The sequence below is a fragment of the Pelobates fuscus genome, chromosome 3 (assembly GCF_036172605.1).
Source record: "Pelobates fuscus isolate aPelFus1 chromosome 3, aPelFus1.pri, whole genome shotgun sequence".
Taxonomy (NCBI): domain Eukaryota; kingdom Metazoa; phylum Chordata; class Amphibia; order Anura; family Pelobatidae; genus Pelobates; species Pelobates fuscus.
In genome coordinates this window covers 195,222,933-195,511,290 of record NC_086319.1, presented here as the reverse complement: position 1 = coordinate 195,511,290, position 288,358 = coordinate 195,222,933, and the positions used below count along the sequence as shown (strand labels likewise).

Genomic DNA, 288,358 nt, shown 5'->3' with positions numbered 1-288,358 from the left:
GTTTTGAAACACTAATATTTGTGTTCAGCAAAGTCTCCTGAGTATAACAGTACCCCCCATGTACAGGTTTTATAGCGTTTTTGAAAGTTACAGGGTCAAATATTTTTACATTGAAAATGGCCAGGTTGGTTACGTTGCCTTTGAGAGCGTATGGTAGCCCAGGAATGAGAATTACCCCCATGATGGCATACCATTTGCAAAAGAAGACAACCCAAGGTATTGCAAATGGGGAATGTCCAGTCTTTTTTAGTAACCACTTAGTCACAAACACTGGCCAAAATTAGCGTTCAATTTAGTTTTTTACTTTTTTCACACACAAATATGAACGCTAACTTTGGCCAGTGTTTGCGACTAACTGGCTACTAAAAAAGTCTGGACATACCCCATATTGAATACCCTGGGTTGTCTACTTTAAAAAAAAAATATGTACATGTGGGGTGTTATTCAGCGATTTATGACAGATAATAGTGTTACAATGTCACTATTGATACATTTTAAAAATGTATGTTTTGAAACCGCAATATCCTACTTGTACTTATAGCCCTATAACATGCAAAATAATAGCAAAAAGCAAGTAAACACTGGGTATTTTTAAACTCAGGACAAAATTTTGAATCTATTTAGCAGTTTTTTTCATTCGCTTTTGTAGATGAGTAAAATATTTTTCACATAAAAGTCAAAAAACATGTATTTTTTTCAATTTTTCATCATATTTTTTCATTTTTTAAAATTTAAATTACATGAGATTATATAAATAATGGTATGTAAAGAAAGCCCCTTTTGTCCTGAAAAAAACAATATATAATTTGTATGGGAACAGTAAATGAGAGAGCGGAAAATTACAGCTAAACACAAACACCACAAAAGTGTAAAAAGATGCCTGGTCGCAAATGTACAACATCGCAAAAACAGTCCAGTCCTTAAGGGGTTAACAAATAAAGATGTGATCATTTTTGTATACAATGACTAAAGGTGAAACCTTAGTTGTTTTTAAATTTATATTGCAGAAAAAAAGCATTCCCTTTACTCTTACCGTTTTACTTTTGTTTTTAAGGCCAACATGGTAACCTTTACCTACTGTTTTTAATCTGGCATGCATTACTAATTTTCGACCTCACTGGAAACGTGCATCTGAAATCTGCCCTTTTGTTTCCTATTGTATATAGCTAAACGTAGCCTGCCATTAGTAAACGGTTTTCAAAATTGGAAGCAATTGCCACCGACAGGGTCAATTTCATTTTAAATATGATTATTATCTTATTTATAAAGCATCAGCAAATTCCGTAGCACTGTACAATTTATGGACTAACAGACGTATTTGTAACCAGACAAGTTGGACGCACAGGAACAGAGGGGTTGATGGCGCTGATCACTGAGCTTGTAGCCTAGAGGGAGTAGGGTATAGTGACACAAAGGGTACATTACCTACAATATCTTTATAACATAACTACCACATTGACCTGTAATGTGTGTGTGGTGCATTGAGTGACCTTTTTAATCACGTGCGAGCTACCTCTAAGTATTTAATTATTTGACATAAGAAAATATTGCTGGATCTTCTCTAGAACATGTTTCTGTCCACTCTAGTAAGAAAACAATCAAAGGATGTTAGAGGTTGCAGTTTACACCTAGATTAATTATTATAGTTTCCTTTTTTTTTTATTTTTTTATTAAAGTATAGAATATGTACAGAAATTTACTTAAATGGTAATCTTGTAAAGTCTTCCATCTGGTAGATTATCTTCATAATGGCTGGGGGGAAAAAAGCCAATTTGGCTTGACCACTGGATATAGTATAATAGTAAGTCTCATGTGTACAAGTGAACAATTATCTAAACCACTTAAGGACCATGCAGGGCTTTAATGCCCCTTGGCGGCATAGACCATCATACAGTAAAGGTACCAGCAAGGATTATCTTTTGATAACCAGGGGCCCATCTGTCAGCTGGGGCCAATCTTTCTAGTTCACTATGTATGAAAGTTGTATTTTCAGCATGCCAAATTTTGCAAGGTTTTAGCTTTACATCCACAATTCACTCCTTGCAGTTTTTATTTTATTTAAAAAAAAAAAAAATGAATTAAAATTGTGGACATATTGGGCATTTTAGCATTTAGGACTAATTAGTAAATCTATTTTTACTTTTTTTTTTTTTAGTTGCACTTGGTGTGTAAAAATGTGAAACTGAGAAAAAAACATTTCAAATATATATTTTTTTATTTCATGCTAAGTATTTCATTAACATTACATTCTTTAATACATAAAGAATATGGTTTTAAAAGAGAACAATACATCTCCTCTAAACATGTATATATGTATGGATGCACTTAAACAGGGTGAAATTGTGGTAGAAATTAAAGGACCACTATAGGCACCCAGACCACTTCAGCTTAATGAAGTGGTCTGGGTGCCAGGTCCAGCTAGGGTTAACCCTTTTTTCTATAAAAAGTTTTCAGAGAAACTGCTATGTTTATATTTGGGTTAATCCAGCCTCTAGTGGCTGTCTCATTGAAAATCACAGTGAGAAGACGCCAGCGTCTATAGGAAAGCATTGTAAATGCTTTCCTATGAGACTGGCTGAATGCACGGGCGGCTCTTGCCGCGCATGCACATTCAGCCGAAGAGGAGGAGGAGAGCTCCCCGCCCGGCGCAGGAGAAAGGTATGTTTAACCCCTTCCTCTCCATCCAGCCCGGCGGGAGGGGGTCCCTGAGGTTGGGGGCACCCTCAGGGCACTATAGTGCCAGGAAACAAGTGTTTTCCTGGCACTATAGTGGTCCTTTAATGCTTGGCAAAAAGGCCTTGATCCTTTAAAGGAGCAGTGAAATTGCAGAGGCATGATCTATACATTAAAACTGAATCCTTAAGCTAAAGTTGTTCTAAAGGAGACTATAGTATTAATTTAAGGGGTTAATGCAGGGCATTAACTCTTTAAGGACACACGACATGTGTGACATGTCATAATTCCCTTTTATTCCATAAGTTTGGTCCTTAAGGGGTTAATTAACCTAGCTTGAACACATAGGGAATTAATACATTTGTGTGGTGTCTTGGAAACCAGCACATTTTAGGTTAGATTTATGACAGTGCATAAAATTAGTGAATTCTCATATGTAATGGAATATAAGTAAATTGTGATCATGCCGCCCGTAAACTATTTTATTTAGACTTAAGAACATCATATTTTAAAATTCTGCAGTCCTTTTTTACTAAACAAAACTGAAATAAATATTCTTCAAATGTTTAATGTGACTGATTTCCTGAAGTGTAAAAAGGCAATCTGCACATTGATTGTTTCAGAAGCTGTAACCACTTATGATTGTAAGGAAAATGTAATATTAAGCGTACTTGGCATGCTTAATCCATACTTAAAGTTCAGGCATCTTGATTGAATTGCTGTTACTTTCCCACCCTCCTCTGTAGTTGACATCTGTTTATCGCATCTATAATGCTATATCTACAGCACTTGGTATCAATACAGTTAATAAAGGGAAATGTTTAGGTCTGCACAGTTCAGCAGATTTTATTTATTTGTAATTTAAATGGATGATAAAGGTTTGCATTTTGATTTAAAGGACTCTGTTAAATTCAAAACATTGAGAAAAAAAATAGTTGAGGGATAGTGTGGGGGTAGCATAGTTAGGGGTTATATAGTTGTATAAGGCATATGACAAGGGTACACAGTGACCGATTTGACCGATAAATGAGGTGACTGAAGGACACAGGGCAGAAAGATAAGTGCCTATGAAACTCATCAAAAGATATTAATAATTTGACTCTGTCTTATGTATGAATTCAGAAATAACAAAAGCAGAATTCTGATTAATCACTGGCTGTCTTAAGCTGTCACTTAGGGTGACTGATGGAAGTGTCTGTAATATTCTTTACTCTGCACACAGGGAAAAAAAGAGGGCCATTTGAGTGGATTACTGCAGAACAAATATACTTGTGGCCTCCAAAGGAGAGTCAATACAAGGTGTCACGAGTGCACCCTACTCAATCCTTGACTGGTGGTGAAAGGGTAGAAATTTGCTGTTTATCTGCGCTAGACAGGAAATAATGATAAAAATTTCCCCATAACATTACCCACACTTTACCCACACATTTTAAATTGCTAATAAATAGTAACAAATGTAATTAGATAATGTGAGTCTTTACCAGACAAAGGCAGAACTTATTAAAGGAATATTTATTATGAGCAGAAAAAAAGTCACAGTGCATACAAAGAGAGATGAAATACAAAATTATTTACACCAACAGCTAAAAAGAAGAAATCAACCGAAAACTTAGCTACTTACTAAGATGATTACGTTTCAGTATTTTCTGTCCAAAGGAGGGCTATTGCAAGGAATAATAGCGACTTACTCAAAATTAGATCTTGGCGCCTACTATAAGAATAGTAGACATTTGCACAACATTGTATATATATATCTTCTGTATTCATCTCAAGTTGTCAAACCGGCACAGAGATGGTATAGATGGAGGGAAGGTGTACCTATAGGAACAAATCCAAATCACCAATCCAAATAGAAACTATTGATTTTATTTCCTCTTTTGTTCTTGCCACAGAAATAATTTATTGCATATATTAATTTGTTGCCACTTTTCAATTCCAAATATATGTCACACTTCCTATTTATGACCTATGATGGTATACAGGCGTAAGGAAGAATCCAGGTTTAGAGGCAACTCGTGTAGTATTTCACAACTTGCAGAGGAGCTCTGGTTGAAGCCACAGCTTCAAAAGAGGAATTCATGTTGTAAACCATCTGACATCTATCACATTCCTGTACAATCAAATTAACCACATTCATGCTGAAATTGACAATGCCACCTCTACCAGGTAGACAATCCATGTATGCACTAAACAAATATTCTATAGTGCAACAATGAATTATACACTCTTGGCATGACACAGGGCACTTCTTAAAAATACTTTATAAGTACATACAGGTGGCCCCTGCAGGGGCTAGCAAACTATTAATAGAGCAGGAGATACATTTTAAACTAAACAAAATTTACAATAAAGGAAATGTAAATATTAGATAACTATTTACAGAATGTGTTAAGAAGAGATGTACATGGGCAAAAAGTTTGGTTCAGAAATATGGATAAGTAAAAAAAAAAATGTCTGTTTCGGCAGTTCGGTTTGGCACTTTGGAACTGCCATACGTTGTCATTTTCGAACTTCGGGACTTCGGACATTTGTAAGCATCTGAATGGCATGAAATTCGTATGAATGTACATTCGGAACGAAACAAATTGCACATGTCTACTGGTCACATGAATGCAAGCCAACACCCTGACAGCCTGATTAATATCTCAACTCAATGACTTTGTGTGCCTTCAAGTGTCCGTGACAAAATCACCATTTATTGGCTGTCCTCTAACATCCATCACAAAAATCTGCTCATTTCATTGGACAGGGAATAATGAAACCACTGACTTAGCTTATAGGTCAAGATTCTGATCACCATTCACATAATTTTCCCTCCCTCTCTCTTGTTTTCCCACTTTTCAGAAATCCGAATCACTTCAGCGCTTCGGGACTTCGGACATTTGTAAGCATCCGAATGTCCAAATGGCATGAAATTCGTACGAATATACATTCGAGATGAAACTAATTGCACATGTCTAGTTTTTAGCAAGGTGTGTAAGTCACATACAGGGAGGTGTGAATAGGGCTACATAAACAAAGTGTATTAACTCCTAAATTGTGTACAATTAAGCAGTGAGACTGCAGAGGCATGATACTAAAACTGCTTCATTAAGCTAAAGTTGTTTTGATGACTATAGTGTCCTTTTAAGGTGAGTAGATATTAATTCTACCTCCAGGCACCATCATCTAGCAGACTTGTTACCTATAGAGGTTCCTTGCAAAAGAAAGCAGAGCCAGAATTGACAGGTTTGCTTTAACAGTTTGATGTTATATAGGACAACATTCCTAGTGCATAGTGACTGTAGCAGAGATGAAAGGTTTGGTAATTGTTTGATGTGTCAACTTTGTTCTTATTTAAAAGCTGGATGAGTCAATCATTGATTTAGGTGCCTTAATTTGGTAGATGCCAATCACTGTTATGATGAGTACGTGTCAGCTGTGCACACAATAAACATATTCTGTTGTAATATGACGTAAGTGTTAGATATAGCATTAATATTTAGTGGATTCTAGATGAATGTTTGGTAACCCTAACATATATAAAATTCTACAGGAATAATTTTGAAAACAATGTATTCCACTCTTTAACCCCTTAAGGACACATGACATGTGTGACATGTCATGATTCCCTTTTATTCCAGAAGTTTGGTCCTTAAGGGGTTAAGGTAGAGTTTCATAGTAATGCTGTATACTAGTATTCTGAAGCTTGTTCCTTTCTAACTAAATGCTGTTGTACAGACAATGTGTTCTGTAGTTTAAAGCCATGAGCCCCAAGATTTGAATAGTATGTATGTATACTAAATGAATTTTTATAGAAATCTGAAGCTTACTTTTGATTTATAAATAACACTAAATTATTAAAGACAGCAACAAAAGATTAACACAACAATACAAAATCTGTTTTTAAATAAAAATCAGAATTCTGGATTTGTTTCTTCTAGGATTCTTGTAATCGCTCAAACTTTTAGGATGAAAATTATTTTCACTTTTTCATTCAATCTTACAATTCACACTTGATGTAGCTACTGAATTGTCTGTGTAACCACTTTGTGATTTGCTGCCCTTTAACCCATACTAGTATAGAATGTATCTCTTTGTTAATTAAGCACCATCACTCTGCCATGCCTCCCAACCTTCGTCCACTGGAATTCGAGATGGGTGGGCAGAGTACTTAGGGGACCTTAGCAGTGATGCACATCACTAGTGACGCCGAATATGTGCAGGGCCACCCAGAATAGGACTGTCTTATCCAATAGCAGCATGGCAGGCCCCCAGCTATCAGGACTCTGCTGCAAGTGCTGCTGAAGTGCTCCCTGCATGGTACTAGTGCCTGCTGAACAGCGTGAATGTGTCTAATGCCTGGAGACAGTTGCCAGGTATCCCACAATAAAGCAGAACAGCACCCCAAAATCTGGACTGTCTCACTGAAAGCAGAACAGTTTGGAGGCATGCCCTGCACCTCCCAACACAGGGCATGTTTCCGTGCTTGTTGATAAATAGTTGTTGCAAGTTATCATTATTAACATCCATCAGTAGCTAGTAGCAGCTACTAATTACAGACTGGTTTCCAACCTTGTATTTTTTTTTTTTTACAGGCTGACCGCCAATAACATCTGTTTGCAAAGATTGCGACCATTCACATATTAGCTGCTGGATGATAATGCACAGAAACACGCAGTGTAAGCTGTCACCATAGCAACCACAGCTTGTTGGTAAAATGACTACTCAGGTGATGTGTACGTCACCCTGTGATTGACCTCAGCAGGCCATAGCAACAGTGTTTACGAAGTATTAAACTGTGATTTTGTGCTGTGCCACATACATATCTGTGTAACTTTTGAGGTTAATTTCTGCTATGTGAATAGTTTTTAAATGACACATGCACTGTACTTATACACCCTGTTCCAAATTATTATGCAAATTATATTTTTCTCATTTACCTAAATGAAGTAAATAACAGTCAGCATAATTCTCATGTTATCAACTATTAAGAGTACAATTCAAATTTTATTATGTAATTTGTTGTGTTTGCAGCATATTTACTGAAATCAAAAGCTATTTCAATCAAACTTATAACAACATTTTAACTTTTTAAACATTTTAACAGGTGATATTACATTTTATCATAGGACCCCTTATTTGATAACAGCTTCACGAGTCTTGCATCCATTGAACTTGTGAGTTTTTTGACAGTTTCTGCTTGTATTTGTTTGCAAGATGTCAGAATAGCCTCTCAGAGCTGCTGTTTGATGTAAACTGCCTCCCACCCTCATCGATCTTTTGCTTGAGGATGCTCCAAAGGTTCTCAATAGGATTGAGGTCAGGGGAGGATGGAGGCCACACCATGACTTTCTCTCCTTTTATCCCCATAGCAGCCATTGATGCAGAGGTATTCTTTGCAGCATGAGATGGTGCATTGTCATGCATGAAGATGATTTTATTACGAAAGCATAGTTCTTCCTTCTGTACTAGGGAAGAAAGTGGTCAGTCAAAAACTCCACATACTTTGCAGAGGTCATCTTTACACCTTCGGGGACCCTAAAGGGGCCAACCAGCTCTCTTCCCATGATTCTGGCCCAAAACATGACTCCACCACTGCCTTGCTGACGTCGCAGCCTTGTTGGAACAGGGTGGCCCTCCACCAACCATCCACTACTCCATCCATCTGGACCATCCAGGGTTGCACGGCACTCATCAGTGAACAAGACTGTTTGAAAATTAGTCTTCATGCATTTTTCAGCCCAATGCAGCAGTTTCAGCTTGTGAGCATTGGTAAGTGGTGGCCAAATAGAAGGTTTATGCACAGTTGCAAGACACTGGAGGACTCTACACCTTGATGTCCGTGGGATGCCAGAGGCACCAGCAGCGTCAAATATCTGTTTGCTGCTATGTAATGGTATTTTAGAAGCTGCTCTCTTGATCCGATGCATGGAGCTGGCAGAAATCTTCCTCAATGTGCCTTTATCTGCACAAACCCGTCTGTGCTCTGAATCAGCCCCAAATCTCTTAATAGTGCGATTAACACGCTTACGTTTTCGTGAAATATTTAATGTTTTCATACCTTGTCCAAGGCATTGAACTATTTCACTCTTTTCGGCAGCAGAGAGATCCTTTTTCTTCCCCATATTGCATGAAAATGGTGCTCTGCTTAATAATGTGGAACACCCTCCTTTAGTAGTTTTTCCTTAAATTGGGCTCACCTGGCAATCTAATTATCACAGGTGTCTGAGATTGTTTTCAGTGAACAAAAGAGCCCTGAGACACAATGCCATCCATGAGTTAAACTAAAAAACAAAATATTTAATCTTTGTGACACTTACATAGAATTTGCATAATAATTTGGAACAGGGTGTAGAAATATAAAAATTTTTCCGTATAAAGACTTGGCTGTTAAAGGACCACTATAGGCACCCAGCCCACTTCGGCTCAATAAAGTGGTCTGGGTGCCATGTCCCTCTAATTTTAACCCTGCAGCTGAAAACATAGCAGTTTCATAGAAACTGCTATGTTTACACTGCAGTGTTAATCCAGCCTCTAGTGGCTGTCTCCCTGACAGCCACTAGAGGCTGCTTCCATGATTTACACGAAGTTAATCACACTTTTTTGACGCTGGCCATCCTCACGGAGTCCAGCGTCAAATAAGATTTTCATAGGAAATCATTGAGTAATGCTTTCCTATGGGCAGTTTTGCGTTTCTGGCTGCGCATGCGCATTCGGCTCCACTTGGGAGATGACGTCGGCGAGGGAGCCCGGCGCTGGTTAAGGTAAGTGGCTGAAGGGGTTTTAACCTCTTCAGCGCCGAGGGAGGGGGGCACTCCAAGAGCCTATAGTGACAGCTGTTAAACTAAGACAGGTTTGAAAATCCATCACAAACCAGTCATTATGTAACCGTGAGTGACTCTCATAAATAATAATGGAAACCATTATCCACTACCTAGCAACTGGCAGCTGGTAATTCTCTGTTGTCCGTGGTTACGTTGTGCAGCCTGTAGGAAGCCATTACTCACTAGAACTATCCACAGTTATTTTATCAAGTAACGGTTGGTCTGAAAAAAGTAATGAGAAGATTGAAACAAAACTTTAAAGGAACACTATAGTCACCTAAATTACTTTAGTTAAATAAAGCAGTTTTAGTGTATAGATCATTCCCCTGCAATTTCACTGCTTAATTCACTGTCATTTAGGAGTTAAATCACTTTGTTTCTGTTTATGCAGCCCTAGCCACACCTCCCCTGGCTATGATTGACAGAGCCTGCATGAAAAAAAAAACTGGTTTCACTTTCAAACAGATGTAATTTCCCTTAAATAATTGTATCTCAATCTCTAAATTGAACTTTAATCACATACAGGAGGTTCTTGCAGGGTATAGCAAGCTATTAACATAGCAGAGGATAAAAAAAATCTTAATTAAACAGAACTTGCAATAAAGAAAGCCTAAATAGGGCTCTCTTTACAGGAAGTATTTATGGAAGGCTGTGCAAGTCACATGCAGGGAGGTGTGACTAGGGTTCATAAACAAAGGGATTTAACTCCTAAATGGCAGAGGATTGAGCAGTAAGGCTACAGGGGCATGTTCTATACACCAAAACTGCTTCATTAAGCTAAAGTTGTTCAGGTGACTATAGTGTCCCTTTAAAGAACACAAACAACTGTATCTGACCCTGCTAGTTTAATGGATAGTGTATGTATATTTTTGGAGGACAGTTTTGCCAATATTGCCGCTCTCAGTATTGCTCTCTATTGGTAACCCATTAACAGATGTTATGAACTTAAGGGATCTTCAGTTTGCTATCTAGCAGCTCTATGTTTAGTTGAATAGGCAGTTTGGTAGGGTGCCCTGACCATTTTAATCATCATCTGCAATATACCTCCCAACATTCTAAATGGACAAAGAGACACTTTAATTTCACAGGTGTGAGTGGGGGTGTGGCTGTTCTGAGAAATTTTAGGTGGGTTACTAAGAACAGTTCATGCAACTAAAATATAATGTACAACTAGCATAATGCTTCTTATTTACACAGACTGTTTTCTCAAGACATACACAAAGGAGCACTCTTACATTAGAAATATAAACGGTTAAAGGACCACTCTAGTGCCAGGAAAGCATACTCGTTTTCCTGGCACTAGAGTGCCCTGAGGGTGCCCCCACCCTCAGGGACCCACTCCCGCCCGGCTCTGGAAAGGGGAAAGGGGTAAAAACTTACCTTTTTCCAGCGCTGGGCGGGGAGCTCTCCTCCTCCTCTCCGCCTCCGTTCCTCCCCGTCGGCTGAATGCGCACGCGCGGCAAGAGCTGCGCGCGCATTCAGCCGGTCACATAGGAAAGCATTCATAATGCTTTCCTATGGACGCTTGCGTGCTCTCACTGTGATTTTCACAGTGAGAATCACGCAAGCGCCTCTAGCGGCTGTCAGTGAGACAGCCACTAGAGGATTAGGGGGAAGGCTTAACTAATTGATAAACATAGCAGTTTCTCTGAAACTGCTATGTTTATAAAACAATTAGTTAACCCTAGCTGGACCTGGCACCCAGACCACTTCATTAAGCTGAAGTGGTCTGGGTGCCTAGAGTGGTCCTTTAAGATTATTGGGTCACCTCTAAAAAGTGAAATAAACAAGTTTAATTTAGCTTATAAACTTTTTTCTTTCTTCAGGTCTGCTGCTTCTCTTCTGAGATGATCAGATATGATACGGAGAGTAGGATGTGGGATCAAAATAGGAATTGTCTCTCCAAAACAGGAATATTTAAGGTGTATTTTGTGTGCAAACGTACTCTTGGTACACACACTCAGGACTGCTATCAAGGGGTACAGCCATTTTAGCTGTACAGGGCCTGGGGGGCATTTACTCTAATTTCCAATGTGTATTTGTATGTTCTGCTTAACAGAAGGGTGGCCCAGAAGACTCTAGCGTTGACCTAGAGCCCTAGCTGTCAGTGTTGCTGTAGTTAACCACGGCAAAGCTTCAACTCAGTGCGATGCAGGGGTTCGCAAGAGGGAGAGAGGACCAGCCAAAGGCAGATCTGCCAGCTACTGTCCCCCAACCCCCCCTTTACTATTCAAGCCAGAAAACTGGGACGTTGAACAATACCACCAGACCACAAGGGATCATATTGTCTCCCCTCCATGACCACAGGTATGAGGAAGAAAGGGGACAATAAAGTTAAAATAAAAAAAGCTTAAAAGAAAAAAAAAAACTGCTCACTGCTCAATCAACATAGTGCCTATCCTACCCCACAAATGAATAATAAAAAAACAAAAAAAACACCCCCCCGATAATCATTTGGTGCTCTGCCCCCACCAATGTCACCCGACAGGAGTGGGGTGGGGGAAGAAAGCTAATGCGCATGCGTGCCAGATGCTGCAAGCGCATTAGGCCCTCCCCAAAAGTAAAGCGTTGCTGCAATGCTTTCCTATAGAAAATTGACTCAGGCTAGATGTCCTCATTTAGAATGTGAGGACGTCCGTTGTCAGGTGAAAAAAAAGTCACCTAACCACCCGGAAATGCCTTTAGTGGCCGACTTAACCCTGCAAGGTAATTATTGCAGTTTCTCAGAAATCTGCACCCAGATGGCAGCCCTGTACACGCCATCTGTAAAGAGGACATCCTGTGAATCTATACAGTGTGTATTCAATATGTATTCAATATGCTTCATATTTTTAAGCTCGGTGATGAAGAACAGTCTCTCTTGTATCAGTCGTATTAGCTTTTGGTTTTGTCTGTATCCCTATTATATTAGAGTTGATTATCTCTAAAACCTATGCCTATGAAAATTATATGAATTGGACTGTGAACCACTGATGGGTGCACAATGACCACTTAAAGCAGACCAACCACATGATAGATTTTAATAAATGTTAAAGCCTGCCTGTTGTATTTAAAAAAAACATTTTGGAGTTAACAGTTATACTTAATACAAAGCATGGTTTACTTAGTAAAAGGTTTTTTTTTTTGCTTTTTTCCAGAGGCCAGAAGAATTACAAGTGAATCCTATGTTAAGCCCTCCCATTTACAGTAGCCATCAATTGTTTATTGCCGACATCAAAGGCATGGTTTTGTGCTATGCTCAATGGATACCTATGTGAATTCAACTGAGAGGATCCTGAAATCTTATATTAACACACACAACCTATACCGGGCCTTAGAATGGCCGGACTTAATGTAAAAGAGAATGGTCAAATAACAAGCCAAGGTCAGGGATACAGAATGAGACAATGCGAACAAACTAGACAAGGGTCAGGATACCAGAAGTAGGGAAAGTCAACATAAAAACATAAGCCAAAGTTAAAAAACAGAAAATACACCAAGAATGCGCTCTCTGAAACTAACAAGTGGAAACCACGACAGTGCACTGAGAAAGGGCATTACAGGGTTAAAATATGCCTCTCAGTGCTGTAATTGGTTAGTACATGGCCTTTGACCCCAAAACGTGCGTGTGTGTTGACATCGTGACATCACACGCACGCCGGCGCCATCTTTAATGTGGACAGTGTGCCCTTTAACAGTAAGAAAGGGACCGCAGTGGCCCAACATCCCTTAGAACGCCGCACCAGCCGGGACTTGTCTTCTTGGAGGATCGGACGGCAAGCCGCCTCACAACAGGAGGGGTAGGAACTGACTGTGGATCATCGGGCTGAAGATGAGCCGTATGGGCTAGGAGCGTTTGGAAGGCCTGGGCAAATTGATCCATGCAGTGATCATTTTCCTCCAGTCTCCTCTCGCAAGCCAACATGTGTTGACACAATTCTGCAGGGTCCATGTCTCTGTTGTAATGTCACGATTACTGTGTGACCCAACACGCAAAACTATATAAACAAAAACATCATATACCGGGCCTTAGAATTGCCGGACTTAACGTAAAAGAGAATGGTCAAATAAAAAGCCAAGGTCAGGGATACAGAATGAGACAATACGAACAAACTAGACAAGGGTCAGGATACCAGAAGTAGGGAAAGTCAAAAACATAAGCCAAAGTCAAAAACCAGAAAATATACCAATAATGCGCTTTTTTTTTTTTTTTTTGACAATTTTTATTGGTTTTCGTATCGTCAAAGGGGTACAGAAAAGAGGTTGGGAAGGGAGAAGAAAACACTTTTCATAATTGCAGTATGCTTATGAGTTGGGTAAGGGTACAGAAAACAATCGGGGGGGGGGGAGGGGATAGGGGAGCCCTATTATGGTACGAGAATGAGCTGTTAATTTTTAAACATTGTATATTCATATATTTAAACATTCGAACCGCCTTGCAAGGTGGTACACATTGTATTACATGCATTTCAGTATTGTGTCAGTGTGTTCCTTAGTGTGTCAATGTGGCTCACATAGCGTGGTGCCTTTGCTCTCGTGCGTCTTGCCCCAGAAGCGGGAGTTGTTAGTGTTGTGAATTCTGAGCAGCAGTGCATGTCCTTGCGTTCAATGGGCCGTTGCAGGGTGGGGAAGGGGGGGGGGATTGTGGGGGGGGAAGACAGCGGTAACAGCTGGTAACAGCTGAGAGGGCTACAGCTGACTTGGCCGTTTGGGGATTGGCTATCATTCGTAGCGGGCGTTAGCGGAGGGTGGTGATGCACATATTGCCTCTGGTCGAGGAGGCTTAATTGTATTATATTGGTGGTGTCTGTATTTTGCCGTAAATAGGGTTAGTTAGGCTCATGTTTGATTAGGTTTATGTTTTTCCCAGGTTTCCCATGCTTTGGGCTGCTTTTTGCATTCGCCTGGCCATGGTTTCGTATGTTTTGTTGGTGTCTACTGTTGCGATGCATTAAGTGATTGTGGAGGGGTGGATTGCTTCCATTTTCTACTTATGTTAGTGAGAGCGGCTATGATGATATGGAAGGTGAGGTATGTCAGGTGTTTGTGTGTTGCCTTTGGTAATAGAAGGAGAAGGAATGTTTCAGGCTTAAATGGTAGCTGTGCCCCCGTGCATTTAGTTATTAGGTTCGCAGTTTGTGTCCAGAATTGATGTAGCTCCGTACATTGCCACCATATGTGCAGCATGGTGCCCTTGTCCCTCTGGTATCTCCAGCAGACATCTGATGTGGTGGGGAAGCTGTGTTTGAGACGTGTGGGGACCAGGTACCATCTGTATAAGATTTTTCGGGTTAGTTCCAGGTGGGTCGTGCAAAGGGTGAGCTGTTTGTGTGTCTTGAAGATAGTTTGCCACTGTTCTTTGGAGAGTTGGTGTCCGATGTCTTTTTCCCATGCAGTTATGAAGGAGGGGGGTGCCGTTGGGGCTTGAGGGTTTCTGACGTGTAGGCGATTGAGATTAGTTTTTTGGCTGGCTTGGTTGTTGTACAGATTTGTTCAATGGCATGCCAGCTTTGGTCTGAGTCTTGGGTAAGCGTATGTTTCAGTTGCAGGGCATGCCAGGAATGTAATTGTCTGTATGAGGACATAGCTGTGATGGGTAGTGTGTATTCGAGCTGGAGGGCTGTGAATGGTTTCAGGTGGGAGCCTTGTAGTAGCTGTGAGAGTGTTTTTATGCCGTGTCTATGCCAAAGTTTGTAGTTAAAGTCCGGTATGAGAAGTCCCAACGATTCCAGTGGGAAGGCAGGGGATGCTAGGGCGTTGTTGCCCATACGTTTCCTGTAGTTGTCCCACATTGAGATGGTGAGTCTTGTTGTGGGCAGCATTTCGGTGAGTTTTGGTCTTTGGGATTTAGGCAGCCAGGCTAATGCTGAGATGGATAGACCATTCGCGTAATTCTTTTCCATTTCTGTTCCATGCCATTGGTTCGTGTTGTTGCTGGGATGCTAATAAGGATGCTATGTGTGTTGCTCTGTAGTATCCCATTATGTCTGGTAGACCCATCCTGCCTCTGGCAAATGTCCGGTACATTGTTGTTTTCGCCACACGGGGCTTTTTATCTTCCCAGATGTATTCACTTATGAGGTTCTGCAAGTCCTGAAGATATTTGTGCGGTAGTTGAATCGGTAGTGTTCTGAATAAATATTGGATTGTAGGTAAGACAATCATTTTCACAGAGTTTATTCTTCCTCCCCAGGAGACAAATCTCCCTTTCCAGCTCTGCAGAAGTGTCCTGATTTCACCAAGTAGTTTGATGTAATTTACTTTAAATAGCTTGGTAGGTGTGGGTGTGAAGTGTACTCCCAGAAATGTTATGTGATCGTGCCTCCAGTCATATGTGAAGTTGTTTTTTAATTGCGCCATATCCTGTGTCGGAACGTTGATCCCCATGGCTAGGGTTTTTGCAATATTTAATTTTTAATAGGAGCAGCGGCTGTATTGGTTGAGGAGTTGGTGGAAATTTGGTAGAGATATGAGGGGTTGTTCTAATGTTAGAAGGATGTCATCAGCAAAAAGGGATAGTTTGTATTCTTGACCCTTGAGCGTGACTCCGTGGATGTTCGTGTCGTCTCTGATTAGTTGCGTCAGGGGTTCTAGCACCAATATATAGAGTAGGGGGGAGAGTGGGAAGCCTTGTCTGGAACCGTTCGAAATGGAGAATGGTTTAGATATGAATCCCCCATTTACCACCCGTGCCATTGGGGCTGAGTATAGCGCTTTGATTATTGATATGAATTGATGCGGGAAATCAAATTTTCGAAGGACCGCGAGAAGGAAGGGCCAGTGGAGTCTATCAAAGGCTTTTTCTGCGTCTAAGGAGAGTAGAACGGTTGGGACCCTCCCTCCTCTCATCCCATGGAGCATGTTTAGGAGTTTGCGTGTGCCGTCTGCTCCCTGCCTACCCCCTACAAACCCCACTTGGTCCCTGTTAATTAAGGTCGGGATGACGGGTGCTAGTCTGTTAGAGAAAATCTTTGCAATGAGCTTCACGTCTGTGTTCAGTAGTGATATAGGGCGGAGGTTCTGGCTCCTATCTGGTGGCTTCCGCGGCTTTGGGAGGGTGGCAACATGTGCCATCAGCATTTCCTTCGGCATAGTCCCCGTGTTGAGGATGTGAGTGAACAGTTTTCGTAGATAAGGGCCTAAGATTGATGCGAATTGTTTATAATATAAGTTAGTTAGGCCGTCTGGGCCTGGTGATTTCCCTGGTGGGAGTGCCTGTATTGTGTCTAAGATTTCTTGTGTAGTTATTGGGTCTTGTATGGCTTGTGCTTGGGTCTTTGAGAGCATTGGTAGTGTCGTCCTTTGAAGGAAGGTGTCTATGTCGTGTTCCGTAGGTTGGTGCACAGTGATATCACTTTTTAGGTTGTACAGGTTTTGGTAGTAATCAGCCATCTCATCGGTAATATCTTGCCTCTCAGTGCTGTGACTGGTTAGTACATGGCCTTTGACCCCAAAACGTGCGTGTGCGTCAACATCGTGATGTCACACGCACACTGGCACCATCTGGCAGTGTGCCCTTTAACAGTAAGAAAGGGACCGCAGTGGCCCAGCATCCCTTAGAATGCCGCACCAGCCGGGACTTGTCTTCTTGCCAAGGTCAGGGATACAGAATGAGACAATGCGAACAAACTAGACAAGGGTCAGGATACCAGAAGTAGGGAAAGTCAAAAACATAAGCCAAAGTCAAAAACCAGAAAATGTACCAATAATGCGCTTTTGACAACCAGCAAGTGGAAACCATGACAGGGCACTAAGAAAAGGCATTACAGGGTTTAAATATGCCTCTCAGTGCTGTGACTGGTTAGTACATGGCCTTTGACCCCAAAACGTGCGTGTGCCTCGACATCGTTATGTCACACGCACACCGGCACCATCTTTAATGTGGGCAGTTTGTCCTTTAACAGTAAGAATGGGACCGCAGTGGCCCGGCGTCCCTTATAACGTCGCACCAGCTGGGACCGGTCTTCTTGGATCCAGGTAAGTTTTTATTTCCCTTTTTGGCATGACCACCCTGCTCATGTGCGGCCTCGACGATCAGGGACTTAATAGTCTCAGTAGTATTGGCGTGTCCGCACTGTTTAGGCGCAGTCACGCCGATACCTTCACCTTGCGCCGTGACATTACCACCTTTAAGGACCTGTGGCATTGCATTTTCTTTTAACAATCCATACATAAACATCTTGCCATATTGTAGATTGCCTGCTGAATGATGCAATAAATGTAGTATTATGCAATAATTTTTTTTCTACATTTTTTGATTTCTGACAGTTATTAAAATTACAAAAAGGAAGAAAGTAACAACAAAACAAGATATGGAAACCAAGAACTAATCCAATGCAGAACAAGTTCTTGGATACATCAATGGCTCTTTAAAGGGGCAATAGCTAGGCCTATTAACCAAGGCTCCTTTCAGGGACAAAATGCCTGACCTTGAGTATTATGCAATATAAAAAGTCCTTTATAACTGGTTAATATTTATATAAATAATGCTAAATATTTACAAGACTATGCTGACCATGTGTGGTGCTATTTGAATACTACTGGCAATGGCAAATTAAAGGTAGACTTTGTAGATCATTGTGTATTTATGAGGCTAGGAAACCAATGCTATAATCTACATATATGTAAACACTACTTGCATGAGTATGTATAGCAACATACTATTTTCAAGATGTTCTAGGTTAAGTAGAAGTATCATATTAGATTGGGGCAATTAAATCTATTAAAATCAGTGAAATATTAAGTATTTAGCACACAGGCTTTTGACTTTTTCTAACTCTTACCATCTCCATCTACATGTATTTACATCTTCTCCAGGTATATCATAACAATAGCCGTACGTCTTGTATATTTTATTGTGTACAGTAATTTTGACATTTAAAAATGTAGAAATTTGTGTATGTAGATTATTGTCCTGTGTACTTATGTTTGCTAAATACACAACGGTTAACCAGTATTTTCTGTTTTTTTTTCTGGATGTCCTAATAATGGCAGGTTTCCAGGACCAAAATTCTAAATAATAAAAAAAAGAAAAAAAAATGTGATGAATCACCAGTGCCATGTGTACATCTTTTACTTGGGGCTAGGGTGGGGGCAGGTAACAGCAATTACATCAGTCATTTTAATCTCCCTGCAGCTTCCTGAAACCTTCTCCAACTGTGTATTCCCCAAGGCACCTTCAAGGCTACTAGCTCATTGAAACCTCCCGGGACCGTTTGCACCCTAATTTAGGATTTCAACTTTTTTTTTCTTCACAATTGAAAAATGTTACTGCAATTTTACAAAATACAATTATGGAAACTTGTATTCAGAATCCGCAATGATAAGAACAGCAAGTTCTTTAAAAGTAAAAAAAAAAAGCTTTCTGGATTACATCCTAATGAAATATACACATGACCTTATGTGGTCCTGTGGTATGAGACTTCAATTTCAGAAATCACAAGAAATTCTCCAGGCACTCAAGGTGTTCAAAGCCACAGGCAGTTTTAATAGCAGGTCAAAAGGTTCTGCTCCTTTGTAAAGCTTTGTCTAGCTTGACAAAGACCTCTAAGCAGGTCGAAACGTTGCTGCTCCTTTTTTTGTTCTATTAAAACTGCCTGCAGCTTTGAACACCCTGAGCAGGGCCGGCCTTAGGGGTGTGCGAGCTGTGCGGCCGCACAGGGCGCCATGTAGCAGGGGGCGCCGTGCGGCCGCACAGCCGGCCGGGATTTAAAAAAAAAAAAAAAATTTTTTTTTTTTTTTTTTTTAAATTTGCAGCGGGGGCGGAGCTTACCGTGCGGCGGGGGCGGAGCTAAAAGCGCCGGAAAACTGCTGCAGGGGAAGCAGGAAGGAGTCCCTGCTTCCCCACCAAACAGTCACCAGGAGCTGCACTGCCTCCACAATGAACTCCACAGGGATTGTCAGGTCAGTGTGACTCTCTGCCTGTGTTAATTACTGTCTGTGTGTGTATGACTGTCTGCCTCTGTGTGTCTGTGTGTATGACTGTCTGCCTGTGTGTGTGTGTGTATGACTGTCTGCCTGTGTGTGTCTGTGTGTGTGTGTATGACTGTCTGCCTGTGTGTGTCTGTGTGTGTGTGTATGACTGTCTGCCTGTGTGTGTGTGTATGACTGTCTGCCTGTGTGTGTCTGTGTGTGTGTGTGTGTGTGTATGACTGTCTGCCTGTGTGTGTCTGTGTGTGTGTATGACTGCCACTGTGTGTCTGTGTGTATTACTGTCTGCCTCTGTGTGTGTGTCTGTGTGTATTACTGTCTGCCTCAGTTTGTGTGATTGTGTGTATGACTGCTTCTGTGTGTATGACTGCTTCTGTGTGTATGACTGCCGCTGTGTGTATGGCTGTCTGCCTCTGTGTGTATGGCTGTCTGCCTGTGTGTGTCTGTGTGTATGACTGTCTGCCTGTGTGTGTCTGTGTGTATGACTGCCTGCGTGTGTGTGTGTGTATGACTGTCTGCCTCTGTGTGTGTGTATTACTGTCTGTGTGTGTGTGTATGACTGACTGTCTGCCTGTGTGTGTGTGTGAGACTGTCTGCCTTTGTGTGTCTGTGTGTGTGTGTATGACTGTCTTCCTGTGTGTGTGTATGGCCGTCTGACTCTGTGTGTGTGTGTGTGTGTGTCACATACAACCAATACCCGCATATCACACACTGTTAATACACCCATTACAAATATCACACATAGCATACATATCACACACCGTCATCACACCTACTATCACATACACAGACAACACAAACATTACAGCATACATGGATGACAGGGGGGTGGGGGGGCGCTGTGAAGATTTTTCGCACAGGGCGTCTAAATGCCTAGGGCCGGCCCTGACCCTGAGTGTCTGGAGAATTTCTTGTTTTGTCTTAGCGTTGTGGGATTGCTGGTCTTGCTCCAGGGTGGCTGCTGAGATTGAGTGCGGCTCCTATGACTAAAATTATTATGACTTTTATTTTGGTAGCAAATATTGTTTCTCTTTCTACAATGCTCAGTTCACATGATCTGCATGAAAGCTCACTCTTTTTGAGTCATTTTTCATCTTCATTTCCATCTTCTACCACCTTTCATTTGAACTTTACAGGTTAATTCACACTAAGGCTTGACGAGAATGAAAAAGTGAATTTAAGATCAAAATATTTCAATATAAAACATTTGACCCTAAAGTTATACAATATTGCTTTGAATACAGTTGTATTCCTCCAGGGCCAGTGCAAGGATTTTTGCCGCCCTAGGCAAAAAAAAATGTGCCGCCCCCCCCCATATGTCCTGCCCACCATGTGACATCACAATGCCCCGCCCATATGCTCTGCCATATGGGCCAATGTCAGTCTGCACAAAGTGTCTTTTATCTGAAAAGACAGTGTGTTTACATTAAAAAGCCTACAGGCACAGGCTATAGACACCAGAACCACTGCATTAAGCTGTAGTGCTTCTGGTAACTATAGTATCCATTTAATGTGAGGTAAATTAGAGATTAGTGCCACTAATAATATATTGGATTGCCTACTTACCACCAGATGAGGACAATAGGCTGATGATGGGCTCAGTCTGGCTCCACAGGTCTGGTGTAGAACAGGAAGCAGCGCCATTTTTTGGGCCCCTTACACAGCTCAAGGTCTGGGCCCCCAGGGCTTGACCGTGAGTATGCCTACAATGCCCACACATAAATCCACCTACATGGCCCACCCATGAGTTCTCTCACAGGTAGTGGAGTGTATTTGTGTAGGGGATGTTTTATGTGTTATTGTAGAGGATGTAATGTGTGTGTTCTTATAGAATGTAGTGTATAGGGATACCAATTTGTGTGAGGGATGTAGTGTGTGTATAGTGGATGCAGTGTGTGTTTGCGTGTAAGGAATGCATTGTATGTTTCTGGGTGTGTGTGTGTGTAAGGGATGCAAGGTGTGTTTCTGTGTATGTAATTGAATGCAGTGTGTGTCTGTAAGGGGTGCATTGAGTGTGTAAGAGATGCATTTTGTTTCTGTGTGTAAGGGAATAAGTGTTTGTGTGAGCGTAAGGGATGCATTGTGTGTTTTGGGTGTGTCTGTGTGTATGGATGCATTGGATGTTTCTGTGTGTGTGTGGGGGGATGCATTGTTTATGTGTGTAGTGTAAAAGAGAGGGTTTGTGGGGTAGGATAGGGACTGAGAGGGGAGCAGCTCTTTATTTTTTATTTTTTTAAATATGTCATAGTGCTCTACCCTCCTGTCAATTAGTGATTTCCCCTTCTCTCCTGTCCCTCAGTGTTCTCCCTTGGCCCCCTGTCTCTCTGCAGTCCCCACTTGGTGGTCTTCTCACTCCCCCCTCCCCCTCTTAGTGGTCTTCCCTACCTCCCATTTGGTGGTCCTTCCCCTCTTCCCCCCTTAGTGGTCCTCCCTCTGGAAAAACCCTAGTGGACCTTCCCCCCTCCTCCCTCAGTGGTCCTTACTCCCCCCTCTTCCCCAGTGGTCCTTACTCCCCCCCTCCTCCCCCAGTGGTCCTTAGTGTCCGCCCATCCTCGCCCAGTGATCCTTAGTGTCCCCTCCCCCTCCTCCCCCAGTGGTCCTTAGTCCCCTCCCCCCCTTAGTGGTCCTTAGTCCCCCCTCTTCCCTCAGTGGTCCTTAGTCCCCCCTCCTTCTCCCCCAGTGGTCCTTAGTGCCCCCCCATCCCCCAGTGATCCTTAGTGTCCCCTCCCCCTCCTTCCCCAATGGTCCTTAGTCCCTCCCTTTTCCCCCAGTGGTCCTTAGTGCCCCCTCCTCCTCCCCCAGTGGTCCTTAGTTCCCCCCCTCCTCCCCCAGTGGTCCTTTGTCCCCCCCTCCTCCTCCGCCAGTGGTCCTTAGTGTCCCCCCTCCCTCCTCCCACAGTGGTCCTTAGTGTCCCCCCTCCCTTTTCCCCCAGTGGTCCTTAGTCCCCTCCCCCTTAGTGGTCCTTAGTCCCCCTCCTTCTCCCCCAGTGGTCCTTAGTCCCCCTCCTTCTCCCCCAGTGGTCCTTAGTCGTCCCCCATCCCCCAGTGATCCTTAGTGTCCCCTCCCCCTCCTCCCCCAGTGATCCTTAGTCCCCTCCACCCCCCTTGTGGTCCTTAGTCCCCCCTCCTCCTCCCCCAGTGGTCCTTAGTTCCCCCCTCCTCCCCCAGTGGTCCTTTGTCCCCCCCTCCTCCTCCCCCAGTGGTACTTAGTGTCCCCCCTCCCTCCTCCCCCAGTGGTCCTTAGTCCCCCCCCTCCTCCCCCAGTGGTCCTTAGTGTCCCCTCTCCCTCCACCCCCCTTGTGGTCCTTAGTCGCCTCCACCCCCTTGTGGTCCTTAGTCCACTCCACCCCCCTTGTGGTCCTTAGTTCCCCCCTCCTCCCCCAGTGGTCCTTTGTCCCCCCCTCCTCCTTCTCCCTGAGTGGTCCTAAGTGTCCCCCCATCCCCCAGTGATCCTTAGTGTCCCCTCCCCCTCCTTCCCCAGTTGTCCCTAGTCCACTCCACCCCCCTTGTGGTCCTTAGTCCCCCCTTTTCCCCCAGTGGTCCTTAGTCCCCCCTCCTCCTCCCCCAGTGGTCCTAAGTTCCCCCCTCCTCCCCCAGTGGTCCTTTGTCCCCCCCTCCTCCTCCCCCAGTGGTCCTTAGTATCCCCCCTCCCTCCTCCCCCAGTGGTCCTTAGTGTCCCCCTCCCCCCTCCCCCAGTGGTCCTTAGTCCCCTCCCCCCTTAGTGGTCCTTAGCCCCCCCCCCCCTCTTCCCTCAGTGGTCCTTATTCCCCCCTCCTTCTACCCCAGTGGTCCATAGTCGTCCCCCATCCCCCAGTGATCCTTAGTGTCCCCTCCCCCTCCTCCCCCAGTGATCCTTAGTCCCCTCCACCCCCTTTGTGGTCCTTAGTCCCCCCTCCTCCTTCCCCAGTGGTCCTTAGTTCCCCCCTCCTCCCCCAGTGGTCCTTTGTCCCCCCCTCCTCCCCCAGTGGTCCTTAGTGTCCCCCCTCCCTCCTCCCCCAGTGGTCCTTAGTGTCCCCCTCCTCCCCCAGTGGTCCTTAGTGTCCCCTCCCCTTCCACCCCCCTTGTGGTCCTTAGTCCCCTCCACCCCCCTTGTGGTCCTTAGTTCCCCCCCTCCTCCCCCAGTGGTCCTTTGTCCCAGCCCTCCCCCAGTGGTCCTAAGTGTTCCCCCTCCCACCTCCCCCAGTGGTCCTTAGTCCCCACCTCCTCCCCCAGTGGTCCTTAGTGTCCCTTCCCTCTCCACCCCCCTTGTGGTCCTTAGTCCCCTCCACCCCCCTTGTGGTCCTTAATCCCCTTCACCCCCCTTGTGGTCCTTAGTTTCCCCCCCCTTCCTCCCCCAGTGGTCCTTTGTCCCCCCCTCCTCCTCCTCCTCTTCCTCCTCCCCCCCCAGTGGTCCTTACCCTCCTCTTCCCTCCTGCCAATGTAGCGTGGCCGGGCGGCGCGGAACGCGGGACAGGAACCTCTGTTTCCTGTACCCGGCCGCCGGCGGACTGAAAGGAAGTGAGCATGCTCTGCGCTTCCCTCCTGCCGGTCACTCAAATCCGGCCGCCCCCACACAGCAGTGCTGCGCCGCCTAGGGCTTGCTAAAGCGCTCAGGCGGCGCAGCATGAGGAGACGCACCGGTGATTCTGGGTGCAGGGATCCGGTGCCCCCTGCTAAGTTGCGCCCTAGGCGGCTGCCTAGGTCGCCTTACAGGTGGCGCCGGCCCTGTATTCCTTACACCAAACATGTCAAACTCAAACAAGGTTTAAGTTTATGTGGGCTGCAAAAAAAAAAAAAAAAAAAACTTAAATTTTCATAAAAACGTAGGTTTATTTTGAAAAGTACAGTATTAAAAAAAAAAAACGGCATCCCCCTCTTCTAAACCACAGTACCCCTCTCTACTAAATCCCAGTCCCACCTCTACTAAATCCCAGCCCACCACCCACCCCCCGTATACTAAATCCCAGTACCCCCTCTAGCCAACAAGCAGACTCCACTCACATTGCCGCTGCCAGTATGAGACTCCGGAGTCCGGCCTCTGGTATACCACAAATGACGCCGCCCGCACCCTACGACAAGTCTGATCCTCCCGCTACTTCTTGTAACCCTGTGAAGGTGGAGCACGTCGATGTCACGTCGGAATGTGACGTGGCATTGCGTGCCTCCATGTACCTCCAGGTACTCCACTGTCCAGTCGCAGCCAATGTAACACTGACCAACACACACACACTCACTGACAGACACACACAGACACTGACAAACACACACTCACAGACAGACACTCATAGACAGACACACACACACTCACTGACAGACACACACACAAACACACTCACAAACACTCACTGACAGACACACAGACACTCACTGACAAACACACAGACAGGCACACTCACTGACAGACACAGACACACACACACACACACAGACACTTACTGACAGACACCGACACACACACCACACAGACACATATGAACAGGTACACACACACACACACTGACAGACACACATTTACACATCCTTGCACACACATCATTTTCTTTATTGCTCTCTACCTTTGGGAGCCGATGTGGGGCCTCTCTCTGAGGTCCAGTAGGGATCTTCTATCTGCTCCTCACTGCTCCCTTGCGCGATTTAGTGATGCTGGGTGCCGGAATATGACGTCATATTCCGGCGCCCGGCTTCACTATAGACGGCGCTAGCGAGGGAGCAGTGAGGAGCAGGAACGCTGAGCTCCCTCGTTGGCCCTCCTCGACGGCCGGGTAAGTTTTAGCAGAGTAGGCACCTGCAATGTGGGGAAAGCAGGTGCCTACTCTGCTGTAACACTAAGCATGTACTCGTTGCTCGCTCGGCCATTACGATGTCCATTGTGGGCCGCGAGTTTGACATGCTTGCCTTACGCCATATCTCCTGGACGCTTAAGCCCTCCCCAAAGGAAAGCACTGCTGCAATGTTTTCCTATAGGAAATTGACTGAGTCTAGATGCCCTCATTTAGTCTTTAACTGCAAGACCTGAACTGGAAACCTTAGCTTACTTGGAGAATTTGAATACCTTACAGTTCTTACAGTTCTTACAGTTCTCACGTGTGTGTATAACCATGCTAGTGTCTCTTGAAGTCTATATGATACATAAATAAACAAATACATTCACTCCATCTCTACTTTCTCTTTTGATTGCCTGCTCTGTCTGCATCTTACCTTTACTTACCCCTATGCACATTTACCATCTTTTTGCTTCATTGGTCTCACAGAAATATACTTCCTCTCCATCAGCTGCTGTGACCCGTTTCACGATCTAATTCCATCCTTTAACTGACACTTGTGCAAGGTCTGCTGATGAGAATTATATAGTGTAGTAATCTTTTTTTCCTCCCTCACTCTGTAGTATCCACTTTCTCCTCTATTGAACTCTACACCCTGACTTTTCAATCCAATTTCTGTACTTTTCCTCTGGACATAACTCCAAGTGGTGGCAATTGAACAATTAAATTGGCCTCTCACAAAGAATTGAGATGCTACAAAATTATGTTCATGAATTTTGCTAAAGATAATGTAAGTGATTATCCAAGGCAATACTTTATGTATTCTGACTTGATAATTTGGTCTGGTCTCTGGCCAGTGTGGCTATTTGAGAACACATTCAAACAATGAATATTAATGTGTATAAAATATATGTATTATTTATACTACCTCATATAGCTTACACATGTCTCATCTATAATATGAAGAGAAATTCAATTTCTGCCCTCAGTAACCTACTAGACATGAGCCTAAGGGATTTTACATATATACATACATGTAATCCTGCAAAATGTATTTTCACATTCATGAAATTTTGAGTTATCTAGTTTCCTTTAAACTACAAATTGGTTTTTTGACATATAATATGTTTCATTAGTTCCTTGCTATGGTTTTTATAAAGGGGGACAAACACATAGGTTTTCTCTTAGATCTTAATTAATTTGCGATTTTTAATTTAACAAGTGCTCCAGGTATTAATTCTGTGCACTTAGTAATATATTTATTATGGTGCTGCTTTAAATTGAAATCTTCCCCAATCCCTTAAATAAATGTTTTTTTATTAAGTGGTACAAAAAAGTGTCTGTGAAGGATAACAATGCTGGGTTAAAAAAAGAAAGATCAAACAGTGATTTCAAATGTAAGAAGAGTCATTTAATTGGTTAGATGCTGGAAAAAAAATAGTTTTGAAGAATTAAGCTCTAAATATTGTTTTAGCTGTCTTGTGTATATTTTAAGAATCACAGAGAAATAGCATTACTCAGGATTGCCTTTGGGGTACACCCAATAAGGCTACAAATGGCCTGGGCTGTCAGAGCTCTGCCTCGGGTTACCACATGAACGCTCCAATACCATGTAGTGCTGGGGTTTCCGAGTAGAGCTCTGCATGAAGGCACTGAACATAACTCAGAGAAACTTTGATTCAATGCATCTTTATGGGGAGATACTGATTGGCGGAGCTTTTTGCTGCACATGCGCAATAGCCTCACAATGCTTTTTTATGGGAAAGCATTGGATTGGCTGATATCAACAAAAGTGATGATCTCAGCAAAGGAGGTGGAATGAGGGCGGGGCAAGCCACGAGGAGACTTGCGTGGCACTGGAGAAAGTTAACTAACTTTTTTTTCACAGGGGGCAAGGGAGGTTACGGACACCTAAATGGTGTTTTCACACCTATAGCGTCAGCAATATATGTTTATATTCCTGGCACTACAGTGTTCATTTAAGCTAGTTATCAATAAAGAATGTGCATCACCGTACATGAAATTACTAAAATACAATTTGGATTTACATTGTTTTTTTGTCATACATAATGGGAGACATGAGGACACTGAGACACTAGGGACACTGGCTGGGAGACATGGGGATACTCAGATACTAGAGACACTGTCTGGAAGACATGGGGACACTGGGAGACATGAGGACACTTGTGGATACAGACATGGGGACATTGGAAGACATGGAGATACTGGGAGACATGGGGACACTGGGAGAAATGGGGACACTGAGACACTAGGGACACAGATACATGGGGACACAGAGACTGGGAGACATGAGGACACTGAGACATTTGGGGACACTAAGACTCTAGGGACACTGAGAGACATGGGAACATAGACACTGGGAGACATGGGGACACAGACACTAGGGACACTGGCTGGGAGACATAGGGACTCTGAGTCACTTGGGGGCACTGAGAGACATGGGAACACAGACACTGGGAGACATGGGGGCACTGAGACACTAGGGACACTGGCTGGGAGACATAGGGACACTAGGAGACATGGGGACACTGAGGCATTTAGGGACACTGTGAGACATGGGGACACTGAGACACTAGAGATATTGGCTGGGAGACATGGAGACACTGGGAGACATAGGGACACTTGTGGATACAGACATGGAGACACTTGGAGAAATGGGGACACTGAGACACTAGGGACACAGAGACATGGGGACACAGACACTGGGAGACATGAGGACACAGAGACATTTGGGGACACTAAGACACTAGGGACACTGAGAGACATGGGAACATAGACACTGGGAGACATGGGGACACTGAGACACTAGGGACACTGGCTAGGGACACTGAGACACTTGAGGACACAGAGACATGGGAACACAAACACTGGGAGACATGGGGGCACTGAGACACTAGGGACACTGGCCGGGAGACATAGAGACACTAGGAGACATGGGGACACTGAGACATTTATGGACACTGGGAGACATGGGGACACTGAGACACTAGAGCCACAGGCTGGAAGACATGGGAACACTGTGTCCCTAGTGTCTCCATGTCCCAATGTCTCAGTGTCTCCCAATATCCTTATGTCTCACAGCATCCCCATGTGTCTCAGCATCCCCATGTCGTACAGTGTCCCCTAGTGTCTCAGTGCCCCCATATTTCCCAGTGTCCCCAAGTGTCTCAGTGTCCCCAGGTCTCCCAGTGTCCCCAAATGTCTCAGTGTCCCCATGTGTCCCCTAGTGTCTCAGTGTCATTATGTCTCCCTGCTGCCTTTCCCCCATCCCTCACTTAACTGAGCTGTAGTTTGTATCTGCAGGCTGGGAGCTGCTGTCTTGACTCTCTGTGCTGTGTAGCTGCTCCCCTGCAGATCAGTGAGTAGAGAGAGGCAGGGATATGCTGTAACTTCATATCCCTGCCTCTCTCCACACACAGTGACCCCTACTGACTGGTGCTGGTATTGCAGAGTAATCTCCGTTCATACTGAGAAAAATATCTGTATTTGTATTACTGCAATACCGTCAGTTTAAAAAAATATATATATATATATACACATATTTTTTTTTTATTGGCCTATTCCATGGGCATTGGCCTGGAGTTGCAGCTCCATCAGCCCCTATGTTAAACTGGCCCTGCTAGTTGCAGTCCAGAACATATCAGCAAATGTGATCTTGTTTCCTGATTTGTTCGGGGAGTTGCGAAGGTTAGGGAAGTTTAAGGTATATTATGATCTACCGAGACATGCTCATTTAACACTGAAAAATGGCCCTCATATATGATAAAATTCAGAAACACAAACCTTCGGCAGAAAATCTACATTCCATCTCATTTTTAGGTAAAAAACACTTTGGAACCATATGTTTAGGCTTTTTCTGTACCAATTATGTTAAATTCTAATTTATTGGATGCAGGAAAAAGGTTTTTACAGAAGTCAATTTGCAGCCATCTGATCATGTATGAAAGCAGCACATTTTCCCATGACACTCTACTAGTTGACCTCTAAGAAAAAAAATAACTACTGATAATGCACATGGCTCTTTTCTTGTTTCTAAGTATATTTGAGTGTCCAGGACATGACTGATCAACATACTGCTACTCACACATTTTTCCAAGAATGTTTTAAGACTTTAAATCCTCTTACGCTGTGATAGCCACAGCTTTTGCGCTAAGAAATAAATAGGTATGTTTCTTTTCCCATAGAGGATGGCATATAGGCGAAACGTTGGTGTTTTTCTGTCGTCTCAAGCTCGGTCAGAATATTTGATATTACATTATTAGGTTTATGCATGGGCACTTATAAGAGTGCTATAAGTGGGTTGTAATGGTTCTGTTAACTGTAATGTTTGGCACTTTATTTGTCGGCACTTTAACTCTGCTGTATTCATATGTTGTAAATGAAGTATTTTTTGTGCAATAATTTGGTGTGTTCTGGGTTCATTATACACGTTTCTTTTCAAGCCAGTTTTATGAATGGGGAGTTACTGATTGATTGAGAGCATCAGCTGACTGCTCTTTTCCAATCAGCGCGCCCCTGGCCGGTTGCATTATTTAAATCATTCGAGAATGATTTAACCCCTTGAGGTAAGAGTGCACCCGGGTGCCTCCTGGCACCATACAACTTAATACAGAAGAAGTTGTTATGGTGACAGGAGTGTTCCTTTTAACATTTAAACAACTCAAGTGATTAATCTTTTGAGATATCTGGCATGGGGTGGTAACAATACATTTAACAACACAGTAATTAAAGTTGACAAAAAGGTCTGAGTCCTTTAAGTTTGAGACTACATTTTGTTGGTGTTCATTCCAAAGGAGGCAAAATAGAGAAAAAGAACAATGCATGCCCTATTCTACTGCAAAAATGGTAAAAGTTATATAATTTAGCCTACAAAATGACAATCAAATATCTCCCTGGATCAAACAAGTTAATATTAACGTAAGCATGTTATGAGTTACTACAGCTTTGTAGATTTTCTTCAATAAAAATGTTTAAAGGAATACTCGGAATAACCTGTTTGGGCAGAGAATTCCATACCATTTATATTCCTTAATGTGAAGAACTCTTTCTGATGCTGTATATGAAATCTCCTTTCTTCAAGTCTCAATAGATGACCTTTGTGCCCATTGTATGGTTTTGTTAGAGTACAGATCCTCAGAGAGCTCTTTCCTTTTACCTTGTATATATATTTGTATGTTATCGTATCCCCTTGAAAATGCCTTTGTTGCAGTGTAAACAAATGCTGCTATTCTATTATTTTCTGCATAATGAAATCTATTGCCTTAGAAATGTCTTATGGTCGTATTATGTCTTTTTTTTTTTTTGAAAACTAGTGCTCCAACCAGAGTGTCATCTAATTGATTTATAAAATGGCAAAATATACAGACATAAATATTATACAATAGATAAAAATATACCACAATTATACTTTACACTTTTCCAGATTCTGTCCTTCAGTCTCAGAATTTTAAGCTTCACATAAATAAATAATAAAAAAAAAAAAAATATATATATATATATATATATATATATATATATATATATATATATACTCCTAATATATGGCTCCTCGTGTTGTCTAAAATACTTACAGGTACTTATGATCTAGGTTGAAGCTACAGATGCAGAAACTCTATATCTACATGTGGTTTAATATTGGATCACTCACTCTGTATGTATCAACCCAATTAACAATATCAATCTCTTGTTCTCTGCTAAATGTCACTGACATTATAAGACATCAATATTCAGTCCAAATATTTAATATAATATTTAACCAAATATTTGAAAATGTGTCTCCTTAACACTTGTGTAATTTTAAGGAATCTTTTCATGATCACCCAAACACAGATATCAATCACTGATTTATTTACTCAAATCATAGACCTCCCTTGGTGAAGAATGCTCATCTGATAATAGTTCTATTAATAACATATATCTAGGAGGAGCCATATCTCTTATACTCTTTTTAACTTCCTCTTTTTACTTTTTGTTAATATGATTGGATACCTTTTATATTGCTTTAATGCAACTTGAAATTGTCATTAATTAGCAATTCCTTTATCAATAATCCACAATAACAGTTTAATAACCCAACACATAATCATATGGAACCACAATGTAAAGCACACAGGGTTTTTAAAAATACACAAAGCAGCACACATAGAGTCCCATACATCCACATATTAAAACAACTAGTTTTATGCTTATAGCCACCCAGTAAAATTGGGCAGAAAATCTCACAGCTGCCAACAGATATTAAGCTCTCTAAGGCCACTCACACAAACGAGGTACTTGATACTTATGTTGGCACGTAGAAAAAATGCCAATATTTGTAGGTGAACGGACGTAGTCTTGCAGGAAGCACACTTTGGAGGAACAGAAAGGAGGGCTTGATACTGGTATGTACTGGGGGTGACAGCAAGAAGAAATGAAATGCTAAACTTAAAGTCACACTCCCTGCATTGTAGTGGTTATGTTGAAGGCATCACCTGATGTCCCCCATGTGAGCAGTCAAACAAGTTCAGAACAATTTCACTTCTTCAAATTATAACCAAAAACATGGAGGTGAGCGCTCAGATCCACCAAACAATATGTTAGTCTCACTTCTTACATGTGTTTTTTTTAGATTAGACAAAGTGTTTCTGGCGCTATAAAGGTTGTAGTGGAGGCAGGGAGTTGCACCTACCTAGTAGTTTCCAGGTAAGAAGTCAAATAATTTTAAAATAGTTTGACATTGGGGAAGCACCAGGGCGCTGTAATGGTTATGGTGTTTAAAGTATTATTTTATGCTATGGGGAAAGTAGAAGAAACAAGGAATAAAACTAGTGGCAGGAGAGAATTGTCCTTTTGCTGAGATGATAGATCAAATGCAAAGCTAATAGTGACTAATATAGAATGGTATAGAAGAGTAAAAACATGTGCAGAACAGACGTATTACATTACAAGAAAGATGTGTAAGGTAACTATGTAGGTTACGATGTGAAAGGGTTAATATTTAATGTAATAAGTAAGAATTAATCTCACCAGGGGCGCAGGCCGAGGGGGGCGCAAAAATCACTTGTCAGATTGACAAGTGATTTGTGCACCCCTCAGCTTGCGCTCCTGGCACACCCCTGGCTGCGTGCGGCTCCATAAGGGAACTGCACGCACTGTACACTGGGAGGGAGTGACACCAGTAAAGACTCCAGCTTGTAATACGGTGCAGGGCCGGAGTGCCCTGGGGCCGCTATGTCATGTGGCTTTTTAAAATTCGGCCATGGTGGGATGCAGATGCGTCACCAAGAGTGTGAGAGAGCACTCTCGTGGCCAATGTAATGTTGTATTTGTTGCCACTGGAAATCTCATCCGTCATCATTTTCCTCCTGCATGATGCGTGCTGTTTGAAGTCCTGGTGCAATAATATCCACCCAGCTCTCCCAAAGGTAGGGAGGCTGGGTGGATTCAAATTAAAATAATGGGTAGAAATGAGTGTGTATGTCTGTCAGTGTGTGTGTGTGTATGTCAGTCTATGATAGTGTGTCTGTGAGTGAGTGTGTTTGTGTGTGTATGTCAGTCTGTGGCAGCGTGTCTGTGAGTGAGTGTGTGTGGTTGTATCTGTCAGACTGACAGTGTGCGTGTCTGTGAGTCAGTGTGTCTGTGAATGAGTGAGTGTGTATCTGTCAGTGTGTTTCTCTGAATGCGTGTGTATGTCTGTCAGTGTGTGTCTGTGAGTGAGTGCGTGTGTCTGTCAGTGAATGTGTGTGTGTCTGAGTGATTGTGTGTGTCTGTCAGTCAATGTGTGTATCTGGGTGAATGTGGGTGAGTGTGTATCTGAGTGATTATGTGTGTAGTCAGTGAGTGTGTGTGTCTGTGCGTGTGTCTGTGAGTGAGTCAGTGAGTGTGTGTGTATGTCTGTCAGATTGTGTCAAATCAGTGAGAGTGTGTGACTGGCAGTGAGTGTGTGTCCGTATGTGTCTGTCAGTCAAAGTGTGTGTTAATCTTGAATAGGAAGAGGTGTGGTCTTGACAGGAAGGGGTGGTGCAAATGTAAAATAGGGGGTGCCCGAGTTCCGTCATGCCTAGGGCAGCACAGATCCAAAATGCACCACTGGTCGTATCTATAAATAATAATACACTCTTTAAATGTACTTTAAAATGCATGGTTACCCTTTTGTGAACAAGAATATTATGTTATTAGATGGGGCTGGTATAAGGACGCAATGCTATGGGCCTGCGTTTATTTCCAAGGCTGGTTTTTAACCCCAGTCCAGCACTGATATGGTGTGATGTCACTGTGTTAAGCTTGTAAAAAGGTGTGATTTACCTATACTGTACTTGCAATAAAGTGTAATGGTCTGTGTTATGCTTGTCATAAGGTGTGATGTGCCTGTGTTATGCTTGCAATATGGTAACAAGCATTCCACTGGCACATCACCATTATCACACAAGTGTAAATATATATTAATGATTTGAGGCTCTGCCCCCACGTCATAAGCACCACCCATTGCAAGCAAGCTCTACCTCCCGCCATCAAGCTCCGCCCCCATGTTAAGCAGGAGACCTTGCTGCAGAAAATGGCTACCTGACCTCCCAGCAATAGCCTCCAGTGCCAGGTAGGCTTAATATACTGTGTGTGTGTGTGTGTGTGTGTGTGTGCGCCTGCTAGTGAGAAAGCATGTGTGTGTGTGTGAGCTTGTCTATAGTGAGCTTGTGATAACTCACTACCACCAGACCACCAGGGCACAGCACACCTGACACAAAGCACCCCAGGACACACACATCACTTTCACATACACACACACACACACAGCACCCCTCACACACACAGTACCCATCACACACTGCACCCGTCACACACACACAGCACCCATCACAAACTACACACACACACACAGCAGCTCTATCACACACTGTACCCCCCACACACATTACCCCTGACACACAAAGCACCTTCACAAACAGCACCTGTGACACACACACACACACACACACAGCACCAGTCACAAACTGCATCCCCCACACACACATACACACACACACACAGCACTCTTCACTCATTGCACCCCTCACATACACACAAACACACACACCGCCCCACTCACACACAACACCTCTACAAACACACACACAGCACTCTTCACTCATTGCACCCCTCACACACACACACACACACCGCCCCACTCACACACAACACCCCTACAAACACACACACAGAACCCCTCAACAAAAACACATGCACTACACCCCTCACTGCAGTCTGTGTGTATTCAGCAGTCTGTGTGTGTATTCAGCAGGGTGTGTGTGGGTGTGTATTCAGCAGTCTGTGTGTGTATAAAGTAGCCTGGGTGTATTCAGCAGTCTCTCTGGGTGTTTTCAGCAGTGTGCGTATTCAGCAGTCTGTGTGTGTGTATTCAGCAGTCTGTATGTATTCAGCAGTATGCGTGTGTGTGTGTGTATTCAGGAGCCTGTGTGCATTCAGCAGTCTCCGTATGTATTTAGCACTCTGTGTGTATTCAGCAGTCTGTGTGTGTGTGTGTGTGTGTGTGTGTGTTTTCAGCAGTCTCTGCGTGTGTTTCTGTGTATTTAGTGTACTCTGTGTAAGCACTCTGTGTGTGTGTATTCAGAAGCATGTGTGCATTCAGCAGTCTGTCTGTGTGTACTCACCAGTCTGTATGTGTGTACTCAGCAGTCTGTGTGTGTGCACTCGGCAGTCTGTGTGTGTGCACTCGGCAGTCTGTGTGTGTGCACTCGGCAGTCTGTGTGTGTGTACTCAGCAGTCTGTGTGTGTGTGTACTCAGCAGTCTGTGTGTGTGTACTCAGCAGTCTGTGTGTGTGTACTCAGCAGTCTGTGTGTGTATTCAGCACTCTGTGTGTGGGTGTATTCAGCAGTCTGTGTGTGAATGTGTTCTGCAGTTTGTGTGTATGTATTGTATGTATGTATAGCATTTGTTGGAGGTACCAATAAATATAAGCCTATTTTATCGATCATTTATCGATAATATGCTGGTACAGTCAGTGCTCTCTATGTAGTGCTGCTTTCTGTATAATACAGGTCTGTCTATAATACACTGGAACAGTCAATGATTCCTGTATAGTGCTGCTCTCTGTCCCACGATATTACACACACATAGACCTGTATTATACAGTATTATACAGTCAGTGCTCCCTGTATAGCGCTGCTCTCTGTATAATACAGGTCATTGTGTGCATAATATCCTGGGACAGTCAGTGCTCCCTTTGTAGTGCTGCTCTCTGTACAGTGCAGGTCTGTGTGTATAATTTCCCAGAATAGTCAGGGCTCCCTGTATAGTGCTGCCCTCTGTATAATACAGGTATGATGTGAACTGGAAAACAAAAATAGCTGCTTGTGCCAGGAACACATATTCTAAACTCCCTACTGGGATTGTCTCTAAAACAAGTCGTTGAGGAGCCAACTCATATGGAGGGCATACTAGATTTAGTGTTAACAAATTGAGATTTGGTATCAGATATTACTGTAGGTGTAAGTTTAGGATCCAATTTTGTTTAAAAGTTGCACTGCTGAAGGCAACAGAAAATTACATTAGGCTTGTCAGTAAAAGCAAAAAATTCAAGAAACCACTGCGCTCCTCACATGTGGCCAAAATAGTAAAAAACAAAAAGTTAGCATTTAGTAATTATAAAAAAACCTAGAGTGAGGAAGATAGACAGATTTATAAGATTAGGCAGAAAGTGGCTAAGCAAGTTATAAGAGCTTCCAAATCTCACACAGAAGAGAAAAAAACATTTTTAGATACATAAATGAGAAAAGGGAACATAAAACAAAGATTAGTTAGATTAAAAACAAAAGAAGGGATGTATGTAGAAGAGGGTAAAGGTCTAGCTGACTGCCTCAATTAATATTTTTGTTCAGTATTTACAGATTAAAATGAAGGAAATGGGCCTCAGTTAGGAAAAAGGGCAAATGAGTCATTAGTTACATGTGAGTTTACAGAGGAAGAGGTTCTATTTCAACTGTCAAAAGTAAAGACAAATAAGTAAATGGAACCTGATGGAATACACCCAAAGTTATTAAAAGAGCTTAGTGGTGTACTAGCAAAACCATTAACAGATTTATTTAACCAATCATTGTTAACAGGAGTAGTCCCAGAAGATTGGAAGTTAGCGAATGTTGTGCCCATTCACAAGGAAGGTAGTAGGGAGGAGTCGGGCAACTATAGGCCAGTAAGCCTTTATGTCAGTAGTGGGGAAAGTAATGGAAATCATGTTAAAGGATAGGATTGTTATCCATCTAAAATCATATGGATTTCAAGATCAAAGACAACATGGGTTTACTTCAGGGAGATCATGCCAAACTAATCTTATTGATTTTTTTGATTGGGTAACTAAAATAATAGATCAGACTGGTGCAATAGACATTGCTTACCTAGATTTCAGTAAGGCTTTTGACACTGTTGAACATAGAAGGCTTATCAATAAACTGCTATCTTTAAGTTTGGATTCCAATATTGTTGAATGGGTAAGGCAGTGGCTGAGTAACAGGCAACAGAGGGTTGTAATCAATGGAGTATATTCGAAGCATGGTCTTGTCACTAGTGGGGTACCTCAGGGGTCTATACTTGGACCCATTCTCTTTAATATTTTTATTAGTGATATTGCAGAAGGTCTTGATGGTAAGGTATGTCTTTTTGCTGATGATACTAAGATATGTAACAGGGTTGATGTTGCAGGAGGGATAAGCCAAATGGCAAATGATTTAGGTAAACTAGAAAAATGGTCAAAGTTGTAGCAACTGACATTTAATGTGGATAAGTGCAAGATAATGCATATTGGACGTAAATAAGTACAGAATATTTGATAGAGTCCTAATCTCAACATCTGAGGAAAGGGATTTAGGGGTGATTAGTTCTGATGACTTAAATGTAGGCAGACAATGTAATAGAGCAGTAGGAAATGCTAGCAGAATGATTGGTTGTATAGGGAGAGGTATTAGCAGTGGAAAGAGGGAAGTGCTCATGCCATTGTACAGAACACTGGTGAGACCTCACTTGGAGTATTGTACACAGTACTGGAGACCGTATCTCCAGAAGGATATTGATACTTTGGAAAGAGTTCAGAGAAGGGCTACTAAACTGGTTCATGGATTCCAGGATAAAACTTACCAGGAAAGGTTGAAGGATCTTAACATATACAACTTGGAAGAAAGACTAGAAAGGGCGGATATGATAGAAACATTTAAATACATAAAGGGAATCAACACATTAAAGGAGGAGATTATATTTAAAAGAAGAAACTACCACAACAAGAGGACATAGTCTTAAATTAGAGGGGCAAAGGTTTAAAAAGAATATCAGGAAGTACTACTTTACAGAGAGGGTAATGGATGCATGGAATAGCCTTCCAGCTGAAGTGGTAGAGGTTAACACAGTAAAGGAGTTTAAGAATGCATGGGGTAGGCATAAGGTTATCCCAGCTATAAGATAAGGCCAGGGACTAATGAAAGTATTTAGAAAATTGAGCAGACTAGATGGGCCGAATGGTTCTTATCTGCCGTCACATTCTATGTTTCTATGTTTGTATAATATCCTGGGACAGTCCGTGCTCCCTGTATAGTGCTGCTCTCTGTATAATACAGGTCTGTGTGTATAATAGGCTGGGACAGTCAGTGCTCCCTGCATAGTGCTGCTCTCTGTATAATACCCGCAGACTCCAAGAACTAGAAGAATCAGAAGCAGTTTAGTGGTGACTGAAGCCTCAATCTGAGACATTCAACATGTTGAATTGGAGACATGAAAATGGGCTAATGGAATACGTGCATATGTAATCCTTTTGCTCCTATTTCTCTCTTTAATTCCATTCTGTAGATTCTCCTTCTATATCTTTCATTTCCTATTTTCAGCTTTTTTTATTATTACTACATTCACTCCCCAATATAATTATTTTTGTGAACTAATGTTCTATGGTGTAGACCAGGTGTCCTCAAACTTTTTAAACAGGGGGGCAGTTCACGGTCCATCAGAGACTGCTGGGGGCCAGACTATAGTTTGACATTTTTTAAACAAATTCCTATACATACTGAAACAGACACATAGACATATACAGACACACATACACATACTAACATACATACAGACACAAATACAAACACGCATAAGGACATACATACATACTGTCATATATAGACAGACATATACATACTGACATACATACACATTTATACAGAAATACATACAGGCATACACAAACTGACATACATACATATACATACAAACACATACATACTGACATACACACACACACACACACACACACACACAGACATAAATACATACTGAAATACATACACATAGAAAGACATACAAACACATACTGACATACATACATACGCACACTGACATACATACTGAAATACATACACACAGCCATACATACGCACACTGACATACATACTGACATACCTACACACATACACAGACAGATACCTACTGACATAAATACATACACACACAGACATTCATACTAAAATACATACATAAAAACACACTGATACACACACACACACATACATACTAAATACATTCACATACATACATACATACATACATACACACAGACATACAGATAGACACATACTGACATACATGCAAAAACATACATACATACACATACTGACATGCATACATACAGATAGACACATACTGACATCCACTCACAAACACATACTAACATACATACACTCATACACACAGAAACAGACAGATACATACTGACATACATACATACATACACACACACAGAGACATACATACTGACATACTGAAACACATACATACAACCACATACTGACATACATACATACACACAGACATACATACTAACATACTGAAATACATACATACAAACACATACATACTGACACACATACACACACACACACACACACAGACATAAATACATACTGAAATACATACACATAGAAAGACATACAAACACATACTGACATACATACATACGCACACTGACATACATACTGAAATACATACACACAGCCATACATACGCACACTGACATACATACTGACATACCTACACACATACACAGACAGATACCTACTGACATAAATACATACACACACAGACATTCATACTAAAATACATACATAAAAACACACTGATACACACACACACACATACATACTAAATACATTCACATACATACATACATACATACATACACACAGACATACAGATAGACACATACTGACATACATGCAAAAACATACATACATACACATACTGACATGCATACATACAGATAGACACATACTGACATCCACTCACAAACACATACTAACATACATACACTCATACACACAGAAACAGACAGATACATACTGACATACATACATACATACACACACACAGAGACATACATACTGACATACTGAAACACATACATACAACCACATACTGACATACATACATACACACAGACATACATACTAACATACTGAAATACATACATACAAACACATACATACTGACACACATACACACACACAGACATACATACACACAGACAGACATACAAACACATACTGACATACATACACTTACATACATGCATTCTGAAATACATATACACAGCCATACATACACACACTGACATACATACAGATAGACAGACACACTGACACACACAGACAGACAGACACACACTGACAGATACATACTGACATAAATACATACACACATACATACTGAAATACATACATACAAACACACACATACATACTAAAATAATACACATACATACATACATACTGAAATACATACACACACACACACACACACACAGAGACATACAGATAGACACATACTGACATACATACAGACAGACATACATACATACATACATACACATACTGACATGCATTCATACAGATAGACATACTGACATACACACACAAAAACATACTGACATACATATACTCATACACACAGACACAGACAGATACATACTGACATACTGAAACACATACATACAAACACATACTGACATACATACACACACACAAACATACATACTGACCCACACACAGACAGACATACATACTGACATACCTGCATGCATACATACTGACATACTGACATACATACATACACACACACACAGCTAATTTTTCTTACTTTTTTTGCAGGAGGGTGTCTGTGGCTGATGGGAGTCAGCGTGGCTCTTCCATCCTCGCGGCCTGTCTTTCTTCCTTCCCGCGCAGAGGGAGCTGGGAGGAAGGGACGGCCACTTTCTCCCAGCACTACTTTGCAGCTGCGATTTTTTTAAAGGGGCCCGGTCGCGCTATTGCACGGCCGCAGCACTGACCGGGCCCCTAAGGATATAGGGCCTACCAGGTGGCCCTGAGTGCTTGGACCGGGTTCAGGACCCTGGCGGGACGGATTCGGCCCGTGGGTCGTAGTTTGAGGACCCCTGGTGTAGACACAACTCTCTGACTCAAGCACATCTGCACACTGTCTTCCTATATTTGTACTGACAGTGTCACCACTGATACCCAGCTCACATTAAAGTGATAACATTTACCTGCCTGATATACATGCTGTGCTGCAAATGTATCTATCGCTTACCAATGTCAGAATAGCCTCTCAGAGCTGCTGTTTGGATGTAAACTGCCTCCCACCCTCATATATCTTGTGCTTGAGGATGCTCCAAAGGTTCTCAATAGGATTGAGGTCAGGGGAGGATGGAGGCCACACCATGACTTTCTCTCCTTTTATCCCCATAGCAGCCATTGATGCAGAGGTATTCTTTGCAGCATGAGATGGTGCATTGTCATGCATGAAGATGATTTTATTACGGAAAGTATAGTTCTTCCTTCTGTACCAGGGAAGAAAGTGGTCAGTCAGAAACTCCACATACTTTGCAGAGGTCATCTTTACACCTTTGGGGACCCTAAAGGGGCCGACCAGCTCTCTTTCCATGATTCCGGCCCAAAACATGACTCCACCACCGCCTTGCTGACGTCGCAGCTTTGTTGGAACAGGGTGGCTGTCCACCAACCATAGTGCTCTGCTTAATAATGTGGAACACCCTCCTTTAGTAGTTTTTCCTTAAATTGGGCTCACCTGGCAATCTAATTATCACAGGTGTCCGAGATTGTTTTCAGTGATCAGAAGAGCCACAATGCCATCCATGAGTTAAACTGAAAAACAAAATATTTAATCTTTGTGACACTTAAATAGAATTTGCATAATAATTTGGAACAGGGTGTAAAGAGTGAATAGCAGGGAATTGTGATGGGGATTTAAACTTAAGGTTGAAATAGTACAGCTAAATGGGAATATTTTTCCAACTCGGCTACTTTGGCCTTAAGTTTGAAATTCACATCTCAATTCCCTGTAATGCTCTCTTTATTGAGTAGACCCTGTAATCTGCACTATAAGTAGGCGGAGATTAATTATGTGTGTTGATATATTGGGTGGAGCTCTGCAGCAGTGGGTGTGGTAAGTTCGAGGTAGTAATTGATAGCTGTGCTGCAAAGTGTCCTTGAAATTTTTTTTCAAATGTTGGCAAAAAGGACCCAGGGAAAGCATTGTATAAGAAGATTTGCGATTTCATGTGCACTAGCTCCTTGTACTGGTTTCATAGAGAGAGAGGGGGCTTTGGGTGGCTGGCAGGACTCTGTTCCTAAGAAACCTCAGGAACTTTCCATTCCTCTATATTTACATTTTTTATGGGACAGGGAGGGTGAGGAAACAAAATATAATGCTAGATCTATTTTTTTAGCGTCTCCTCACATGGTGGGAAACTTTTATCTAAAACAATAAAGTTTTAGTTTTTTCATGATGGGTGGGGGGAAGAGGGGGGTGAAACAGTTCCTTGCCAAGGGCGCTGGAGACCCTAGGTACGCCTCTGATTACATGCCAAATATTGTAACTCCTTTTGTTTCTCTGTGTAACGTTAAGGTTAAGAATCTTCTTTTCACATTCTGATGCAAGTTTTAGAAAAACAGTATGCTTATACGAAATAAACTAAAGTGTATGGCAGAGGTGTAACAAACATTTTCTTAAAGCTGTTTTGATACCTTGCTACCACTAAATAATCTACCAGTGCCCCTCCCGATACCAGGCTCGGAGCTCTCCCAAATCCCTGACTATTCTTGACTATTGATCTGTAAATCATTATGGCAATATGTGTAAATGTTCTTTATTTTCATATATTCCAAGATCCAATATAAACCATTAATGAACAATTACAAAATGATCCTAGTGGTGGAATACAAGTCTGGCACTGTATTTAAAATGTATACAACATGAATAACTAATTAAGAGTAATGTAATGCATTGCGGTTGTTAAGACCCTTGCTTCAGTACCAAGAAAATTGATGGATTGAATCTCAAATGGCTGGATCTAAATAGTTTACATAATGAATATGCAACACTCATAATTGTATTATTATTTATTTATTCATTATGTATTCAAGTATTTTTATTTTTTATTTTTTTTTCGACATACTGGCAATGCCTATTGTGCATATTTAAATGCTTTACAATGCTTCAACCCAACTTGAAGATGTTCATCATGATCCTCTTGTACTCTCTTCGGAAGTTCTTATTTAGAGCTCCATAAACCACTGCATTTAGGCAGCTGTTAAAGTACGCCATAAAATAGCTCACTAGAAAGAGCCAACGTGGAATAGAATTTCCTAATGATGGGTATATGGCTACAGTCAGTCCAATAATATTTAGCGGTCCCCAGCATACAGCAAAAAGCACAAAGACTGCAAACATTGTGATAAAACCCTGAAGATTATAAGGCCACGTTTGAGCTTGGAGATGTCTGTCTGGTTTGACCCTATGTCGCGTATTAAAAACCAATACCCAAATGCGTAGATAACAGTAGCTCACCACCCCAATGGGCAAAAAGAAATGGAAGATTACTACAGCGAGGGTGTATAGTGAGCTAACAGACTGAGAGAATGTACAGGAGAAAACACGAGGGTCATATTGCAAAGATCCCACAAACAGGTTTGGCAAGATGGCTGCCAGAGCCAAGATCCAAACTAACCCTACATAGCAGAACGTGCTGGTGTTGGAGAACAATCGGGGATACCAACTGTTGTGGCAGATATAGCAGTAGCGATTGACGGCAATGCCAGTGATATTGAAAACAGAGCTTATTACACTGAGTCCCATGAAAAATCCACTCATCAGGCAATGTACATGGCCCATTCTCCAGCCTTGATTGAAGATCGCCAGCAGGACCAATGGGTAAGGATAACAGGCAACGAGCAAGTCTGCTACTGCTAAGCTGACCACAAATGCATTACCTGCAAGGAAGAAGAAAATAAGAGTGTTAAAATTAGCAAACAATAATGTGCTAGGCAGCTATATAAATGTATATAAAATTAGACTTAGATAAATGCCTAGTAAACACCTTTTGTTATTCACTTGCATCTAATTTTCAGGTTGTTTTATTACGTATTTATATTTAGGTTGCACTGTACCTTAGATCAGCGATCTCTCCATTCCTTCTTTAATGGGAGGCGGAAGAAGCTTTTGGATGGGAGAATAGGCTAGAGGTACGGTTAATGAGAGCATTGTGGCTAAGGTTAGTGTTGTGTTTAGTGTTGGTGTTAGGAATAGTATTGCAGATAGTGTTGGGGTTAAAGTTAGTTTTAAGCTTAAAATTAGGGTTAGTGCAGTGTTATGGGTATTGTTACTGTTAGGGTTAGAATTAAGGGTTAGTGTTGTTTGTTAGTTCAGGGTGTTAGGGTAAATGCTAGTTGGTTTTAGGGTTAAGGTTACTATTAGGATTATTGTTGAAGTTCGGGTTTGTATTGGTGTTATGGTTAAGATTGCTGTTGGATTTATGGTTAAGGTCTAGCAATGGAGTTAGGGTTAATGTTATCATTATGAGTGGTGTTAATAATTGTGTTAAGTTTAAGGTTATTTTTGACTCAGGCCTGGATCGGCCATCAGGCAAACTGGGGAAATGCCCAGTGGTGGCTATTGGCTGAGGCCACTAGGGGAGATCCTTTGCTTTCCCCTGCCGTCTCATGCAGTGTGCCTTCTGGAACCGGTAGGGATATCAAAGATCTCCTTCACTGGCCCGCTGTCACTTCACTGCAGGAGAATAAGGGAAGTAGGACCCAGGAGGGTGAATGTTCCTCCCATGAGCAGGCAGTTTGGAATCTTGTCACTCACCACCACCATACCACCAGAGCTTCCAAAGCCCCCCTCTCTGGCAAAATATATATATATATATATATATTTAATTCTTTATTTTTCTTGTGCATAAGGAAACATCACAAATGGTCCTGTAGCTCCACGACAGCTAGTACAGGCTTTTCAATAACAATTATTTTCATAGCAGAGTATTACAGCACATTTTTATATTTATGAGATTTAACAGACTAGGACTACATGCATAGGGCTAAAAGAGCGTAATTAGTCTACGTATGCATGCTTGTATATTAGTAATGGGATTAATAGCATTTGTAAAAGTTAAACGTGCACATTTAAAAAAAAAAAAAAAAAAATAGAACAGGCAAATCTGTATTTCACTTGTAGCTTAGAAATAGAGTACGGTCGAGTTGTTAGGCAAGTCAAGTGAGATTAGCTATGTTTATGTATAAGCAACACAATTGTCACGCGTCTTGTCCTGTAACAGGTTAGATTGTCACATCATCTACAGGCATTATAGGATGTAAAGTACACGATTAATTATTTTGTACCCTGGAGTCTCCTTACTGGTGTGTGTTCAATTGTTGTGTAGGTGTGAATAGTATTGGCCAGTTCGGGCATTTCTCCACAGTGTCGTGTTGGGCATTTTAAGGTTGTATGACAGGTTTAGGCGACTTGACCCTGCGAGGGTGGGTAGTGCCTGAACGTTGAGCCTTAGTGGCCCTGGCTTCTTGGTATTGGGAGCTATAGGCAATGTGGGTACAGAGTTGTAATTACTGTTTAATTTACCCCCGTGGGGGGGGGGGGGGGGGCGATCAGAAGGAGCTCCACTTATGGTGTGCTCTTGGTGGGCTGAGGTATATCTACGGTGTGGTGTGTGTTGAACGTTAAAAATTGAAGTATCAACTTAGTAACTTAGAATATACGTGGTGAGCGCTATTGTACTCATGTGTACGCATTATAACAGTTTAACAGTTGTGGTGTCGACGGCGTTTTCGGTCTTGCTTGGCGTCAGGTATCCGGGTGAACCTCTCTTCGGTCTCGTGGGACGAAGGGAACCACTTGGCTTGGGTCCCAGGTTGGGGTCATGCGAGTTGCCTCTGTGGGTAGTGCCGGCAGCCCCAGGGCTTGTAAGAAAGCGGGGGCCTCTGTAATATTGGAGAGCCGGTGAACAGTTCCTTGGTGAGTCACTATGAGGGACCTTGGGGGGCCCCAGTTGTATGTCACACCAGAGTCTTTCAAGTGGCTGGTCACTGGTTTGAGGGATCTGCGCCACTGGAGCGTGGATCTAGTGAGGTCGTGGTAAAACGTAAGAGGGGAGTTCTCGAAGGAGTAGGGGGTCTTGTCTTGAATTGCCGACATAATGTGTCCCTTGTCTTGTAGGGAGGAGCAGCGCACCACTACGTCCCATGTCACAGTGGGGGGTGCATTGGGAGATTTCGGGAGGCGATATGCCCCATCAAGGGTTATCTTTATTGCCTGCTGCTGAGATAGTATGGTCGCCAGCAGCCGCCTTAGGTAGTGTGGTAATTCTTTCAGGGAGATGTTAGCAGGTATTCCCCGAATCTTAATGTGTTGTCGTCTATAACGCTCTTCCATGGTTGTTAATTGTGTGCTGAGGGCCTGTTGGGAGGTCTGGACTTGCCTTATGGTGTCGTGCATTGCAGACATGCCCTTGTGTATATCCAGAATGTCCTCCTCGGAGGCCCGGACCCTGTCTGTCACCGCCCTTACCTCCTCCTTTATGACTGCGTTGTCTGTTTCTAGCCACTTTCGGATCTCCAGCATGAAGGTTTGTATGTCTTGCTTGGTAGCTAGCTCAGCCCCCCCCCCTGGGGTGTCTGTGGTGCTGCAAGCTCTGCTCCAGTTATGGGCAGAGGTGCTGGTGCTGCAGTGTCTGTGAGCTCTGCCCCCATTGTGGGTATTAGTGTTGATGCTGCTGGTTCTGCAGAGCTGGGCAAAATATATATTTTTAATAAAATAAAAAAAAAAATCCTCCCATCTCACCCTCCCCACACAATATAGATCCTATGCCACCCAACATTGCACCCCTACACACACACTGCACCTTTTACACACACTACACCCTAACACACAAAATGCACCCCTATACATACTGCATCCCTCACACTCACTGCACACACATGGCCCCCCTCACACTCTACACCCCTACACACACTTCACTTCTTGCACACACCATATCCCCTATACACACTACATCCCTTACACACACTTCCCCCACTTGTGCACACACACATACACTTCATCCCCTATACACACTCTGGATCCCCTTTGCACACACTAGATCCTGTATAGCAAAAACACACACTACATTTCCTAAACACACACTCTCTGCAACCCTCTACACATACTACATCACTTAAACACACATACACTGCAACCCCTATGGAAACACTCGCTGCATTCCCTATACACACACTATGCCCTCTATACACACACACACACTACAGCACCTATACACAAACACACACACACACACTCAAAAGCCCCTATCAGCACATATTACACCACAAACACAACACAACTGAAATTGAAACACCACACCAAAATCAGCTCCCTCTACACATGCAATCCCACAAGCAGCCTCCAAACACATGCACGATTCTCTTCCCTGGTCCTTTTGTCCTCTGCAATCCAACTTATTGAGACACCAGAGACAATTCACAAGCAAACACACTGCAAACGTGTCAATAAATTAGCTTAAGCGCACAGAACAATTTGTTTTCTCATGTGAGAGCTCTTCAAAAGAGCTCTTCACATAGGCTGCCCTAGAAGTGCATTGAACTGACATGGTAACTTTAAGGGGGAACGTGCTTGTCATTTGTGATGACACAACACCTCCTCTGGCCCAATACCCTTCCAGCTGGGCCACTGTGATAAAAAAAATTCCAGGAACGAATTTGTTTCCCAGTCGGTTCTGTTTAAGGTTAATGTAAGGACTAGCGTTAGTGCTAGGATGGGTGCTGGTGTTGGTGTTAGGGTTGTTTTTAAATTTCGGATAAAAAGATAAGGGATTTAATTTTAGTTTTCTTAGGGGTAGGGTCAAGAGACTGTTGGGTTTAGGATCAGTGCTTCTGTTAGAGTTCAGGTCAAAGTTAGTGTATATGTGTGAATCTGTTTGTACATGCTGTGTATATGTGTGCAGCAGTGTGTATCTTTGTGTGGGATTGTATATCTGTTTGTTTACATGTGGAGCATTGTGTCTACGTGTGTGGTAGTGTGCATTTGTATTTGTAATATGTGTTTGTAATGGTGAATCTGAGAGTGTTTCTCTATGAGTGAGTTAGTGGCTGTGTGAACGTGAGCATATATGAAGGTGAGTATATCTCTGAATGCATGCCTCTGCGTGAGTGCAGTGTCTGCATGACTTCCCAGGGCTCTAGACGAAGGCCCCATTCTGGCATCCTGCTTAGGCCCCTGGGCAATCTTAATCCAGCTCTGGCAGAAAAAGAGGGTCGAGGGATTGTGCAGCAATTTGCTGAAAGAACCCTCCTTGGTAAAAGAAAGTGCATGCTCTCAGCAAACACTTGTGAAAGAATCTGCACATTGAGGGGATGGGCACACTGATTATACATCACAAGAATTTCAAAATATAGATAAGCACTAAACCATTTTTACCCATTTTCTTTTACATGCACCTAATGAGGACGAATCCAGCCACATAAGAACTCACAAGAATATTGGAACTATAGTTTAATCTTTGATTGTCTGTTGTATTTCATATTTTATTTATTTATCCTTTATACTTTGTTGATTTGTTTCGGCACAACCTGTTTCTGGTATCTACATATCACACACCTCTGATAGCTCTATTGTCATTGTCTTATTATACAAAATATATATTGCCACATTACTTAAAATGTATTGCACTGCAAAATATGTTGCAAACATTTCCAACGTGCCGCTTGAACACCAGCAATAATGTAAACTTTATAAATTTGCTGCAGTCTGAATAAACTGTGATTAGCTCACAGTGTTAAAAAATAAGGATTCTGTTATATTCTATTACATTGGATGACTAATGAGTTTATTGTGACAGTCGGAGAAGAGTGGCGTGTCAAGGTGGGGGACGTTAAAACTTGAGCAATGACCCACATCACAGTGATCCTTTCTCATGCAGATGCTTAATATTCTCTTCCACCTGCAAAATATTTGTATTATAGGAAGGGGTGAATTTGCGGTATGTTTAAAGAGGGTGAACATGTAAAATCCATTGTTAAAATTCCTCTTAATTAAGTTTTTTTTTTAGGTACAGGTGCTGCCCTTATGGCCTTGCAAATGAATACAGGGCTGTTTCTGAGAAGTGGCACTGATTACACTTTGCAGTTTCCATGCCTACTGGTGGATGTCAGACAGAAATAGGCTCCATAACTGAATCTCAAGAGTGTCAGACAGGTCTTGAAGTCCCAGCCCAATGGCAAGAACAGAATCCAAGCCATCAACATATATGTCTTACCAGTCATCAGGTACCCAGCTGGAATAATAACCTTGCCAAAAGTAGAGCTAGTTACCATGGATTTCAAAACCTTGAAACTACTCACTATGAATGGAGGATTCGACACGACATCCATCACTCATAGACTGTACACCAGCCAGAAGGAAGGAGGTCAGGGTCTGGTGAGTGTCAAGACCACAGTCCTGGATCAAACATAGAGCATCTACAAGTACACCACAAATAAGGCTTCCAAAGATTAACTGTTAAGGGAATTCCTGAGACAACATCAGATAGAGTATGTAAAAATAGAGGAGGTTACGTGGCAAAACAAACCTTTCCATGGTGCGGTGTACCACTGGCAAATAGTGGATTGCTCACCTTATAAAATCCTACCAGTGTTCGGAAACCGCAAGACTGAAAGACAGCACTAGCAGTTCAGGAACAGACAATCAGCACCAGATCAATAGAAGCGGGTTCTACCACACAAGGGAAGACCCAAGGTGCAGACTGTGCAAAGAGGCCTCTGAAACAATCCAGCACATAGTAACCGGGTGCTAGCTGGGCCAGTACACATTGAGAGGTACAACCAAGTTGCTGGAATTGTGTACTGAAATATCTGAACTGGACCTGCCTTGGAGTCCAGATGGGAGATACTACAAAGGGTTGTTAAAAATGGCAGGGCTCGAATCCTTTGGGGCTTTCAGATTCAGGCAGACAAACAAGTGTTTGCCATCCAACCTGACTTCGTGGTGGTATACAAGGAATGAACGATCGTGTATGTGGAAATACCTAGTGACCATAACCTCACAAAGAAGGAACATGAGAAGGGACAAATACCAATTATTGAAAGAGGGGCTAGAAAGGACGTGGAAAGAGCAGGCAGTAGTCTCAGTTGTGATAGGAGCACTCGTGGCTTTAACAGACTCCAGGTGGGACATCTGAGATCGCTTTCGAGAAGAGTGCAGTTCTAGGAACAGCTAAGATACCCGAGAATGAAAAATAAACAATTTTCTCTATATATCATTTTAATTAATATTCCTTTAATTAGTGAAGGACAATACAGAATTATGTGTCAATGGGCATCTGTAAAAAAATGCAATGACCCTATAGTAATGTAGTTTGTGTTAGGAAGTTGAACAGACTGTACAAAATGTTGATGATGATGTTAGATTCCTTTGAACTAAAGTAAATCTTTATCCCTTTGAAGGCTAATTAGAACACTGGCTTACTCTCTGTGTACCCTGTATGCTGACTTTCACATTGTGACAGAGATGTAATCGATTAAAAAAAAAAAAAGGAATGAAATTCTAATCTGATGTTTTTCTGTATCACTGTGTGTTCAGGATTATATGTGATATTTGGACAAGAACAGAAATGAACAATTTATTCAGTTGAAAAGAGCAAAAAACTTAGGTTTCCTATAAAATGATCTAGTATTTGTCCCTCATTATTATTATGGATAATAAATACACTGAGTCAGAAAGACTATTATTTGCAACTTCTGCTTTAGAAATGGACTTTACCCCAATTTTATAACTGAATCAACTAATGGTGTAAACCTGTTTCATCTTCCTTCTGAACTGAATAGGATGCTGCAATGAGTATCAGCTAAACCGATAGGAATGCCTGTAGCTTGAAGCAGGATCTGGGCTTCAGGAGTAATTAAGATAGGCAGCTGCTCATCAACCTCGAAAAGATGGTTTTCACTGAACATGCATTCAAACCTCTGTCTTAAAAATGGACGCACTGACTTATTTAGCTCATGAAGTGTAATAATGTACTCAACTCGGAGTCTCTGAATTAATCTATTCTGCACTGCTGTTTAAGTGGTAGAATTCAAGCCAAAAACTGTTAATATAGAATGTTCAAAGCAAATTTAAACCAAATTGCAAAAAATGGTCTAAAGTAGCTTATCTGAAAAATAAAAACAAGAAGAACAAAAACCTCAACTATAGACAAAGCTTGGCAGTTTTTTTAGCCTCAGTTTTACAATTTGGACTTGAATCACTCAAATACAGAGTTTAGTTAATAACTCTGATACACACACACTGATACAGACTGATATACACTCAGTCAGAAACATCAACAGATTCACAACCCAAGGTACACATATCAATTTCCAAACAAACGCAGGGATACATATTTGCTGCACAGACGCAGCTGACGAAAGGGGACCACAGGTATCAAATATCTGAGGATCCCACTTTCCAGAAACAGTGCTGCTGGCAAAATACTGCATGACACTGTTATCCTGTTATTATTCCTTTAGGGAAGGACAACCACGACAGAATAATTTCATCATGGTCAATAAGGGGTTAATCTACAATACTGTGCATGACAGTCAAATCTCAGCAGCAGATGTAAATGTACAAAATGTAAATCTGTGTTACATAGTAGCAGGCCATGCACATTTTCTAATTTTTTTCCCTATTGCCTTCTGGTCACTGCACTCAATGTGCCTATACTTTAGATAGCAATCCTCATTCCTATAGAGGAGGGGAAGATTCATATTAAAAATGTAATTGCTCTTTCAGCCAGCATGCATTTTAATATGCCCCTCTTCCACATTGTATATTGGATTCACAATAGGGAACAAGTGTACAAAAACTACAAATATCATGTACAGTAAATGTTTTGCAGTACACTGATAGGCACATTTTCCTGCCATTTGGGGCACAGTCAATCAAGTGAGTAGGAGAAGCCAATAAAGAGAAAATGAGGAGCAGTAACGAAAATTATATGTTTTGTTTATATGTTATATACTTATTAAATATATAATATATAAATATATAGAGGGTTTTTTGTTACTGGTCATCCTTTTTCCTCTATTGGTCAGTTTTCACTTGATCTGATTTAGTGGCTGTCCCCTAACTATCAATCTTAATTTTTCCTACAATTTATCTTTTTTTTTAAGGTGTGTCAGACGGAATTCCGAATCACAAATCATATTAAATGTCTTGTTCACACACTCAGTCGGAATTGAACATACACACTTGCAGGCACATACACATGGACACAATACCAGAGACACAGACACACTCAGCCCTTTCCCCCCTATACGCTACTCAGGCTCACTCAGCAATCAACCATCACACACACGACTTACAGAAAAAAGAGAGCATGGGTCTAGGAGGTGGGCCCACGATTCCCCTAAACAAATGAGGAACTAAGAAAAGTATGCTTGAGGAAGGCAAATTGGTATTGTTTGCAAAACGTTACAAGCCTGGATGAGCAGGTTAATCTGAAAATCAGGAGACATAAAGTTTGTTAAACAATCTACCAGCAGACATTGTGACCAGTAAAGCAGAATGCATACCTAACATTAATGGCATTACTGGCAATGGAGCTGTATCCCATGGTTATGTGCGCTCTTCATTCTGTCCCCACCTTTTTGCATTGTTAGAAGTTTCTTCTGACTCCATTTTAGTACTGCTATTCCCCTCAGCTTCAGCAGCCCTAGTCCTTTTTGACATAGCAACCATTATTTCAGGACATCCTAGAGCTACCTAAACATTGTACCTTCTTATAAAGGACTGAATAAGCATGCAGTTCCATATGAAGTGCTGTTTCGTTAAAGGGTCACTGCAGCTCATTGAAGTGGTCTGTGTGCTGTGTCCCTTTTGCACTTAGTGCTGCAATGTTAAACATTACAGTTCCAGAGAACTGCAATGCTTACATTGCAGCACTAAGTCTGCCAACAGTGGCTGTTACCAAACAGTCACTAGAGTGCTTCCTGAATTGAAACAGACCTTTGGTCTGGTATCTGACGCTGGACGTCCTCACGCTCTGCATTGCCACGCATGCGCATTAGGTCTCCTCCGCCAGCTGACATCATCAAGGGAGGAGCGTGGGTGGAGCCTGACCCTGCGCCGAGGGACATCTCGACCGAAGTGACGCTAGGGAAGGAGGGCACCTTAGAAACCTATAGTGCCAGGAAAACTGCTTTAAGGACATAATGTACTAAACTGTAAATTAGTTCCCTCTTGCATGCATCAGAAGGCATTGGCCATTATGTTGTGAGATATAGTAGATGAAATCCAGAATATCCACTCCATTTGTATCTATCATTCTACCTATTGGCCTGGTTTGTTAATTTGCTGCTGTGTTAGCTTAATACGAGTATAGTTAACTTAATAAAGAATAGATTAGGCGCTCTCTATATAACCAAAAATAGTAGGGCAGCAGTAAACCAGCAGGATTTCCCAATACCTGCTTGCAGTGTGATATGTAAAATAACAATGGTGGTGAACCGCTCCAAAAAGTGCTAAAAGTGCAGAATAAATATATTATACATACATATAAATCTTGTTCAATGGTAAAAAACCTTAGAGGAAACAAAAACAGTGGGATAATAGTGCAATATGATCTAATTAATAGATACAAATTAATATAAAAGTTCTGAGTAAAAGGCAAACTCACACTTTACAGAGCTGCTAAGAGCTCTGCTGTATCACACCTGGACGGTATAATCCCCGTCTTTGGATGTATAACTGTAGGTGGTGTAGAATATCCAGACTCAGCAACCATATATAGGAGGAAAAACAAAATACAAAATCCAATGGTACAATAAAAAAGCCACAATTGGAATAATAAAATGAAGATTGTCCTACTTACAGTATCCAGAGCAATGACTAGCTCTGGTATTAGCAGCTTGTGGTGGTATAATCCTCTGAGGTTTTTTACCATTGAACAAGATTTATATGTATGTATAATATATTTATTCTGCCCTTTTAGCACGTTTTGGTGCGGTTCACCACCATTGTTATTTTACATAGTTAACGTAATGCATTTTACATTCTTTACCTTGTAATGGAACTGATTAAAATCAATACTTTATTTTAAAAAAAATCTAATGATTGAAATTACATTCATTTAAATCAAACAACCCTGAAAAAAAGCTAACCTTCTTTCACCTCCCCGAAAGATAAAAATAAAACAAACAGTTCAGAACTTCCAGGTGAAGTTAATAATATTAATTATGGGGGCGTGGCCGGACCGCCATGCTGAGCGGACGCACTGAGGAGTAGCTCCTGAAAAGCTGCTCCATTTAGCCCCTAAAAACCGTCAAAACGCTTACCCGACAACTGACAGCTGTGCTCCTGTACAAATAAACAACCCTGGTCCCGAGGAGAGGCTTGCCGCGAGGTTCTAGTCCCTCGGCGGGGTGATCCCCGTCACGCATGATGGAGACCGCCCGGGCGGTGAGTGGGGTGGACGGCCGCTGCCCAGCTATCCTGCCCACCAGCAGTACGGCAGAACCAAGATGGGGGTGATCCCGGCCCCCACCCTGTGACCCATCGGAGCGCCTCGAAACCGGCGGGAACACGCTCCCAAGATGGCGGAGACCGCATGACGTGCAACTCCTCGTCTGATACCACACAGACAGATAGCCTTCCCTGCCTAAGCAGGACCCGGCGAGCCAGGGAAGAGCAACACCAATATCCCCAACACCAGAGGGTTCTGACCCAAAGATGAGGCGAGGCAGCAAGGCCTTGGACTACCCTACCATGCCACTCTGCCTCCCACAGGGGGGCGGGAAACGAAGGCCTAACAGCCTAATGCAACCATATTGGGACTCTCCCCTCATCCAAGACAAACACCAGCCTGGACAGCAAATGCCCCAAGAAGCAACCATCGCCCCTCCACACGGACGCCCAACGGGACTAAAACTATTGCCAGAATCATCAAACCCATTGTGGCAGACGGCACTACACACAGACGGGCCGCCCAGCGCGCCGAAACGAATCCTCGCCCGGCTGACATGGGGCCGACATGGGGCCAACATGGGGTGGACATTTTAAACAAGCGAAGTCAAATCATAAAGGTGATACTGCTTTTATGTTAAGTTTTATGTGCTCAAGCTACCCACGTCTTAGTGCTAGCATGATGGGAAACCACTTACCCACCGCTTAGGCAGACAAGTGAGCTGTGTCACCACTCGTTAATCAGCCTAACAGGAGCTAACTAGTATAACCCACAGGGGGATCCAGCATTTGGGTATAAGCAATGGTTCTAGTGTGTTTACTGGCCTTAAAAGCCATGCATATGGCACTACTCTACTGTTATCTTGCATATTATTTTTCCCCAATCGTTGGGTTGGTGTTTCACAAGACATGTTTATTGTCTATAACATGTGCAGCACTATTGCCATTCATGCTATATCTGTGCCTAATCGTTATACTATATTGCTTTGTTCAATCATACTATCAGTTGTACGTTCTGATGTGTCTAAAGCTTTTGTTTCTACAAAACGAGTTAACACACCATACCTGTACTAGCATAGATGACCCAGCAGTATCAAGCAACTAGCATAATTATTTTGTTATATTTTATTTAATCTCACTCTGATGACATATCTGCTCAGTTAAGCTTGTAAAACTAAAATTTGTGCGAATTAACATGCCACTGTCTGACTATTGTGAAAGCTTGAGATACGCTGTTGTGGTGTCTGTCAAAACCCTGTAACCACCTGCACAACAAAAATAAAGAATTAAAAATAAAATAATATTAATTATATTGTTATAATGGTACCTGTCAAGAGATGGGAAATATTAGGCATAATGGACAGCAAGTGAACAATCAGTTCTTGAATTTCATGTGTTGGAAATAGGAAAAATGGGCCAGCGAACAGATCTGAGTGACTTTGACTTGGACTACCCTGTTAAAAGACTTTCCTTTTGCATTATGGTCCTGGCCCTGTACTGCATGGCTTTGTCCCTGGACTTCCCAACTCACAGTGACTTATTTTTCAGAGATTTTTTGTTAAGTGACTTTGCTTTGTCCTTTCTCTGAATACTGAGCCTGTTCACCAGAAAGCCGTTACACTTGCACAGGCAGATGTCAGAAAAGGGAGGACTTCTGCCTGACCAGGAAGAAATTCCACCAATCAGGAGCCTCTTATGTTTTAAGCTATGGAGCTTTTTTTATTATTCCAGTCTCATGTGCAGCGTGGATTTATGGTATACGTATTTCATATATGCAGTTCCAGTCATAAGAAGAGTGAAAATGCTCCATAAGCTGATTGCAGCATAACACAGGTTCTGTCAGTTTATACCCAGCCCAGTTAACTATTTTGTAAAACAGAATGCCTGCAAAGCACTACACATGCATGCGTAGGGCCTTCCTTGGGCTCCCTCTCTCACGTAGCACACACACATGTTGCATGACTCCGAGACAGCTAAGGAAGAATAAAAAACTTTCTCCTTTAGACATCTCTTCTCCAGGAGACATGCTTCTAGGTGTACAATTTTTATATCCTAAATGACTGGAGTTGTTTGCCAGTCTAGGAATGGATGGAGTGATGCAAAGTTGTTATAGTGCTTTGAGTGGGCACAGAAGCACCGTAAAGCCTTATCTTGAAGAATTCCCCAATATATGATGAAGAGAAAATCCATATCTCCCATGGACCGACAAGTGCATATTTATTTTAATTAGACACATACAGAGACATATGGATGGAAAAAAAAAGAGAAAAGAAACAGACATTTTCACAAGCAGTGCTTACAAAGGTCAAGCCTTTTCCTTAAATTGCTATGTGATTGGAAAACCGTGCATGGTGCAAAATGTATTTACATCAAATCAATAAAAAGAATTTCTACCCCACTACTAAAACATTTGACAACATATACACAGGACTTGATTAAAATAACTAAAGAGGATTTTTGCCTTAACATTGTGCAGGATCAAAAATATATTAATGAATACTTTTTATGTTTTGGAAGTGGTTATGAAATGTTGCTATTATTGCTGTGTAGCATAAAATAAATTAATGAAATAAGTTAATTGTTTAAGTAACTATGATCTGTTTTAAGCTGTGACCTTTAGTGTCTTTTGTTGGAGACAAAATCAAGCTATATTGCTCTAATTGCCATGATGAATGGCTTCACTCTAGCCCTAAGACTGCTAATCGACCCACTGTGGCACAAATGCTTCCTACATAGCATGAGAGACATTCCTGTCTATTTAAGCCACATATAATGTATATTTGACCTTGTGTACAGAATTATAGAACATATACAAAGCATGCTCTGTAAAAAAACATGTTTGTAAAGATGCAATTCTTGACGTCAAATAGCAGAAATGTTTAAAAACATGGTGACCTTTCCAATAGTGAGGAACTCTTTGTAGGTTTATTCATCACGTAGTGAATTGGTGAGCATTGTGGATAAATGAAAAACTAAATGAAAAAACTTCATCAATAATAGCTGAACTAAATAAATGATCCATTTAGTTTATTTTTCAAAGTTGGAAAGCTTAGCCCAGCTGGTGTCATGTCATCATGTCAATCTACTGAATAGAAGCACTAGGGATGACAGAGCTAAAAACAATCAGGGTTATTAACTAAACAATGCATTTAAGTGAATTAAATCTGAATGGCAAAATTGAAGCTAATACAGATAAGCGTTGAAGAATTTTTTAAAACTAAGCTATTTTAGCCTCAATTTTGTCATCCAGATTCAATTTGCTAATATTTATAGTTTAGTGAATAATCCTGTATGTTACGCATTTACATTAATTTCATTTTTATTCTAAGATTTAATTTTATTTAAAAAGAAAAAAAGCATCCAAAAGTTTATATTATAATATGTAATTACCTTAAATATATACAGAGTAAAAAAAAAAAAAAGATTGGTGTATATTTTGCTATGAATTTACAAAACAGTAATGTGTTCATAAAATACATTTATGTTATTTCAATGTCACCATATGTTTAGTGAATAACCCTGTATGTTACACATCTCCTTCAATTTCATTTTTAGTTTAAGATTTCATTTTATAAAAACAGCATCCACAAGTTCATGTTATAATATGCAATTACTTAAAATATATACAGAGTAAAAAATAATATCGGTGTATGTTTTGCTGTGAATTTACAAAACTGAAATGTGTTTGTAAAACAAATTTATGTTATTTCAATTTTTCTATATATTTTAACTTCTGAAGGACCAATGACATTCGGTGTCTTTATGATAATTTGGCCACACAGACCCTATACCAACATGGGATATCCTACTAATGCAATAGAACCCTGCTGTTGCTGAGTAGGACATCCCATGCTAGATTACAGGCTCTAAAGACCAGATAGTTATGACGACATAGACCATCATTAGTCCTTAACTTAAAATACTAACCAGTTAATGCCCAATGCCCTTATTAAAGTTCAGAGTTGAAAACACTATCTTGTAAACATTAACACAGAAAAACCCAAATGTCCCTAAACTAGTTTGAATTACAATATAGCCTCTTACCCAGTTTCCAAAGTCTCTTATTCCTGAAGACAGATGTGATGACCAAAAGGTTTCCAACAATGTCACCACTGATTGTCACAACCAAGACAGTTGTTAGTGTACTGATGACCCAGGTAGGGTATTCCCCTTCTTCTTCTTCCTCCAAGTTCCCCAGGGTATGTCTCTGGGTGGTCCCTTCCTCCATTGCAATCACACCAGTTCATGCTCTGTCATATCCTCTGATAGTTTATTAGAATAAGAGACAAGTGCTCCTTTTCCTATCTGTGTGACAGCATCAGTCAGGGAGCATGCATTGCTGCTGTGCTACTCACAACAACTGTATGACAAGCCAGACTCCCCTCCCCTTACATCATATACTAGGTGGGAGTCTTGATTTATATTCCATTCATAATTTTCTTGGTAGAGTCACCAAGATTTGCTAAGGTGTGCAGGCAGCCTCTCGGAGAGCATTGCTAGAGTGCAAGCACTCAGTTTATCCTGGTGGAAGTTACCTGCTGCCATTGCTTATTGCACAATCATTGTATCCAAATAATCTTTGAAGAAACCATTGCTTCTTGTAAATCATTTGATTCAAATAATCTTTGAAGAAGCCACTCACATGGAGAAGATGGGTCTGTGGAAAATGAGAGTGATTATGTCCCCAGGTAGCAAATAGTGCACTACCTCCCCATCTGAATCTCACAGAGCAACACATGTACATTGAGAATTTTAGGAGCTCACTATGCAAACTATTATTCTTGTCTGTCCTGTCCTGTGAAGCACAGAGAGAGAGACAGCAGATAATTCACTTTCACTTGTAATCTGCTTATTATGAAATGTCAGAGCTATTACTAATTTACATGTACATAACAGCGCTATGCACATATAAAGCATTATTGAAGGTATTTTTATTTTAAAATCTATGGGTTTCAGTCTATCCTTTCTTTTTATTTTGCTTCTAATTCATTTGCGAAAACATGTAATTAACCCCCTAGTTACTTGGGTGTCCAATATTCCACTGCTTGATGAGGCTGTTTTGGCACTTTTGCTAATCTGTGTGCTCTGTTATTGCATGCCTTCTCATAAAGAGCACACATACACACTAAATATTGGTTTTAAGGGATATTTTCTAATAATACCTTATTTGTACTGCAAAACACAATAAGTATGAAGAAAATATAAAAAAAAAGGAAAGAAAATAAAATTCGCTATATTCGCACACAGTACTTATATTTGTTATACAATGAAGGTGTCTTGAGATAAATACCACAAAATAGATTAATTTATTAGTCCTTGCTATGGAAGTGCCGCGTATGTGTAGGAAATTTGTTTTTGAAACTTAAAGAGAAGTTATTGCAAGGAGGGATTACAGTTTTTTAAGCTAAATGTTTGCAGATTTGTATATGCTTGGACTTTGAAGTTTAAAGCATTACTCCAGGCACCATAGCAGCTTTGTTACAAAGTATTTGGTGCAGAAACTACCCTGCTTCCACCTGTACAAGCGCGAGTGCCTATAACTGCAGAAACAAAAGCCAGAATCAGGAAGCCAGAATTCTTAGTTCAGCATTGCCTATATCATGGGTAGGCAACCTTTTAGTAGTACTGTGCCAAAAAAAGATGTTGAAGCCCCTTGGCGTGCCGGTCCTATTTCTTTAAATTGAGGTGTGTATGTTGCCGTATTCTGCTTGTGTTAGTTATGGGTGTTGAAATTACTTTGTAGCGTTGTATTTGTGTGTATGTTGACTGTTATATTGTATAAGTTCATTAACAGTTTGTTGTATTGTGTATGATACCTATGAATGTGTGCTGTGTATGGGGGCTGTTTATGGATTTGTGTGTGGATGATATGTCGCATTGTGTGTTTGGTGATGTGTGTATGTGTGGGGCTGCTTCTGGTATTGCATGTGAGAGACTGCTTGTTGGGTTGTGTGCGTGTATGTGGATTGTCAGTGGTGTTGTGTTTGTGTGGACTGTGTGTGTGTTTGTGTGTAGAATATTTGTAATTTGTATGAGTGGAAGGTTTATTCTGCAGCTCTGTGTATATCTAGTAGTGTGGGTGGTTCCCAGGGGTACAGAAAGGACCGGACTGGCTAAGTGAAGGTCAAGGGCAGGAACTGCAGTAGCTGCTGCAGGCTGCTCTACTCCAGTGCAGATTTCCAAAACTACTTTTTGCACCAGCAGATGGAGTGCCGTGCAAATGCACCTCGAGTCAATTATAGAATATACTAGCTTTTGTGAAGAAATAATTTTAATTTTAATAATGACAGGAGGAGAATATTCTGCATACCTTCTTTATTGAACCCCCACAGCAGCAAAAGAATAGTAAAGTACAACAACGAATCAGAGAAAATAAAAGCTAATGGAAGGGCTAAGCCCCTGTAGCACTACCTCTTTCTTAGTAGTGGTAGAATCCAGGTAACGGAACAAAGATGTAACTTCCAACCAATAATCAACCTTTTCAGTACTCAACCTGAGTCACCGAAAAACCAGGAACCATCAACAATAACAAACCATGACAAATGTCCATGTTAACCCCTTAAGGACTGAGCCAAATGTACACGTTGTGAACAAAACAAAACGTAAACAAAACCTGGCATTTGCGCTACATGTCTGTCCAACCGTAATTCACCTCTTTCATATTAAATGCACCCACCCTTATTATATATCATTTTATTCAGGGGAAACAGGGCTTTCATTTAATATCAAATATTTAGCTATGTAACATAATTTAATATGAAAAAATGGGAGAAAATAAGAATTTATTTAATTTTTTTAGTTCTACATGACATTTTAACTGCCAATGTCATAATACTGTTTGCTTTTACTGCAATAAAATACACATATTTGTATTCAGCAACGTCTCACATGTAAAAAAGTACCCCCTATGTACAGGTTTTATGGTGTTTTGGGAAGTTACAGGGTCAAATATAGCATGTTACATTTGAAATTGAAATTCGCCAGATTGGTTACGTTGCCTTTGAGACTGTATAGTAGCCCAGGAATAAAATTTACACCCATAATGGCATACCATTTGCAATAGTAGACAACCCAAGGTATTGCAAATGGGGTATGTCCAGTCATTTTTAGTAGCCATTTGGTCCCAAACACTGGCCAAAGTTAGCGTTAGTATTTGTTTGTGTGTGAAAAATGCAAAAAACTACAATTTTGGCCAGTGTTTGTGACTAAGTGGCTACTAAAAAAGACTGGACATACCCCATTTGCAATACCTTGACCTATATTTGACGCTGTAACTTTTGAAACACCATAAAACCTATACATGAGGGGTACTGTTGTACTCGGGAGACTTTGCAGAACACAAATATTTGTGTTTCAAAACAGTAAAAAGTATCACAGCAATAATATCGTCCGTGTAAGTTCTGTTTGTGCGTGAAAAATGCAAACAACGTCACTTTTACTGGCGATATCATCATTGTAATACATTATACTGTTTTGAAACACTAATATTTGTGTTCAGAGAAGTCTCCCGAGTAAAACAGTACCCCCCATGTACAGGTTTTATGGTGTCTTGGAAAGTTATAAGGTTAAATATAGTGCTAGCAAATTAAATTCCCTATACTTTCGGCATGGGTTGTCAGGCAGGTCCCGCTAATTGTAATTAATTAAAATACCTAATTATGTAAAAAATATTACATAAATATATATGTATAATATATATATATATATATATATATATATATATATACATATGTGTATATATATATGTGTATATATATATATATATATATATAATTTTTTTTAAATAATTTTATTTATATATAGGTATATATATAGTGATATATACATATATATATTTATGTATATAGATATATATTATTTAGTTCTACGTGTATTTCGATATAAATATATATATATTAATATCACAATACAGTTAGAACGAAATAACACAGATCTATATATTTTTAATTACTTATTTTTAATTTTTTAATTTTATTTTTTAACATATTAACATATTTTTATATTATATATAAATATATATATATAACAATACTTATATATATATTTAATCAATTTCAGTCTACGTGTAATTTGATATTAATATATATATATAATTATATATATATTAATAGTAAAATACACCTAGACAGTGTATGTGTGTGTATGTATATGTGTATATATATAATTACATCATATATATATATATGATCTAAGTATATAATTTTTTTTTTACACTGATTTTAATTTCATTTATTTGATTTCCAGCCAGCAGGGGGACTAACTGTCATTACAGGCAGTCCCCCTGCTGGCAATGCAGCAGCCAGCTAACCCGGCCATGTGATTGTGAGGTCCTTCCCCATCGAGCTGTACAGTAGGGGGATCTCCGACTTCGTTGTTTGGGGGTCCGTGGGTAGTTTTTTTGGGATTTTATTCGGTTTTTCGCCATTTGATGCACGGAGCTCAAGGTTTCTGCGACTGCTGTGCTCGGCAGTTCGGCCACGCCCCGAAGAGATGTGTTTTAAGAAACTTCTTAAATTATTGAAAACTTAGGGAGAGTCTGATGGGGTAGGCAGGCTGTTTTTTAAGGAATGGATTCACCCTTGATAAGTCCTGCAAGTACGAATTAGCAGTACAGGTACGAGCAGTGGACAAAAGAAGGCCTTCACGAAAGTTAGAATAATCAACAATTTAACCACATGACAGGAGGCTTTAGATTTTGCATTTTTACCGCTCCCCAAGCACAGAAACTCAATTAAGAGCCATTCGGGATATCTAGTTTGCCTAATTTTCCAAATACTTTCATTAGTCTCCTATATCTAGGATAGACTTATGCCTATCCCACGCATGCTTAAACTCCCTCACTGTATTAACCTCTACCACTTCAGCTGCATCCACTACCCTCTCAGTAAAGTAATACTTCCTGATATTATTTTTAAACCTTTGCCCCTCTAATTTAACCCCTTAGTAACCAGACCATTTTTCAATTTTCTTACCGTTAAGGACCAGGGCTCCTTTTACATTTCTGCGGTGTTTGTGTTTAGCTGTAATTTTCGTCTTACTCATATATTGTACCCAAACATATTATATACCAATTTTCACGACATTAAATGGTCATTCTAAAGATACTATTATTTTCTTCATATCATATAATTTACTATAAAAAACCATAAAATATGATGGAAAAATTGAAAAAAAGCACTTTTTCGAAATTTGACAGTGGCGAGGTTGGTTCCGCCACAATGCGGAACCAACATTGGTTCCCTATATAACCCTTCACATCAGGAATCCCTATATATCAGGAATCCCTATATAACCCTTCACATGTATATATTTTTTAAAAGAAGACAACCTAAGGTATTAAACTTGGGGTATTTTCACAATTTTCATGCAACCATTGTACCAAATATGGCAAATAAAAAAAATGAAAAATAATAATTGGTGATTTTTTTGACACACGTAGCAATTTAAGAATACATGTAAGGAGACTTTAAGGGTTACTGCCAAAGAACACCCCAACATGTGTTCAGCTACATATCCTGAGTATAGTGATACCCCCCATGTATAGGTGTTTCGGGTTCTCTGGGGGCTAAAAGGCCTTATTTGGAAGGTGTGCATTCCAGTTTTCCAACATGGAATTTTCCCAGCTGGTCATCATGCACCCATGTCCTGTTTGGGGCATTTTTGAACCCGGTCAGTGTAATTTACCCCCATCAAACCATATATTTGTGAAAAGTAGACACCCTAGAGTATTTCAAATGGTGGTATTTTAACACTTTCCATGCACTAATTCTACCATCAGTCTTTGTCAAACTTTTAGGTAGTCATTTTTTTGTGTTATTCTTCTCTCACATTGTACTTTAGGCATGGATTCTCAGTTCCTGTTATGTGTTACTGACAAAGAACACCCCAATATGTGTTCAGCAACATGTCCTGAGTACAACAGTGCCCCCAATGTATGGTTTTTTTTTTTTTTTTTTTAATTCTTTATTTTTGCGTGCTGTTTAACATAGGGTAAAGTAACCACATGCAATAGTGGACATCAACATGTATATATCAGTTTCAGAGTTACAGCGCATATGTTGTAATTTAGCACAATTTTTATATTTTAGGAAACGTCGTAAGACCTAGGAAGTGGGTTGGTATTATACTAGGTGTGGTGTACTATTTGGTTTGTGGGCGTCCATTCCTAGGGCCTAGATTAGAAGAGAAGGGGTGCTCCATATTGGGTGGTTTGTACCAAGTCAGCGTTAGGCTTGGAGTCGAGGTTTTATATGGAGGTAATGTCCCCTGAATGGATCTGTGATTCTGGTAAGTGGTCTGTGGTGACGGTCGGGTCGTCTTGGGAGTAGTTTGTCTAGAGGTTATTGTTTGGTCTGTTTAAACTACTCTTGAGGTGTAGTAGCCCTAACCTAGGGGCTGTCGGGGGGGGGAAGGTGTGTGCCCTGGTGCAGCACACATTCTCCTGGTGCACTAGCGTGCCGGCGCCATCCCTGGCATGCTCTTAGGTCGTCACTAGGGTCGCGGTACTTAAGTCGTGGAGAAATCAACAGAACGTTAACATTAGAAGGTAAAAAGTAGTAGAGGAAAAAGGAGAAAAACCATAGGTAAACGGCAAATTACAATTTTTAGCCTGTGAGCAGGTTGGGGTAGGAGACTTCTCCCCCCCATCCCGTCAAGTGGCCTGGGTGTCCATTCTCTGTGTCCTCGGGACGAATGGTTCGATCGTCTCTGGGTCCCAAGCGGGAGAAGCGATCTGGGTGGTCTTGGTTGGTATACCCAGTTTTGATAGTAGCGAGGCAGCTTCAGTCCCTGAAGTGATTTTGTACGTGTGTCCTTGGTGTGTAACCAGGAGGTGGCGTGGGTTTCCCCACCGGTATGGTATGTCCACTGAGCGTAGCTGGCTGGTGTAGTCGTTGAGGGTTTTTCTCCATTGGAGAGTGGCTCTAGTTAGGTCCTGGTAAAAAGTCAATTGGGACTCTTCAAAGTCGAGTGGCGTCTTGCCCTTGAGTGCCGACATTATGTGTCCCCTGTCTTGGGGAAGGGCGCAGCGGAGTATTACGTCTCCAGCGAGGAGTGTGGATGCCCGTGTTGGAGTGGGTAGTCGGTATATTCCGGCAAAGGTGAGTTTCCTTGCCACCCCGGGGGGAAGTATGGACTGCATGAGACGTCGCACATAGTGAGGTAGATCTTCCCTGGAGACTGATGCAGGGATACCACGTATTTTGATGTTGTTGCTTCTGAGTTTGTCTTCTTGGGCTGCCATCTGTACCTCCAAGTTTCTTTGAGTATGTTGCATTTGGGAAAGGGATTCCTGCAGCGAGGTGAGTTCTTTTTGGATCCCTTTTACTTCTCCCTCTGTGTGTAATACTTTGTCAGTGATTTGTTGCATGCTGGTTTTGAGGGTGGGCAGATCTGCAGCCAGTAGGCTTTGTATTTCTTGCAGCATGTTTTGCATGTGCTGTAGGTCTTGTTTAGTGGCAAGTTCAGTGGTAACCTGCTGGGGTATGAGGTTTGACTGTTTAACCCCTTGAGGGCTATGTTCCACTGATTGAGGCTCTGGAGGGGGAACAGGGCCTTGTACGGCCGCCATTTTGGCGGGTGTTTGTTTTAGTAGCAGTGTGCTGATATCAGGCTGTGCTGTACCTGGTTGGGGTTTCTGTGATCTGCGCCCCATTCCGAAGGTCCAATGTATGGGTTTTAAGGGGTTTTGCAAACTTACAGGGCTCAAATGTGGGGCTTTCCCGTTTTCCATGTGTGCACATTGAAATTTGCCAGATTGGTTTGCTGGGCCTATGTTGCCTTTAAGACTGTATAGCAGCCCAGGAATGAAAATTATCCCCATCATGGCATACCATTTGTAAAATTAGACAACATATGGTATTCAAAATGGGGAATGTTGGGGCGTGGCTTAACCACAGACGCGAACGGTCGCATGGCCGCTGAACTCCAGGCCTTGAAACAAGAAATAACCCACAAAAATCCCCATAAACTAGCCAAATCCAACACGGGGTGGCCCCTACATCGAAGCAAAAGCAATGGGGTGAAAAACGAAAAAGATGAAACCAGAAAAACCTAAGGCGGGCATGCACATTGGGGAGCTCTGGCGGAAGGCCCCAAACACCTCTCCCTCTAACATGGCATCCCTGCACAGTGGATGCTCTGACTTCTACGATGAATCCTCGGACGAGGCAGAAGGGGAACCCCCTTAGGTTTACCTCAAACAGCCACCGGCTCGAACACAGCCCCCACCACCGGCTGCAACACCCACGCCGGTGAGCATGGAGGCCATCAGGGAACTAATGGCAGACCACCATAACAAAATATCGCCGGATGTGGCCTCGCTCCGAGACTCCCTGCAGGGACTCAATGGCCGACTCGGGGCGGTAGAAAACACTACAACTGCCCAAGATACACAAATTAAGGAGCTGCAACAGGAGATCCAGGCGCTGAAAAATCAGTATATGCAAACCGACCTGCCGAGCTAGAGGACAAACGCAGGCTGAAGCACCTCAAGATTAGGGGGATAGCGATACTTTGCCAGACTCTGAACTACCCCACTTCACACGACGGCTCCTCACAGCACTGCTAACCCCGAAGCAGGCCAAGGCGGTGGCCCTGGACGGCATATTTCGAATTCCAAAACCTGCCAAAGCCCCGGCCACTGCCTCAAGGGATGTGGTTCTCCAGTTCCAGACCCAAAGAGACAGATCCGCAGTCCTGGCAGTAGCCAGGAACCAGCCGACTTACCACTTTGAAGACGTGAACCTCACGTTCTATGCAGACCTCTAAGGAACAACGCTGGCCTGGAGAAGAGTCCTACAGCCTCTGATCTCACTCCTGTGAGCACAGCAGCTCAGGTACCGCTGGGGCCCAGCTCACACCCTGCTGGTGGCAAAGGGCGATGCCACGCACAAAATCCATTGCATGCAAGAGGCACCGATGCTGCTAGGGCTGCTCGGCCTCCCCCTGGACTTACTGACCCAGCTGGCACCTAGGGAGAGACCCGTGAACCACTTGAGCTGGAAAACTGCCAGCGCTGCTGAGTTCGTCCACAGGCATCAGAACGGAGCACCCCACGCCGCTGCCACGACCTAAGAGTCAGTTTGCCAGATTGGTTTGCTGGGTCTGTGTTGTCTTTTGAGACCATATGGTCAGGGCCGGCCTTAGGCCCTTAGGCGCCCTGTGCGAAAAATCTTCGCAGCGCCCCCCCACACACAGGTACAGACAGACCATCACATACATACAGCCACACATACAGTCTCTCTCTCTCTCACACACACACACACACAGTTACATGCAGACAGTCACACAGGCAGATAGTCACACACACACACACACACACACACAGAGGCAGACAGCCACACACACACACACACAGGCAGACAGCCACACACACACACACACACACACACACACACACACACACACAGGCAGACAGTCACACACACAGGCAGACAGTCTCACACACACACACACACACACACGTACTCACACACACAGAGGCAGACAGCCTCACACACACAGACATCCACACACACAGGCAGACAGTCACACACACACACAAACAGAGACAGACAGCCACACACACACCCACCCACCCACACACACACACAGGCAGACAATCACACACACAGGCAGACAGCCACACATACACAGACATCCACACACACACACACAGAGGCCGACAGCCACACACACAGAGGAAGACACTCACATACACACAGTCACACACACACACACACACACGTACTCACACACACAGAGGCAGACAGCCACACACACACACAGGCAGACAGTCACACACACAGACAGACAGTCACACACACACACACATGTACTCACACACACATAGGCAGACAGCCACACACACACACACACACACACACACACAGACATCCACACACACAGGCAGACAGTCACACACACACACACACACACATACACAGGCAGACAGCCACACACACACAGGCAGACAGTCACACACACAGGCAGACAGTCACACACACACACACACACACACACATACTCACACACACAGAGGCAGACAGCCACACACACAGAGGCAGACAGTCACACACACACACACACATGTACTCACACACACACACAGAGGCAGACAGCCACACACACACACAGGCAGACAGTCACACACAAACACACACACATACTCACACACACACACACACAGGTACAGACAGACCATCACATACATACAGCCACACATACAGTCTCTCTCACACACACACAGTTACATGCAGACAGTCACACACACAGAGGCAGACAGTCACACAGGCAGATAGTCAAACACACACAGAGGCAGACAGCCATACACACACACACACACACACACACACACACACAGAGGCAGACAGCCACACACACACACACACAGGCAGACAGTCACACACACACACATACTCACACACACAGGCAGACAGTCACACACACACACATACTCACACACACAGAGGCAGACAGCCACACACCCAGACATCCACACACACAGGCAGACAGTCACACATGCACACACAGGCAGACGGCCACACACACACCCACCCACACACACACACACACACACAGGCAGACAGTCACACACACACACAGGCAGACAGTCACACACACCCACACACGTACTCACACACACAGAGGCAGACAGCCACACATACACATACATCCACACACACACACAAACACAGAGGCAGACAGCCACACACAGAGGAAGACACTCGCACACACACAGTCACACACCCACACGTACTCACACACACAGAGGCATACAGCCACACACACAGGCAGACAGTCACACACACACACATACTCACACACAGAGGCAGACAGTCACACACACACACACACACAGACATCCACACACACAGGCAGACAGTCACACACACACAGGCAGACAGCCACACACACAGGCAGACAATCACACACACAGGCAGACAGTCACACACACACACACACACACACACACACATACTCACACACACAGAGGCAGACAGCCACACACACACACAGACATCCACACACACAGGCAAACAGTCACACACACAAGCAGACAGCCACACACACACACACACACAGAGGCAGACAGCCACACACACAGAGGCAGACAGTCACACACACACAGTCACACACACACAGGCACACGTACTCACACACACAGAGGCAGACAGCCACACACACACACACAGACATCCACACAGGCAGACAGTCACACACACACACAGACAGTCAAACACACACACACACAGGCAGACAGTTGCACATACACACTCACAAACAGGCAGTCATACATGGTTACCTCTGTCCTCGGTCTGGGAGGAGTGAAGGCAGTGCAGGCAGCTCCTGGGGTCTGGTTGTTGGTGAAGCAGGTACTCCTTCCTGCTTCCCATGCAGCCGTCATTTTAGCTCTGCCCCGTCGTCAGTTAAGCTCCACCCCGCCGCAAGGTAAGCCCCGCCCCCGTTGCAATGCTGGGAGTTTTTTTTTTCTAATCCCGGGTGGAGAATAATGAAATCCTCCACCCGGGTAGCCGGCCATGTGGGAGCTGTGTCGGCCGCATGGCGCCCCCTGCTCCACGGCGCCCTGTGCGGCCGCACAGCTCGCACACCCCTAAGGCCGGCCCTGCATATGGTAGCCCAGGAATGTGAAATAACCCCATCATGGCATACCATTTTCAAATATAGACAACCCAGGGTATTCAAAATGGGGTATGTCCAGTCTTTTGTAGCAGCCACTTAGTCACAAATGCTGGGCACATTTAGAATTTTTATTTGTTTTTTATAAAAAAATTTTTTTTGGCAATTATTATTTTATTTATATATATATATATATATATATATATATATATATATGTCTATGTCTATGTCCCTGTCTATGTCATCACTTGCTGCTGCAGCCTGGCACAGGTCAGAGTATTTTGGTGGTTGCCATCTTCAAATGGTCGTATTTTAAAAACTATACATCCTATAGCGAAGAATCAAAGACCCAGACCTACATTTTGATGCATAGTATGTCTCCGAAGCATTAAAAATGAAGGCACAGTTGCAGTTTAGAAATTGTCCTTCAAGTTTGACCTGGCTAGAGTGGAGTTTCAATGAACGGCGTGAGTTGCAAACAAATGGTCATATTGTGAAAACTATTTTTAGTGACAGCAGGGATAGCTGAACGTTTTGATATAAGATTTGTGTAGGTGGGCTTGAAAATGAGGGAGTGGTGGCAGTTTAGAAATCATGTCCTGATTTTTCAGCTTTTGCCAGCTCCCACTCTAGTTTTGAACATTTTGCCATTCATTCCTATGGGACCAATTTGCCACAAGAACGACGATATTCGACAAAGTTCCACAAAGTAATAGCAATCCGATCGGGAACAATCCGCACGTTTCGGTATATTACTGTCTATGTAGTGTAAAAACTGTGGGAGGAGTTAGGGTGGCAAATTTGGCTATAATAATAATAATATATATGTGAGATAACATTAAGTGGTCTTGCTATGCAAGAACACTTAAATATATCAAAAAAATGCTTTAATTATTTTATAATATATCATACATATATAATACAGACACTCCTCACTTACCGACCGGGTTCCATTCCTACGACCCGGTGAGGAGTTAAGGGATTCCCTGCTCTGGTGCGTTCGTCTATGTTCGGAGAAACTTCCCCGAACATAGACGAACGCACCAGAGCAGGGAATCCCTCTCATCTATGTTCGGGGAAATTTCCTATTAGAGCGGCTGGAAGTGATCACGATTGCATCCAGCGCTCTAATTAGACACGGACGTATGAGATACATCCGCCGTCCTTAAGGTCGGGAATTGGTTTAATTGAATATATGGCCATAGAATCATTGAAGAAGTAGTTCAGCAACATCTGGGGGACTGTAGTTTGCGATGCCTGTTCTAAAACATAAATACTGGGTATTTAATGTCCTTCTCCCTGGCCCCTGAGCGGTGGGTGGGGGGCCCTAACCCTGAGCGGTGGGTGGGGGCCCCCACCCCTGAGTGGTGGGTGGGGGCCCCCACCCCTGAGCGGTGGGTGGGGGCCCCCAACCCCTGAGCAGTGGGTGGGGGCCCTGCATTAGAATGAGGAGGGGACCTAGTGTCCTCCCCCTGGCCCCCATCCCTGAGCAGTGGGTGGGGCCCTAAATACTAATGGACATTAGTATCCACCAATCAGAGTGTTATGAGTCAAATTACACAGCGTGGGAAAATTCCAAAGAACTTTCCCACGCTGTGTAAAATGACACAGAGCACTCTGATTGGTGGATTTCAAGCCAACCAATCAGAGTGCTGTGACAGGTAAATGTAGAGACTTACCTGTCAGTCTCTTCATTTACCTGTCAGAGCAGTCTGATTGGATGGCTTAAACTCACCAATCAGAGTGCTCTGAGTCTAATTGCAGTATTTATAAGCCTGCCCCCGCCCTGCAGAGCCCTCGCCGGGTGAAGATGGATAATAATTTTTTGTGCTCGTTTTTTTTTTAGTTTTTTTTTTTTTTAAGTGCGTCGGTTATTATGGCTTTTTATTTGGCCTTTTTTGGGGCTGAAAAAAGAAGATTTTAGAAGAAATAAAACATCAAATGGTAAGTTTTATTTTATTTTTTAACAGGTACTTAGCTATTTTTAGGGTGATGGGGGTAGGTAGGGGTTAATTTTGGGGGGGAGGGGGGTGACTAGGGGTTTGGGGACCCCTAGTCACCTGGGAAGGGGGGGTAATTTTTTATTTAGGGCCCCCATCCGCTGCTCAGGGGTGGGGGCCAGGGGGGAGGACATTAGGTCCCACCCTCATTCTAATTTAAGGCCCCCACCCACCGCTCATGGGCGGGGGCCAGGGGGGAGGACATTATCCCCCCTCATTCTAATTTAATGCCCCCAACCATCGCTCAGGGGTGGAGGCCAGGGGGAGGACATTAGGTCCCCCCCTAATTAGTATTTAGGGCCCCCACCCACCACTCAGGGGTGGGGGCCAGGGGGGAGGACATTAGGTCCCCCCTAATTAGTATTTAGGGCCCCCAACCACCGCTCAAGGGTAGGGGCCAAGGGGGAGGACATTAGGTCCCCCCCTAATTAGTATTTAGGGCCCCCACCCACCACTCAGGGGTGGGGGCCAGGGGGAGGACATTAGGTCCCCCTAATTAGTATTTAGGGCCCCCAACCACCACTCAGGGGTGGGGGCCAAGGGGGAGGACATTAGGCCCCCCCTAATTAATATTTAGGACCCCCACCCACCGCTCAGGAGTGGGGGCCGGGGGAGGACATTAGGTCCCCCCTTATTAGTATTTAGGGCCCCCACCCACCGCTCAGGGGTGGGGGCCAGGGGGGAGGACATTAGGTCCCCCCTCATTCTAATTTAGGGCCCCCACCCACCTCTCAGGGGTGGGGGGTGGGGGCTGGACATTAGGTCCCCCCTCATTCTAATTTAGGGCCCCCACCCACTGCTCAGGGGTGGGGGCTGGGGGGAGGACAATAAGTCCCCCCCCATTATTTTACTTTAGGGCCCCCACCCGCAGCTCCGAAGTGCCGAAGTGGCCGAAGTTCCGAAGTGTCGAAGTGCCGAGGTCCCGAAGTTCCGAAATTCTGAAGTGTCGAAGTGCCGAAGTTGCCGAAATGCCGAAGTCCCGAATTTCGGAATACCGAACCGAACCGAAACATTTTTCCATGCATATGCCTACTCAGCAGTGAGCATGTATGCTGGAACAACAAATCCAATCTATGGAGGTCCCACCTTGCATCCTGAAGGAGTTAAAGGATCTTTGCTAATGTTTCGGTGCCAGTCCTTGCCTCAATGCATCAGAGTTGTTTTGGCTGGATAAGGGGGACCTACACAATATTAGAAAGGTGCAAGTTGTGGCTTATCAGTGTAGTATGAAAGTACTGCCACCTGCACCCCAATATGCACGGCACTCAGCGGGAAAAATGTGTATTCCAACATCCTGACAACATTAGAGAATCCTTCATCCCTGAACACTGTATCATAAGAAACCGTGCAAACCCTTGTTATACTGCATCCCGTGACGTCTTGGCAAACAGTCACATACATAGACAAATCCTAACACACACAGAGGCACATGCTAGCCATACCTTTGGATCCAACACCAGCATAAAACTAATATTGTTTCATTCCATAAAATACTGTATAAAAGTACTTTTTTCTTGAAAACCATGTTTTCAGATCTGTTACACACCAGTGTTTATTGTGTGCCATTGGCTTGTTGAAGGTTTTGCTCATGTCATGATAAGAATGGAATTTCGGGCCGTAGGCGGTTTACCAATTTAGGGACATGCTTCCCTACCCTTTATTTACAGTTCATGTAAAATATCCAATGGTTTGCTTTGTTCAAGTTTCAGTGCATTTGAGAAGGGGGTTTGGTAGTCGTGGGATAGATATTTTCTTAAATGGGTGGTTAGTTTGTTTTCTGACTATCAAAGTTGTCTTTTATGCTCAGCAGGTATTAAACAGAACATTAAAGCTACCAATCATAATCAATGTTGGATGCTTTTTCTTCACATCAGGTAATATATACCATGAGAGGCAATAAGTCATTATGTCCATATCTGATCTTTTTATTAACCAAGAACTTAGAATGTTAATTTAACTTCTAAAGTGAACATAAATTATTTGAAAATTAGAGGAGATACATCATAAGCTTCTCAGCTACCTGCTCTGACCTTTATGTCAATTTCCCACTTCAAATGGACTATATGTAATTAAAGGTAACTTAATTATTGGGTTGAATTTAAGGTTAGATTTCAAACTGAGAGAAATAGTTATCTTTGATCTCCTATCGCATGCCCATTTCCAAAAATAGATGAGCAACAGGTTATACTACCTAGTTAAATTTGCACCTGTTTTCAAAAGTAGTGTATAGACATGTTTACAAACTTCACACGCCATTGATTTCAACTCATAACTAGGCTATGCTCTTTAAACTGCATCCACTTGTTAGAAATAGTTTCATATCTCCCAAGTGAACCTATTTAGGAGGGACAGTCCCTGTATTGGGCCCAAGTACCCTGTCCCTAATTTGTATCCTAATTCACCTCTTTTCTAGTAGTTCCATATTGTTGATGTGTCTGAGTGTATAACAGAGTTCCACAGCAATAACAGTCAATAGCATGACTGGACTGGGAAACAAATTTGGCCCAGGCATTTTCTAATCAGAGAGGCTCAGTGGTAAGGGTTGGAGCCACAGAGGGTGTGTGTTTTCATCACGAATGACAAGCACCCCCCTCCCCCCACACAAAAGTGAGCATGTTAGTTCAATGATCTTCCAGGGCAGCTAATGCATAGAGCCCTTCTAAAGACATGTCGCATGGGAAAAAGGGCCTGTGTTTGCTTGTGGCTTATCCCTGGTGTTTCCATAAGTGGGATACTACAGGACAAAAGGGCCACTATAAAATATTGTGCATGCCTTAAGTGGCTAGAGTGAGCTGATTTTGGTGTAGTGTTTTTTTACATTTATTTTTTATTGAAGGTTTTTCAAAAGTATAAATCCAGTACATAGTTGCTTCATAAAGTATACAATCGAGAAGTCAGTGGGTTACGAGATAATACAATCGTACTCTAAAGTTGCACAGCAATATCATCTGCTTCCATGTACTATTTAACATTTTGACGCAGCTGGTTTACAATATTCCCTGCATTTAGGTTTATGTTAACAATTCAAATTAACTCAACAAAGGTATATACACAAACAAATATGCAGGCAAACCAAGGTATGTCGGATCTAGTACTTTCTGTGTACTCCGTTCACTTCATGTCTATATAAATCCCTGTCCATGTTCCCATGGGTTGTTCATGACTCCCCTGGCCCCTCTCCACCCCTATCACCGTCCATGGTGTCTCTGCCCCCCATACCATGTCTCCCAAACCTTCCAAACGTCTCTAAACTTTTCCGAGGCCTTAGCGGTGTCGGTGGACATGTTCTCATATATATAAAATTGTTGTATTTTGTCTGTCAATTGTTGGATAGCTGGGCAGCTATGTGTTTTACAATTTAATGCTATTTGATTTCTAGCAGCCATTAAAACTATCAATATTAATTGTATGTGGTTCTGTTGTGTTGTTTTGGGGAACAACAGGAGTAAGCAAGTCGTTATGTTCATGGGGAAATCCCTAATTCCTAGATCAGTTAGTAGATTCTGAACATCTCCCCAGAGAGGTTGTATCCCCCTACATTGCCACCATATGTGTGGCATAGATCCCTCTTCCACTTCACATCTCCAACACTTGGGTGATACATCTGGATAAATTCTGTGTAGTCTAACAGGAGTCATATACCACCTATAGAGTAGTTTTCGATGTGCTTCAATATGGGAGTAGCACTTGGTCCATTTTTTTTTATCCCATTTAGGGCTAGCATACACTCTTCGTCTGTTATGTCTTTCCCCCCCTCTGTCTCCCAGTGCTGTTTACATGCCAACGGTTTTTGTGGTGTTAATTCTAGCCATGCTTTATAGCAAAGGCTTTGGGTTTCATCAGGACTGCCCAGCATCTGTGGGGTATAAGTCTTGCTGCTATTGTGGTTGTAGGCATGGTGGGTGGCGTGCTTTTGACGTGTGTGTTTATCATGTTTTTTAGTTGTAAGTAGGGGAAGATATCCCTCTCCGGTACACCCCATTTATCTCTTATATCTGGGAAACTCATGATTGTTTGTTCTTTGCACAATTGTTGGATTTGGGATATACCTAAGCGTGACCATCTGGCTAGGGGGGTCGTGGGGTTCACTGCGTGGAGTGCATTTATGGGAGCTTCAGGGTGGAAGTGTTTCTTCCAACCAAGGGAGGACATAAAGGCATCCCACACTCTGATCTTTGCAGTCGTGGTAGGATATAGGTTCACTTTAGGGCCTCTCAGTGTTCTCGGCGTCCACAGGTAATTAAGCAGTGAGGTGTGCCTAAGTTGGTCTTGTTCCATATCCACCCACTGTGTTACTCCCTGCTGGGCGTGTAGGTGTATGCGCGTTGCTAGGATAGAGGCTTTGTAGTATAGTCCAATATTGGGTAGGCCTATGCCCCCCATCTTTATTGTCCTTTGTAGGAGACCTAAGGGCAGCCTGGGTTTCTTACCTCCCCAAATGTAGGAGTTGCATATGGCTTATAAGGATTTATAGATTGCGGCCTGGATATCTATGGTGAGCATGCGGAATATATACAGTAATCTTGGTAATAGCATCATCTTATATGCATTCACTCGGCCCAACCATGACAGTTTTGCATTTTTCCATTTATGTATCTCTGTGGTGCACAATTGTATGAGGGGTTTGTAATTGAGTTTCACTACGTTGCTAATAGGAGTGGCAATCTTAACTCCTAAATACGTTATGGACGTCGTTCGCCAGTCAAGTTCAAAGGAGGTTTTAAGGGTGTTTACAGTTAGCCCTGGTAAATTTATCGGTAAGGCTTGTGCCACAAAGATATCATCTGCGAACATCGCCAGACAATAGTCCCTGTCCCTCAATGTAATACCGGTTATGGCTTGGTGTCTTCGTATCTTCCAAGCCAAGGGTTCTAGGGAGAGGATGTATAGCAGGTGGGACAGTGGGCATCCCTGGCGCGTCCCATTCGTAATGTGAAAAGTTCGCGATAGGAAGTCACCATGGGACACCCTAGCACTGGGTTGCGCGTACAGTGCCAATATGCCCCTGATGACCTCTTCGGGGAACTGATATTTGCATAGCACTTGCATCATATATTGCCAGTTTAGTCTATCGAAGGCCTTTTCAGTGTCCAGCCCATCCCCGCTATTATGTTTAGCACCTTCCTCGAGTTATCAGAGCCTTGTCAGCCCCTCACAAATCCCGACTGGTCATTGTGTACTAATTTATGCAGAAGTGGTGCCAATCTTTCGCTGAACAGTTTTGCATAGATTTTGGCATCACTATTGAGCAGTGAAATGGGCCTGAAGTTTATACAGTGATCTTTAGTTTTGCCTGGTTTGGGAAGTGTGGAGACCGGCCATTGTGACTTCTTTTGGCAATGCTCCTTCCTTCTTGCAGTGGTTAAACATTGCACTGAGAGGTTGAGCTAGTTAATGAAGGTGCGGTAGTATTTATTAGGTAGGCCATCAGGGCCTGGCGATTTGTTTAGCGGGAGTGTGGAGATCACCAAGGTGATCTCTTCTATTGTGAAGGGTTTGCTAAGCTGTTCTGCGTCCGTGTTAGATAAAGTAGGGAGGTCGACCCCTAATAAGAAGGCGTCAATATCTGCTTTAGAGGGGCAGATTGTCTGTGGGTCATCTTTTAGATTATATAGTTTTTCATAGTAATGGGCAAATTCGTCTACTATCCCTTGTGGGTCTAAAATTTTGGTACCCTTGGAACTTTTGATGGAGGCAATCCTGGAGTTTGTAGTTTCAATTGAGCGGCCAGTCGTGCTCCCGCTTTGTTGCCTGCAGCAAAAAAGCCGTGTTTAAACCTGCGTGTAAGGAATGTCGTTTTGGCTAGTTCCAAATCTCTCAGCCGCGATTGTAAGAGCAGTAATTTAGTATGGGTGGATGCTGTGGGAGAGTGTTTGTTAGCGTGGGTTAGAGAGGTTAATTCGGAAAGTATGGCCGTGTATGTTTCTAGTCGCTTCTTTTTTGCGTAGCTGGCATGCTTGATGAAGCAACCTCTTATGAAGGCTTTGTGTGCCAACCAAATTTGGGGTAGAGGTGAGTCTGGAGTTTTGCTCTCCTTTGGAATGTAAGCTTTAAATATTTCTTGCACATAGTGGGTCAGATCTTGGGAGCCGACTGACTCCGGTATTCCCCGGATTCTAATATTGTTACGGCGGTCCCTGTCTTTGTGGTCTGCCACCTTTGCTTCCAGGCTTTGCACTCTCTCAAATAGGGCCGTGTGTGCTTCTGCTAGGTCATTATGAGCATCTATGATTTCATCTGCCCTCTCTTCCAGTCGTGCAGTTCTTTCTCCTAGAGCTTGGATGTCAGCCCTGATATCTGTAGCAATCTGCGTCAGGTCTGATTTAAAAATATTTTTTAAATCTTATAGCATGTTATGCAGTGAAGCGTTTGTAATAGGTGCTTGCATGTTATCTATAGTGTGAGTAGACTCACCCACGTCAGTGCATGAGGCTGGGGACCGAGGCTGGCCGGCGCCGGTGCATTTGTAGGGTTTTCTGTTTAAATTTTTTGGCGATCTTTGTGGACATCGTGTTAGGGAGGTATGCCCTCGTTGTAGTCTCGTTTGCCAGTACTTAAATGCTGTGTATCCACGCTGTGTGCACCCGTCGGCGGGAGAGCTCCGAGCTCAGGCGACTGCTCTCATTCGCCGCTACGCCACCTGGTGTAGTGTTTTATGTATTTCAATTGTGTTGTGCTTGTGGTGTGTGGCTAGGGGCAGTAGAGTGCATGTCTAGGAGCTGTAGAGAGTGTGTATTGGTGCTGTAGTGTATGTATAGGGGATTGTAACAAGTGTGTGCATAGGGGCTGTAGTGTATGTGTGTGTATAAGGGATGAAATGAGTATGTAGATGCAGTAGAGAGTGAATGTTTGTGTGTGCAGGAGATCTAGTGTGTGTCTATTGGGAATCTAGTGTGTGTGTAGGCAGTGGCGTACATACCGGGTATGTACGCCAGTGTGGCCATCCTCTTCTCCTGGGGGGCCCAGGAGCTGGCCGGCGCGAGGGAGCACTCTCCCCTGAGTGCTCTCTGCCCAGCTCCCTCTCACGCCCCGTACTGATGCCAGAATATGACGTCATATTCTGGCTCCGGTATCAGTACGCGCCGCGCAAGGGAGCTGGGCAGAGAGCACTCAGGAGAGAGCACTCCCTCGCGCGCGCGCCAGCCAGCCCGGTGACCGGCATCCCAGCAGTACCACTGGACCCCAGGGAATCCCCTCAGCTCTCCCAAAGGTAAGGAGGCTGGGGGATTAAATTAAAAAAACAAAACAAGTGTTTGTGTATGTGTGTTAGTGTTAGAGTGTGTGTGTGTGTGAATGTTAGTGTGTGTGTGTTAGAGTGTGTGTTTGTGTGTGTGTTAGTGTTAAAGTGTGTGTGTGTATGTGTGTTAGTGTTAGAGTGTGTGTGTTAGTGTTAGAGTGTGTGTGTTAGAGTGTGTGTGTGTGTTAGTGTTAGAGTGTGTGTGTCTGCTAGTGAGTGTCAGTGAGTGTGTTAGTTTGTGTGTGTCTGTTATTGAGTGTGTGTCTGCTAGTGAGTGTCAGTGTGTGTGTTAGTTTGTGTGTCAGTGAGTGTGTGTGTCAGTGAGTGTGTTACTGTGTGTGTCTGTTAGTGAGTCTGTTTGATGTCTGTTAGTGAGTGTGTGTTTGTCAGTGAGAGTGTATGTTTTGTAAGTGAGTGTGTGTGTGTATGTGTGTCTGTCTGTCAGTGAGTATGTATGTACGTCGCTGAGTGTGTCTCTGTCACTAAATGTGTGTGTCATTTAGCTAGTGTGTATGCGTCTGTTCGTGAGAGTGTGTGTGTGTTTAAAACCCCTTCAGCACTTACCTTTCTCCAGCGCCGGACTCCCTTGGTGCTGGGGATCCCTCCGTCCCGTTCCGCCTCTCAGCTCCGAATGAACATGCACGGAAAGAGCCGCGCGCGCATTCAAACCGCCCATAGGAAAGCATTACTCAATGCTTTCCTATGGATGTCGAACGTCTTCTCACTGTGATTTTCACAGTGAGAATTGCGGAAGCGACTCTAGTGGCTGTCACTGAGACAGCCACTAGAGGCTGGATTAACCCTCAGTGAAACATAGCAGTTTCTCTGAAACTGCTATGTTTTCAGCTGCAGGGTTAAAACTAGAGGGACCTGGCACCCAGACCACTTCATTGAGCTGATGTGATCTGGGTGTCTGTAGTGGTCCTTTAAGTGTGTGTGCATCTGCATGTACTGGCGTACATACCGCGGTCGCAGGGCTCGCAGCCCTACGACACCTCGACCAGGTGCCCGCCGCCATGTGTTGCGGCCCCGGCCCGCGCAGAGTAACCGCGGTAGGGGAGGGGGGGGCCACTATGTGTAGGGTATACATAATATGTATATGGAATGTACTGCCTGTGTCAGGAATTATGTGTGTTTGTGTAGGTGATGCAGTGTGTGTCTATAGGAGATCTATGCTCAGGGCATGCAGTGTTTGTGAGTAGTGATGTCGCGAACACGAAATTTTTACGAACACGAAACGGGAACTTCCGCAAACGTTCGAGAACCGGCGAACCGGGCGAACTGCCATTGACTTCAATGGGCAGGCAAATTTTAAAACCCACAGGGACTCTTTCTGGCCACAAAAGTGATGGAAAAGTTGTTTCAAGAGGACTAACACCTGGACTGTGGCATCCCGGAGGGGGATCCATGGCAAAACTCCCATGGAAAATTACACAGTTGATGCAGAGTCTGGTTTTAATCCATAAAGGGCAGAAATCACCTAACATTCCTAAATCACAATGGATATGGATTGACACCTGACATATGACATATTGACACCTTGACATATGGATTGACACCTGTCCTCAGAGACCCTGATACACACTGACACAGAGCAGATTAGGGACTGTTCCTCCTACATAGGGTCACTTGGCAGGTATGAATTGACACCTGTCCTCAGAGACCATGATACACACTGACACAGAGCAGAAGAGAGACTGTTCCCCCTACATAGGGTCACTTGGCAGATATGGCGTGGTCGTGGGAGGAGGAGGATGACTTTCACCTTTTCCCCTGTTAGATTCCCGTTGTGCTGTGACATCACCCTTATACGCTGTGTAAAGCATACTTTTTAATTTATTTTGCAAATGCTGCATCCTTTCCGACTTGTAATTCGGTAACATTTCCGCCTCTGTCTGCTTATACCGGGGGTCTAGTAGCGTGGACACCCAGTACAGGTCGTTCTCCTTCAGCCTTTTTATACGAGGGTCCCTCAACAGGCACGACAGCATGAAAGACCCCATTTGCACAAGGTTGGATGCCAAGCTACTCATTTCCCGTTCCTCCTCCTCACACAGAGCAGAATAGGGACTGTTCCCCCTACATAAAGTAACTTGGCAGATATGGATTGACACCTTCCTCAGAGACCATGATACACACTGACACAGAGCAGAATAGAGACTGTTCCCCCTACATAGGGTCACTTGGCAGATATGGATTGACACCTGTCCTCAGGGACCCTGATACACACTGACACAGAGCAGAATAGGGACTGTTCCTCCTACATAGGGTCACTTGGCAGATATGGATTGACACCTATCCTAAGAATCCCTGATACACACTGACACAGAGCAGAATAGAGACTGTTCCCCCTACATAGGGTCACTTGGCAGATATGGATTGACACCTGTCCTCAGGGACCATGATACATACTGACACAGAGCAGAATAGAGACTGTCCCCCTACATAGGGTCACTTGGCAGATATGGATTGACACCTATCCTAAGAATCCCTGATACACACTGACACAGAGCAGAATAGAGACTGTTCCCCCTACATAGGGCCACTTGGCAGGTATGGATTGACACCTGTCCTCAGAGACCATGATACACACTGACACAGAGCAGAATAGAGACTGTTACCCCTACATAGGGTCACTTGGCAGATATGGATTGACACCTGTCCTTAAAGCCCCTGATACACACTGACACAGAGCAGAATAGGGACTGTTCCTCCTACATAGGGTCACTTGGCAGATATGGATTGACACCTATCCTAAGGATCTTTGATACACACTGACACAGAGCAGAATAGGGACTGTTCCCCCTACATAGGGTCACTTGGCAGGTATGGATTGACACCTGTCCTCAGAGACCATGATACACACTGACACAGAGCAGAATAGAGACTGTCCCCCTACATAGGGTCACTTGGCAGATATGGATTGACACCTGTCCTCAAAGCCCCTGATACACACTGACACAGAGCAGAATAGGGACTGTTCCTCCTACATAGGGTCACTTGGCAGATATGGATTGACACCTATCCTAAGAATCCCTGATACACACTGACACAGAGCAGAATAGAGACTGTTCCCCCTACATAGGGTCCCTTGGCAGGTATGGATTGACATCTGTCCTCAGAGACCATGATACACACTGACACAGAGCAGAAGAGAGACTGTTCCCCATACATAGGGTCACTTGGCAGATATGGCGTGGTCGTGGGAGGAGGAGGATGACTTTCACCTTTTCCCCTGTTAGATTCCCGTTGTGCTGTGACATCACCCTTATACGCTGTGTAAAGCATACTTTTTAATTTATTTTGCAAATGCTGCATCCTTTCCGACTTGTAATTCGGTAACATTTCCGCCACTGTCTGCTTATACCGGGGGTCTAGTAGCGTGGACACCCAGTACAGGTCGTTCTCCTTCAGCCTTTTTATACGAGGGTCCCTCAACAGGCACGACAGCATGAAAGACCCCATTTGCACAAGGTTGGATGCCGAGCTACTCATTTCCCGTTCCTCCTCCTCACACAGAGCAGAATAGGGACTTTTCCCCCTACATAAAGTAACTTGGCAGATATGGATTGACACCTGACCTCAGAGACCATGATACACACTGACACAGAGCAGAATAGAGACTGTTCCCCCTACATAGGGTCACTTGGCAGATATGGATTGACACCTGTCCTCAGGGACCCTGATACACACTGACACAGAGCAGAATAGGGACTGTTCCTCCTACATAGGGTCACTTGGCAGATATGGATTGACACCTATCCTAAGAATCCCTGATACACACTGACACAGAGCAGAATAGAGACTGTTCCCCCTACATAGGGTCACTTGGCAGATATGGTGTGGTCGTGGGAGGAGGAGGATGACTTTCACCTCTTCCCCTGTTAGATTCCAGTTGTGCTGTGACATCACCCTTGTACGCTGTGTAAACCATACTTTTTAATTTATTTTGCAAATGCTGCATCCTTTCCGACTTGTAATTCGGTAACATTTCCGCCACTGTCTGCTTATACCGGGGGTCTAGTAGCGTGGACACCCAATACAGGTCATTCTCCTTCAGCCTTTTTATACGAGGGTCCCTCAACAGGCACGACAGCATGAAAGACCCCATTTGCACAAGGTTGGATGCCGAGCTACTCATTTCCCGTTCCTCCTCCTCACACAGAGCAGAATAGGGACTGTTCCCCCTACATAGGGTCACTTGGCAGATATGGATGGACGCCTGTCCTCGGAGACCATGATACACACTGACACAGAGCAGAATAGAGACTGTTCCCCCTACATAGGGTCACTTGGCAGATATGGATTGACACCTGTGCTCAGGGACCCTGATACACACTGACACAGAGCAGAATAGGGACTGTTCCCCCTACATAGGGTCACTTGGCAGATATGGATTGACACCTATCCTAAGGATCCCTGATACACACTGACACAGAGCAGAATAGAGACTGTTCCCCCTACATAGGGTCACTTGGGAGATATGGATTTACACCTATCCTAAGGATCCCTGATACACACTGACACAGAGCAGAATAGAGACTGTTCCCCCTACATAGGGTCACTTGGCAGGTATGGATTGACACCTGTCCTCAGAGACCATGATACACACTGACACAGAGCAGAATAGAGACTGTTACCCCTACATAGGGTCACTTGGCAGATATGGATTGACACCTATCCTAAGGATCCCTGAAACACACTGACACAGAGCAGAAGAGAGACTGTTCCCCCTACATAGGGTCACTTGGCAGATATGGATTGACACCTGTCCTCAGAGACCATGGGTCGTGGGAGGAGGAGGATGACTTTCACCTCTTCCCCTGTTAGGTTCCCGTTGTGCTGTGACATCACTCTTCTACGCTGTGTAAAGCATGCTTTTTAATTTATTTTGCAAATGCTGCATCCTTTCCGACTTGTAATTCGGTAACATTTCTGCCACTGTCTGCTTATACCGGGGGTCTAGTAGCGTGGACACCCAATACAGGTCATTCTCCTTCAGCCTTTTTATACGAGGGTCCCTCAACAGGCACGACAGCATGAAAGACCCCATTTGCACAAGGTTGGATGCCGAGCTACTCATTTCCCGTTCCTCCTCCTCACACAGAGCAGAATAGGGACTGTTCCCCCTACATAGGGTCACTTGGCAGATATGGATGGACGCCTGTCCTGGGAGACCATGATACACACTGACACAGAGCAGAATAGAGACTGTTCCCCCTACATAGGGTCACTTGGCAGATATGGATTGACACCTGTGCTCAGGGACCCTGATACACACTGACACAGAGCAGAATATGGACTGTTCCCCCTACATAGGGTCACTTGGAAGATATGGATTGACACCTATCCTAAGGATCCCTGATACACACTGACACAGAGCAGAATAGAGACTGTTCCCCCTACATAGGGTCACTTGGCAGGTATGGATTGACACCTGTCCTCAGAGACCATGGGTCGTGGGAGGAGGAGGATGACTTTCACCTCTTCCCCTGTTAGGTTCTCGTTGTGCTGTGACATCACCCTTCTACGCTGTGTAAAGCATACTTTTTAATTTATTTTGCAAATGCTGCATCCTTTCCGACTTGTAATTCGGTAACATTTCCGCCACTGTCTGCTTATACCGGGGGTCTAGTAGCGTGGACACCCAGTACAGGTCGTTCTCCTTCAGCCTTTTTATACGAGGGTCCCTCAACAGGCACGACAGCATGAAAGACCCCATTTGCACAAGGTTGGATGCCGAACTACTCATTTCCCGTTCCTCCTCCTCACACAGAGCAGAATAGGGACTATTCCCCCTACATAAGGTTACTTGGCAAATATGGATTGACACCTGTCCTAAGAGACCATGATACACACTGACACAGAGCAGAATAGAGACTGTTCCCCCTTCATAGGGTCACTTGGCAGACATAGATTGACACCTGTCCTAAGGATCCCTGATACACACTGACACAGAGCAGAATGGAGACTGTTCCCCCTACACAGGGTCACTTGGCAGATATGGATTGACACCTATCCTAAGGATCCCTGATACACACTGACACAGAGCAGAATAGAGACTGCTCCCCCTACATAGGGTCACTTGGCAGATATGGATTGACACCTTTCCTAAGGATCCCTGATACACACTGACACAGAGCAGAATAGAGCCTGTTCCCCCTACATAGGGTCACTTGGCAGGTATGGATTGACACCTGTCCTCAGAGACCATGATACACACTGACATAGAGCAGAATAGAGACTGTTACCCCTACATAGGGTCACTTGGCAGATATGGATTGACACCTATCCTAAGGATCCCTGAAACACACTGACACAGAGCAGAAGAGAGACTGTTCCCCCTACATAGGGTCACTTGGCAGATATGGATTGACACCTGTCCTCAGAGACCATGGGTCGTGGGAGGAGGAGGATGACTTTCACCTCTTCCCCTGTTAGGTTCCCGTTGTGCTGTGACATCACCCTTCTACGCTGTGTAAAGCATACTTTTTAATTTATTTTGCAAATGCTGCATCCTTTCCGACTTGTAATTCGGTAACATTTCCGCCACTGTCTGCTTATACCGGGGGTCTAGTAGCGTGGACACCCAGTACAGGTCGTTCTCCTTCAGCCTTTTTATACGAGGGTCCCTCAACAGGCACGACAGCATGAAAGACCCCATTTGCACAAGGTTGGATGCCGAGCTACTCATTTCCCGTTCCTCCTCCTTACACAGAGCAGAATAGGGACTATTCCCCCTACATAAGGTCACTTGGCAGATATGGATTGACACCTGTCCTAAGAGACCATGATACACACTGACACAGAGCAGAATAGAGACTGTTCCCCCTTCATAGGGTCACTTGGCAGACATAGATTGACACCTGTCCTAAGGATCCCTGATACACACTGACACAGAGCAGAATAGAGACTGCTCCCCCTACATAGGGTCACTTGGCAGATATGGATTGACACCTTTCCTAAGGATCCCTTATACACACTGACACAGAGCAGAATAGAGACTGTTCCCCCTACATAGGGTCACTTGGCAGGTATGGATTGACACCTGTCCTCAGAGACCATGATACACACTGACATAGAGCAGAATAGAGACTGTTACCCCTACATAGGGTCACTTGGCAGATATGGATTGACACCTATCCTAAGGATCCCTGAAACACACTGACACAGAGCAGAAGAGAGACTGTTCCCCCTACATAGGGTCACTTGGCAGGTATGGATTGACACCTGTCCTCAGAGACCATGATACACACTGACACAGAGCAGAATAGGGACTGTTCCCCCTACATAGGGTCACTTGGCAGATATGGATTGACACCTATCCTAAGGATCCCTGAAACACACTGACACAGAGCAGAAGAGAGACTGTTCCCCCTACATAGGGTCACTTGGCAGATATGGCGTGGTCGTGGGAGGAGGAGGATGACTTTCACCTCTTCCCCTGTTAGATTCCCGTTGTGCTGTGACATCACCCTTATACGCTGTGTAAAGCATACTTTTTAATTTATTTTGCAAATGCTGCATCCTTTCCGAATTGTAATTCGGTAACATTTCCGCCACTGTCTGCTTATACCGGGGGTCTAGTAGCGTGGACACCCAATACAGATCGTTCTCCTTCAGCCTTTTTATACGAGGGTCCCTCAACAGGCACGACAGCATGAAAGACCCCATTTGCACAAGGTTGGATGCCAAGCTACTCATTTCCCGTTCCTCCTCCTCACACAGAGCAGAATAGGGACTGTTCCCCCTACATAAAGTAACTTGGCAGATATGGATTGACACCTTCCTCAGAGACCATGATACACACTGACACAGAGCAGAATAGAGACTGTTCCCCCTACATAGGGTCACTTGGCAGATATGGATTGACACCTGTCCTCAGGGACCCTGATACACACTGACACAGAGCAGAATAGGGACTGTTCCTCCTACATAGGGTCACTTGGCAGATATGGATTGACACCTATCCTAAGAATCCCTGATACACACTGACACAGAGCAGAATAGAGACTGTTCCCCCTACATAGGGTCACTTGGCAGATATGGATTGACACCTGTCCTCAGGGACCATGATACATACTGACACAGAGCAGAATAGAGACTGTCCCCCTACATAGGGTCACTTGGCAGATATGGATTGACACCTATCCTAAGAATCCCTGATACACACTGACACAGAGCAGAATAGAGACTGTTCCCCCTACATAGGGCCACTTGGCAGGTATGGATTGACACCTGTCCTCAGAGACCATGATACACACTGACACAGAGCAGAATAGAGACTGTTACCCCTACATAGGGTCACTTGGCAGATATGGATTGACACCTGTCCTTAAAGCCCCTGATACACACTGACACAGAGCAGAATAGGGACTGTTCCTCCTACATAGGGTCACTTGGCAGATATGGATTGACACCTATCCTAAGGATCTTTGATACACACTGACACAGAGCAGAATAGGGACTGTTCCCCCTACATAGGGTCACTTGGCAGGTATGGATTGACACCTGTCCTCAGAGACCATGATACACACTGACACAGAGCAGAATAGAGACTGTCCCCCTACATAGGGTCACTTGGCAGATATGGATTGACACCTGTCCTCAAAGCCCCTGATACACACTGACACAGAGCAGAATAGGGACTGTTCCTCCTACATAGGGTCACTTGGCAGATATGGATTGACACCTATCCTAAGAATCCCTGATACACACTGACACAGAGCAGAATAGAGACTGTTCCCCCTACATAGGGTCCCTTGGCAGGTATGGATTGACATCTGTCCTCAGAGACCATGATACACACTGACACAGAGCAGAAGAGAGACTGTTCCCCATACATAGGGTCACTTGGCAGATATGGCGTGGTCGTGGGAGGAGGAGGATGACTTTCACCTTTTCCCCTGTTAGATTCCCGTTGTGCTGTGACATCACCCTTATACGCTGTGTAAAGCATACTTTTTAATTTATTTTGCAAATGCTGCATCCTTTCCGACTTGTAATTCGGTAACATTTCCGCCACTGTCTGCTTATACCGGGGGTCTAGTAGCGTGGACACCCAGTACAGGTCGTTCTCCTTCAGCCTTTTTATACGAGGGTCCCTCAACAGGCACGACAGCATGAAAGACCCCATTTGCACAAGGTTGGATGCCGAGCTACTCATTTCCCGTTCCTCCTCCTCACACAGAGCAGAATAGGGACTTTTCCCCCTACATAAAGTAACTTGGCAGATATGGATTGACACCTGACCTCAGAGACCATGATACACACTGACACAGAGCAGAATAGAGACTGTTCCCCCTACATAGGGTCACTTGGCAGATATGGATTGACACCTGTCCTCAGGGACCCTGATACACACTGACACAGAGCAGAATAGGGACTGTTCCTCCTACATAGGGTCACTTGGCAGATATGGATTGACACCTATCCTAAGAATCCCTGATACACACTGACACAGAGCAGAATAGAGACTGTTCCCCCTACATAGGGTCACTTGGCAGATATGGTGTGGTCGTGGGAGGAGGAGGATGACTTTCACCTCTTCCCCTGTTAGATTCCAGTTGTGCTGTGACATCACCCTTGTACGCTGTGTAAACCATACTTTTTAATTTATTTTGCAAATGCTGCATCCTTTCCGACTTGTAATTCGGTAACATTTCCGCCACTGTCTGCTTATACCGGGGGTCTAGTAGCGTGGACACCCAATACAGGTCATTCTCCTTCAGCCTTTTTATACGAGGGTCCCTCAACAGGCACGACAGCATGAAAGACCCCATTTGCACAAGGTTGGATGCCGAGCTACTCATTTCCCGTTCCTCCTCCTCACACAGAGCAGAATAGGGACTGTTCCCCCTACATAGGGTCACTTGGCAGATATGGATGGACGCCTGTCCTCGGAGACCATGATACACACTGACACAGAGCAGAATAGAGACTGTTCCCCCTACATAGGGTCACTTGGCAGATATGGATTGACACCTGTGCTCAGGGACCCTGATACACACTGACACAGAGCAGAATAGGGACTGTTCCCCCTACATAGGGTCACTTGGCAGATATGGATTGACACCTATCCTAAGGATCCCTGATACACACTGACACAGAGCAGAATAGAGACTGTTCCCCCTACATAGGGTCACTTGGGAGATATGGATTTACACCTATCCTAAGGATCCCTGATACACACTGACACAGAGCAGAATAGAGACTGTTCCCCCTACATAGGGTCACTTGGCAGGTATGGATTGACACCTGTCCTCAGAGACCATGATACACACTGACACAGAGCAGAATAGAGACTGTTACCCCTACATAGGGTCACTTGGCAGATATGGATTGACACCTATCCTAAGGATCCCTGAAACACACTGACACAGAGCAGAAGAGAGACTGTTCCCCCTACATAGGGTCACTTGGCAGATATGGATTGACACCTGTCCTCAGAGACCATGGGTCGTGGGAGGAGGAGGATGACTTTCACCTCTTCCCCTGTTAGGTTCCCGTTGTGCTGTGACATCACTCTTCTACGCTGTGTAAAGCATGCTTTTTAATTTATTTTGCAAATGCTGCATCCTTTCCGACTTGTAATTCGGTAACATTTCTGCCACTGTCTGCTTATACCGGGGGTCTAGTAGCGTGGACACCCAATACAGGTCATTCTCCTTCAGCCTTTTTATACGAGGGTCCCTCAACAGGCACGACAGCATGAAAGACCCCATTTGCACAAGGTTGGATGCCGAGCTACTCATTTCCCGTTCCTCCTCCTCACACAGAGCAGAATAGGGACTGTTCCCCCTACATAGGGTCACTTGGCAGATATGGATGGACGCCTGTCCTGGGAGACCATGATACACACTGACACAGAGCAGAATAGAGACTGTTCCCCCTACATAGGGTCACTTGGCAGATATGGATTGACACCTGTGCTCAGGGACCCTGATACACACTGACACAGAGCAGAATATGGACTGTTCCCCCTACATAGGGTCACTTGGAAGATATGGATTGACACCTATCCTAAGGATCCCTGATACACACTGACACAGAGCAGAATAGAGACTGTTCCCCCTACATAGGGTCACTTGGCAGGTATGGATTGACACCTGTCCTCAGAGACCATGGGTCGTGGGAGGAGGAGGATGACTTTCACCTCTTCCCCTGTTAGGTTCTCGTTGTGCTGTGACATCACCCTTCTACGCTGTGTAAAGCATACTTTTTAATTTATTTTGCAAATGCTGCATCCTTTCCGACTTGTAATTCGGTAACATTTCCGCCACTGTCTGCTTATACCGGGGGTCTAGTAGCGTGGACACCCAGTACAGGTCGTTCTCCTTCAGCCTTTTTATACGAGGGTCCCTCAACAGGCACGACAGCATGAAAGACCCCATTTGCACAAGGTTGGATGCCGAACTACTCATTTCCCGTTCCTCCTCCTCACACAGAGCAGAATAGGGACTATTCCCCCTACATAAGGTTACTTGGCAAATATGGATTGACACCTGTCCTAAGAGACCATGATACACACTGACACAGAGCAGAATAGAGACTGTTCCCCCTTCATAGGGTCACTTGGCAGACATAGATTGACACCTGTCCTAAGGATCCCTGATACACACTGACACAGAGCAGAATGGAGACTGTTCCCCCTACACAGGGTCACTTGGCAGATATGGATTGACACCTATCCTAAGGATCCCTGATACACACTGACACAGAGCAGAATAGAGACTGCTCCCCCTACATAGGGTCACTTGGCAGATATGGATTGACACCTTTCCTAAGGATCCCTGATACACACTGACACAGAGCAGAATAGAGCCTGTTCCCCCTACATAGGGTCACTTGGCAGGTATGGATTGACACCTGTCCTCAGAGACCATGATACACACTGACATAGAGCAGAATAGAGACTGTTACCCCTACATAGGGTCACTTGGCAGATATGGATTGACACCTATCCTAAGGATCCCTGAAACACACTGACACAGAGCAGAAGAGAGACTGTTCCCCCTACATAGGGTCACTTGGCAGATATGGATTGACACCTGTCCTCAGAGACCATGGGTCGTGGGAGGAGGAGGATGACTTTCACCTCTTCCCCTGTTAGGTTCCCGTTGTGCTGTGACATCACCCTTCTACGCTGTGTAAAGCATACTTTTTAATTTATTTTGCAAATGCTGCATCCTTTCCGACTTGTAATTCGGTAACATTTCCGCCACTGTCTGCTTATACCGGGGGTCTAGTAGCGTGGACACCCAGTACAGGTCGTTCTCCTTCAGCCTTTTTATACGAGGGTCCCTCAACAGGCACGACAGCATGAAAGACCCCATTTGCACAAGGTTGGATGCCGAGCTACTCATTTCCCGTTCCTCCTCCTTACACAGAGCAGAATAGGGACTATTCCCCCTACATAAGGTCACTTGGCAGATATGGATTGACACCTGTCCTAAGAGACCATGATACACACTGACACAGAGCAGAATAGAGACTGTTCCCCCTTCATAGGGTCACTTGGCAGACATAGATTGACACCTGTCCTAAGGATCCCTGATACACACTGACACAGAGCAGAATAGAGACTGCTCCCCCTACATAGGGTCACTTGGCAGATATGGATTGACACCTTTCCTAAGGATCCCTTATACACACTGACACAGAGCAGAATAGAGACTGTTCCCCCTACATAGGGTCACTTGGCAGGTATGGATTGACACCTGTCCTCAGAGACCATGATACACACTGACATAGAGCAGAATAGAGACTGTTACCCCTACATAGGGTCACTTGGCAGATATGGATTGACACCTATCCTAAGGATCCCTGAAACACACTGACACAGAGCAGAAGAGAGACTGTTCCCCCTACATAGGGTCACTTGGCAGGTATGGATTGACACCTGTCCTCAGAGACCATGATACACACTGACACAGAGCAGAATAGGGACTGTTCCCCCTACATAGGGTCACTTGGCAGATATGGATTGACACCTATCCTAAGGATCCCTGAAACACACTGACACAGAGCAGAAGAGAGACTGTTCCCCCTACATAGGGTCACTTGGCAGATATGGCGTGGTCGTGGGAGGAGGAGGATGACTTTCACCTCTTCCCCTGTTAGATTCCCGTTGTGCTGTGACATCACCCTTATACGCTGTGTAAAGCATACTTTTTAATTTATTTTGCAAATGCTGCATCCTTTCCGAATTGTAATTCGGTAACATTTCCGCCACTGTCTGCTTATACCGGGGGTCTAGTAGCGTGGACACCCAATACAGATCGTTCTCCTTCAGCCTTTTTATACGAGGGTCCCTCAACAGGCACGACAGCATGAAAGACCCCATTTGCACAAGGTTGGATGCCGAGCTACTCATTTCCCGTTCCTCCTCCTCACACAGAGCAAAATAGGGACTATTCCCCCTACATAGGGTCACTTGGCATATATGGATTGACACCTGTCCTAAGAGACCATGATTCACACTGACAAAGAGCAGAATAGAGACTGTTCCCCCTTCATAGGGTCACTTGGCAGACATAGATTGACACCTATCCTAAGGATCCCTGATACACTGACACAGAGCAGAATAGAGACTGTTCCCCCTACATAGGGTCACTTGGCAGATATGGATTGACACCTTTCCTAAGGATCCCTGATACACACTGACACAGAGCAGAATAGAGACTGTTCCCCCTACATAGGGTCACTTGGCAGGTATGGATTGACACCTGTCCTCAGAGACCATGATACACACTGACATAGAGCAGAATAGAGACTGTTACCCCTACATAGGGTCACTTGGCAGATATGGATTGACACCTATCCTAAGGATCCCTGAAACACACTGACACAGAGCAGAAGAGAGACTGTTCCCCCTACATAGGGTCACTTGGCAGATATGGCGTGGTCGTGGGAGGAGGAGGATGACTTTCACCTCTTCCCGTTAGATTCCCGTTGTGCTGTGACATCACCCTTATACGCTGTGTAAAGCATACTTTTTAATTTATTTTGCAAATGCTGCATCCTTTCCGAATTGTAATTCGGTAACATTTCCGCCACTGTCTGCTTATACCGGGGGTCTAGTAGCGTGGACACCCAGTACAGATCGTTCTCCTTCAGCCTTTTTATACGAGGGTCCCTCAACAGGCACGACAGCATGAAAGACCCCATTTGCACAAGGTTGGATGCCGAGCTACTCATTTCCCGTCCTTCCTCCTCACACAGAGCAGAATAGGGACTATCCCCCCTACATAGGGTCACTTGGCAGATATGGATTGACACCTGTCCTAAGAGACCATGATTCACACTGACAAAGAGCAGAATAGAGACTCTTCCCCCTACATAGGGTCACTTGGCAGATATGGATTGACACCTGTCCTCAGAGACCATGATACACACTGACACAGAGCAGAATAGAGACTGTTCCCCCTACATAGGGTCACTTGGCAGATATGGATTGACACCTATCCTAAGGATCCATGATACACACAGACACAGAGCAGAATAGAGACTGTTCCCCCTACATAGGGTCACTTGGCAGGTATGGATTGACACCTGTCCTCAGAGACCATGATACACACTGACACAGAGCAGAATAGAGACTGTTACCCCTACATAGGGTCACTTGGCAGATATGGATTGACACCTGTCCTCAAAGCCCCTGATACACACTGACACAGATCAGAATAGGGACTGTTCCCCCTACATAGGGTCACTTGGCAGATATGGATTGACACCTATCCTAAGGATCCCTGAAACACACTGACACAGAGCAGAAGAGCGACTGTTCCCCCTACATAGGGTCACTTGGCAGATATGGCGTGGTCGTGGAAGGAGGAGGATGACTTTCACCTCTTCCCCTGTTAGATTCCCGTTGTGCTGTGACATCACCCTTATACGCTGTGTAAAGCATACTTTTTAATTTATTTTACAAATGCTGCATCCTTTCCGACTTGTAATTCGGTAACATTTCCGCCACTGTCTGCTTATACCGGGGGTCTAGTAGCGTCGACACCCAGTACAGGTCGTTCTCCTTCAGCCTTTTTATACGAGGGTCCCTCAACAGGCACGACAGCATGAAAGACCCCATTTGCACAAGGTTGGATGCCGAGCTACTCATTTCCCGTTCCTCCTCCTCACACAGAGCAGAATAGGGACTGTTCCCCCTCCATAGGGTCACTTGGCAGGTATGGATTGACACCGGTCCTCAGAGACCATGATACACACTGACACAGAGCAGAATAGAGACTGTTCCCCCTACATAGGGTCACTTGGCAGATATGGATTGACACGTATCCTAAGGATCCCTGAAACACACTGACACAGAGCAGAAGAGCGACTGTTCCCCCTACATAGGGTCACTTGGCAGATATGGCGTGGTCGTGGGAGGAGGATGACTTTCACCTCTTCCCCTGTTAGATTCCCGTTGTGCTGTGACATCACCCTGATACGCTGTGTAAAGCATACTTTTTAATTTATTTTGCAAATGCTGCATCCTTTCCGACTTGTAATTCGGTAACATTTCCGTAAAAAAAGTTTTTTGGTTTTAAATGCACGCTATTGTGACACCAGATATGAGTGGCAATGTGCACTGGCAGAGGTCTGCAGAGTACACGCTGTAGGCCTGACACCCGCTTGCAGACAACTAAATGCTATTCAATCTATAACAGTGAAAAAGGTTTTTTGGTTTTAAATGCACGCTATTGTGACACCAGATATGAGTGGCAATGTGCACTGGCAGAGGTCTGCAGAATACACACTGTAGGCCTGACACACCCGCTTGAAGACAACTAACTGCTATTCAATCTATAACAGTGAAAAAAGTTTTTTCTTCGTAAAGGCACGCTATGGAGACACCAGATATGAGTGGCAAAGTACACTTGCTGAGGTTGGCAGAGCACACACTGAAGGCCTGACACCCGCTTTAAGGACACTGACTGCTATTAGCTTACACTGAAAAACTTTTTTTCTTTGTAAAAGCATGCTATAGAGACACCAGATATGAGTGGCAAAGTACACTTGCTGAGGTTGGCAGAGCACACGCTGAAGGCCTGACACCCAGACGCTTGCAGACAACTAACTGCTATTAGCTTACAGTGAAACACTTTTTTTTGTTTTTAAAGGCACGCTATAGTCACACCAGATATGAGTGGTGGCACTGGGCAAGTGGGCACAGTATCCACTGTGAGCCTGACACAGAAGCTGGCAGACATCTAACTGCTCTTCAATCTATTACAGTGAAATTTTTTTGGGGGTTTTTAAATGCAAGCTTAAGCTATTGTGACACCAGATATGAGTGGTGGCACTGGGCAAGTGGGCACAGTATCCACTGTGAGCCTGACACAGAAGCTGGCAGACAACTAACTGCTATTAGCTTACAGTGAAAAACTTTTTTTGTTTTTAAAGGCACGCTATAGTCACACCAGATATGAGTGGTGGCACTGGGCAAGTGGGCACAGTATCCACTGTGAGCCTACATAGAAGCTGGCAGGCAGGCAACTGCAATTACATTACACAGAAGAAAAAAAAAAACAGCAGACTGATGTTCTAGCCCTAAGAAGGGCTTTTTGGGGTGCTGTTCTTACAGCAGAGATCAGATGAGTCCTTCAGGACTGTAGTGGACATTGAATACCCTAGCCTAGCTATCAAGTTCCCTATCTAATGAGCAGCAGCTACACTTTCCCTCCTCTCACTAAGAATGCAGCGTCAGAATGAATCTAAAATGGATGCTGGGAGGGAGGTGGGAGGGTCTGAAAGGGAGGGTCTGCTGCTAATTTGCTGGAATGTGCCTGCTGACCGTGAGGCACAGGGTCAAAGTTTGCTCAATGAAGACGAATAGGGGGCGGATCGAACCGCGCATGTGTTTGCCCGCGGCGGCGAACGCGAACACGCTATGTTCGCCAGGAACTATTCGCCAGCGAACAGTTCGGTACATCACTATTTGTGAGAGGTGCAGTGTGCATGAATGTGTTAGGCCTGTATTGTTTGGGTATGTAATGAGAGGGGAGAAATGTATTAAATATACATATATTTTTTTAATTAATCATTAATTATACCATTAAAATAAGTTTTATTCCTCCCTCCGTTCTTCTTACATTTGGCCAGGGAGAGGGGACACTGAAAGTCCTGGTGGTCTGGTGGCCACGGCAACGACTGAACTCCAAGTGGAATATTCTTGTCAGGATTACTGTAGATTCCCAACACGCATAACTTAAGCAGATATAAAGTAAATACCTAAGACGTATTACCTTAGAATGGCCAGACTTAATGTAAAAAGGCAAAAAGACACAAGATAGGGAAAAGCCAAGACAAAGGTATAACGCAAATGATAAACAAGCCAAAGGTCAAGGAATGGCGATATCAGAATAGTCAGGAGCCAAGCCAAAAGTCGAGGAATACAGAGATTGGATAGTCAATAAGGGAAGCCAAGGTCAGATACACATACAAGGAACGCGCTCTCGGATAACCAACTGGAAACCATGACAGGGCACAGAGAAATGGAGAAACTAGGTTTAAATAGCTAAAGGCGTTTCCTGATAGGCTGTAGTTAAACATGTGATCACGTTTATGTGTGTAACACACCCATATTAAATGAATTGATCTGGCCCTTTAAGGATTAAACAGGAAACCCTTACATTATTCACAGCTGCAGCGGGCGGCGTCTTTAATGATACAAACCCGGCTGCTGAGAGAGGAGAGGTCACCTCCAGTGAGTGTTTGGCAGTATTCCCCTTAGTTTGTGGGAATACCACCGTAGCAATACGTGCCCACCGGGACTCATGCTGCCCTCTGACAGGAGCAGCGCCGGCGGGCGGCGTGACAATTCTGCACACGGCAGAGGTGCAGGTTAGAGCCTCTATCTCCTCAATTATCCTGCTGGTCATGCATATACAGAGCAAAGCCGACAGTGGAGATCCTTTGATCTCGCCTGTTGGCCTTGGCCCATGGCCATTGACGCCCACAGGCATTTGTCTGGTTTGCCCAATGGTCAGTCCATGCCTACTCAATAGTATAGTTTCTTTAAACTACAATAAATGTGTTTATAAATCAATCTGTGTAAATAAAGATACATTGTTTTTTGTTCTAAATTACATTTTATTTTTATAACTTATTATTAGTCACCTAAAAGTTCTGAGAGCGTTTTTTTCCCTTGCCACACACACACTTAACCTCTAAAGTTAAAGTGTCCTCTTTGTCCATTTAAAATGTTGGGGGTATGACGTTTTTATCACTTCTGTTTTGCTGAATACAAGGAAAAGACAAACAGCAGTTGAGCTCTGCTGCAATCACAGGAAGCAATAAGCGGCCAGGATGTGGAATCAAATAGAACTAAGCTTCATTTTCATACATCTGTGGAATGTCCGCATGCAATTTGATTATGTTACGCATTAAAGCGGGTGGTACAACATCCATAGCTCATGGAGCAGTGTTGATATAATCTTTCAATGTATGGTAATAACTGCTTGATCCAAGGATAAATCTGACTGCCATTCTGGGGTCAAGAAGGAATTTTTTCCCTAGCTTGTTGCAAAATTGTGCATCAAACTGTTTTTTGTTTTTTTTTTGCCTTCTTTTGGATCAACAGCAAAAAACAAATGTGAGGAAGGCTGAACTTGATGGACGCAAGTCTCTTTTCAGCTATGTAACTATGTAACTATGTAACTATGTAATAGGAAAAGTGTTACAGGTAGAGAGACAAAATGCAGAGTCTAATGGGAAATATATCACCTGTTTCTCTTGGCAGCATATCCTTACTTAGGGATTTGTGAATAAATCCACCAGAAGGCTGAGTCGATTCACTTGGTAAATCTTGGTAAAGATATTAAAGGAGTTGATACACTCTTCTCAAGACTATGCTTCAAATGCATTTAACACTTTAATGACTACATTCTAAGAAAAGTCTTGGAATTGCATAACACTGTGTCATCGATGGGTTGAAATATATACAATTATGTCTGGTTTAAGTAATACCTCCTACAATTATCAAAAATCCTTTTGATTGAAGTTGCAGTTCAAGAGATCCACCTACATTAACCTGTTTCAGGCAGGGCATAAACGCTGCTGGATGGTTTGAAGGACGTTATTTTGGGATTCTGTAATATATCCATGTGCACTGCAAATTAGTGTGCCTTGTTGCTGTTTAATGCTTTTATACACCACATCCATTACTGAGAGTTGTTTTATTTGGTTGTCCTGATACATATGCATATCTATTTTGCTCTGAATACTAAGATCTGTGCTAAAGTCATGTGTACTGCATGTCACCATAAATGTTACTGCTTATTCCACAACACATTAATGTGAGTTACACTACTCATCCACAACATTAAAACCACCTGCCTAAATCATGTAGATCCCCCTCGCGCAGCCAAAACAGCTTTGATGTGTCGAAGCATGAACTCCACCTTGAACTCTTTGTCTTGTTCCTCACACCATTCTTGAACACTTTTTGCAGTGTGGCAGGGTGCATTACCCTGCTGAAAGAGGCCCCTGCCATCAGTGAACACCAATGCCATGAAGGGGTATACATGGTCTGCAACAATCTCTAGGTAGGTGGTATGTCAAAATAACATCCACATGAATTCCAGGACACAAGGTTTCTCAGCAGAACATTGCCAGAGCATAACACTGCCTTCGCCAGCCTTCCTTCTTCCCATCGTGCATCCTGCAGCCATCTCTTTCCCACATACACAACACACTCACACACCCAGTCATCCACTTGAGCTGAAAGAAAATGTAATTCATCAGAGCAGGCAACCTTCTTCCATTGCACCATGGTCCGGTACTGATGCTCATGTCCATATTGAAGGTGCTTTTGTCAGTGTACAGTACTCACGACTGGCACTCTGACTGGTCTTGGGCAGCAAAATACACAGCAAACTGCAATGTACTGTGTATTTTACACCTTTCTATCATAGCCAGCGTTAAGTATTTCAGCAATTTGAGCTACAGTAGCTTTTCTATGTGTTTGGACCAGATGGGCTAGCCTTCGCTCCCAACATACATTAATAAGCTTGGGCCCCAATGACCCTGATGCCACTTCACAGGTTGTACTTTCTTGCACCACTTTTGGGAGGTACCAACCACTGCATACAGAGAACACCCCATAAGACTTGCCATTTTGGAAATGCACTGACCCAGTCATCTAGCCATCACTATTTGGCTCTTGTCAAAGACACATCTTTTCACTTTCCCATTTCTTCTGCTTCCAAGACATGGAAGTCTAGAACTAATTGATCACTTGCTACCTATTATATTTCATCCCTTGACATGTGCCATTATAATAATATAATCAATGTTATTCACGTCATCTGTCAGTGATTTTAATGTTGTGGCTGATCAGTGTATACACACTGCATTTTACTATGAGTTATTTTAATAGTGGAATTCTGTGATATGTTCTTGAATCATATGTTCAGACTCTCCATGTCAGATGATTTTGACATGTGACATGAGTTGCAAACAGAACTTTTGATAAAGGGGCTCAGTAACAAAGTACCTGAAGAATTGCAATAAAGTGCTGAGCAATGCACGTTTAACCCCTTAAGGACCAATCTTCTGGAATAAAAGGGAATCATGACATGTCACAAATGTCATGTGTCCTTAAGGGGTTAAACACACTCTCATTGCTCTTGGGATAAAATACTGGTATTTCAGCCTGCATACTAGTGTTTCGTTTCAGCAGTGCTTGGCATGTAGACAGCCCTGATTTGCAACTCTGTTCCATCTTTAAAGATATAACCTGGATTATACGTAACAACAATATAGATCCCTGCTATATTATGATCATTTCAATTAGGAGTTAGTTTACAGGTTCACAGTTTGAGAGGTTTCTGGTATTATATAATCTGAGGAGTTTTACCAGACAGGATCTTTTTATTCCTCTTGTAGGCTATATGGAGATATCTACATACAGACATTACAGACATTATTATACTGCTGCAAGAAAGGCTGTGCTCCATCAGCTGATCATCTGCAATAAGCAAAGGTAGCCTTCTGGAAGATCACACTAAGACTCTATCCTGCACAGCATCATTTAATTATAACTTTATTGCCCTGTAAATTTACTTTTATTTAATACATTCTTTGTGCACTGCATATATATATATATTTTTTTTTACGTTTATGCCTTATATGTGTTTCTAAAGTGTAGTTGTATTAGCCCTGTATGTCATTGTTTTATTCACATATGTACATATCTCTATTTCCCCTCTGATTGCTGCACTCTGACCCCTCCCTCCTTTATTGATATAAACCCAAATGTTTTTGTTTGAATAACCATCCCCTCATCTATGTGCTTAGATGCATATCCCCCTCCATCAGCTTTATTGCAGGCCTATCTGACCCTCACATATCTTTCTTCCACAGCCTGATTTCCAAACTTCCCAGCCCCATTACTGCTGCAAGAAAGTCTGATACCCACCCACACCAAGCTCATTATTACATTTATAGATAGTCTGTCACAACCACATTTAAGATCAGAAACAGCAGGTGTACACACTGCCTCTTATCAGTACACCATTGCTAATTCTTAACCCCTAAAACTTAACATTTACCCTTCCTACTCCTGGTTTTGATACTCCAATTTTTTATTTCCGTTTCTCCAAATTGACTTTTTTCCCAGTTTAGCAATGCTCTTTCTTCTCCTCCTCTTCATTTCCTCCTTCTCCCTCAGTATCAAAATCTCTCCTTACAACCACTTTCCTCATCCCCCCCAACAACCTTTACACTCCCTCCTCTCTGCTACATTCCCCCCTTCTCTCATCTCATGCCCTGCACTTATTTTTCTGCTCCCTCTCTCCTACCCACAATCGATCTCATCCTAGACCCCATGTGCATAAAACACACTCACACCTCCTGTCACTATCTCTCCTCCTTCTTCTAGCAGCTGGTGACGTCTCTCCCAACCCAGGGCCCTTCACCTCCTCTGCACACACTAAGACAACAAGAAACCACACAAACCTCATGACAAGGCCCTTTACTCTCATTTGTCAACATTCCTTGTGCACTCTGGAATGCCCACTCTGTCTGCAGCAATCTGAAATCAACAGCCATACACGACCTTTTCATGTCAAACTCACTCACACTACTGACACTCACAGAGACCTGGCTTTACCACTCTGATAGCGATACTCATGCCTCTTTATAATTTGGTGGGCTACATTTCTACCACACTCCCAGACCCAACAACTGTAAAGGAGGTGGTGTAGGCATTACCTTTCAACCAATCTCCCCTGCACTATCCTTTACTTCCTTTGAAGTTCACACTGTCCGCCTATTTAAACCCACTCCTTTAAGAATTTCTATCATCTACCGCCCCCCTGGTCATCCTACGCTATGTATTGAGCACTTTTTTTCCTGGCTTCCCCACTTCCTCTCCTCTAGCACTTCTTCCCTTATACTTGGGGATTTGAATATCCCAATGAACAACCCTGTAACGGACCGTTTCAGCAGACAAGATTAAAATCGTTTAGGCGATAATCCCCTTTCTGAGACACAGGCACAGCTACTGCAGAACACCAAACTCCCGAACTGGATACAAAATAGTACTACAAACTGGAAACTCACGAATAGCTGCTAGCAGACAAACAGGAAAAGCATACATCAGCTTACACTCCTGGCAATCAGTCTCCAACAGCATACAGTGAATCCCCCCAAGAACGAGACAAGGCTCCGTGTTGAGGGTCAAGCAGTGGTCTCAGGTGCTGGCACACCCAGCCTGGTTTTTATTACAGTTGTTGCAAATACAGGACTGCCCACAGGGAGGGATAAAACAACCAATCACATCACAGTTACATCCCACAGATTCCCTCCCCTTATCCTGAGAGGAAACTCAATTACACATACAGTTAAAACATACTTTTTACCCAACTTTCATAACTCTAAAACCATACATCCAATTCACATACAAATATATATTCACAATCAATCCATTTAGGGGAACAACATATTAAAAAATCAGACCAGGGGTTCAAAAGTTAGTAAAGTATCTTTTGGGCCCTGGCTGGCACATGGCTATCTGGCTCAAACCGGTTTTACAGAGCCCTCTCTCCTGGAGACAATGGGAAAATAATCCAATTATATCCAGGAATAGAGGCAGACTCCATTGAGCACATGGTTGCAAAAAGACATAAAATTACACAATGTTACAATTACTACATAAAACATATACATGTAACATATCCCCAGATAGCTTAGGTCTGAGCGCACATTATTGAATGGTGCTCAGACCACACACATACAGTTCAATTGCCATGGAGCTTAAGTCTTTCCCATAGTCTTTCATTATATGAATGGGCTCCATGGCATAGCTATCTGGGGTATCACCGCTCACATAGGGCAAGTACCGAATGACCCCACTGTATTTAAAGGGCCATAATGAGTGACCCAATCTCCCAGGGCCATAGTCCAAAGGCAGCAGGCGAGCAACCAGGCTTCTCCAATGCAATGTGGCGAGATTGGTCTCGTCACAAACCCCAACAGCACTGATGCCTCTTGTCTGCTCTCTGTAATCTCCTCCTTTGGCCTCATGCAATGGACTAATTCAGCAACCCATACAGCGGGAAACACTTTTGATTTCACCTTCACCAACCTCTGTACTGCCTCTAACCTCTCCAATATTCCTTTTCCTCTGTCTGACCACCATCTGCTGACTTTTAACATCAGCACACCCAGGACCCAACTGACACCACCCTCGGCACATCACTATCACAGAAAACTCCAATGTCTCGACCTAGAGGACTTCTCCACTAACCTCCAAACACTCCTTTTACCTATCTCAAACCTCACCTGCCCTAGCTCTGCAATCTCCATCTACAAATTCATCCTCTCCTCTCAACTAGACAACATGGCACCTTCTACACTTAAATGCAGCAAGTGCCCCTAACTACAACCTTGGCACACCAAGCTGACTCGATACCTCCAAAAATGATCCAGAACTGCCGAACGCTGCTGAAGAAACTCTCACTCCGCATCTGACTTTCTCCACTAAAAATGTATGCACTCTTACAGCTAGGCTCTTTCCTCTACAAATGTAAATTCAACACCCTCATTACCACACTCTCCCGCCATCCCAAACAACTATTTCACACGTTTAACTCTCTTCTTTGCGCTGTTGCTCCTCCTCCTCCTACCAACTTAACCGCTACAAACTTTGTAACTCACTTCACTGACAAGATCTCTGCAATCAGGGAAGAGATATCTCATCTCTCTCCTTCCACCTTACAATACTTTCGCCAACCTCACTCACTCTGCTGTTCTATGTTCATTCGCACCCGCTACAGCGGAAGAGGTTTCTGATCTGCTCAGGTCCTCCTGCCCCACCACCTGCTCTATTGAGCCTATTCCTTCGCATCTCAACCGTACTCTGTCTCCTTCTCTTGCTTTTCCTCTCACTAAAATTCTCAATCTCCCTCTCCTCTGGCATATTTCCATTACCCTTCAAACATGCGACTCTAACCCCGATTCTAAAAAAGCCCAACCTTGACCTTAACTCCCTGTCCAACTACCGCCCTATCTCACTACTGCCTTTTGCGTCCAAGATCCTTAAAAGACTTGTGTTTGTGAGATTGACAGACTTCCTCGAGTCCAATTCTCTGCTCGACCCACTTCAGTTTGCTTTCCGCGCTCAGCACTCTTTGGAAACGGCTCTGACCAAAGTATGAAACGATCTACTTGCTGCAAAATCTCATGGTCACTACTCGTTCCTTATTCTCCTTGACCTTTCCACTGCTTTCGTTACTGTTGATCATCAACAGCTTCTTCTCATCCTCCATATCTACGAGATATTGCTCTCTACTTGTGCTCCTCCTACCTCACCCAGCGCTCTTTTAGTGTCTCTTTCTCTGGCTCTGCCTCTTCCTCCCAACCTCTCTCTGGTGGTGTCCCCCAAGGTTCAGTTCTACTGTTCTCGATCTATACTGCTTCGCTTGGTAAACTCATCAGCTCCATTGGCTTCCAATATAATTTCTATGCGGATGACACGCAAATCTATCTCTCCCTGATCTGTCCCCGCCCCTCTTGACTAGTGTCTCTGATTGCCAGATACTGGATACTGCAGCAAGGAACAAATCTCTGAACTTCTGGTTCTTCCAGGGCAGGGGTTGGCAACCTTCAGCACTGCAAATTGTGTGGACTACATTGCCCCTGATGCTTTGCCAGCATTATAGCTGTAAGAGTATTATGGGAGGTAACATCTAGAGTGCCAGGAATTGCCTACCCCTGCTCCAGTGCATCATCATGACAAAATTACATTGTAATCAAGGTTGAAAAAAATATCAAATCAATCAAATTCAACCTTTGCCCTCAGATAACCATGTCCTTAGTGAATCGGATCCGATTACGCGTTTTCAAGTTGTAATAAAGTGAAACAAGTATTTACAAAAATTATACTTTATTGCTCTTAAAAATACAGCTATATTTACAAAAAGGTAGACTATTAAACCATTTATAAAGGGATAATTGTATGCGCTGTGTTTAAAACCATTAGGCAGCAGCACGCTATTAAATATGTAAATGTAAGACATTCACTGACGATTTTATATAAAATCAGTTTGTTACTCCAAGCTGGCAGTGATTCTGGAGTCACTCACGTTTGTAGCAATCCTAAATTATGTTTCAATCCTGATAGAAAGGCATTGCTTGTCCATCATAATTTTTCCTGGGTACACGAGCCAATATTTTGGGCTAATCAAACATGTACATCATCAACAAGCCAGGGCCCAACCCTTTCATTTAGAGTTTTGAATATGGTCAGGGATGAGACCGGACTTTGGAATTATTTGAGCCAAGAGGCGTTTGAGATGACCGCCCCACAGACAGCACATCTAGACGCAGCAGCCAGAATATTATAAGAAACTAAACCATCACTTAATTAATGACATCATTATTAAATGCAGCACATCCTATGAATTTCTGCAGTACAAGGCTATTTATTTTCAAACCATATCTGATGATTCATTAGTCTTAAATGATAAAGTAATGCACTTTCAATCCCTGGTGCAGTATTGGTGAAAGAGCTACTGGTTGGTTTTTATATATGTCCTTCATTTACAATGGTGTCTGTTGCCATCCCATATCCTCCTACTGAGTGTCAAGTCCTGGCAATTTGGAAGATTATATTCAATTACAAATTATACAAACAATGTGCATGCTGCATTTTGGTGGTTTAATATTGATTGTACTACAAATGGCACAGCCCAAGCTGATATTGTACAGCATAGAGCTTACATTCACAGTCCCTACCAGAGGTAATACTGTTAAAGGTTTAGTTCTTTAAAAGTTCATACTACAGATTATTAAAGAAAAAAAAATGCATCATGCACAGCAAGTTGTGATGCATAAAATGCCTTCTCTTTGCTTGTCCAATAAGGTGCATCAGTTCAGAACTTTATCTGTAGTCCTAGAAGTGGACTTGAAGATAAAAGTCTGGTTACAAGTCCAGCACATACTGCAGCAAAGTTTCACATGGTGTTCCATCACCCTTTTTGTTTGCTCTCAGAGGTGAAACTATCCAAGTTAAATTCAATGTATAGCACTCTGGCTAAGGACCTGCTAAAGACTGCCACTGGGAAAAGATCACTGAATTTTAGTGTTACCACTAACAAGGCAGGGGCCCCAATATATTCATGCACCAGGGCCCTTTACCATATAGTTATTCCACGGCAATTAGTTAACCCTTCTGGCAATTGAAGGGTGTCTGTTATGTGTATTTTACTATTCTCTCTCCTCTCTTTTCTCCAGTTGCTTGCCTGTCATCCTACTTATCTTCTCCTCTTTGCCATTTTTATGTGTACTCTGTTCCCATGCTTTCTTCTGGTAGAGCTCCATATGGCATCCCTCTTTGTCAAAGTAATTTAATTATAATAAATACTGTTTTTGTTCCACTTAAAACATCACTTCCTCACAGCTACCATAGTCACTTCCTGCCATTTCAGGTCCTTGGTAATTAGAATTTGGCATAGGTAATGGACCACAATCTGCATAGGAAGGCTGTGCCACGCTCAGACGGACATTTAGACGCTTGTAGCCTTCATCAGGTCGGTAGGGCAGTCCTTCAGACTGTATGAGCTGGGAGGGATAGTAGCTAATTGCTGTGTACTGGTCTTGGCAGTGGGAAGATTGAGGAAGAAAATCATCCAGGTTGCGGTTGCTGTAATGTGGTGGTAAAGGTGCTCTCTTGTTTTTTGACTCCAAAGGAAAAGGGAATCCCCCAAATAAAGGTTCTGACTCAGATTCCCTGGGGAGAGGGGGAATGGGAGGTGCCGGACATGAAGATGGAGGCTCTGTGTCATGATTGGGCTCATAGGCTGGGTATCCTCGTAGTTCTGCAGGGATATAGCTAGAGTTCCAATAAGGCACATCTCCTGTAAATGTTGCAAAACAAGAGAATGACAGAGATAAGAGATAATAAACAAAATTGACAAGTTATACATATTGTTTTTTATCAGTTTGGCTACAATATATTTATGTTCTTAACATGCTGTAGCATAGAGATTATTTATGTATCTCTAGTAGTGAGCTATTCAATGGTGAAAAGCTCTCACTCCAAGTCGTTCTGGACCTGCCTGAGTTTTAGCTACTTCTGAAACAAAATGGTTTAGTTGCCTTTATTTGTAATTGCCCAAGGAGAGAAACTTCAATTTAGCTGTTAAGATTCTATTTTTTTTTTGTCCTAACTGTAAATGTTAAATTTGTGATAATTATAGGATAATCCACTCCCAGAAAATGAACAAATTCATCTTTGACATTCCAAAAGCATAGTGAGAGAAGGGATGTCAATCAAAAGCATGTTGATGCACTGCAATACATTCCATTACCTGCAGGCAGAGCAAGTTGAAACATGCAATCTTTCGCAGTAGTGGATATTCTTAGCAGTCAGTAGATGGCAGCAGTATACATGTCATGATTATTCCATGGTCTGCTCAATGCTTTAGTTTAAATGAATATAGTGTCATATAAACTAAGATATAAATGTTCTGATTGATTATCTACTCAGTTTTCAAGACTTTACTGCCCAAGTTCCATATAATAACTATTCATATACACAGTACACAGCATTACTGAGTACCAGCATTCCCCTTCTCAATCATATTACTCAGTACAGAACTGTTTTACCTTTATAGGGCAGTGATGGGTAACCGTGAAATTGCAGACTTTTATGAGCTTGATTTCCCACAATGCTTAGCCAGACAAAATACTACATTTCCAAGATTATCCATCACTACCCAAAATACAGCACTAATAAATAAATTGATTAACATTTCATTAGGCACGGTACATGTAATTATGAAGAAAAAACAGAATAGTGCATTGCAGAAGAGTGTAGATTTTGGAGCAACAGCAGGGGAGAATGAGTTCATGAATGGTAAATGCAACTGGGTGAAGGGATTTGTTTAAGAAAAGACAAGTGAATTAAATTATACCTCAAGCTTTTCTGAAAGCAATTCATCCCTGTAGAGCACACTTTTATTTTTCAATTTCAAGAATGCAGTCTGAACACGAACAAACAGGGAAAATTAGAGAGGAAAATACTGAAAGCAAGTGAGAGGAAGCAAAACATAAAGGGTGGATACAATAACGGTATTGTGTAGGCAGGCCTAAACTGAAACCAAAAGGAATAAAAGTGACTAAATACCCAACACACCACCATGGCCGGGTGACTTGTGACATCAAAAGATCTTTCTGGTCACCCATGCTTTTATTGGGCTAACCCAAAGTGGGACACTCTACCTTCCAATAGGCTGGTGGGGAGATCACCAGCCAGCCCACTCTAATACTCTGGTCCCATAGGGCATGTGACATGCAACTCACCAAACCACCAGGGATCATCAAGTCTCAAAGGTAAGCAAGAGGGAGCATGGATAAACGTTAATTCTATTTTTGTAATAATAATAATCCATTTCCATATTCTTCTCCCACTTTCGCACACTACAAACCACTTACACACACACATATATACAAACTCCAGCTGCACTACATCACAAAGAGCCAACTCCACACACTTACTACACAACAAACAGACCCTAAACCAGAGCCAGAGTGGGAATAACCAGCATCCCTGGAAACTGTTCATACCAGCCCTATAATGCATTGCATCAGTGTGCAGATACACAGGTGGAAAGATACATTTGACATTTATACGTATCTCTCCAACATTGAGGACTGCACTCACAGGACTTCATTCTAAGTGGAACAGAATACACTCATAATTTCAGCCCCATTACCTTGACAACTTGTGAAAAGCCTGGTGACCCTTTCCCTCTATCCCCTCCCAGCTGCATCTTCCACCTCCTCTAGCAGAATTTGCATCATGTTCTTCCTCTCCTCTACACTGCAGCTCCCATGCGGTATGTGTGTGAGGAAGTCTTACTGAGGGAGAGGCTCACATTATTTTCATGCTGACTCAGTAGCTTCCTGGTACAGTGCACTGTGAAGGAGTGGCCGGTGCAAACAGGCAGGTACAGACCAGCTCCTTCACAGATAGAGACTTTGGTTGAGCTCTCATAAATAATTGCAGTCAATCCCCTAATCCTTGGGGACCGCCTGCAATATTATGAGGTACTCGGCACCTCGACCTCCTCCCCTACCATATCTGTGGTTGTGTGGAGTGGCCAAGGCTACAACAACGCACCGGGAAATCTCCCAGTATTGTAGTGGGTCAGTCTAGCCCTGCTCTAAAAACATCCTACATCACAAATAACCCACTCTACACACACTAAATCCCAAATGGTCTCCTCCACACACATAATTTAACATGAAGTCTCCCCACACACTTGTAGCACCACTAAAAGTCTCTGCACACATCCAATGCTACAAGAAGCCCACACACATCTACAGACACGCATGCATGCCTGAAGCAGCCTTCAAACACATACAACATCAATCACAGGTAGCTTCGCCACACATGCACAACCACTTCTCCTGAATCTGGCCAACATTTAGTCTCTGGTGTCCCACTAATGGGGAGACCTGAGACATATCACTAGAAAAAGCAGTGCATTAGTGTCAATAAATTTGTCATTAAACACCCGGGGGGGGGGGGGGCATTTTTCCCATTTGAAAGCACTTCAGTTCACATAAGTTTGGATCTGTAAATAGTTTGCCCTGGAATAATATCAATCTGACTTTGGGAGAGAGTGGAAGTATGCATGGGTCAGACAGAAAAGAAAAGAAAAGTGAATGAGGGATAAAAAGAAAATGCAAATGAATAATGGAAAAAAAGAAAATGCATTTGAAAACATCACTTACATGGTGGCATTCAATTTACGTTATTCTCCAATTTTAATTCTCTCATTAATTAACACAAAATTCCATGTTAGAAAGAAATGATTACCTCCATCTTCGGAATCCCAGTTGTTTTTTGCAATTGATTCATTGTCAGAGCTGGATGGAGGAGCAGGTGGTAGATTTGGAGCCACACTACAGATGACAGGTCCCCTAGGCCCTTGAGGCTTACAAAATGTAAGCAGCTCTGGGACTTGATTTCTTCGAGGCTGTCCTTCTGCATCTAGTTGTGTTCGTGCTGAGGAACTGAGGATGTTGAGTTCCATGGATGGTCCTTGAGTTCCAACACCTATGTCCCTGGACAAATGATGTTTTATATCTGGGTCTTCTTGGGGAGCTGGTTTGTGGTTCCCGACTCCTTTGCATACACGTTTCCTGAAGATCACAAACAAGCCCACAAGGACCAGGACTGCAAGAATTCCCCCAAGAATTTCCACTATCTCTTGAGCCCCAGAAACAAAAAAGAGTTTGGTTTGTGGAGGTACCACATCTGCACACGTCTGACCTCCATTAACCTCACTGCAATTACATGTGTTAGTGGGAACACAACCACATGAACCATCCTTGCAGTCTCTCACTTCATCTTGGCACCTGCAAAAATAGGAGGTATAGGGAAATTTACAAACATAGCATGGAAATCTAGAACATCAAATACATGTAAGTTCCTTGTCAACAATTGAAAGAGAAGACCAGAGCTTTTTATACTGTGTATACAACTTTTTTTTTCATTCCAAGGGTTTTTATTGAGCGTGTATGAATATTTTCATAACATTCATAAAACATATTAGTCCAGCGTTAATCATTAGATAGAGGAACATGTCGTTATAGAATCGCTATGTTCTTTTGTAGTAGCGTGTCATTGGAGAGGATTTCACATTCCCAAGAGTGTTATGCATAGCATCTCTGTAACCTTGATTACTAGGGGGTTTTGTCAGGAGAGCGCCATTTGTTTAGAGGTCTCTGGTGGTGATCGTCAGTGTCTCAGCTCTTTACATGCTCAGTGGGGTAGTGAGGTTTTTGGGCTGTGCCTACTTTTGGTGTGTTCATCCTCTTTTCTCGTCTGGGGGTAGTTTCCCATTCTCTGGCTTGGTTTCTCTTGTTGTTGTCTCTCCTAATGTCTGCTAGTGCCTCGTGAGTCCTAAACTCCCTTTTTCCATTTTTCTTCTGGCGTCATGTATATTATCCATCAGAAACTGTTGTGTTGCCTATCTAGCTATTTGCTCCAGTCAATCGTCTCTAGTCGTGGGTTTGCTTTGGCCCCTTTGTCTCCCGTTTCGTTATTCTTTCGTTTCCCTGCTTGGGGTTGCTCCCTGTGCCAGGGATGCGTGTGCTGTTAGTGGGTCGGCAGGGGGACTGATGTGGCTATGTGGAGATGTCTTGGGTATTATTGTCGTATTTCTCTTTGTGTTAGGGAGAGCTGTCCCTTGTTTGGGTTTGTGGTGGGATAGTGGGGCACTATGGTGAGCATCAGGGTTGTTCGGGCTGTTACGTGTCTGGTATGTGAGTCTCTGAGCTTTGGCTGCGAGCATGCGCGGGAGTGGTGTGTGTCAGCTCATGTATAAAACTTTTTAACAATTGAAAGAGAAGACCAGAGCTTTTTATACTGTGTAGAAAACTTTTAAAACTGAGAAATTACTATTTATTTATTTTTTGAGTTCGTACAGGCTGACCGTAGCAGAAAATTCTATATAGTATACATTCACTCTAATGTTAAGGTATCAAGTATAATGTTTGTAAAAACTATTTATTGTTGCATTTGAGCAGTTTTTACATTTAACATGTTTTTTACCCTCAAAATTATCAAACATTGACTAAAACATTTAATATATAAGACAAAAATACCTCCTAAAACACAAATGAAAGTTAATTGACTAGTAGTACCTGTCTCCTTGATAGCCCACTGGGCAACTGCATGTGTATCCACTGGAGATGAGTGTACAGATTCTACCCTGCTGGCAGGAGGAAGGGTTACAAGGATCTGTTCTAAGATTGCAGCTGGATCCAGGGAAAATAGAAGGACAGAGGCAAGCATAGCCTGTAGGATGAGAAAAAAATACCTTCTTTTATAAATCAGGATAAGTATCCCTGTGGCTCTCTAGCCGTCATTTAGCTTGAACTCTGACAGTTGTGGCAAAATATTAATGGAATAATGGAGCCTAAATGTTGACAATAAAAGTAACTTTTTTGTATGCTTTTCTATTGTGTAAAATTTATATTTCTGAATTATTCTTACCTCCTTCATTGACCTCTGCACAGATTCTACCACCAGAGCAGGGATCCAGGCCGCAGGCATTGCTTTGTTCACAGCATTGTGATATACCTTTCTCCTGCAAAGACTGTCCTAGGTTTGATGCCATTTGGCCATTAATTCTGATGTCATCAAGACAACCATGGAATCCTAGAGAGACTTGCTCTGACTCGGAGATTAAAGCACCGATAATCATGTGTTGCAGGGATGATTGAGCAAGGCAGGGTTGGACAGATTTTTCAGCATTTGTGTCATCAACACTGAGCTGCACAGAGGACGCGGTCACCTCTAAAAGAATGTCATGCCACTCGCCATTGTTTATTGCAATGTCAGACGTAATTTCCTGCGTGATGTCACCTTTACATCGATAGTTAAAGTGTAGAGCGCCATTGACTACCTGCAGAAAAAAAAAGAATAATACTAATGTAACGTAATATGATTGCTGCAAAACTAGTTTATTGTAGATTGATTTTCTAGAAATTTGCATAAGTCCAGTTAGGATAATGACAAGTTTTGAATTTTTCTAAACCGTTAATCCTGGCTTATGCCCACGCTAGAATTTTAATTCCAATTTAAGACAAGGCTTTCTTTACCTTCCTCCCATATTAAAGACTAACATGACAGAGTTACTTTAAGATAGAATAATTTTAATAACTCAGGTCCTCTCATTGCAGTGTTTTTGGCAGGTGTCTTTTTTTTGTGTTACAAAATGTATTGATGGAATATTTTTTTTTATACAAAGTTTATGGCTCCATAAAATATGCTGTCACATAGAATGCAGAAGATAATTTAACTAGCTGGCAATCCATAGCTATGTTGCTGAAACCTTATTTTAAGTGTACATGTCATGAAGAAAATACACAGTATCACTTTGTAGTGCATGCAACTATATATTTACAGCAGTAACAAACTGCAGTACAGATCACATGTTATTTCTGCTTTTAGTTTATCATTTACACCTATTTGGCCTCGTCACAGACATAAAAGTTTTAAATGGCCAAAGCAACATCGTCCATATCCTCAGAAATACAGATACTAATGCTTTGATACTAAGCCTACAATTGTGATCTGTGGGACGTATTAATTGCAGCGTCCATCTTTATGTCATGTTGTCAAGTGTAAATATCATTAATGTTCACAAGTGGTGTCGTTTTTGTCTCAATGTGCATATTAAATTGTGCTGCCTGTATAAAGAGATTATGTCCATCCACACATTTGGACAAGACAGATCTCATTTTTTAATGCCTGAATTCCACAGGTTTTCCCACATCCTGTCTATAAAGAGCATTGTCTTCCTTGCCCAAAATTAATTTCCTGTTAATTCATAAAATAGTTTTCTCCTACACAAAGTAGAACAACTCTGATTAAAGTACATGGCAAGTCACAACACTGCGAGAATGGCCTCAGGCAGCTGTGTCTGCTGTGATTTGCTGATCCATACATCCTTTCCTTGAGTTAATGAGAGTTTAGATATCTAAGCGCACCGTGACAATTCCAAATACTGTAAAATAACCCTAGTGTTTATACAAACAGACTATCCATTGCTCAAATGAAAGCAGCACTTAAAAGTATCTAATTTGTGCAAAGAATCTCTTTTGGCTTAATGTAAGAAGTGGCCGACCAACTCCAAGGAAAATCACAATAATTTGTTAAACATATATATATTTTTAAAGAGGTTTCAAAGAGGTTGAAGTAGTTGATATGCAAATCATTGACTTGATTTATGAATCCTTTATAGCGTTTATTTAACTATGGAAATATGTCCACATGCTGAGTGTATTTACCTGATGATATACTACCAGACTCTTTATGTAGTGTCAGGATCCCACGGGCGGCTGCGAGGGGAGGCTGCACTCCGCTCGCGGCACTCACCCTCCAGCCGTCCGCGGTCCTCCCAGCCACGGATGCCGCCCGCGTCTTCCTCTACGTCCCCCAGCGGCAGCATGCGTGACGCTGCACGCTGGGAGACCGCCCATTTTAATAAATGCCGGGGTCAGCCACCTGACCCGGCGTTAAAGGCACAGTGCCTGAATCACAGTGGGAGGTCTAGATATCTCCCACGTGTGATTGTTAATTCTGATTGGAAATTATCCAATCAGAATTAACCTATGGATTTAAATACTTACCTTTCCTGTTCCTCTCTGCCCTGTTGTGGTCTTTGCTTGCTAGTATTGCTACTGAACTTGTGTTTATGGTTACGTACTCTCTGGCTTGTTTATCTGACTTTGTGACTTTCTCCTACCCTTTGACCTCGGCTTGTTTCTCGTTATTCTGTCTTCTGGTTCCCCTTACTCGGCTTGTCTCCTGACTATTCTTTGTGTGCTTAGCCCGGCCACTCTAAGGTTCGGTACTGCACCTTTTCTGTGTGTGTGTGTGTGTTAGCGTGTTTAGTTCCCGGAATCGTGACATGTAGTCCATGACATCTACAATGTAACAGAAGGCTTATCTTTGTGCTAAGGCTCAATAATGTTAAACCTGTATCAACCTGACTTGTTAGGTAGGTTTTAGCAGCTACAAATCTGCCAATCTGTAATTATCCAGTCTGTTTCCTGCCACACCAAGCAAGGTTAAGCTAAAATGTATATAGTTTGTTTTACTTGTAGGAAATTGGCAAGTGCAAGATTTTTATCAATGAGGTGAGACGTTGGGGGAAAAAAAATTACAATTCATCTACATGACTAGAGCTGCTTTAATACAATTTTGTCATTTGTTCAACTTGCCCTTACTGAGCTTAGGTTGCCCACCACTGAATTTAATGATATGTAAGCTGAATGCATCGTAACCACAGAATTAACACAGGTTTGGAAACATTGTCTATATATTATGTGATGCACAAGTCCATAGAGGAAAGTATTTGGGCTCTTATTCACTAAACAGTGACTTGACAACCAGCATAAACCAATTCAGGTCCAAAAATCTGTGTTATCCTTTCCCAAGCCTGGGTATGCACCTTTGGGCACTCTATATTGAGCCTGACACAGCTCCTCCAAATGTAAGTTATTAGGCATTGTATTCATTATTATTTAGAGATTACACCGTGTGTTTTTCTTTTGTTTTATGTTAGAAATATTTACATTTGTTCTGAATACTGCATATAATGGGTCGAATGGTGGTCATCATAAAATGGGAAACAACTTATAACAATAAATATATATTTGTGTATACACTGAGTATATCTTTTGTGTTATTTGTATGGTAAAACTTGACTTTGCCCAGGTGTGTTAACTCATCAGTTCGAGCCAAACCAGAACACCAGAGATCATTATGCTGCACTACAACATCTTGCACGCTCAGCCATCAGACAAGTAAGGATGCTGAGAGGTGTAGCCCAACAGCAGTAAAGTTGACATTATTTCACATTTCTGCTTTAGCACGAGTAAATTCAGAAAACTAGAAATATCAGTGAGTGAAGGGTTAAATCATGAACAAAATCCCAAAGTAAAACCGTAGGGAAGAAATAGATGATAATAGAAGAGTTCAGTATACTTGGCACCTGCTTGTAAAAAAGGAATTTGGCAGGGGGAACTAGAACAAGCAATTGGGTAAAGGAGAGGCTGGGCATTATATTACAGGATTAATTTGCAAGTGTCTCTGTACTTATGAACTGCAGGAAATATAAAGCTGTAAGACATATCAATGCAAACCTGTCAGACTGTCAGCAATGTCTGTTCAAATAGAGAGGAACTGTATCTATTTCTTTTAAAGTGATAGAAACACCACTGTCGGCTTATAAAAATGCAACTAGAATTACATGTGATGTACAATGAAACATCTCTGATAGCACCATTTTCACAAGATGTACATTTATTGTGCAAAAAGCCATGTGTGCATCATGTGCATGTATTGACCATGTATGTATAGGATAGTTCTGAACAGGCACTTAGACAACTGTTTAGTGGTGATGATGTACTAGAGGAAACATGCACATTAGGTTGACAGGGTCCTTTAACGCCAATCACTTGCTACCCCTCTACCTTGTTCTGTTACTGCATCACAACTTGGGAATGAAGTTTAGAATGGGAATGGACATTCAACAGGGTCACTTGTGGCTCTCTATGAGACCATGTGGTTCCTTAACACTATATTTTGCATTATTGTGGGGAAAAAGAGTGGCTTTGGTCACACAATTGATAAGCTTCATTGAAGTTCATTGTGATGTTAACAAGTCCCTAATGCTGTTAACATGGTCAAGATGGACAATAAGCGTGGTGTTCGTCATATCTTTATGAGTTGTAAATATATTTTTTGATAAGAGCTAAATATGTTAAGGCAACCAACCCTTTACATGAAATTGTTACATTTATGTTTGAATATATATATACAAAAAAAACAAGTCCTGCACTCAAACTACCATTACTCCTGGGCGGTAGCAACGACCATAGTACACATCAGCCCAAATACATACAGAAATTACCTGCGCTCTTTCCCAAATCCCTATGTATATTTAAACAAATGGAGGTTTGTTTAAATATGCATAGGGATTTGGGAATGAGCGCAGGTAACTTTTTTCTTTGGTTTTTACTGTATGTTTGAATATATGTTTGTCATATGTTAGACATGCATTAGTCTAGACGGCTTTATAAAATGATTGAAAACTTCAAGTGACCAGTGTCATACATAGGTTTGTTTAAAGGTTTACTGCTATTTTTACCTTTTTAAGCTCAGAGGTCCATTTTCTTAATTTAATTTTAAAAAAATGCAATTCAGAGTAGTTGGTAGACAGAATTTTGGCTAATCTCTAAAATCACCTTCCTCCAAAATGTTTAAATCCACCTCTGAATATATCTGAATGAGTTCCAAAACTGTTGCTGTGGTTGAAAACTCGCTACTACTTCCTTTAGAACATATTCACATTCACACAGTCACACATAAAATGACTTTGCACTCTCTTTCCATATCTTACCTCCAGCTCATAATTAAGTGTTCCATTGCTGAATGCTAAAATAGAGTGGGATTGATGTGTTTTAATCCGAAATTGGACACTCCAGTTGCTGTCTCCAACATGACGGTACCGTAAGAAACTTTGACCATCAAACCTCATTGCAGAACCTTGGATATTATAGAAGAAATCATGAAGTTATTGTATACTGAGATTGTAAGAAATGTACACAATCCAACAACCAAACATGGAGTGTTGAGCCAGCAAAATCTCCAAAGTTAAAGAAAGTTGCTATGAATTACATAAGAGGGTTCTGACTGGTGTGATGGCTTTTAAACATAACTCATAACTCTACCATGTATATACTAGAACTAGTGTAAAACCTTATATTCTCGACTTGAGGGAATGACATACAAAGGCCTATTAAATAAAGTGAATTTTAAATTTAAGACGTATGTAGCCAAACTGAGAAAAATGGCTGACTTAGACAATTTTTCCAGTTTGGCTATTTTTACTTTGAATTTAAAATTCACATTAGATTCTAACTTTAGTTAATAACCATAACTGTTGCACCAACTGCCTGACCAACTCTGCCCCAAATTTGGCAATTCTCTGACCACTCCTTTTGCTGGACCATCTCTCCAGATTACAAAACCCTGCTTCCTTATTTGCAGGATCTATATCTTCAAAGGCTGCCCAAAACGTCCCCTATACTTACCCCCAGTATGCCTTTTTAAAACCTCTGTGAAGAGGTGAATCTTAGGGGAGCTATTAGTAATGCAGAGAGATGGAGAAAGCTTAAGTTTAAAAATGAATTACATTTAAAGCCACTAGCCACTTTTCATTCAGGGCAATAGTAATTTTATTACTTGATAACTGTAAGCTAGAAAGCATGAAGATCAAATTTGACACTTCTGCTCTGGGAATTCTGCAATATATAATTTAGTGCAACATATATTTAGAGATATTGCATATCACCACACATTACATCATGCTATTTCCCAGACATTTAGCTAGTTAAAGCTTTAAAAGGCAGCAAATTGTTATATATTTCCAAAGCTGATGTTTTAGCTGTCACAACAAAATTAAGAATGGATATTAAGTGAGACATACCATTGCAAATGCAGACTTGTTGGAGTATATGTCGGGGAGTGATAACACTGAGCCTTGCAGTACTGTATGAAGACAAAACTGAAGAATCCAGCCCTATGGTTTCCTGACACGTGCGGTTTTTGCATTGTGAGCCCTGGCAAGGCAGATGAAACATCTTTTCAACCTGTAGACCCACTGACTGTCCAAGTTCATGTGATGATGAATTGATCTTATTAGACAGATCTTGGGGACTAAAAAATGAGTTTTTTGCTGTTCCTGCCACCAAAAGAACATCTAAAGAGGAGGACTCCTCATCTTTTTGGATGCTTGCCATCTGAATCTGCTGTCGGTCTGTTTTCAGTAGGTTCCCAAGAAATCTTTGCAAGCTTCGCCAATGATCACTTATGAATTCTTCTGGGGTCAGTTTCTCAAAACGTAGAACCAGTGACCTTTTAAGCGACTCCTCATGAAAACACCACACATATATGTGAACAGGCGCTACAGAAGAAAATGTTCCATCAGTGACAGTAACATCAAAATTGTAATCTCCTTGGTGAAGACTTTCAAGGGCAACAATTTTCCCATCAGAATTTCCCACTGAAAACAATCCTCTTTTCAGTTCCTCTTCAGCCAAGCTGTACATCAGTGTATCATGGGGATCTTGATCTGTGGCATGCAGTTTACCTAGTACACTGCCATGGAAAGCTGCCTCACTGGTGGTGATAAATATTTCCAAAGGCAACACAGAAGGAGAAAAACGACTTCGATCGATGACTTGAATGCTTGCAAATGTGGAGGACGCAAGGCGTGGGATACCACTGTCTGTAACCTAGAAACATATAGAAATATGAAAAATAAATAATACATTCGAAATTGTCAGTTTAGGTTGTTATTGTAGTTAACATCTTTACCATCACATTAAAATATGCTTTTGAAAGGATAAACACTTTTTAACAATTTTACTTTAATGAAGCAGTTTTTGTGTATAGATCGTGTCCCTGTAGTCTCACTGCTCAATTCCCTGCTATTAAGGAGTTATTTATGAGTGAAATCAATTAGGTTATACAGCCTTAGTCATACCTCCCTGCATGGGACTTTCCTAAACAGTTTCTGAACAGGAACCTAAATATTCTAGATTTCTGTATTGCACAGTCAGTTTAGTCTAGATTTTTTTTTTATATCCTGCTCTATTAATAGCATTCTAGAGCCTGCAGTAGCTTCGTGTGTGTGATTGAAGATCAATTTACAGAGAAGGAGATAAAAATGTATAAAGCAAGTTAACATCTGACAAATGAAAACATTTCCCCCAGGCTAGCTGTGTGAGTCACCGCCAGGGAATAAGTGGATAGGGCTGAAAAAGAAGAGAAGTCATTTAACTCATAAGAGACTTGAGCAATGAGACTGCATTAAGCTAAAGTTGTTTTGATGCATACAGTATCTCTATAAGACGTTATGTGTAGCACAAAGATTGGATTGTGGAAACTGAAAATAACTCTGGAAAAACTAGTGTTTGGTATAATATCACATTTACCATAGAATTAGCCATAATGGCTAACCTTGGCACTACAGAAATGGCTAAATTAATGGAAAAGAAGAAAATCTGCTGTGCCAAAGTGAAAATATAACAACTACCTCTGTGGTAAAGATTAGGCAACACTTAATGAATCATTTGAATTGGTCAATAATACCTTACTATATAATTTATTTATTTTATTATACTACAGTACCTTAATTTAACCATACTTTTCTGAAATAGTACACTGAGGAATTTAACCCCATTAAGGACCAAACTTCTGGAATAAAAGGGAATCATGACCTGTCACACACGTCATGTGTCCTTAAGGGGTTAAAATATATTTAATAAAAAATAATAACTTTTTGTTTTTACCATATAAATTTGCATTTCAAAGAAATAAGAACATGGGAGTTTCAGACTGACTCAGGAAAAAAAGTAACAGGTAAACTGGATCTCAACAAAAAACAAAATCAAAAGTAAAAAAAAAAAGTTGGATCAAATTTGCCAGGGCTGTCTAAAGGTTTAACCCTAATACTTTTTTACAAAGGAGAGAGAAGATGAGCTGGGCTACTGCCATGTGAATGGGAAACTGGAAATCAAAATTATATTCGGACCGGATACTTAGTATTCGTCAGTTAACAAGAAATGCAGCTAGATTTCGTATAATGGTCATTGACCAGAAACTACCATAGTGACAATAAACTAATGCCAGTGTCTAAATGCCAATGACCCAGAGCAATGAAAGGAAAATAAAATGAACATAATTTGTTAAATAACTGTTTTAAATATTTAAATACACATAATATTTTGAAGTAAGCCAAACATTAATCATTGATAGCTGTCTGAATTACCTGTATCTTTAATTGATATTTTTCTTTTAGATTCCTACTTATTACAGAGATAGTAGATAAAAGTCCATCTGTGCTGATCTGAAACACATTTCCATAATTTCCTTCTAAGATCTGAAAATGGAAGGGGGGGCCGTGTCTGGAAGAATCCTTATCTGTTGCCATGAGTTTTGTCACACTGCTACCGACAGGTGAGCCATCCTGTGTAACAAAGCAAACACAACATGTTCAAAACATGACTTACAACATTGCTTAAACAATAGAACCCATAGGCCTGTGATCATGTTAGCTATAATAATTACACAATGGATGCGCACATTCCAGCAGTGTATATTTTATATACCTGAATTACCAAGCTGTAATTGGACTGGAGGAACATAGGAGCATTATCATTCACGTCAGACACTTGGATTCTGACTGGAACCTCTGTGAAATGAGCTGGGAGTCCATTGTCAGAAGCACGAATTACAAGAGAGTAGCTGGACTTCTGAAAGACAAACAATAGCATGAAGCTTATATAAAGACAGGGAATTGTGCATGGAGTAATCATAACACAAAAATGTGTAGAATAAACATTGAATCAATTTACGTTTTTGGTGGTAATTAGGACTCCATATTTATTATTTCTGGATTTTCTTTCTAACTGCGTTACTTGATTTTTTTTGCATTAAATTTCCATTTAAGGAAGCACTACTCATCCACATGGATGCTTTCTGTGCTCATTTTATGCATTGCTTTATTTTTGTTATTTATAAACTTATGCTCAAAAGAAGGGACAATGGTGTACTAAAATACAAAATATGTGTCATATGATGCAGGAATACTATATATGTGGACCATACCATTTCTCTGTCCAGGATACTCAGAACTCGAATTTCTCCACGTTCTGGATGAATCGAGAAATGACCAAGTAGATCTCCTTTAATTATGGTGTATGTCACCTTGTTGTTACTGGGTCCATCCTGATCAACAGCTGAAACCTAAAAGTGGTAAACAAGAAGTATGAATGTATAATTGGTAAAACTGCGCAATCACTGAGCACATTTGGAGTTTGAGTCAATAAAAAAATGTGTTTTCAGGCTTGATTGTCTAAATATGATATGGACCATTACCATAAATGTTTTATGTGGACTTACTCACCACAAGGACAAGGTCTCCTACCACTGAATCTTCACTGATTTCGGCCTCATACTGCTCTTGGTTGAAGATAGGTTCATGATCGTTTACATCTGTAACATTTATCACTACAACAGTAACATCACTTAGTGGAGGGGAGCTGCTCCTTGTGCCTTCAATTGACAAATAGTACTGGTGGTGTACTTCAAAATCAAGGTTTCCATTTAAGTACAAAGTACCTTTAAAAGGAAAAGGAATAATATTGTCATGATTCTGTAACAATTAAATATATATGTCAAAACAAGGGAGATAAGTACTGAAATCTTGATGATAGTGGCAGATAGGCAGATTATATTCTATTCTATTATATAGGCAGATTATATTTTATAAATACACCACTTGAATAGTTCTATTTACAAAGATCAAGGGGAAGATCATGGGGAACCTTTAGAGCAAATTAAAATAAACTAAATAAATATTAATGAAGAATATATATAGAAGGCGTATGCCTGAAGTTGTGGGAGGGATTTTGTGCCTATTTAAACCCAGCTAATCCCCTTACTCACCTGTCTGCGACGATTTCGGAAATTCGCTTTCATTTCCGTTTTCACAGACCTCTGACGTCAATCTGCCGCGACGCTCGTACACAGCCCGCCGGTTTTCGTGAGTATCTTTCATCCGCATGGAGGCCATTCTGCAGTTCGCCCAAACCGTGAGTCCATTCGAATTAATCTTCGTTTTCTGCATACGTGCAGCACACATAAATATTCGTCGGTATGAGTTTCCCTGCGCAGCGGCCGGCCATTCGCATTTGCATGAACACTCGGTCGATTTAGCTTTCCACGTGTACTTTGGTCCACGCTAACCGGCTGTGAACTTTGTTTTATTTATTTACGTGCACTTTATGCTATCTCGAACGCAGCTAATTTCTACTCACACCAAATACAATCTGCAACTCCCATTAGTCTCAACCATTGCGGATAGGGTTTATGGGAGCTATAGTTTATCACTGATTGGAGGGATGATGTTACGGAAAGCAGATTTGCGAGGTTTATCAACTAAGCAGTGAGTTCTAGTGATGTGACAAGCTGTTTGCTCAATTCAAAGTAAAGTAGCGCAGACAGGTAGGCTAAGGGGGTGAATATTTGAAGTAGGCATTTCCCCCTTTATCTTGCACGTGGATTATCAGCGGGTGGTGCACTGACCCTTCGTAATATGTAACTCCATTAACCTCTGTCTCCTATACACTTCATAATTAGCTCGCTGACATAATGGATGAGTTTAAACTTTCCCTATCTCCTGTGCATGCCTGTTTTGCATCTTATTCAAATGTATCAATACCACTCCCCAGACCAGGGGAGCCGTCACTTAGCACTCCCGCTGCACCTCCAGCACGCTGGCAGTATACAAAGCACAGCTGTAGGTGGTTTTATGCTCAGGTTCGTTTAGAATGCAAGCCCCATGATTATATTTTACAGCCTCTATAGCTTTTATGGGATGATCCTCCCCGAACCAGAAGGTTGCAACAGTCATGCATTGTACAGTGGACGCTGGGAATGTAGACTAGTTGTGGTTACGAAATAAATTCAGCAATACTGTGGAAACATAGTTCCCTCGCAGGTCGCGCACGTCGAATGTGCCATTCAGAGATGCGACCTGCTGCTGTCTAGTCATTTGGAAGCTGCACACTTTAAAGGTACGTCCTTAAGTGGCTTCAATGGGCATAACATCACTTCTGGTTCTGAGTTGGTCATGGCACACGGGCAACCTCATTTCCACACTTTCTGACGTCGCAGGGGTGACGTGGCCCAATCAGAATCTACGTAACCCTATTTAACATGTCCCTAATTCTGTATTTTCTATCTTAGTTGCCATTTCAGCATTTTTTTGTGCATTTTCTGTTTTTGACCATGTCTAGCTTATTGGATTTTTGAGTATCTCTGTGAACCTGTTCTATGATTTCTGATTATCTTTATCTTTAACCTGGCTCATACCTTCACTTATCCGTCTATATGTATTCTTTGCACTTGCTAATATTTTGACTTCTCTCTCTATTTTGTATGTTAAGCCGTGTCATTCTAAGGTCCGGTAATACGTCTACCTCTACGTCTCTCATCTATCGTGAATCTACAGCTGAGCTGGTCAAGAGCCACCAGCTCTCACAGCCTATCACTAACATCCTTTACTAACATCCAAATTCAGACAAATTTCTACAGGAAATGTGGAAATTAAATAACTGCATTATCTCGGCAACAGAAGGGTTAGGGGTTATAGTATAGTCCTGAATTTCTCAGATTACTATTGATAACTCTCTGACAAAAAAAACCCCAGAAGGACTAGACCTAAACACTGTTTGTAGCAAAACCACTACAATGAGTTGCAATGGGTACAGTGCTATGAATGTCCCTTTAATGTTTTTAATTTCTGAAATATCATGTTTCTTCTTGCACATTGATTTACTTGTAGTGCAGGCCAGCGGTTAGTTTGCATATATAGCCCCACACTACTAGCAAATGTAGACACCACTAAATAGGTTTATTAAGTATACTAAACTATAACTATGTTGTAATTGGGACAGGTCCACGTCTAACGTTAGATGTCATATCGAAATACAGATCTATTTTTCAGTAAACAGTTTATAGGCATGTGTTCAAGACTGTTTGTCTTTACTTTCTTTTGATTAAAAAAAAACAAAACACTTGGCATTGTTGTTTAGCGTGTCTGCATTCTTTCTGGTGAGTATTTAACCATTTGTTTTTGGCAGAAACCTTCAATTCCATTATTGGTAAATATCCCACAATTATTACCCAACAGACAATAGTGTATTTAGAAAAACAAATGTGGAAAGTAAACCAGCTGAATGAGCATTGCTAAACTAGGTTCTTAGAAAATACTAGTGAAACAGATACAAGAAGAGACATTATAATGTGAGAAATGACTTTAAAGGGACATTCTATGCATCAAGAGAACTTCAGCTTAAAAAAGTGGTTTTGGTGTATAGATCATGCCCCTGCATTTCACTGGTCACGTCTCTGCCACTTAGGAGTCATATGACTTTATTTCCACCTCCCCTTACTGTGACTCACATAGTGTCCTTATACATTTCCTGAAAAAAAACCTGTTCATTTGGTATTTTAAGTACAGGGTAATAGATGATCTCTTATCCTGCTATGTTAATTACCTCCCAGTGCAAAACTGCCTCTTGCATGACATTAGATGGAGATGGATGAAGAAAGAATATATCAAACTTTCAGAGAAAAAACAATAATTTCTTAAGAATTAGAGAATTATATTTTGCGACCTGTTGGAGCACAATGTGAATATTTTATTTTATTCATATTGGTCTCTAATGTTTTTGGAAAACATTTTCAAATTAATACAATCTGTTAAAAAAAAGTTTTTCAAATGATTTAGCAACAGAGGTCACTATTAACAGACTTGGACAGGCCTGGACAGGCCATCAGGCAAATGGCAAATGTCCGGTGGGCTGCTATGACAAAGGGCAGGAAATTACCAGGAAGATCAAAATACCTCCCCGAAAAAAGCAACTAAGTCCCTTGATGGGCTGATGAGTAGATGAGAGACAAACTCATGCAGAGTGGTGCTCGGAGCATCAGACCTCATGTCTGTCTAGGGGTCAAGTGCTATAATATTGCGAACTACGGTCACTGAGAGCATTGCTGCGGCAATGGCAATGCTCTCATAATGCTGGAGCTCATCTGAAGCAATGTGCCACCAGTTGGAGAGTGCTTCCAGCCCACTTGACCACCATAATGTTCCCCCTCCCTTGGCCAAAGGTTACAGAAGTAACAAAAGGGGCAGGATGGAGGGAATATGCATTTCTACCCTGGGCTTTTATTTAAGAGTGTAACAAAATAACATAAAATTACATCTTAAGCTCTAGCCAACAGTGATTCCTTGGTGCCCACAAGAAAGCAGTAGCAATCATATATGACAATGTGAAGAAGGAAGACCCACATGGTTTCCTCTGGAGTGGTCTTGCTCTGGTCAGAGGTTATTTTTTCTGCATCTGTTAATAGTAGATCACATTTAGTATGTTGACCCTTATGTTAGATTATAAAAAGTAGCATACCTTTGGAACACTGCGATATGAGTGAAACAATGTCATTGCAACTAGTCTTAACTGATTTATATTACAATGGCTAGAGAAAGACCACCCAATAGGAAACATTAGCAGTCTCAACTCAATTACCCATTAAGAAGTATTACAGAATTTTGCAATATCTTTTTTTTTTGTACTAAGAATGTTGTCAAATATCAAGGTTTTGTAAGTTGTTCCATTTATACATTTTTATAAAATGTTGTTTGTCAAATAAAAATGTATTACATGATACTGTAATAATTAGCATAAACATAATTTAATTCATATGGGTAACCTATATATATATATATATATGTTTATATGTTCAAGCTACCAGAGCACCAGGTACTGGATGGATTGTTGGAGTGCAAGAGCTTTATATATATATATAAATGGTGGTCTAAAATATTGGTCTGAAATGTCACTTCCTTTGTTCGAATAATCTGGTCTATTTCCCTAAAGCAGTTATTATATATATATGGTATATTTATATTACAATTTTACCAACAAATTGTGTAAGGAACTGTAAAACAACTAATCTATTTAATGGAGCTCTTATTTTGAACCTTTTTTTACCTGTATCTGGAATGAGGCTGAATATACCATCTTCATTTCCATTCAAGATTTCATATTTCAGCTTTACACTTTCATCCTTGTCTTCGGTTAGATCCAGAAGATTTAACAGTTGGGAGCCAATGGCCTTGTCTTCTGGTACCACAATAACTTTTTCAGGACTCCCAAACACAGAACGAAAGTAACTCAGAGCAACCACAGACACTGTAATAGTTGTGCATGTTTTGAGAGGGCTTGGAGAGCCTTGATCTGTTGCACATGCAGTTAGATAAAGTACTTCTTCTATGTCTTCCAAATGTTTCTGCAAACGAGTTACTCCAGTGGTTTCCTCAATTGAGAATAAACCATTGGCAGAGTTTGGGAGGGAATACAAAACTTCTGAGTTCAAGCCTAAAATGGAAAACACACATTAGCTTATTGCTTTGTATATTCTGGAAGCTACAGCTTGTTTCTAATTGTACTGATATATTACAGGATTAATTTTCTATCAATATGTGACATGGTGGAATCCACCAGGTACCTAAATACAAGGTAATACTGGATAAGTCTTTAATGAATGGAGATTTTAATTACAAAGAAATAGGCTGGGACAGAGAGACTAGTAGTTCAGCTAGGGGACATGAGTGTTTGAACACGTTAACTAATGCCTTCATGTCTGAATTAGCAGAATTACCAACTAAAATAAATACTTGCATGTGTGTAATAATAACAAACTATTTTGACCTGTCATCAAACATTCAAGCAAAGGGAGCATTTGTAAAACAGTAATCATAACAATTATAATTATTAATCAATTAAAAAACAAATTCATATGAGTTTCACAAAAAGTAGGGGTAGTTGAAGCAACTCCCCTAGCTAGATGTGTGCCCAAAAATGAAATTTGACCTAGTGTAAAGTAAGTTTATAAAAGTTTATTACATACTTTTCAAATAAAAAAATATGTCTTATATTGGTTTGTATATTTGTTTAACCCCTTAAGGACACATGACATGTCTGACATGTCATGATTCCCTTTTATTCCAGAAGTTTGGTCCTTAAGGGGTTAAAGGTGTTTAGGTGTTTGCTTGCTGGATTAAAAAATAATTGTGGTAATTGTCCCTTAAACTCTTCTTATTCTGAACTAGAAAAATAATCTCAATATTTTTACATGTTGGCATTTATAAAATCTGATTAAAGATAGCAAAAAGTCTTAAGTCATGCAGAGTTTCACTGGAGATTGTTTCCATTTATTATTATTCTGGAAACCGGGGATACCACAATTTACCTTCATCAGGATCTCTAGCAAAGACAACAGCTACGGGAGTTTTCACAGTAGTGTTATCAAACACAGTCACGGAATAGTGTGCCATGGAGAATAAAGGGGCATTATCATTCACGTCTTCAAGTTTGAGGACAATATCTGCTTGGCAGGAGAGTCCTCCTCCATCGGTGGCCTTTGCAACAAGATTATATGATGCTTTCTGCTCTCGATCCAATGGTGCCAATGTTGTGAGTTCACCTGCAAAATATATTTTTTTCCATTAACATAAAAAATAAGTATAAGAAAAGAAAATATAGGCAAGGACACATAACGTTGAATTTGTTTTTAAAAAGAATATAACATAACAAATATAACAAATACTTGTATCCATTATATACATTCTATTAATTTTTCTATCATAACAAAATATAATTTATTCTCTATACATCCTAAACACCTTCCTGAAACATCACACGAGTGCAGATAAATATATGTCATCTGAAGGTAATTCAGATCTTTCTCCTTTCATATTCTTTTTGAGATAAGAAAATACAGGTTGGCAGGGGAGACAACAAAGCATGATGCTGAATTCGTAAGAACCAGATAAGCTGTTAGTGTCTTCCACTAAGGTATGAGGCCTCCACCTTCAATGAATTACCTCTGGCACAGAGCAGGAAGTTATATCATACATAAGGCCATTGAACAAAAGGTCAATTGTTGAGGCTAATGATTACTAACTCACTCTTATATAACCATTACCCACTTACGCCCATATACTGCATGTTTTTATACACACTCCACCTACCTACAAATAAAAAAATTTATACCAAAAAGTATTTAAATTACAAATCATTTTACAATATAAGGGTTGTGTTTGAAGTCTCTCGGCATGTATATTTTGTAATTTTCAAGATTTGCATTATGCAACAGTGCAAGGTATAATTTTCTGACAGTAAATGGGATATCCAGGAAATGAATACCTTTGGGCAAGAAAGTCTAAAATATTGGTCTGAAATGTCACTTCCTTTTTTCGAATAATATGGTCTATTTCCCTAAAGCAGTTATTCATTACTTTGCATGCAATTAAATCTGTTTCCTGTGCTAAAGATGCTACACCAATTATTTTTTCTGAAAACCAGTACAGTGCCTGATGTGATGTGATGGACAGTTTAACCAAACATATTTATTTATGATATCAGGAACAAATAGTGCATCCTGCATACATTTAAAATGTCAAAGTGGCTAGTTCTAAATGCTTACAATACAATGCTAGTGACAATGCTTTACTGTTGTGTTAAGAAAAGCATACAGTGGAATTACTGCTGCATGAATGAGGGTGAATATGATATGTGGGCAGCTTAATGTAAGGCTAGTTTTTGTGTTAGGTTGTGGGACTCTAGGGTGTTACGGTGGTGGGTTCTTTACTGCGGGTTAGGGAGAACCTGCTAGCAAGATGCTCTGGAATTCTAATTGATTCTGAGCTGGAAAAAGTGGACCCTAACTCTAAGCTCCCTGTAACTGTAACCTGCATTATACTTAAACCTACATCCCAGGGTTCACTGATGCACCCCCAATTAAAATACAACAGAGGAACCGATACTGTAATGACAACCATAATTATACATTGTTCTATAATTATTTTAAAATATTTTTAATGCTTTGACATTATAGTATATACTCCTAATTAGCCGCATTTTGAATCCAATGTTTAAATGTTGCTGTTTTAAAATTGTATCATTGCACTCATATTAAAAGTTTTGGTTGTCATAATTTCGATGAATGTATAATTCTAAACTCTAGAAGTAAAATCAAGGCTTACAACACAGAAAAGCTTAGAATATTTCTAGTTTAAAATAGACATCTGATTGAAAAAAAGATTGAGGAAATACTCAGCATTGCAGAAAACTATGATAGTATGAAAGATATCTTACCTGTATGAGGATCCAGTCGGAACTGGTTATCCCCAAGACCATGAAGCGTGTATGATATCTGAGCGTTGTTGCCAACATCCGGGTCTTTGGCTGATATTTTAAGGATAAAGAGGCCAGGAGGGGCATCCTCAGAAACTGTTGCTGTGTATAGCATCTGATAAAAAAAAGAATTATCTGAGTATCTTGCATTGCAATCATTCATCCATAGCAAGAACGTGAGTTCCTAAGCAAGCAAGGTGAATAATGACTGTTTTAGCTACATCAGTGCTATTTTTGGATGGGTTTTGATAGACTGTCTCTTTATCGCTAAGAGAAGCCAAAACAGAACCTTGTGGAAACAAGCATGCATAAAATGGTACTCTTTATCTGTGAGATGAGGATAATTAATAGTGCTCTTTTCTGTGAGCGGTTTGAGGACTGAGTCAGACCTGAGACACAACTGCCAAAACTATGTAATATCTGTCAATCACAGTAATCATGGAGGCTTGTAGTGCCTCTTCTTTAATGTCTTTTAGATGGTTGGAAAGTTATTACCCCATCTTTCATGCTAGATTATCAGTCACTCATACAATGAAGTTGCACAACCCTCCAGACACATTTTCTCCTCAAAAACATCATGCATCTGGATAAATCTGTTTAAGTTTAAGGGAAAATAGCATGTTGGCCCCAATCAGTGTTGAGAAAGCGGCTCTAAAACTCATGGAATGTCCAAAATCAATTAAAGAGCATCCATTATTTTTGTAGGAATTGAAGACATTGATTATTGGCAGAGCCTTCCCCCATTAGTGCAAACCTCAAACCTCCAGTTTGTACTTTGCTGGTATTACTAACAGATTCCTAGTGTATGAAGGCAGTTCTTTTCCTGGATATGTGTGATAGAGAGAGAGAGAGAGAGAGAGAGAGAGAGAGATAGAGATAGAGAGAGATAGATAGATAGATAGATACAATTTATATCTATCTATCTATAAGAACTACATTAAGTGGACTGACTAATGGAACCTCTTGGGTGGAGTTCACCAAACCATTCTCTCACTAATGAAAAGACTTTCCTGAAAAAAATGGATGCCTGCATGTAAGGCATGTATGCATATACCAACTCATGTGAAATATGCATACATTAAAACTGGCTTGCTTATATACAAAAATAAAGAAAGAGTACATGTGTACTGATTCCAACTGGCCAACCTGGTAGACATGATATTCCTAAGATATATCTGAACATATGGTACTGCTTTTTCTAAATATGGAAAAAACATGCATGTTCCAAGTTGCTAACTATTAGTATCAAGTATATGCAATGTTCTAGAGTTTATTTACCTGCTGGCATTGAGGGTTGTTGTCGTTAATGTCAAGCACAGTAATTTCTACTTCGGAAGTGGCTTGAAATTTGCCATCAGATGCTGTCACTTTGAGGAAATGTTTCTCTACTTCTTCTCTGTCCAAAGGTTTCTTTGAAGAGACAACCCACTGATCTCCAACTTCATTAATGCTAAATTGACCATAAATGTCTCCATCTAGGAGGCAAAAGTATAGTGTAAGGAAATATGATTTATTTTTTTTGTGGCTTGCTACCATGTTTACAAAGATATGTTCTTCATGACCTTTCCATTTTACCATAACCTATAGAAAACTCTTCCTATTAGGTGATAGGAAATCCCAGTAACTCAGTTTCATTAATTATTTGCACGTAGTCAGACAAATTAATCAGTGGGTTGCAAAATAGGACATAGGATTGTAAATTTAGTGAATATCTCTAAACATTTTGCCTCAAACTTAAACTTACTTTTTCCCCCCCACAAATTGGCAGACTGAGGCCTCGTGTAATAAACTTGCCAAATTATTAAATACTCCTAGAAAACTTTTCAAATGATTTATCTACAGAAGTCACAATTAAAGTCTATGGAAATGTTTGTAGACAATTCATTTGTAAAGTTTTTCTAACAGTATTGAATATTTGGAAAGCTTATTAAATCGAGGCCATGGTGAATAAGCTTTACTATTGTTAAAGGCACACTCCTGGAACACAGCTTCCTAAAGCACTTTAGAGTTTAACAGAGTGTATTATTCTTACTTTATAAAAGTGCTGATTTCAAGAGAAATTAAAGCTGCACTTTGTCACAGGATAAATTTGCACTTTTACACAGTGTTTGGGTTTTACCCTCCTGACTGTCAATCAGACAGCTAGGAGAATGTCATTCCTGATATGTACTGCTGATCAAAAGCAGAACACAGCTGCGGAGAGGGACCATCTTGCCACAGGATTGGAGGTAAGTTAACCTTCTTTCAGGAAGTGAAGGTGTACCCAGTAATTTAAATTGATTTTTACAAATGGCAACATTACAAATAAATGTTTTTAAACGAATGCTGGAGCATTCCTTTAAAGGGTTACTCCAACTCCGATAAAAAAAGTAAATTCAATTCTAAATGCCCTATGTGGCATACCTATTAGGCCCCCTGCCGTAGAAACCAATTTGCTGGCTTATAGCGTATGTGCGCACTCTGGGGGGAGTGGGGAGGAGAATGGAGGGAGGATTTCTCCCATGTTTTGAACCAGGGGAGGTAGGGCAGAGTGCCCACATGGAGGGAGGGGCAGCTACCTTCCCCTTGCAGGCTGAGATTTTTATGTTTGTCAGCAGCGTGCCATGCACACTGATGACAGATGTAAAGTATGAACAGAATTGACATTAGGCAACGTGGAACAGAGTTCCAGTTCACATGTGCCTGAGGGGAAATTAGCCGCTGGCACACAATAACTCTGAATGTGCAATGTTTCAACTGCTCATTTATACTTCTACCACCATGACCACTTCAAATCACTGAAGTGGTAATGGTGGTTGGAGTAACCATTTAAATTATTTTTTTTTAAAACAGTTAAAATAGTATAGTTAACTTAATTTTTTTAATAGTTCTATAGTCTAACATTTTTAATTCTGGTTGTTATATTGACAACAATGTTTTTAAAATTTGTTACAGGTAAAGTTGCAATATCAACATAAAATATTGTCAGGTTTCAAATAACAATCAGAATTACACCCTCTGTTTTATTATTTTATTCTCAAATGATTGTTTAACATCTCATAATTAATTAATTTTAAAGCCCCTAGATTTATTTTCTGTTAATTTGTTTTGAAACAATTTGGTGTCTGCTAATAAGTATCTGAACTGTATATAAAGTTTAGGGATTCAGATAGTCATTAAATACTTAAGTAATTTTACAAACCCCCTATTTAGCAGGAAGGGCCTAACAGTATGGTTCCTCAAATTTCCTCAGACCATTATCAAAAGTGCAAAAGTTATTAACTTGTAGCTATTCACATGCTTACTATTGTGCTTCTGAAAAATGGTTACAGTGACATGGCTTTTTATCAAAAGAATAGTCCAATATGTTTAGGGATATCAAGTCAGTAAGAATTAGAAATATGAAAAAAAAAAAATCCCAGATAGTTTTCCTTTAGGATAAAATGAAAGTGAAACATATCTTACCTGTGATGTAACACGTCACTTTTCTGTTGTTCTCTGACATATCATTGTCCCATGTCTTGAGAGTAGCAATTATATGTCCTGCTGGACTATTCTCTGCTATATATCCTTTGTATACTTCACTAGTAAACCGTGGAGGGTTATCGTTTTCATCGGTAACGGTCACCTCCACCATTGTTTCTGAAGACAAACGAACTTTCTTGCCTTGGTCAGAAGCCACCACAGAGAAACGGTATATCTGCTGTTCTTCACAATCTAGCTGTTGTAGTGTTGTAATCCACCCATTGTCACTGTCAATTGTGAACAGTCTATTGATTTCCTTGGTATTTGCTTTCAGACTGTAAGTCACCATCCCATCAATCCCTGTGTCTTGGTCATTAGCAGTGACTTGTATTACTGTAGTTCCAGCAGGCATATTTTCTGTAAGTGAGGCTCTGTATAGGTCTGATTCAAAATCTGGCTTATTGTCATTAATGTCTTTTACTTGGATACTTACTGATACCAAGGATACAAGTTCTTTTCCTAAATGAGGACTGTTAGCTTGCACATCAATAAGGTACCATTTGTTTTGTTCATGATCTACACCTTTTTTTACTATTAAGGCTCCTGTGTGCTTATCCAAGCTAAATACACCATCTTTGTTGCTTTCTGGAGTGGTACCCTCTACTAAGCTATATATAATCGGTTCTACTGCTATTGCTTTTACCAACCCTACCTCTGAGCCTGCAGGTATGTCTTCAGGAGCTGAGAAACTATAGAGCGGTTCAGAAAATCTGGGTAGTTGAACCTCTGTAGGCACAATTTGTAGATGGACAGGAACTAGAGAGCTCCAATGAGGTGGTGCACTATCTTTTGCTATAACTGTGAAACTGATAGCTTGGTTTTCTAGTCCTAAAAGACTCTCCTTTGCCATGATAACACCATTAGAAGGATTTATGTGAACAAGGTATTCATCAGATGTTTCAATTGAATAAGAGACATCAGCATTTAGTCCTTCATCGGGATCATAGGCAACTACTTGAATGATGGGGGTTCCTTTGCTGAGATTAGACTGGACAGACAGAGTGTACTCTGTGGCTGTAAACTGAGGTGGATTGTCATTCTCATCAGTTAGAATTATTATTACAGTGCAAAATGCTGCCCTACCTCCTCCATCTTGACCCATCACTTTGATACCTATCACTTTCTCAGTTGCATTCTCTCGATCAAGTTTCTTCAGTGTAGCAATATGCCCTTTATTATTAATTGAAAACTTATCAGAGGCTAACTTGTTAATTATTGTGTAAGTCACAGTTCCATACTGACCATCATCAGGATCAGTTGCCAACAGATCTATCACTTTGGTGCCGATTTCTGAGTTTTCAGCAAGTTCCACTTCATACATATCCTGATGGAAGTATGGACTATGCTTATTGGCATGGGTAACATTGATATACACAGGTACAGTGGTCCTGTAGACACCATCTGAAGCTGATACTTGCAAAAGGTATGACAAATCTAATCTGTTCCTACATAGGTTAGACAAGGAGATAATGCCGGATGTCCTGTTGATGGTAAAATGACGATTATTGTTCCCTGATAGAATGAGATACTCCAGCTTTCCAGCATCTATACTGTCTAGATCAAATGCCTGAACTTTTATAACAATATGTCCACAGTTGGCCAACTCACTAACATTGGCTTCATACTGTTGCTGCCTAAATTCTGGAGGGTTGTCATTCACATCAGAAACATTAATAACTACTAAAGCATCAGTGTGCAAAGGAGGTAATCCATTGTCTACTGCTCTTACTTTGAATTGGTAATGACATCTCAATTCATAATCAAGTTCTTGAGCTGTTGTTATTTCACCAGTTTTGGAGTTAATATGGAAAAAATCATTAATGCCATCTGTGTTGTTTCCTATGATGTAATAAGACACATCTTTATTTTTACCTGAATCTAGGTCTGAAGCCAAAACTTGAATTATTGGCCTGTAAGGGGGCAATTTTTCCTTCACATGGCTAATGTAGACCATCTTAGAGAAAGTTGGTGAGTGATCATTAACATCTTCCACATTTATTAAAACTCTTGCTTCTGAGAAAAATCCAAGTGCTGTATCAGTTGCTCTTACGGTAAGAGCATGTTTTGTTTTGGATTCATAATCCAGGGAGCCTGCAATACTGAGAGCACCAGTCTTGAAGTCGATGCTAAACAGAGCAAGAGCCTCATTCTCAACAATATGGTAAATTACACGAAATCCTTCTGGGCTCCGAGCTTGGATATGCATAATAGGTGTAAAAATAGGTACATTTTCTGGCACTGTAACAGTGTAATAAAGGCTTTGAAATATTGGGTGGGACTTATTTCTTACAATTACCACTACTTCCTCTTCTGAATATAAAAATGGCTGTCCATTGTCTTTGGCACCTACTCTTAAAACATACTGATTTAATGCTTCGTAATCAAAGGGGTGTCTCAGAACAATATCTCCCAATTTGGGGTCTATTCTAAAATACTTATAGTCCTCATTAAACCAGTATGTAATAGCACCATTCCTCTCCACATCCTTGTCAATTGCAGATACTTGGAAAATGACATCCCCTGGTTCTAAACCATCCTCTACTGGAATATAATATGGAGTATTTAAGAATTCTGGTGCATTGTCATTGACATCTTCGACATAGACTTCAACCTTACATTGGGCAATGCGGGATGGTCTTCTGCTGTCTCTTACTTCAATTGTTACATCATATTTGTCTTTAATTTCTCGATCAAATGGTAAACCTTTTGTTTGCAACACTCCAGAAGAACTACCTACCTGGAAATTATCAGTGAATGTTAAAACAGTGAAGTAAAGTGCTTCATTAAGCTGAACTCCAATCACATTTAGCATGTTTAAAAATATGACACGAGCATCATTTTCAACCACTGTTGCAGTGTAGTACTTGCTATCACATCTTAAGTTGGTATCTTGTATTTTTGTTACATTAACTTTCACCAGTGCATGTGCATGATACAATCCATCTGTAGCCTTTACGGAGAATTCACGTTGTGTTTCCAAAACTGAAGCATCATTCACAGATAAGATTCCTGCAGTTGGATCAATATAAAAGGCATCATCCGTGTTGCCTTCAGAAATGTTGTAGATCACTTCTGAGTCCAGATCCTCTGCTACCACTGTCAGGACATGCATGCCATTGTAAGCAGGAATATAAATATCTAATTCATAGGTGTCCTTTGAAAATTTGGGAGGAGAATCATTTACATCGGTCACTATTATGGAAATCTGTGCAGGTTCTGTGGCAAACAGACTTGGAATGCCTGTATCACGTACATACACATTGAAATGATAAACTGAAATTAGTTCATAATCTAACTCAGCAACAGTAGAGATAGTTCCCATATTTGGATTAATTTTAAAGAATTTCAGAACCTCTGGGTCAAGGATATAGTAGGTCAGTATGGCATTTGACTCTGTGTCATTGTCAGTTGCTTGAATAATTAATGGATTCTGATCAAGGTTGGTGACCATGGTGCCCACTGCAGCATCTTCACTAATTTGACCTAGATGTACTGTCTGTATGAAGACTGGGGAATTGTCATTCTCATCAATAATGTAGATAAACACAGTGGTTTCACTGTTAAAACCCATGGAGCTGTTGCCACGCACTTTCAGCTGGTAGGACGAGGTTGTCTCAAAATCCAGTTTCTTTTGGGTGGAAATAATACCAGAGTAGCAGTTAATGTAAAAAGCACCTTCTGTATTCCCTTCCTTTATTTCATAATTAATGGAAGACCAGGTTTTTGCAGAAACTATAGTAACGAAAGTACCTACTGGTACCGATTCACTAAGTTCCACAACATATTCCAAAGAAGTAAATTTTGGAGGTGACAGATCAGAAGATTTAACATGCACATTGACTGTAGCTATGTCCTTAAGTTGTGGTGTGCCTTGGTCTACAGCTGTGATGGTCATTGTGAGTCGATTCTTTGAAGGGTGCTCCATTCTTTTTACTAGGGTAATAACACCAGCAGCTGAATCAATGGCAAAATATCCATCTGCGTTACCTTAAAGAAAAATGACAAATGTAAATCTGGAATATAAACTCATGGATTAACAGTGTAGAAATATACACACGATATACAAAAAATATTTATAGGACAGTTCAAAGTAAGGCATTGACATCTGAGGAGTGAATGACAGGATAGAAGTGATAGAGAAAGATTTAAATCTTGTAGTCTTTAGTACACTTTCTCTTTCATGAATTATTTATCCAGAAAGCATAAACCTGAAACACGTTTCTCAAAACAAAATGTAATCAAAGTAAAATTTGAATCCATGGCTCAAGTGCCAACACTTTGCCTATGGTTGAGTTGCAGCAAATGGCCTTATGTTATGTTTTAGAATGACCAAGATACAAATTGATTAAGCAATAATTAAAAATAGATTCATAATTGACTAATTGTCTAATACAATTATTATATTCACTTACATGGACAGTTCAAAAAGTGAGAAAATTGAAGATGTTAGGGAGAACCCACTATGGTCTTTATTTCAATTATCACCTTGTGTGCTCCAGCAGAAATGAAAGGTAAAAACTAAAAAAAAAATAACTCTAGCATCCAGAGGAACTACAGTAGGGTAATGTGTTCAACACATTGAATAGTCAGTAGGTAAAATAAAATTATAACTCAATGCTTTTCTATTTTGCATTTTATTAGAACTTTGCTGCTTATGTTTTGAAGAACTTTCTTTAACCCCTTAAGGACACCTGACATGTGTGACATGTCATGATTCCCTTTTATTCCAGGAGTTTGGTCCTTAAGGGGTTAAAGGGCACATCGTTAGGGACTGCCTTATGGAAAGACTAGCACTATCAACAGAATTATTCACATGAACTGTACTGATTTTAAATTGCAAAGCTGATGCTAAAATAGCCAAGATGCAGCTATTGCAGAATTGGATTTTCTTTTCTACATCAGCTAATTTAGACTTAGTTTTCACCCTCCTGATTTTGTTACTATTCTGTATTACTTGAACAACCCTGTATATTATTTTGCTGCCATTGTACTATTATGCCACTCTATGTTAAAAGTTAGCCCATTAAAAAAAAAAAAAAAAAACCTGATATGCAACTCACCTGACTGAATGGAGTATTGGATCTTTGCATTATTTCCTTTATCTTTATCAGTTGCTCGAACTTGAATTACTTCTGTCCCAGATGGGGCTGAATCTGGTAAGTTTACATCATACAATGAGCGTGTGAAGTGAGGAGAGTGGTTGTTACTGTCTTTCACATAAATGATGACCCTGACAAAATTTCTTTTTATTGGAACATCTTGATCCCGCACCTAAAGAGCAAGAGGAACATTTAGTTATTGAACTCCACTTATTTGGTATTTTTTTAATGCTGGTTGGCTAAACATCTTATCATCTTCTATGAAAATGCAATTTGAAATATTCAAAGTGCTGTTGGTAAATTTTAAAGTTTTGAGTTAATGTAAAGTTTGGTCGTTTTACAAAAAACTCACATATAGCAACCCAAATAACTCATATACAACATATTTCCTCAAGGACATGATCTGATAGAGACTGGAGAATTCTTGATGGGTCAATGTGACTTGACTTTAAAACATGTTATGTTACGGAGATACTGTTTACATTTTGTTTCATATGTGCCTTTTCCTGGTGTACAATAAACAAATAAAAAAAAAAGTTTGTCCAGCTTCACTCTTAGTGAAGGTATCCCTTAGTGAAGGTATCCCATTTTGTGTCAACAGAAAAAGAAAACTGGTAATTTTTCAACATACCAGCCTTAATAATATTACAAATACAAATTTAGATAATTCCTTTTTTTTGCTTCAAATTCCTAGTTTGTAATACGCAAAAGCCATAAGCAAGCATTATGGAAGCACATATACAACACTCTTGGGGATATTCACTAAACTGAATTCTAACAAATTAAATCCATATGGCAAAACTGAGGGTAAATTAGAACATCTGTTAATTTAATTGTTAGATTTAATTCAGTTTAGTGAATAACTCTCACAGAGACAAGATCATTTTCAGTTTGTTTTTTTTTGTGTGAAAAATCCATGAAAATCAAGTATTATGAACAAGAATCCTATATGTCACATTTCTGAACAGAAATTCAACATGATTAATGAATCACACTTTAATTTAATATTTAAAACCTACCATCACAGTCAACACATGAAGAGGCATTGTCTCAAATTCCAAAGTCTCTGTGGTATGAACAATGCCACTATTTGGACCAATGCGAAACATTTTTGAACTTCGTGGGTCAGCACTGGCCTGGATGGTGTAAATTAGTCTACCTCCACTGTCTTTATCTGTTGCACTGACTTTAATCACTTCAATTCCCGGCAGTGTATCCTCCGAGACGTGAATCTCATAATTACTTTGGAGAAATTCTGGTCGATGTCGGTTGAATGGAACCACAGATATGTATACCTGTAAAAGTCAGACATTTTCCTGTGAGTGGATTGCAACCTATATTAAAGATTCAGATGTCCAGCTTCAAATAATACGAATCATATAGCTATTAAGACATGATTAAGTACCAGTATTACTAACTATTAACTAAACATGTTTTTCATTTTTGGTGGATCATGAAGATTATCTTCAGTGATCCAGTGATAATGGTTTTAATAGTGATAATGTTAATGTTTAATAATTGTTTATAGTAGGTAAAATGTAATAATCGTAGGGTTGGTTGTAACAATAAGTGTAAATCCAGTGTAAATTTCAGTAATTTAACAGAAAAAAACAAGAATTAAACACAAAATCTGGAAAGTAAAATGAAGGGGGATATTGGAAGGTTGGAATAAAAGGAGACGGAAAGGAAATATATAATGAGGGACAAATGGAAAGAAAAAAAGGTAAGATAGAAAGAATAAACAAAGGAAGTGAAGATGGGTTAAAAGTACGTGATAGGGGGGCGGGGCCTAGCTAGCATGGCCGACGGACGTGTCTGAGGGGAGCTCCTCAAACAATCACAACGAATCCCGCAAAATGACAGCCCAGCAGCCGTCAAACGGAGGCCAAAAGGCATAAACCTGAACCGCCAACCGACAGGGAACTCCCACGAGTGACTGGGGAGCCCCGTCCACGGTTCGCGACCAAATTCACTTACTGAGGCCTACTTGAATGGCGGACCAAGTGGAGGGGAGGCACGGCCGGTCTCCCAGCCACCCGCCGTCAGAGTACCATAATCGACTTGAACCCCCCCCGATTATCCCGGTCCTACCTGGGGGCACAGCGACCGAAATACACAACTGACTCACCAACCCCCCGGGACATTCCCTCCCGACAAGCCTAAACTAAAATGGCAACTGTAGAGGAGAACTCATGGAGGCCTACATGGGAGGCACAATTCAATGCAACCTTTGACAGAATCTGCGCAGCGTTCTGGAGCCGGATTGAATCCCGTGCAGCACAGATGCAGCCACCGCTGTCTCAGGTGAGCAGGCACCAGCAAACAACCAGACTCGATCAGAAACCCACAGGACCTGAGACACACCGGGCGCAGGGCACTAGTGTCCAAGCACGACACACCACCCACGTGGAAGCCGCTGCAGATGAGACTGCTCGCCCTTCATCTGAGCTCGGCGCTCACCGGGAGGAACTCCAGAGCCTGCCATACACCCAGGGAGAAGATCGGGATCCGGTGGAACCCTGGGCCCATGATCCTGTTGATGGGATCAATGGCAAAAGGGCACAAGCGCCTACTAAGGCCTCAGGCAGAAGAAGGGTGGTCCCCGGCCGCAGGGGCACCACCGCAAAGGGAAGAATAAGCCGACCTCCCTACCGGAGAAGGCACATCGGCGGACCGGCATGGCCCTCCGCTGCGGCGGAGATCCAAAAGGCCAATATCCTGAGGCATGAAAGACAAGCTCCCAACGGCCGAGCAGCATTCACACCTTGCGGAGTGGGCTGAGTACTCGGATAGACACTAATGGACATATTGACCAGTGCCTGATGAGCTTACTGGCGCTTAACTGTGACTTGGGCTGAAAATCTTAATAATGCATATTGATAGCTCAACTACGCAACATGGCCCACTTAATCGACCTTTTTGCAACCCTGATAGTACTCAGTGGCGCCCTACCCGACCTGAACAGCGGAGCATATTGTTTTCTTTATTGTTTTCTTTGTTATCATTTTTCTTTAGTGTCTGCCTGATAATCGTAGAATCCCAGGAATTTCAATACTGAACTTAGAGGGACTCTCACTGCTTTTTTTTTTTTGTCAATCTGATTTTTATTAAGGCATATAGTATGGGGTACAAAAGAGAAGACGGAGGAAACGTTTAAGCGAGTTACATTCTAGGGTTGGTACAACAATACACATAGTACATTTCCAGGTTTTCAATGCCTAATTTTTCTTTTTTTTGTTTATGTAACGTAGCTGGTATCGTTTATCTAAAACATAGTAGAACCAAGAACAATGCCTGTCTAGTTAGGCTGTCCAGGGAGAATCAGTGTACAATTCAATTTCGTCCTGAAGCTCTAAAGTGTTCAACAATTGGTAAATTACAGTGTTGTTATAGAGTGAGCATAAGCGAGTGGCGGCTGCATTGCCTCAGGTTATTATACATTCTAAGCGAACATGTCAGCTAGACAGGCAAATGGGTATGTCAAAATGATAGTTACAGGGTTAAACTAAAGGTTATAACATGTCATAGCTCGACAATTTAACACTACACAAGATGGGAGAACTAAAGCAAAAGGACTAACACTGTTTAAACTGCAGGATCTGACAGTAAATGAGTATACTTGTTAGCAATGGCAATAATAGTGTCTCAAGTCCTATTGTGTATCCAGGGTGGTAGGTGGGCAGCTGGTACGTGTAAGTCCTCACCCGGAGCTGCTGGTGTTCAACCTACGCCCGTGCTCTGGATCTCGTTGAGGCCGTTGTGGGGCGGTAGAAGGCAGGGGTAGAGATCAGCGTCCCTCCAGCCCCAGGCTCTGCAGAGAGCGCGCATCTTGGCTCCACGGATTCGGTAGCTCGTACTGGAGTCCGGATCCTTCCCATGTCGGGGATTGCAGGAGCTCCTGGTGTTTCTACGCCGCCTGCGGCGTCGGAACCTCCGCTTATGTGGATGATGCCGGGAATGTGCATCCCTGTGGGCTCTCAACCCAGGCGGGCCAGTGTATGCTGGTTCTTGCTTTGACGTGGTAGTTGCACCCTGAGGGGGCCTTCTCGCTCCCCGCTTCTCCCCGCTCCACTCAGTACTCCTGCCCAGGAACGGCCCAGCCAGAGTATCTCGTTGCGTTTGTGCTGTAACGGGCACCTGCCGGGCTGAGAGGTCCTCTGTACTGTTGGTAGGTGAACGGTTTTGTGTGGGCAGGGGAGAGCCTCTTAGTCTCAGCTCCAGACGGAGCCAAAAGGCTGCGAAGATGGCGTCGATACTGTCGTGTGTAGCGCGTGGCTGCGCTTCTGCAGGAGGCCCATGTGAGTGCTCCGCCATGCCAGGAGTAGTGAGTTGTGGTCGTCGCTTTAGAGCAGGCGGGCGACCTCCTGGGACCGGGATAACCCCCTCCGGTCCATAGGGGGGGGGACAAGGGCCCATAATCAGTCTTCCAGCTTTGTCGGGCAGTGGGAGAGCGGCCGCCTCTCCCGTGGCTGCCTTGCTTGTAGGCCTCATGGTGCGGTCGGGGGGTTCTCGCTGGTGGGTCAGCATGAGTGGTACCGTTAGATGCCCCTTAGTGTCACCAATTGCTTGATAGCCTTATATGTCGAGTATAGGTAATTATGGAGCAGTTATGCCGCAATATTTGCCTCCATGAGCAGGAGCTGCTCTGCTTAGCGTCTGCTCAGTTCGGCGGTCAGGCCCCGCCCCCGACTCTCACTGCTTTAACATTCTTGTTTGTTTTGCAATCTCTAACTAATCTTTTTGATAGCATCATACTGTCATACTCACCCACTAGACATAATTCCAGAGAGCTTGTCACCTGCCATTTTCGAGCTGTCAGGTCAGATTGCCTGTCGCCTCATTTAAGCCCTGCGCCCTTCTCACACTTGCGACTCATACACATGCATCATATTGCATAATTATACGACACATGTCTGAGCACCTCACATAGACTGCCTCTGTGGCACTACCATCTACGCCCTGCATAAGCTTTCTCCTGTTATAATCTGCAAGTATCATTAATGATTAGGGCTCCTACAACACCATGTTACAAGCATGACTATTATATCACAAAAAATGTGCATTCCTGTAATATGCCTTGCAATGGAAACCGGTATCTACCATGTCTGTTATGTTTGTTATGCTGTTGCGGCACCACAGACCAGCTTGTTATTCTTGTTACATAATTTGACTCTTAAAAACAAAAAATGTGCTATGTTATCGATGCCATACCAATGTTATAATATGCTTACAAATTTGTCTGCACCAGCTGTCGTGGCAGTGCACACGTATGTGTTCTTATTATGCACAAATAAAATAAAGATTGACAAAAAAAAAAGTACGTGATGAGGAAAGACAAATTGATTAAGGATAGAGGAAAAAAAATATTCAGGAAAGAAATAAAGGTGTGAACAAACAGGAATCAGGAAAATAAGACAGCAAAGTGGAGAGAGAGATGAATGGAATAAAAACAGGAGCAGTTGGGAATTGAAAAAAAGAAAGAAGAGAGAAGAAAATAGAGGAATAATAAAAACTAACTAACAAATGTAGGACTAAATGAAGGACTAATAAATGTGATTATGAAAAAATGGGAAGTTAAAGAGAGAGAGGAATATAACAAGCAAATGTAATAAAAAAATTAAAAAATTTAATAAAAAAAAAAAAAAAAAAAATTTAAAGGTAACTGATGGCAGTTTAAAAGACAGCAGTAAAAATAAAAAACAAATTACTGAAAGATAAAATAATGCATGAGGTGAAAAGTACATGTAAATATAAAAAAGAAACAAAAAAGAGGTAATATCAAGGTCAAGTGTGCGAGACGGAACAATAATTTTGTCTTTTTCTGTTTCTCTGATTTGTAAAGAAACAAATGTTTTCTACAGATATGTGTTTGACCAAAGTAGTCAATGTGTAATGACTTAATGGAGCATGGAGAATGTGCACACGCACTTACGATATTTGGATTGGATTTGTGTTCTTTCATCATTAATGCTGCCGGCTAATCCCTCCAACATTATATGTATGGCCAAAACTACGTGTGTGAAAACTAGACAAACACATTTTTGGCTGTATTATTCATGTATATTCTCTGTATATTAGAATACTTTTACATCTGCACGTATTGTTGAGCAGTTTGTATCCAGCATTTTAACTTTATAACTTATTCTGTTAATTTACACAGCTTACCTGATGTTTTGTTTTTGTTTTTAAAGTCCTAAGTAGAGTTATCCAACATAGACCTTGGTCTAATATTTTAGGATAAGCTTTACAAAATAATTGTTTTTTTTGGATAAACTTTTCAAATTACTTTTGAACACATTAAAATATAAAAACATATATCACATATATAAAAATATATAAATGTATAAAACAAATTTACATATAAAAATGTTTTAAATATGTTTCATAATATTAAATCATTTTAAAAGTTTACCCAAAAATATTTAATCAAGAGCATAGTTCCTTGCCTGTTGGTCACCACACACACACTATTGCAGATGATGAAGTTAGTTTACCTGTGTGCTGAGAGCACTGTAGCCATCTGTGACCTGCACAGTCAGGGTGTACAGTGATTTCCTACTTGCTTGCAAAGGTCGAGCAATGACTAAGCCCCCAGTGCTTTGATCTATATCGAAGTCCAGGTCGTCATCACCACCTTCAGGAAAAAGAAAGACAATGATGTATGTCTATACATCTAAATACGTCTAAATATGTAATATTTTGGATAGATTTTGGAATATGACAGATCTGATATGCGCATGGCATTGCAATATTGTTCAATATTGTGGACCAATGTGGTTTATAATCGTATTTAATTATTGATTATTGTAGTCTTGGTGTAATAAATAATCAGAATTTTAATAAAGACAGGAGGTGAATATTTTGCTAGACTCTCTTTACTGCAACCTCCAATAGCAGCTAAAACAGTAAAGGAAAAAATCCACCACTCAGAAAAACAGAGAGAGGATTTAAAAGCCAGGACCTCTCTGACAAAGTCCTCTTTCTTTGATGAGATGAACCAGTATAAATAGAGTCCAAACACATAATCACAAACTCAACAATGAGCCAAGAAGGATGAAAACGAATAAACCATGGTAACATGTCCTCTTCACACTAGGAAAACCCCCAAAAATATCATGGGGGTAAAAAGGGCAATACACATGAACATCACCAAAGGCAATAACAATAACCAAATAGAAACAAATCTGAAAATCATGCAGACAATAACGTATAAAAAACACCACAGAAGCATGAATACATCCCCCAAATAACCTTAGATTAATGCACATAGCAACACAACATAAAAAGAATAAGGGAGGGAAGCAAGTAGAAAAAAAGGGGGGGGGGGATATTTGCCTCTTGTCTTTATTAAAATTAAGATTCTTTATTAAACCATTAATCTATAATTGCAAGAAAAGACAGGAGCCTTCACAGTTTGCATTTTTACAGTTTGGACAGAAGTGAAATGGCCAGGTGATCGCTGGACTGACAGGTAGACTCTCTAGAGCAGACCAGACTTCAGGAGTGGCCAACATAAGGTAACCAACAAATACTGAGCTAGGTAAGCCACAATACAAAGTTGAGGTTTATCAGAGAAAAACGATTATGTCTTAGTTCATTTGGTCACAGAGAATGTGACACCCATCAGAGAAAAAGAAAAATCATCCACATTAAAAAAGACGTGCTTCCTTTGAAGCCTGGGCTTTGTTCAACAACATGTAGTGGGTAACTAAACAGGAGGCCCTGAGCCATGAGTCACAGCTCCTTTGTATCCAAATTGTCCAATTTACATTTATCCTTAACAAGACAACCTTCCTCGATTAGGAAGATAGGGCTATATAGAATTACCTTACATGCACCCGGAGTACTGTTCCCATTCACTAATACTCTGCCCCCATCTATGATGCTATGCAGGTCTAAAGGAAAGTCTGCATTTTAACCTAGCTCAGCAAGGTATATAAATAGCACCCAGACCACTCAATATCTTTACTAGGGTCTTGGCCATTTTGACCATTAAACTGACAATCAAGTGGTCGAATTCAGGCATTTGCACCACCTGGTCTGGGATATTATGCCACAGGTACTCAGCCCTCAACTTGTGGATGTCCTCGTGCATAGGTTTACAAATCATCCAGATGTAGACAAATTCAGCAATGTGATCTGGAGGTGTCCATCCAGAGGAATAAGCATTTGCTGACCAGACTGATCAATAATGGTTTCTGCTTTTGTGATGTTTGATCATAGGTTATTAGCCAATTCCTTGAGTGAGGGGTAATCATAAGACAGAGTTCACTTGGCTCTGGTTTATAAGTGCTTTGCCCTAACCTTTACTGGGTGTTAAAACCCATTTTACCATTTTTACCAATGCTGCATCTGTGGCCTGTGCATTCCATGCTCAGAGATGGAGGAACCGTGAGAGCCCTCTGCATAATCATGTTCAAGTGGTGTCTGCAAGGGCAGATAGGGAAGAGGAATTCCCACTTAGAAAACTTTGTAAGGCACTGCACCCTGCCTTCTCTACTGAAGGGCATCCATGCTGTAGGAATAAAGTAGGCATAATATATAGAATACAAGAAGATAAGTCCTGCGCTCACTCCCATAACTCCAGGGGGGCAGCAACGACCACAGTACACATCAGCCACCATACAGTAAAAAACAAAGAAAAAGTTACCTGCGCTCTCTCCTGAATCCATATGTATATTAAACAAATGGAGGTCATTTAGTTACTCCAATGGCCATTGGAAGGAATGCCCACCTGCCAACACCAAGGCAGACCCCCTTAGGAGGGTCCTACACTGACCTTTCTCCTTGCTTCCTTGAGCTTCTGGCAAAGATATCTCTAATGAGACAGAGAGGGGTATTTTTTTATATACACCCCTATATATTTATTAACCCTTAATAGGGAACATATGGGATGGGCAGCAGCATTGTAACAAATCTGTGTGATACAAAAAGTGAATACAAATACAAAAAAATAAGTCCTGCGCTCACTCCCATCACTCCTGGGCGACAGCAACGACCACAGTACACATCAGTCACCATACAAACAGTAAAAACCAAAGAAAAAGTTACCTGCACTCTCTCCTGAATCCCTATGTATATTTAAACAAATGGAGGTAATTTAGTTATTCCAGTGGCCATTGGAAGGAATGCACGCCTGCCAACGCCAATAATATACAGAATAAACAAAGCAAAGAAACACACAGGGGCAGTGGGTACTAGAGTAGTGTCAAAAGCACTGGTGACCATAGACCAATTGTTTAATATTGTTATTGATTAATGTGTGCAGCTAGCACCAACCCAGGGGAATGCAGGGCAGAATGTATAGGACAAGCAAAGTGAGTAAACACACAGGGGATTACCCTGAGGCAAGGGCTTATAGGGCAGAGTGGAGGCAAAAGCACGGTTTAGCATACACCAAGTGTTTAATATTGTGAGTGAGTAATGTGTGCAGCTAGCACAAACACCCAGATGATCCCAGAGAAAAGGCCTCTCAGCCAATAGCACAGCAAAATCAGAGGCAGGACTCCCCAAGAGCCGTGTAAAACAGATCAGTAGCAGCTAGAAGCACCACACATGCCAGAATAGCTTGAGCCGAAAAAATAAACTGGCCGCTGCAACTCTACCATTTAGACAGGCCTAAGGTGTACCAAGATGGCCACCACGAAAACTACGTGGTTCCCCAGAAGCTGGGGAACCTAGCACCCAAACCAGGACAAAGCACCCATCTGGAGAAAAAGCACCCAAACAATGGGACAGGACCCAGGAGACCATGACAGGAGAGGGCAGGGGTAAGAAGGCAATAAATTAAAAAGTGATAAGCCTCTAGCGGCCAAACACAGGGAAAGGAATACACTAACAGTCAGAGTAACACCCCAACACAGGGAACAAGAACCGCAAGGACCACTCCAGGGAAATAGAAAGGTAAAACATTACCTTTAAGACAGTAATCCCCAATAAAGGAGTAAGCAATACTCTGACCTTGTGGAGGTTCACCAGCAAAGAAAGAGGAAGTTGTCAGAGAGGTCCTGCCTTTTATAAACTGTGTTTTTGGTTTTTCTGTCTGATTGGTTGTTCTTTTTTTCCTTTACAGTTTTGCTGTTATTGGAGGTTGCATTAACAAAGATATAGCAAAATATGAAGCCTTTAAATTTTTTTATTTTGCTTTTTATTCTTAACAGTGAAAAACCTTGTCTTGCACTCAATAGATACAAATCCAAACATGTGATTAGAGTTACTTTTAAGTGAAAAAACCTATATGGCATTTCATGAGTCACTACTAGCTTTAACAGTATTAATATAACTAATTGCTTGTTTGATTTATTAATCAGAATCTTCTCAATACTGGAACTGAAATACTCTTAGACCTTATCATGACATACTTTTGGTCCTTTGTAAACCACTGTCCAGTGATTCACACCATGAATGTTTAAAAAAATAAATAAAAACACATTTCTGAGACATAGGTCACCAATTATTATTCTTACTTTTGAAGTGATTCATAACTACTGTTAATAAACTAGGTTTACTCTATATATTATTATTTTTATATTAGAACATAATTATCATCCTGGGACATAGGGACAGAATTTCTTCCTCCCACAGGCACCGGAATAGAGACATGAGTGGGAAATGGATGGAGAAGTGAGATTGGGTAAGTAGAAACCCACAGGATTTTGTTGCCTGTGTAGCACTTGCCTGGCTGAAACTAGACAGTTATGCTACAACAGTATTTATTTGTTCACAAATAAAATAAACACATATAAGAACCATGAAATGATATTTCATTTTGGTGAGATGGGCATGGGTTTCTTATAGGAATAAATTAGATAGAAATTACTTGTGTCTCTCCAAGCTACACAATGTTATGAAAGTTATAGGGTCGATTCATTAAACAGTGCATTGTGGTGATCCGAGTAGACAGCTGAGTTGTCTTAAGCATAATTTCCGGTGCTGGTTGGAGAGAGCAGTGAATTAGAACTGGGAAATCTGGGTTTGAATAATCCCAGTCCAACCACATTGGGCACGTTTTTGGCGTAGGCAGCTAGCTATAACATAAAACCTGTGTGAGGCCTCACCTGTTATTTCGAACCAAATTTGACTGTTGATAAACTCTGTGCTGATTAACCCCACCATGTGGTTCACAGGATCTGTTTCCATAACTTGGAATGTAAATTGAGGCTCATCAAATGCCAATGGTTCTTCTGAAGGGTCAGGTTTTGGGATCCACTGAATATGGAGTCTTACTGTGGAGGATCGAGATGGGCTTCCACTGTCTGATGCTTTTATCTGTTCAACGAAAATGCCATATAAGTGAAAATAAATAAGAGAACAAGATGAAGACGCTAATATATAACAGAAACATATATATTTTTATCATAAACTTATGTTTCTTTTTCTGTTTACACTTGCTCCATACCGTCAATATAGTGTAGTCCCCAGGTGGAAATGACTCCTTAGAAGAGATGACACCAGTGCTGGGGTGAATGGTGAACATGTCTCCTGCAGGCTCAGTAATACTGTATGTAATTTGAGCATTAATTCCCTTGTCCTTATCCATAGCTATCAACCTGGAGATAGGAGAAGGCTCAAATGAGGATTCACGTTCTGGAAGCTGAATTGTAAAGAGCTTTTGTGGGAATGTTGGAGGGTTGTCATTGAGATCCAGCACTTCTATAACCACGCGTGAGACTGACTGCAGAGGTGGTGTTCCATTATCCGATACAGTAATCTATAGGACACAATATGTCAGAAAATTATAGAAGTGAGATTTTATTTGAACCTCCACCACAAGAAGATCACAAACTATAATGCCAAAATGTAAAGCCTAAAGGCATATCCTCTTCCATAGGCCATAACCCACATCACATGGATATATGACCTCAAGGTTGGCATGGATGCCATATATATAGATGACACATTACATCATATTTTTTGTATAAAGAAAAGTGTTGTTTGACATAGTGTGTCTTATTAAATTCATGCCTTGTGTTTCCTTTAAGCGACCCTAGGCCTTATGAACCTAGCAACCACCATTGCATGCCACAGAGGTACAGAGAGATTGTATTTTTGTATAGTCCTATTTCTGAATCTCAGCACATGGTAGGATCATCTATTTATTTGTATTGGTTTCTCAATAATGTACTGTCTATTTTCCTTGATTGTACAATCGAGCAGAATATGTTGGCACGTTAGAAATGCCAGTAATAATAATAATTTCTATCTATGTAAATGAAGTATAATTGCACAGTCAGAGAAAAACAAGCTGTTATATAGTAAATATATACCACACCCAATATGCTACCCTGGAATTATTTACTAAACATTAAACACCTGCTATGTCTGTAGAATTAACAACATAAACAGTCACCATTAGCCTGCTTTATTTTTTCAAAATACATTTCTGCTGGACCATGCAGAATGATGCAAAATGAGAAACCACATTTCTTCTAGAGCCATCTAATGAATTTGGACTAGTATTTATTATTCAGGTCTTAATTTAAATATCAGTGGCAATATACATTTCTTGCTTTGTCTTGCCTCTAATTAAGAGAGGCATGTGTTAATTGATCTAATCATATTACACTGGCATTGCTTGTGTGTTTCAAATATACTTTTAACGTGTCCCTGAGCCATTTACATATCACTGATCTTCCCTTGATATTCAGCTTGTTTGGCAAGAACGAAGAAAGGACACCCTACGTAAGCCAGAGATGAGTGGAGCTAAATACCATTACGAGGACTGAAACAGACTCAAACTGAGGCCAGTTGCTATATCCAAGTCTCCAGGTAAAAAAATGAAGAACTGTAAGGGATGAGCATCTGTCCTGTAAAGATGCCAGCCTTCTCCTGGCTATAGAACTGCTTTCCCAAAAAGCAAAAACCAACATTTTTTATATTTTAACATATTTGATGTAACATTGTTGTGTAATGGCTTTTAATTTTTCTAATTAATAATAAAAACAACACCATATTATGATTTCTACAGAATGCAAACTAAGCCTAAATGAAACGTTAACTGGCTGGGTCCCAAAAAAAGACGAAGATTGTGCTCCAGATTGTTTACTCACTTCCAAGATGTGCTCTTCCTTACTTTCTCGATCCAGCTGTTGTGCTGATGTTGTGATCAAACCTAGAACATTAAACATAAGATGCTTTACAGTTAGAGTAAATCATATATGGGCAATAAATGGTGATAATGTCACTGCTGTGTCTATTCAATTTGAAGAATGCTGAATTATCGCACACTGAAACTGTAAATGTGCTTACATTTTCATATCGCTATACAGGGAGTGCAGAATTATTAGGCAAATGAGTATTTTGACCACATCATCCTCTTTATGCATGTTGTCTTACTCCAAGCTGTATAGGCTCGAAAGCCTACTACCAATTAAGCATATTAGGTGATGTGCATCTCTGTAATGAGAAGGGGTGTGGTCTAATGACATCAACACCCTATATCAGGTGTGCATAATTATTAGGCAACTTCCTTTCCTTTGGCAAAATGGGTCAAAAGAAGGACTTGACAGGCTCAGAAAAGTCAAAAATAGTGAGATATCTTGCAGAGGGATGCAGCACTCTTAAAATTGCAAAGCTTCTGAAGCGTGATCATCGAACAATCAAGCGTTTCATTCAAAATAGTCAACAGGGTCGCAAGAAGCGTGTGGAGAAACCAAGGCGCAAAATAACTGCCCATGAACTGAGAAAAGTCAAGCGTGCAGCTGCCAAGATGCCACTTGCCACCAGTTTGGCCATATTTCAGAGCTGCAACATCACTGGAGTGCCCAAAAGCACAAGGTGTGCAATACTCAGAGACATGGCCAAGGTAAGAAAGGCTGAAAGACGACCACCACTGAACAAGACACACAAGCTGAAACGTCAAGACTGGGCCAAGAAATATCTCAAGACTGATTTTTCTAAGGTTTTATGGACTGATGAAATGAGAGTGAGTCTTTATGGGCCAGATGGATGGATTGGTAAAGGGCAGAGAGCTCCAGTCCGACTCAGACACCAGCAAGGTGGAGGTGGAGTACTGGTTTGGGCTGGTATCATCAAAGATGAGCTCGTGGGGCCTTTTCGGGTTGAGGATGGAGTCAAGCTCAACTCCCAGTCCTACTGCCAGTTTCTGGAAGACACCTTCTTCAAGCAGTGGTACAGGAAGAAGTCTGCATCCTTCAAGAAAAACATGATTTTCATGCAGGACAATGCTCCATCACACGCGTCCAAGTACTCCACAGCGTGGCTGGCAAGAAAGGGTATAAAAAAAGAAAATCTAATGACATGGCCTCCTTGTTCACCTGATCTGAACCCCATTGAGAACCTGTGGTCCATCATCAAATGTGAGATTTACAAGGAGGGAAAACAGTACACCTCTCTGAACAGTGTCTGGGAGGCTGTGGTTGCTGCTGCACGCAATGTTGATGGTGAACAGATCAAAACACTGACAGAATCCATGGATGGCAGGCTTTTGAGTGTCCTTGCAAAGAAAGGTGGCTATATTGGTCACTGATGTGTTTTTGTTATGTTTTTGAATGTCAGAAATGTATATTTGTGAATGTTGAGATGTTATATTGGTTTCATTGGTAAAAATAAATAATTGAAATGGGTATATATTTGTTTTTTGTTAAGTTGCCTAATAATTATGCACAGTAATAGTCACCTGCACACACAGATATCCCCCTAAAATAGCTATAACTAAAAACAAACTAAAAACTACTTCCAAAAATATTCAGCTTTGATATTAATGAGTTTTTTGGGTTCATTGAGAACATGGTTGTTGTTCAATAATAAAATTAATCCTCAAAAATACAACTTGCCTAATAATTCTGCACTCCCTGTATATACACACACACACATATATATATATATACGGTATATATATATATATATACACACATATATCCTTTTTATTAAATGGCATGGCAAGAAAAACTATGTACGTTCATTTTATGTCTTAGCACTCTGGATATGTTAAGTAGCACTATAGTTGAAAAAATTTAGAAATTGTGCATAGCACACACAAATTTGGATGCCTACTACTCATTTTATAGTAATACCCTGTTGCTAATGGCTGTTAGAATAGGTGGCAATTGTCCACTGATACTTAAACACAGTGTTTCAATATTTCAGGAACTCCTAGCAGGCCCATTTCTCATTTTTTGCTTCTGGCATTTTTTCAGGACTGGTACGGGAAGTGGCAGTCAATTTAAAAAGTGATATGTAGCCAGATCTTTTTACATACAAATTACACACAGCCTTGAAAGGACACAGCTGTGTGGGAGGGGAGCATTCTGCCTTCAGCTACTGTGAATAGCTGCTCGGCAGTTTAAGATCTGAGTTCCTGTTGTAACAGGTATAAGGATCAGCTGTGTATTGTTACTTGTTGAACCAAACCTTTCACCAGAAATTGCTGAACAGTTCTGTCTCTGTGAAAGACAAGCGAGAAATGTATAGCTTAACCTATTCCTTGCAGGTAAACAGGTGCCAGCATTATTTATCTCTGTATACAACTTTACAGAACGGGTTTACATGTAATCTGTGTACGCAAAAAAACAGCTATAAATGGTTGAAAATAGAAAATTTTATGCATTTTGGCATTTATTCATTAAACTACATTGGTGAAATGTGAATTGAATAGAACAGACAGCGGAATTGCAAATTTGAAAAAAAAAAAAAAACACAACAACAACAACAATAACAAAGAAAAAAATAACAAAACAAACAAGCCCCTTAAGTTGTGTATTTTTAATGTTTGTCTATTTTCAACTAAATTGAACAATGACCCATTTCAATTGTAAATGATTTCCAGTTTTGTGAAGAAATCCCTAAGGCACAAATAAGAGATATATTGTTATTTGTAGTCAATGGGGACTCAACAAAAGTGAATTCTGTATTGCTGCAGTGACTTCAGGCTGGGAAACCTTATTAACAATGTTCACTAAGCTTAACAGTCTTTTTCCATAATCCACATGTGAAGTTTCTTCACTGGTACATTTGCGCATGTGAAAAGATCTATTGATTATGCTGAATAATTAATGGTATAGTTGTTTCATTATTTGAATATCATAGTATGGAACATTTGTTGGCCTAGATGACACAATGTCATTTCAGAATAGTGCTGCTTCATTACAAGGATCAGAAGGGAGAAGGGATTATTTTATACTTCTATTTGTTGTTTGCCAAAATTATATATGTGAATACAATATTCCTGTTATTATTGGTAGGTGTCAGCTATGCTCTACCTTTGCTGTCCTCCTCACATCATCATTTTCCTGACATTACTTTTTTTTTTTTTACTAATGCCAGACTACCAGGGGACAACAAGCAGATGTATAACTGCACATGTAGATTAAGGTAGAAAAATAAGTATTACCAGACCTTTGATTAGCTGGGCTAATCATAAGGTAAAACACTGCAGAGGGAACGCTAACTAGAACATTTAGATGAGTTCAGGACTTTAGAGAGGAGGTGAGTAAGACAAGTCAACATCTGTACAAGCAGCAATCACGGATAGTAAGTGAAACCTGGTTGGAAAATGGATAACTGGAACATGAGAAGGCAAACCAAAGACAGGAACGAGCACAACACTATACAGGTAAAGACTACAAACTAAAAAAAAGGAGAGGACCAGGCCTTATAAAGGCTCAGCCTAGTGCCTCATTATATGCTGGAAATACATGACTCCAACATCAAACTAGGGAGCCAGAAACAAGTGGTACTCTCAAAAATAAAGGATGTGTGTGTCAAGTTCAGGTGATGCAAGGATGATGCCAAACCTATAGATTTATAGATTTAAGGGTGCTGTCCCACCGATTTAGTTCCCTGGTAAGAATTAATTGAGCTGAATAAGTACCCTATTGTCCCCGGTATTAGAGAATAAAAAAAGAGTAAAGTTGAAAAAGGTATTTAAGGTTGGGATGTCATTGTAGAATACAGTGAGTAAATAGCTGAATTAGAAGATATTCTTAGAGATTCAGCTGATTTTTACAGCTAACTAAAAGTAAACTAAACTGCATTGACATATGGTTGAAATAACACGATTACATTTTGAGAATGATCAAATGATATAAATATATATATATTTTTAACTCAATGCTATTCAGCTACTGTTTAGTGCTCGGTGTACAGAGTTTACATTTTTACCCTAGTCTAGAGGAGGGCGAACAGAGCATTCTACATAGAGGGAATATCAGGGACAGAACTGGAAATATGAACTCAATGGACCTGCTCCTACTTGTAAATTGTTGTCTGAGAATGGCATTCATAAGGCCTCCAGGTGAGCTTTATTATGTGTGCCCTATTGTATTACCAAGTCAGAAGCGTGTTCCATGTTTTATTCCTACTTTTACTGTCTTGCTACATTATGTTTAAATGACTAAATTTTTGCTCCATTTCCCGTCAACGAAAGCCAACTTCACATACACATACCCAGAATTATTAGCCATAGGGGAACCACTCATTGCTATCCATACGTATAAAACATTTTATACATACAATATACCAAAGACAAAAAGGGAATTGGGGGAACATTAGGAACATGCATTTTGCACGAATGGTGCTGCTGTAGTGGCAAAAATGTATACATATCTCTTCCTCCCTGTTGGTCCAGTGGCTGATGGGCTGGTTGCTGGGCGGGCGGCTGGCGAGGGAGCACTTCCCCTGAACTGTCTGCTCAGCTCCCTCGCGTGCCGCAGAGTGAGGCTGGGAGCCGGAATATGACGTCATCTTCCGTCTCCCAGCCTCACTCTGCGGCGCGCGAGGGAGCTGAGCAGACCGCTCAGGGGAAGTGCTCCCTCGCCAGCTGCCCGCCAGAGCCGCCTGCCCGACTGGCATGTTGTCAGTTAGCCGCAAGGCTAACAAGGCATTTGCCCTGGGCATTTGGGGGCGGCGTTTTTTTGACGCCTCCTGGAAAATGCCGCCCAAGGCAAATGCCTTGTTTGCCTCGCGGCTAAAACGTCCCTGGTTATAGTATAAAGAGCATGTAGAATGTCAGGATGCAGGAGAAAGATTTGTTGTTGTTCTGGTGACTATAGTGTCCCTTTAACAGTAATAACAATATGACTAGAAATCCAACATATTTTTTTTTTAAATGCAGTATTTGTAGTATCTATTTAGATCACACAAACAGGATAAATGCACTTTTCTTCTGCATACAACTTTCATTTTCTGAGCTAGAGAAAATGAACAAGTCCTCCTATCGAGTTTTGGGGGATGATAATGTCTATAATAGATATATTCTAGTAAGGTCCTTCATGACTACAATCTCTGATGTATTATCCTCTGTGACTCCCTGAGAAAATACTTTTCTTCTCATTTGTCTTCTTTTATATAATACAGGAACTGCTCCGAGTATACTGAGCAGATTCAATGTGTGTTTTAAGAACAAAAGGCAAAAGGTAATGACAAGCTGAGGCTTGCTTTATGTCTATAAAAGTTACAAAACAAGCTGTTCAGTATAATTTTAAAGGAACACTATAGCATTAGTAATACAAATCTTTATTAAATTATAAGATTTACTTACTTTTTTCTTCAGCGCTTCTCAGCTCTGCTCTCCAGGTGCCATCAGGGAGTAGGCAAATCCCCCCCCCCCCCCCCCCCAGCGATGTATAATCCAATGCTCCTCGTAGAATGTGCAGTGAGTGCCATGTGTGCATTGAAACTTTTCCATAGGAATTGAAACTTTTTCCATAGGTATTGAATCAATGCTTTCCTATGGTGCTTCCGTGTCACATGATAAGTTTTACTCAGCTTGTGCTATGGAAGAGCCTCTAGTGGCTATCAATATGACAGCCACATGAGGAGGAGTTAACCCAGCAATATAAACATTGCAGTTTCTCAAAAACGACAATGTTTTAAATTGCAGTGTTAAGTTCACTTAACACTGCAATTTAAAACATTGTCGTTTTTGAGAAACTGCACCCAGACCATTTCATTGAGATCCAACCTTCAGCTGCCTGTTCTTGGAATACATTTCCCATAATCCTTTGCTTGCCTTTAGTGTTGTAAGGAAAAGAGGCAACATAATGTGTGGATGGATGTGTAACAGATTAGAGTGTGGTGACATAACTGTATAAAGTGTTTGTTGTATAATTATGCACACTAGATGCCTGTGTTTTTCAGGAAAAATTGTCTAAGCAGAAAATGATGTAGCCTTAGCAGGGTTCCACAGAGCTGCTAATGTATATCATATGTAGAAACATTCCATGCTGGGACAGGATTTTAATAATGGTTTGTTACTGGATGTCAATCTAGTACAGGTTTTACCTGGAATCTGGTCCTCCTACTTTCGCTTATACCACTAAAAAGTTTAAATATGTTTCTATGGAAAAATGGTGAGCATGTGTATGTGTAATATACTATTTCACAGGAGTCGACATGATAGTCCTCACTTTACAATACAATCACCATCAGTCTTTTATTCACTAAACAAAAATATAAAAAAACACCAATTTATTTGTGCTGGGGATTTTTGACTTAATCAAGTATTTCTCTTTTAACCCCTTAAAGGGACACTCCAGGCACCCAGACCACTTCTGCCCATTGGAGTGGTCTGGGTGCCAACTCCCACTACTCTTAACCCTGCAAGTGTAATTATTGCAGTTTTTTTATAAACTGCAATAATTACCTTGTAGGGTTAACTCCTGACTCATAGCACAGATTATCTGTGTTAGAGCGTTGCTGGACGTCCTCACGCTGTGTGAGGACCTCCAGCCTCGCTCAATTCCCCATAGGAAAGCATTGAAAATCTTTTTCAATGCTTTCCTATGGGGAGACCTAATGCGCATGCGCGGCATTGCCGCGCATGCGCTTTAGGTCTCCTCGGCCGGTGGGTGGGATCAGTCTCGCCCACCGGCCGACGGAGTCAGAAGGAGGAGCGGCGCGGTGGAGGAGGCAGCGACGAGGGACATCGTCGCTGCCTCAGGTAAGTGACTGAAGGGGTTTTTACCCCTTCAGCAACTGGGGATTGGGGGGTGGGAGGGAGAGGGAACCTGCAGTGCCAGGAAAACGGATTGTTTTCCTGGCACTGGAGTTTTCCTTTAAGGACCAAACTTCTGGAATAAAAGGGAATCATGACATGTCACACATGTCATGTGTCCTTAAGGGGTTAAAGCATGGGACAGAGATGAACTGCAAAGATTGTATTTTTTTCAAAACCTGATAAAATGTAAAATGTATATTAAATCAGGTAAGTTATTCTTCCATGAGTTTTAATATGCACCAGGAAGGTGCCTTTACATAAGCACAGTTTTTCGCTAAGGCATTAAAAGTCAGGAATTCACCAATACATTGCACATTTAAGGAAAAAATATCTTCAATTGTGCTATGTTTCCATATTAGCTATATCAGCCTTAAAGCAGCACTGTCACTTTGCAATTTAGTTTTTTTTTTATCTAAAACATTTCTATTCTCCTATTTCTATTTTTAGTTTTTAGTTTTTTAGTTTTGCTTTTTTAAATATTTCCTCGAAACAGTGGGAACTACTTTTTCATATAAGGGATTGTGATCTTTGTCAGTCTTTGCCAATGGTTCATTTTTAGTTGCTAAACTCACAATCCATCAGGCAAACTAATCCCAAAAAAGGGCAAACGTTAGCTCTGCTTCTGGGACCATTAGGAGAATCTAGTTAGCTATATGAACTATGCAGGGCCATTCAGAACCCAATGAACATATATATATATTGCTTAGCTCTATGAGACACCCTGCTTTGCCTACAGGGAACCCATATATGTTGTTAAACCATTTAAAAATATTTTGACAAATTACACAAATCATTGTTGGCTGAAGTGGTTATGGTGCTTTAAGTGTTCCTTTAAAGTCAATTATATATTTCCAGCACAACTCTACTTAAGCAGCTCTATTCTTCAACAATGGCTTTTTATTATACAATACGTATTTAGAATGCTTGGAAAATACTGTGTGCTGCTAATATTTTATGCAACATGTATAACAATCATCTGTTCCCACAGGTCTTGAATTCAATTCTTAGAAAAGGGAGCTCTATTATAGGAACTTTAAAGCCTCAACTACATTTTTAAATACACCTTTTGTTCTGCAATTATCTGCTCATAAAATAAAGATGGGAGCGAGAGTATTAAACTCCAATTTAGGGCAAACACTGAAAGTAAGATACATTCTAAGCAGTTATTTTGCTAATGTGTTTGACTATACACACTGGATCAGTTTGTGGTTTGGGAAAGAAGTGCATAAAGCACTCAGCAGTCAGGGAGGAGTCTTTTTTTGTCATTTGTACAATGTAATCTATATGGGGCCATTTAATTGTTGTAATTTTTATTAAATAATGCACGAGTGACCAATTTGACTTTGAATGTGTTAAACTGATTTTTTATATGCATTATGTTTGTGTTTTTTGCAACCGACTCTGTATATAATTGTTCTAACATGTTGTAGAAACTTGAAAACCAAATCTTTTGAAAAGTAAATGAAAATTAAAAAACAAAGTTCAGGCTAACATCTGTAGGTGTCAAGTGTTATGCTTACAGAAAATCCTGTTGACACTTTTATGAAAATGTTTGTAATAATATTTGTGTAAGGGGCAAATAGCCGTATATGGAGTAAGGATCCAGCATAAGCGTAGGATGGTATAAAGGGAGCAAGTCGGTTGTGGTGTGCCGAGACCGACGATACGGTAGGCCTGTAAATAAAGAGGGCCCACCAAGGAGTAAGAAAGTAAAGTAAATGGAAAGAAAAGAGAAAGTGTTGAAATGAGGAGTGGGTGGGAGGGTCATTCTGATGCTGACCTCAAGTGATATGAGTCAGGTAAGGGGTGTCCCTTATATAGGGGAGTGAATTAATTTAAGCCCCTCCCACAAATACAGGCCAAACGGCCTTAATACTTATGTGATCATTTATAATAATCAGTGTTGTTTTCTTTGCCAGTAGCATGTTTTTTTAGATATGTGCACTTAATTACGGTCCGAATGTGAATTCGGACGAATTTCGTGAATTCGGAAATTTGGGTACATCTGAATGTCCGAATAGATGAATTGCCGAATTGTCGAAGTCCCGAAGTTCCGAAATTACCAAATTTCCAAAGTGTCGAAGTGCCGAAGTTCCGAAGTGCTGAAGTGGTGAAGTTCCGAAGTGTCGAAGTGCTGAAGCACAGTATTGCCTAAGATGTAATATACTTACCCAGTGGAAGAATGAAGAATGTTACACTGTATACAATTTTAACCCCTTAAGGACCAAACTTCTGGAATAAAAGGGAATCATGACATGTCACACATGTCATGTGTCCTTAAGGGGTTAAATAAAAAGTATTCAAATATAGCCAGGATTGCAACACTTGCAACAATCAAGTAACATGCATTCATATAAAATGTAAGTTACTTAGCCAGTCAAGGTAATGACAGGAATGAATAAGTAGATAACTCCATAATTCCCCCCAAAAAAGCCCCCCCCCTCCCGAGCCCCCACCCGTGCCGCGCGAGTGGGGGCTTCTAACCTGAAGGGGGGACCTATTGCCCCCCTCGGCCCCCACTCCCGAATAGCGGGTGGGGGCCCTACAGAAAAACAAGGGGGGGACACCTAATGTCCTCCCCCTGACCCCCACCCCTGAGCGGTGGGTGGGGGCCCTAAATACTAATAAGGGGGGGACCTAATGTCCTCCCCCCTGGCCCCAACCCCTGAGCGGTCAGTGGGAGCCCTAAATTAGAATAAGGGGGGGACCTTATGTCCTCCTTTTTTTTCTTCTCACTGCTCACTGTTTAATAGACATGCCCCTACTCGCGGTATGGGGCAAAATTTACTAATACTAAGTAATTTTTACTTAGAATTAGTAAATTTGTCTGAAAGACCAATTTAGGTCTTTCAGCCTTATGGTAGATAACTCCCTAATACCGTGGGAATTAGGGAGTTATCTACTAAGCGGCTGCAAGTCCCGAAGTGCCGAAATTCCAGAATGTCGAAGTGCTAAAATTCCGAAGGGCCGAAGCGCCGAAGTTTCGAAGTGCCGAAGTGCCGTAGTCCCGAATTGCCGAAGTCCTGAATTTCAGAATGCCGTACCGAACCGAAAAGTTTCCCCATGCACATGCCTAGTGTTTATCTCCATTTTACAACAACAACAACAACAACGAAAAACAACCTAATCTTGTTTTCAGGTGTTGAATTCATTCAGGATTTAAACAGACATAAATGAGACAAAAGAAGTATTGGCCAATTGGTATTATTGAAAGATGTTGCTGATTAAATAAGATTTGCAACAAGGTATTCAGATATGAGTTGAATAGTTTGAAGTAAAGTGGAACAAATAAAGAGATCTAAACAGAAACAATTTCTAAACAACTGTCAATAGTTACAACTGTATGAAATGTGAATGTGTCCTATAGATCTACATCTGGTTTCTCCACCTTAAAAAGAAAGAAAATAGTTCTGAGCAAATTAAAGTATTGTCTAAAAAAGGGTGGAACCAACAATAAAGGGGTGAAATTGCCTGAAAAGGAGTGAATTCAATTATAATTTGGTGGTAAGGGAGGATGGTAATAAACAATAAATGTGTGTGGAGTATGTCTACTGGGAGATACGAGGACTGCTAACAAACATGGGGAGAGGGGAACTCAATAAACCCATGAGAGTAATAAACAAAGGAGAAAACCCTTTACTTGTACCAAGAAAATAAATACCATTACTTTTGTGCTTGCATTATAAAAAAAAAGTGGTCAATTTGTAAAGAAATATGTGTGGTTTAAGACAGTGATGGGGACTGAAATACATATTTCTGGAATTGCTTGGGATAAAAGACACTGACAGATAACAAATGCTGACTGATAGGTTAACTGGAAGACATAGAAGGGGTGGCTTAGTGATACAGAGCATAGAGAAATACATTGGACTGACATATGGGGAGCCATACAAATGTAGATGGGGCTGCATTGCAGTAATTTATATTAAGCATGAATTAAATGATTTGTACAGAGATGTGCCTCGTTGGTGCAGCTGTCCCTTAATTGTGGACCTTTTAGCCACTGTACAATTAGAGTATCTACAAAAAAAGTTATTTGTTTTTTTCCTCAGATACAATACTGCTTGTTACAACAACTCTACTTACCAGTTTGTGGGTTTAATGTGAAGAACCCTTGACTATTTCCACTGGAGAAGGAAAAAGACAATTTGCCAGTTGAAATGAAGTCTGCGTCTGAAGCTTCCAGCTGAAGGACTGAGATGTGAGGTGGAGAATTTTCCATTATTGATGCGTAATAAACAGCCTTTGACATTTGGGGGATGTTATCATTGACATCAGTGACTTCAATGTAAACCTCCGTAACAGAGAAGAGAGGAATTGACCCCAAATCTGTAGCATAAATGGTTAACCAGTAACTGGAAACAGATTCCCGGTCAAGAGCAACCTCAGTCCGTATGATACCTAAGAATTGAAAAAGTTATTGGATATATATGAATGTTTCTTACAAATTCTTATTACAGGAACATGCCTAGCCCCTTATCTACTAGACTTCAAACTATAGTCCATCTTTCCCTCCCACTTCTACTCTTTTCCTTCTTCCTGGAAGTTAAAGGAACACTATAGGGTCAGTAACACAATCATGTATTCCTGACCATATAGTGTAAAAAGCACTAGCTATCCCCCCTGGGCCCTCCGAATTACATTAAAATCTTTATTCCAGCCTGCTGGTTCTGGCTCTGCCACTGATCTGCCTCCTTGGCTGACATAATCAGAAGTGATGATTTCAGCCAATCACAGCTTTATCATAGGAAAGCATTGGATTGGCTGGGATTGTCAATTCTGATGATTTCAGCAAAGGAAGCAAGTCGGTGGCGGAGTCAAACGCCACCCTGGCCAATTGGCAGCTCTTCATAGAGATGCATTGAATCAATGCATCTCTATAAGGAAAGTTCAGTGTCTCCACACAGAGGGTGGATACACTGAATGGCAGTGCTGCACAGTGTGCAGTACTGAACCAGGAAGCACCTCTAGCAGCCATCTGAGGAGTGGCCAGAGGAAGTGTCCCTAGGCTGTAATGTAAACACTGCTTTTTCTCTGAAAAGACAGTGTTTACAGCAAGAAGCATCCAGGGACTGACTATACTCACCAGAACAAATACAATAAGCTGTAGTTGTTCTGATGACTATAGTGTCCCTTTAAGTTTAGTTTATCAGAAAGGCTGGGATGAGTATTTCCTAAATAAATTATCAAAGTCACTGGAAAATGTCCTTTAAATTACCAGTAAAGTAAATAGACAACTGTACAAGTTTATTGTTCATGCCTGAATGTCCTTCATTAGTGGAAAGAGCTGCCAAAAAAAAATTGTGTAATACATGTGTATTGCTTTCGCCTGTAGAAATTGACAGTCCAGGAACTTGGGTTATTTTTTTGCAGGAGACAACAATACTTAACCATGCTTTTACATTTGTAATACACTTATATAATGCATAGAATGTAGACAAACATATTCTAGAGTACCGCTTCAACATATACATTTTGTAAAGAAAACAATTACCATACAATTTAATGCTACACATAACTAATTTTGTGGAAATTAAAAATAACAAGCCATGGTAAAACTTAAAGGAACACTCCAAGGATGATAACTATTACATTACTCTGTAATGGTTATGGTGTCAAGAGCACCCTGGCATCCCCCAACTTACGTAGTCAAACCATTTTAGAACTGTTTTACTTTTTACCTGGGGACTGCTGGGTGCGCTCCTTGCCCCTACTTCTGACAGAGAGCCGGAAATGATCAGCTTGCCCTCTCACCCAATAAGCTAGCCCTGATCTGCACTGCTTAGGAGCTTCCGGCTCTCTGTTGTAAGAGTGGAGGATAGAAGGGGTTCCTGAGTATCTAAAATGATTTTACTAGGTAAAAAGGTGGGAAACAGGGCACTCATGTCATCATAGCCGCTAAAATGCCCTTTCATTTTTATGGTGATTTGGAGTGTTTCTTTAACTTGTGGTCAAAAGCCAGCAAAAAAGCAAAATAGATTGCACCTGAAGAATTTACAAGAATGAAAAAATGAATAAACCAGATACTTTATTAAACCAAAATAAATAGCTGGCTTTACGCACAGTATATTGAAATGCAACATTACTCTTTTTTCCATTTAAGGTTTATTTAACTGTAGCTCTGTTGAATTTGAAGTAAAATCTGAATTTACCTGTCTCTTCACTAATGCTGAATATGGAGAGGTCAGATCCATCTCTGATTGAGTATCTTATCTCCCCATCTTTTCCTTTATCTCCATCCTGGGCTGTAATGGAAAGGACTGGAGTCCCAGGTGGAGAGTTCTCTGGCACAGAACCATTGAAAACAAATGATTTAAAGTTTGGTGCTTGCAAGTTCTCATTGACGTCCAACACTTCAATCTCCACATGGCACACCGATGAATGAGGGAATGGATGGCCCGCATCTGTAGCCCTGACAGTCAAATTGTAGAATGACTTTTTTTCAAAATCAATTTCCTTCTCTAAAATAAGAGCCCCTGTCAATTTCTCCATTTGAAATACACCAAGCTCACCAGTGATAAGGGAAAAGGACACTTCTCCGTTTATGCCAATATCAGAGTCTAGAGCATCCACAAAATAGATGATGCTTCCTACAGGAATATCCTCTGGAATTTTCACATTGGCTGTCACAGGCCTACAGTAAGGAGCATTGTCATTGACATCTTCAAGTGTGACAACAACATCGGTGGTAGAAAATAATTGTCGGCCTCTTTTGGGTTGATCTCTGGCCTCTATTTTGAGCTTATATTTTGGAATTAATTCACGGTCCAGTAGGCCTTTGACTGTTAATTCTCCTGTTATACTGTCAACTGCAAACTTATCTGTAGGTGTTAAAAGGGTGTATTTTACTCTGCCATTATCATCCATGTCATTATCATCTGCTTTCACTTTAAGAACAAGGGCACCTATCTTAGCATCTTCAAGTAATACAACACAGTATCCAGATGCTGGGAAACTGGGAACATTATCATTAGCATCCAACAAATTAGCAGCTAATATCTTCCAAGATGATCTTTGAGGTGTGCCAAGATCATACACTGTAATGTTGAGGATATAAGAACTTGTTATTTCTCGATCTAATGGGGAAGCTACAAACAACGTTCCATTCTCAATGTCTATGGCAAAACAACCATCCTCATTGCCCTGAGAAATTACATAGACTAACTGGCCATTAAAGCCAGTATCAAGGTCAACAGCAGAAAGTTGAACAATCGCAGAGTTGACAGGAAAATCTTCTGCCACATCAATCGATATTGGGAAACTGTCATGAAAATGGGGGGCATGACTGTTTATTAAGTGAATATTAAAAGCTGTATCCTCCTCAAGTCCTTGGTCTTCCGGAGGCATTTGGAAAGAGTCTAACATGTTAGCAGCTATTTTGTTCACTACTCCAGTCTCATCACATTTTTCTGAAACTGATGTACCCTCATTTAGTATTGTTATATTAACCACAGTTGAGTCTGCATAATTATTTCCATCTCTAGCAGTGACAACAAGGGTGTAGAAGTAGAGCTGAGAATTTGGTGGATTGTAAAAATCACTTCTAACGGTAATTACTCCAGAGGTTGGGTCTAGTTTAAATTTTTGCATTTCATTACCCGACATTATTTCATACTGAATATTTTGCAGTTCATCCACATCTACTGCTGAAAGGGAAGTTACTTTCTCCCCAATTGGTAGGTCTCTTGGTATTGTGATACTACAGTTTACCTTCTCAAACATCGGAGAATTGTCATTTAGATTGTTAAGGATGAGGGATACGTAAACTTCACTCTGTTTGCGAAATGGAGACCCCCAGTCTGAGGCCCAAACACGTAGACGATACATCCTTTGTGTTAACTCATAATCAAGGACTCTAGTATTAGAAATAACCCCAGATAATTGGTTAATGACAAAAGGGGCATTTTTTGTACTGGCCAATGTGTATGTGACCCTACCATTGTTACCCAAGTCAGCATCAGTAGCACTAACCTGTAAGATTTTAGATCCTACAGGACTGTTTTCATTGAAAGCCCCATGATATGAAGATCGTGTGAAAACTGGGGCATGGTTATTGCAATCAATAACATCGACAAGAACAGTGGTAGAAACTCGTCCATCGAGGGCTGCCACTTCTAATTGAAATTGAGACTGTTCTTTTACATCCATTTGCTTACTGGTGACGATCAAACCAGTCTCAGTAAAGACTTTAAATTTGTCTGTAGTAGTTTTGAAGTGATAACCTCCCGCCGCAATGGCTGGAATAACTTTTACAAGAGCAACATATGTCCCAGGAGGACTGCATTCATTAATTTGTACCTTATGAACATCTGATTCAAATCTGGCAAGGGCATATTTCCAAGGTGGTATATAAATTATTTTAACTGGAGAATATGCAGGAGGTTTGCTTTTGTCTTTAGCCTGAAGACTTAGATTAAAGCCTTGTGGGTTTTCCATCCAATTAATGGGTGCTGTAGATATCACTGTAAATTCATTTTTACCTACATAAGATCGCACGACTTTGAAATAGTTTGAGGGGTCTCCAGCCACAATCTCCAAGGAATCTATACTGCATTCAGGATCTGCCAAGTCAACTGTCACTGTGGCATAAAGGAGCTGCTCGGAGTTATCTGGTATTGCAGTTGTTACAGAAGATATAACAGGAGGTTTTTTAAGTGCTGGTTGCACTAGTACCTCCAGTGAAGCCAGATTCCCAAACCCGTTCCCTTCTGAGATTTTTTTCATGCGGTCAACTGCTAAAATCTGAAGCTTGTGGAGAGCTTTTTGTGTGGCATTTAGTTGCCCGACCAACATGACAGTACCACTGGTTGGATGAATACAGAAGTATGGGGACTTGGTGTTGAATGTATAATAAAACATAGCATTCTGTCCCAAATCTGCATCCGTAGCACTGATTTTCCCAAGGACTGTTTTAAGGGGTGCATCTTCATTTATTACAAATCTGTAAGAGGTTGTTGAAAAAAGTGGCCTTAGATCATTTGTGTCCAGAATTTGAATGATCACTTTAGTTCGTGCTTTATATGTCAATGATGTCTCTGAAGCTTGAATCATCAACTGATAATTATCTTTGACTTCTCTGTTTAAAAGAGCCATATTACCACTCCGCATTCTTACTCTTAAAAAGCAAAAATCTCCAACTACAGACTCTTCTATCTTAAAGAGACCAGTGGTGTCTCCTGATATAATCTGATATTTTATTGACCAGCGAGGGTCCTTAAGGTAAATACCCATCTTCACTCGGCTCACGACATAAGTTTTTGGGGCCGAATTTTCATAGATGGTTGTTAGGTAAACACTTTGAGTAAAGTTGAAAGACAAAGTATCCTCATGGCTTGGACTTTCTTGGCTGATCACGTAGTGTGCCAACAATATGGTAAAGCTGAGGATTTCTGTGCTTCTAAGGCTGAGCATTGTTGGCTTCTCCCTAGATGGTAAGAAAATGAAAAAAAGTCATGTTACTAGAACACAACATAAAACACTATAACATGAATTAAAGAGTACCATGCAGGGTTAATACATGGATAAATATCTTAAGTTAAAGGACTACTCTAGGCACCATTATGCTCTGCTTCACACTATGCCAGGGATAGCGGTCAGTGATTGTCTAAGAGTGTCAGCTGAGCACTCTTATCCAACCACTGTTCAAGCTTTGGTATGAACTAGTATGGGGTGAGGCAGAAGCATGGTTTAATCTTCTTTGCCATATTGAGGCTGCAGAGGACAGATAATTTCTACTAAACGGTGAGTAAATGATGTAGTAATGATGCAAGACCTGTTGTCATCAATTGGTTATACTGCCTACAGTGTGCCTTTAAGGACATATACACAAGATATATATGCTTGTGTATATACCCAAACTAACTTAATGTCACCAGGCTTCAAGAAATATATTTTGCTTCTCTTACAGACATTATACATTAACATTATTTTACTATGCAAGTGGTGAAAACATGGTGCGTACATTGTACTCTACAATTAATTGATAATTCAAGACTCCCTTTAAGTGGTTGATTACTGTTCCTCAAATGCTGTTAGTGGTTTCATTTTGACATATTATCATCATTTCACAGTGATGCAGATTACAGTCTAGGCTGACATGATGTCAACAAAACCATTCCCAGCTTCGGTTTACCTTTATCTGTAATAGGTGGAAATTGGGCATTAACAAACTGTACCTGGCTCACACCCAACTGAGACCAGAAGTACTTGTTTTCTTCAACACATTTTAATACTGTTAATAACGTGATCCTCCTCCCATACATTCATTAAACAATATTTGCAATGACTTTGCATTTACATTTGTACTTATTCAGCAGCATAGCAATATTAGTTGAATCTTGAATTTCTGACAAGCTGTAGAAGACCTTTGTTGCCCATGTTCTTGTCCACTTACATATTGTAACCTTTTTTTTGTATACTTGTTTTTTTATCCCTGTACAACCATCTTGCAAACATATATACATCCAATCACATACATATTTATAGACACACACACTAATTTATAAAAAAAAAAAATTAAAGACAGGAGCCGCACTCAGTCCCAGCAGACACCCGGTACACTGGAGCAGGACCAGCAATCCCACAATAATAAGGCAAACAACGAGAAAATATCCAGGCACTCTAGGTGTTCAAGTCACAGGCAGATTTATTGGAACAAAAAAAGAAGCAGCAATGTTTCGACCTGCCAAGAGGTCTTTGTCAAGCTACACACACACTAATGTATAGACACATAAAGCCATATATGCACCAAATGGTAAACAAACACGGTAAACAATTATTCCTTCGGTGTCCTTTCCCTGCCGTCCATCATAGAGTTGAAAAGGGAACTACTAATGTGATGCTTGTTTAAAATGTTTTCTTTGAACAGCGGGCATGGAGGATTCAATAGAGCATTACAATGGGCTGGAGTAATGTCCCCTTTTCACCCTCTCTTCCATAAGATATCAAATAACCAGTGATGCAGGTGGTGGTAACCATTGATGGCAATTATGAAAAAATAATAATGTAAAGTAAGAAGGTATGAAGACAAGGTACCTACACTGTCTACTGATACATCTGGCTACACTCATTACAAACATTCCACAGAATGGTATTGGTATCGACAACTTGAACTAAAACCAGAAGAAACACTCTGAGGGCCATAACAAATTAATCTCAATTAAGTGGTTATGGTGTCCGGAGGGTGCCTTTAAGTCATCAGTATGCAAGCAGAAATCTCAATTAGATCATTTGATTATAGCTTGAGAATTTAGAGGAGCTGCAAAGTTAGGCCATTATAACCGGAGGATTTGCAGAAGTTACAACATAATTCATGCACAATTTTCCTTTGGATCCAGTGGCTTTATAAACATTTTGTCCTTTTTCCTGATGATTTTACAGGAGCATAACACGTAAATGCCTCCTTAAATAGTGTACTGAATTTGTGAGCAAAGAGAATTTTACATAATTTTCCTTTTAGTAATCATTAAGAAGGCAGCAGCAACTGAGAAACCAACCAAAAAAACAATGAAAAAACAAATGAAAAACAAACCAAAACTTTAAAAGTCAAGTCTACATATTAGCATCTCTTGTTATAATTATGTGTACCTCTTGAGTTTGTATCAGTAAGGTTTCATATCAACCATATACATATTCTAAGAGAACCTTTACTTGTTATTTGCTAACATTTCCTTATATTCACAATTAACTAAGTAACAATATCCTAACTTGCAATAAATTCTTATATAAGTGTAATTAGAGTTATTGGGAAATAAATTATCAATACCTTTTCATTATTTCTTCATAGCACCTTGATCAATTATCTCACTCCCCAATTCATGCAGTATAAGGGAACAATTTATTTTTATATTTGGCAATGTTACAAAATGAGCCTTAATTCAGGTTCTGTTATTTCACTTTCTATCTCACTTTATACTGACTTGTGTTTTATACCCATAAGCTCCGAACTATATTCTCTGACTTCTGAAAATTCAAAACATCTTTATTGCAAGCCAATTATTTTCTGCACTTTTCTCTCCTGCTCTTTAATCATTTCTGTTCTGTTGCTGAACAGGAATATTGTTCCGTCTCAACGGACAGTTTTTAATTTCTAAAAGTTAAAGTAACTGGCACATTCCAGTTTATACTATAGTATGTTCACCTAGGAAATGATTTTCATTGATTAAAATAATCAATATATGTTTTCAATAATCAATATATTTCATGTGAACTACAAATAGAAATGCTCTATGTATCAGAAGGAACTGTCATCTTAATTACTTCTTGAGTGCTGGCATATTTGACTTTTCTTATAACACGGATTCTCTCACTTGAAAGGAGTTTGCTTTTAACATTGTTAAAAAGAGATTTGAGGAGTTAGTTAATTACCAATGCAAAAATTTAAATGTTGCTAGTAGCGTAAACAAGGATACAAATTTAAACTAAATGTTTAGATAGTGATAAAGAAATCTACATGCATATCCCCTGCACCATGGCGCCCTGTGCGGCCGCACAGCTCGCACACCCCTAAGGCCGGCCCTGGGCATAGAAGAAAAAATGTAAATCATTAATCATAACAAACTCCCATGCCTAAGTAAGTGAGGAGATGAAGTGCTAAACACCTAAGTCTGCAATATACATATAGGCTTGATTAGTAGATCTCCCCTTAATTCCTGAGCAACGGTAAAAATGCTAAAGGGAGAAAGGTTACTGTCTAGAGGATCAGCAGCACTAATAATCAAAAGTAGGACAGATAAAGTACAGTAGAAAAAAAGCCTCTCTCCCTGTTAAACTTACTAGCCCTAACCCTAACCCTACTTCCAACCCCACCTCTAACCCTACCCCTAAACTTAAACTTAAACCAACCCTAACCCTACCCCTAACCTAACCCTACCCCTCCCCCTAAACCTAACCCTACCCCTAATGCTACCCTAACCCTACCCCTAACCCTACTCATTAACCAGCCCCTCCCCTAACCCTTCCCCTAACCTAACCCTAACCTAACCCTACCCCTAACCCAAACCCTACCCCTAACCTAGCCCTACCCCCTACTCCTAACCCTATCCTAACCCTACCTCTACCTCAAACCATACTCCTAACCCTCCTCTAACCCTACCCCTAACCACACCCTACCCCTGACCCTATCCTACACTTACCCGAAGTCCTGAAGTTCCGAATTGCCAAAGTTCCGAAGTGTCGAAGTTCCGAAGTGTCAAAGTCCCGAATTTCGGAATGCCGAACCGAACCGAATATTTTTCCCATGCACATCCCTATTACATATCCATTATAAATACTGGTGTGCAGAGAAAGGTACATACTTGGTCTAACAAGCACACAAATTGTTGGAGGAAAAGTGCGTCAACAGACTTTCTGTGAAGATGCTAAGAAAGTTCACATGGATTTAGGATACTGTCTTTACAATTTCACTTCTCATTTTTTTTATTGTATTTAATGAACATTAATGATTTTGTTTGAAATCAATTAAGTATATATATATTGATTTTTTTATTAATTTTTTTTAGAAAATTACACTTTTTTTTTAATCTGGCTGAGCAGCCATATTGGATCAGATTCTACCTTTATCTGACCAACTGCTGCTCAACCTAACTTATCTGCTGCTGTAGATTCGCAAGAGCAAACCAAGCAATTGCAGCAGCAGGCAGGTTAGGTTGAGCAGCAGTTGGTCAGCTACGTACAATCTGACCCATAATGGATGCCCAGCCCGATATAAAAGTAACATTTACGCCAAAAAAAACAAAAAAAAAACATAGACTCTTTAATTTTCATTAATTGCAATAAACTTTTAAAAACTGAAAAGTAAGAATGTGATCAAATTTGTCCTTGAACCCTTGAAGTTTATAAAGTTTTTTTTCTGTGAGTAGAAGCCTTGATTGTTTCTAAGTCACACACTAAATCAAATAAGAGACCTATTCCTTTCACATTACATTGTCTGTATTATATGATTTGATCTATATAAACATAGTATCCTAATAATATACTGCTTATATTGTAGAGTTTATATCAATTTGCACTTTTTTGTCTTTTCTTCTTTTTTACATTCTATGGAATATTATGGAGTGACAATGTCTTTGTCAGTTTAAACCGATGAATCATAAGTATCTACTTTTTTATGAATTTTTTTACCTATACATCTTTTTGTCTTACATGTCACTGAACTTATCTCTGCTGTAGTAATATTGTTTTTTTAAATAAAACCCATTAATAAATCACTAACAGGGCTATACAATTAGGATGATGGATTCATGTTTGGATGAAGAGCTAAATGTAATCATATTTCCTGAATATGTAACTGATTCCAATTTCTGGAAGTTGAAGAATTTGACACAGTGGAATATTTTGTCAATGCACAATTAAAAAGAAAAAAAAAAGAAGCGAACAGTCAATTGCAAAATAGAGCAAAACAATATACAGTAATAAAAAAAAAAGACACCCACGCTACTTTATCTCAATAAAAGTAGTATCCACATAATTTATCCCTGCAATGTAATATATTGCTATATAGTGGATACGTCAATGTTTCCATTGCTCTAGTGACTGCCTTACTGACACTGACTACAGAAGCTTCCATTGTTAGAACAAAGTCAAACTCCGCTCTCACAAGTAACCTCCTTAAAGAGAGCATTTGATTGGAGAAGGATGGTGCTGGATGCACATGCACTTCTCTTCCCCAATGCTCTTCATGAAAATGAAGAGCCAACATGAAATTATGGGAGGCGGATTGAGCAGCCGCAGCGACTAGCTCTCAGTGCTGGAAAATTTTAAGTATTACTTGTTTTTTCCTTGTTTTAATTAGATTTAGAGAAGGCTTTAATCTAAACTGCCAGGAGAGCACTATAGAGTTAGGAATACATGTCTGCATTGCTTATACTGTAGTGTTCCTTTAAAAGTAAAATATTTAATGTTAAAAAGTAGTTTGCATTTTAGAACACGCAAAGGAGATACAATATGAATTGGTGATGCCACATCATTCTGATTCCACTCTCCAATACAATCTTGTTTTGTATCATTAGTTTGGCACTGTGGCTACATATGTGATGTAGAAAATACTAAATATTTTGTCAATAGTCTGTTGATTTCATGAGTATGCATTTTGCCTCTGAGTCACGCATTAAACACAGGGTGTCACCTAGTGTCAATTGGCAATGCACTAGAGAGAATATTTCTCTCTATTTAAATGTATAATAAACGTGAGCAGACAGTCATGTGTTTGACACTCTGTATCTATAATAGAATGTGACTGTCATATTAATGCAGGATGGATGAAAGCTTAAAAAAAACAATATGTACACAATAGTGTGTGCTAGTGTTTATAGTTTATGGAAGATGAGTTCAAGTCAATCCAATAGATATTGAAAAGCCCGATAGGAGCTGTTTTGTTAATTTGAATCAGACACTAATAAAATGTACATACTTCAGGGCTGTATTAAGAAAAATATAGCCAATGTTTTCCCGGTAAAACCCACATGTATACTTTAGTTTTTTACAAGCGTCGTTGTTTAAAACAGATTGACAAGCCTACATTGCTTTATGAAATAATTAGTGACATTAATATAATTAGTCATAATGTGGTGCTGGATTCCTAATCTATTCCTTTGCAATAAACATCCCATTCTCAGCAACATGTGTGAAGCTCGATAAGGCTTGAAGCACACAAGACAAGTACTGTTGGATCTCTTCAATGCAAACAACATTATGAGAGAGTCATCAATGTAAAACAAGTGTTATTCTGGGTCCTAAGTTATAAATGTTCAGAAACCTTCCATAGTTTTCCATGGTGATGGCTCCTTATTTAGCAAATTGCCCCATAAAATAATTTGATTTCTTCTTATTAAATCTCCCCTCATATTGGTGTGGGAAACAGTGGGTAGCCGAGGTTGTAGAGATTCTGGTAGAGGGTGCATGAAGTATAGTCTTAAATGAATACAACATGACATCTTTAGATGTGTACATGAGGAAATGTAAACTCCAAAACTTCATAAAGGGCACTGTACCAGAAGTCTTTATTATTAGCGATTAGAAATCTCTGACTCCAAGGTATAACCCAAAACTCTGCCAGCAATCCCTTTGAGGCCACTGCATTTAACTGTATTGCTATAATAGGCAAAAGCTCTTTCTTGTATTGCTATTTGCTTGTATAAGGTCTCACTCTCAGTCCAGAGATATATAGTGGTGGATCAAGATGGCTACGCTATACACCATAATATATTTTTTATTTTAATGAGCCATTAGCATATATGACTATGGGGTGTCTAGACTTAGTATTATTAATTATTGACCTGCAACTTTGTAACATATTGAAACACAAGCCTTCAAGATAAGAGAACAAGTTAATATATGGTCCAGTGATATTTATCCTGGGATAATGAACTTTATATCTTACTGATAGACTTTATATTGTTTCTTTTATGGTTCGGCTTATGCAATTTATATATCAATTATTATTTCTTTTTTTTTTTAAATAGTATAATATACTACAGACTTTTTTTTCTAGTAACCACTAAAGTTAGAGAGCAAAGAGTTCAAAAATACAATTCTGAACTACGTCATGATTGCCATGAATATGACATTTTATGTAGGAAAAAAAAATCTGAGGGGTGTAATTACAATATCTGCAACACAACCCCATGGCATAGATGTCACAACAAATGCTAACTGAATACTATTATTTGTATTTTGTGTTTTTATCTCCGTACACTCGGATTCAACCAAATCAGCAAGTTATCTAGAGATGACCCTTTTAATCACAATCAAGGGTTTCACTTGTCAGCATTGGCAAAAGTTACTGAGTTAATTCTACTCGGAACAGAACCTTAAGTTGTGAGGTTTGAACAAATGCTAGATTTACATGGTTTTTAGATTTGTAGGGAATTCAGATTGAATTTTAAATTGAAGGCCAGAAAAGCCAAATTGGAAAAATTGTCACCTATGCTTCCAGTTCGGCTATTTTGGTTTATAATTCACTTTGAATTTAGTTTAGTGGATAACTGTATCGCAAATTTATAAACAATGTTAAATTTGACTATGTAGCCTTTATTTATCCATTTAAAGACTACAAAAGATTTCATGTTGGATATCTGGGCAGATTTCCAGATATATCCCAGTTTGAAGCAGATTTCTCTGGATTCAGGCGTATAAGTGCCATGTGTCTGCATTCTTAGAACATGTTTTAGCTTGTTTAATATGTTAAACAGATTATCCGGTGCCAGGAAAACAAACCCATTTCCCTGGCACTAGAGAATCCTGGAGTGCCCCAATCCATGTTGCTGAAGGAGCTAAAACCCATTCAGCTACTTACCTGAATCCAGCACCGATGTCTCTCAGCACTGGGTCAGGCTCCGCCCATGCTCCTCCCCCGTTGACGTCAGCTGGCGGAAGAGACCTAATGCGCATGCGCAGCAATGGCCGCACGCTCATCAGACCTCTGCATAAGAAAGCATTGTTCGATGCTTTCCTATGGGAAATATCTGTCGCTGGAGGTCCGTGAGGATGTCCAGTGTCAAATACGAATCAGGAAGCGGCCCCCCCAGTGGCTGTCTGTTAGTCAGCCACAGAGGGCAGACTTAGAGCTGCAGCACTAAGTGCAAAAGGGACACAGCACCGAGACCACTTTAATTAGCAGAAGTGGTCTGGGTGCCTACAGTGTCCCTTTAATTAATGGATGGATTGCCCATAGATCTGAATAATTTAGTTATTAAAGATACACTTTTAAGTACTCTGCTAAAACTTCAGCAAGCTTTAAAGGGGGTAGCATTTAAATAAGTTAGTATGTTAGATGACTGGCTAGCAAATGTACAGATTAATAAATAGTCAAAGTTCACCTGTCATACCAAGTATGACCTGGTGCCACTTTAAATAGCTACGTGCCTGCATGTGTGTGCACGTGTGTGCACGTTAAGTGTTCCCATATACTTTCCTTCAAAACACATATTATGTTTGGCTCTTTCTATACACCTAATGCTAATTACTGGTAATCCCTCTAAAGGGAGTTGTCTGCAGAACATACTGTGATATATTAACTCCTTAGGACGTATGACCTACCAGATTTGCGAAGATAAAGGATGTGCTTCACACTTATAGTGAAAGGGTTAAGAGCTCAACTGGTGAACAAGAGGTGATTCAATATGGTGCAGTATGCTTAATAATATAAGGAAATTACACTGAAAGCATTATTTCTATAATCACCCCCTCTTTGTCTGATTATACTTCAAACTCAGTCATGTAGGCTACATACAAGGTTTATGTGTAGCCCCTATTGTGAGCTGTTACATTAGGACTCACTTTAGCAGTTTAACAGAGGTGTGTACACCTTTCAGTTAATTTGGGCCTATCAGCCCCATGTAGCTGTATATCTCTGAATGTATCTCCATTTTGTTTTTCTTTTTACAAGGAGGGCTTCTTCTGTACCTCAGTTGCCAATTTAATTGATTAACCAGGAAAGGTTTTCAGATTTGATTTTGTTAGAATGAGCTAATAAAAGCTGCTATTTTTTTTTTTTTCTTCATTTCTGTTTCAGCTCCAACTCATTATGCTTCTATTTTCCAAGAACAAAATATCCTGGGACAGTTACAGAAGACATCCTGTGAGGCACACATTCAATCACCTCTTACCTGCAGTCAGAACCAAGAACACATGCAGAAATTATTTTATTTTTCAACTAATTACCAAGTTATATTAACCAGAATTAAAACAGAGTCAAAATAATTGATTATTGTATATCAAGTCAATTATTAACCAACTAGCAAGATGCATTCCATCTGCATTATGGGTTCAGGAACCAGCACAATATTGTGGTAATCATTCTTAAAACAGATCAGTCAAATCCAAAATGATTGTGTTTTTGAAGCAAGTACAATTGGGTATTAGTTGTCTTTTTAATGTATGATTTACTCTCTATTTAGTTTGTTTTACTTAGTTTTGTAGTTATGACATCTATATTCTGAAAAGTGTCATTTACTGGTAATTAGCACACTGTGTTTCTTAACACATCTCAAATTCCTTGCTGAACCCTGGCAAACTCCATGACAGATCCTATTATAAGTTCTGATTAAGGCTCCTTAAATTAATTCCCATTCGAAAAACTAGGGAATAAGGGTCAGCGCCCTAAGCAGTGCAACTTTCAAGAGCAGAAAGATTGACAAGAAAATAGATTTTACTGAAAATGTAAATTTGGAATGTTTAGTTTAATAGGGCACATTGGCATAGGCAAGTCGATTTAAAGGACCGGTCTTAGCACCATTACAACTGTCTTGGAATGTTTTGTGTTCAGGAGGTCCCTAGGGCAGCATTGAGATAGGGGCACAGCTGATTGACTGCTCTAAGCCAATCAGTGATGCCCCTGCCGATGCTGCCTGAGCTTTACTTTATATATGTTTATATATGTTCTACTTTATATATGTTTTCAGATAGCGGGGCAGAGCTGTCTAAAGGCTGGAGCACAGTCCTTGAGGTTACAGTTTTTGTGAACGGTTTAACCCCTACAGGTGAGTCAGTGCATGGACATCCTTGCACCATAACAACCTAATTTTGATGACGATTTTAAAACTGTTCCTTTCAAAAGCATTCACATTAATAATGTTTCCTGGAATGAATGAGCTGCAAAAGATGAAAAATAAAAATATGCTACATTTTCTTTAATGGCCTAACTGGCGAAAATTATTGTTGGGGCTCAATTCTGCAGCCAGCTCTGACACATTCCCAGCACGGCTTTCTTCATAGCACATGGAGTGATTGCAGGATGGCAGAACTTTGGACCCAGCTGTGCAGTTTTTTCTGTACCCATATCTGTTATTCTTCCTTCTTGTAATGTAGCAGATAAGTTTTTATCTATATTATCCTTGCATGATGGCGATGTTTAGTCTACTATTGGTGCCCTCATAGGCACACTCAGACTTAGTGGCTATAGCTCTCCTTCTGCATTGACTCTCCATGCTATTATTTAGTACTATTATTTCTGCTACTTCTATGTCTGGTTCTGATATAAACCGATAATAACTTTATGTTGGGTATCCTTATACTTACTATTTTTAATTCTATGTAGACACTGAACGTCTTAATTTCCCTGCTACTGTCATTAGCATTACACCAAACAACATGTATTTATGGCAGGACATTTGTTTGATGGTAGTGTTATTTGTTACATTTGTACTTTTGGTGGTGGTGTTATTTGTTACATTCGTACTTTTGGTGGTGGTGTTATTTGTTACATTCGTACTTTTGTCATTCATGATTGTAAAGGGAATTTAATAAAGGTTATGTTTTCATATTTCCTTTCCCTTTTCTCTTGTGTATCTCTATATTCATTCTAGGGAGTTAGGATTTATCAAGGTTACTCACTAAATGAATAAGTGCTGTAAATTTAAAGTGAATTTCAAAATTTAGGTCAAAATAGCTGAATTATAAAAATTCTCCAAGTCTCAAATTCTGTTTTCTGTTTAGCAATGTTGGCCTTAAATTTTACACTTACTTTGAATTTACCTTAACCCAGTGACTCTCATTTCGAGTGTTATTTACTAAAGTGAGAATTGTCAGGAATCCAAAGAGAATTAAAAGTCAATTTCACATTTTAGATGAAAATAGTGAAATTGGAGAATTTTTCCAATTCAGCTAATTTGGCCCTAAATTTAAAATTCACTTTGATCTCACAGTGAATATTTTTATATATATATTTTTTAAATAACCCTGTTAGTGAATAAGCACTGAATTTCAAAAGCCTGTACAATACCCTCAAAGTGAGCAACATTTTCAATATGAGGTCAGCCACCAAATCAATGCTATGTGGTTATTAGAATAAAATATATGAAAATATTAAGACTATTGTATTTCCTATTACGATTATATCTGTGCTAGATTTTTCAGTTGTGTGTCTACATGCATCTACCATGATAGCATGCATTGTGTTAACATTAACATTTCAGCAGTACTGCCTGCCCTTACAGCCTTACCCCTATGTCATCTTACAAGGGAAGGTTCAGTCTACACTCAATAGGTCACGGTGTCAGTAAGGAGACACACCACAGGATGGGGCTCTGCATGTTCCTGCCTGCCAAATGCCTTCCTATTCATGCTGATCTTTTTATCCAGCACAGAGAATGCGTTCTCATTCCAGATTGTAAAAACGGGGCAAAGCCCTGCGACACTGTCACGTTCATATAGGAACTGAGAGGATGGGTTTCCACTTGTTGGCCTCACGCTTCATTGCAGAACTTTTTCATAACTTCATGACAAAAATGGACTTAAAATACACCCAACAGTAATTCATTTTCAGATTTTTAAAGTTAAACTATTACTTTTTTTTTTTTTTTTTTTATTAAAGAGACAGTCTAAGCACCAAACCACTTTACCTTAATTAAATAATTTGGGGGGATAAACACTGCTCCTGCAAAGGTGAAAATTTAAATAGTGCCATTTAAAAAAAGATGGCAACTATGGTGTTTCAGACACAAATAAACTCTATTGAATCTATTTGATTTCAGCATACCCCATGAATTGATGCTGCACACTGTGTATGTCCAATCCTTCTCTGTGTGAAGGAATGGATTCAGTGCTTCTGATACAAAATAATTTGTGGATCATTGCAAATGCTGCACATGTGCAATATATCTGCTATGCTTCTCTAAGAGTTCTCTATGTTTATTCTCTATGAGAAGCATCTAACTGGATAAAAGACATCCAATTTGGAAATGTCACAGAAAGTGGATTAAGGTGCGCTGAAATCAAGTTCTAAATAAAGTTGTGTTTGTGTGTGTTTCAAGGGGACCAATTGCCAAGGGACATATCTAATAAAAAAATAAAAATAAAAAAAAATAATAATATTAGTGTGTTCAAAAAAAAATGTTGCTTTTGATTGCTATGTATTATATTGGAACTCTATAAGTAAAACATTAGCCATAAATAAATAAATAAATAAATATATAAAAACATTCCCACTACCCATAGCATATCACAGAATAACAGTTTTGACAGTCTATTAAATTGAGTGATTGCGTATTAAATTAATATAATGTAAGTAATGTAAGACAAATGTCAAAGAACTGCAATTTTTGTTTATTCAACAGAATTTGCCAAAAGAGGCAAACAAAGACTCCACAGCCCTAGGCAAATTCTAAAAGAATGTTGGTAATTTTAGTCCTACGCAGTGGAGACTCATCCACAGAGGGGAAATAATTATGTAGTTTAGAAACACTAAGATTCTTTTTCTGGAGGTGGTAAGCACCAAAAGTAAGGGGGGAATTGTGTCTCTTCTGTGTAATGTTTTCGTTTTTGCAGGGTCTCACCTTGGTAGCTGTTTAGTGAAGCTTTCTTAAAAGCATCTGGACATGTCAAACTAATTGGACAGGTCTGACATTGCACATGTATAATATTCCATATTTCACGAGCACCACAAAACTTTATGGAGGCTCTGCATAGATAGAGACCTTTTCTAATGTTCTTCATACCCTATGCCACTAATTCCAGTCCACTGTCTGTTCTAATGATCTATTTGTGTGTGAGTCACATCCACTGTATTTATTAATTCAGTCACTAAGCACTGCTCACTAAAGAAGGTTCTATAGACCTGATCCACCACTGTCCCATGGTAGGAACCTATAGCAATCTATTGTGCTTCCAACCACTTTAACACTGCAGCCATTCATCAGCGTAAACCACAATACCATGAGAGATACATAATATAATGAACTGGGAATCTCTGAGACACTTATCAGACTCATCAACTCTTTGTGTATGACAAACATACTCCTTTCAAGAGAATTTACAGGGTTTGTTTAACTCAACAAAATCTTTTTCCTTCAATAAATCAAACTACAGTAGTTTGCTGTCAAACAAGTCTAATTGAGCTGCAGCTGCCAAATTGACACAACCAGTGTCACTCCACAATAGAATGGCTCCAGACTGCCAGCTGGACATGGTGGGAAATGGTGGCTGACCACAATATTTAGATCATAGTCAGGTGATCAGTAATGCTGCAGGGACTGGTCAAACTGACCCACTTTTATTGGTGTTCATAGCTAACTAAAAAAAATTACTTACATATGCAGATGTTTCACTCAGCAAAAAATGTTTCTCTTCTTAAAGTGGTAACCCATTTAAAGAGATACGTTTTTGTACATCGTAAAGGGACACTATAGTCACAATAACCACCACAGCTTAATGTAGTGGTTCTATCTATAACCTGTCCCTTAAGGCTAAGCACTGTAAACCCTGCCTTTTATAAGGCAGAGTTTACTTTGGTGCCTAGTAACAAGTCTAGTGGCAGTCACTCAGATGGGCACATGCTTCCTAGTCTGGCGCAGCAGTGTTTTTTTTTTTTTAATTCTTTATTTTTGGTGCGCAGAGATTACACATAATGAACTTGCATCACCACAATAGCGGGGCAAACCATGCATTTCAGACAAGTTATAACAGTGGAATAGCAGTTATATGACATGCACACATTTTAGTTTTAGTTGAGTATATCTCGCTAGTCAGGTACGTCTAGAAAACTCAAATTATGTTAAGTCACGCTGCAGTCTTAACGATTCAAAGGTATAGAACAGAAAGGGTAAAATATATGAACAAACAGTAAATGGTTTCATTTGCTAACGAGTTATATCTATTACTGGTATATTCGAGTGCTAGAAGCGGAGTTCTGAGTAATATGAGCCCCGTTGCCCTTGCACAGTAATGAAGGGAGACAGATATAGTAAATGTGGGCAATTAGGAGACTAGCTTTGCTGGCCACATTGAATCACTCTCAGTAAGCCTGCTCATGGTAAACTAAAATAACAGGGGAGAGTTAGCATAAAGACATATCTCGTTTGAACATGTAGTCCTCTGCATTATGACAGTCGAGGAGTTATGTTGCCTTCCGTGAGCAGGGGTGTATTGAAGGTAACAAGTCCCCTAGAGTCCCGTGCTTAAGCCTACGCCTTGTATGGTCCTCTCCCAGACTTGTACTATGCTAGTCAGCTTGCACAGTCTCCCAGATGCGGGGGGAGTGTGGCACCCCGGAGTCGCGTCAATGTATACTTGTCGGTGAATGTGAGGACCTCCACGTTGTGGTCTGAGCTGAGTTCACCTGACTCGAGTCAGGGTAGCACCATGGTCTCCTACCCGATGTGGTCGTCTCTCTGGGTTGTGCACCTTGTGGTGTCGCTTGTTTGGTCGGGCTGGGCTTGCCCCTCTGAGTCCTGTGTCTCGGGTCGAGTCGCTGGAGAGGGTGTCGTGGAGGTACTGGATTGTTGTTGCTCACCTTGTGCATTTCTGAGAGAGCCCTTCGCCGGAGCTGGGTGTTCTCGGTTGCAGTATTAGGGGGAGCTTTTGTTGTACTCTGCTGGGCTCCACGTGGTGAGTTGTGTGGCCTCTCGGTGATCAGTGGTGCGGGCCCCTGAGGCTGCATGCGAGCCCTCAGCTGCTTCCAAAAGGAGGCGAAGATAACATTCAACCTGCGTTCAGTGTCCAGCCATATGCTTTGTGGATAGGCTGTGGGGACAGCGTCCGCCATCTTGGGAGCCTGCATACCAGTAGGTTTGGGACCCTGTGTCCCTGTCGTTTGTACACCGCTTCGCAGTGGGAGTTGATGGGGGTGGACCGGGATGACCCCCACCGGTCCAGAGGGGGGGAGACGAGGGCCCAAGTCTTGGCTCTTTACCAGTCGTGGGGTCAGGAGAGCGGCCGTCCCTCCCGCACCCGCCATGTTTGTAGGCCTCACCATCGTGTCGGGTGATTGGGGTTTGATATGTCACTCGATTAGTGCACCCCGATGTCACTGCTCTTTGGGTGGCCTTTCTGACTCGGTTATGTGCCGTTAGGGCTATGAAAATCAGAGAAATTTGCTGATTTCAGCGGGAGCTGCTGTAGTGTGCTTCCACTCTGCTCGGAGGTCAAGCCCTGCCCCCCCCCCGCACATGCCGTGCATGTGCAATAGCAACCCAATGCTTTCTTACGGGAAAGCATTGGATTGGTTGAGATCATCAAGATTGATGATCTCATCCATGAAGGTAAAGCCAGGCTGGACCAGCCACAATGAGACCAGTACAGAGTGGGAGAAGAGGTTAGTAAGATCACCATTTTGCTGAGATCGGAGGGAGAGGCAGCCACCTAAATGGCCACTTAAGGACTATAATGCCAGGAATACATGCGTGTATTCCTGACACTATAGTTTTCCATTAAAGGAACAAGATATGGTGCAATTTACTATATATATATATATATATATATATATATATATATATATATATAGTGGTAGAGTGCTAGTGAAGCGCTATAAAATATATAACAGTCGTGAGTAGACTTTAAGTGTAAATGTAAATAAACAGTACCTTCTAGGTATACAAAAAGTGTCCTAAGTTGATATTCAATACCTTAAAGATAAACAGAATATCCCAAACATAGTGTAAACTTTGACAATGAAAATTATTTTAAAATAAGAGTGAAAAATTCCCACTCACACTGAGTGTATAATAGTGTATAGCTCAATTTAGTAGCCCATGGGGTCCGTGAAGGCGACCCTATCCCTTCTTTTTACTGGATGTTGTTCCCTTTGAATTCTGAAATGTTGAAAAGCATATATGGTGCAGTACCGTATGGTTCCAATAAAGTATAAAAAAGAACAAGTGGGTACTTACAAACACAGAGCCATCCACATCGGCTCTGATCAAGGGTATATGTGGTTAAGGCCCACACACCTTCTTTAAAAGAGCAGGAACAATGCCAGCAGTGTTATAAAAATATATAAACATACTTTATTTACATAAAACTATATATAACAATATAAAAACACTGAATAGGCATATAAAAAGTCCAAATTAATAAAGATCGATCTTCTCCAAACTCCAAGACGCGTTTCGCTGTAGCAGCTTCTTCAACTGGATATATAGAAAATCGAGAAAGTCTCTATTTCTGCTGTGGGACCAGTTCCTGCTTTTATACCTCTTTAAAAGTCCAATCTTTGATTCTAAGTCCGTGATTTTGCGGGATTTCACCATGGAAACGGTGACGCCCTGCGATTCACGTCTCGTTTTCGTTTACTTCCTGGTTTTCGCATCACTTCCGGTCACGGGTCAGTCGGCCGATACGTCATGCGTTCCACCTTGCGGTTCACTCGGCCGATACCCGGAAGTGTGTAGTATCATAGAACGGGAGGTAGACATAGAATAGTATTTAGACGCATAAATACACAATTATAAGAATATGTATATATATATATATATATATATATATATATATATATATATATAAATGTGCTTCGGCTCATGGATCCTTTTGAAATCTATTCACGAAACTTCAAAGTGCTGTGATTTGTGAGTTGACAAGGTCAAGATTAGACTTGCACAGCAATTTTTTTATGAAAATAGAAAATTTTCGGGACACCTAAAGTTTGTCTCAATGTAAGAATTTCGGTGGCAAAACATGCAATTTGTAAATTAAATCAGATGAGCCAAAAGGGTGTGAAAATGGGCCAATCTGTGTTCTGCAAAATATATACATAATATATTAGTATAGTACAGTGATGGGATATTTTTCCTGCTATTTGGTAAGTAAGAAAAAGTAATCAACAGAGGGAAAAACAGAGGAAAGGTAAACAGATTTTTTTTTTATTTACCCGTATATACTAAGTATATAATATAGAAATATATATTTATTGTTATTCCTTCTCCTTCTTTTCGCCCTATTGGTCACTTCTTACTTGATCTGGGACTAAAATCAACAATTAGTGGCTGTCTCCTAGCCGTCAGTCATCCTTTTTCCCATCACTCTTCTCTTTTTTTTTTTTTGAAGACATGGGCAGAATTCAGAATCATGTACCAAAATGGACATGTTCGGCCATTGCTCATTGCAGTTGGTTCTTGGTTCAGGTACATTTTGGCTTGAAGTTCAGAAATTTGACCAAGCACTCAATTGGCCCAAATTCAGATTAATTGCATTTTGAACCAAAATGAGTGTCCATGTCTAGTCAAGATATCAGACTTAGAAACATTGTTTAAACTCACATCTACTCTGTTTTTATTAATTTGGCAGCCATGTCTACCTGTAATAACTCATCATATTGCTTCCACAGTTATGATTAATAGTTTGTGGAGCATTGCCCTATAACAATTGTCTTCCTTGGAATAGATATACAGCACCAATAAATGGTTTCATGTCAGAACATGGTAATTAGGAAGTATTAAACTCCTGTTACCACATGAAAATCACTATATGTAAGCAATTTAAGGATATTTTATTAACATGCAAAAGGCAAGGTTCTGATTACAAGCAGAATACTAAATGAGGTAATGTGAAGATAATCTAGTACATTGCACACTGTGCCACAAGTTATATTAAAAATAAATTCTTATGCACAATATTTGTAATTCATCTTCTTATCTTTTATTATTAGACAAGAGATCCAAAACAAAGGACTTTTCATGGAAATCCAGGTCAGCTGGCAGGTATGACAATAATAGCTGCCGATGTTTTGTTCTGATTACATATTTTGGTGAGGCGTCTTTCATTATAGCAGCCAATAAGACAGATATTCTGCTGTGCAAGCAGGATCATTGTATTTATACCAGATGCTACAGTCTTTAACATGATTAGATAAAGACTTGTTGGTCCAGTTTAATCTACCTTGCTGCCTGACACACTATGGCCTAGATTTAACATGTTACAAAAATTCCATTATTTATTCTCTAGGGTTAATGTATCTTAAAGTGGATTTTCTGCTTTTAAGATGCATGGATTTCATACATGTTTATAATGTTTAAAAAGAAATCATTAATAAGGATCAGCAATAATCTATCAGATAATTATGTATCATAATCCAAAATGAAGCCATCAAAACTAATTAAGCAGGATACCCCATGCTATCATGTTAGACAAGAACTTGCTCAAAATTCACTAGTTACAGTGTTACTCCAATGTGCGTGCTTTTTGAAGTGGTCATAGAGTAAGAAATCTGGCTCTGTTTCGGCCTGCCTCATGTCAATTCTGTGCATATTTTACATCTGTTGTCAGCATGCCCTGAACACTGGCGACAAATAGAATTTGAGCCTATTAACCTATTAATTTACAGGCAAAAACACTTAGTGCTACAAACTTTAGATAGGATACTAGATGGACAAGGACTGATGGTAGATATTTATAGAATCGAACACAAGAACACCCTAATTTATGGTTCCCCTGCAAGTATCTATCTGTAAATCTGTATCAGAATAAATGTTAGAAATTGTTAGCAAATATGTATTTTTTTTAAAGATATATATTTTTTTTTATTGAATTTGTCACTCTGTTCTCAGTAGAGCATCAGACTGCTAACACAATGCCTTATATGCAATTCCACAGTAGAAGATGTGCAGCTATATACTAGACACAACGGCTTGCCACCATTGAGGGAGCTCATCATACACACCAGTTCTGAGACACAGAAAGCTCACTTTAGGCAAAATAATAAATTAGAAGCAAGTTTATTACTTCTATGCACAGAAAGAATTTAAAAATGTACCTGAAGCAAACCGTGTTACATTTGAAAATGACAAATCCACTTTAAGCTGTCATCACTGCAGAAAACGATCTAGAATTTATGAGCCAACCAACATGAATTTCTAGGAGACAGAGAAAGGTCTCTCTATACCCTCAAACTAGCCGTTAACGTTTAAAGCAAAATTTACATATGTTTAGGATTTTTTTTTTCATTTGTTCAATTCTTAGACTCATAGTTCAAGAGCTAGGAGCTTGATGAGACAGTCTTACAATTTGGTGATCTCTCCACCATCACCTTGTGTATGATGTAATTTTACATCATTTAGTGAATTAAGTTAAGTTACTCCAATTTTCATACCACTGCGTCAATAACTGGTTTAAAAAGGATTATAATAGGTGTTAAAGAAAACTGTATTACAATAGGATACATTAAACCGTGTACCCAACATAGTTTGTTAATAACATTTGATTGAAACTACAATTATTCTCTGGGATGTGCACATAATATATTTAGTAATACAGGGATGATAATTGCTACAATATAGACATCTGAATGGGCACTGCTATAGTCTCCACATTAATCTATTAACACGTCACTGGTTTCTGAGGTGTATCAAAGCTTGATGGCATCTCACATTTTTTTAGTTTACGCAATTAAATTGCAACTGCTGTCCAAACCCTTAAAAAAAGCAAATTACTAATATAATTTACAATGTGTAATTTAAACACAAGACAAATAACTAGCATATGAGATAAGAACAAAAAATAACACAGAGTATCATAACCACTTCAGCTTATAACTTATTGTATTAGTACAGCTAATTGAAGTTGTTTACGATACTAGTCTGTCAAGATAGTGAGACCCAACACAGAGAGTATACCATGAGATATGAATTGTATAATGTGTACCGGTCCTTAGAGTGGCAGGGCTTCACGTAACCAAACAGATAATAGTCAAGGAGATGCCATAAACAGGGAAATTAGAAATCAGGAACAGCGAGAGACAATAGCCAAGTCAAAGATTACAGAAAGGAGAATAGTCAATAATAGCCGAGTTCAAAACCAGATAGACGATACGAAGTATATAACGCACTATTGAGAATCAAATAGAACCACATCGGAGCATAGCGGTTTGTTTTGTGGCTCATTAATTAAGTAGCCATGACCCCAAAACATGTTGGAATGCCGAAACTGATGTTGTATGCAGAGATGTATTTACCAGAAGGCAAACAAGGCATTTGCCTAGGGCGGCACTTTCAGAGGGGGCGCCAAAATACGCCACCCCAAGCTCCCAGACAAATGCATTGCTTGCTTGTCAAATTTGAGGGGTCAAATTTAGATTTTAGGGGTGCCCGAATTTAGTCGTGCCTAGGGCAGCACAAACCCAAAATACACCACTGGTTGTATGAGGTCATTGGCTTCATTAGATCAGCGTGAATTTGTCGTGTCACGAAAGGGACGGAGTCATAGAAGCTGGCATTCTGACCTCTGGGGACATTAGAATAGCTCTGAGAGAGGTCACAGGTAGCTATCAGACCTCCAAGAGGGTGTGCCTTAGGCGTCTGAATGTAATATACCCTGACATATGCAAAGGCTGTGAGTTGAGTCTCTTTGTTTTTGTTAAACCATTTTCAAGTGGCCCTCCCCCTTTACTGAAGGAAGATTACTTCCTCGCTACTTGTCTAAAGTATTTGTACAGTCTGAGCAGGTTTTGTGTGATCATGCTGTGCAGTGAAAAGCTATGAGCACTGGGTTATAGGAGGAGTAAGCTGAGCTTCGTCACCCTTTGAAGAAGCTTACTATTTTGACAGCTTTTTGACCAGGTTACAAGAATGCTTGTCTATACAATTTGAATACCAGATTTTTAATAATTTATTTATTTTAAAAAATATCAAATGATGTGTCAGTGACAAGCACATATGGAAATGTATCTGTATTATATGATTTTCACTTTTACTGCATATTATTTAAAATATTGCTAAATTTATTTAAGCAGCCAAAGTTTGATAATTAACTATTCTGGACTTTTCAACTAAATGAGTGCTCTGGACTTTGAAATTAGGAAATACATGTTTAAAAAAAAAAGGCAAAAAGGAGTGAACTTTCTAAATTGCAGTTGATCGTTTCAGCTAAATTGTGGCTTAGAACAGTAGCTAAAATTCAGCTTTGTTAGGTGAGCCCATGGAATGCCATAGAAGACCGTAAAACTTATATTTATCTGACTTTTCATGTGTTCTTTCAAATCTGAAATACCCAGGACATGTCATTCTTCCAAGTGTGACCTTGAGGTAGCCCAATCCTCCTCTGCCTTAGGAAAAAATGACATTTTAAAGATTTTTCAGGTAGTTGTAAAAGCATGACTGATATTTTAAGAGCTAATTCTTTACGCACAGCTGGTATCACACAAAAGAATGAATGATTACTACATTTTGTTGTACATGACTCCAGATATTTAAGAAACATCAGACTTGGCTGACCTTATATACCTGTTCTTCTGTAAGTGTTCTCAGCATAATGACAGTTTCAGTCACCCCAGACTACACAATTCTCAGAGGCTCTCCCACTAAGACATGTGGACACATGCTTCTGATGACAGCAGAGCTGGGAGCCCATGCTCTAATTACAAAATACTTTTATTACAGATACTCAGCCTGGGGTCAGTAAGGAATTTAACACAGGGACAAGTCATTATTACAAGGCAGCATAAACAGGGGGGTCTGGGAGGGGCTGTGTTTGGAAAATAGGTCACTTTGATGTTTTGATGACTCTGACACAGAACATTTTTTTCTGAACTGGCACGTGTTACAAATAGTTACCTTTAGATACTCCCTATTCATCAATCTATCTTGTACAATATGCTTTTAAGGGTGAAAAGGTTGCTAGTATTGAAAGGGAGGATTAGGAAACAATTTAATCAGTGACAAACATATTCAAGGAATATAGCATTTAGTAGTCAATAATGTTTGAATATTGGGTTTATTTGCTAAACAGAGATTTGTGGGGAATTGTAATTCCCAACTAAGCCTTATCAGCCAAACTTTGTCAACATAACACAAGTCAGTGGTAACAGTATCATTACCTGTAATATGTAACCTGTACATTCTAGCAATGTTAACATTCCACAGATCTGATTGCTGTAAAACTCTACAAGGTATAGAGGAGATTTTGGAAGCTTGAAATAGCTGGAATTAAATCCTATGTATTCCTGACAAGGCCTGACATGCATTCCTAGCCTTTCTGTAATATAAAGACAGACAAAAATGTAATGCAGCTCCATGGGAAGAATTGTAAAAGATTAACTTAAATGTCAACACATTTTGTCTTTTATATGTTAAAAACTTGATATAAATGATGTGGAGCTGGAAATTCTCAAGACAGCTCAAACTTTCTGTGTTTCTTATACAAAGAGACAGATCTTTATACTTCGCTACTGTATATGTATTAATATAAACATCTGTACGACATAATATGATTTCTTCTTATAAATTTTTGTATTAGAATCAAGTATGCTGTCTGTAGCAATCCCCGTGCATAGATTAATTTATTTATGATAATTTGAAGGTTGGCATATTTTTCAGAGACCCTGGGGATGTCTGTGTTTCTAGAAATGTTCCATGCCATTCACAATGCTGAATGTGTGCTGGCACTGGGATGTATTAAATCAGGATGAGGTGTGGGAGCAGCATGCCAGTGATGAGAATAGTGTCAATGGTGGCACAAAGCACATGATGAGATCATCTGAGCACAATTTGTGCGCTGGATTATTATTATTATTATTATTATAATTTATATAGCGCCAACAGATTCCGTAGCGCTTTACAATATTATGAGAAGGGATTTAACTATAAATAGGACAATTACAAATAAACTTACAGGAACAATAGGTTGAAGAGGACCCTGCTCGATCGAGCTTACATTCTATAGGAGGTGGGTGTAAAACACATTAGGACAGGAATTTGCAATCAAATAAGGTGGACTGCCCTTTAGGAGAGGGCAAGAGACAGGTATGTGAGATAAGGGTTAGTCTTGGAGGCCATATGCTTTCCTAAAGAGATGGGTTTTAAGGCACTTCTTAAAAGATGCAAGACTAGGGGAGAGTCTGATGGCGGTAGGCAGGCTATTCCATAGGAAGGGAGCCGCCCGCGAGAAGTCCTGCAAGCGCGAGTTGGCCGTACGAGTGCGGACAACGAACAGGAGGTGGTCACGGGCAGAGCCGAGAGACCGAGAAGGGACATACCTATGGATCTGTGAGGAGATATAAGAGGGGCTAGAGTTGTTCAGTGCTTTATAGGTGTGAGTTAGTACCTTGAATTGACTCCTATAGCATACAGGAAGCCAATGTAAGGACTGGCAGAGGGGTGAGGTGTGAGAGAAATGACTAGAGAGGAAAATCAGTCTAGCAGGATTGACAGGTGTCAGGGTCTTACCTGAGTTGGGAGTCTGTAGCGCAGATATGACGCTCACCCTTGCAGATAGCCACAGGCCGAGGTGGTCAGGTAAGAATTCACCTGGCCTGTGGGTCTGTGCACGGGGGCTGTGCAGGATGCAGTACCAAATTCGCAGGACAGGCAAGGACAGAACCAGCAGGATAGTCGAGGGATAGCCGAGGTCAAAGGATGCCAGAGGTAGAATAAACGTAGTCACAAGCCGAGGTCAAATACACGAAGCAGAATCAACAGGAACACTGGTACGACACAGGAACAAAGATCAAAGACTTGACAATGAGTGCAGGGCGAGGCTGGGTTTAAATACCCTGCTAATGAAGATCAGAGTCAGGTGAGAAGCAGGCAAGTCATGGTGCAACCCCCGGAGTAGTAGCCAAGCCAGAATGAACAAGGCCGGAATCGGAAGTCTCAGGTAAAGCCGCTGTGGCTCAGAGGTAGAGAGCAGGACTGGGATAGACAAGTACCCCGGTTCAAGTCCCCTGTTGGGAATTCCAGGAGCGACCACGTCTTGCCGTCTGTCTCACAGGTGAGTACCCTGACAGTACCTCCCCCTTCAAAAACGACCTCTGGGCGTAAGCAGGCTCCTCATCGAAGTAATCCGTCTCACCAGTGTCACTCTCAGAATCCGTCGAGTCCCCATAGTGAAAGTCCTCAGCATGGGATCCCTGATTAGTTCGGGATTTCCCAGTACCAGCTTCTGGTACAGCTGACGATCGGTCTAGGTTCCGGGTAGGGGTGACAAAAACTTCCACCACTTCGGGAGGGACAGTGCTCGCAGCTAGCAGTGCTTTTTCGAACACTTCCAAGTCTTTTTTACAGACCGTAGTGCCATTAGAAGAAATTACACAATCCTTGGGTAGATCCTTTTCAAGTGGGTAGGAAGTAGTGGTGGTAATACAGGAAGCAACTTTGGTAGTAACAGCAGACGACTCTGGAGCAGGAGGTCTAGGAGGGCGAACAGGACAAAGGGTGATGAAGTGTCCACCTTCTCCACAGTAAAAGCACAGACCATGGTTTCTCCTTCGGTCCCTCTCTCCCGGTGTGACTTTGCAGTGGACACGTCCAATTTGCATAGGCTCCTCAGGATCAAGTTGAACACAGGATACCTCTGGAGTTCTCCTGGGAACTGAATCATAAGAGGGTATCACTGGGGTGTGGTGACGTAGACTCCGCGATTTTTTAGTAGTAGAAGCTGGCTTGGGCTTAGTGATCCTGCACTGTGAGTCCAAGGCAATAATAAAGGACTCCCAGCTGACAAGGACAGGACTCTTCCTCTGCAACATTTGGTAAGACCAGGTTTTAATGCGTCCAGACAACAGGTTGATAGCCGCTCTGACCCTGATGAAATCCGTGGCGTAAGTTCGAGGCTTTAAAGAAAACAATACCTCGCAATCCATCCTGAATGACTGGAAGGACGTGTAGTTACCATCGAATCTGTCGGGCATGATGACAAAGGGTTCCGGAGCTGGATGTACTGCGCCTTTAAGAGATAAAAGTTCCTGCTGCAACTCCGAAACAATCTGGGCCAAGCTGGACACTTGCTGGAGTGAGGGTGAGCACATTTCTGCGGACTCCATATTGGTCAAGTCTTTTGTCAGGGTCTTACCTGAGTTGGGAGTCTGTAGCGCAGATATGACGCTCACCCTTGCAGATAGCCACAGGCCGAGGTGGTCAGGTAAGAATTCACCTGGCCTGTGGGTCTGTGCACGGGGGCTGTGCAGGATGCAGTACCAAATTCGCAGGACAGGCAAGGACAGAACCAGCAGGATAGTCGAGGGATAGCCGAGGTCAAAGGATGCCAGAGGTAGAATAAACGTAGTCACAAGCCGAGGTCAAATACACGAAGCAGAATCAACAGGAACACTGGTACGACACAGGAACAAAGATCAAAGACTTGACAATGAGTGCAGGGCGAGGCTGGGTTTAAATACCCTGCTAATGAAGATCAGAGTCAGGTGAGAAGCAGGCAAGTCATGGTGCAACCCCCGGAGTAGTAGCCAAGCCAGAATGAACAAGGCCGGAATCGGAAGTCTCAGGTAAAGCCGCTGTGGCTCAGAGGTAGAGAGCAGGACTGGGATAGACAAGTACCCCGGTTCAAGTCCCCTGTTGGGAATTCCAGGAGCGACCACGTCTTGCCGTCTGTCTCACAGGTGAGTACCCTGACAACAGGGACTTCTTCAAACTTGCACACAGGGCTATCCTTTGTAGAGTACTGCTGAACGTACAATAAGAAATTATCTGGAATAGTCTTGTACGGCCATTAAAGAGGTACAGTCACTCTAGATATTACACCATTGAATAAAACATTGAAATTCACCTCTAACTACTGTTGATTTTTTTATGTAATACTCCATTTTTATTAAATGTATATTAAAGGATCACTATAGGGTCAGGAACACAAACATGTATTCCTGACCCTATAGTATTAACACCACCATCTAGCCCCCCTGGCCCCTCATGCCTCCTTAAATATAGTAAATATCTTACTGTATTCAAGCCTGAAGCTGTAAATCTGCATGCTGTTAGACTCAGAAAAACAAGCAGTCTGCTGACATATGGTAGCCTGATCCAATCACAGTGCTTCCCCATAGGATTGGCTGAGACTGACAAAGAGGCAGATCAGGGGCAGAGCCAGCATGATTCAAACACAGCCCTGGCCAATCAGCATCTCCTCATAGAGATGAATTGAATCAATGAATCTCTATGAGGAAAGTTCAGTGTCTGCATGCAGAGGGAGGAGATACTGAATCACAGGATGCTGTGCACAGTGCTGCCCTGTGCTCTGCTGACAGCAGATCTGAGTGGATGGAGGCATATTATGCCTCCATGAACTCTGAAGACCCTCTGGTTCACTCTGAGTGACTGCAACTGGAGGTGTCCCTAGCTTTCAATGTAAACACTGTATTTTCTCAGAAAATACAGTGTTTACGTGAGAAAGGCTGCAGGGAGCTATAGTTCTCACCTGAACAACCTCATTAAGCTGAAGTTGTTCAGGTGACTATAGCGTCCCTTTAAAGATTTAGAAAATTAAATAATAATTCCGTTCAGGCCAGGAAAAGTCAGGTCACACTGACTCTATTTCCATTAACTATATTAAGTGGTAGAAAGGAAAATGTGGAAACGTTCAAAATGAAGACGTCCCAGAAAAGATCCAGGATAGTTTTGAGGTATGGTTCTAAATTAAAAAACAAAGCAAAAAAGTAGAAGCTAAAGAGAGCACTCGTATAGGGGTTAACCCAAGGACTAAATAAGTAGTAAAAAGAGAGAAATTAGTGCCCTAAATGTAATTAAAATATAACTTTTAATAATAAGCTTAACATCTATTAAGAGTGTCCATAGTAGGAGTAATGATCCAAAAATGATCAACTAAAGTATATACACAAACAAAGTAGAAAAAGAAGGTCCTGTTCTAAAGTATCCAGAGACCTTAATCTGGTGATGTATGAAGAAATTAATTTTGCAAATCACTAGATTTATAATCTGTGATATGGACAGTAATATAAATCTATATCAACTAAAGTATATCCATGATAAATAATAAACTAAAGTATATACAAAATTGTTCTAATAAATATAAGTTTATTAGAACTATTTTGTATATACTTTAGTTGATTAAGGAGATTAAGGTCTCTGGATACTTTAGAACAGGACCTTCTTTTTCTACTTTGTTTCTACCTTTTAGTTGATAATTTTGGGAGCATTACTCCTACTATGGACACTCTTAATAGATTTTAAGCTTATTATTAAAAGTTATATTTTAATTACATTTAGGGCACTCATTTCTCTCTTTTTTTCACTATTGGTTCTAAATAACACTGGCTGAAACTAGACATATTGTAGACCTACTGAAATCTCTTAAGAGGAGACTTTGGTATCTAACATGTGTTTTAAATACTTAGGTCTATAAACACAAATAATAAGAGGGCTCTCACACAAGGAACTGTCCGAGTGCCTTAAGTCCAGGGTATGCTCCTCTGGTGGATCCAGTAGTAAAAAAGACAGGGCACAAATCCAAGAATGTGGCCCAATGCAAATCTATTGAAGAGATAAATACAACTTTCCAGCTCATATCAGAGCCGAAACATTGTATGTATTTCTTCAAATAATCTGCTGTTGACCACATTCCTGAAATTGTGCCCTGTCCTTTTTACAACTGTACTATTGGATTATGCTTCTTATTGTCCGACGGGCAGTTTATGGGTATTGTAGTTTAACATCTGGAAGGCCTGATACAACATTTATCTCCTTGTAGTAGGCAGTGACTTGCAAAATGCACATTTGTAGTTTGCATAAGGTAATTGTCAAGGGCAAAAAAATGACCTTTCTGTTCTTCGTAGCTAGTTGTACAATTTAATAACACGCCTGCATATACTGGCATTATATAAATAAGACTGATAGTAATGAAATAAAAAAATATTTTGAATTAGCCCCTATTTTATTTTAGACTACTAATAATCCAAACCAAAGTAATCACTGTTTTTGGAGATATCATATTTGAGGGTTCTAATGCCAAGCTGTGTGACAGTCTTGGACCTTCATTTATAAATACAGCATGAAAAGAGGTCAGGTTCTCAAGGAGAGAGGCATGCTTATAGTGTTTCTGCCATCTGTGTATTTCTGTGTCGCCTCATTATGCCCCCAAAAACTCATATAATCATATTTCACTAATAGTCATGTGTCAGTGCAGACAAATGAGTTGTCTGTTGTGCTTCATAACTGGAGGCCAAAATGAAAGAATCGCCATTAAAGGAGAGTCCCAAAGTCAAATAGAAGACTCAGCACAAGATGAAGCGATTCCACAAGTTTCAATACGAACAGGACAATTCAGGCAAATAAATTATCCATGAAGATTGACAAAGATTACATTTTTAAATCTACAAACGTTTTGACAGAGTTTTGTCTTGCTCTGTTTTCTTTAAAATGTATATTAAAGAATTAGCAAAGTTACCAGGTGAAAAGGATGGAGCTTAGAACAATAATTAAGAGGAAGCTGAAAATGTGTTGATTTCAACATTTCAATGTTTTACTCCTCACAAATACATATTTGTTAACTATAGGAGAGAGGTAAACATAATATTAAATTTTTTGGGAAGTGACAGTTGGTCTTCAAATAACATTTTTCTATTGCATAAAATACATACACATGAATTGGAAGGGCACACATTACTATATTCAAGTTCTATTAACTACTTATATATAATTTTAAGTTATGCATGTAAATTTTGTTATCTCTGCAGTTTGTCTGTCCCATAACACCTCTTCTGCTTTGTCTTGTCTGTTTTTGTTAAGATCGATCTATCTATCTATCTGTCTATCTATCTATCCATCCATCCATCCATATAGCTTCTGATTTGTTAGCTCTCCTCATTGGCTAAGAGTATCAGCTATTCACCAATTAACTAAGCCTAGCATTGCTAGGTTTATCTGAGAGCTTCCAGGTTTCAGACAGGAAAGGGAAGGAGCAGGGAGGCAGTGCCCAGTAAAACCATTTTAATGTTACCAACAAGAGTTACGTTGTCAGAGCTTTCCTGACACCATAACCATTAGTTATGGTGTTTAAAGTGTTCCTTTAACCCTAACAGCAGGGATACTAAGGTAAATTTACAAACTAAGATTTTTTTTATGCCTGATTCACAACAATCAAATTAGCCTTCTCACTTTGCATTCGGTTAGCTTGGATCAATTACACATGTTGGGTGTCTCCCTGTTAAACTTGCTTGCACCCTATTGTGTAACAATGATTTTTTCATCCTTTAGTCTCTGTTCTACACTCAGGTGTGCAGCAGTCATTGGTTTCTGAGAATCAGGCAACTTCAAGGTCGCTAAAATCTACGCCATTTCAAACATTCCTTATCTTTCTTCCATAATCAATACAATCATTGCACATCCTGTTTTGTTCATTACCAGTGCAGTGACAAAATTGTGAAACTCTACGGATGCACACAGGTGTGCATACACAATCCAGTGCTGAAACACATATTGATATATTAGGCATGTTGCTCCTAGAATTGTAATAGTTGATGTATTTGGATTTAAATGGCATAATAACTTTACAGTTTTAATAACTTTGACTTTACCTTTGTATTATCTGTAAATGATATTCAGTGATATATATAGCTGTATCTATTATGCATAAGCCATATGTCTTTTACATTATAAATAAATTATGTAAAATGAATAAAATGATATAAATCATACCTGTTACCAGTAAAACAAGTAAAACCACTTCACTTACAACGAAATCTGTTTGCTGGTCATGCACTCTTACATTCACAGTATTGCGTTATGTTTGTAACGTGCAAGTTTTTTTTTTTTTACAGATGGGTTTATTTACTAAACTGAGAAAAGCAGAAAGCTGCCATAGGAAGGCTGAACTATTGGCCAAAAAAAATCTAACCAAGAACAAGTCAGTAATGTTTCTAATTTAGCTGTATTGACTAAGATTTTGCAATTCTCTTGTAACTCCTCACGTATTAAATAAACCATTTAGTTTATTTACTAAAAACTGAATTGTAGTGAATGGCTAACCAAAATGTAGAGAAATATAGTTCAGTTCTATTCACAGCTTTGCTTTTCTAGACTAGATGTTGACTTTCGGTTTTCATTTCACTGCTTATACGGCAACGGTGAAACATTGGCTATTTTCAATTTTGCTGAATTATACACAAAATAGATGGTGCAAACATTATTTTGACGTTACACCCTGTAACATTTCACATATTACAATGGTGTGTACTTGCTCTATATGAGTACTTAAGGCAATTCTGGACTGAAGAGCTAAATCTGGAAAATTACAGTGAAAAATAATGGATTGGTGCGGCGTACATATGTACAGAAGAAGGACTGAAATTCTAAATAGAGGGAGAGAGTCTGAGAGCAGAGTTGTGGTGCTAATGCAGTGCTCTAAATGGTACCTGTCAACCTGGCACTGTGCCAGTCAGGGTTGCTAATGCCAAATGGAAAAAATGGACTGCAATATTGGTGCCCGTATTTGGAACATTGGTCAAAATTGTTGTCCATATTTCTTACTGTTAGGGTGCTCATTGCCCTTAACCCGTTAAGGACACATGACATGTGTGACATGTCATGATTCCCTTTTATTCCAGAAGTTTGGTCCTTAATGGGTTAAAGGGGTACTATACTCATCAGAACCATTAAAAGCATTGGATTGGATCAAGATTTTATGATCTCAGACATGGAGGCAGAGCCAGCCACAGCGAGACCGATTTGGCACAGGAGAAAAGGTGAGTAAAATCACCTTTTGCACTGTGACCAGAGGAGGGCTGGTCACCTAAACAACCAATCCATGACTATTGTATTACCAATACAAACATGTTTGTATTCCTGACACTAAAGTGTTCCTTTAATATGCTTCACCATTAGAACTTTCCCTCTGAATCTTCCCTAATGCATCATGAAACACAGAAGTGTATGAAAGGTTTATGTTTCTAAATGAGTATTATATGCTATAGAATAAAGCTAAATATATCATCCTAGCTCTGCCTGGCAGATAAGCATGCAGGTGTGTGTTTGTAATCCAGACCAACCAACCTTACCTTATCTAAGAGAGTATTTGATTTTACTTTGATCTTGTCCATAATATCTTCCTCCTAATTCGGTGCCTTAATTACACTTTGAAAGATTTAGAGTTAACTTCTTCCTTGGACACAAACAGGCAATCCCCTAAGGGCTAACAAAATTACTTTTTAAGCTGAAGGCCATTAAAATTACCAATAGGAGGATTTAGAGAGTAGGGCGAGTCAGATTACCTTGTATACTTTTAAGTTACACTCCTCCTCATGATCAAATACATGATTAGGTTTTTTTACTACTCCTATCGTGTTTAAGAAAATAATGTAATTGTTCCATATTATTTTTCCATAAACTTGTGAAAGTGAACATATAGGATGAGGTGTGTATTATGAGAAAATGATGCCATTATGGAGTTCTTAAGACATTTTAATAAAACATAAACCCTTAGATGCCATTATTTGTTCCCTAATGCACAGTTAACTGTTGTACACCTTTATTTTACAAGTCCTTGTAAAATTAGAGTTAACCCCTTAAGGACACATGACGTGTCTGACACGTCATGATTCCCTTTTATTCCAGAAGTTTGGTCCTTAAGGGGTTAAAGTGCCACTATAGGCATCCAGACCACTTCATCTTATTAAAGCGGTCTGGGTGCAGTGTCCCTTATCTCTTAACGGTGCAATGTAAAACATTGCAGTTTTTTTTAGAAACTGCAATATTTACCTTAAAGGGCTAAGACTGACACAAGAGGCTCTTCCTGGAGTTTCAAAGTGATTGACTCCTGGAAATGACGCTGGATGTCCTTACACTTTGCATGAGGATGTCTAACATGTTGAAAATCCCCACAGGAAAGCATTGAGGCCTAATGCACACGAGGCACTAACCGAGCAAGCACATTAGTCATCCCTCCCCTAAGCCCCGGTAAAGGAGGAGCCTGATCCAGCACTAAGGGACATCGGTGCTGGAATTGGGTAAGTGTAAAAATATATATATATATTTAAACCCTTTATTTGCCATGGGGATGGGCAGGGGAACCAGATGGGGATGGACAGAGTACATTATAGTTTTAGGAATACACTTTAGCATTTCTAACACTATAGTTTTCCTTTAAGACTAGGGTCAGGGTTCTTTAAATCCAGGCAGCACTGAAACATAGGAACAATAGGACCCAGGTAAGTTTTTAAACACCCATCTTTAACCCCTTAAGGACACATGACGTGTGTGACACGTCATGATTCCCTTTTATTCCAGAAGTTTGGTCCTTAAGGGGTTAAACAGTCTGGCTACTTGCTTTAGGAAGGTGCCATGGATCTCTTCTCAACAAAACCACTACAGTGGGCTGTGGTGGTTATGGTGCTTGGAGTGTACCTTTAATAGGAAAGGGACTGAATTAATGGCAGTAGCTACTATTTGTCCAGGAGTCCAGCTGCCAGTATTTGCAGTCTGACTTGGAAATATCTTGGTGCTGCCTAAAGAATAGGGAACCCACACTGCACCTTCACAGTCACTCTGCACGTTGTGGATTTATTACAGCTCACACAGCTTTTAATAAGTAATTAGAGCTTATTTATTGAATATAATTAGAGCTTTTCAACTCAATACTGTACATCCGCTCCAACGACTGTGGGACTGAGTTTGATTCTTGTTTGAAGTAGTGTAATAGAGGATAATATGTTGACTATTTAACCACATTATATCCACAAAAAAAAGGAAATAAGTCTCTGTGAAAAATGTTTACAATTCAGCCAAACAGAACAAAAGCATAGTAAAGATAAAAATCACGAAAAACAAACACAGCTTAATGCTGGGGTAACTTCAAAGCTACAAAGTTCATGAGTCAGTTGTAAGATAGTTTAATGTTTCTTACTAATAGTAACCAAAATAGCTCACATCTCACATCTCTTTGTGTTTTCTATAACTCAAAATGCTATATTACTGTGCATTATTAGGAGGCAATTTTTATTCTTAAAGGAACAGCAAGTTTGTTTTTGACCGAAGCATGGGTCAAAACACAGAAGCTTATTCACTAAACACCAAACTGCAGTGAATGTAAACCGAGTTGCTAAGTGTAGGATGAAAACCCAGATTGCGTCTATAACTAAAGATGTATATTATTTCTATGACATATCTTACATTTCCATGTTCTAAATCAAACTCATGGTGTGTTCATATGTGTGCCAATGCATATGTAATGACAACCGTGTGTATAATGCAAGTAATCCCGGTGTGAAATCAACTCATTGAACATGCCTAGATTGTTGAGAAATCATAAATAATACAATAATATCATACTAGAAAGACTTATTCCAAGAATTCATAAGCATCCCACAAACAAAATGCCAATCCTGACATCGACCCATGTTGATCGGGCAAAGAAATCATAATGTACTTTACAAGAAACATTTGACATTTCCAAATACTAAAACATACACTTCTCAGCCTCGAGTTACAATGCAGGTTCAGTTAGGGAACCCTATTTGTTAGGGGGACTGTAAGAGTGCATATGTTTAAACATAAGTAACCTTAAAGGGACACTCCAGTGCCAGGAAAACAAATAATTTTCCTGGAACTGCAGGTCCCCTCTCCCTCCCACCCCCCATCCCATGTTGCTGAAGGGGTGAAAACCCCCTCAGTGACTTACCTGAGACTTACATAAGACCACCGCCAATGTCCCTCGGCGGTGGTTTAAGGTCCGCCCACGCTCCTCCCCCGCCATCAGCCGGCGGGGGAGACCAATTGCGCATGTGCGTCAGTGCTTTAGACCTCCCCACAGGAAAGCATTAAAAAATGCTTTCAATGCTTTCCTATGAGGATTTTAGCAATGCTGGAGGTCCTCACATAGCGTGAGGACGTCCAGCGACGCTCTAGTACAGAAAACCAGGAAGTGCCCTCTAGTGGCTGTGTAGTAGACAGCCACTAGAGGAGGAGTTAACCCTGCAAGGTAAATATTGCAGTTTATAAAAACTGCAATAATTACACTTGCAGAGTTAAGGGTAGTGGGAGTTGGCACCCAGACCACTCCAATGGGCAGAAGTGGTCTGGGTGCCTGGAGTGTCCCTTTAACCCCTTAAGGACCAAACTTCTGGAATAAAAGGGATTCATGACATGTCACATATGTCATGTGTCCTTAAGGGGTTAAATTGAGCATAATGGGATTACCATTTATTCTTATATAAAAACGTCAACTCTATTTGCTCTAAAGTGCATGTAGAATTTAAATTAATTCCCCAACCAGGCAATTCACAAAGCATTTCTTCTACGAAACCCTGTACACCGTGACAGTATGAAAGCCATCAGGAGTAAGACTTATTCTGTGTAGAGTCTCTTTAGAAAAGGAAAGATGCATGTCTCGTTTGGAATCTCATATCGTGCCCCTAAAATATTTGAAAATAAATGTATATCTACTAAATATTTAATTAAACAGACATGTGCTTGGTTATTAAAGCAGCCTTGTCACTTTGCAGGTTTTGCTTTTAAATTAAAGGGACCCTATAGTCTTGAAAATAGCAATCGTTATATTGTGGCTATGGGTTCCCTTAAATCGCTGTCAGCACTGTCCATTCCCCTTTGTATTGCAAATTAAAGTAAAGTAAAGATTACTCATCTTCTTTCCAGCGTCGAAACTCCTCACCTCCTCCAGCTCTGCCTCTGCCAGGATGAATGATGACCTTGCCTGGGCTCTTGTCCAGTCCAATCCTTCTATCAGAACCATTGGATTTGAACATGCATGCACAGTAAAACGCTCTGTTCTCCAATTAGAGGAACGATTTTGTTCTCTGTTATATGGAGATGAAGGCGCCTTTGGTGGCTCTCAGGAAGATAGCCACTAAAGGCACTCTTAACCTTAAAATTGGCAATTTTACAAAAATGGTCAATGTTTTACATTAATGGTTTAAATGTACAGAACCACTGCACCCACACCACTTCACTGAGATTAAGTGGTCGGAGTGTCTTTAATCACTTTCTTGTTCCTCTATTTCACTTGGTTTTATTTTTTTTAAATCAACCTTCATTTTTTTAAATATACAATTTTGCCAACTTGTGCAGCATAGGCATAGTTCCAGTTGCTAAGCTAATTGACCTGAAATTCATTACCAACCCCCCCGTCCCTCCTCCCCAGAAAGACAAACTACAGACATCATGGACAGAGGAATACAAAATGTAGGAACCCTGATATTTGGATGCAGCACAGCAAAGAAATAGCCATTTATAGAAGTTAAACTCTTTATCGCACTTGGAATTTGCCACAACTAATAGGAAATTAAAAAAAAAAAATTGTACACAATAGAATAGCATTTTCACTAAACCCTGAATTTTTCATAATTCACCAATGATTTAAAAATGTTAAGTAAAATAACTGAATTTGAAGAAGTCCGCTAGACTTCCACCAGAAATATTTTGCCCTAAATATTGCAATGTTTGGCATTCCAGTTATCTCAGACATAACTCCCCAAATCCTAAGTAAATAGTGTAGCTGCAGGGCAACATTAAGTAGTTAATGGGGCATAAGGTCATGCTCTGGGTACCTTACCAAACCCTTTTTAAAATTATTATTAGCATCTGTCACATCTGCTGGAAGTCCGTTCTATCTGATTATCGTTTTTTTTGTGATGCGTTATTTTTCTTCAATTTGTTTTCTGAGCTTGCGGAAGCATGTTAAAAACACAGATTCTTTTCTTCCTCTCACAGAGAAGCAGAGAGCAGAGCATTATTCACAAGTCAATGAGCTGCAGGCATCAGGGACCTTGCAATGAAAGATATCATGCTGGCCCCATCAGCATATCATTAGTCTTGTTTATTAATTGACTCCATGTAAGGCTGCCACTTGCATTGGAAAGCAGGCACCCAGAGAGTAGAGCTACCATCAGATAAACATACTCTTGTGGGCTGAAATAAGGGAGACAAAACAAGTCATCATGAGGGGATTATCTGTAGTGTGGTATTGACACAAGCTGGGGTAGGAGTTCAGTCGGATTTCAATACATGTAGAGGGAGAATCTTATATGCTTTGCATCTCCTGCTTACACAAACCATCCCCCACATGCTGCACAGCTCAAGGATTTTTCTCTTTGATTATACCTTGGTTTTTCATTGACTGTATTCACGCCCCTTCAGCAACTTGTTCTCTACACCCTGATAATGTGTTTAGGTGGGGATGGGCAGGCATTCATACTCTGAGGAAATAATAATGCAACCTTAATGGAATATAGACATGGATTCCCAGTGATAGTTACATTTCTGAGGTTTTACATTTGCATGCAGTTTAACATATTGCTAGGTTAAACAAGCTAGAGCCAAAACTGTCTTTTTGTTAACTTTGATGCTCTTAAAGGATTACTATAGTGTCAGGAAAACACAGAGGTTGACTAATTACCAATATAACACTTTCTCACCACACAGATGCCTTTCTGATATAAAACCCCTTCAGCAGCTTATCTTATTCCAGTGCCGGGCTCCCTCGGCGCTTGTGACCTCTCCTCCTCTGTCGACGTCAGCTCCCGAGTGGAGCGGAATGCGCATGCGCGGCAAGAGCCGCTCGCGTGCATTCTATCAGTCTATAGGAAAGCATTTCTCAATGTTTTCCTATGGACGCTCTGCGCGATGGATGCGAAATTCGCATCCAGCATCGCAGATGCGCCTCTAGCGGCTGTCAGGAAGACAGCCACTAGAGGTTGGCTTAACCCCTAATGTAAACATAGCAGTTTCTTTGAAACTGCTATGTTTACATCTGAAGGGTTAAACCCTGAGGGACCTGGCACCCACACCACTTCATTGAGCTGAAGTGGGCTGGGTGACTATAGTGTCCTTTAACTTGAATTTGTGTGTGCACCCTGGGCTAATTCATTATTCCCTACCCTGTCCCTGTAAAGGAAAACTATAGGCACCCTAACCACATCATTCCTTTCCTCTTAGCCAATGTAAAACATAGTAGTTTTTGAGAAACATTGCAGGGTTAAGACTGCCTCTAGTGGCTGCATACTAGACAGGCACTAGATGCGCTTCCTGCTGTTTTATGAAGTTTAACTCCATGAAACAATGCTGGATGTCCTCATGCCTCTGCATAAGAATGGTCAACGTCTTCTAAATTTCCACAGGAAAGCACTGAGTCAAAGCTTTCCTATGGGGAAGGCCTAATGTGCGCATGGCACTCGCCGCACATGCATATTAGTTTCCCTGCGTTGGAGGAGCCCAACCCAACATCAAAGGACCTTGGCACAGGAATCAGGTAAGTGTTTATAGCGTTATTTAAAGCTTTCATAGCTCTACTGAGACCGGAGTGGTGGTGTGGTGGGGTGGGGGCACACAGAGGTATATGGGACACTTTAGTGTTATAGTATGAATATAGTTTTGTATTCTTAACACTATTGTGTTCCTTTAACTAGGTGTGCTACATTGGCCACTTACTGCTATAAACATATATGCTTCAAAAATGTTGGTTGATATATGAAAAGTGCTAATACCTGGCAGGACTTAAGACAGTTAATTAAAGAGTAGATCCCACTGCAAATTACCACAAATAACACACTTTAAACATACTATAACGCAGTACCTTTCATGTGGACACTACAGCTTGGAGAAGATAAATGTATGTAGTAAAAGGAAAGGGCCAATCTGGTACCTCTGCTCATGACTCATTTATCTTGATTTGTAGTAAGTCAATATAATGTATTATTCAATGGAGTCTTGACTCTGGAGCTGAACTGACTTGCACAATATTAGGTTCAATGTGCCCATCAAATTTACACATGATTAATTTATTGAATCCCCAAAATAAAATGTTTTGGGTTACTTCCTTGGTTCAGGTAGTCTGGTTCTTAATGAATTACAACATGTTTTTTTTTAGGTACTGGATTTCTTATACATGGGACCTTAACAGGACTGACAAGTGTTGCTGTATTATAAGTGGCATTTATTGAAATGTATGTTCTACTGATAAATCTGAGCCACAAAGAGATCCAATGCATACACACTCAACCATATAACAGAGACAAACTGTGGTGCAGAGCAGAGGGTAGTGTGAGTATCAAAGACCAAGTTGAAGCCATGAACATATTTGGAGATTAATCATATTCTGCATGGCTAATGTTGACTGATTTTACTGAAAGAACATTGACACATCTAATCTGCCACCAGATTTTTAAGTAGTCCTTTTGCCAAGCAGAGTTACAGATACATCCCAGTAATAGAATTGTCATTATGCCCATTGTGGGTCTGAATACTATCAGAATAGATTAAATTCACCACTTCTGGAGTTGAAATGTTAGAGCTGAGAGTCATACCAAGGCTCTTTACCATTTCCTCTTGGACTGCAACTCTCACAATGAACAGCCAGACCAAGATCTGGCCCTATTCAACCCTGCATTATATCCTGAATACACGTATACCTGTATTACCCATTTCATTCCTTGCCATACTTATATATAAAGCAGATTTTGACTGTGCAGTGTTCACGGCTGATTCAAATCAGGCAGGATTATTCACTAAAGAGTTTACTACCAGGAATCAAAAGCAAATTCAAACCTCAAATCTTAGGGAAAAATAGCCAACCTAGAAAAAGAATATAATAACAAACCTAAAAAAGTCAGCTATGTTTCCAGTTTAGCTATTTTGGCCTAATATGTTAAATTTACTTTGAATTCATTCTGAGTTCCAATCAATTTAAATTTTTGTGAATAACCCTGACAGTTTTTGTTTTTTTAGTACAATATACAGGAGAGATATCCAAGGCATCCATACACACTGATCACCCTATCATAGTGCCTCCACAATTTTTTCTCCCTCCTTCTTCCTTACAGTTTTTATTCTGCTAAATCTACCAGGGTCATTCAAAGTGTAATTTCTAGAATGTATCCTCATTTTGTTGGCTAGAACGTTTTGGTAACAGTGAATGAAGTAAAGTAGTAGATTAAAAAAAAAAACATGTTCACATATAAACAGAGCAGAAACCTTTATAAATGTGTGGTAGTTCTTTCATTGCACTACATCTTTTTTAAGTATGTGACATATTCTGTAAAGCAGGCGCAAAGATTGGCATCATATCCTAGCATCCAATAAAGAACAATGGAGTCACCTAGTTCATTTGCTGTGTATCAGATAATAATGGGCCCTCCATCTACCTAAACCTCAAAAAAAGGTTAGGAGTGGGTGAAATGAAGGGTATTCGGAAGTGGTAAAAGCCCCCCAAATTGTTTGCATAGAGAAGCAACCCACTTCCTTCTTACTCCACTGCTTATAATTTAACATTTAGACTACATGTTGCAAAGACTTTTATATGCAACTACAGCATCTTAAAAAAATATTACACACATAAATCAACATAGTCTTAGAACATTCAATAAATAATACATTAACTGGTGATTTAACAACAACTTGTCTGTATTGCGACATCAGCAAAGAGACAACAGACAGATTAATTCTACATAATCCTTGGAAGATGCAGCATACAATTTGTGAGAAAATTATACAAAATATAGCTTCCAAAGACAGAGAACAAAACGGAATATCCTGTATTTCTAGTTATAAACAACGTCTGTCACCCTGGTTTCAGCATAATATGACTCTCAGTATGTGCAGCCAGCAATATTTGCTTTTGGTTCCTAAGTACTACATGAGTGGTTATAAGCTGGAGTCATAGAGGTTAACTAGGTGATTTTGCACTTTAACATGTTTAAGTGGGGTTAGGATGTCCACTTTTGATTTACAGCATTTTAACAAGTCTTATGGCTGGGTGTTAGGGATATAGATCTTTAAATACTATGAAAGGCAACACAAAAACGTCAACGTATAAACTACGTAAACCTGCCAACAGATCCAACTTAGATATAGTAAAATCCAGATATTCACTTTGCAGTATTACATTTCCAATCTACTATGCTATACACATCTTGGTTTAACCACTTCATTGCTGAAGCATGCAGTTTAGAATGTTCGGATTCGTTACTCATTGCATCTTGTATAAATTCATACAGCTTGGGCATTCTATCCGTCCTCTCCTAGATTGAGTTATCCTATCGATTTAACACCATCATTCCAGCATTGATTAGCAATAATAACTCATTGGTTAGATATCTGTGCGGCAGACAAGTTGTTTCCCTGTGACACGAAATGCTTGCTCATGTGGACTGCTCCACATAACCAAGGGCAGCCTCGAACATGCTTTTTATTCCATTCTAATTAATTCCAATGGATATCTCTCTGTGGAACTCCCACAGCCTGGCAATGCCGTCAGATGACTTTCTCAATTCCGTATGCCTGTGTCATGCCAGACTCCGCTGTGTGTTTTTTTATTTTTTTATTTTTGTAATTACTGTTTACAGGGAAATATAAATCTACACTATTGGGAAATGGGATGCAAAAAGCCGCAGCAAGTGACTGTCCTTGACAAGTTGAAGCCAGATGGTCTTATGTCCCACCTGTCAATATCTTCCCCCTTTACTCTAAATCATAAGTAAGTCTCCCCTCTCTGCCTTACCTCTCTACATCCACACTATCTATCACCTATTATGCTAACCGTCATGTAATCTAATCTTTTTCCCAGTGTGCTCATTTAGCATGGCATTTCTCGTTCCATTGACATATCTGGGTCGTCCTTTAAAGTTTGTAGGAATAAAACCTTTTTGAGCTAGAATATGATTAAACTCTGACACTAGCTCAGAGATGCACACGTTAACTGAGCTCCTTTTGACTATTTCAGTATTTCAAGGACGAGTACCCTCCACCACTGCTGGTCTCCCCCCTCACCCTCCCTCACCAACCAGCATGGCTAATCACCAATGTATTGTCTTTTTCAAACTTACTTCCCTCCTGCTAATGTCTTCCAGCAATTATTGTTTTGTTTCCAGCGCCTTCTCTTATCTCTTTGTTCATTAGAATGTTCTCAATGCCTTTTTATTTCCCTGCCTTTTACCCCCTATGCCCTGTTTCTGCCTTTGTCCCAGCTCTGCTTCAAGTCTGACCAGCCTATCCCCCACTCTGCCTTATTCCCTGCATCAGTAATAAAGGTTGACTTCTGCAGAACCCATGCACTTGCATGCACTTACCTTTACTAGGGAGCAGGTTCTCTCAGTAGCAGTTAAACCTTTCCAGTCTCAAGTTGGGGGTGTCTGACTCCCCTGAGGAACAGCAAAATCTCCTGCTCCATAACTATCCTGACTGCTGGAAAGATTGAATGTCCCACAGTAGTAAGTGCACAGGTAGAAGCTTCACAAGTGCTGGATGAAGAGGTGTGGCTTGCAGCAGTGCTCCTGTCAGACAGGCTGGGGTAGAGTGAAATGGAGGGAGTGCTCCTTTGCCTCAAGGTGAGGAATTGTGACAGAGCCAAATCCTAGATTTGTATGCTGATAGTCATATCCACTGCTGCAATTATAGGGGGAAGCGCAGAGCATTGTTACTAACAAAGCTGCTGAAGTAAAAAAAAAAAAAAAGTACTTTCTGCACAAGGCTTTTTTTTTTTGCCTGAAATTTAAAGCTGTTTTCTTTTTCTCTAAAAATCCACAGGGAGTAAACATATTGCAATTTTTCGTCTTATTATTATTTATAAAGGGCCAACAAATTCTGCAGCACCGAACAGTTAGTTATAAACAGATATCCTTCAATTAAATTTTAGAGCTTGTGTTTTTAAATTTGTTTTTATTGTTTAATTTTACAGGTGATGATTAAAACTACTTTGCATCTTCATTCGAAACACACAATTTGTTTGTAGAGTGACACAGTTGTACATATATCATATGGTTCAGCAGACCAGTCCTGAATTTGGAGTCCTGTCTCACCGTCTGCAGCTGGGTACACCAGAGACCATGTCCCACGAAGGACACACTAGCACTATGCAAACCGCACTGAGGGTATTTACTCCATGAGCAGAGCGCTTTAACAGCTCTCTACACATGTGCTGCACCCAGTGGGGTTTACAAGTGCTATGGCCAGTCAAACTGGCATGCATTCACACCAGGCTGACATGTCCCTTTTCCGATCAGGCATACTCCATTTTCAGACAGGCTTTGGGCATCAAGAGGGCTCGATTTCTGACACGGCCACCGAGGGCAGAGTCTCAGGGTGTCAAGCAGAAAGAGTGGCAATCCTTGATCATACCGTTTATCGTTATTATTATTGCCATTTTGGTGGTACACTAGAAGTAGTGATCTGCTCAGTCAAGAAGGGGAATAGCTATTTCCCCTTCTCACGCGGCAGTTGCTGCTGCAAGTCCTGTCTTCCAGGCAAGCTGCTGAAGAATTACAGGAGAGTGTGTGGAGATGATGTCTGCGTCAAAATCCCACATCACCTCTGTGGCACGGACCGGTAGCGGTCCTGCCACACAGCTCCCCTTCACCACAAGCCAGCATACACAGTCTCATCCCAACGGATCGGCTTGGGGATGTTCGTGGGAGTGCTCACAGATCACTTCTCTAGGGCTGTCTGACTGGACAACCCATCAACATTCGCATTTTGCGGGTCTATAATGGATAGTGCAATCATAAGGCTGTAGGGCCAGGCTCCAGCGCAGCAGCCGGGGATTGTCTCCCGAGACTCAGTAAAGCCACACCAACGGGTTGTGATCCGTGAGCAAGGTGAATTGTTGTCCATAGAGGTAAGGCGGCAGCTTCTTGAGGGCCAACACCACTGCCACGCACTCCTTCTCGATGGCGGCGTGGCTCAGCTCCTGGGGTAACAGCTTCCTGCTGAGATAAACTACTGGATGTTCTCTGCAAACGTCCCCAACCTGGCTCAGCACCGCTCCTAATCCAAACATGGAGGCATCTGTGTGGACGAGAAAGCGTTTTTTCAGATTAGGAGCAGCCAGGACAGGGGCATTTACCAAGGTGTCAGGGGATTTACCAAGGTGTCTGGGCAAGTTCATTTGGGTCAAGTCTGTGAGGGGCTTGGCTAGGGTCCTGTAGTTGGGGACAAACTTCCTATAGTAGCCAGTGGTCTCTAAGAAGGCCATCACCTGGGTCTTGGTGCGGGGATGGGGCCAACTAGCTACCGCCTCATCCTTGGCTGGCTCAGGCTTCTGCTTCCCACACCCCGCCCGGTGTCCTAGGTATTGTACTTCTGCCATCCTTAGGTGGCACTTGCTGAGTTTTAGGGTTAATCCTGCCTCCCTAATCCTGTCTCGCACAGCTCCCACATGTACCAGATGCTCCTCCCAAGTTATGTGTCATACTTTCGTTCCATTACCCGGTATGGGCCCTGCCAGGTGGCCTGTAGCCTATCATGTCAGATGGGTTTCAAAGCCAAAACTTTCTAAACCGACTTGAAAGCTACGGCTCCTGGCTCCCCGATCATACTACTGAGCCGCCTAGAGGTTCCCCCACACCAGGTGAGTGAGTTCCTTCAGTCGATCCCTAAACTCCAGCACATATGGAATGATGGGGGTCCCCTCCTGTTCCCCAGCGCCTTCCCAGTGTTCCCAGACAAGGTCTAGGGGCCCTCTAACTCTCTGCCCGAACATTAGTTCAAACAGGGAGAATCCTGTGGATTCCTGGGGCACCTCCCGATAAGTGAACAGGAAAGGTACAGAGCATTTGCGTCAACGTGCCATTGAAGCGCTCGCACAGACCGTTAGTTTGGGGGTGATATGGGGAGCTTAAGATCAGTTTAAAGCCACATAACTTCCACTTCTTGCAAGAAAGAGACAGAGGGGGAGGGAGAATGAGTGGTGGGGGTGCAAGAAAGAGACAGAGGGGGAGGGAGAATGGGTGGTGGGGGGTGTGCAAGAAAGAGACAGAGGGGGAGAAAGAATGAGTCGTGGGGGGGTGCAAGAAAGAGACAGAGGGGGAGGGAGAATGGGTGGGGGTGCAAGAAAGAGACAGAGGGGAGGGAGAATGGGTGGTGGGGGTGTGCAAGAAAGAGACAGAGGGGAGGGAGAATGGGTGGTGGGGGGGTGCAAGAAAGACACAGAGGGGGAGGGAGAATGGGTGGTGGGGGGTGTGCAAGAAAGAGACAGAGGGGGAGAAAGAATGAGTCGTGGGGGGGTGCAAGGAAGAGACAGAGGGGGAGGGAGAATGGGTGGTGGGGGTGTGCAAGAAAGAGACAGAGGGGAGGGAGAATGGGTGGTGGGGGGGGTGCAAGAAAGACACAGAGGGGGAGGGAGAATGGGTGGTGGGGGGTGCAAGAAAGAGACAGGGGGAGGGAGAATGGGTGGGGGGTGCAAGAAAGAGACAGAGGGGGAGGGAGAATGGGTGGTGGGGGGTACAAGAAAGAGACAGAGGGGGAGGGAGAATGGGTGGTGGGGGGTGCAAGAAAGAGACAGAGGGGGAGGGAGAATGGGTGATGGGGGTGCAAGAAAGAGACAGAGGGGGAGGGAGAATGGGTGGTGGGGGGTGCAAGAAAGAGAAAGAGGGGGAGAAAGAATGGGTGGTGGGGGGTGCAAGAAAGAGACAGAGGGGGAGGGAGAATGGGTGGGGGGTGCAAAAAAGAGACAGAGGGGGAGGGAGAATGGGTGGTGGGGGTGCAAGAAAGAGACAGAGGGGGAGGGAGAATGGGTGGTGGGGGGTGCAAGAAAGAGACAGAGGGGGAGGGAGAATGGGTGGTGGGGGTGCAAGAAAGAGACAGAGGGGGAGGGAGAATTGGTGGCGGGGGGTGCAAGAAAGAGACAGAGGGGGAGGGAGAATGGGTGGTGGGGGGTGCAAGAAAGAGACAGAGGGGGAGGGAGAATGGATGGTGGGGGGTTACAAGAAAGAGACAGATGGGGAGGGAGAATGGGTGGTGTGGGGGTGCAAGAAAGAGACAGAGGGGGAGGGAGAATGGGTGGTGGGGGGGTGCAAGAAAGAGACAGAGGGGGAGGGAGAATGGGTGGTGGGGGTGTGCAAGAAAGAGACAGAGGGGAGGGAGAACGGGTGGGGGGTGCAAGAAAGAGACAGAGGGGGAGGGAGAATGAGTGGTGGGGGGGTGCAAGAAAGAGACAGAGGGGGAGGGAAAATGGGTGGTGGGGGGTGCAAGAAAGAGACAGAGGGGGAGGGAGAATGGGTGGTGGGAGAGTGCAAGAAAGAGACAGAGGGGGAGGGAGAATGGGTGGTGGGGGGTGCAAGAAAGAGACAGAGGGGGAGGGAGAATGGGTGGTGGGGGGCTGCAAGAAAGAGACAGAGGGGGAGGGAGAATGGGTGGTGGGGGGGTGCAAGAAAGAGACAGAGGGGGAGGGAGAATGGGTGGTGGGGGGTGCAAGAAAGAGACAGAGGGGAGGGAGAATGGGTGGTGGGGGTGCAAGAAAGAGACAGAGGGGGAGGGAGAATGGGTGGTGGGGGGGTGCAAGAAAGAGACAGAGGGGGAGGGAGAATGGGTGGTGGGGGGGTGCAAGAAAGAGACAGAGGGGGAGAAAGAATGGGTGGTGGGGGGGTGCAAGAAAGAGACAGAGGGGGAGAGAGAATGGGTGGGGGGTGCAAGAAAGAGACAGAGGGGAGGGAGAATGGGTGGTGGGGGGTGCAAGAAAGAGACAGAGGGGGAGGGAGAATGGGTGGTGGGGGGTGCAAGAAAGAGACAGAGGGGGAGGGAGAATGGGTGGGGGGGGTGCAAGAAAGAGACAGAGGGGGAGGGAGAATGGGTGGTGGGGGGGGTGCAAGTAAGAGACAGAGAAGGAGGGAGAATGGGTGGTGGGGGGTGCAAGAAAGAGACAGAGGGGAGGGAGAATGGGTGGTGGGGGTGCAAGAAAGAGACAGAGGGGGAGGGAGAATGGGTGGTGGAGGTTGTGCAAGAAAGAGACAGAGGGGAGGGAGAATGGGTGGTGGGGGTTGTGCAAGAAAGAGACAGAGGGGGAGGGAGAATGGGTGGTGGGGGTTGTGCAAGAAAGAGACAGAGGGGGAGGGAGAATGGGTGGTGGGGGGTGCAAGAAAGAGACAGAGGGGGAGGGAGAATGGGTGGTGGGGGGTGCAAGAAAGAGACAGAGGGGGAGGGAGAATGGGTGGTGGGGGGTGCAAGAAAGAGACAGAGGGGAGGGAGAATGGGTGGTGGGGGGTGCAAGAAAGAGACAGAGGGGGAGGGAGAATGGGTGGTGGGGGGTGCAAGAAAGAGACAGAGGGGGAGGGAGAATGGGTGGTGGGGGGTGCAAGAAAGAGGCAGAGGGGGAGGGAGAATGGGTGGTGGGGGGGTGCAAGAAAGAGACAGAGGGGGAGTGAGAATGGGTGGTGGGGGGGTGCAAGAAAGAGGCAGAGGGGGAGGGAGAATGGGTGGTGGGGGGGTGCAAGTAAGAGACAGAGGGCGAGGGAGAATGGGTGGTGGGGGGTGCAAGAAAGAGACAGAGGGGAGGGAGAATGGGTGGTGGGGGTTGTGCAAGAAAGAGACAGAGGGGAGGGAGAATGGTTGGTGGGGGTTGTGCAAGAAAGAGACAGAGGGGGAGGGAGAATGGGTGGTGGGGGTGCAAGAAAGAGACAGAGGGGGAGGGAGAATGGGTGGTGGGGGTGTGTGCAAGAAAGAGACAGAGGGGGAGAAAGAATGGGTGGTGGGGGGTGCAAGAAAGAGACAGAGGGGGAGGGAGAATGGGTGGTGGGGGGTGCAAGAAAGAGACAGAGGGGGAGGGAGAATGGGTGGTGGGGGTGCAAGAAAGAGACAGAGGGGGAGGGAGAATTGGTGGCGGGGGGTGCAAGAAAGAGACAGAGGGGGAGGGAGAATGGGTGGTGGGGGGTGCAAGAAAGAGACAGAGGGGGAGGGAGAATGGATGGTGGGGGGTTACAAGAAAGAGACAGATGGGGAGGGAGAATGGGTGGTGTGGGGGTGCAAGAAAGAGGCAGAGGGGGAGGGAGAATGGGTGGTGGGGGGGTGCAAGAAAGAGACAGAGGGGGAGTGAGAATGGGTGGTGGGGGGGTGCAAGAAAGAGGCAGAGGGGGAGGGAGAATGGGTGGTGGGGGGGTGCAAGTAAGAGACAGAGAAGGAGGGAGAATGGGTGGTGGGGGGTGCAAGAAAGAGACAGAGGGGAGGGAGAATGGGTGGTGGGGGTTGTGCAAGAAAGAGACAGAGGGGAGGGAGAATGGTTGGTGGGGGTTGTGCAAGAAAGAGACAGAGGGGGAGGGAGAATGGGTGGTGGGGGTGCAAGAAAGAGACAGAGGGGGAGGGAGAATGGGTGGTGGGGGTGTGTGCAAGAAAGAGACAGAGGGGGAGAAAGAATGGGTGGTGGGGGGTGCAAGAAAGAGACAGAGGGGGAGGGAGAATGGGTGGGGGGTGCAAGAAAGAGACAGAGGGGAGGGAGAATGGGTGGTGGGGGGTGCAAGAAAGAGACAGAGGGCGAGGGAGAATGGGTGGTGGGGGGTGCAAGAAAGAGACAGAGGGGGAGAAATAATGGGTGGTGGGGGGTGCAAGAAAGAGACAGATGGGAGGGAGAATGAGTGGTGGGGGGTGCAAGAAAGAGACAGAGGGGGAGGGAGAATGGGTGGTGGGGGGTGCAAGAAAGAGACAGATGGGAGGGAGAATGAGTGGTGGGGGGTGCAAGAAAGAGACAGAGGGGGAGGGAGAATGGGTGGTGGGGGTTGCAAGAAAGAGACAGAGGGGAGGGAGAATGGGTGGTGGGGGGTGCAAGAAACGGACAGAGGGGGAGGGAGAATGGGTGGTGGGGGTTGTGCAAGAAAGAGACAGAGGGGAGGGAGAATGGTTGGTGGGGGTTGTGCAAGAAAGAGACAGAGGGGGAGGGAGAATGGGTGGTGGGGGTTGTGCAAGAAAGAGACAGAGGGGGAGGGAGAATGGGTGGTGGGGGGGTGCAAGAAAGAGACAGAGGGGGAGGGAGAATGGGTGGTGGTGGGTGCAAGAAAGAGACAGAGGGGGAGGGAGAATGGGTGGTGGGGGGTGCAAGAAAGAGACAGAGGGGAGGGAGAATGGGTGGTGGGGGGTGCAAGAAAGAGACAGAGGGGGAGGGAGAATGGGTGGTGGGGGGTGCAAGAAAGAGACAGAGGGGGAGGGAGAATGGGTGGTGGGGGGGTGCAAGAAAGAGACAGAGGGGGAGGGAGAATGGGTGGTGGGGGGTGCAAGAAAGAGACAGAGGGGGAGGGAGAATGGGTGGTGGGGGTGTGCAAGAAAGAGACAGAGGGGGAGGGAGAATGGGTGGTGGGGGGGTGCAAGAAAGAGACAGAGGGGGAGAAAGAATGGGTGGTGGGGGGTGCAAGAAAGAGACAGAGGGGGAGGGAGAATGGGTGGGGGGGTGCAAGAAAGAGACAGAGGGGGAGGGAGAATGGGTGGTGGGGGGGTGCAAGAAAGAGACAGAGGGGGAGGGAGAATGAGTGGTGGGGGTGCAAGAAAGAGACAGAGGGGAGGGAGAATGGGTGGTGGGGGTGCAAGAAAGAGACAGAGGGGGAGGGAGAATGGGTGGTGGGGGTTGTGCAAGAAAGAGACAGAGGGGAGGGAGAATGGGTGGTGGGGGTTGTGCAAGAAAGAGACAGAGGGGGAGGGAGAATGGGTGCTCTTCATGCTCCTATATTTTTGGAAATTAAATTGAAAGATAAATTTAGACCTAGGACAAGGTGGAGATTAAATGAAAGTCTATTGAAAGTTGATCATATTAAGGAATCTATTATAATGGAAATTGAGAACTTTTTAACTATTAATAATAATGGAGAAGTCTCGACCCCCATAGTATGGTGTACTCTCAAAAGTTTTATTAGAGGACTACTAATTAAACATGGTTCTGAACTCAAAAGAAAAAAGGGTGATACTCTCCAGAAATTGAGATTAGAATTAACCGAAAAAGAATCTTTAAATAAAAAAGTAACAACTAAAGAACTAAGTGAAGAAATAAATAAATTGAAACGATCCATTAAAGAAAAAACCTACGATATAGTAAATAAGAACCTTACACTTCTTAAACAAAGATAGTCTCATAACAGTAATACAAAAATAGAGATCTCTCAAATAAACTTAAAAACTATAACAAAGATAAATCTATAAAAAAAATAATTTCAGGAGACTCCCACTTAGTTTCACCAAAAGAAATTGCTAAGGCATTTGTGGACTATTATAGTTCCCTATATAATTTGGACGAAGTTAAAACGACTGACCTAGAAATTGGTAGATTTTTAAGTAGTCTCAAACTTCCTAGAATAAAAACTTCTAATCTTGAAAGACTTAATGCCCCAATTCTATCAACGGAGATAAATGCGGCAATTAACAGTTTAAAACCTAATAAAGCGCCTGGCCCTGATGGATACTCGGCATTATTCTATAAAACCTTCCTCAATTCTGTTTCTCCTATCTTATTGGAAATGTTTACAAAGGTATCTTCAGAATCCCCCTTTCCAAAAGAAATGATGATAGCTTCAATAATACCTATCCCAAAGCCCGACAAAGACCCTACTCAAATTACTAACTATAGACCGATTTCATTGATCAATACGGATATAAAAAAAATTTCTACTATACTGTCAAATCATCTTAAAGATACTATAAACGATTTAATTGGTGTGGACCAGTCGGGCTTTGTAAAGGAGAGAAGTGCTACTGACAATACCCGTAGGATCTTTAACTTAATTCATAGAATGAATGAAAGCAGATTGGGTTCGGTTATTATGGCCCTCGATGCCGAAAAGGCCTTTGACAGGGTCAATTGGAGATTCCTTGACTCTGTCATGGACCAGTTCGGTATCGTGGGCAAATTTAGGTGTAAGACTATGTCACTATACAAGAATACTTCCGCAAAAATCAACAACCCTTTCTTCGATTCAGATATTTTTGAAATTAATAATGGTACTAGGCAAGGTTGTCCCTTGGCTCCGTTATTATATATATTGTCAATAGAACCATTAGCTGTCTTGATTAGGCAGAACATCAATATAAAAGGAGTGGAAATGCGAGACAGTGAAGTTAAAATAACCTTGTTTGCGGACGACATTATTCTTACTTTAGTAAATCCCCGGGCATCAATCACACATCTATTAAGTGATATAACTTTATATAGCTCCTTCTCTAACTATAAAATTAATATGAAAAAAACTCGAATTTTATCCTTTATGTTAAGTGATACTGAAAAGGATACAATAGCTAAACAATTTCATTTTGTCTGGGCTAAAGATGAGATTGAATATTTAGGGATAAAGATTTCCTTCGACACAGAGTGTAATCCAATCGAACTACGAAAATTTATTTAGAAAACTACAACATATTATCAAATGGAAACGATTAGAACCCTCTTGGATTGGTAGAATAAATATGGTTAAAGCATTTTTGATACCGAAACTCTTATATCTTTTTAGGGCAATTCCATTTAGAATTAAATTAGAAATTCTTAACCGGTTTCAAAATCTATTTTCTAACTACATATGGGCCAATAAACCTCCTAGGAGTGCGTTTGAAATCTTGCGTAGAAGTTATCCGAAAGGAGGGATAGCATTTCCAGATGTGTATAGGTCCTATGAAGCCTGTAAAGCATCCCCCTGTAAATACCTAAGACTAAAGAATTTTCTGATGTCCAAATTAATTTGTAAAGAGCACTATATAACCTTCCAAATTGCTAATAGCCCCAAAAAAGGGAGTATTGCTAGATTTTCTAAACTATTCGACCTAATGGACTGCGAGCCTCAAATCTCTCCCTTTAATAAATGGGAAACTGATATTGGTAGATCTATACCTTTTGTAGAGTGGACTAGAGGTACTCAATTAGTAAAACAATCTATCCATAATGTATCACTATTGGAAACTCATCTTAAACTAATCTATAGATGGTACTTGGTTCCAACTAGAATGCATAAGATTGACCCTATTCATAGTAAAATCTGTTGGAGATGTGGTTTGGAAGATGGCACAATATTCCATATATGGTGGGAATGCCCAAGTTTAAACAACTTGAAAACGCAGCTATTCGAATTGGTAAAATCCCTATACCATGATATAAATGAAATTAGTCCACAAATGTTTCTATTTAATATCGGTCTTCCTACACAGGACAATAATTTAAGTAGACTTTTGACCCATATTTTCTCTGCAGTTAAAATTAATATTGCTAGATGTTGGAAATCCCCTATACCTCCTGAATGGATAGAAATTCTGGCTCAAATTGAATTTCAGTATAAAATGGAAACAAGCTATGTTTTTAACTCGCAGCCTAGAAAAAATTCAAAGATCTGGTCCCTCTGGACTTCAAACATACAAGTATGAACCAATTCTATCTCCAGACTGTTCCATCCCCTCTCCACTGGCCTTCCCCTTCCCCCTTTATTTAATTTTTTTTTCTCTTTTGTTTGTCCTGTTCTGTTTTATTTTGTTTTAGTACTGTTATTGTTTAATGTCTATTTAAATATTTTGAATATTTTGTTAGCTATCACCACTCATATTGTATGAATATATTAATGTATGATAATACCATTTATTATCTTAAGCATGTTACACTTGGAGCGATGAAGCTATTTGGTATAAACAAATGTGATTTTATGTATTTGTCGAAATTGATTGAATAAATATGATAAATATAAAAAAAAAAAAGAAAGAGACAGAGGGGGAGGGAGAATGGGTGGTGGTGGGGGGGGTGCAAGAAAAAGACAGAGGGGGAGGAAGAATGGGTGGTGGTGGTGGGGGGGTGCAAGAAAGAGACAGAGGGAGAGTGCCAAAGGGAAAGGAGGGAGAATAGAGAGACAGAGGGGGGAGAATAGAGAGACAAATGGAGAGGTAGAGTGCCACAGGGAAAGGAGGGAGATTAGAGAGACAGAGGGGGGGAGAATAGAGAGACAGAGGGGGAGGGAGAGTGCCACAGGGAAAGGAGGGAGAATAGAGAGACAGAGGGGGGAGAATAGAGAGACAGAGGGGGAGGGAGAGTGCCACAGGGAAAGGAGGGAGAAAGAGGCAGAGGGGGGAGAATAGAGAGACAGGGGAAGAGATATGTGGGGGGAGAGAGAGAGACACATGGGAAGGGGGGAGAGAGACAGAGGGAAGAGATATGTGGGGGAGAGAGAGACACACATGGAAAGGGGGGAGAGAGACAGATGGGAAGAGATATGTGGAGGAGAGAGAGGGAAAGGGGGGGAAAGAGTCAGAGGGGAAGAGAGATGTGGGGGAGAGAGAGACACAGGGAAAGGGGGGAGAAAGAGACAGAGGGGAAGAGAGACACACAAGGGGAGGGGGAAGAGAGAAACAGAGGGAGAAAGGAGAGACACACACAAGGGGAGGGGGAGAAAGAGACTGGGAAGGAGAGGGGAGACTCCTCCCCCCCCCCCCCCCCCACGAGGCTCTCCCCTGCCAGCCGATTTCCCTCCCCGTTCCACAGGAACCATGCGGGCAGCCGGCTCCTCTGCTTCCTTCTCGTACGAGCACAGAGCGTTGCCACGGTTACCAAGGCAATGCTCCGGCTCTCACAAGAGTGAACTCTAGCCCTGGAGCTATGGGCTAGAGTTCACTCTCACTACTGCGACCACCATGAATTCCTGGTGGTCGCAGTGTTGAGAGTGAACTCTAGCCCCATAGACACACTACCCCCACACACACACCATACACATGCACACATTGCCCCCACACACATTCACAGCCCCCCACACACACATTCACAGCCCCCCCATACACACATTTCCCCACACACCCTACGCATTCACACACTACACCCCCCACACACACACATACACTGAACCTTTCACACACACACACTGCACCCCTCACACATTGCACCACTGCTCCTATACCCTACTACAGCCCCATATCCCAGCAGACCCCAGGCAAGTTGTCAAACTGTTCTTAACCCCTTAAGGACCAAACTTCTGGAATAAAATGGAATCATGACATGTCACACATGTCATGTGTCCTTAAGGGGTTATAAACGGTTTGACTTCTTACTCTGTGAGGGGGTCCCGGCACTCCTTGCACCATAACCACTACACACTATTTCTTTAAATAATCTACAAGTGCCCCTCCCGGGATTAGGCTCTGGATCCTCCAATGGTATATGACATGTATATTAATGTGTGTATTAGTTATATACATAAAAAAATTATGCTTTTTATATTTACACATATATTAATGTACATTTATATATGCATAATACACAGAGAGATGTCATTAATATGGACCATATGTAATGAGCAGATATTGGCCCAGTCTTGTTGCTAGGTGCATACTCCAGCACAATAACATATTTAAAGTGAAGCGCGCACCCACAGGACTTCAATATAAATAAGATAACATACATTTTTTACAGTTGTGCCCTACATACATTCACCATTTCAGTCCCATTACCAAGCTTTCCTTAATATGTCAAGGTAGTTGGACTGAAACATTGATTACATGCATGTCTGCTTAAAATAAATCAGCACTTTTGTTTATTTTGAAGCCTATGAGTGCGCTTTTTACGTTGGAGTAATAATTTTTAATTTTAAGTTCTCTTTTCTAACTCTGTATCAGCACACTATGCTGGCGCGACGCATTATGGGGCTGGTAAATATTTTTTTCCAGGGCTGCTTTTAATTCCCAGTCCGGCCCTGGTAGCTATGGTGATGCGGCAGGCCCTTCTCCCCTTTCTTAGTCTCCCTGAATTTCCGGCAGTATGGCTCCAGAGCAGGGCCGCCATCAGGGGGTGACAACCATGATAGTTGTCACGGGCCCAGCGACCCTGGGGGGCCCGGACTGCTCTGGCAGTCCCGGGCCCCACTTTCCCTCTCAGAACACATAGATAGCGAATATCGCTATCTATGTGTGCAGCCGCGGGCCCCCGGCTCCCTGTTACCGCAGAGGGGGCCCAGCACACTGCCTCTTCTCCTCTCTTTTCTCTTCTAATAACTCTCGCGAGACCCGGTTGCCATGGCAACGCTTCGCGGGTCTCGCAAGAGTTATTGGAGGCAATGAGCTGAATGTGAAGAAGCTGTGTGCTGGGCCCCCCTCTGCGGTAACAGGGAGCCGGGGGGCCCCACCATGCCACTGGACCACCAGGGATGGAATATCCCCCCTCCCTGGACACAGGTAAGAAGCAGGGAGGGGGGTAGAAACATTGAATTAATTTAATATACAATTATAAAATTAATTTGAAAATGCCCCTTTCCCCACCCCTCCCCCTCCTCAGAGATTGCACATTTACACACACACACACACTGCATCCACTACACTGACACACACTGCATCCATCACACTGACACACACACTGCATCCACTACACTGACACACACACTGCATCCATCACACTGACACACACTGCATCCATCACACTGACACACACACTGCATACACTACACTGACACACACACTGCATACACTACACTGACACACACTGCATCCATCACACTGACACACACACTGCATCCACTACACTGATACACACACTGCATCCATCACACTGACACACACACTGCATCCACTACACTGACACACACACTGCATTCACTACACTGACACACACACTGCATCCACTACACTGACACACACACTGCATCCACTACACTGACACACACTGCATACGCTACACTGACACACACTGCATTCGCTACACTGACACACACACTGCATACACTACACTGACACACACACTGCATTCACTACACTGACACACACACTGCATACACTACACTGACACACATTCTGCATACACTAGTACAACACATACACACCATACACTACACTGACACACACATTGCATACACTAGTACAACACACACTGCATACACTACACTGACACACACACTGCATACACTAGTACAACACACTGCATACACTACACTGACACACACTGCATACACTAGTACAACACACACTGCATACACTACACTGACACACACTGCATACACTGCAGTGACACACACTCTGCATACACTAGTACAACACACTACACACACTACACTGACACACACACACACACACTGCATACACTAGTACAACACACACACTGCATACACTACACTGACACACACTGAATACACTAGTACAACACACACTGCATACACTACACTGACACACACACACTGCATACACTACACTGACACACACACTCTGCATACACTACATTGACACACACACTGCATACACTACACTGACACACACACACTGCATACACTGGTACAACACACACACTGCATACACTAATACAACACACTCTGCATACACTACCCTGACACACACTCTGCATACACTAGTACAACACACACTCTGCATTCACTACACACTAACACACTCTCTGCATTCACTACACTAACACACACACACACTCTGCATTCACTACACATTGACACACACTCTGCATTCACTGCACTAACACACACACTACATTCATTACACTGACACACACACTACATTCATTACACTGACACACACTCTGAATTCACTACACACTAACACACACTGCATTTACTATACTGACACACACTCTGCATTAACTATACACACAGCATCCACTACACAAACATCATGTATTCACAGTACACACATTACATCCACCACACATTGAAACACTCTGCATTCACTGTACACAGACACTGCGACTAATACACACACTACATCCACTACAGACACTGCATCCACTAAACATATTGCATCTAGTACACACAAACACTACATCCACTACATCACTGTACACACACAACTTCCACTACTCAAGCACACTCTGCGTTCACTATACACACTGCATCCGTTACACAAACACACACTCTGCATTCACTGCACAAACAGTATCTAATACACACAAACACTACATCCATTACACACATTCTAATTCACTTCCACTATACACACCACATTCAGTCCCGCATCATTGTCAGCGGGCTAGGTAGGGCGTGGGCGGGCCTGGGGGGTCCTGATGGTGGCCCTGCTCCAGAGTGACAGCATACCTGGCCAGTAAGACCTTCTTCACAAAGAATACTCCCAGAGTTGGTCCTCGGTGATCCAGTCGCTGGGGGGGTGGGGAGGGGAGAGGCGACTTCTTGCAGGAGGCACTGGCGCTCGAAGTCCTGCAGGAATTCATCGATACCCTGCTCTGCTTCCTTGAACTCCTTGAAAACAAAGGGCAGTTTGTGATTTCGGGCAGGGGTTGCTGGGCTCTGCGAGGGCCTCTCTTCTGCCCGTCGTCCCTCGGGTTGTGTCGGGTTCACTCCATTCCTCTAAGCCAGGACAAAGGCTTAAGCCTCAGCGAAAATCTTTGTCATGAGTTCCGCCGAGGCAGCTTCTTGGTGGAACTTCAGGCGCCAAGACACTTCTTTGTGCAGGGCCTCCCTTTCGCTCTCCGGCTGTGGCACAGCTGCCTCACTGCTTCGGTGAACATCCTCCATGAGGGCAGCAATCAGCTCAGCATTAGTGCGATTCCCAGCCAATTGCCCTCTGCCTACTACCAACTCTTGTAGTGTTAGCCTCTTTAGGGTAGTGTAGTCCATGAACCGGTACCGGTTCATGAATGCTGGCTCCATTCAGCTGGGAAGTGTGCCACCAGTTGTAGCGGATCACCTGGTAACCCGACCGGTTACCTCGGCTATTTCTCTTCCTTCAGCTGAACAGGAAGTTATGATATAAAGAGACCCATTTCTCCCAAGTAACTGGATGACACACAGTTCTGGAAGTACAACAACACTTTATTGGCCACACACGGCTTTTAAGCATAACCCCATGCAAGGGGTGTAACACACAGCATGCAATGACCCCTCCCAGGGTCCTCCCCCCCCCGGGAATCTAAGGCGGGAAAGGGCTTTGTCCCTTTGTCTCCAAAAGCCTGCCACCCAAACACAGGATTTCCCACATCCGGGGACAGGGGGGTTTTCATCCCATGAGCCTTTGTACCTGGGAGACCAAGCGCGGGAAAAAGGGACCGTCCCTTTGTCTCCCAGGCACAGAAAGCCTGCCCGCGCTCACGCAAAGCCTGTCAAACTCGCCAGTGCCCCAAAAGTGTCCACACCAACTTCAGGGAACCTCATACGGCCCCTGTTACAAATTGCCTCCGTTCGCAGGGTCCCTGTGTGGAAACCAGGCATGGGAAGCATCTCCTTTCGGGATATGAATGCTCCCCCTGGTGCCGTTTGCCTATACGAAATGGCGACCAGCCAGGGTAGTGCTCATTAATTAATTCCCTTGCGGTTTCACACTTATGTTGCGACTTCAAACGTTCTAATTGATTGGCACAAACATTCTAATGGGGCACTGGGGTGGCCCTCGTTCAGGAAACGAATGAGTTGGGAATCAATCCAGGAACACTCCCCCTGGCTGGCATTTGTCTGTATGAATGGCAGTCAGCTGGAGGAGTGCTTATTAATTGCTTCCCTTGCGGTTTGCAGTTTGCCAATATGTTGCAAGGTGTGAAGCCAACATTCTAAATGGGGTATCGGTGTGAATTCCCTTTGTGGAGGCACTCCCGAACGGGGAGCGGGCAGAAGACACTAAAAGATGGTGAAACACACATAATATCATATGAAAGATGGGGAAACACACATAATATCAGACAGACAATTCACGGACAGACAGCGGTCCCGCCACACATCCTATCCGCCAGTGACTGGGATGTTTCCGCCAATGTCTCATTTCCCCTTTGTGATTTTAGCTTGAGTGATATAGTAGATATCGCTGTTCCACTGAAAAGTGGAAGTGAAGGGTAAATAACTGATTTTATTGGAAAGTGACACACATTTATACCTGGTTCCTCAGCAGAAGGTCCCTAGGAGAACAATGCATATTGTAACATACCTGGTGCCTAGGTATGTGTGTCTGACCAGATAAGCTAATTAGCGGCCAGACATTTGGCAGCAGTTAACAATTTAACATAAAAGGGTTCCCTTGCCCACATCCCCAAAGCAATGCCGTCCTCGGAAATAACTCTTCTGAGCACCCATTCTGTCCAAAAAGCACTAGAATCGGAGGTGTCACACTGCTCAAATACACACCTGTGTTTAGAGTGTCCCTTTAGTAATCTTCACCTTACTTTTTTGCCCTCCAAGTGTGTCACCAATTACCCAACTCACCACCCTGTTATAATCCATACACACCTTATCAACCCCATCTTACTTGTGGCACAGTGCGGCACTTTTAAAGACATTGCACATTTTTCACACTAATGTAGAACTGTGCAAACAGACATGCCAACACAACTATAAATATTGTACCACTCTTGTTTATCATGGGCTTTCTATTTTTAATTGTATATACATTTCTTACTTCGTATGGAAATCCTCATTTTTTGCCCTTTCTCCTTTTCTTTTGTAATTATGTATTATTGGACTCATGAAATTGATTCTTTATACAAGAAGAAAATAACTAAACAAATGGGGTTTTTGATATTAATAGGACCTGTGAATACTCCTGCATTCCGTTCATCTTTTCTATTACGAGGATCAAGACTGCGGACTCAGGACTATTGATGGGCATTTTTTACATGCTTATCTTGTAAGTGCAATATATTAAAGCGTTTAATACTTTTTCTGTAACAATTTCTGTTTACATGTGTCTTTGAATATTTGACTACACTGAACACCTGGAATTTACATCATGTTGATGGGCCTAAAATTGCATGAATCTTGTGAGTGTGACCTTCAGATATTAGTATTTTAACTATATTAGCCTATGAGTTGTATTTTGTATCCTGTACTTTTGTAGTGACTCTTATTTTGTTTATATTGTTTGACGACAGAGGAATCATTTGTTATATATACATCTTAAACGTGAAATAATAAATACCATTTTACTTATATTTTATCATATTCATTGCGCCTAAAGTTATATATATCAAATTAAACCATTGATTCTGCATATCCTGCCTGTTGCAATGGGTATCCTTTCAAATAAAATTAGCAAATTAAAGAGCACCTTTAACAACTTAAAAACAGATTGTAAGTGCACTAAAACAAAAAAATACATCTAGTATTACAAGAAGAGCAATATGACTGACTTAATCAATCAATCCACCCAATCACATTGGCCTCTATTGCAGGTTTGTGACTATGTGACTACTAAAAAAGACTATAGATACCCAATTTTGAATACACTGGAAAGACTACCTTTACAAATAGCATGCCATGATTAGGGAAATTCTCATTCCCGGGCTGCCATATGGTCTCAAAGGCAACATAGGCCCAGCAAACCAATCTGACAAATGTCAATGCATAAAAACTGAAATGGGGGGCGGAGCCAGCGCCCGAACAAGCAAGTCGCAGCTCACTACAGCTCAGAGAGCGAGACTCGCTAAAACTTACATTTCAGCGACAATAACCTCTGAGACCTGAAAATCAACTCCCCGGAGCCCCCTATATCATGGGGGAAAAGACAGTGCTGACCATGGCTCTGGATCTAAAGATATTGACACTTTTATGCCCCCAGCTCAGCGGCATGAGACCGTTAAGATGACGCTGAGTGAGGCCTACGCCACACAATCATCAGATGATGACAGCCTACCTGAATCCGTCCACGCTTTCAGCAGGGTACAAACCATATCCCAGCAGTCTAAAGAGCTGGGGAACGCAGCACCTGCCACAAAAAGCCAACATAAAGGCACTGATGCAAAATATTAAAGCAATGTTTGATGCCGACATGGCGCTTGTCCGAGGTGAAATCTCCACGCACTCTGGCCGCGTGGTGTCAGTTGCGGAGTCCCTTAAGAGCACCACGGTGCTGCAAGCGCCCACAGACACAACCTTGGGATCTTTACAAAAGCAGTGTGCAACGCTAACGGCTCAACTGGCCGGCATGGAGGACAAGGCTAAAGCCAGACACCTACGGATCAGGTGTGTGCCCGAATTGGTTGTTAACATGGAACTACCACATTGCAGGAGGCTCATAGCCACGTTATTGATCCCAAAGCAGGCTAAGCATGTAGGGATTGACTCCTGCTTTCGTCTCCCCAAGGCACCCAAGGCGCCCCAGGAAGCACCAAGGGACGTGCTAATTAAATTTATTCGGGACTCAGACCGGGGGGCCCTGAAGGGAGCTGCAAAAGGCTCACCTACAGTTGCCTCTGAGGGAGCTACCCTAACATTGTACCGAGACTTATCAAGACATACTCTCACGTGGTGCAGATCCCTCCGCCACGTCACCCTGCAGCTTCGGGAGAACTCTATCCCTTATAAATGGAGCCCTCATCGACTGGTAACAGAACATGCCGGCAAGACAACCTACTTGACGCACATATCCAAAGCGACTAGCTTCCTCCAGTCATTGGGACTTTCGATGCTGATAGCACCAATGGGCACCCGCCCAACGTGGAACATGGAAGATATCACTCCTTTCGCGCCCAGAGTAACAGCACTGAGGGCGACAGGTTCCCTGACTTGAGACTAGCAACCAACTTGCCTGTTCACCTATACCTTGCCCAATAAGATCCTCATTACAGGACTCAGTGTTGGACTTTCCGTACATGCCTAAGTACCTGGTTTATATGCCAGTATTACACGCACCTCTTCAGTTCTAGTTTACTTTAAGAGTTTCAGTTTATACATAGTTTTGAATCTGGCTCCGTAAGCCTATGATTCTGGCTCATTAGCCTATGATTCTGCTCAAGATGTCGTCGTCCCCCTTCCCTCCCTCCCCTCCCTTCCCTCCCTCCTTCCCTCCCCCTCTTTCCCTCCCTCCCCCCCATCATATAGAATGCGCTGGGACCCAATTCTCTGCCTGTAGCTTTCTCACTAGGGGTACGGCAATAAGTCGAGAATCCCAACATTTACTCGGGGACCCGCATTGCACGTTAAACGCCCACTAGCCATATACCCGCGTACTCTCAAATTCCCAAACACGTGTCCAAGTAAGTTTACAGCCCCCTTAAGCTGACTACTAGCACCCTCTTAAGACGTGGCATTGCATAAATGTTCTCAGCGTGAGGTGATATAGCCATTACTTTCTAAATAAAAAAAGGGTGGCTTAGCACTTGTGCAACTATAACTACTGCATGATGATTATCTTAAAGGGACACTATCGTCACCTGAACAACTATAGCTTAATGTAGTTGTTCAGGTATGATCTATAGCTCCCTGGAGGCAATCTATTGTAAACACTGTATTTTCAGAGAAAATACAGTGTTTACATTGATTGATAGGAATACCTCCAGTGGCCGTAACTCAGACAGCCACCAGAGAGACTTCCTATCATGCAGGGCCCTAAAAAGGCCCTGTACACGTCAGACGTATTAAAATACATCTGACGTGTGCAGGAGAGAGAAGGCACTGTGTGCGTGCCTTCTCTCTCCAGCCTGTCAGCAGAGGAGGGGGCGGGCAAAGACCGCGAGCTGAGCTGTCATGCGCGGTAGTGCGCTCAGGACTTCAGAGGGCGGCATGAATGCTGCCCTCTGAAGTATGTGCGCATGTGTGGTGAAGCCGCGCATGCGCACAAGGGAGCAATGACGCTACCAAATGGAAGCGTCTGATTGCTCCCTGCTCGCGCCCGCCTATTTCGTCATTTTGACGAAATAGGGGGCGCGGCTTCACGAGGCTCCCGGCGCTGGAACCAGGTGAGTAAAAACTGCTGCCTGGAGAGTCCCTTTAAATGTATTACGTACATGTTACCTTTTATGCACTCGATGTAAAACGAGTTCAATTTCTGCATACCCGCAAAAATAAAGAATACAAAAAAACAAAAAAAAATGAAATGGGCAAGCACTTTATTTAACCCTGTATCTGTCCAAAACTCCATAAAACCTGTACATTGGGGCGGGGGGGGGGGGGCATTGTTGTACTTGTGGGACATCACAGCATACAAATATGTGTGTTTTATGGCAGTAAAAACTAACAGTATCATGGCATTAACAGTTAAAATGCCATGCAGAACTTGGAAATAACATTTCTTAATTTCCCAAACATTTTTTTAGATTTTATTGATATTAAATTGTGTTCTATATATACATATTTGATGTGATAATGAGAACCTCTTTTCTCCTGAACAATATGATATATAATAAGTGTAGGTGCACTTAATATGAAAAAGGTAAATTATGATTGAATAGACATAAAGCTCAAGTTCTAGGTTCTAGGAAGTATCCGAATGTCCGAATTGCCCGAAAGTCGTCCGAATTAACATTCGTAACGAAACGACTTGCACATGTCTAGTTGGGACATAAAATACAGTTACTCTGCTAGAACAGGTAGGCTTTTCTGTTAATCTCTCCCTTTTCATTTTGACTTTTTGGTGTAATATGTTTAATAATATTATTATATAATGTGATCATTTTTGTTCTTAATAAATATTGCTTTATTAAGTTCTGTCTCTGTCTGGTATAACAGTGCATGCAATATGTGAATCAAATAATAGTTTATTGCCTCTCCTCCTTTGGCATTAAAAAAGTTAAAGAATCATTACCCGTCTGGTTTTCAAGTTGAGATATCATAGAGAAGCATTGGATTGGAGCTTAGCATGTGTGTTCAAATATTACGAGTAGCATTTGATTCCAGCACCTCTAGTAGCTGCCAGGAAGACAGCTACTAAAGGTTTATTTAGCCCTGCAATGTAAACAGTGCAGTTTCTACTAAACTAAAATACAGGACCACTGCATCCAGACCATTTCATTAAGATGAAGTGATCTGGGTGATTTTAGTGTCTCTTTAAAGGAAGAACACATTTAATGACTTAGATGCCATCAATAACTGCCAAATAATCACTGACTCAGGAAGGAGAGGATTCTTATCTGAAAGGATCAATGCATCTGACACCAAGCCCATCCGGGGCTCTCTCCAGTACAAGGCTAAATAGGGCCCAAGTAAGTGGATTAATCTCATAAGAGCAGGCATTAGGCTGTTAGAGTAGGACCTGCCAAGAATTGGGTACATTGATGTTGTGGCAGGCTTATGCAATGTATGATCACATAATGTCACTAAACCCCTATTATTTTTGCCTAGATTAATGATTCCAATATAAAATTTAGTATCAATGTCAATATGATTGGATTGTTCCTATGTTTGTGTGATGTGACAGCTCAGTTTGGTATCAAATTAACAGGAACACCCAAGAAAGAGATATAGAACCTCACGTACATAAACAAACAAACATAAAGGTTTAATAAATCAGTAATGATAACTTGTTAAAAAGTTTGTGTTTAAAAAGTTCAATTTTGGGGGCAGGGCTTGGGCGTCGAGCTGCATTGCAGTTGAATTAGTCGTTCCGCTGCAATCCGCACTTATCCAAGCTATTTAAGCATCAATCCAGACCCACAACAAATACCATTGCTTCCCCTGGCAATGGAGTCCAAAACCGCAAAAAAAAAGAAAAGAAAAAGGCAAGGATGCCTCTGTAGCCACCCTGTTTGCTTCAGTGACTCGGCCTTGGCCTGGCAGCAAAGATGGCTCTGATGCTTATACATCTAGTCTTGCTGCGTGCTTGATGGATCATGGGGACTCCATTCTACTGTCACAAGACACTGCACACATTCTGCATTAAATGGGGGAACCCAAATCCTACCTGGATAATTTCAGAGGTTCATGCTACAGGCCAGAGGACGGCCAAGCTGGAGGAGCGAGTGGAGAGGGTGGTGAAGGCCCACAACCAAATGGCTGACTGTACCACCAACCTACAATCCTTGGTGTTTGAGCTGGAGGAAGCAATAGAGGGCTTATCCAATGGGTCCCATCGTTATAATCTGTACCTTCGGGGCATCCCGGAGATGGCTGAAAAGAGAGACCTACGGGAGATGGTGCTTGGTCTCCTGTGGCCTTTGGCACCAGAATTACCTGATGGCGTCTGGGAGGTGGACAGGATACACAGAGCCCTGCATCCTGAAGAGGCAAAGGAGAGCAGATGAGGGATATCATCCTCTAGATCCAGTACTATCGACCAAGGTGGCCCTGCTCAGAGCAAGGTTGACGTATCTGAACTTCAAGGGCCGCACTATCCAATATTTCTAAGACCTCTGTTAAGCAATGCTACAGAAGCAAAAAGCATGGGGTCCTCTGGCTGATATACTATGCACCCACATGGTTTGCTTCACGTGGGGCTACCCATGTAAAAAACTGACTTTCAACATGGGAAAATCGATGGTGATGCAGCCATCTATACCTCTGCAGCAATTTTTGTTCAGGCCCTAAACATCACACAGCCAAATGGCTTCCACCTGCCAGACATAACATCGCTGAAGGTTCCTCGCCTGCCACAGGAGTGTTTGAGTGTGGGTGATGCACAGAGAGATGAGGCCTCTATTTTTCATATAAGTTGCTAATGGTTGGGCAGGCGGGTTGTTGGAAAGGGGTAGACAGCTCTGGGGAGCGAAGGCCTATTGCCATCATGCAGAAGTGCCTCACTGTTTTTGGCAACATTGGGACTTTCACTCTGGGATGATCTCCCTGCTTGGTTAGCTATCTTTCTGTGGAGGGCTGGTTGCCACAATAATAGGATCACCTACCCCACTCTACCTGCCAGTTAGGTGCATGGTTGTCACAATGTCTCTGGATTTCCTGATGGTTCCAGCACTACAGGGGACAGACTTGTTTGTTTGGCATTCCGAAAATATAGAAGAGGGAGGTTCACTTGGTTAAAGTTGTTCAGGACTTCGAACATAATATAAGAATTTTACAGATCAAAAAACACAAAAAAAAAACTAATTAAAACAAATAAAAACCCAATGAAAAATTAAGAAACAAAAAGGAGGGGGTACACCAGAACAAGTTACTGACTATGCGCACGAGGTACCCAGCATTTCTGGTGCTAAAATGTATTTAAGTAAGATCTGGATCATTTCACTGTTGTTTCCTGTTGAAGGTACATCCTACAACTACCACAACAAGAGGACATAGTCTTAAATTAGAGGGACAAAGGTTTAAAAATAATATCAGGAAGTATTACTTTACTGAGAGGGTAGTGGATGCATGGAATAGCCTTCCAGCTGAAGTGGTAGAGGTTAACACAGTAAAGGAGTTTAAGCATGCGTGGGATAGGCATAAGGCTATCCTAACTATAAGATAAGGCCAGGGACTAATGCAAGTATTTAGAAAACTGGGCAGACTAGATGGGCCGGATGGTTCTTATCTGCCGTCACATTCTATGTTTCTATGTTTCTACAAAGCACCGAAACGCGCGTCGGGCGTTCCTTTCCTTTTTTTGGGTTATGGGCACTGGGTACTGGCTGGTTTAAGCACTCTTTATTCCAACATGTTTATTCTCACTATCTAATGCTGCTGCTTCTATGCTTGTCTAGTTAGATTACCAGGGAGAGAGGCTTTCTAAATCTGCATTGTCAATTTATTTTGAACTGACCCATATACTTAAACTGCCTACTTTTACTCTGTTCTATGACTGACAGAATCTCTCCTTTACAGTCTTCTATGCACTATAACCCTATCTATAACCATTTATGTAAGACTGCTATGTCTATCATTAGTCACAGACCACCTACTGAATAACCCACTGGATCCCCAATAAGATCAGTTATATACTGTATCTTGGATCTTTATAGTTGGTATTATTAGCTTTTATGTATAGGATCTGTGGCTCAGAATTATAGGGTTCAGTGATGCTGAGATATATGTTCTTGGTATACCATGGTTAGTGGACATATATTGGGAAAGATTCTTTCATATATGCAATTTTTTCAATAAAGCTTCATTTCAGTACTTTACATTATATCCCTCTATATATGTAATGCCTCTACATGGTTTATATATTTTATGCATAGTTGCATATAGATTCACTTATATTTAGAATCTTTTGTCACTTATTTATGTATTATCTTTTCATATTAGCCAGTGTATTGATATTGCTACTCTACATTGCTATATTCATATCCAGGAGATGCATCTAGCCTTGGGGCTTTGCTTGCACTGAGACTAGTAGCATCTATTTTTCTGCTTTTTGTCTATTTCACACGTTGGGGTTAAGCCCCTTGAGGCCCCTGGAGTCTCTTTTCGGTACCTAAGACTAGTGGCTACACCCGACAATATTACCCTAAGGCAGGGGTAGGCAACCTTTGGCTCTACAGATGTTTTGGACTACATCTCCCATAATGCTTTTACAGCCATATTGCTGGCAAAGCATCAAGGGAGATGTAGTCCACAACATCTGTAGAGCCGAAGGTTGCCTACCCCTGCCCTAAGGTATAGCGCCAGGGATTGCACCCACTGTCTTATCTTCTCTGTCTGTGTTATATATATTTTCTTCTTGTCACAGGACAAGTTATTTTACTGCTTAGATGTACTTCCCCCCCTTTTATTTGTCAATGTTTTTCTTTTTGTATTGACATTTTCTTTCAACTATAGAGTACTTAATTGTTATATTTATGTATCCATTTGTTGGATAGTTTTTTCCAGACTTCATTAAAAGATATATTTTATAATTTTTTGGTGTTTCACCACATTCTATGTTTTCCATCAGTATTTTCTAGGGCTTAAATCCCTTTTAGGGTAGTGAATCAACTCCCCCATTAGGTATCTACAGTGGTAGACAGCATCTGTACCACTAGTCGCTACACTCTTATGAATGCTGAAAAAGACAAAAAAAACTAATAATACCATGAAAAACACAAAAACAAACTCAAAGAAGTGAAAAAGCCCTAATAACTCTTCCCTATTGGGGAATAACCCACGAATAATAAATAGAAAAAGGAGACGGAAAGTATGGAACCAAAAGTTCCTATGTGGAAGAGTTATAAATGTAAAGGGAGTCCCTACCTTTAATAATCCGAAGGGTATAGGTAAGTAAAAAAGACAGGAGGGAAAGATAAGGCAAAGGGACTAGCTGTGTAAAAACACATACAGATCCAAACAACCACTTAAACAGAGAGATTCCAAACCTAATATGGTGAGGTCAAACACCTCTAAACTGTAAGGTTGTTAAAGAGGTAGGAGGAAAGCGGAGGAGGAGGAGGCAAATACACCTCCTTAGAGGGGAGAATAGAAAATCCCCAAAACCAATTACAAAAAAGTCACCCCTAATCTCTGAAAGAGAGGGCACTGTTTCTGTTACCTCGGCACTGTGATAAAACACAAGTGCCTACCTTATTACCCTACTACCTTCCTGGCTAAATAGCTAAAAACAAATTAAATTAAATTAAATTAAGCTAATCCATAAGTGCTACCCAAGTGAACACAAAAAAGAATTAAATAAATGAGAACTCGACGCGCGTTTCAGCGTGCTAACACGCCGTCGTCAGGAGTGATAAGCCTCTGCATGGCTTTGTGCTCGTTTATATAGGGATTGTTTCAATCAACTCGAAACAATTTACCGCTGTGTATCAATCCTGCGTGCGCACCCCGCCGTTTTGAACGATCCGTTGATTGGTCAGAGGATGCCAGTCAAAGTTTTGACTGGAATGCTCTATAGACCATGTGACCGGAAAGTTTGATGGGTGCACACGTGGGAGCGTATAGGGGAGTGGTCTGGTCATGTCATGTGGTGACACGACTATCAATCACGGTAAGACCTCCCATGTACCCTCCCATATTAGGTGAGTGCACACGTGGGGGCAGACGGCGCAAATGGGGGAGTGTTTTGATCGCGTCATGTGATGACGCCGCTGTCGATCATTTTAAGACCTCCCTGTGGCTGGATTAATCTGTCATAACCCTCTGGCGGAGATTTTTCTGTAAAGACGTATAGACAGTCAGTAACACGACCCCCCTTAATATGCCCGGTCTGATTATCAATCTTACTACATCCTAGATAACTAGGATATTATTAGAAGTGTATCCCTGTCAGTCTTGATGGCTCTAGCCAAGACTGACAGGGATACACTTCTCATTGATGAGAAGGTACAACCAGTAGATGACAAGAAACTGATTAGATGTATCGCCACATTTGACGCTGGGTGGGATTATATGATGGATACACTCAAGCGTTATTGGCCAATCCTTAAGTCCGACCCACATCTGAAACATGTAATTGCCCCCTTCCCCTCAGTCACGGCGAGGAGGGGGAGAAATTTTAGAGACACCCTGGTACAGAGTCATCTGGCACCCAGGAAAAGGAGCCGTAATAACTATCTACCGAAGGGGTCGTACAAATGTGGGCATTGCAGTGCATGTGAATTTATGGAAAGGAATTCCAAAGAATTCACTGACAGCAATAATACAGATGTGTTCCCTGTTCGGTCATTCTTCAACTGCAGAACAGAAGGGGTGATTTACTTACTCACCTGTTCGTGCGGCATAAAGTATGTGGGGAAAACATTCAGACCTTTTAAATTACGGATCAGGGAACACGTTAACTCAGTTAGGAGACCCTTAGAAACACCTATATCCCGTCACTTAAGAATACACCATTCAAATTCCTCTAAAAAATTGAGGTTTATGGGAATTGAGCACATCCCTCAGACTCAAAGGAAAGGTGATTGGGACACGAAATTGAGACAACGTGAGTCCTACTGGATCTACAGACTGAAGACTCTCTCTCCCGCTGGATTGAATGAGGGTTTTTCATTCACTGCTTTCTTGTGATTACTCTCTTTTTTAGATGTAATATATAATTAGGGACATCCCTTACAAGTCCTATGTACATAGTAGGTTGGACACTTGTATATAGTCACTGTTTATTTAAATGTATGTTTTATCACTGCGGACTCTGGTGTGGGATTGAGTATAGGGAACCAATAAATCTGACAGTCCCTTGTACCTACCTTTTCAGGACCTTATAGGGTTGTTACCCATTAGTCTGTAAGGCAAGGAGACTAATAAAGTTGGGTCCTTATTATCAATATTTTCATCACCAAGTTTTCCTCTTTATATTTCGTGTTAGGGTGTAATCTAATACTGCTTTGTGTCATACAAAAGTGCATAATTTAGAATCTTCTCAATAATATCCTAGTTATCTAGGATGTAGTAAGATTGATAATCAGACCGGGCATATTAAGGGGGGTCGTGTTACTGACTGTCTATACGTCTTTACAGAAAAATCTCCGCCAGAGGGTTATGACAGATTAATCCAGCCACAGGGAGGTCTTAAAATGATCGACAGCGGCGTCATCACATGACGCAATCAAACCACTCCCCCATTTGCGCCGTCTGCCCCCACGTGTGCACTCACCTAATATGGGAGGGTACATGGGAGGTCTTACCGTGATTGATAGTCGTGTCACCACATGACATGACCAGACCACTCCCCTATACGCTCCCACGTGTGCACCCATCAAACTTTCCAGTCACATGGTCTATAGAGCACCCTAGTCAAAACTTTGACTGGCATCCTCTGACCAATCAACGGATCGTTCAAAACGGCGGGGTGCGCACGCAGGATTGATACACAGCGGTAAATTGTTTCGAGTTGATTGCAACAATCCCTATATAAACGAGCACAAAGCCATGCAGAGGCTTATCACTCCTGACGACGGCGTGTTAGCACGCTGAAACGCGCGTCGAGTTCTCATTTATTTAATTCTTTTTTGTGTTCACTTGGGTAGCACTTATGGATTAGCTTAATTTAATTTAATTTAATTTGTTTTTAGCTATTTAGCCAGGAAGGTAGTAGGGTAATAAGGTAGGCACTTGTGTTTTATCACAGTGCCGAGGTAACAGAAACAGTGCCCTCTCTTTCAGAGATTGGGGGTGACTTTTTTGTAATTGGTTTTGGGGATTTTCTATTCTCCCCTCTAAGGAGGTGTATTTGCCTCCTCCTCCTCCGCTTTCCTCCTACCTCTTTAACAACCTTACAGTTTAGAGGTGTTTGACCTCACCATATTAGGTTTGGAATCTCTCTGTTTAAGTGGTTGTTTGGATCTGTATGTGTTTTTACACAGCTAGTCCCTTTGCCTTATCTTTCCCTCCTGTCTTTTTTACTTACCTATAGGCTATACCCTTAGGATTATTAAAGGTAGGGACTCCCTTTACATTTATAACTCTTCCACATAGGAACTTTTGGTTCCATACTTTCCGTCTCCTTTTTCTACAAAAACAAACTCAACTTGACAATACGTTTGTAAGATTGTAGTCCTCACTTGTTTCCCTATATTCTGTTGTAACCTTTCATGCCTCTGAATGTTTTGTTTTTGGGGCCTTGTTTGCTGTTTTGATTGCTTTTATTCCAGGGGGTAGGGTGGATATCTCATGGATAAAGTCCTTTGATAAGGTCTGGAGTTGGAAGAACAGAGGGCAGGTTAAGAGACGAGTGTGCACAGCCCCACAAACTTGGGGCAATCGTCGTCCTCGTTATCCATGTAGGCTTGGGCTGGCTCTTGACGAACACGGGCCTTGAACGACTCCCATCCATATACATGTCAAGGGGTCACAGTTCTTATTGTTTTTTTTCTGATTATTCTGTATGTATTTTATTAATCTGCACGCTTCCTATTGTGTAATAAAGTGATGCAGCCCTGATACTGGCAATTGGATGAGCATTAAGTACAGTTGTGGGGAGGAGGATAGAAGACACAATATTCTATGCATGCTGTGTTGTCTACATGTTTACCCTGAGCAGGTGGGAGGAGGTAGGGAATTAAGTACCTCTGCCACTGCCTCTAGTTAATTTCCCCTTCCAAAGGGGCGGCCATCGTCCATTCTTGCTATATGTGCACCACTCTGTTTATACACACTGCTAGATTCAAGGGAGTTGGGGAGGTGGGTTAGAGAGGGTCTAGACCCAGTTGGAGATGCCAGTTTCTGTATGGACAACCAGGAGCTGTGGTATGACACTTTATTAAGAATCTCAGTTTTTTTTTATTTTTATTTTCCTTTTTTATGTTTTTGTAAATGATGAAAATTGATACCTCACTGCTTGTAATCATCTATTGTCAAATGCTACTTGTCGGTATCTGTATGAAATATGATATATTTTTTAAAAGTTTGGTTTTAAATGTCTCTATTAAATAGGGTATCATTCTAATGACATAGTGTGTGTCTGACTGTAGGATCATTAAAGGAACACTTCAAGCACCATAACCACTACTGCATGTTATAGTGGTCCTGGCACCCTTCCTAGGTATATAGTCAAACTATTTGAGATCAGTTTGATAACTAACTTGTGGTTGTCCTGTCTGTCACAACCCCTTGAAGAGCTGGAATTTATTCATTCCCTTGAACTAAGCCCTGTACTGCAGGGCTAGTTTAGAGCAGAGAGCATCTGTCTCTTCTGCTAAGGTTGACCAGTGCCCAGCAGACGCCAGGTAAGTTGTAAAACTGTTTATAAATAATTACCGTGGCAGGGAGTCAGAACACTTTAAGCATCATAACCACTACAGCAAACTGCAATGGTTATGGTGCATGGAGTGTTCCTAAAGTATCCTAAAATAAAGAATAAATCCTGTTGAGATGGATGTCACTAAGCATTTTGGTTAGAACAACATTTTCTGGTTTAGGATCCCCCTATAAAAGAAAAAAAAAAGAAAAACAGCTAAAACTGTTCTTCCTGCAGCCTGAATTTTCTCTTGAAAATGCCTTCCTCAATGCAGTGGAAGGCATTTTTTTGAGGATGGACTGAGGGAAGGACTTGGGTGACACAAGTGGTGGGGTCATTGGATTTTTATTTATTTATTTATTACTGGCATTTATAAAGCGCCAACAAATTCCGCAGCGCCATACAGTTGTCTTCCTAAACAAAGATCTTGTTGAAAGTCCAGTGGAATGCTATCATGTAATCATCTCTGCCTTAAACTTTTGTATGGTATTTTCAATGCTCCTCATTTGTACAGACCTGCAGAAACAGAAACACTTTTTTTATCAGCAATTATAAAGCCCCGCCACACAGCTACTCTTAGTGGGAAAGTAAAGAAGTATATCCATACTTTATTTTAATAGTGTTAAAATCTTTTTAGCCAAGGGGAATATGACATCACAGAATACTAAGCACAGGCTGAGGCAAGAATTAGCAAATCCCCTAAATCTCACTTCTCCCGGTATCTTCATGTGAAGCAATTGCTTTCTTGTTGGAGCAAACATATTAACATTTCACAACTGAAAGCAAAAAAAAAAAAAAAAGATTTGCGCAGTATGAAATAAAATACCTGGCTGGGAATATATACTTCTCAATTGCAAATGTATCAGTTTTGTTTGAGTAAGAATTGAAATGCCCTACAAATGAGTAGACGAAAATCACCGCTTTCAGTGCTTACATTCAACTTGTTAATATTGATAATAAAAAAGATCTTGAAAAATCAAACAAAAACCTCCAAAGCATATATTTAGACTTATTCATAATGATCAAATTGCCAACTTTTATCCTCTTCCCTTCCGACAAAGAGTACACATGGACTTCGTTTAGCATTGCATCGCATTGCAATAATGATCTTTAAATTACAAAAATAAATCTCGCTCACCCTACAGTAGCCTGTACTGATTAAAATTTACACTGTTTCTAAGTAGCGGTATTTATCGTAGGCTCTGTCACAAATCAAGGAATATTTTAGCCTGTATGAAATGTGACAAGCAAGTAATGTTGAATAAATACAAAAGGTGATAATGGCCCTACAGAGACGAGCTTGCAACCTAGAGTCATAACTTTCACATAAGGATGACTTTTGTAAATCTTCTGTATTTCTGCAAAATACGAGAGAATACATTAGTTTGTAATCATTCTGGACCTTGATTTTACCCTCCATCAACTCACCAAAACTTGCTTTTTTGTGAGTAAACCCATTACCTCCTTTATTATTATCCTGAATATGCATTGATACCAGAATAATTTGACATTACTTTTATACCTAAAGAAATCCATACTGTAACGGAGCTCCTGTACTCTGGTTGAGTTTCTCCATTGGGACAGGTTCCTTGTTGCTGGCAGGGGACGCTGGAGCCCTTCAGACCCAGTAGCCGAAGCTGGACTGAGGGTCTCTGGATTTCTCTAGCCTAAATAGGGCCACTATGATTATAGCTCTTTGTGTGGTTATAGCTCCTTGCAGTGTTTATAGCTCCGGAGACAAGGCTGGACTGGCCATTGGGCATACTGGCAAATGCCCGGTGGCTCGCTATGCCATGGCCTGGCGCTATCAGAGCACTGGCCTGTTGTGTGCCTTCATGGGCCGGTAGGTTGATCAAAGATCTCCCTTACCTGCCCACAGGCACTTTACTGGGCAGCCAGCGGGGTAGGGAGAGGGTGGAGGAGCCGGGAGCTATTTGCTTGCAGCTCCGCCGGGGTCCTCTCGAGAGGTTGGAGCGTTGGTGCGTTTACCATGGAAATGCTCCGATTCCGCGAGAGTGAAGTCCAGGAGATGTGAGTTCACTCACCTTTAGAGCCACCAGCGATTTCCCACTGGACCACCAGGGCTGGCAGCAAAGGAGAAGGGATATAAACTATATATATTTAAAATATAATGAAGACATATATTACTTTAATCCCCCCCTACTGCACCTAAGCACACAAACTAACTGCACCCTTCACACGCAGACACACACACACTGCACCCCTCACACACATACACTGTACCCCTCATACACACACACACATTGCACTCCTCACACACACTAGATTCCCTACACACACCCCATTCCTGATATACACATTCTGAATCCCCTATGCCCACATTAGATTCCCGTAAGCCCACACACTTACACCAAACTACACTACACCATCTATGTATCGACTTGCTACATCCCGTATACACACTATGCCCCCTATACAAAGACACACTCTCTCACTCTATACAGCCCTGGCCACACATATTACACCACAAACATAATAAAACTGAAACTGACATTTACACAAAACACCACACCACAATCATCTCACACTACACACACTCAATCCCACAAGCAAGCTCCAAACCACATGCACAATATGCTTTCCTGGCCCTTTGTCCTTTGCTATCCCCCTTATGGAGACACCATAGGCAGATCGCAAACAAACACAGCGCAAGCATGTTAATACATTTGCTTGTGCTGGGCAGAACAAATACAGGGACTTTTTCTCATGCAAGAGTTCTTCAACAAGGTTCTGCGCATGGTCTGCCCTGGAAGAGCATTGAACCAACATGCTCAATTTCAGATGGGGCATACTTATCATTGGTGATGTCAAAACACACCCCTCTCTGGCACCGTCTCCTTCTCAGTGGACTGCTATTTTCAAAAATGCCCAGTACACATTTTTTTTCCCCAGTCCGGCTCTGCTGAAGACCCTTGCTCCTGTAAAGCAGTGTCTATAGCCTTCCCCACACATTACTCAAGACTGAATGTACTGGTGAAGAATAATTATTGTACACAACACAGGTATTGATACAGAGAAATGTGAATTTGCACACCAGGTCCTCTATACAATGCATTGCCCTAACAATAGCCTGTGCCACTCTAGGGTGGTGTGTGGTTGGTTAGTCCCGGTCCTGAGTTATAGGGTGTTAAAGTTTGACCAGGTCACAGCTATTCTCCGATCCAGCTCAGAGAGCCAGGCATGCAGCTGGTTAGTGCAAAAACAGAGTGGTAAATGCGCCACAGAAGAATTAAAAGTGGTTAAAATATGAAAATGATATATACATACATACATACAGGATATTCCAACAATATGGTGGTGTATATAAACCTTGAGAAAATACAAATATAAAACAATGATAGTGCAATATGTCAATTAAATGGCTTATAAATAAAATATATGGAGAACCAGTAAAAAGGCTAACTCACACTTTGCAGAGCTACTGAGAGCTCTGCCGTATATCGCCTGGACGGTATAATCCCCGTCTTGGGATATAGGGATAATGGTGAGATGTAGTATCCAAAGCTCCACAGCTGTGCATAAAAACAAGAGCACAAATAAAATCCAATGGTGTAGTATGTACTATAAATAATTGGTAAATAGAAAAGTAAGTATCCTACTTATGATTTCACCTGGTGATGAAAGCTTGTGGTGGTATAATCCCCACCAAGGGATATGGGCAGGATCCAAAGTGCACCAGGAACAAAAAGTAAACGAAAGAGAGGAATAGGAAAAAACAGCAACTTTATTAATAAAAAATAATAATATAAAAAATCTATATATAAAAGTCCAGCATCCAGTCTCTCACTCTACTTAACGCGTTTCGCCCGGGTTGGGGCTTCTTCAGAAGTATCAGTGTTGGTGGGTGTCGGTCCGTGTTCTTATAAGGGATACGAATGGTTCCATTATGATCCGGTGTGTGCACTCTTCCTGCTTCCGGCGGGTCGCGTGCGTCGACCGGAAGTGACGCATCGCGGCTCGCAAGGGTTGGTGGGACATGTAGTTCATGTATTGCTATTGACACTGGTAGTTGCGTACGTCGCCCAAAAATGACGTGACGTGGCTAGCGGTGGTTGCTGGGAGTTCTATAACTGGAAACTGTACAGTTCAGCATGTAAAAGCCCTCAGGTTTCAAAAGAGAAGAAAGGGGGTTACAAAGACACATATTTAACACCTTCTTCATGAAATAAACAATGAAGAGTTTTATATATATATATATATATATATATATATATATATAATAAGACACATCTATATTATGTGGAATAAAAATGAAATTAATAAAAAGGCATACTTAGTTAAGTTCAGTGGAAATATTCTTATAGCTCTGCTGTACTTATATATAGAAACAACAATACTAATACACTTAATAACCACTATATTGACTGATTTTATAAACAGGAATCTCAGATATTCTTATCTGGAGACCTACTCATCCAGTAACAATTAAGCTATTATTCAAGAGCAACAGCAAATGGTTACAACAATATTAGTAATAATAGCTTATAAAACCAAAGGAAAACATATAAATGACAAGTGATCAAAATTGTGACTGGATATAATATACACAGGAGAGGTGTATATAAAAAAGGAGAAATTGAGGATACATATATTAAAAAGACTATCATTGAAATATAAAATCTCATAAAACAGGCTTCCTGGGGCTCCAGGGAGAACAGTACCCCCACATGTTTTATGTCACTGAATAGCTCATGATCAAGCACCTGTACTGTACAAATCACATGACAGGTGCTCGGGGGACATGGAGATACCCGATCAAAGATTTAACCGTTTCAGAGCATTTCATGGCATCTCCCGTCAGGTGCTTGATGTGTGGGATGGGTCCAATTTGAAATGGGGGAGAGAGAAGTGTCCAGGTGGTCCCCATACCCCCTTTAACTAGTGAAAATGTATCTTTTAAGTGGATCTTGGTGATACCGGAGAAACTGACGGAAGCCAAGCACAGAGAGATGGACACAGGTTTCTTCAGGAAGGAAGAGATTCTTTATTGGATCACCGATCGGGACTCAGAGGGACTAATGTCACCAAAATACAGCAAGTTCTGAGCCCCGGACAATAGTGCAGGCTCCTTATATAGGCACATAACTCCTCCCATATTAAGCTCCACCCGCACATTCTCTTGACCAATCAATACAAATAAGAATTAACTTCCTGCTTGACCGCATGGCTTGTCCAGCACAATGGAGGAGGGGAATACTACATCCTGTATTCTTGCACATGCTCCGTACACTACTGATCGTATCTTGCCTCGTGCAACCAACTGATCGATACGTCAGCATATGCACGTACACATGCCACGTGGTAATCTCGGCCTACTAAATTTATTTTTACCGAGATTCCACCACATTCCCCCCTTTGATGCCTCTTGATATTTCACAATTACTTGAGGCATCACTTAACCTTAGTTTGCATACACCGCAAGTTACCTTGAACCAGACCAGACTTATCTTATGATGTGAATCTTCAACACTCATCTGATAATCGGCTTGTGTAGATATTAATTGGTCAACTGCCTCAGAACCGGACATTACCTCCTTTGCTTCCCAAGGCCATTGGTCTCCCATGTTAGTACCTCCACACACATAGCAGTTGGTAACATTAAGACTACCGGCAATACTTTCGGCTAAATCAATGAACAGGTTTTTAGCATTATGGGGGATCTTATTATCTATACTCATCTCTTCATAAAAGGAATGGTATACTTGATGAGTCTGGGAGGATACCGTATCAGTCTCTATCCCTATAAACAATACTGTCCCAGGATCTAAACCCGTCCCATATATTTGAAACCCAAATAAATTACCATACTTGTCTAAGAACTTGTCGGGGTTATTTATAAGTATATGGACTGGATTGCATTCCATAGACTTACAATATGGGCTGGTAGGCAACTTAGTCACTATCATGTCCTTGTCTACTGTCTGTCCCCAAGTTGCCCACCCCACACAAGACCAATATGGGCAAAAGTTATAATCTCTATTTGGGCATCTAGGACTCACATATTTATTTTTACTACTGGGACAAATATATTTATCGTTAGACCCATACGTCCTCTCCCATCTAAGATCCCCACATACATTCCACGGCTTTCTACCACTTGATATCGCCTTACACGCATCAAATAGCAGAACACCCGAAGAATGTACGGATTCTAATACCGTCTTATTAATTAGGGTCCCCTGAGGATCTCCATTCCTGAGAGTCAACCAAATTGTACGAGGTTGATACTCCGGACTGAAGCACTTAGGTTCTCCTACTCCTAAATGGCACACACTATATTCTATATTTAGGTATCTACATCTTGATACATCTCCTTTACACTCGTATTGTGAATGCCAAATTAGGGTTTGGGAAATATGGTTACCTGTTCTTGTAGTCTTAATGCATACCTCACAGCTAGGAGTGTCGGTACCTCTACCTTCCTGAATATAAAAATACACATAAATAAACATTATTAAGAACACATCTTTCGTCGTCATCCTCAGTCTTCGTCCGTGCGAAGGCACCTCAGCTTCCAGGATGTAAGGGCTGCAGGGAATGGAGTTCTGCTCGTCTTCACAGGAGTCCCTTCGAGACTTTTCCTGGCTTATATACTATACGTCGGTGAGCGGACAGGCTTTATTATGGCCCTCTCACTCACGTACCAAATCTCTGAAACAATAAAATTTTGTAATCCACAAAGTTCCTCGTCACTCCGACTGAGTCGTGCGTTTTAACCGGATCTTGCAGGGATTCATTGGATCTGCTGTAACTTGCCAAGAATCGACTGCTGCTGGTTTAACTCTGGAGTGATGTATCCACGGAGTCACTTCGGCTACTTTTATCGCTGTAGGGGTAGACAAAAGAACAACATAAGGACCTCTCCACTTGGGCCCTAACGCTACATTATTCCACTCTTTAATCCACACTTGGTCTCCTGGGTGGTAACTATGAACTGGGGGATAAATATTCACAGGTAATCTATCTTGTACCCATTTCTGTACCTCCTCCATAGTCTTACCCAACTCTACAACCTGCTGCCGGGTAATTCCTTCTCCCAACTGACTCAAATCCCCCCCTTAAGTTACCAAGTACGGGAGGTGGTCGCCCATACATGATTTCAAAAGGAGAGAGGCCCATCCTTCTGGTAGGTGTACTGCGGATTCGCAATAGAGCTATGGGTAAGAGAACGTTCCACTTAAGTTGGGTTTCCTGACACATTTTAGCCAACTGATTCTTAATAGTTCTATTCATTCTCTCTACCTTACCAGAACTCTGGGGTCTATATGCCGTATGAAGCCTCCACTTTATACCAAGCATATGAGTCAGTTGTTGTAGGCACTGATGAACAAAAGCTGGACCATTGTCCGATCCTATAGAGCAGGGTAGTCCATATCGGGGTATTATTTCTCGTAACAGGAATCTCACAACTTCTCCTGCTTTCTCTGTACGAGTAGGACATGCTTCTACCCAGCCTGAATAGGTGCACACAATTACCAGCAGGTAACGATGTCCACCCGATTTAGGCATCACTGTATAGTCAATTTGTAAATCGGACATGGGGAGTCCCCCCATAAACTGGACTCCTGGTGGCTTTACTGGTCCTTGCCTTGCATTATTTTTAGCACACGTTACACATCTTCGTACAATGGCCTGAGTCAAGTTGGACAATCTTGGTATGTAGAAATGTTTTCTGAGAGATTCTTCTGTGCTGTCTCTCCCAGAATGTGTCCCATTGTGATAATTTTGGACAATTTCTACCGCTAGTGATCTTGGAATGACTATTCTTCCATCTTCTAACTGATACCATTTGTTCTCCAAATACTTTCCAGGTTCAGTCTTTAACCACTCCTCTTCTTGAGCTGTATAAACTGGAGTCCATTGAGACAGTGGAGTTGGTATAAGAGCAGCTATATGCCCCACATATTCCTGTCTTCCTGATTCAGCGGCACGCTTAGCTGTACTGTCTGCCATCCGATTTCCCTTGGTTACATCACCATCTCCTCTCAGATGCGCTCGACAATGTATGATACCGACTTCTTTCGGCTCCCACACTGCTTCCAATAGTTGTAGGATTTCAGCTGCATACTTGATTTCTTTGCCTTCTGAATTCAATAGTCCTCTTTCTTTATACAAAGCTCCGTGGGCATGAGTGGTTAAAAACGCATACTTGGAGTCCGTGTAGATGTTCACTCTTAAACCTTCAGCCAATTGTAACGCTCGTGTCAGTGCTATCAATTCTGCCTTTTGTGCTGATGTTCCTTTCGCCAGTGGCCGAGCTTCTATCACCTTGTCTATTGTTGTTACTGCATATCCTGCATAGCGGATCCCTTCTTTCACATAACTACTGCCGTCGGTATAATATTGAACATCGGGGTTCTGGATGGGAAAATCACGAAGATCTGGTCTACTTGAAAATACTTCATCCATTACTTCCAAACAATCATGTTGACTTTCAGTAGGTTGTGGCAAAAGGGTAGCTGGATTTGAGGTGTTTACAGTCTCTAAATGCACTCTTGGGTTTTCACACAACATTGCTTGATACTTGGTCATACGGCTATTACTGAACCAATGATTTCCTTTGTAATCCAACAACGTCTGTACTGCATGTGGGACTCGTACATAAAGTTCTTGACCCAGAGTGAGTTTATCGGCTTCAGCTACTAGCAGGGCGGCTGCAGCTACGGCTCTTAGACAAGGTGGAAGTCCGCTGGCCACTGCATCCAGTTGCTTAGACATGTAGGCAACAGGTCTTTGCCATGATCCCAAGTACTGTGTCAATACTCCCACAGCCATTCTTCTTTGCTCATGTACATACAGGTAGAATGGTCGTGTGTGATCAGGTAGACCTAATGCTGGGGCACTCATCAAAGCCTTCTTCACATCTTCAAATGCCGTTTGCTGTTCTTGAGTCCATAAGAAGGGGTCGTGCTCTGTACCTTTGATAGCTGCATACAGAGGTTTTGCCAGTATCGCGTAGCTGGGAATCCATATCCTACAGAAGCCTGCTGCCCCCAAGAATTCTCGCACTTGTCTTCTATTCTTGGGTATCGGTATTTGGCACACAGCTTCTTTTCTCTCTGGCCCCATAATTCTTTGACCTTCAGAGATATGGAATCCCAGATATTTGACAGTTGGCAAACACAACTGAGCCTTCTTTCTAGACACCTTGTATCCTGCCTTCTAGAGAATGTGTAGTAGATCGTGCGTTGCTTGCTGACATATTTCCTTTGTAACTGCTGCTATCAACAAGTCATCTACATATTGTAACAATACACACTCTCCTGGGATGGACTCGAAATCCAGTAGATCTTGACTTAGAGCTGAACCAAATAGGGTAGGTGAATTTTTAAACCCTTGGGGCAGTCTTGTCCAGGTCATTTGGCGTTTTGAGCCCGTTACAGCGTTTTCCCATTGGAAAGCAAAGATACATTGACTTTCTGCGGCAATTCGGAGGCAAAAGAAGGCATCTTTGAGGTCTAAGACTGTAAAGTAAGTAGCCCCGCCCGGAATTAAAGCAAGCAGGTTATATGGATTGGGTACAACTGGATGTATACTAACAACCGCATCATTGACTGCTCTCAAGTCCTGCACAGGTCGATACTCATCTGTACCGGGCTTTTGAACAGGCAGCAATGGGGTGTTCCAGGGGGAAGTACAGAATTTTAGGATACCATACCGTTTGAACTTATCCAGATAAGATTGGATGTTCTTCTTAGCCTTCTGCGGGATGTGATATTGTCTTAGGCTCACTGGATAAACCCCAAGTTTTAGTTCGATTTTAATAGGTGGAATATTGCGGGCCAGTCCTGGTGGGTTGTTCTCTGCCCAAACTCCTGGTATGTTGAATAAGGATTCATCACTCCTAGGGTTTTGGCTAGTCAATGCTGTATAAAGTCGCCACTCTTCTTCCTTTGGTACGGATAATGTCATAATACCTGAAGGTCCATTAAACTTTAAGGATGTTGTTCCATTTGGTAGGAACGTAATCTGCGCTTGTAACTTAGATAGCATATCACGTCCCAGCAATTGGACTGGACATTCAGGCATATAAAGGAATTTATGTTTTACTACGTGGCCTCCCAATGTACAGAGTCGACTTTTAAGAACCGGTTTTTCAGCACTTCTTCCAGTTGCTCCTATTACAGTAATAGTCCTTCCAGATGGAGGAGCAACTAGATTAGTCACCACTGAATGTTCAGCACCAGTGTCGATCATGAACGCACTCCTTTTTCCCCCTATTGATACATCGACCATAGGCTCCGCTCGACCAAGGGGGATGGAGCCCGGTCGGTATCAATAGTCCTCCATGACCGTGTCAGCCAATCCTACAAAGTCCCTACCTTCTCTATCGCGGGACCTTTGCGCTGCTGGAAAATACCTATCTTCCCTAACACTTCCTCTGTTCCCATTGCTCCCTCTATTACCATTACTCCCTCCGGGGCCTCCTCTACCTCTCGCTCTGCCTCTAAAGTTTCCGTAACCTGCCCTGGGTTGGTCTCTCTCGTACTGCTCTCTTTGTGGACACTCGTTCCTCCAATGCCCTTCTTCCTTGCAATACGCGCACTGATTACTACTCAAAGGCTCCCTATTCCATCTACTATCGCCTCTATCTGGGCCCCGTCTATCTACGCCTGCGATCGCTACCGCTAACATATCTGCCTTTTTACGCATCTTGCGCTCTTCCTCTTTCTTACTTTCTGTTTCCCTATTCATATACACTTTATTCGCTACCTCCATTAGTTGGGTAATAGACATACCTGCAAACCCTTCTAACTTCTGTAGCTTGCGCTTAATATCTCCGTAAGCTTGGCTGACAAAGGCGGAGTTCACCATTCGGGAATTATCTGCGTCTTCCGGATTAAAGGGGGTATACAAGCGGTATGCCTCCAATAATCGGTCATAAAAGACACTAGGCGCTTCATCACTTTTCTGAATCACCTCAACTGTCTTCGACATATTAATGGCTTTCTTTCCTCCGGCTTTCATGCCAACAATTATAGCGTCTCTATAGGCTCTGAGTTGAACCATATCAGCACCATTTACATTCCAGTCGGGATCGGTGTTAGGATAATGTGTTGCGGCCCATGCTGCTCTATTGGCTTGATTCAAAGCATGGGCTCTATCCTCTAGCGCTTTAACCCCTTAAGGACACATGACATGTGTGACATGTCATGGTTCCCTTTTATTCCAGAAGTTTGGTCCTTAAGGGGTTAATGGCCGCTTGATTAATCCTTGTCCTTTCCTCATTATTGAACAAAGTCATTAATAACTGCTGGCAATCAGCCCATGTCGGGTTATGTGTCTGAACTATCGAGGTGAACAGATCAGTCATAGCTTGTGGTTTCTCAGTATACGAGGAATTGTGGGTCTTCCAATTCAAGAGATCGGTAGTCGTGAACGGGACATATACGAAGACTGGGTCAGCATGTGCCATTTGACCTGCGGCATCGATATAGGCTGACCCGGGATTCAGACGAAGAGGCATCTGATAATGTTTTAATTGTTGGGTACCGGTCAGTTGTCGGGTTAATATGGGGCTACGTAGAGGGGCGTCAGTTAGAGGTTCCGGTCGGGGGGTAATAAAGCATGAGGATGTGGGAGCTTGGTTTTGGGAAAAGTTAGTAAATAGAACACTTCGAGCCGAGCTAGAAGAAGCTTGACCGGAAGTCTGAAGTGGCGCCAAATCAGGATATTCAGATCTAATGGGGGTTGGTTCTGGTTCCGGAAGGGGAGATTTAGTACGAGAGGGGGTGGATTCTGTACTGGAGGAGGAAGCGGAAGTGGATGGGGGCAATGGGGGAAGGGGTGCAGGACTTCCTGCATTCGCGTCACTTCCTCTTAAAGGAAAGTAAGGGGGCGGCAAAGGGATCTCGGTCTCAGGGGGCGTGTCCAAAATGGGCCTAACACCAGTCCTAGTGGACAAACAAGTCCTAGCCACCATGAGGCGACATTGCTCCTCGTGACATGTCTGAATCCATTTTGGCGAGTCATTCACGGACTGTCTCCAACAATCAATATAAGGAAACTGCCCGTAAAGTTCAGGCCTACCTGATACAGCCACGTGTAAGCGCTGAACCAGAGTTGGATCCAAACTGCCACGTGGCGGCCATGCCGCAACCAAAGTAGGCCACTCCCTAGTACACAAAGTGACCAAACGTACAGGAGACATTTTAACCCCAAAATCACATGTTTTGAATCCCTTTTTAAAATTCTTCACCATACAACCTAAGGGATCCGGAATCGTTGACTCCGACGCGCCCATACTTATCAATGGAACGTCGTTGACAACGAATACTATACACGCGTACTATTCAACAGTCACACCCGTTTCCTCTGGCAACAGCACCACGTGGTACGGTTACCAAGTGAAACGTACACAATAACACAATAAACACTCAGGGAATTCCCGTACACACACAGCTGTTACACCAGTCACTAGATAATCAATATTATGCCCTTTGGCGAAACTATACAGTCACCCACGCTATAATTCTCTATATATGAATTACCCGTCTATAACACACCCCAGTAACATCGTCTTTTACAAATAGCGGTTACAGTACGGTTAGCATAGGTCAAAGCACAATTTAAGGTCACAATACAATTATTAGTGGTTATGGTGTTAAACATGCAATAGACGACAATGATTAGTACTTATATACAGTGTCAGTAAATATACAGGGTTATGGTACCGTGCACTATGATACAGCAACACACTATTAACACTCTCGCTAGACGGCTGAGCTCGCGCTATCTAACAAGATATACACTTTACTAAACAATCTTTAACACATTTACAATTCCTAACTAAACTATTGCCCAGTACCTTGAATGGACTACCTAAAACTATGTACACCCGTTTTGGTTAGCCACACTGCCCAAGCACCACATATAGCGAGCTAGAGGACCGAATTTACACAGGAGCCTCTTAGTCGATTACTATCAAAAATCTAGTGGGTTCCAAATTTACAAGCCTTCCCACTTAGCCAAGATAGGTTGAGAGCTAGCGAACCGAATTTACACAGGCGCCGTTTAGTCTCCCGGTCCCTCCGACCTAGCGAACGAATTGTACACCCTAGAACGCTAGTCTAGACAAGACACCGGTGTCCGGCTAGGGCTATTTACACAGGACCCCGCCTGACTAACCAAATCAAACGGTCTGACTAAAGAGCGTTCGATTGAGCGGTGCGTCTTCGCTCCTTCCCTCCGACAGAGGGGGCAGATTCCATACACAAATAACCCCTTATGGGCCTACCGCACAATCGGTATACCCCTATTGGTCTGCCGTCTAAAACAGCAGTTGTCTTACCTCCTCGTTCCTGAACCTGAGTTCACACTCATCGACGGGGACACCCCAGCACTTCTTACGTAGAGGCCGATGATCTCCTGGACAACAGACCAGTGGCGCCGAGACGAAGGGAGGTCCACGCAGAAGTTCAGGGGTGCAGCCGTAGAGAACGTGGGCAAAGATAGACTGTCTCACGCCTCTGCCTCTCAGCTACCGTTGAACGATGAGCTTCCCGGCCAATGCACCAAATGATACCGGAGAAACTGACGGAAGCCAAGCACAGAGAGATGGACACAGGTTTCTTCAGGAAGGAAGAGATTCTTTATTGGATCACCGATCGGGACTCAGAGGGACTAATGTCACCAAAATACAGCAAGTTCTGAGCCCCGGACAATAGTGCAGGCTCCTTATATAGGCACATAACTCCTCCCATATTAAGCTCCACCCGCACATTCTCTTGACCAATCAATACAAATAAGAATTAACTTCCTGCTTGACCGCATGGCTTGTCCAGCACAATGGAGGAGGGGAATACTACATCCTGTATTCTTGCACATGCTCCGTACACTACTGATCGTATCTTGCCTCGTGCAACCAACTGATCGATACGTCAGCATATGCACGTACACATGCCACGTGGTAATCTCGGCCTACTAAATTTATTTTTACCGAGATTCCACCACATTGGGACCAGGCTCATAGTTTGTGGCCTTCACGCTTTTCAAATGGGCCGTGGCATGGGTGCTTTCGTCACACATCTCCCCCCCAAGGGTAACCAGGTAGTCCCTGGAAGATGCTCTGCTGCTGGGGAATGAGGTTGTTGGCCTTTCCTCCTGGAGGATCCTTCTGCTGCTGGGGAGTGAAATTGCTGGCCTTCCCTCCCAGGACCCCTGATTATCTTTCTGCTACTAGAGACTGATGTTGCTGGCCTCTCCCCTTTCTGGTGATCCTGCTGTCGCTGGGGAGTGAGGTTACAGGCCTCCACTCCCTGGAACCCAAGCTGCTGCTGGGAAGTGAGGTTGCTGGTCTCCCCTCCCTGATGCTCCGTCTGCCACTGGGAAATGAAGTTGCTTTTCTTCACTCCCTGGAACCCATTCTGCTACCGGTGAGTGAAGTTGCAGGTTTCCTCTCCTTAATGATCTTTTTTTTTTTTCTTTTTTATTATAAATATTTTACTTATATCATTTCCCCAACTACTGCCCCATCACAGGCCTTATACCTCCAAACTACCTATACGTTTACACTTATCACAACTCCTATCATCCCAAGGCACCCCCTATAGCCCTTACACCCTCTGCAGCCCCTAACTCCTGCTTCCCCTGTTGCCCCTACCTCTGTTTTCCCTGCAGCTCCTACAACCTTGCAGGCCCTACTCCTGCCCCCCCCTGCAGTCCCTACTCCTGCCCCCCCCTGCAGTCCCTACTCCTGCCCCCCCCTGCAGTCCCTACCCCTGCCCCCCCCTGCAGTCCCTACCCCTGCCCCCCCCCCCTGCAGTCCCTACCCCTTGCTTCCTCTGCAGCTCCTAGCCTCCTGCTCCCTCTGCAGACCCCACCCCTCTGCAGCCCCTACTACCCTGCTCCCTTTGCAAACCTTACCCCTTTGCAGCCCCTCCCCCCTGCTTCCTCTGCAGGCCCTACCTCCTGCATCCTCTGCAGCTCTTACCTCCTTGATCCTTCTGCAGCTCTTACCTCCTTGCTCTGTCTGCAGCCCATATCCCCCTGCTCCCTCTGCAGCCCCTACCCCCCTATCCCCCAGCTCCCTATGCAACCCCAACCCCCCCCCCCAGCTCCGTCTGCATTCCCTACCCCACTGCTCCACCTGGAGCCCAACCCCCTGCACTCTCTAGAGCACCTGCTCCCTCTGCAGCACCTGCACCCTCTACAGCCCCTAGCCCTCTGCCGCCCATTCCCCCCATGCACTCTCTGCTGCCCCTTCCCCTATGAACCCTCTGCAGCCCCTACCCGCCTGCACCCACTTCAGCTCCTACCCCCCTGCACCCACTACAGACCTTGCCCCCAGGCACCCTCTAGAGCCTCTATACCCTACATGCCCTATACCCTACTCCCTGCACTCACTACAGCTCCTATTTCCCCCTGCAAAGACAACACAGAAGCATACATTATCTTTATATGTGCATACAATCAAATATACGGTAGACCTACACTTGCATATATATCAGTCTGCTGGGGGCCCAGGTGCTAATTTTGCCTGGGGGCCCGGGCCACTGTCAGTCCATCCCTGAGTGTGAGGATAAAGACCTCCACTCTCTGACGAACACTCTGCCGCTTGGCGGGTGAGGTTGCTGGCCTCACCTCTCTGATGATCCTTCTGATTTGTATTGTGTATACAGGCGCTTACAATAATAATATTTATTTATTTATAAAATATTTTACCAGGAAAGATACATTGAGATTTCTCTCGTTTTCAAGTATGTCCTGGGTCCACAAATCATTGCATTGTTACAGTTAGTGTACAATAAAATACAAAAACAATATAAAAGTGGATAAGGTTGTGCTGCTACCACCAATGTGTAATTCTCTCACTACTTAGCACAAATCTAATAAAATCTAATGGTTAACTGTGTGGTATAGAAACCAACCCCAGTCAAAAAGGTGGAGCGCTCAAAATCAAACAACTCACCCCCCTGGAACTCTTGGTGACCTGAGGGGCGGAAATAAAAGAGAATGGTGTGGTACGTTTCAAGTAGGTGAAAATATAGTGACTGTATATGGATTCACTGACATGGTTCTGAGCCTAAACAGGACAGGCTCAGATCACTTTAGCAGACGTGTATTAAGAAACACGAATCCTTAGGATAGTAGCTCCTGGATTTTCCCTCTATAAATAATAGAGACCAATATCCGGTGTAGTGTTTCTAAGAATATAGGTGAGTATGAGGAAATAAATAGAACTGCTCACCTTAATTAGAGATTAGAGACTATAAACCTGGCTTTAAGTACAACAGCATGTGTGTCAGTAAGGGGACACAAACCCTCCTTATGAATGGCTGGAACACTGGATACTGAAGTCCACATTCAGAAGGTATGATAAAATAACATTTATTATAGTAAAAAACTTTCAATGTAAAAACAACAATTGTAAAACAGTACTTTAAAGCTTCAGTCCTGTGGGTGGTCACGAGACGTGTTTTGCCCTGTCAGCTTTTTCAATCGGTGTAGATGTCCAGGTTCCCACTTTCCTTTTAAATGGTAAGTAGAGGCCTCATTGGTTGATTAGTATGTGCCGCCCTCTATGTTGATCGCGGCTGTATTCCATCGCTTTTAGATTTGTCAGTTCTGGTTTCGTCACACAGAAATGACGTATCGCTTTCTTTACCCCTTATGGGCGAGTCCGCGGTTGCCATTTTGCTTAATGGCACATAAGTCTATATACACATATATCGTCTCCTCTAGGAGGCAACAGCAGGGGAGTAAGGGCAGATAACGAAATAGAAAAGGTTACATATCGATAATATCATTTTAACAAAGGTATTCCAATATTCTCCAGTTTATACAATAAAGTGTCTACCGTTAGTAATGCACCATTTAACCCATTAGGTGATGTGGAAAGTGCCTAAATTCATATTGTGAGTAAAAAGGTGAATCGGTAGTGGTGTATGAAAAAGGTATATTGAGCCTTGTAACTAACAGATTAAACCAAAGTATAAGCATATACAGGGCTTGCCCGTCCATAGACTGCGGTAGGGCCATGGCTCCAGGCGGAATTTTGCCACCCCTGTCATCATCTAAAACAGAAGTTCCCAACCCGTGGCAGCAGTTCAATTGCACCGCACGGGTTGGGAACTTGTGTGAAGGTTCCTCAGGTGGGCCATGCCCTTAGGGCCACCCGATGGACATGTGCAATGACGGGCCCCTTATGACACTCAGATAAAGCCGCACAGGAAGGGGGCCATGAGGATGGGTCTGGATTAGGAGAACAGGCCCCCAACTCCCACCAGCCACAGCCAGCAGAACGTAAAAAACTGCTGGTTGGTTACATTTTTTAATATGTGTGTAGTGTGTATATCTGTAATGTGAGTGCATCTGTGTGTAGTGTGTGTATGTGTGTTTGTGTGTGTGTAATGTGAGTGCATCTGCGTGTGTGTGTGATTGTATGTGCGTGTATGTGTGCAATGTGTAGCTGTGTATGTGTGTATCTGTGTGTTTGTATGTGTGCAATGTGTAGCTGTGTAATGTGTGTGTATGTGTGTAATGTGTAGTGTGTATCTGTGTTTAGCTGTGCGTGTATATCTGGGTGTAGTGTGTGGATGTGTGTAATGTGAGTGCATATGTGTGTAATGTTTGTGTATGTGTGTGCATCTACGTGTGTGTGATTGTATGTGCGTGTATGTATGCAAACTGTAGCTGTGTATGTGTGTATCTGTGTGTTTGTATGTGTGCAATTTGTAGCTGTGTAATGTGTGTGTATGTATGTGTGTATCTGTGCTTAGCTGTGCGTGTATGTGTGTAATGTGTGTAGTGTGTGTGTGTGTGTGCATGTGTGTAATGTCAGTGCATCTGTGTGTAGTCTGTGTATCTGTGTGTTTGTATGTGTGTAATGTGAGTGCATCTGCATGGGTGTGATATTGTATGTGCGTGTATGTGTGCAAGGTGTAGCTGTGTATGTGTGTATCTGTGTAATGTGTGTGTATGTGTGTTTGTATGTGTGTAATGTGTGTGTATGTGTATCTGTGTATGTGTGTAATGTGTATGTGCGTAGTGTGTGTATCTGTGTGTTTGTATATGTGTAATGTGTGTGTATGTGCGTAGTGTGCATCTGTGTGTTTGTATGTGTGTGTAGCTGTATGTGTATAGTGTGTGTAGCTGTGTGTTTGTATGTGTGCATCTGTGTGTAGTGCATGTATGTGTGTGTGTATCTGTGTAGTGTGTGTATCTGTATGTGTGTAATGTGTGTGTCTGTGTACCTAGATGCGTAGCAGTGGTTGTATCGGTATGTGGCAGTGTCTGTACGTGTATGTGTATGTGTGTTTTTGGGTCAGTGTGTATGTACATCTGTATGTATGTCAGTTACTGCATGTGTGTCAGTGTTTGATACATATACTGACACACATGAAGATGCACAGACACTGATACACAAGCAGATATACAGACACACATTCAGTTGCACATACACATTTATACACTTGCAGATATACAGACACACAGATACAAACACTGCCACACAAGCAGATACATAGACAAACAGAAGTATATATATGTTTCTTTTAAGGGGAGACAGCATTGGACCCAGGCAGCCCAATGTCTAATGCTGGCCCTGCCCTTATACACATACATACATAAATGCTGCAGCTCTTAAATACACACAAACGCACACTATAGCCTCTACATGCACACACACCGCACCTTCTATAGGCACTATACACACACACACACACACAATTTCCACAACCCCTATGCAGGCACACCCACAAACACTTCACAGCCTGGAATGCCACACAAACACTAAAGCCCCTAGCCACAAACAGACACCTTTACACAGAAACAACACCTCAAACAGCCTTCTCTACACACATACAATTCCACACGCAGTCTCCAAGCACATACAACGCCACAGGGAAAATCTCCACACATGCACTGTTCTACTTTTGTCCTCTATAATCCCCTTATTGGGGACATCACAGACAGAGGCGACTCTAGACTTTGCAAGGCCTTAGGTGAAACTCAAGCAAGAGGCCCCCACTAACAACCATAGTAAAAAAAAAATATTGTCAAATAATAAGTTTCAGATACCAAAACAGTCTAAATTTTCCCCACATATTCTAATATATAGAAACATAGAATGAGACGGTAGATAAGAACCCAATTTTCAAAATACTTTTAATTAGTCCCTGGCCTTTTTTGAGTCTAGGATAGTCTTTTGCCTATCTGTCACATGCTTAAACTCCCTCACTGTGTTAACCTCTACCACTTCAGCTGGAAGGCTATTCCATGCGTCCACTACCCTCTCTGTAAAGTAATACTTCCTGAAATTATTTTGAAACCTTTGCCCCTATAATTTAACACTATGACCTCCTGTTGTGGTAGCTTTTCTTCTTTTAAATATAGTCTCCTCCTTTACTGTGTTGATTCCCTTTATGCATTTAAATGTTTCTATCATATCCCCCCTGTCTTGTCTTTCCTCCAAGCTATGCATGTTAAGATACTTTAACGTTTCCTGGTAAGTTTTATCCTGCAATCCATGAACCAGTTTAGTAGCCCTTCTCTGAACTCTTTCCAAAGTATCAATATCCTTCTGAAGATACGGTCTCCAGTAATGCGTACAATACTCCAAGTGAGGTCTCACTAGTCTTCTGTACAATGGCATAAGCACTTCTCTCTTACTGCTAATGCCTCTCCTTATGCAACCAAGCATTTCATAGCATTTCCTGCTGCTCTATTACATTGTCTGCCTACCTTTAAGTCATCTGAAAAAAATGCTCCTAAATCCCTTTCCTCAGATATTCTATACTCTGCCCCTGGGTTTTTACACCCAAGATGCATTATCTTGCACTTATCCACATTAAAGGACCACTATAGTGCCAGGAAAACAAACTTGTTTTCCTGGCACTATAGGGTCTTTAGGTCCCCCCCACCCTCATGGCCCCCCTCCCGCCGGGCTAAAAGGGGCTGAAGGGGTTAAACACTTACCTTCTCTAGCGCCGGTGCTGGTGAACTCTCCTCCCTCTCCCGACGTCAGCTTTGAATGCACATGTGCAATTCTCAATGCTTTCCTATGGACGTCAGCGTGTTCTTACTGTGATTTTCACAGTGAGAAGTGTGGAAGCGCCTCTAGCGGCTGTCAATGAGACAGCCACTAGAGGCTGGGTTAACCCTATTGTAAACATAGCAGTTTCTCTTTTACAGCTGCAGGGTTAACCCTAGATGGACCTGGCACCCAGACCACTCCATTGAGCTGAAGTGCTCTGGGTGCCTATAGTGGTCCTTTAAATGTCAGTTGCCACAGCTCTGACCCTTTTTCTAATTTACCTAAATCATTTGCCATTTGGCTTATCCCTCCTGAACATCAACCCTGTTGCAAATTTTAGTATCATCAGCAAAAGACATACCTTACCATCAAGACCTACTGCAATATCACTCATAAAAGTATTACAGAGAATGGGTCCAAGTACAGATCCCCACTGGTAACTAGACCTTGCTTCGAATATACTCCGTTGACTACAACCCTCTGTTGCCTGTCATTCAGCCACTGCCTAACCCATTCAACAATATTGGAATCCAAACTTAAAGATAGCATTTTATTGATAAGCCTTCTATGTGCAACAGTGTCAAAAGCCTTACTGAAATCTAGGTAAGCAATGTCTACTGCACCACCCTGATCTATTATTTTAGTTACCCAATCAAAAAAAATCTATAAGATTAGTTTGGCACTAAAGTAAACCCATGTTGTCTCTGATCTTGAAATCCATGTGGTTTTAGATGTTCAACAATTCTGTTCTTTAACATGGTTTCCATTAATTTCCCCACTACTGAAGTAAGGCTTACTGGCCTGTCGTTGCCCTACTCCCCCCTACTACCTTTCTTGTGAATGGGTACAACATTCGCTAATTTCCAATCTTCTGGGACTACTCCTGTTAATAATGATTGGTAAATAAATGGTTTTGCTTGTACACCACCAAGTTATTTTTAATAACTTTGGGTGTATCCCATCAGGCCTCATCGACTTATTTGTTTTTATTCTTGACAGTTGAAGTAGAACCTCTTCCTCTGTAAACTCACATGTACTAAATGACCCATTTGTCCTTTTTCTTAACTGAAGTCCCTCTCCTTCATTTTCATCTTTAAATACTGAAGAAAATATTAATTAAGGCAGTCAGCTAGACCTTTACTCTCTTCTACATATCTTCTATATTGCTTCTTTTGTTTTTAATCTAACTAATCCTTGTACTACTTTTCTTATCTCATTTATGTATCTAAAAATGTTTTATCCCCTTATTTTACTGACTGTGCTATTCTCTCTTCTGTGTGTGCTTTTCAGGCTCTTATAACTTTCTTTGCCTCTTTCTGTCCAATCTTAAAGATGTCCATCTTCCTCACTCTGTTTTTTTTTTATAATTACTAAATGCTATAAATGCTAACTTTTAGTTTTTTACTATTTTGGCTGCTTCTGCGGAGTACCACAGTGGTTTCTTAAATTTCCTGCTCTTCCTGACAAGCCTAATGGAATTTTCTGTTGCTTTCAGTAGTGCAACTTTTAAATAATACAATTTCCCCTGGACTCCATTTAAACTGCTCCAGTCGGATAAGGACTCCTTTATGCATATTCTAATTTTAGAAAAGTCTGTTTTTCTAAAATCTAACACTTTTGTTTTTGTGTGGTGTGACTCAGTCACTTTTCTTATATTAAACCACACTGACTGGTGATCACTAGATCCTAAACTTTCACCTACAGTAATATCTGATACTAAATCTCCATTTGCTAATACTAAATCTAGCATGGCATCCTTATGAGTTGGTTCACCAACGACTTGTTTTAGAAACAATCCCAGTAGGGATTTTAGAATATGTGTGCTCCTGGCACAAGCAGCTGTTTTGGTTTTGGAGTTCACATCCAGAAGATTAAATCACCCATGATAAGAACTTCGCCCTTCATTGTCATTTTAGCTATTTCCTCAACTAGTAGATTATCTAACCCAGGGGTAGGCAACCTTTTAGCAGCACTGTGCCGATATAGGATTGTGATGTCCTGTAGCGTGCCGATCCTATTTTTCTAAATTGAGGTGTGTATGCTGCCGTATTCTGCTTGTTATTTTTACTGTAATTGCTTTGTATCGTGGTATTTGTGCATATGTGAGCTATTATATTGTATATGTTCATTAGCAGTTTATGGTATCGTGTATGATACATATGAATGTGGGCTGTGTATGAGGGCTGCTTGTGGAATTGTGTGTGGATGGATATGTCACATTGTGTGTTTAGTAGTGTCTGGGGGCTGTTTGGGGTATTGCATGTGAGAGGCTGCATGTGGGGTTGTGTGCATGTGTGTGGATTGTTTGTGGTGTTGCGTTTGTGGGGATTGTGTGTATGTTTGTGTGTGGGCTGTTATTCTGCATTTCTGTGTATATCTAGCAGTGTGGGTGACTTCCCTGGGTTCCAGTGGGGACCAGGCTGGCCAGGTACAGGTCAAGGACAGGAGCTGCAACACCAGCTGCGGGCTGCTCTACTACAGTGTGGATTCCCATTCACAAGTGCTGGGAGGAAGTGATCTCAGATGTGCTGTGAAGTGATCTCTATGTGCTGCCATGCATAAATTGAGGATTGTCCTTCACCACCTCTTCGTATTAGCAGATATCTGAAGTTTTACTGGGACTCCTGATAGGCCAGAGCGTGTTTGGTTCTAGCAGCCTCGAGTGCCGTGCAAAGACACCTCGCGTGCCGTGCATGGCACTAGTGCCGTAGGTTGCCTACCCCTGATCTAACCCTTCAATTTGTCCAGGGGGCCTGTAAATCACACCTACACAAGTTACTGTGTGATTTCCAAATTCTAATGTAACCCAAACGGACTCTATGTTCGCCTCACTAAATTTTATTAGTTAGATTATATGCTATCCTTCACATACAGGGTCACCTTTCCTTTCTTGCCCTCTGTCTTTTCTATATAAAGAGTACCCTGGTATTGCTATATCCTATATGTATTATGTATTTATATATACATACATACATACACACACACATATATATATATATATATATATATATATATGTCACTTTACCTTTGCTTTGCCATACCACCCTCACATTGCAATCATAGACACAAACACACTAATTCATGCGCAGAGACGCACACACTGACAAATACAGACATACAGTCACAATGTGTATCAAGCTATGCATATTTCTGAGTGTGTCTGGCATTGTCTACCTGCGTCTGAGCATGTAAGCACTATGTGAGCACTATGGTGTGGAGGTGGTGTGACTGAAGTGTGGGGTGGTGACTGTGGTGCGGAGGAATGATGACTAGTGTGGAGTAGGAGGGTGACAGTGGTGTGGAGGAGGGGTGACTATGGTGTGGAGGGGGGTGACTGGTGTGGAGGAGGAGGGTGACCCAACACATTAGGCTGCCCAAAGGCGATTTAGGTGGCCGCGAGGCCCCAGTCACTGCGAGGCCTTAGGAGGCCGCCTAATTAGAAAGCCGCCTCTGATCACGGTTAAGTCACTATCAAACGCAGTGCATGTCAATCATTGAATGCATTGTACTGCGCAGAAACATTAAATTAGTGCATTCAATTATTGTACAATTTTGGGGTTTGTGCTTGTCATTGGTGATAACATAGCACACCCCTTCCCTGGCCCCACTCCCTCTACTGAGCTGTATAAAATAGGTACAAATTATAAATCATAAACCATGAAAACCTGAACTTATGTGTAAAGACACTGGCACAAAGATTTAATAATTTTATATTTGCAACTTTCTTTGTGTTTCACTTCATCATAAGATAATTAGAATTAAAGTAAAGGTTGTACATTTTATATAGGAGCTATAGTTGTATGTTTTTGCAGATATGCACATTAACACTGCCATAATGTAAATGTCTCTTCACAGTGAGTTAGATGAGAGTTATTCACGAAAGTTTGAATTATCAGGAATTCAAGGTTAAATTTAAATGTTAGGCCAAAATACCCAAGCTGAAACATAGCTGACGGAATTTTTCCAATTTGACTATTTCCGACTCAGATTGTAACAGGAACGTTAAAACTGGTATGGTTTATTAGCTAAATAATAAATTATACTGAATTGAAATTCAAATGGCAAAAAAGGTTAATTGTAAAAATTTATTGTAAAATAATTTAACAGTAAATAGTTTCCCCGAATTGTCTAAATTCTGCGGTTTAGTTTAGCAAATAACCCATTTAATGCTTCACTAAAAGTCACATATATCCTTTGGAAACTTTATGAGCAGGATTACAGATTACATAGCTGGAAGTGATGTATAGTGTTTGCACTGTATACTTAAAATATTACAGGCATTTCCAATATGTTTATTTTTTCCTGAGTAAAGTATTTACAGATATACAAGCAATCATTCATATAGCAATTTATATATTGATTTATAAAATATGTTTATGTGGCTAGATAAGCTATGCCTTATCGTTGTCTGTTAATGTCTGATATATAGTAACAAGAGGCAATAAAATGAATAATAAAGAAACTGTTGCTCTAGATGTCTCTGTGCATGATAGCTTTAATGCCCCAGGGAGTTTGGAAGTGAAGAGACGACATGCCGTTTAGGGGCATAGTGGCAGGCATGTTGTTGCTCAACCTGCCCAGGCAAGATTTTCAACTGCATGGAAGCCTATTTCATGACTCTGTTGTAGAATTCTCACCCCAAAGCAAACCACACCACTGGCTACATAAGTCTATACTATGTTCTGTTATCTGTCATGCACAGAGTATACTGTAGCCATCCAACAAAAATACCCTTTGAAGTCTCATCAACATTTCATGTATATTGAATTACTGGAAATGTCAGTCATGAGTTGATTGGAACTTGTAGGATCTGTCAAGAGATATAGATTTACCTGGGGGTGGGGGGGGGGGGGGGTGGTGTTTCTAAAATTATTTGTTCTAAGTTACTGTCTGTCTGTTTTAGTAACAAGCCCATTAATATAAATGCATGTTTCTATCAAGCATTTAATCCTCAGCTCAGCTCAGCTCCACCAGTCTTCTACTGGCCATCAGGCTTGCGCTATTGTACTGAAGACACAAGACTTTTGGGTCATGTGAAACACAAAATTATACATTGTTGTTGGGTGTTGTATGTTGAAAAAAGGACAGGTCCCTAAAATACTGAAATATGATTTTAGTAACTTACAAACATGTAACCTTGATAACTCCTGATTTTAAGTCCAGCATGCAGCTGTCCACACTTTAACACTCTCCAGTCCTGCTTCTGATGAGGAAAAAAGACTGAATGGTTTTGATTGCTGGAATAATTTTAAAAGTTGCCACTCCACAGACCTAGAGCTACCTTACCCTTTAAAGGACACCAGCACAGAAAGCATACCTAAGCAGAATTTGCAGTGGGTGCCCTTGTACAGGAATGTTCACCACAGCCTTCCATCCATTTTTACTCATTGCCTAAAAAAACACTATAATCCCATATAAATTATTTTATATTCTATTTAATGAAGTACAGCATATGCTATCCACATACAGAAATACAGCGTCATACATTAAAAACATAAAAACTTAGTACCGGGAAGAATTTTCAATGAATACAGCAAAATAAGCCGTCATTACACAGGTCAGCTACGTGTTTCTATTCCCTTTGAAAGCCATGAATTCCCTCTCTAATGCATGTCTTTTTTCAATTTCTTGTAGGGTCCTCCTGTTCTGCATGTGGCCTCCCTATTCCTCTTGTTTTTTCCTCTTCCCTCTTGTTATTTTTTTGGGAATTTCCTGTCATTCGTGTAGTCCCTATCCCATTGTTAATATTTATGAACCTCTGAACCTTTTGTGTTTTCTATTATGCTTCTTGTATGCACCCTTGCCCCTCATGTGGTCCCCATTATTAGGATTCTAGAACATGCAGAACATTGAAAGTAGATCATAATGAGGAGCAATTTCAAATCAGCAGCATCACAGAAGTTGTAGGTCTTGTCCAATTCTGGTTTTGAAGCAAGACTGAAATGATATCACAGTGCAATTACTTTATACTTACAACACTTTCAAATCTTGCACCAATAATGTGTATTATTACTTTTCTCTAGCCCTAGAGAATATGTTTGCATTCCGTCATTACCTGGCATTCGGTGTATAAGTTATTACCGGGCCAGAAAGACAGACGGTCATGCTGTGTGGACATGTGGTTCTGCACTTGCAACCTGTCACTTTTTTCCTACATGTTGCTACATTGTTTGTTCAATGCCAGTTAGGCTGTAGAGGTGATATCACCTTACATATGGCAGGTAAGATGACATCCTCTCCAAACCAGACTATATAAATATTCTTCTCTCTTTAGCTATGAATCATAACTGGGATGTTTAATACAAAAAAATAGCAGCTCAAAATTCTCGGAAATGTGATGCATTTTGTTTCTGTGCACCCAAACAAAGATAATCAAATACTGAAATGAGTTATGGCTATACTCTCAATAAGACAAAAACTTTATAATTGACTCAGCAAATAAGCAATGTTATTGTAATCAAAACTTTATTTCTTTATCATTCTTGCTTTCTTTCTTTCTATACCTCCCTTATAGCAATATGGGGGTCTTATCGCCATAGGCTTTTTATTTATTTTACTTTAAAAATCTATTTAATATGGCAACTGGCTAACAAGCACTGGCCAGCCAACACATAATTAACCCGCGCGTGGACAGTTTAAAAAATATATATTTTCCCACTGACTGATAGCGCTGTTAAATAGTGTGTACAGTGTCTGGATTTGGATGGTTTTGTCTCATATGGTACGGGCTCGTACAAACTTTAAATGGTCATAAAACATAAATTGGTTATTAAGGGGAGAACCTTGGTGGCTGACAAAATAAGGTCAGTGACATTCGTGTGGTAGCTAATGAAATGTGAGCAGAGCCAAAGTATCATATGGTTATGGGTGCACTGTTGAGGCCTGTGAGGGTTCTATGACCCAGTAGGATAATGTAGAATAGTTCCTGGATGTTTGAAGATTCTAAGGAATAGCATAAAATATGTTCCAAGGCAAAAATCAATAGATGAACACTAGTTGGAAGAAACCTTAATTTTTCCCTAAAAGGTTGGTATATGTGACGCCCTGTGAAACCAGTCAGCCATTGATGCACTTTTCAGGATTTTTTTAAGTCTCTGGCAGCCAGTAGTAGGTGAGGAAATATTTATTTTGTTTATCTTATTTGACAGAGTAGAAGTTCAGGAAAAGGTGTAACAATGATGGTATGTATTCAGCTGAAGACTCGATCCCAAAATCCTAAATGTGACCACTAGGTGCCCAACAAAAGTGCCCACAATTTTACACATCTCCTGTATACATGTGGAATAGTTATCCATTGAAGGGAGCCTTTTGGCATGAGATAGCACATAGATAAAGGCTTCTTGGTGCCTGTTACTAATCGATCATTGTCGGGTTAATACAATTTCCTGAAGCTATTGTGTGAACACTGCCTCAAATTCTTGTTCCCATTCTAGCACAAAGGGAGTGAGAGGGGGCGGTACGGTGGTATTAAGATTGTTATTCAATACAGAGATCAAGCAGGATGGGGAGAGAGCCCGGTGCACGGTGTTTCAAAAGAGTAAGAGGGTGTGGAATGACTTGTATATTATCAATGTCTAAAAGCTTTTTACACAATCAGGGATATCACGAATTGGGGGGGAATTGACCAGAGAAATAATACACACCCCAAAAAATTGTTTTCTGTGACAACTGCAGATAATAATAATTATTTTTTTATCACTGGAACTTAGGACCATGTTGTGCTTCTAAAATATTGTTTATTATCACAATAAATACATGCATACAGTGGGGGAGGAGGGGGAGTATTTGATCCCCTGCTGATTTTGAAAGTTTGTCCACTGACAAAGAGATGATCAGTCTATAATTTTAATAGTAGGTGTATTTTAACAGTGAGAGACAGAATAAAAAAAAAATCCAGAAAAACGTGTCAAAAAAGTTATAAATTGATTTGCATGTCAGTGTGAAATAAGTATTTGATCCCCTATTAAATCAGCAAAATGTATTTCTCCCAGGTGTCTTTTATACAGGTAACAGCCTGAGATTATGAACACTCACTTAAAGGGAGTGCTCCTAATCTCAATTTGTTACCTGTATAAAAGACACCTGTCCACAGAAGCAATCGATCAGATTCCAAACTCTCCACCATGGCCAAGACCAAAGACCTGTCCAAAGATGTCAGGGACAAGATTGTAGACCTTCACAAGGCTGGAATGGGCTACAAGACCATCGCCAAGCAGCTTGGCGAGAAGGGGACAACAGTTGGTGCGATTATTCGCAAATGGAAGAAACACAAAATAACTGTCAGTCTCCCTCGGCCTGGTGCTCCATGCAAGATCTTACCTCGTGGAGTTTCAATGATCATGAGAAAGGTGAGGAATCAGCCCAGAACTACACGGGTCTCGTTAGTGATCTCAAGGCAGATGAGACCATAGTCACCAAGAAAACAATTGGAAACAGTCACGATCTTACCCTGGTTGGAGTCTGAAGTGCAGAGATGTACACTCACCTTTGCAGATTAACACAACCAACAGTAACCAGGTAAGAAGCTACCTGAGCTGTGAATCTGTGCACGGGGGCTTCAACAGGAACAATAACCGGGTATGAAGAAACAGACTAGGGCAAATCCAGAAGAGTAGTCAGGCACTGTTCCAAAGGTCAGGGCAGGCAGCAAACAGGCAATAATGAATAATCCAAAAAGTAAGGGTCACAAGCAAAGTCAGCCTGGAAATCAAAGAAACAGGAAACAACGAACTGACACTGCACTCAGGGAGAGGCAGTGTTATATACCTGGAAAAATGAGCAATCTGCCTCAGGTGGACTTAGAGTGACAAGTAGTGGCCACTGGTGAAGTCCAGCCCCCTAGTGCTGCAGGCAATGCCAGGTAAACAAGGCTAGAGCTACAAGTTCTGAAGTGGCTCAGAGGCAGGAAAGCAGGCTAGGATACAGAAGGACCCAGGATCAAATCCTCTGCAAGGCACCTGCGGGGCGGCCACGTCTGACTTTCTGAAGGCACTGGGAGAACCGTGACAGTAACACACTACAATGTGAAGGACTGAAATCCTGCAGCGTCCGCAAGGTCTCCCTGCTGAAGAAAGCATATGTACAGGCTCATCTGAAGTTTGCCAATGAACATCTGAATGATTCAGTGGAGAACTGGGTGAAAGTGTTGTGGTCAGATGAGACCAAAATTGAGCACTTTGGCATGAACTAAACTTGCTGTGTTTGGAGGAGGATTGCCTATGACCCCAAGAACACCATCCTCACCGTCAAACATGGAGTTATGCAAATGTTATGCTTTGGGGGTGTTTTTCATCAAAGGGACATTGCACTGTCAAATCTTGGGTGAGAACCTCCATCCTTCAGGGCATTGAAAATCAGTCGTGAATGTGTATTCTAGCATGACAATGACCCAAAACACACAGCCAAGGCAACAAAGGAGTGGCTCAAGAAGAAGCACATTAAGGTCCTGGAGTGGTCAGTCTCCAGACCTTAATCCCATAGAAAATCTGTGGAGCGAGCTGAAGGTTCAAGTTGCCTCGAAACCTTAATGACTTGGAGAGGATCTGCAAAGAGGAGTGGGACAAAATCCATCCTGAGATGTGAGCAAACCTGGAGGCCAACGATAAGAAACGTCTGACCTCTGTGATTGCCAACAAGGATTTTGCCACCAAGTACTAAGTCGAAGGGGTCAAATACTAATTTCACTCATTGCAAATCAATTTATAACTTTTTTGAAATGCGTTTTTCTAGATTTCTTTTTTGGTTATTCTGTCTCTCACTGTTAAAATACACCTACCATTAAAATTATAGACTGATCATTTCAAAATTATAGACTGATAATTTCTTTGCCAGTGGGAAAACGTTCAAAATCAGCAGGGGATCAAATACTCTTTTCCCTCATTGTATATCTGTCTTTGGAGTGACCAACATCTGATATATTTCTTGGAGTTACTATAATCCCTAAATTGTAGGGGCTTCCTCTGTTCTGATAAAATGGATATTTGTAAATATCCATTTTATCAGAACAGAGGAAGCCCCTACAATTGTAGGGGCTTCCTCTGTTCTGATAAAATGGATATTTGTAAATATCCATTTTATCAGAACAGAGGAAGCCCCTACAATTAGGTAAATATCCATTTTATTAGAACAGAGGAAGCCCTTACAATTTACCCTGGAATATGGCAGTTTGAGTGCTTGTAGGGGGCAATGTTTTAAATTACATTTTTCTGTATTTTGTGGTTGGTACTACAGTGTTTTGCACTAGGGGGCTCTTAAATCAGCCCCCCCCCCCCCCCCCCCTGAGATTATGTAGGGCCTGTTTTTTTGTCTTATAAGTTATCAAAGATTTCCTGAGCATGCAATTGGCCATGTAGTTATATCCTTTATTATTTGTAGTCCAGTGTGCATGGTTCTGTATATATCTGGGGGGCACATGTACACATGTTTAATTATTTTAGTGTCTTTGGAACTGGCTATGTGCTCCTCCATATATGATTACTAGAGAAGCCACTCTGTCTTAGCACATTCTGTTTGCATACTTCCTAATATTCTACTATTGATAGCATTAAAAACAATTGAAAAACAATTGAAATTAACACCATTGATTAAAACTTCGAAATTGGAATATACCGTATTTATCGGCGTATAACACGCACTTTTTCTCCCTGAAAATAGGGGGCAAATGATGTGTGCGTGTCATACGCCGATATACTGTATTTTTCGCTCCATAAGACGCATTTTTTTCCCCTCAAAAGTGAGGGGAAATGTCTGTGCGTCTTATGGAGCGAATGTGAAGGTTTACTTACCTGTCTTTAAGCGTGGGCCGGTGTTCAGAGCGCACTGCGGTACTGGAACTTCAATTTCAGGTTCCGGTTTCCGGCGGGACTGAAAGGAAGTGCGCACTCAGTGTGCACACTTCCTTTCAGTCCCGCCGGAAACCGGAACCTGAAATTGAAGTTCCTGTACCGCGGTGCGCGCTGTGAAGCCGACCCACGCTTCAAGACAGGTAAGTAATTATGGGACAAGGGGAGGGAAAGTGCACTATGGGACAAGGGGAGGGGGGGGACACTATGGGAGGGGGGGAGAACACTATGGGATGAGAGGGGGAACACTATGGGAGGGGGTGGAGAATACTATGGGGGGGAGAATACTATGGAAAGGGGGGGAACACTATGGGATGAGGGGGGGGGGGAACACTATGGGAGGGGGGAGAATACTATGGGAGGGGGGGACATTTCCTGAAATTTCCTTCTTAAAATGAGGTGCGTGTTATACGCCGGTGCGTGTTATACGCCGATAAATACGGTAACTTTTTCAGGAAATGCTCTGTTTTCTTGTAAATGTCTATTAAAATAATGACTTAATCCAAGTTAGGGCACACAAATGCAAATGAAGAGAAGAATATAAACATAGTTTTTTTTATATATGATACAACATGCTGGGAAGTAACCGCTCCACCTTAGAGAACTATTTCTTTAGGTTCCAAACTAAAAAAAAAAAAAAATAATAGACAAAGTCCTTAAATCAATTAGAGGGAAACTCCAGTGCCAGGAAAACAAACCGTTTTCCTGGCACTGCAGGTCCCCTCTCCCTCCCACCCCCCAATCCCTGGTTGCTGAAGGGGTTAAAACCCCTTCAGTAACTTACCTGAGGCAGCGACGATGTCCCACGTCACTGCTTCTTCCTCCGCCGCTGCTCCTCCCTGTTATTGCGTCGGCCGGTGGGCGAGACTGATCCCGCAGTGCCGCGCATGCACATGAGCTCCCCATAGGAAAGCATTGAAAATGCTTTTCAATGCTTTCCTATGGGGGGGGGGAGGTTTCTGTGCTATGATGCCACTAGAGGTGGAGTTAACCCTGCAAGGTAATTATTGCAGTGAAAACTGAAATAATTACACTTGCAGGGTTAAGAGTAGTTGGAGTGGGCACCCAGACCACTCCAATGGGCAGAAGTGGTCTGGGTGCCTGGAGTGTCCCTTTAATATTTTGTAAACTTTTTTCTTTTTTTTCTTTTTTTTTTAATGTACCAACATGTACTGAATGTACTTGCATATATATGCAATATAAAAATGCTAGGTTAAATATCGAATATAATTTTGAAATTATACTCATATAGGCAGCACTGGATTAATTCTTTTCTTGAGTGATCAAAACATATTTTAGTTAATATGATGCCAATTATCAAATATGGCTCAAGATACTCATAAGTAAGTGGCACCTCCATATTATTTACTTGTATTGAATATTTGTACTTTTTTGTTATTAAAAATGTATAAAATGTTGAATTAAACAATATTGATTTTTTAAATGTGCTAAATTGTTATTTAAAAATACAATAATAATCCTGACAGACACACAGATCAATAGGCAGACAGACAAACAAATATACACAAATATACACACTGAAGTGGTTAATGTTCCGAAGTAGATTTGTAATAATTTGTAATAAGTTGGCAAAGGGATTATTCACCTACTGCACTGTGGTGCCCTGCGGTGGGTAATATGTTAATGATGCGTGTATTGGCAGTTTGTCCCACAAATGTTGGCATGATAATAGCATGACATCACTCTCAGCCAATCAGAGTTTTGTTACCTGCAGTGCTATATGGAGAAGGATGGACAATGACAATAGAGGTAGTATGGTGAGCAATGATGAAATTGCTGTGTTGCTCATCTGTAAAGCCTAGTAAAGAAATGAATGGTCACCTCTAAAATGTCAATGTTGTCTTACATTTCTTCTTTTCTTTGTTGTGAATTGGGCAGTTTATTCAGAATAATGCTTTCAGTAAGTAGATATGATTGTCATTAAAAAGATAGGGCTGTAACAAGAAGGTGCATTCAGTTTTAAAGGGATAGTAAACTCAATAAAGTAATAGAAAAATCTTTTCAGTTCCGGCAAAATGTAATAATAATAGCTATACACTCATCGCAAATGCCTTAATATTGTTTATGCCTTTTTATTTTTTATTTTATGCTTTTCAGTTGCAGTTTGTATTTTCATTAACTAGTAATGTTGTGCATGCTACATGCCTGTAAAAAAAGTGTCACATCTATCAATACACATACAATAACCTGCACTGTTACAAAAAATGTTTGTATCACTTTAAAAATGTTATACATTACTTTACACCATTAGTGCAATGGTTAATGACCTATCAAATTAAATTAAATAAGATTTACAAATGATTCAATACTGTAAGAAAAACTTTCCAAATGTTATATCTACATAAGTGAACGTTAAAGTCTGTGGGAATTTTTGTAGATAAATAATTTGAATAGTTTTTTCTAAAAGTAGTAAATCATTTGGAAAGCATGTTAAATTGATGAAGAAGGATTCAATAGATGATGCTGTACTGGTTCTTACATACACCTTAGACTTTTTCAATATTCATCCTTGTTTCCCTTTATTGGTCATTCAAAGGATCTTTAGAAGATGTGCCACTCTCATTGCCTCTTGAATTCTTCTTTCTAGACATAGCAATTACGTTTTCATCAATCTCTCACTGATCGGAGTGTATGGGGCATCATGAATGAGTCCAAAAGAATAACATGCACTGTGTTCCATTCATTTCTAATTCAACAACTGAATGAATATAAGAGATGTCTGAATATAGAGTATTGAAGGTAAAAGACTTAATTCAGCTTGTTCACACATTGCAATGCTAATGCAGCCACTTTTAAATGACGTGGAAGGAAAATATAGCACTACTAGAATAAATCCTAATTAAACAGCTAAATTTTACTTGAAATACAGTCCGGTTGCAGTTCATTCTGTGTTACAGCTTTGCCTGTGTTTCGATTCTGGACTGCCGTTATTGGTGGGATCAGTCTAATATGAAAATGGCATGGCAAGTGAGCAAAAACATTTTTCAGACCTGAGTGCAGTGGTGTAACTTAGAGCTTTTGCCGCCCGGGCTGACCCTGAGTTTGCCGCCCCTATCTCGACCCACATCATCTCCAGTGCAGTTGCGGACATCCATGACTGCACTGGACATACCTTTTTTAAGTACTCATCGCCCGTAACCCAACACAGTTTACAATCTTTTCAAGCTTTTTAAAGATATACACAAACAAATGCATGCCTATAAAAATCATGCATGTAATGCATTGGGGGCATATCTATTAAACAGTGATTTTATAGAGGCAGAGGGTTTGCCCATTAGGGCAGAGTGTTCCTTTAAAAAATTATTATTGATACTAAAGCGCTACAGTATATTTAACTTTTTATTGGTGCGAAATGAAACACTTAGGAGTGAAAAGTGGCTTATTGAATTATTGTGTGTAGGAGGGCTGTGAGGGTGCAGAGAGAGAGGGGGCTATGCATGAAGAGAGAAGCACTGTCAGGGTGCAGGGGATGGATAGGGACTGTGCAAAGAAGGGAGAGGATCTGTGCAGGGAGGGGGTGGACTGTCAGGGTGCAGGGGAGAGAGGGGTCTGTGAAAGTGCAGGGAAGGGGGCTGTGCAGTGAGAGAGGGGGACTGTCAGGGTGCAGGGGAGGGAGAGTAACTGGCAAGGTGCAGGGAGGGGGGCTATTCAGGGTACTGGAGAGAGTGGGTCTGTGCAGGGAGGGAGGGAGTCTCTCAGGGACGGAGCGGGACTGTCATGGTGCAGTGGATGCAGGGGGGCAGTGCCGAAAGGAGCTTACCTGGAGTCTCTGCCAGGCAGCCATTCATCTTCTCTCTGCTAGAAATCCGAAGGACTGGAAAGCACAGGAAGTGACCTTACTTCCTATCCCTTTAGCCCCGCCTCTTCTCCTCACTTACTGCACTGCGCAGAGGAGGCTTGGCAAGTAAATCCCAGGAAGAAGCATTTTCCAAGTAGGTGGATTGATCTTATAAGAGCAGACATTAGGCTTCTAGAGTAGGACCTGCCAAGAATGGGGAACATTGACGTTGTGGCAGGCTTATGCAATATATGATCATATACTGTAACTAAACCCCCATTATTTTTTGCCTAGTTGAGGTGTTTTTAAATAAAACTATTGCATTCTGTGAGACTTAAAATTGCAGTTTAGTGAATGTGTGAGTGCGCTGGATTTTATATGTTGTATGAATTGGTCCCAGCGGCTCCCTATTATGTATGCATGTTCAATCGAGTGCAGCCTTCTAAACAATATAAAAAAATATATTAAAACATTAAATTATGTCAAATCAAAAACAATATCAATTAAAACAAGCGTTTTTGCTAAAATATTTACTTGAGATATGGCTGAAAAGCTATCAAATTTACCTATAGGGCAATAAATTAGTTAATTTAAGAAATTGTATAACTCAAAATCGTCATTCAAGAGGTAAGGTGTTAGAACTTAACCCCTTAACGCCGTTACGGCGTGCTATGCCGTCACGGGTTAAGTGGGCTTTAAAGCCGTTATGACGGCATAGCACGCCGTAACGGCTTGCAGCCCCAGGAGGTAAGATGTACTTACCTCCGCCGCGATCCGCTTCGGGAGGACTGCCTCACAGCCCAGGCAGCCCTCCCACGGCAAATGAGGCCCCCGGGGGCCATGTGATCGCTCTCAAAGAGCGATCACATGCCCCCTATAGCTGGCTGTGGATTTGCCAGCAGGGGGACTGTTTGAAATATCAGACAGTCCCCCTGCTGGTGGGAAGTATAAAAAATAAATCAAACACAAGTGTAAAAATAAATTAAATATATTTTTATATATATATAATATGTATATATGTATATATATTATATATATAATATATATACATATTATATATATGTAACGTCATACAAAGTGTATTTTAATATTAATATAAGTATATATATTAATATTAAAATACACTTAGAATGACGTTACATATATATAATATGTATATATATTATATATATAATAGATGTACATATATATATATTATATAAATACGTATAATTAAAATAATAAATAAATAAAATAATAAAATAAATAAATAAAATATTGAAACAAAATTTAATATAAATTATATATGCATATGTAATTTCATTCTAACTGTATTTTGTTATTAATATATATATATCGGTAACAAAATACACTTAGAATGACATTCTATATATATCTATACATATATAAAATACAAATAACCGCAAATATATATATATAGATAAATACATATAATTACATAAAAGATTACATTAGTATACACGTAGAATTTAAATACCTATAAATGCATATATATTAAAATTCTACATGTATATTTAAATAATCTTTTAACGTAATTATGTGATTTGATTAATTAAAATTTGATTGACATGCCTGACAACACAGGGAGAAAGTGCAGAGAATTTAATTTGCAAGCACTATATTTGACCCTGTAACTCTCCAAGACACCATAAAACCTGTACATAGGGGGTACTGTTTTACTCGGGAGACTTCGCTGAACTCAAATATTCGTGTTTCAAACTGGTAAATTGTATTACAACGATGATATTTTAAGTAAAAGTGACGTTTTTTGAATTTTTTACAAGCGAACTGCACTTTTATGGTCTATATTATTGTTGTAATATGTTTTACTGTTTTAAAACACTAATATTTGTGTTTAGTGAAGTCTCCCAAAAATAACAGTACCCCCCATGTACAGGTTTTATGGTGTTTTGGAAAGTTAGAGAGTCACATATAAGGCTTGCATTTCATTTTTTTCACATTGAAATTTGCCAGATTGGTTATGTTGCCTTTGAGAGCGTATGGTAGCCCAGGAATGAGAATTACCCCCATGATGGCATACCATTTGCAAAAGTAGACAACCCGAGGTATTGCAAGTGGGGTATGTCCAGTCTTTCTTAGTAGCCACTTAGTCACAAACACTGGCCAAATATTCGTTTTTTGCTTTTTTCACACAAAAACAAATATGAACGCTAACTTTGGCCAGTGTTTGTGACTAAGTGGCTACTAAAAAAGACTAAACATACCCCACTTTCAATACCTTGGCTTGTCTACTTTTTCAAATGGTATGCCATTATGGGGGTAATTCTCATTCCTGGGCTACCACACCGTCTCAAAGGTAACATTACCAATCTGGCAAATTTCAATTTGAAAATGTAATGTTCTATATTTGACCCTGTAACTTTCCAAAACAACATAAAACCTGTTAATGGGGGGTACTGTTGTACTCGTGAGACATCGCTGATTACAAATATGTGCATTTTTTTTGCAGTAAAACCTAACAGTATTATGACATTCACAGTTAAAATGTCAGACGGAAATGCAAATTTAAAAAAAAATCTTATTTTCTCACATTTTTTTTACTTTTATTCATAATAAATGATGTTCCATATATGAATAGTTAATGATAGATTAAAGCCCTGTTTCTCCTGAACAAAATGATATATAATAAGTGTGGGTGCATATAATTTGAAAGAGGGGAACTACGGGTGAACAGACATATAGCGCAAATTCCAGTTTTTGTTTACGTTTTGTTTTGATCAGAACGTGCACTATTGACTCCGTCCTGAAGGGGTTAAGAATCCACTGCATTTCTTTTTTATCTAATTTAGTTATAAAATTCCCCCTCTCTCCAATCTTTATTAATATTTACAATAGGGAAAAACTGGAGACCCTTGGTCAGTATTATGCATTATTTTAACCTGAATGCTAAACTGTGTTTTTCATTTTTATTAATATTTCTCCAGTTCTTGACTCTCACGTGTAAAGATCTAATAGGCCTGCCTACATAACAATGTCCACATACACAAATAATTGCATATATAAAAAAATTTGAGAAACAAGTGGTCAATTGTTTCAAAGAGTGTATGACGTCTTTTTATGGGGATCTTGAAAACTGGTATTATGTTATTTCTTATTACCTGTCATTTTGCACGCTCTACATTGACCACAACTTAAAAAAAACTTTATTTTGATGTAAAAAGTATTTCGAGTTGGTGTTTCTCTAAAATAATTTGTTACTTAACAACCATTTATATTTTTTTCCACCTCTAAAAATAACCTCTGCTGTATTTTTTGAAGAATTGTTTGTAATTCATGGTCCTTTAAAAGAATTGGCCAATATGTATTAATAATGTTCCTAATTTTCTTACTTGCACAATTGTAGTTACAAATAGATTGAATTATCTTTTATTTTATATTTTGTTTTATGAATGTGCCTCTTAAGAGCACTACAATGTATTACCTGGAGAAGTGACTGCCTTATACCAGAGGTAGCTAACCTTCGCACTCCAGATGTTGTGGAAAAACACACCTCTTGGGCACAGATGTAAGGAAAGTTACTCTGTTGCCAGGAGTAGGTTACAGAGGTAATAAGGGCTTAACACAAATTATACAAATAGACAAAGAATACAACTAATGAGGTCAGACGGCTCCCCAGAAAAAGGGAGGAGCTGTACCCCACCAGAATTACATCTAAATTAAAAAATCATCTTATAGGTAATAAACTTTATTATACATTGACATACAAAATAGGTGCAACAAAACGTGAAAAGTGAGAATCACTATCAATTAAAAAGGAGGGGAAACCTACAAAGCTCAGTGTCAAGTGTAGTAAAAAATGGAAACAGTGTGAGCTACTAAAATGAAATTTAAACTATATTCCAGATTGGTATGTATCAAAAACAACAAAGTATCAAATTCAAGTGAACAAGATATAGTATAAAACAATCCACCTCTTCATTAGCCACAAAGAGCCACAGGTCTACAAAGGGAAGTACTCAAGTTTTCAGGGGTTTCAATTGAGTAAGTAGATGTAATTAAAAGATTCTCGTTTATGTTGGGAAATCCAGTATAATTCGTTGCAAAGCTGGTAGAGCTGGAGAAAAAAATAAAAAAAAACCAACTGAAGTAAATTCTATCAATCCCCACAGTACTGAGGTAAATTCTGTGGTTTATACAGGAAAAGTCCTGAATATAACTCCAAACCCGATACTGGTGCTGAATGGGTTGTGTTTAACCCTAAGGAAGCCCTGGGTACTAGTAGTTCACAATTTATTGGTTTAAGTATTACTTCATATAGAACATTTATGTAAACTCAATATTAGATGTAGGTGTAAACAAAATACCCAAACATAAATCAACGTGAAATAGTCCTAGAGCGGCTATATTTAGTTGCACAGCTGGTAGAGATAGAGATAATAATCCTACAACCTTCTAGTTATGACATAATATTTTATTTTCTCCAGCCATCTACTTTACATAAAAGTGGTGATGATTTCAGAGAAAGGGTGGAATGTCTGTGTGACGATAGTCACCGTCACTGAGGATGGAAGACAGACACTATGTGTGTCCCCCCAGATTTCTTTTGTGTTTTGGTCACCCTGTGCTCATTATTAGTGCAGGGTATGTTTAATGTATTATTTGTCTATACCCCTCCCCATCTTCATTTTTCCTGTCCTATTGTTTCCCCAGCAGTGCAATGTCCGAGGGACACTGCCAGACCAGTTTAAACTAGCTGCTTTGTCCTTCCTCAATGTCCTCAAACTCAGAGAGATGGATAGAGCTAGCCCCCGTGCAGTGTCCCCATCCAAAGAGGAGTTCCAGAGGAGACTACAGGAAGCTCTGTCCCAGTATTAGTACACAGTCTCGGGAGAGAGTGAACTGGATTGTAGGGACCAGATCCGAAAGGAACTTTGGAACGAGATACTTGAGGAAGTTCAGTTTCACCGGAACAGCGACTTCATGATCAACTGGATCTGTGGATACATTTCCTGGGAGAGCAGCCCCTGGAAGAATAGGTGGTTGAACTTGAGTGACTGGTCTGGATGGAAAAGTGGGTGGACAATGGTTACCGGGCATTACGATGGTATGCAGTCCAGCAGTAACTGTGGCTAGCCAATGACGACCCTCCAGAGGGTGAGGACTATGTTGGCCCTGGCCTATTGTGGGAGGCCTTTGAGGAGGGTACTGATTTTGGGAGCCCTGATGTTTTCTGACTCAGGGACATCCAGGAACTTAGTAGAGACCTCCTGGATCTATCTGAAGTGACAGACCTGGAACCTGATCTGACCTACCTGGCCACCCTGGAGTGGGAGCTTGAACAGGATTACAAGCAATTGTTTGACTCTGCACAGCAGACTGGGGATTTAATAGACCTTACATCTGAGTATGTTGGTCAGGTAGATGTGGTAGATGTGGAAGGAACTGTATTCTCCACACCTAAATGGCAGGAATACTGGGCAGCCGGCCCTGATCCCCAAGTCCCTGGCATGGAAACCTGGGGAGCAGAGGTTGAGGTTGTCAGCCTACCCCCCCCCCCCCCAGGAGCAGATTGGGTTAGTCGGTCTCCCCCAACTGAAGCGCTGGCATCGAGGCAGAGCACAACTGCCTCAATGAGCCTGAGGCATCAGATACAGCTGGCCCCATGGAAGAGCGGATCCCAGGGCAAAGCATCGCTAATATCGTCCATTCTCCACAAGCACTGGGGGATCTCTATCCAGTACAGGTGGATGGGACTATGGTCTCTACCTGTGGTCCCCAGGGAGGCAGGACAGTGAGCTCCCCAACCCCATGTCAGAGGGGGCCCAGTCCATTGGACAAACTAAAAAAAGGAAACAGTATGACAAATATTGCTTTATAAAAGCTTTTATTATGGAGTGAAAAAAAATGAATGCTTCCTTCGCCTTATAATAATAGCCTTTGAAAAAACTGTCTGTAGGATAAGATAAAAGAACCAGTGGAAAATGACACAATAATACCTATAATGGCTGCGTCTGATGAGATGTTTGTACTGTACAATTTATATAAGAAACTTATTTTGTGAATCGTGGTTACAGAACCTGTCTGGAATACAGATCTTTTTCTCACACAGAACCGTGGATACAGAATTTTGGGTGTATTGTGACTTTGTAATGGAAAGCTTAGAGTCCCTAAAATTATGTAAGTGGTGGCAGTGTGTGATATGTGACTGTTTTGATGTTTGATATTTGTGATATGCATGTTGGCCTTGTTTGTGCTGGCTGTGTGTGATGTGTATGGTATATGTGTGTGATAGCTCCATAACCAGTACAATTCCATTATCCCCTCATTATGCATAGTGTCATAAGTTACTAGCCATTTCCAGCGTCAACCACACAACCCCTACGGCAGATAGTTAGACTAAATATGTCTATGCGTGCAGTGTTTTGAATGGAAATACTACACATACAGATTCCAAGCACCATAACCAGAGAATTTCAAGAGAAATCTGCACTTATATAAATTCCTTTAGTATAAGGGTTTACTGCATTGCTTGCTTTGAACTGTAGTTCTAAGCGCAAGCAAGAGCTCCTCATAGAGAAGCATTGGTTTCAGTCACCATAATTGCTGTTCATGTGCTGTGTACCCAATGTCTCTCTTTAAGAGGGGTCTGATTGGATACAAGTCATCAGTATTGAGGACTTCACAGAAGGAATAGTGGAGTTGAGACAGGAGTAACAAAAGGGATGCTATAGTGCTAGGAATACAAAGTTGTATTCCTAGCACTATAGCTCCCTCATGCCCCGCTCGCGGCCCTCCCCGGCATAGTAAGGGTTAAAATATTCCCCAACGGGGAAGGACCTAAAATGCTCATTGTACGCCGTGAGCACATTATTTCCTCCCCATAGGAAAGCATTACTGCAATGCTTTCCCTTTTGGAATTGACTGACACTGGATGTCCTCACCAAAAGTCGCCTAACCACTGACACTGGATGTTCTCATCAAAAGTTGACTAACCACCCGCAAGGGCCTCTTGTGGTTGCCTGATTGACAGCCACTAGAGGCAGTCTTAACTCTTTCTCGGAAACTGCAATAATTACCATTGCAGGGTTAAGGGGACAGGGATATTGCACCCAGACTATTTCAAAGAGCTGAAGTGGTCTGGGTGCCTATATGATCCATTTAAACACATTAATTTGTGTTAAAATTTATAAAAATGTAATTTCATCCTTACCTAGTAATTTTCTTTTCCTGGCTATTTGTCATGGCAGCATTACTTATAGGTAGTCCCCCCCCCACCCCCCCACCCCCCCCCCTTCCCCCAGCCAGATAATGACAGGAATTAACCAATAAAAAAGAGAGAGAGGGAGAGAGCTGTATGTATAAAAGGTCCCTCCTCCTTACAACAATCAAGTTTTAAACCAATTAAAGGGTAGGAGACTGATGCTGCCTTGAGGAGTTAGCTTATTTTTTAGATAAGCATCAGAGATCAGCGTATTATATATGGAAGATGAAGCAGCTTCCCCTCTGCAAAGGCCTGAGGGTAGGACAAACAGTTTGTTGGATTTGATGAAACACTCTCTGACATTTATTTAATTGAGTTGACTTCTTCCAAGGTGGAATGAGATGGGTAGAAAGAAAGAAGTACCACTTTTTGAACGAGATGAAAATTTGACATTACTTTCGGAAGAAAATCCTCTCTGTAGGATTTTAGGATCATTCTTTTGTGGAATATGAGTGTATGTGAATTATTGCTGGAAAATACCTGTAATTCTTAAATTCATGTGGCTGTTGAAATAGCACACAGTTTTGTGGGTTGTGTACTAAATAGTAACGTTTGTGAGAGGAGCAAATTGAGGCTCGGTAAGTCCCATGATGGGGTAGTGTTTCATGGAGGGCATATTCGCATTGATGCCTTGAAGAACCAAGATATGATGCGGCTGGAAGCCCATAAAGTATGACATAAAGCTGAAAGTGCTAAGGGCTGGACTTTCAAAGTGCTTAGGCTAAGACCTTTATCCAGGCCTGCCTATAATAATTCCAGAATTTGGAGATGACAAGGATGCTGGAAGTTGAAGGCTTGATCTCCTGCCCAGTTTTTGAAAGTGTCCTAAACAGACCAACAGCAAGATGATGTTGAAGACATTCTTTCTTTAATAAGAGTATTGCTCATGGATTTTGACAGGCCCTGGATTTGGAGTAACCTCCTTTCAAGAGCCAGGCCCCCTGGTGTTAGCTGGTGGTGTTGGGATAAGTTGCTGGTTAGAAGATCTGATGATACTGGTAGTTTCCAAGGAGGGGTTTGGGACATTTTTAGGAGAAGTTGGCACTATGGTCTCCTTGGTCAGATGGGGATGATGGCTATAACTTTCTTCTCTTTCACAAATCTTTTCCAGCACTCTTGGAACACATACCCCAGATCTAAGTGCCAGGTTTGAGACACAGTGTCCTGTCCAAGAGCTTGAGGGTCTGGTGTTAGAGAAAAGAACCCTGGGACCTTTGAGTTCTTGTGGTTTGCCATGAGGTCGATCTGGGGATTTTGAACACTTTTGGGTTAAGACTCCATTCGCCGGTAGAATGCGGCTTCTGCTGACATAATCTGCCAGGAGGTTTTCTGAACCTGTGAGGTAAATGGCCTTTATGGCCCAGGTCATTAGAGGAGATAGCTCTTGGAGAAGTTGATTGCTTCTTGTTACTTCCTAATGGTTTATATAAGCAGCCACTGCTCTGTTGTATGTTCTTATTAAAATCCAAGAACTTTTAATATCCTGTTTGAGCTTCCTGATTGCATATTTGATGGTTCTGAGTTCCTGTAGATGTATATGAAGAATTTGCTCTGATGGTTTCCAGGTTCCTTGAATCCAGGTTGTCTCTGTGTATGCTCCTATAGGACTGGCATTTGTTGTGATGGCTCTTCTAGGGTAAAACCTTTCTGGAGATTCTTCAGTTATAAACACCACCTCATTTGAGTTTTCACTTGATGGGGAATACAAATGGAATGGTCATGTTTGCTTTCCTTGTTGTTGAACTGATTCAGAAAGCTCATCTGAATTAGTCAGGGGAGTTCCATTGTGACCAGCAGACTAAACCCATAATAGCTGTTAGAAACCCTAGAATGCTCATGTAGGTCCTTGCATTGATTATGCCAGGTCCTGGAATTGATAATTCTGGAGGAATTGACTGGATCTTGTGCTTTATTCTCAGTATTCTTTTCTGAGAAATGTTGATTTTCGATTAAAATGTATTTAGTAATGCTCCTTAAAACACTGTTTGTGGTGAAGAGGTCAGTGAGCTCTTTTCTAAGTTGTTTATCCATCCATGTTCTTGTAGACAACACAGAGTTTGATTGGTGGGGAAAAAGACTTCTTGGATTGTTAATGTGATTATCAAAATACAAAAATACAAAAAAACATTAGGGGCTATTTTTTGTATTTGATGTCTGTACCCTCCTCTCATATTTCCTGTTGTTCTTGGTATGTATCTTTTTGTTTATCAGTATATACAGGTATCTAATATATTGTTGCTCTGAATTAGTGGTTATACCACTTTAATTGGATCATTTTGTGATCAATACTGTTTTTTTTCCTATTTTGATTTTATTTGCAATTATTATTTGCATATTGGATAGAGATGTTTTAACATTTCCAATTCTTTAATATCTATGCTGATACCTGTTATACATGTGTTTTTTGTGCAATAAAGCTTTTTTTGTATTTTACTCTGTTGTGCTCCTCCTTCTAGTATTATAAAAGGCTATGATAAAGACAAGTATTTTGAGAATGTTCAAACCTTTGAAATGAAAAATGTCTTCATAAGATGTCGAACCGGAGAAACTTGAAGTGACGAGTGTGGATGGGGAATTGATAATATGCATTCCTCTTGTCTATTCAGGTTAGTAAATCTCCTTGGTTGATGCTGGGAATATTGTGGAAATGGATTACATTTTTATAGATAGGTTCTTTAAATATATTTAAATATATTTAACAACACATTTATTGTTTAACATATCCTTAATGGTAAGATGTACTGGAAATGTAGGTCTTCAAAGAATCTAATCAAGGATTCTGATTTCTCCTCTGGAGTGTTTCTAAATATTGTACTATATTCCATCTCTTCCCATCTCCTTTCCAACCTCTGAATTATCTTCCATATAATCTAGTTCTGAGTCTGATGAAGAGGAAATTGCGTTGATTCTTGGACGTTTAGATGAAATCATACTTCTAGTTGTGGCTGTAAAGCCTTCAGCAATGGCCTGTGTTATCCAGATTTCTAGTTCTTCCTGAGCTCAATATTTGCTTCTGCGACTTCTGCCATGCAGTTTAGACATATATTTTTCCTCTCTGGAGCTGCCTTGTTGCAGCTTAAGCATTGATTTGTCTTTATGTTTTCTTGTGGCCCTTTCCTGGCTTATGCTTATGCTTGGGCTGTAATAAATAATGGAGCCCAGTTGCTCTCTTTTTGACCCCGGTATATAGAAAATATAAGTTATTGGCTGACCTATGTTTTTTGGAACCCAATCTGTGTGAAGCAGATAGAGAAGACATCTGAATAGAAAAAAAGGAACAGGTATAAGTGGTAAAGAAAGGAAGAAAGAAAAGTTTTTTTTTATATGTTTTTTAAAATAATTTATTCTTTGGAAAGGATTTATTAATACTTTGATTCCTCCAAAAGAAGGTTGCATGCAGCTGTGAACAGTTAAACTTGAAGTTTTCAGAAGGAAAGAAGAAATAGCTTCTTGTACCTTTAACGGGATACTATAGTCACCTGAACAACAACAACTACAGTTTAATATAGTTGTTGTCTATATTACAGTTGATGTCTGTTTCCTGTTCTTGCTGACATTTTAATGTAAACACTGCCTTTTCAGAGAAAAGGCAGTGTTTACATTGCTGCCTGTTAACCCCTTAAGACCGCAGGACGTTCTATGCCGTCCTTATTTAGATGGCTCTAAAATCCGCAGGGCGGCATAGAACGTCCTGCGGTCTTATGTACTTACCCGGTCGCCGGCGATCCCACGCCGGCGATCGCGGTATGGGGGACTTACCTGCGAGCCCAGGGAGTCCCCCTCCGTCCTCTTCGGCCCCCCAGGGCCATGTGATCGCGAGGTCCTTGCGAGGACCCCGCGATCACATGGACGGCATAGCCGTCCAAGGCAGTGCCAGCAGGGGGAGTGCCTGTAATGACAGGTACTCCCCCTGCTGTCTGAAATTCAAATAAAATCCATTAAAACAGTGTAAAAATAAGATTATATATACTTAGATCATATATATATTTATTATATATATGATCTAAGTATATATATACACATATACACATATACACATAAATATACATACACTGTCTACATGTATTTTAATATTAATATATACATAATTATATATATATATTAATATCAAAATACACGTACAATGATATTGATTAAATATATATATAATTTTTATTATATATATATAATAATAAATAAATATATAAATACGTTAAAAAATAAAATAAAAAAAATAATACAAAATAAATAGATAAAAAATATATAAACATGCGAAATTTCGTTCTAACTGTATTTTAAAATTAATATATATATATTGATATCAAAATACATGTAGAACGAAATATATATATATCTATATACATAAGTATATACATATATATCACTAAATATATACCTATATATAAATAAAAATAATAAAAAAAATTATATACATATATATGCACACATATATATATACACACCTATATATATAATAATTCTACGCATATATTTATGTAATAATTTTACATAATTAGGTCATTTTATTAATTACAATTAGCGGGACCTGCCTGACAACCCATGCTGAAACTATAGGGAATTTAATTTGCTAGCACTATATTTAACCCTGTAACTTTCCAAGACACCATAAAACCTGTACATGGGGGGTACTGTTTTACTCGGAAGACTTCGCTGAACACAAATATTAGTGTTTCAAAACAGTAAAATATATTACAACGACGATATCGTCAGTGACAGTGACATTTTTTGCATTTTTCACACACAAATGGCACTTACACTGACGATATAATTGTTGTGATACGTTTTACTGTTTTGAAACACTAATATTTGTGTTCAGCGAAGTCTCCTGAGTATAACAGTACCCCTCATGTACAGGTTTTATGGTGTTTTCAAAAGTTACAGAGTCAAATATAAGGTTTGCGTTTCAGTTTTTTCACATTAAAATTCGCCAGGTTGCCTTTGAGACCGTATGGTAGCCCAGGAATGAAAATTATCTCCATGATGGCATACCATTTGCAATAGTAGACAACCCAGGGTATTGCAAATAGGGTATGTTTTTTTTTTTTAGTAGCCACTTAGTCACAAACACTGGCCAAAATTTGCGTTCAAATTAGTTTTTTGCATTTTCAAATATTAACACTAACTTTGGCCAGTGTTTGTGACCAAGTGGCTACTAAAAAAGACTGGACATACTCCATTTGCAATACCTTGGGTTGTCTACTTTTGCAAATGGTATGCCATCATGGGGGTAATTCTTATTTCTGGGCTACCATATGGTCTCAAAGGCAACGTAACCAATCTGGCGAATTTCAATGTGAAAAAACTGAAATATGTAACATGCTATATTTGACCCTGTAACTTCCCAAAACACCATAAAACCTGTACATAGGGGGTACTGTTTTACACGTGAGACATCGCTGAATACAAATATGTGTATTGTATTGCAGTAAAAGCAAACAGTATTATGACATTCACAGTTAGAATGTCACGTAGAACTAAAAAAAATTTAAAAAATCTTATTTTCTCTCATTTTTGTAATATTTTTTTCATATTAAATTATGTTCCATACCTAAATATTTGATGTTAAACGAAAGCCCTGTTTCCCCTGAATAAAATGATATATAATAAGTGTGGGTGCATTTAATATGAAAGAGGTGAATTACGGTTGGACAGACATGTAGCGCAAATGCCAGGTTTTGTTTACGTTTTTTTTGGATCACAACTTGTACATTTGGCTGCGGTCTTAAGGGGTTAATACCTCTGCCTGTTAACACCTCTAGTGAGAAGACCCGCGCAGCACTGGAAAAAAGTGCATAAATTGCCTTTTAATCGGAGGTAAGGTGAGAGTGTGTGTGTACAAAACAGTTTTTTAGACCTATAGTGTCAAGAATACATGTTTGTATTCCTGACACTATAGTGTTAATTTAAATGTGCCAAAAGGTAAGTGGCCCCTTTAAAGGATTAGAAAGTTTGTGCATGTGCTGAAGATATGCTAACGGGATGGTGGCTGCAAATATGAAACATATGACATTTATGTGCTTATGTATGTCTTACTGTGTGTGTATATCTGTGTTAAGTTGTGTGTGTCAGTGTGTGTTTTTTAGTGTGTATCTGTGTATGTGTTTGAGCATCTGTGTGCCAAGGTATGTATATGTCACTGTGTATATCTGTGTCAGGATGTGCATCTGTATATGTGTGTGTGCATGTGTCATTGTGTGTCAGGGTGTGTGTCTGTGTCCTAGATGTGTACATGTGTTAGTGTGTGCATGTGTCATTGTGTGTATGTGTTACTGTATGTATCTATATGTGTGTTTGTGTTAATGTGTATATGAATTTGTGTGTATGTCAATGTTTATATGTGTGTATCTATTTTATATGTGTGTATGCATACCAGTGTAAGTATGTATGTATGTGGTAGTGTATGTGTATATGTGCATACATTCAAAAACTCAAACACCAACAAAAAAAAGCAAACACACCATGGCATTCAAACCCCAAAATTATATACAAACAAACCCCTTCATTCAAACTTCAACACTACACAGAAAAGTACATCCACATTTAAAAGCCAATATTACTTACAAACACACCGCTGTATTAAAACGCTAAAAGGATATACAAGCACCGCTTCAATCAAACACTACAACACTACACAGAAAAGTACATCCACATTTAAAAGCCAATATTACATACAAACACACCGCTGTATTAAAACGCTAAAATGATATACAAGCACCGCTTCAATCAAACACTACACACAAAAGCACACCTACATTTAAAAGCCAACACTACATACAAACACACCCCTTCATTCAAACACAAACAGTACACACTAGTACACCACTTCAATAAATGGCAACAGTACATACAAACAGACCTCTACATGCACACATATATTCAATACAAAAACATGCTTACATTCAAACGCACACAAATACAACCCTGCAATAATGGACACATGGTAGATCCTCAGATGGCACTGCATTGGTGGTGTTGTACATGAGACAGGATCTACTTTTTGGGTACTCTGGCACTAGAGGAGAGCCCAAAAAACTTTCTTGCATCAGGACCCTCTCTACATTAGTTCAACAACTGTTTTGTAGCTAATAAACATTGTCAAGGCATAATGTTTACCTCCTCTATTTTAATAAAACAAATCCTTTACAAGAATATATAAAAAAAAATAAAAAATCTTGCCATCCACTTTTTTGCCGCAAAATAATTTCCAAACCGACTGTAAACTGACAGCAAGCATAGTGTAAACATGTTAAATAATAAGTAACAAGATCTGTAGGGACCTCTAAAAAGGCAGGAGATAGGGATGTCCACAAATGCATCACATTTGAGGCACAGTTCCCCCCAGAGCATAAAAGGGCAATGTTTTCATTCACCAGGAAGAGGTCCAGGTCAATACACTCTAATCTCTTCACTCCATGCCTTGTTAAACAAGATTTATTAATTGTAACCCGATGGAATGCTACTGCCCACCTGCTCTTCCCCCAGTCTTAACTGCTTGATGCATCGTGTTAAATTGGTAAGGTGGTCCCTGAAGCCCACTAACCAGGGTTTATTCTGCCATCTATTCTCATAATGCCCACAAGTTAGATCCCCAGATGTAGAACTACAACTCAATGATGCTTTGCATGCCTGTAGAATGACAAGGCATCATGGAAACAATAGTTTTAAAACATATGGGGATCTACCTTTTGGGCACCCCTATTCTTTCAAAGTAATTAGCATGTGCCACTGGTTGAAGTCTTAGATTTTTTATTCAAGCCAAATTACTGACAAAAAAGTTGTTTTCTAGACTTCATATTGCTTTTTATCTATGCCCAACAAATTGATCCATCTGGGAGATAGATAAGGGAGAGAGATAAGACTCCACAGGTAAATCTGAGACAGATCTAATTCTTCAGACATAGATTAAAATGAATTTGATTTGTTCGTACCAGATTAAATTATTTTGTGCACAAGTCTATTCTTTTTGAGGAGGCAATTAGCAGCAAATTAGCTTTTCTGTCATACGTGAATCTATAAGTTTATCAAAGTAGTTTAATTTGTTTCTTATGATCATGTTGCAGGAACTGCCTGGGGAACTGATGGAAATGAATACAAATTAGCATAGTATGCCACCCATTCTTTTAGAACAGCAGTTAAATTACATATCATGTAAGTATAGACTTTAAAAATGCATTTTATATATATATATTTATTTAATCCATAAATGCTAAATAAAAGTGATAATAAAACTACTAAGAACATTAAAATATAAATTGTTGAATTTGTTGCTTTTGCTCTAAATCTCTGAAGACTCTGAAAATGGGGCCAATTGCCTATCCCATGTCTCAGAATTTACACCACTGAAAAAAGAACCATATGAAGATTTCTGGAAAGGGACAGGGGCTGAGGAAGGGGGACAGGGGCTGAGGAAGGGGGATAGGGGCTGAGGAAAGGGGACAGGGGCTGAGGAAAGGGGAAAGGGGCTGAGTAGGGGGATAAGGGCTGCAGAAAGGGACAGGGGCTGAGGAAGGGGGATAGGGGCTGCGGATGGGGACAGGGACTGAGCAAGATGACAGGGGCTGAGCAAGGGGACAGGGGCTGAGTAAGGGGACAGGGACTGAGTAAGAGGACAGAGGCTGAAGAAAGGGACAGGGCTGAGGAAAGGGACAGGGCTGAGCCAGAGGGTCAGGAGCTGAGCAAGGGGACATGTCCGAGGAAAGGGACAGGGCTGTGGAAGGGACAGGGCTGAGGAAGGGGGACAGGGGCTGAGTAAGGGGACAGGGCTGGGGAAGAGGGACAGGGGCTAGGGAAGAGGGACAAGGGCTAAGTAAGGGGACAGGGGCTTAGGAGGGGGACAGGGGCTGAGGAAGATAAAAAAAAATCAAAAAAAATAAAGTGTATTCCCCCCCCCTCTCTGAGTCTTATCTTAGGCCAGGGAGGAGAGGGCAGGAGCCAGGAACAGGAGCCAGTAGCCAGCATACAGCAGCCAGTGAAGTCGGCCTCTCCTGATGATGTCAGGAGACTCCAGACTCCCT

The 288,358-nt window shown here is 41.6% G+C and overlaps 2 protein-coding genes across 2 annotated transcripts; both read right to left on the bottom strand.

The window, feature by feature from the left end:
• Positions 1 to 42,655: 42,655 nt before the first annotated feature.
• LOC134601705 (melatonin receptor type 1A-like) lies at positions 42,656 to 58,172 on the bottom strand. The gene is made up of 2 exons (XM_063446218.1): positions 57,989 to 58,172; positions 42,656 to 43,428 (listed from the first exon to the last, which is right to left on the bottom strand). Exons 1-2 carry the CDS (start codon positions 58,170 to 58,172, stop codon positions 42,656 to 42,658), a joined length of 957 nt encoding a protein of 318 aa, XP_063302288.1.
• A 46,283-nt stretch (positions 58,173 to 104,455) lies between these two features.
• FAT2 (FAT atypical cadherin 2) lies at positions 104,456 to 207,798 on the bottom strand. The gene is made up of 24 exons (XM_063447863.1): positions 207,681 to 207,798; positions 163,378 to 166,649; positions 161,312 to 161,626; positions 150,318 to 150,379; positions 148,667 to 148,978; positions 148,326 to 148,536; positions 143,763 to 143,902; positions 138,288 to 138,563; positions 137,230 to 137,440; positions 132,110 to 136,156; positions 129,944 to 130,140; positions 128,627 to 128,780; positions 126,720 to 126,953; positions 125,459 to 125,845; positions 120,805 to 121,019; positions 120,507 to 120,644; positions 120,008 to 120,151; positions 119,668 to 119,865; positions 117,322 to 118,129; positions 116,233 to 116,378; positions 111,315 to 111,726; positions 110,963 to 111,116; positions 109,131 to 109,672; positions 104,456 to 106,161 (listed from the first exon to the last, which is right to left on the bottom strand). Exons 2-24 carry the CDS (start codon positions 166,634 to 166,636, stop codon positions 105,683 to 105,685), a joined length of 13,041 nt encoding a protein of 4,346 aa, XP_063303933.1. The 5' UTR covers positions 166,637 to 166,649; positions 207,681 to 207,798; the 3' UTR covers positions 104,456 to 105,682.
• Between the last annotated feature and the right edge of the window lie 80,560 nt (positions 207,799 to 288,358).

Bases quoted from the DNA above. Each gene is read 5' to 3' on its own strand.
- LOC134601705 (XM_063446218.1), bottom strand. From the start codon at position 58,172: ATGGAGGAAGGGACCACCCAGAGACATACCCTGGGGAACTTGGAGGAA. The intron at 43,429-57,988 runs GTAAGAGGCTAT...TCTTCCTTGCAG, and splicing joins TAAGAGACTTTGGAAACTGG to GTAATGCATTTGTGGTCAGC.
- FAT2 (XM_063447863.1), bottom strand. From the start codon at position 166,636: ATGCTCAGCCTTAGAAGCACAGAAATCCTCAGCTTTACCATATTGTTG. The intron at 136,157-137,229 runs GTGAGTTGCATA...TTTTTCTTTAAG, and splicing joins CCAATACTCCATTCAGTCAG to GTAACGCAGATGGATATTTT. The intron at 109,673-110,962 runs GTACTACTAGTC...CTATTTTTGCAG, and splicing joins GTGGGCTATCAAGGAGACAG to GTGCCAAGATGAAGTGAGAG.